The sequence below is a fragment of the Giraffa tippelskirchi genome, chromosome 5 (genome assembly GCF_054371585.1).
Source record: "Giraffa tippelskirchi isolate mGirTip1 chromosome 5, T2T-mGirTip1v1.2.pri, whole genome shotgun sequence".
Lineage (NCBI taxonomy): Eukaryota > Metazoa > Chordata > Mammalia > Artiodactyla > Giraffidae > Giraffa > Giraffa tippelskirchi.
In genome coordinates this window covers 50,011,208-50,276,704 of record NC_137279.1, presented here as the reverse complement: position 1 = coordinate 50,276,704, position 265,497 = coordinate 50,011,208, and the positions used below count along the sequence as shown (strand labels likewise).

At 40.1% G+C, this 265,497-nt stretch overlaps 1 protein-coding gene, 2 long non-coding RNA genes and 2 other non-coding genes across 28 annotated transcripts in view; 3 read left to right on the top strand and 2 right to left on the bottom strand.

Annotated features, from left to right (window-relative positions):
* Positions 1 to 23,588: 23,588 nt before the first annotated feature.
* On the bottom strand, positions 23,589 to 183,139 carry ENAH (ENAH actin regulator). 24 transcript variants are annotated; one of them, XM_081491534.1, is made up of 17 exons: positions 183,024 to 183,139; positions 181,776 to 181,996; positions 101,218 to 101,383; positions 91,998 to 92,175; positions 71,777 to 71,833; positions 66,890 to 66,974; positions 47,566 to 47,870; positions 45,607 to 46,410; positions 43,349 to 43,653; positions 42,273 to 42,418; positions 42,057 to 42,114; positions 41,228 to 41,276; positions 38,598 to 38,664; positions 35,997 to 36,059; positions 32,801 to 32,879; positions 27,157 to 27,214; positions 23,589 to 26,591 (listed from the first exon to the last, which is right to left on the bottom strand). In XM_081491534.1, exons 1-17 carry the CDS (start codon positions 183,102 to 183,104, stop codon positions 26,554 to 26,556), a joined length of 2,760 nt encoding a protein of 919 aa, XP_081347660.1. In that variant the 5' UTR covers positions 183,105 to 183,139; the 3' UTR covers positions 23,589 to 26,553. The 24 variants fall into 24 exon arrangements, with proteins under 24 accessions (XP_081347660.1, XP_081347678.1, XP_081347661.1 ...); XM_081491552.1 differs by lacking the exons at positions 35,997 to 36,059; positions 71,777 to 71,833 and adding an exon at positions 182,839 to 182,911 and having other exon boundaries at positions 45,607 to 45,717; XM_081491535.1 differs by lacking the exons at positions 35,997 to 36,059; positions 71,777 to 71,833 and having other exon boundaries at positions 45,607 to 45,870; positions 46,195 to 46,410.
* On the top strand, positions 93,977 to 94,081 carry LOC145508046 (U6 spliceosomal RNA). Its single transcript, XR_014055315.1, has one exon. It is a non-coding gene; the product is annotated as a U6 spliceosomal RNA (small nuclear RNA).
* On the top strand, positions 181,442 to 183,479 carry LOC145506577 (uncharacterized). The gene is made up of 2 exons (XR_014054049.1): positions 181,442 to 181,579; positions 182,983 to 183,479. It is a non-coding gene; the product is annotated as an uncharacterized LOC145506577 (long non-coding RNA).
* Positions 183,480 to 191,805: 8,326 nt separating this feature from the next.
* LOC145508134 (small nucleolar RNA SNORA51) lies at positions 191,806 to 191,941 on the top strand. Its single transcript, XR_014055393.1, has one exon. It is a non-coding gene; the product is annotated as a small nucleolar RNA SNORA51 (small nucleolar RNA).
* Positions 191,942 to 264,341: 72,400 nt separating this feature from the next.
* LOC145506575 (uncharacterized) overlaps positions 264,342 to 265,497 on the bottom strand; it is a 4,283-nt gene continuing 3,127 nt past the window's right edge. Inside the window, exon 3 of the long non-coding RNA XR_014054046.1 lies at positions 264,342 to 265,497. This exon is cut by the window's right edge and continues 349 nt beyond it. This is a non-coding gene — a long non-coding RNA (uncharacterized LOC145506575).

The window sequence follows — 265,497 nt, the reverse complement described above, 5'->3', positions numbered from 1 at the left end:
AAGGAATCTGCCTTGCAATTCAGGGGAGTTGAGTTCGATCCCTGATCAGGGAACCCACGTGCCTTGGAGCAACTACTGAGCCCGTGGCCACAGCTAAGAGAGGAGGGAACTTTGGACCCAGGTGTGTACGGAAGGAAGACTATGAGAACACAGAGGGAGCAGCCAGCAGTCTAGATGCCAAGGAGACAGATTCTCCTTCCCAGCCTGCTGACAACTTGATCTTGGACTTCGAAGCCTCTCAAACTGTGAAATGACACTTTCAGCTAGCTGGTTAAGCTCCCCTAGTCTGTGGCCCTTTGTTACAGCAGCCCTGTCAAATAGTGCAGGGTGCGGGTCTCAGAGCCCACAGGCTGGCTCTGCCCTCTCTGGCTGGCGCCACCCACCCCTCAATCCACCCAGTCTGGAGGGGTGGGGGTCTCCACAAGGACAAGTTTGTGGTGAAGCCTCAGGTCACCCTGGGCTTCTTGGCTCCCTTAACTCTTGTCCGAGCAACAGGAAATTCAGACCAGCCAGAGCTGGAAAAGCCTTGCGGGCACATAAATAGAGCGGCACGGAGATGGACTTTCCGGGGTCCAGAGCTGGTCTGTGCCCGCGTGACGAACCTCAGTGAAGCAACACTCACTCACACACAGTGGCTAAGACTGTGTTTTATTTCTCTTCGTGTTCCCAGCACCTGATACACAGCAGGTGCTCAATAAGTGTCAGTACTTCCTCCAGTAAAACACAAACATCCTACTTCAGGCGGCAGAGAAGGATAATTCAACAAGCTGGGAAGGATCCACTTGGAGGTGGGTAGTTTGATCTGGGGTTTTAAGTACCCGGACTGGGTGTCAGGAACTCCCCACTCTGGAGCCGGTATCTGCTGCTGGGTGACCTCAGACAACTCCCACCTCCACACTCTGGGATTCCGTGTTTTTATAAAATGGGGAGTCTCAGTACCAGATGAGGGGCCCATGGTCTGGAGCTCTGCGCCTGTTGGAGGGGCTGGGCATCAGCGCAGAGGTCCCAGGGCCCCGAGCCCAAGACTTGCCATCAATGCTGGGACCTATAATAGGAAAGCGCAGACGGACACTACTTGGGGGCGGAGAGACCCTGGAGGCAGCAGGTGACCGGTGCACTGGGCCCAGGCTCAGGGGACCTTGGGCTGGAGGTGAGTGAGAAGCTGTGGTCAAACGATGTTTCACTGTCACTTTTACTCCCAGCTTGGCCTGCTGGTCACACTGAACACACGCTGTGCTTTGGCCCCTATTCAAGCCACCTTTGTCACAGGTGAGTCATGAGGAACAGGACTGCCTTAAGAAGTCAATTCCAGTCTTCTTGGGAGCCTGGGGGACCACCCCTCTCCACGGATGACTGGGAGGGCCATGCAGCAAACCGCCCCTTCTCTGGATGAGGCTGACCCACGGAGGACCACCCAGTGCTCGTGTGGCCTCTTGGGGGAGCTGTGGGTTGTGGGGCACAGGCCTGGCTTCAGTCCCCACCCCTCCACTCACCCTCTGGCACGGGCTGGAGTTAGGTGACTCCCAGGAGGACCCCTCAGAAGAAGCTGCAAGGAGGGTGGTCAGCTGGTGGCTAACCTGACTGATGGGATCAGCTTCAGCTTTTGAGTCACAGTCAAGGTCACCTTCCTCTCGGCCCCTGCAGCCAGTGACTAAGCCAGGTGAGGGCACCGTGGCCAGTTCCACCCCACAGCCTCCTCTAATGGGCCCCGGGAATCTGAGCATCCACTGGGCTGCTGAGACCAGAGGCAGTTTGCCAACTCCTCCTTCCAGCCCTGCTCGCTCCCTTTTTCTCTGCTGGTGTTGCTCCCCCATAAATCTTTTGCACCCCCAACTCTGGCTCAGCGCTGGCCTCCTGGAGACCCTCACCCGATGCACCTCTTCCACACCCTCTGTCTGCTTCCACCTCACGGGGTAGCGTCTGAGCCTCGGGTTCACCACTGGAGAGGGGCTGGATGACCCAACCCTTGATCCCCTTCGCAGCCCCCAGCACCCAGCTGGCAGGCACCAGGAGTAGCGAGGGACTCCCCACTCCAGAGGCCTCAGTGTCCGCTCAACCAAAAGGCTGCCACTAGGAAACAAAATACAAACTCTAAAGAGACCCAGAGAGACTGGGCAGCCCATAAATGACAAGCAACAAAGTCTGTCTGTTCTTCCCGTCTCCCCTGCTGTGGGGCAAAAGAGGCTGCATGGGGTTCAGGGCACCCCCTTCTGATGTTTAGAACACCCTTCCTCAGTCACTGTCTGTGGTTTGGGGAGCACACCTCTACCCTCCAGGTGTAGAGAGCTCAGCCCCTCAGAGGCTGGCAGGTGTATCCTGTGCCCCAAAGGAGCCAGGCCTGAGCATCATCCACCACCACCCCCTGAAACCCCTGAGAGCTTGCGTGCCACAACTAGAGAAGCCCGTGTGCCCACAATTACAGAAGCTGGCAGGCCACAGTGAAGACCCTGTGCAGCCAAAATTAACCTCCTACCTTGCCCCACAGAGGAGACCAGACAGCCTGGGGCCCTCCCCAGGACTAGCCTGGCTTCCTGCCCTAATACCCACTGCCCTGCATCCAAGAGGATGCAAGTGCCTTGAGGGTCTCTCACATTTGTCCACATCTCTCCATCCCCGCTGGCAAGGGCCAGTGAGTAGTGGTGTCCACCTTGTGGGGTGCTTCCTTGAAAGGCTCTGGACCACAGAGATCAGCCTGCCCACCGTCCCCGCCATGGGACCCCAGGACACTCCAGTCCCTCTTCCTTTCGGGTGTGTGGAATCCTCCCGTTTCCTAAGTCCCTTCTCCAGGGAAAAAACCCCCATGCTTTCCATTTTTCCTCACATGACTGGACTTTGAATCCTCTCATCATTTTGGCCATTCATCCTGAATGTGTTGTGATTTGCTGCTGATGGATTTCCAAAAGTGGGGTACACAGGGCTCAACACAGCCCCCCAGGAGTGGTCAGATCTGCTGGGTCCCCAAGGAAGACTCTGCACACATTTTTGTGGACATACCTTGAGGTCATATTAGCTACCTTGGTCTTAACGCAGAGTCTGAAGTCAGAATGTGTGGATTCACATCCCCTCTCAGTCAGTTTCACTTTGGATAAATTACTAACTTCTCCGTATCTGTTTTCTTAACTGTGAACGAAGGACAGTTAACAGTACTTCCCAATCCCAAGGCGAAATTCAAGGGAAAGAAATAACAGCTGTCTACCGGCAGAGGGCGCTGCACACCCGCTCTCGACTGGCTGCATTGTTGAACGCGACCGCCAGGGGTAGCCCGAGAGCCGCCGCCCAGTTTCGTGGGACTGGGAGACCCGCTGGCCCTCACCTGCAGCAGCGAACTGGAAGGCGAAGGGAAGCTGGCTAAACCTACCCAAGAAACTGGCTGCTCCGTCCCTGTGCCTCACCTCGCCTTCCTGCAAGACGCTCAGTAGTTTGCTGCAACCCCCTCTCACCCTGATGCGGACCCAAACCCCAGATGCTGTGGCCAATGAGCCCGTGGGAAGGGGAGTGCTGGGCTGATGGGAACTGTGGGGATGGTGTAACCTGGAGTGATGCAAAGTCTTTGAAAGAATGGAAATGCCATTGCCTCAGACACACACACACACACACACACACACACACACACACACACACACACACACACTGGTGAACCTGGCCACACACACACACACACACACACACACACACAGACTGGTGAACCTGGCCTCATCCAGGAATAGGATAATGCTGAGTCTAGCCCAGCTTTTCAACCTACGTCTAAGGCCTGAGTGGCTTCGGGTGGTCACCCCCTGCTCCCAACCCCCTGCCTTTTATCCCTCCACACTGCATGGGGTGCACTCACAATGTTTTGGTGTTGTCTCACTTTTCCCAAAAGCGCCAGTCCCTCCCACCCACTCAGGAGCCTACAAACTCCCAGGACAGGGTCTCCTTGGTAGAGAACCCCCAGGGGTCGCCAGGACAAGCGACTGAGTACTAGACGGAGTACATCATGAGAAACGCTGGGCTAGGTGAAGCACAAGCTGGAATCAGGATTGCCAGGAGAAACATCAATAACCTCAGATATGCAGATGACACCACCCTTATGGCAGAAAGTGAAGAAGAACTAAAGAACCTCTTGATGAAAGTGAAAGAGGATAGTGAAAAAGTTGGCTTAAAGCTCAACATTGAGAAAACTAAGATCATGGCATCTCGTCTCATCACCTTATGGCAGATAAATGGGGAAACAGTGGAAACAGTGGCTGACTTTATTTTTCTGGGCTCCAAAATCATTGCAGATGGTGACTGCAGCCATGAAATTAAAAGATGCTTACTCCTTGGAAGGAAAGTTATGACCAACCTAGACAGCATATTAAAAAGCAGAGCCATTACTTTGCCAACAAAGGTCCATCTAGTCAAGGCTATGGTTTTTCCAGTAGTCATATATGGATGTGAGAGTTGGACTATGAAGAAAGCTGAGCGCTGAAGAATTGATGCTTTTGAACTGTGGTGCTGAAGAAGACTCTTGAGAGTCCCTTGGACTGCAAGGAGATCCAACCAGTCCATCCTAAAGGAGATCAGTCCTGAGTGTTCATTGGAAGGGCTGATGTTGAAGCTGAAGCTCCAATACCTTGGCCACCTCATGCGAAGAGCTGACTCATTTGAAAAGACCCTGATGCTGGGAAAGATTGAGGGCAGGAGGAGAAAGGGACGACAGAGGATGAGATGGCTGGATGGCATCACCGACTCGATGGACATGCACTTGGGTGGACTCAGGGAGTTGGTGATGGACAGGGAGGCCTGGTGTGTTGTGGTTCATGGGGTTGCAAAGAGTCGGACACAACTGAGCGACTGAACTGAACTGAACTGACTAGACGGACCTTTGTTGCCTAAGTAATGTCTCTGCTTTTTAATATGTTATCTGGGTTGGTCATCACTTTCCTTCCAAGGAGTAAGCGTCTTTTAATTTCATAGCTTCAGTCACCATCTGCAGTGATTTTGGAGCCCAGAAAAATAAAGTCTGACACTGTTTCCACTGTTTCCCCATCTATTTCCCATGAAGTGATGGGATCAGATGCCATGATCTTAGTTTTCTGAACGTTGAGCTTTAAGCCAACTTTTTCACTCTCCTCTCTCATTTTCATCAAGAGGCTTTTTAATTCCTCTTCACTTTCTGCCGTAAGGGTGGTGTCATCTGCATATCTGAGGTTATTGATATTTCTCCTCCTGGCAATCTTGATTCCAGCTTGTGCTTCTTCCAGCCCAGCGTTTCTCATGATGTACTCTGCATATAAGTTAAATAAGCAGGGTGACACTATACAGCCTTGATGTACTCCTTTTCCTATTTGGAACCAGTCTGTTGTTCCATGTCCAGTTCTAACTGCTGCGTCCTGACCTGCATACAGGTTTCTCAAGGGGCAGGTCAGGTGGTCTGGTATTCCTATCTCTTGAAGAATTTTCCACAGTTTATTGTGATCCACACAGTCAAAGGCTTTGGCATAGTCAATAAAGCAGAAATAGATGTTTTTCTGGAACTCTCTTGCTTTTTTGATGATCCAGCGGATATTGGCAATTTGATCTCTGGTTCCTCTGCCTTTTCTAAAACCAGCTTGAACATCTGGAAGTTCACAGTTCACGTATTGCTGAAGCCTGGCTTGGAGAATTTTGAGCATTACTTTGCTAGCGTGTGAGATGACTGCAATCGTGCAGTAGTTCGAGCATTCTTTGGCATTGCCTCTCTTTGGGATTGGAATGAAAACTGACCTTTTCCAGTCCTGTGGCCACTGCTGAGTTTTCCAAATTTGCTGGCATATTGAGTGCAGCACTTTCACAGCATCATCTTTCAGGATTTGAAATAGCTCAACTGGAATTCCATCACCTCCACTAGCTTTGTTCGTAGTGATGCTTTCTAAGGCCCACTTGACTTCACATTCCAGGATGTCTGGCTCTAGGTGAATGATCACACCATCGTGATTATCTGGGTCATGAAGATCTTTTTTGTGCAGTTCTTCTGTGTATTCTTGCCACCTCTTCTTAATATCTTCTGCTTCTGTTAGGTCCATACCATTTCTGTCCTTTATCGAGCCCATCTTTGCATGAAATGTTCCCTTGGTATCTCTAATTTTCTTGAAGAGATCTCTAGTCTTTCCCATTCTATTGTTTTCTTCTAGTTCTTTGCATTGATCGCTGAGGAAGTCTTTCTTATCTCCCCTTGCTATTCTTTAGAACTCTGCATTCAAATGGGAATATCTTTCCTTTCCTCCTTTGCCTTTCGCTTCTCTTCTTTTCACAGCTATTTGTAAGGCCTCCTCAGATAGCCATTTTGCTTTTTTGTATTTCTTTTCTTTGGGGATGGTCTTGATCCCTGTCTCCTGTACAATGTCACCAACCTCTGTCTATAGTTCATCAAGCACTCTGTCTATCAGATGTAGTCCCTTAAATCTATTTGTCACTTGCACTGTATAATCATAAGGGATTTGATTTAGGTCATACCTGAATGGTCTAGTAGTTTTCCCTACTTTCTTCAGTTTAAGCCTGAATTTGGCAATAAGGAGTTCATGATCTGAGCCACAGTCCGCTCCTGGTGTTGTTTTTACTGACTATATAGAGCTTCTCCATCTTTGGCTGCAAAGAATATAATCAATCTGATTTCGGTGTTGACCATCTGGTGATGTCCATGTGTAGAGTCTTCTCTTGTGTTGTTGGAAGAGGGTGTTTGCTATGACCAGTGCGTTCTCTTGGCAAAACTCTATTAGCCTTTGCCTGCTTCATTCTGTACTCCAAGGCCAAAGTTTAGTAATAAATTAGGCACAGTAAGAGATTAACAACTATAATAATAAAATAGAACAATCATAGGAACTTCTCTGGCGGTCCAGTGGTTAGAACTCTGTGCTTTCATCTCTGCAGTTACAGGTTCAACCTCTGGCCAGAAAACTAAGATCTTTGCAAGCCACACAGCACAGCCCCCCAAAATGTACAATTATAAAATTATAATTTTATATGAAATTTTATATACAATTTATATAATTTTATATAAATTTTATAATTTTATAATCTGGATTTCCCTGGCAGCACAGTGGATAAGAATCCAGCTGCCAATGCAGAGGACAGGAGTTCAATCCCTGGTCTGGAAAGATCCCACATGCTGGGGAGCAGCTGAGCCTGTGTGTCACAATTACTGAAGCCTCCAGACTCCAGAGCCAGCAAGTTGCAACTACTGAGCCCACGAGAAGCCACCACAATGAGAAGCCCATGCACCATGACTAGAGAGCAGCCACCGCTCTCCACAACTAGACAAAGTCTGTGTGCGGCAGCGAAGATCCAGTGCAACCAAAACCAAATAAATACAATAAAGTAGTGTGTAGTAGTAGTGTTAGTCACTCAGTCATGTCTGACCTTTTACAATCCCATGGACTGTAGTCCACCAGGCTCCTCTGTCCCTGGGATTCTCCAGGCAAGAATACTGGAGTGGATTGCCGTTCCCTTCACCAGAGGATCTTCCCAAGCCAGGGATTGAACCCAGGTGTCCTGCATTGCAGCCAGGTTCTTTACTCTTTGAGCTTCAGGGAAGAGCTTAAGCAGCATGTACATGTCAAAAAATATGCATTATAATAAAAGTTAAGTAATATTGTAGTGTACTCACCCTTCTTATGATGTGAGGTGATAAAAAGCCTAGGTAATGAGCTAGAGTGAGGTGAATGGTGTGGCATTAGGCTACCTGATACATCAGAAGAGAACCATCTGCTTTGGGTGAGCTTGGATCACTGAGCCATGATGATGTCAGTGGCTGAGTAATGGGCAGACGAAGTTGATGGTTGGGGATCCCAGGAGGGACAAAGCAAGAGTCCAGAGATTTCATCATACCACTCAGAGTGCTGCACAGCTTATGAATTGTTTATTTCTGGAAACTTTGATTTAATATTTTTGGACCCCACTTGACCTCGTGGAAATTGAGACTGCGATAAGGGGGGACTACATACCACAGGCCTGGGTCTCCAGCCTGTTAACTATGGACTTGGAGACTTGCCAACTTCTGTGATCACATACGCAATTCCACATGCATATACGGATATGATATCTGATATTACTTGTGATATATATGGGCATATACACAGACCCCACTGGCACTGTTTCTCTGAGGAACTCCAATGCAGTATCCTAATCAGAAGAGCAACACAATATTCTCCTCCCTCCCACACTGGCAAAGACAAGTCCTTTGAGCATATGGAGGAATATTGTACACAAGCAAATCTGTTGAGTCAACGTTTCCTCTTTGGATTCCGTCCTTGTGAACTGAACCAGCTGTGTGGTGAGGGTGTCTTGTGCACATAAGAGTGTTTGAGAGGACATCTCGGTTCCCCCTGCCCAGCATCCTGCTGGGCCCTGAGTGGCAAGCATCGCTTCCCTGCCGGTCACATCCTGCTATGGGAAGTGGGGCTCCTCACGTTCTTGGTTTCACCAGCCCCTGCTCTCCACCTCTGCTGTTCTCTCTGCTCCTGACTGCAACCCCGTGGTGTGCAGCCCTGAGCAGTGAGTACGGGTGACCCATACCTGCTCCCAGCCTCCTCTGTCCAGTGTCACATGTTGTGTATTTTGTCTGTTCCCACAACCCTGGATGTGCATCGCTCTGTGCCCAGCAGGGCGAATAGGTGGTGGATAGTTTAGCCACTAAGTCACATCCAACTCTTGTGAACCCATGGACTGTAGCCCACCAAGTTCCTCTTTCCATGGGATTTTCCAGGCAAGAATACTGGAGTGCATTGCCATTTCCTTCTCCAGCGAATCTTCCCAACCCAGGGATTGAACCCCAGTCTCCTGCATTGCAGGCAGATTCTTTACCAACTGAGCCAGAATAGGAGGCAAGTACAAAAGTCCTGTTAAGCTGCTTTTAAGTTAGGTGTTCTGTTACTTAAGGCTGGAAGCAGATTAGCCTCGGTATCCCCAAGACACCCAGTGAGCCCCGGCTCGAATGTCTTCCCCTTCATCTAACACAGACTCTGGAAAGCACTGGGCCAGTGGACTCACTCTTTCCTGCATCCCAGGTCACCTCACCCGATGTCCTGGCAGCATACGCAGGAATCCAGGCAACAACACCCACATAACTGCTCCCATGCATGGTCTTCAGCAGCGGTCCCCAACCTTTTTGGAACCAGGGACCAGTTTCGTGAAAGGCGGTTTTTCTGCAGACCAGGGGTTGGTGCATGGTTTCGGGATGATTCAAGTGCATGACATTTATTGTGCACTTGATTCCTATTATTATTACATCAGCTCCACCTTAGATGGAAATGAGAAGCAATCTTGTCTCCTAAAGGGGGCCTTTTCCTCTGAACACTTAAAGCAATTTAGATAGAAAGCATCTCATTTTATCTTAGTTTTCGTTATTTTTAAAAATTAAAGTGTAGTTGATTTACAATGTTGTGTTAATTTCTGCTGTAAAACGATTCAGTTATACATTTGCATATGTTCTTTTTTTTCAGTCTTTTCCATTATGGTTTATTACAGGATATTGAATATAGTTCTCTGTGCGATACAGTAAGACTTTGTTGTTTATCCATTCTATATACAAAAACTTTTTTCTGCTAACCCCCACCGCCTACTCCATCCCTCCCCTAGCCCCTTCCCTGTGGGCAGCCACCAGTCTGTTCAGATAGAAGCCCTTTTAAATGGTTGTATTTTCCACAGAGGGTCTAAATGTGTAGAAGAATGTTAACCCAGGTTCCACTGCGGGCTCCATGGACAAGGACTGTGTCCCCCAGTTTTATATCTTCTGCAAACACAGTCCTAGAACCTGAATGCCTTTTTCTTCTCTTTTTTTTATAATCAGCATCAATCCCTCTTCTCTTGTGAGGACCTCTGAACCTCTCTAGAAACCCTGGAATCTGGTGTGGCACGGGCTGGGATCTCAGGTAGAAAGTACATGGTGTCTCCAATTTCTCCCACCCCCTTAGACTCCACCTCTCACTGCGTGGATCTCGCATCCCCACCCTCGGGGCTGTTAGCGAGCGGCGCTGCACACCCCCAAGCCGCGCTGGTTGCTCTGCTAGAAACCCCTTCCCCACTGTCACATAACAACTGCTCCTTCTTGAAGACCAGCTCCTCTGGAGGCCAAGCGAATGGACTTCCCCACCAACCTCAGCCAACATGCATTATTTCTTCATCTGTTTCTGTCATTACATACAACTTGTTACACACGCATTGTGCTTTTGGTTTTGTACACTAACTTAAACCCAAATAGTTCACATATCTCCTCCCCACTTAGCCCCTACACAGGGCAGGGGCCTTATTTTGCTACATGCTGTGGGCTTAGTTGCTCAGTCGTGTCCAACTCTTTGGGACCCCATGGACTGTAGCCCTCCAGGCTCCTCTATCCATGGAATCTTCCAGGCAAGAATACTGGAGTGGGTTTCCATTTCCTATTCTAGGGGATCTTCCCAACCCACAGATTGAACCTGTATCTCTTACATCTCCGACATTGCAGGCCGGGGTTCTTTACCACTAGCGCCACCTGGGAAGCCCAGGGCCATACTTCAGAGGCAAAATATTATTTCCTCTCCCTCTTCCCCACCTTACAGTTCTAGAGAAGAAAGGGTCAAAAACATCCAGCCAGCCACCTCCTGAAATTGTCCCTGTGACTGGAATCACTCCCTTCTTTCTGGGTGTTGAGGTGCCTGTGTATTTGTGATGGAGTTTATTGTGAAAAGAGAACTTTAAACTGAGCCACTATCTTGGGAAAAATGATCTTTTCAAGCTTATTCACATTATTTATAAGCTAATTGTATCTGAGTCTTGGCTAAATTCCGATTATTAATACATACCATCTCTCCGCACTTCCAGCTGCCCTTGTCTAGACCTGAGATGCAGCTTGCAGGGGGTGGGAGTGAGGGAGACCCTGGCCCCACCGATAACAAGCTGCCTCGTGGAGGCAGGGCTTCAGTAGATGACACCTATGGTTACCCCTAGCTCTAAACTCTACCAGACAATTTTCTTGAATCTTAAGTTCTTTGGCACCCTCCTCTTGATAGTCATGCTTTTTGAGTTTATAGACCTAATCCCCACCCCTGTTGTTCAACATCCATTCTTGTCACTTAATCCACAAGGATTTCAGAAAAGAAATACCCTAAAATCCAGAAGGTCCATCCTTCTTGGTCTTTCGTTAACTTGGAGGCAGTCTGAACATCTCTCTGAATCCTGGCGCATCACCAGGTTACAAGCAGCATCTGGGATCTCCTGCCATGAAGTGGTTGGTAAAACAAGGGACCTGCAAGGAAAAATATCCCACTTCCGGTTCCATCTGTTGCCCAAACCTTCTGGACCTTGTTGACTGACATATCTCAATACTAACGAGAGAATCTGATAGTCTCTCAGATGATAAAAAGTGGAAAGTCTTTCCCTTATTTCTGAAAATGTAGGAAAGGAAAGGAGTTTGGAATTAAAAAAATATTAACTCCTCATACAGGCAAAAATATTCGCATTTACCCCTAGAGACTTGTATCTTAACATCCGCTTCCTGCTCTAAATCTTTGGGCAGAGAGAGTGGGATTACTTCCTCAAATCAAGCAAATTCCCCTGCCATGTGAGGAATACAAAAACAAAAACAGAAGAAGGGGCTTCCCCAGTGGCTCAGTGGTGAAGAATCCGCCTGCCAAGGCAGGAGACAACAGGTTTGATCTCTGGTCTGGGAGGATCCCGCACACTGTGGAAAAACTAAGCCTGTGCAGCACAACTACCGAGCCTGTGTTCTAGAGCCTGCGGGCCGAAACTTCTGAGCCCACACACTGCAACCACTGAAGTCCGCGTGCTCTAGAGCCCGTGTTCCACAAGAGGAGCCACTGCAGTGAGAAGCCCCCACACTGCAACTAGAAAGTAGCCCCCTCTGGCTGCAACTAGAGAAAAGCCCTTGCAGCAACCAAGACCCAGCACAGCCAAAAATAAATAAATTTAAATAAATCAATCAATAATAAAATTACATATATATAAAAACACAACAAAAGGCAGCGACTTTCTAGGCTGCTGGGCGTGGACCTCTCACTTCTTTGCCTTGAGAGACCTTTTTGTAATCTGCCAGTCAAGAAGAAACAATTACTGCATCCTTGGTCGCTGGCTGGACATTCACAGCACCGCTAGCCCTGGGGGTCCCAAGCTGGGGGCTGCTCAAGCACGGTGAGAACCATCACCACCACACACATTATAAGGGAAACTCACATACAATATTAAGACACGAAAAAGCACAAATCCCTTTAAATAAAGCACAAAAACAGCCAAAATTCATCCATGGGGTTAGAAGTCAGAAATATTTCTCCTGGGTGCGGATGGAAGGGAATACAAGGGGGCGCTGGGGTCATGGCCATGTCTTTTCTGGATCTGGGTGCTGGCCCAATGGGTGTATTTACTGAGTCAAGTCAGTGCATTGTATATGTAAGTGGACTTTCCGTGTACTTTGCCAGTGCTGAGTCACTTCGGTTGTGTCCAACTCTGTGCGCCCCCATGGACTGTAGTCCACCAGGCTCCTCTGTCCGTGGGATTCTCCAGGCAAGAATACTGGAGTGGGTTGCCGTTTTCTCCTCCAGGGGATCTTCCCAACCCAGGGATTGAATTGCAATCTCTTATGTCTCTTGCATTGGCAGGCAGATTCTTTACCACTAGCGCCACCTAGGAAGCCCCTATGTGTTTTACTTCAAGTTAAAAAAAAAAAAGAGCTAAAATGTGGTGAGGAATGCTGGCTGTGAGAACTCCTGACAGCAGCCTTGGTGTGGGCTTAGGCAGCCCCCGGGGCAGGAGTCCGTCTGGCCTGGGAGGAGTCATCTGCTCTCACTTCAGGCATCAGGCCCCACTGCAGGGAGGCAGTGCTCTTTCTGGGTTGACAGGACCAGTCTGCAGGGTCCCAGAACTCTGCTCAGTTTCATTAGCAGAAATAGGAAAGACACAACCCCATACTATACATCGTTTCCAGCGCCCAGGCTGTCCATATGAATTTTTGTTCTGGGCGCCTGGGACGGATGATAAACATAATCGTAAAAGAATAGAAATCACTGCCACACCCCAGGTGACTCCCATCAAAGAGCTTTGAAGACTACATCTGCAATGTCTCTTCCCCACAGATGGCGTCACAGATGTTAGCAACATCAGTTCAGTGTTACAATAACCCCCTCAGCCTTTGCTAGGACAGGCCCTGTGGCCCAAGAAAAATGGCAGGACAGTGGCTCTTTACACCCGGTCCACAGAGGGGCTGTGAACTTGACCTACATGACCTCCACTGGTATGGCAAGGTCAGAGGGGTTGTGTTCACTTCTTGCTACTGAATGTCACTATCAGCCTGGCCCATCTGTGGTAGGGACCTTCATCCGTCTGCAGCCAGGCCACAAAGCTTGTGCTGGAATGGCGTGGTCAAGACCCAGACACTGAACTTTCTGGCTAAGAGAGCAGAAGCACCAAGCCCCCAAGGTTGAGGCCACTGTGGGGATGACTGCCTTCCCCTTGGCACATCTCGCTGTCACGTAACTGCTGATGCAGCATCTCAGGGTATCATATCTCATGATAATAAACTCCGAGAGCATATTATTTGCAACTAAGGAGTCTGGCAAATCTTTTTATCATATAGTCTCTTAGGATAACCTCTTTGCTCTATATCATGGGATTGAACCTGGAATGAACACTATCATGGTCTCCAGTAGCAAGGGAAACCAGAGATCACGGTGCACCCAACCTCCACCCCACCCCACCCCCGCTCCCCGCTCCCTTGTGAGCCTCGGTGAAAAGGGGAGGAGAGGTGAAGAAATTCAGCCAGAAATGAGCCTGGTGAAAAAGGAAACCACTCAAGCTGTTCTACTTCAGGCTATGAAAAGCCTTCTTTCACTTCCCTGACTCCATAGTTTGGAAAAAAAATGCAGAGGTTAAAATGAGGCCTTTTAAATGGTCACATCATTTGCTCGAATGTACCATCAAGCTCCTTACAAACCACAGGCTTGTGGATATTCTTGGCTGAAAGGTAACTGGCCTCTAGGAAATCCAGGAAGAGTGGGAGGAACTCACGGCCTCAGTTGTCCTCTGTTTCCTAAACTCCGAAAGTGCTCCCGGGTGTCTGCATGCAGTGACTCTATGGTAGGTTACAGATGAAATACAGTTGGGCTTCCCAGGTGGCGCTAGTGGTAAAGAACCCGCCTGCTAATGCAGGAGACGTTGAGAGGGGGGTTCAATCCCTGGGTTGGGAAGATCCCCTGGAGGACAGCATGGCAACCCGCTCCAGTATTCTTGCCTGGAGAATCCCATGGACAGAGGAACCTGGTGAGCTACAGTCCATGGGGTTGCAAAGCGTCGGGCACGACTAAAGTGACTTAACACGCATGCACTGAAAAGTACAGGGTATTCAGTACCCCAGAGAAAATCAGGGGGCGTGTATCTGCAGCCCTACATTTATCTGACAGGCTGCTTGATGAGTCTAGGTGGTGCTTGCGTGCCTGATCAGTCGCTTCAGTCGTGTCTCTTTGGGACCCTATGGACTGTAGCCCACCAGGCTTCTCTGTCTGTGGGATTTTCCAGGCAAGAATACTGGAGTGGGTTGCCATGCCCTCCTCCAGGGGATCTTGCTGACCCAGGAATAGAACCCACGTCTCTTCGGTCTCCTGCATAAGCAGGTGGGTACTTTACCACTAGCGTCACCTGGCAAACCCAGGTGGTGCTCAGGTGGCTCCATCAAGAACAGCACTCTCTTCCGTGCACATGGTTAGACAGAAGTGCAGAGCAGCATTCAAGAAGATGAAAGCAGTGCCTGACACCTTCCTTAGTGATGGGGAGACATGCAGGAGGCCCAGAGAAAGCTTTTACAACTGAGGATATTTTAAGGTCAGAATCACAGTCAAGAAAGCCGAACAAACTCTTTTTCACGATAAGAGCAACTGGTAAAATAAAAACAACTCTCCTCTGTCTTAAGTATTTCATCTTTTTATTTCAAAACAATAGAGGATACCAAGAAGCAGAAGAGTGTAGCAGTTAAAACTAGCAAAGCTGCAAAGTAGGAAAGGAAGTAGAAAGGGAGGAGTGGATCTGATTTCAATGACATGGTTGCTAAAAGCAAACGCAGGGCTCTGATGTGGCAGACCTAAGTCACATTAAGTCCAAGGACTTCAGCAGGCTTGCTGATCCACCACTGACAGGGCTAGCTATACTCCTTTTCTGCTGAACTTTACACATTCTAGACACATGTCATGCACATACAGGTTACACTTTATGGTTACATGAAATTGCATGCTATTCACACAGAGAATCATTTTGAAGGCACTAGTGTGCAGCACGAGCTGCAACTTTCTGGCAAGTCCTTCCTAAGTTGTCTTGCAAGTGGTCCTCCTCTTTATTTATTCATATTTAAAACTTTGGCGCAAAACCCAGGTGCCATCTAATCCTATCAACCTTGCCCACTCTTTTGGTTTCATGTCTCACCCTCTCTTCCACTTCCCCTTCTTACAGGCAGACGCCAAGCTTGGAAGGTAATGTTTTCCTGACAATAAGATCTCCTTTTATTTGTATTTACAAAGATTTGAGTCAAGCAGCAATTGACAATCCATTGCTTGAAAACAAAGCTGCTACCAGTTTCTTTTGTTCCTGACATTCAGTGAGGCCAATAACTCAGAAATTAGATAAGATACATGAGGTTCTGTACGACATTAATTTCTAATACTAGCTAAAATATGGCGTTGAATATGTTTAAAAGAGTTGTTTCAGTCCATACTGCCCTAAGAGGTTCAATCCCAGATTATAAAGCCCCAGATCCATGGGCTGCAAATATTCACATCCTTAGCAAATAAAACAGCTCTGTATACTCATTAAGAACATAAATGTAAATTTCTAGTTTTAAAATTGTGTAGCGAAGCAAGGTAACATGGCAGACTAAGTCATTTGGACCATAATTAATTCACCTTCAACTTCTACCAACTGAGGCTCTTCTACAAGATGCTGATGGCCTAACGACTCAGAAGGTAAGAAAATGAAAACATATTTAACATACTAAATTTTTTAATGGAAATGGTGTATGTTTCTGTCCAACTGGAAAGGTTTCTTCCTGACTCCCCCACTTCTCAAAAGATAAAAAGCACCAGAAAAGCATTCCTGTCATTCACACCTGTGCTCATTTCAACTCCCCAGAGGTCAGCAGAGGGCACAATGGAACTGATTTTTGTTCAGGTCAAGTAAAAGGTTTTGAAAACGCCTCCCATAGGCAGGGCGACAGAACGCTCTGTGCTGGAACTTACCTGGGTTGACCTCTGCTTGCAGTCCCACTCCGCTGCTGCACAGATGCGGCTAGCCCCAACTCACCCACTCTCTCTACCCCAGCTACACAGTGGAGACTTGCAATGTTGCTATAATTACAGACTGCTTCCTCATTCAGTCTTATCAAGCAAACCAAAAAAAGATGAAAATGTGTAAATACTGTAATTGAGTTTTGAATATTTGCATCAACTACAGATGTCTCAAGACAGAATCTTCTTTCTAGCTCAATCACTTTTCTTAGAAACACTTCATTCCGCCCCCCCCCACCCCCTGCCAAAACACATACATTATGTAAAAGCGTATCTCACTGGTAACAAAAGGTGAATTTCAGAACACACAGATGCCCAACAAGAGCAGAAGTAAAAGAAAGTCTGCACAACAGGACTCATCTTTTCTAATCCCAAACCTTCCCATTCATTCACCCTCTGACTTTTAGCCAACTGTCTTCTCAAGATCAAGCAAGGACTAAGAACCACCTCCACCCAAATGGCACAGGAGTTGCCTGGTTGGCCAAGAATTGCTGTCAGTCTTGTGGATTAAAAACAAGGATCTGGGTAAGAATGACAGCTTCTCCACTTGTATATAATGAAAAGGGCAGAGAGGGGAGGGAATCATTCCTCCCAAGATGACAGTGACAGAAGGAACCATAGCACAGCAGGCTCAGGGCACAGGAGAGCTGCTAGAGTGCATTCCTCCCCTGGAAACAAAGAAGTGCTGCTTCACTCCATCCAGCTTTGCAGTTTCCTTAACAATAGCTACTAGGTCAGAAAAAGTGAAAAGGAACCTGTCACTAATGTATGTAACTGGAGCGCGGTCTCACATCTCACATGATCCCACACTGTCACTCCCGGTCTGTGGGAATGGCTGGATGTGTGTGCTTCCAGGCAGAGGCCAAGGCCGGGAGAATAAAGACACCTGTAAACCAGTCTGTGAAAGCCGACGAGTGAGCAGTGGACCCTGGAGTAGCAGCTACCCCAGCAGTAACACGGCACTACTGACCTTGAAATGGTCATTTCACTGATTTTCCCTTACTGTCCACACCATGGGTTCCAGTAAATAGGATCAAGATTTTGAAACAATGAAAAGTGGATCTTAAGACCAGACAGTAAAACTCAGGCCCCTTTTCTTCTCTTGGATCAAAAAGGAAGCAAGCAAGCAAACCAGTGGCTGTAGTACATGCTGGATGATCACACGCAGAGCTAAGTGTTAGAGGCAGGCAGAGACCTGGCCCCGAGGAGAACATGGACCACCCTATAGTCTGACAGCTGGTCAAGCCGACTGGAGCACAGGCCGATGGCCGGTCCACTTCCCACACCCAAAGGGAGGAGTGAGACAGCAGAGCTGGCGGAAAACACACTGTCAAGTCTAAGAGGCGAAGGAGTGGATTAAAACAAGAATCTTTCCACGATGTTTACTTTCAGAAACAAGGCTGTTTCATGTGAGGACCCTCTACAGCTAAATTTCAGCAACTGAAACCTACAAAGACAAGCTGTCTATGGTAAGGAAACCAAATTGTGAATTACCCCTTGGCTCAGGCCTGAAACTCCCATCTCCTTGGAAATAAATAGAACAGAAAATGAAGCCAGATTGTAATACTAACAACACTCTTTTCTGAATATCTAAACCTTCCCAATACTTTTCTCGTGGATTATGATGCTCCCTGGACATTTTAATGACAAAGTCAGTGCTTACCATCGATGCTTCAAGCCACAGAACTCACTCAGGTCTACTGAGTTCATTACATCCAGCTTCCACTTGTCTGACCACTAGAACCGGACACAGCCTGCCAGCACCCGTGGTCACACGGGGCTTGGATGACAGTACTAAGCTGGTCCAGTTCTTTGTCAGAACTGACAAAGCTCAGACTTGAGGGTATGAGTGAACATCTGAGAGAACTCTGAAACATTTAAAACACCTGGTGCCACGGCAGGCAGGACAAATCAAGTTTACATCCGAGTTTAACTTGGTTAATGACAATAAAAATTCCAAATTGGGACTTACCTACAATGGAGCAAACTGAAAAATGTCTCTCAGACTAAGGTTCCATGGATGTGACTAAGGGCATGAAACATTAGTAGAAACTGTTAAGAATCACATCTTTAAAAGCCCCTGTGGCACATTTCTTTTGTATGGTTAAAAGAGCTTGCATTTTAAGTGTAAGCCAAGAATCAATCTTCTCAATTTCTATAGACTTGACTGGAAACTCTGGGACCTGATAATTAAAGACCCTTCAATGTAAACACCTACCAATGTATATCTCCTCAATATCAATTTTTTAAGTGCCATTTCCTGTGCAATCCAAAGGACCAACTAACTACATGCTTTTTAATATGTACTATGTCTTTTTGGAAGAACCACCATTAACTAATAACCAAATATACCCATATAACATTATTCATTGCCTATTAGTGATTTCTTTATATTAAAAATCATTTTATTTATTGCTAAAGAAATCATTCTTGGAACCAAAGGGGAAAAAGTTAAATCTAAACGTGATGAACTATGAGGCTGTGATTTGTATACAGATTTTTAAGTTTATGGAATAAATGCAAACTTAGTCCTCTGAGGAAATATGTAAGAATTTTTAATAATTTCTATCAAAATGAAAGCTGTCTTCTCTTGGAACACAGCTGAGAAAAGATCATCTCTGAGTTTTCTGCTAGATATATGCTTTTAAAAATAGATGTAGAAGACCTCTTGAGATGTTGCATCTCCTCCCTCTTACTAGGAATCTGGTGACCCAATACCAGAAGCTTCCAGGGGCCCTGCTCTCTCTGCTCAGCATCTCTGAGGTACAGCTCACTGTGATTTTTTGGCTCCAACACTTAATTGAGGTTTCAGCTTTATTTATTCTATGTGTTACATTCATCAGCAAGTATTTGAAGCTTATTCCATGCCTTAATTGATCCTAACATTTTAGCTTAGAGAGTATGTGCAACAGACAAATCTATAATAACCAAAAGGAAAAGTCCTTTTTTAATGTCTTGACCTTCACATATATTGATTTCATCAGATTTAATAGAAAACCAATAAATGTGGCAGAAATTCTTCTAACATCCTAAGTCATTATGACTGTCATTCAGTTACCCTCTCACAGGGACTCTTAAAAAAAAAAAAAAAACTTAGAAAGACATAAATTTACATAGTTTACACATTAGGGACCTTCAATTATATCTCCTTACTGATTCGATTTGCCTCTTTTGTGAGTTCATCATTGGTATCAACAAGGGCGATATCGTAGACCTCCATTTATGCTGATGCTGCATATCCCTAACCACCTTAAATTTACTGTAGTAGTATTTTCTTTTCTAATCAATTTTAGACTTTTTGAAAATTTGAAGGTTTCACTTTTCCAGTATTATGAACTGATATGAAAACCTCCTGAGCCTCAAAAAGGAACTAGAGACAACATAAAGGGAACAAACCTAACCCACAGCCTACCTGGATGTTTGGAATAGAGTCTGCCTTCTAGGCCCTCAACAGTCCTTGGCTCATATAAATGTCCTTTCTTGAGAGGTTACCAACTTTAGCTTCTTAAGCAAATGTGTTTAAGAGAAAGCTACCCTTAAGAATAAATGTTCTCCACTGTGCCCTTCTGTAGCCAAAGGTACCTGGGACAATTTTAATTACTCAGATTGATGAAGATTCCTTATACCTATTTCAGAAGTGTCTAAATATGAAATGGCTTCTTAGCAAAAAGTCAGAGGTATTAAGCATCAGTAATTTCAATATACTCTTGGGATCCCTTTCTCATCCTCTTGAGCTTTGAGGAAATGAACAGATATGAATTTATCTTTCTGTTAAAAACAAAAACAGTACTACCAGGAACAAGTTTGGAACTTTAATGTAAATGCTACAGTAAACGTCTTTCGGAAAGTAGATTATGTGATAGCTTCATAAAGGAATTAAGAGCTCCTACAGAGTTCCTTGGAGTACAGAATGCAGCAGGGCAAAGGCTAATAGAGTTTTGCCAAGAGAACGCACTGGTCATAGCAAACACCCTCTTCCAACAACACAAGAGAAGACTCTACACATGGACATCACCAGATGTTTGTCAACACCGAAATCAGATTGATTATCTTCTTTGCAGCCAAAGATGGAGAAGCTCTATACAGTCAGCAAAAACAAGACTGGGAGTGGACTGTGGCTCAGATCATGAACTCCTTATTGCCAAATTCAGACTTAAACTGAAGAAAGTAGGGAAAACTACTAGACCATTCAGGTATGACCTAAATCAAATCCCTTATGATTATACAGTGCAAGTGACAAATAGATTTAAGGGACTACATCTGATAGAGTGCTTGATGAACTATGGACAGAGGTTGGTGACATTGTACAGGAGACAGGGATCAAGACCATCCCCATGGAAAAGTAATACAAAAAAGCAAAATGGCTATCTAAGGAGGCCTTACAAATAGCTGTGAAAAGGAGAGAAGTGAAAAGCAAAGGAGAAAAGGAAAGATATTCCCATCTGAATGCAGAGTTCTAAAGAATAACAAGGAGAGATAAGAAAGCCTTCCTCAGTGATCAATGCAAAGAAGTAGAGAAAAACCACAGAATGGGAAAGACTACAGATCTCTTAAAGAAAATTAGAGATACCAAAGGAATATTTCATGCAAAGATGGTCTTGATAAAGGACAGAAATGGTATGGACCTAACAGAAGCAGAAGATATTAAGAAGAGGTGGCAAGAATACACAGAACTGTACAAAAAAGATCTTCACGACCCAGATAATCACAATGGTGTGATCACTCACCTAGAGCCAGACATCCTGGAATGTGAAGTCAAGTGCGCCTTAGAAAGCATCACTACAAACAAAGCTAGAGGAGGTGATGGAATTCCAGTGGAGCTATTTCAAATCCTCAAAGGTGATGCTGTGAAAGTGCTGCACTCAATATGCCAGCAAATCTGGAAAGCTCAGCAGTGGCCACAGGACTGGAAAAGGTCAGTTTTCATTCCAATCCCAAAGAAAGGCAATGCCAAAGAATGCTCAAACTACCACACAGTTGCACTCATCTCACACGCTAGTAAAGTAATGCTCAAAATTCTCCAAGCCAGGCTTCAACAATACGTGAACCGTGGAACTTTCAGATGTTCAAGCTGGCTTTAGAAAAGGCAGAGGAACCAGAGATCAAATTGCCAACATCTGCTGGATCATCGAAAAAGCAAGAGTTCCAGAAAAACATCTATTTCTGCTTTATTGACTATGCCAAAGCCTTTGACTGTGTGGATCACAGTAAATTGTGCAAAATTCTTAGAGATAGGAATACCAGACCACCTGACCTGTCTCTTGAGAAATCTTTATGCAGGTCAGGAAGCAACAGTTAGAACTGGACATGGAACAACAGACTGGTTCCAAATAGGAAAAGGAGTACGTCAAGGCTGTATAGTGTCACCCTGCTTATTTAACTTATATGCAGACTACATCATGAGAAACGCTGGGCTGGAAGAAACACAAGCTGGAATCAAGATTGCCGGGAGAAATATCAATAACCTCAGATATGCAGATGACACCACCTTTATGGCAGAAAGTGAAGAACTAAAGAGCCTTTTGATGAAAGTGAAAGAGAGTGAAAAAGTTGGCTTAAAGCTCAACATTCAGAAAACTAAGATCATGGCATCTGGTCCCATCACTTCATGGGAAATAGATGGGGAAATAGTGGAAATAGTGGCTGACTTTATTTTTGGAGCTCCAAAATCACTGCAGATGATGACTGCAGCCATGAAATTAAAAGATGCTTACTGCTTGGAAGGAAAGTTATGACCAACCTAGATAGCATATTAAAAAGCAGAGACATTACTTTGCCAACAAAGGTCCGTCTAGTCAAGGCTATGGTTTTTCCAGTAGTCATGTATGGATGTGAGAGTTGGACGGTGAAGAAAGCTGAGCGCCGAAGAATTGATGCTTTTTACTGTGGTGTTGGAGAAGACTCTTGAGAGTCCTTTGGACTGCAAGGAGATCCAACCAGTCCATCCTAAAGGAGATCAGTCCTGGGTGTTCATTGGAAGAACTGATGTAGAAGCTGAAGCTCCAATACTTTGGCCACCTCATGCGAAGAGCTGACTCATTGGAAAAGACTGTAATGCTGGGAAGGATTGGGGGCAGGAGGAGAAGGGGACGACAGAGGATAAGATGGCTGGATGGCATCACTGACTCGATGGACATGGGTTTGGGTAGACTCCGGGAGTTGGTGATGGACAAAGAAGCCTGGCGTGCTGTGATTCATGGGGTTGCAAAGAGTCAGACACGACTGAGCGACTGAACTGAACTGACAGAATTCCTTCACATATTATGTTTTATGTGATGTCACTTTAATGCTTACAATCAATAGAATTTAAAGGGTAATGGTGTTACATATAAAATTATGATTACTACAAAAAGGAATCACAGAGAAGCGGCAGCATACCTCTGTAAACTGTGCTTCGCAGGATAACGCTACTCTGTAGAACTTAAAGGGCAATTCTTTACAAGGGCACTAGAAGTATATACAAATTTAGGAGACAAAGTTGTACCTAGGCAAATTTTAAAGGTTACCACCTGGTACACCATTCATTTTTAAATGGGAAGTGATTCTTAAGTTTGTAGACAAACATTCTAATTTCTACACAAAAGGAAGCAAGAACCTGAGACGGGATACAGAGAAAAACGCTGGTTAATATGTGTACACCTGTAGTCTGGGTAATAACTGCACATGTCAGTGACTGGCAGGAACACGGGGGCCATGAGAAGTGGAGAGGATGAGGGGAGGTAAAGTTGTGGTCTGGTGGCAGAAAAAAGACAAAGGCTGTTGTGTTTCTAATGAAGACAGAATTTTAAAGCGAAACTCAAAGTTAATACTGCATAAGAGTCAGATAAAACATACTGCTGTGTATATGCAGGTATCAAGAACTCAGCATTCTGTATAAACAAACACTACAGATACAGATTTCACTACATTTAAAATTCAGTACTCAATAAGGCCCTTGACTATACAATGTCCTTTATGCTGCAAATTATATTAAGAAAAATTTTAACTGCATCAATGAGCTTAACGTATCTCTGCTGTAGAACAAAATGGAGTAAACTTAAACACTTATCATTCTCTTGACTGTAAGACACCGTACCAAGCTGGGCCGAGAGAAAATAAGAACAAACAGGGAACACCAAACAATTATTTCAAGCAAAAAGTAGATACATGATCACGTATTCCCTTTGTATACATTACTTACTATTTATGACTTATGAAATCTTTAAAGAATAGTGTCGTGATATGTAAACTTTAAGTAGTTAAGTCATGGATTTTAAAGAGTGTTTTTTACATTCAAAACAACTTATTTAGAACCAACAGACTGTCAGATTATCTAAGTGTCACAAACAAGCAACATGTATATACTGCAATTTTATTTCAATCGCACAAACGAAGTTAGCGTGTAGGAAATTTAAATGGAACAGTATGGTAAAAATAGCAGAGAAACAAAAACTCTATAAAGGAAGTACACCTAAAGCATGAGAAGTCAACATTCATTAGTGTTTCATCTTCAGTTTTGATTGACACTTGCTGCTTGCAAATTCTGAAACAAACTTTGAGATCATGATGACTATTCTGAAGAGATTTCAGCACCAGCACTAAGGTTTGTACATTCAGTTGGTTTGCAATTGACTTGTTAGCCATTTACATAGTGTGTAGTACAGATTTGTCACAGGTCAGATCACAGTGTTAAAGGAAAGAAGTACCTTCCTGTAATTAGAAAGGATCCCCTAAACTGGACTCAGCTTAAGACATCCAATGTACAAGAGCACGAAAACCATCATAATAACGTGGCTCCAAGGAACATAGTTTTGATAAGGAAAATAACCTAAGCTTCTGTTTCCCATTTTAATTACTGAAATCTCTAACAATGACAAAACTGTCACACAGGACAATAAATGTATACAGTAATTCAATCAAACTTCTTGGAAAGAACACATTTAGCAGTCTGGGATAAAGCAGAATGACAGGAAATAAAACGTGATTCAACACTGGTTCTTTTTGTCATTTTACACAAACATGTTAATATTTAGACCAAGGCACAAAACGTTTAGTGCATAAACCAGTTTCTTCTTCGAGATCTAGCATTTTTAGCGTAGTCTTTTATCTTACTTTGGACCACTTGTACCCAGTACTCTATCCTACTGTTTAACTTAATCAACAAAATCAAAAATGATTTCTGACCAGATTTATGGGGGACATAAACATTTATATCACCAAAGTGTTTGCATAACCAAAAGTACAGTAATAAAGATGGAAATGCCTCCTATTTCTTTTAAGAAAGTAGTACTTTATAAGCTTGCTGCATCTTTAATGTCTTTAATGTTGGATGACAATGAATAGCTGATAGAAAAAGAACTGCATATTTGAATTATGATAGCTCATCCATCACAGATTAATCTAAAAATGAAGTTTCTACAGAAACAGGAACTGTTTTAATAAGGAAAAAAATAAATTTCCTCATTCAAACCTCTTTGAAGTGGTGATGGCTGCAAACCTGCATTTAGAAAACTATGCTATCAACAAGCTCTGTCTTATGAAGGTAGATTGAGAAATCTAGAAAGCAGACAACAGTGGATTATTTCTTCAAAATTTTAGTAAAACTACAGATAATCAAAGATTTCAAAGCAAGTATGGCACATAACAACTCAAGCATAAACCAAGATGGAGAGCCTGGAGAATTTTTGATTTCCTAGATTTTCAAAAAATGCTATCATTGTAACATACAGGATTTCTCCCCTATTTTAATCTTAGAAGTTTCAAAGAAAAAGGAGTGCATCACACACACACACACACGTGAGTGCCCACACAAACACGCACACACACACATGGTGGTAAGCAGAGCATCTAGTTCCTTCTTCCTACCACCTAAGTCTCACTTTATTTACTAAAAGAAAATTATCCAGGACCCCTCATCGTTTTTCCCTTTATCAGATGACTTCTGTGACCTTAACTGCTGCCATTGTTGTTACTTTTCTAGTATTTCAACACAAAAGTCCAAAAGCAGCTCTGAAGTCAGGAATGTGTACCTGAACACCTGGATAACTGCAGGGCACCTAGGTCATAATAACTGCCCGATTCAGGGATCGAACGTTTGAATTCCACAGTAAGACAGAATTCACGTGAAGCTCAGAATCATGTTTCAGACCATTGAAGTTACTGAATTAAAATACAAATAGCTGAAGACATGATGTAAAAGATTAAGTACTTGGTTCTGTTAACATATTTACCAATTAAAGTCACAAAATATTCCTCATCATTATTCATGCAGATAACTGAGAAAAAAGATAGTGCAGAAATTAACTTTAAATAAAAAATTATTCCTTCCCCTCCTCCCACTCCCTATACTCTACAAAATGTTTTCCCTGGGACTAGGCCTTGAAAAGGCCACTACATATTAGTTTAACATGCATTACTGCCTGCAATTAAAAAAGCTAATTTTTGTGGTGTTGTAATTACGTTATAAAAATGTCCACATGCATAAATCTAAAAAAGTTTGAAAACCTACAGTAAATCTACAATATATTGTTTTACATTTGACCACTGGTTTGTGTTATGTAGGAGTGATAGATTTGGTAAAGCATTGTAACAATTTAGGAAGGCATCTAAATCTTTAAATTCTGGATGAATTTTATGTTTGAATCTACAAAATTGCATGAAGGCTAAACTTGAGAGACCTCCTATCATTCTAAAATTCCTCACTCTGGACAAATTATTTTTAGGACACTTTCTTATAAACGTCACCTTTTGAAAGCACATACAATTCCATTTGTTCCACATTTTATGATCTTAACCTACACAGGGCTGACCTCAATTATCCATGGAATATCAAATATGATAGGAAGACAAACCTGAGAGAAACATTTACAATACAATAGCATCACTTGCTAAATTCTTCATCAGCATTCTCTGAAAAAAAAAAACTTCTCAAGCCTTTCTCCTCTTTATTTTAGCAATGGACTGTGGAAAATGTGCAATTTTCTCTTGACATGAAAATATTTTCAATGCACGGTGATCTTGCCTGACGGGTTTAGTTATTTTCTGCATAACTGATATAGGAACTCCTATACGACTCTCTTCCATCCTGTTGTAAAGGTCAGAAAAAAGCAGCAAACTGGGAGGGACATAGCTTATCCGCCGGAGTAGTAATGTTTGTGAAGGCTTTCAAAGTATGTTGGTTTTTCCCTCCTTCCGACTGTGTGTCTACATTTTTTTCTTACAGCTCACATAATGTAGGGGTTTTGTTGTTGCTAACAGTTGTTCTTTGCAGGTTTTTATTTTCTTCTTTTTCCAGATTAAAGTCTTGTCTCTCCTTGTTTCTCTATGCAGTATTTGACTTGCTCAGTTCCTGCCTGATTGCTGGTAGGAAAAGGAAAAATATTAAAAGTAAATATAATGGTAAGGTAATGTAAATGGGTGATTCATTCTTAAGAAATCTTAATGACTGCATTCAAACTCACAGTAATGCAAAGATACACTAATTGTGCATCTTTCATTGCAGAAATCTGTTTTCTTATTTTTACAATGACAACATCAATTTATATATATTTATATATTCTCTCCATTTTGTACACAAAATGAAAACACTGATTCTCTGGGCTCAAAACAAGAGTTCAATGGGATGGGATGGATGAAAAGAAGAACCTGGAGAAAGAGTGGTTTACTTAATTTTCCATCTAATACTACTCAATACCGGAAACTTAAGAGGAATTTTGTTTATCCTGTTTTCACAAATAATTTTCATTATATGAAGAAAAGAGACCCTCTCTTTGGCATCCAAAGCCAGGTAAAGGGCAGGATAATATGGAAAAGTAATTGTTTTATGCCCTCAAGTAATAAACTAGGTATTTTTTTTTACCTTCATTTTCTTTAAAATGGGTATTATTAAACATTATAGGAGTAGCAAATTTGTTTAGACACTCACCATCAATGAGCTCTTCTTTTAGCTTAGTTAATTCTTTTCTCATTTCATCTAAAATGTCCTAAAATATTAGAGAAAAACATCAGAAATACAGAAAATAAATAAAGATTCTTCCTCATATAAAATTTTACGAATGTATGAAATATTAGCTTTGTCTTTTGTTTCCAGAGTCATGATTTATGACTTAGAAATTAATTTTGGTAAATTTTGTTATAGTCTTCTCTTCCCAATCTTTGCTTATTCTAGCTTAGCAAAATATGAAGCAGAATGTTTTCTAAATCTAAAATAATTACCTGATCATGCCGTGAAAGGTATGATTCAGATAATCCCTATAAAACATAAGAGCTCTACTTTTAATCTAGTCTTTTGGGAGCTAAGAGGCAATCCATAAACAAGTTTCAAGGAAGAAGACATAAACTGGACAATCAGCTCTTGGGAAATTTGTCATCTGAAGTAAGGGAACTGCTGAGGAATCACCAGAGCTGTCAAACTAAGCTTCATGGAACCTAGGATTCCCCGGAAGGGCCCTCGGGAGCTGCCCTAATAGGTGGGGAAGTAGCAGCATGGGACCCTGCTGGACATACAGAGTCTTAAGACGGAGGACCAGCCACACATAGCTACTGAGCACTGGAAACGTTGCAAGTCTGAGGTGAGATGCACCGTAAATGTTAAGACACCAGATTTCAAAGATTTACTATGAAGAAAAAGTAAAGTATAATATAATCAGTAATTTAAAAATACTGATTATATACTGAAATATTACTTTAGCTACATCAGGTTAAATAAAAATATATTAAAGTGAATGTCACCTATTTCTCTATATTTAATGCACCTGCTAAAAACTTAAAGTATGTGACCCATATTACATAGAGTTGGCAAAAAAGTTCACTTGGAAAAACCCTAACAAACTAACCAATCTGATCATATGGACCACGGCCTTGTCTAACTCAGTGAAACTATGAGCCATGCCATGTAGGGCTACCCAAGACAGACAGGTCATGGTTGAGAGTTCTGACAAAACGAGGTCCACTGGAGAAGGGAATGGCAAACCACTTCACTTCAGTATTCTTGCCTTGAGAACCCCAAAAACAGTATGAAAAGGCAAAAAGATAGGACACTGAAAGATGAACTCCCCAGGTCGGTAGGTGCCCAATATGCTACTGGAGATCAGTGGAGAACTAACTCCAGAGAGAATGAAGAGACAGAGCCAAAGCAAAAACAACACCCAGTTGTGGATGTGACTGGTGAGAGAACCAAGGTCCGATGCTGTAAAGAGCAATATAGCACAGGAACCTGGAATGTTAGGTCCATGAATCAAGGCAAATTGGAAGTGGTCAAACAGGAGATGGCAAGAGTGAATATCGACATTTTAGGCATCAGCCAACTAAAATGAACTGGAATGGGTGAATTTAACTCAGATGACCATTATATCTGCTACCATGGGCAAGAATTTCTAAGAAGAAACGGAGTAGCCATCAGTCAACAAAAAGTCCGAAATGCAGTACTTGGATGCAATCTCAAAAACGAGAGAATAATCTCTGTTGGTTTCCAAGGCAAACCATTCAGTATCATGGTGATCCAAGTCTATGCCCCGACCAGTAATGCTGAAGAAGCTGAAAGTTGAACAGTTCTATGAAGACCTACAAGAACTTCTAGAACTAACACCCAAAAAAAGATGTCCTTTTCATTATAGGGGACTGGAATGCAAAACTAGGAAGTCAAGAAATACCTGGAGTAACAGGCAAATTTGGCCGCAGAGTAAAAAATGAAGCAGGTCAAAGGCTAACAGCATTTTGCTGAGAGAACACACTGGTCATAGCAAATGCCCTCTTCCAACAACACAAGAGAAGACTTTACACATGGGCATCACCAGATGCTCAATACCGAAATCAGATTGATTATATCCTTTGCAGCCAAAGATGGAGAAGCTCTATACAGTCAGCAAAAACAACACCAGGAGCAGACTGTGGCTCAGATCATGAACTCCTTATGGCCAAATTCAGACTTAAACTGAAGAAAGTAGGGAAAACCACTAGACCATTCAGGTATGACCTAAATCAAATCCCTTATGACTATACAGTGGAAATGACAAATAGATTCAAGGGATTAGATCTGATAGAGAGAGTGCTTGAAGAACTATGGACACTGTACAGGAGGCAGTGATCAAGACCATTCCAAAGAAAAAGAAATGCAAAAAAGCAAAATGGTTGTCTGAGGAGGCCTTACAAATGGCTGAGAAAAGAGAAGTGAAAAGCAAAGGAGAAAAGGAAAGATATGCCCATGTGAATGCAGAGTTCCAAAGAATAGCAAGGAGAGATAAGAAAGCCTTCCTCAGTGATCAATGCAAAGAAATAGAGGAAAACAACAGAATAGGAACGACTAGAGATCTCTTCAAGAAAATTAGAGATACCAAGGGAATATTTCATCCAAAGATGGACATAATAAAGGACAGAAATGGTATGGACCTAACAGAAGCAAAAGATTAAGAAGAGGTGGCAAGAATACACAGAAGAACTATACAAAAAGGATACTCATGACCCAGAGAACCACAATGGTATGATTACTCACCTAGAGTCAGACATCCTGGAATGTTAAGTCAAGTGAGCCTTAGGAAGCATCACTACGAACAAAACGAGAGGAGGTGATGGAATTCCAGTTGAGCTATTTCAAATCCTCAAAGATGATGCTGTGAAAGTGCTGCATTCAATATGCCAGCAAATTTGGAAAACTCAGCAGTGGCCACAGGACTGGAAAAGGTCAGTTTTCATTCCAATCCCAAAGAGAGGCAATGCCAAAGGATGCTGAAACTACCACACAATTGCACTCATCTCACACACTAGTAAAGTAATGCTCAAAATTCTCCAAGCCAGGCTTCAGCAATACGTGAACCGTGAACTTCCAGATGTTCAAGCTGGTTTTAGAAAAGGCAGAGAAACCAGAGATCAGATTGCCAACATCCGCTGGATTATCGAAAAAGCAAGAGAGTTCCAGAAAAACATCTATTTCTGCTTTACTGACTATGCCAAAGCCTTTGACTGTGTGGATCACCACAAACTGTGGAAAATTCTTCAAGAGATGGGAATACCAGACCACCTGACCTGCCTCTTGAGAAATCTGTATGCAGGTCAGGATGCAACAGTTAGAACTAGACATGGAACAACAGACTGGTTCCAAATAGGAAAAGGAGTACATCAAGGCTGTATAGTGTCACCCTGCTTATTTAACTTATATGCAGAGTACATCATGAGAAATGTTAGGCTGGATGAAGCACAAGCTGGAATCAAGATTGCTGGCAGAAATATAAATAACTTCAGATATGCGAATGACAGCACCCTTAGGGCAGAAAGTGAAGAGGGACTTAAGAGCCTCTGAATGAAGGTGAAAGAGGAGAGTGAAAAAGCTCGCTTAAAACTCAGCATTCAGAAAATTGATAAGATCATGGCATCTGGTCCCATCACTTCATGGCAAATATATGGGGAAACAGTGGAAACAGTGGCAGACTTTATTTTGGGGGGCTCCAAAATCACTGCAGATGGTGATTGCAGCCATGAAATTAAAAGACACTTGCTCCTTGGAAGAAAAGTTATCATCAACCTAGACAGCATATTAAAAAGCAGAGACATAACTTTGCCAACAAAGGTCCGTCTAGTCAAGGCTATGGTTTTTACAGTGGTCATGTATGGATGTGAGAGTTGGACTATAGAGAAAGCTGAGCACCAAAGAATTGATGCTTTTGAACTGTGGTGTTGAAGACGACTCTTGCGAGTCCCTTGGACTGCAAGGAGATCCAACCAGTCCATCCTAAAGGAAATCAGTCCTGAATATTCATGGGAAGGACTGATGCTGAAGCTGAAACTCCAATACTTTGGCCACCTGACAGAAGAACTAATTCACTGGAAAAGACTCTGATGCTTGGAAAGACTGAAGGCAGGAGGAGAAGGGGATGACAGAGGATGAGATGGTTGGATGGCATCACCGACTCGATGGACATGAGTTTGAGCAAGCTCTGGGAGTTGGTGGTGGACAGGGAAGCCTGGTGTACTGCAGTCCATAGGGTCGCAAAGAGTTGGAGATGACTGAGCGACTGAACTGAACAAACTTTTTGGCCAGCCCAATATTCCATTTAATAGTGATGCTCTGGACCCTCTTTCCTCTATGATAACCACTCTGTCTTTACTTATTTTGCAAAATTGCTATTTGTAAATTTCAACTTGAAATAATGGTACACCCTCTAGTTAAAAAATAAAGATTGTGTAACATGAATGCTAAAAGGGCTAATAAGGTGATAATTTTAATGGGTGAAAAACAGCTATCCTTTGGAAGGATTAACTTCAAATTCTATGACTTTATTTAGCACTGCACAAAGCTTAGGTAAAATTAAATAGCTCTATTTTTAAGGCTCATCTTTAAAAAAAACCTCTTCATGTTGAAAATAAGGTTGAAAATTATCGATTAGTTTATTTCCTCCATTTTCCAGTGAGGAAACTGAGGCACAGAACTAATAGATATTCTTTTTCAAAATAACTTAAAATCAGTCCTAAAATCAAATCTATTCCTGTCAAGTCCCCTACTTCAGAGAGTCAAGAACTGACCATATTTTAATTGTGTGCAAGATATTTTTCAAGGAAAGATAGCCATGTTTAACACACACAAAACAAGTGCTTGATTATCAATGACCACATGCTTTTCAAATTACATAACTCAACTGTTCAAACAGCTTTGTAGTATAAAAGTTAGGTTGATCTGAAACTGTTACTATTTGTTGCTTTAATTCCTATTTAACTTTTACTTTGAACTCATTATACTGCACATTATTGGTACTCTTTTAAGCCCCACTCAAACTGCTGATAGGATTAGGATACAGTGTCATGCTAATAACCTAGCAAATGTGTAACACTGAGGTCTGCCGGTCAGTAAATGCCTATTGTAGTGATCAGTACCACTGTTATTTTTACAGGCTATTCTGAAGTGCAGGATAAGAAGACAAAGATTAAATTGTTCATTACAGGCATAACTAGCAGCTCTACAAAACTGATAGTTGTTTCACTAAGACGTCTTTAGCCTTCCTCTTCCAATCTTTTGAAACACTATCGTTTTTAATTATTTTACCTCTTATAGAAGTAAAACAGTTCAAGGTTCCAAAATTACCTATTACTCCTTCCATTTTTTTCTGTGTATATAGGTATTAAACACAATGCATACTGTACCTAAAATATGAACAATATCTTTTTCTTATTGACTTTCCCCCCAAACTGCTTCCTTTCACAGAAATATGTAAGAGTACTCATTTGCCTTACATTCTTGCTAAAACCAGACTTGGTGGGTCTGTTTTGGCCAATGGTAAGGGCAAGCCCATTTTTTCGCTTGAACAGCTGTACACCATGCACTTACATTTAATGTTTATCCTATTACGTTAAACCACTGCCCCTACCCTCCAGCACTGCTTGCACTTTATGCAAACTGATGAACCAAAAACTGAGGATCTGAAAGAAGTAATATAGCATGAATGCTACTGTTTAATTTCTATAAAAATATCAAGTCTATATTCTTTTCAAATACATTCACATCCTGTCAAATATACGTACATGGGATTATTTTTTAAAAAAGAACAAGGACAAATAAAGGGAAGTTACTGCTGGGAGCCCACCTGCTTCAGCCTGTCATAGTCCAGTCCCTCCATCTGGACTCCGTTGGCACTCGGCTGTGACGAAGGTGCAGATTTTGGTCTGGACAAATGAAATTTTCAGGACAGGTAAATAACACTTAGCATATTTAAGGAGTTCATTAGTAACTGCAAACTTACCAACCCAACACCAGATTACAGTACATTTCTTAAAACACGTGTTAAAGAGTTATTTATCTTAATAGTTGCAGAACTAATTAGGATGTACACAAATATTTTTCGCTTTTTTCAGCATTATCAGTATTTATAAAGAAATTAGAAAAAGTTGATAAGATGGCAAGACTTTTCCAGTAAAGAGTAGAAGACAACGCTCTTTGGGAACTAAGAGGGTGACAAGGTAACAGGTGGCATCATGACCAGGGCAGACGGGAGCCTGCACAACCCAGCCCAAGTAACACACTCTTGTTCTCTCCTTTTGAAACTGTCTCTACTAAATATCTGGCAAACCAATGAGGGGGAAATGATAAAGACCAGACTGTTTCACTCTGTATAAATCAATTTTCAAATTCTATGCCTTGGTTTTCCAGTGGCAGGAGGGGGAATTGCTTAATGAGTATGATTTCTTCGTATGTGTTCCATTCTATATAAAGCATCAAAATGAATAAGCATGTTGGAAATATGATTATTAAGTTAAAAATATTAAGTTAAAAAAAAGTATGTTCATATCCAATTGGCTTTGTGGCTATTTCCCAATGAAGCTTTTATAAAGATGGTATCTGAATGGTCATCTTACTACTTCCACAAACTTACTTTGTTTAAAAAACAGGGGGAGGGTAAGGAGACAGAAGCAGACTGTCAATCATTATTACATTTTCAAAAGTTGAGCTTCTGTTAAAAAATTTTACATGAAGAAATAAGTCTTAAGGATTAGCCATATTTTAAGCAAAAAGTTTCAAAATCAAGTAAGTCGGTCATGACTCCCTCTCCAATTCTGGCAATAAGAGAAAATACTAAGTGGAAAAATTTAGAATTTTAACTGAATGATACTTCATTTTCAGCTTTAGTATATATTAAGTGGCCACTTTTTAAGGGTCACAAATCAATGCAAATGAAAACTATTAGGCCATATATTTCCAACTTTGCAGAATACCAATGTGAGAAATCTGAACCAAGACTTAACAGGTATAACTTTTTCAAACTTACAATTCTTATAAGGCATATTACATTTCAAACCCATAGGCACTGTGTGTAAAGATGAAATCTTGAGTCATTTAGGTTTATATGAAACATATGACAGCTTAAAAGATTGTTGTGAAGCAAATCAACCAATTTTACTACGTATCTGCTGCTATGTTTATAGGAACAAGAAAAATAATAACTCACAAAATTTCATTCAAGAGGTACTGAGCTAGGCCCTGTGCTGGATAAGAAGATTTACATGACATACTTCCTTTCCTCTTGAGACAATATACCTTCTCACCTTGTTGAGGAGGTAACTTAATTCCATAGTCATTTAAGATGTACTGAGATCCACAGTATGCAAGTCACATTGCACTGCAGAATCTGGTTTATACAGTATCATAAACGTTGACTTTTATGCATTTCATTTACCCATACTGCCTGTTCCTGCTCTGCAGAAGTAAATTATTATTTATTCTGCTTTTCTTTTACATTTCACATTTAATTGGTACAAACACTGTTTTGGTATTTTTTTTTTACTAAACTTACATAATGAATATCCTTGAAATTCATGTGAATAACAATAGTCTGTTACTTAACCAGGGAGTATGTTATAAATATATCCATATTTACTAAACAATCCAGAAAATTATTGTTATATAATAAAAAAATCGTGGAAACATGCAATTTTTAAAAAATTTAATTCATGCTAACATGCAATCCACCACCACCGCCACCACCACCATCACCGTGATAATTAACTAAAGGGGGGAACTTTTCATACTGAAGGAAAGACGTAATCACCACTTTTTAAAAAAGGTTTATCAACAACATTATCTCAGGGGGATACTATGTATGAAAGCAGCAAACTGGAAAGATTTACAACAGAAAATCTCATTGTTAAATGCTATTTTTCTATGTGTTAGCAAATTTTCTAAATAAGTCTTTGGTCAAAACAATTAAGTCACCTCAAAAAAAAGCAGGAAAAACTATTTCACTACTGTATTATATATACTTTAGGCAAATTTAACTGGCTAACAAAACGAACTTGCCAAATATTTTGATCATCGATGGCATGAAAATAACTGTAACAATTTGGTCAAATAGAGTCTGATTACAGAACTCCTTACTCACTACCAAAGACAACCTCCTGTATACTATTTATGCTCCCAGTAGACTTGATGTGTATTTTAAAAAACAGATGCACATAATAACATGAGTATAACATCTCAGTTATTTCTAACATTAAGGTTTTCGCCATAATTAATAACAAAAAAGGGGGACTTTTATTACTTTATAACCAGAGTGTTGCCTCTAGATACTGCCTATAAAATAACTGTACTGCAACTATTTAAGTCCCTGTTCTGCCAAATTAATTCTAAATATAGTTTAAGCACTTGAGGATTTTAAGAAATTGTCAAATTTTTTAATTATGAAAGAAACACATGGCTCATATCCTAAGCTTTCTTAATTAAAAAATGGTATAACAGTACTCATCCTAGAAAACAAATAATCTGCTCAAGGATATTAGATGTTAGGTTGTTAAAGATACTCAATTTACTGCAAAGTATGTAGGAAACAGAGATTTTCCTCAAATAATAAATTATTCACAATGGCTATTCACTGTGGCTGTAATAGTGTCCTGTCTTCCAGTGACAAAGAGTACAGGATCTTCTGTTCAACTTTTTAAAAGCCTTGTCTTATAAAAAGAATGGCTTTTAAAGTAAAATGCAAAAGCTAGACACTCTCGATACATGTGGACTTCGACTCTCATTCTCGTATTTCAGGTATGTTGACCATTTATATTTATCATAATCCAAATATAAACTGATGGCAGGGAAATGAATACTATTAATTTTTCTCACTAAAATCACTCAAAATTTTTTCTAAAAGAGTGTTTTAGATACACGTAAATATGAAAGATTTATGCTATCGCCATTTCTCCTTTGTGGTGATTACCAATCCATGTAGAAAAAGCTCAGCCCTATCCTGAAAATGTTATTTAAAAGTCTCAAATCACAAAGTCACATCAGGATGATACCTGTGTAATGAATCATAGGACCTGTTGTCAAAAACAATCTGATTTTTCCTTGGAGAATCCCGTCTATGAAGGGGAAAAACCATTTAAAGGGATACACAATAGAACTCTTAAAAGTAATTCTCATTTTGTTACTGTTTCACAGGTTTTTAGTTATAGCAAACAGAAGAAGAACTAAAGGAGTCCATTAACTTTAAAATAATTGTAAAAAAAAAAAAAAAGAAAAGATTATTTGGAGACTAAGTCTAGTTATGTGAGGACACTGTTTACTTGACAATTACAGAGAATTCTTTTAAAAAATCATTATGTAGTGGCTACTTTTACATACTGTAAAACCTACTTACATAAAAATTCAGCAAGTATCAAAACACAGGACATTTTTATTAGAGTGAATATAAATAAAACTACAGACTCAAATAAAAAGCATAATAAAAATCATTGTAGCTTGAAGTATACAGAATTAGCTCTTCTAAGGAGGCATGTAAAGAACTTTTTTCCATCTTGAATACAAGATCTGTAAGCTCCCAATAAATGCTATGGGAAGAACACACAAACTTCCCAATGTTACGTTCCAGTCATGATTTAGAGCTTTTTTTTTTAGTTTTTTATTGAAGGATAATTACTTTACAGAATTTTGTTGTTTTCTGTCAAACATCAACATGAATCAGCCATAGGTCAACATTATTGCTTTTATTCCACTGTCTGACATCTTCACTTAATACAGCATATATATTACAGGGTATTAATCCATCTTATCACTAAACATAATTTTGACACTGCTTATTTACTTTCAGTACTGTGCAAGGATAAAGTGTGCTTAAATAAAAGCAAAAAAAAAAAAAGGCCAATATACTTGTTTTCAGAGGGAATGAGGGGAATAATTTAGGAAGAAAAGCAATACAGTTCTTTAATTGGGCATTTTAGAAGGTTCACTCTGGGAAAAGAGAGGAAAACCATCTACCAGAGTTAGAACATGATTACAATACACTACTGGATAATAAGAACCCATATTTGATTAATCTATACAAAATATTTTTAAAATAGTGATGCTTAGAACATTTATTAAACTTTCTTTAGAAGTCTGAAAAGTCTCTGAAAGAATATTCTTTCCTTTATTAAATGAACCCAACCAGATCAAGGAACACATACATTCCACCTGGAGAAGTTTTTCCATGTCCCATCTACGATAGAACTTTTGCCATGAATTTAAGTTTAGCTTTAGGCAAGCTCATTATGGAATCCCTATCAATGAGGCAGGGATGAAAGTAGTGACAAAGAGAAGGCATTCCTCCCTGTTACAATTTGCAACTTCAAAGGACACAGCACATCACAGGTCTGTTCTGATATGCACAGTACTTGATAAACTGGGTTTTGTACAGTGCTACTGAAGAAAATCTGTAACAACTACTAGAGATACATTAGAAGGCCACATCAATTAGGTATCTGGGAACATAAATGCAGTTTTTCCACTCTGTTGAAAAAACATGTTCATCAAAAGCAATTCTAGTCAAATATATTCATCTTTCAGTCATGGAGAAACTGAAAGCTTCTACACATTCAAAAAGGCCCAGTTTCTTTGTGGAATTTAATTAACTATGTCATCACCAAATCTTTCCCACCAACAGAAAGAACCACACAAAAAACCAATCCAAATTTAGACTGAAGCTCATGTACAACAGACCTGTGACAATATAAGGTCTATTCTTGTATTTTTTTAAATTAGCTTTCTATAATTAGACGTTAAGTCTGCTTTTTTATGAGGCAAAAAAAGGTGAATAGCTCATAACAAAAGGCAAAAAAAACTTTTCAGTCTCAAGACACATACTTTTTTTCTAGAAAAAATATTAGTCCTTTAAACTGTCTCATAAACCAAGAAAATGTTTCATCTATGTTTAAGACCTACAATATAGTTATGACAGTAAAGTATACCTGGCTAAGGAATACTGAATTTGCTTGACCATGTGACACACAGCCACTTGTAGAAACATGAATTCACTCGTGTTGTTCCTGGGCATTATCTTTCTTAACTCAACTATAATTAAAAGTTTCAACTGAAAACTAAATCTTTCTACTCTATAAATTAAAAACTTTAGGTTTTATTTGGCTCTCTCTTAAACACTGTAGCCTTTTCTCTCCAGCTGCTTTTCAGTTTAAAGCATTATGTTTCTTTCAAAAGTTCAATGTTATTTACTGACAGTAATAATGATATTGAGGTTATACAGGAGAATGTCCTGTTTCTTAAGAAAAATGCTCAAGTATTAGGGCTGATGCAGCACATATTTGCAAACTGCTTTCCAACTATTCAGAGAGAAAAAAGTATGGATGTGTAGTTAAGAGCAAGCCGAAGTTGGCAAAATGTTAGTAACTGGTGAATCTAGGTGATGGATACATGGATGTTTGCTATACTATTCTTTCAATTTTTCTGTAGTTGTTTTGAATTTTTTCAAAATGTAAGTACTGGGAGGAATAAAAGCTATCTAGAAATTTCGAACAACCTGGGTGATAATAATAAGCATATGGTAGAATTCAGACCGATAAAAATGCATATGTTAGTTTCTTCTTAGATACAACTGTAACATAAAACTTAGAAAAAAAATTGATTACCTGGAAATAACAGGTGACTTGCTGCCATTCATTGTATTTGTTCTTTCCCAAGGTTTTCTTGTCGGTTCTTTAAAAATTAAAGAACATAAGTTAAATATCCTATATGCTCCCAGAGTTAGGATTCTAATTTGTATAATTTCAGACTCCAAATTGAAAAGAAATTACTAAGCAACTAAGTGTGACAACTTTCTCTACGAAGAACTTAAGATTGTTAAATTTACAATACTGTAATTCTATACACCAGATGGTAAAAAGTTTCTCTAATAAAGATAGGATAATAAGAATAAGGGTAGGATAATTTTGATTAATTACAATGAAATTGTAGGAATTATTTTAAATTAGTAAGGATAGCTTAAATTTATTAGAATGGGAGAGTACGAACTATATACTCTTTTAAACTATTTTTAGTGCCAATGGTAAAACAAATAAAAAGAATCTTTAATGTGTTCATGTACTTCAACATCTAATCTAAATTCAAACAGTCCCCTTGGCAAAAAATTCAAGCAACTCAAAATATATTTCAGAATGATCTCATTCTACTGTATTTTCCTTGATTTTCAAACAACCAATTGTTAGGACTTAGCAGACAAGTCCAGTTAAATAAAATTAGGTTTCTCTGAGCTTTCAGTTGATAGTGTTTTGAAAAATGAAGTTCTAAACTGTTTTTGCTAACCTGGGCTGCCTCACTGATGCTGTCACTGGCCTCACTGGATGACTGGGTGAAATCCAGACTGGTAGCCTCTCATGGAAGAACAAATTTGGGCCATAGGAGAATCAAGTCTAAGTTGCGTGGAATTTTAGCTTGAAAAACTGCTGATTTCTACTGTGGCCCCTCAACTGGCCTATGGACATGCTTAGGCAGCTTGTCCATAGGCCAGTTTTCAAACTGCACATATGCAAAACTAAACTCTCAACTCAAGCCTGAAGCACTGCTTATGTTTCGGATTTCTGTTGCCTTCAGTCATGTAGTGAAACAAAGTCATCATGCATCTTGCTTTACTCCTTGTCCATCAACCAGTCAATCATTACTCCTTCTGTATTCTCACAGCTAACACACTGACCACCACAGACTGAGCCAGTGGACGTAGATAATCAGATGAGGATGTCCATGACAGAAACAGAAACACAACCAAGAGATACCTCCAGAGTAGGGGAAAAGAGGGGAATCCTGAAGGACAACTGGACAGGCAGAGGATGGTCATAAGAACACTGTCATTAAAGAGACAGGCAAAGTGATGTCTCCTAGTCTCTTCCAGCTCCAACTCAACTCCTGATCTCTGCTCATGCCATACCCACTTCCTTTTGAAAAAGCACTCCTTTCTCTACTTCCAGCTAAGCTAAATACTCTTCAAGGCAAGGCAAAATACCATCTTTTCCTACAAAGATGATCCAGGTGACTCCAAACTATATAATTTCCTTCTCCTTACTACATTTTTTAATATTCAATATGTGGTTATAAAACTAACTTTTCACTTGTGTGTGTGTCTCAGCATACAAGCTGAAACATGAATTTCTTGTGCTTAGGGTGACTTCATCTTTCGCTTCTTTCTGGCCTGGCAGGTGTCTGATGTGGCAATTAGGGGAAAAAAACTGACTGCAACAAGTGAAACAAAAAAGCCTCTAGACCTTTTGAACGAATCCTTAATTTTATAAAAATGGTACACATGTGCAAACACACACACAAAAATACACGCTTCAGTTTTCCATGTTTTAAATAAGGGGATATACATTAGATAAGGAGTCTGTACACAACCTTCAGGGAATTAGTGAATATTTTGAAATAATAATCAATTTTGTATAAAAATATGATTTTTTCTTCCCTGGGAGAGGGTTCATAGTTCTTTTCAAATTCCAGAAAGTTCTGTGACTCTAAATTATAGCTGAGTCCTAAAATATCTATGGTTTAGTAATAGCATGTATACTGATTTTGGGAAGATAAGGTAAAAATAAGTAAATCACAAACAAGAGAATTTTTAATGAAGGTAACATAAACTGATTTGAGTCCTATTCAGAGGAAGAATTATTCACAGTTACAATATTAATTATAATACAGCAATCAAGCCACTACAGAGTCACTATTCAGTGAGAATGAGTGGTTGTTATAGGCATTTCCCTATAACCAATTCCTATGGCTAACTCCAAATATTAATTCATCAAAATGATCAAACTTCATTCCAAATTAGGTAGGGAGAGAAACAGGCAGTTCAGTGTTTAGTCATTTAGTCAAATATGAAGAAATGACATGTAAAATCCTCGCCTTTAGGAATCAATTACTAAAAGTATTTCTCTTTCATCTAGATAACATTTTCCCTTGCTTAAATGAGTAACTTCAAGTGATTAGCAACAATATACACAGAATATGTAAAAACTATGATTTTCAGAGAAAGTCATAGAAAACACACTTTGGATTTTAACAGATCTCCCAATGTCATAAAGAAATGAACAGCTGCTTCGGGGTCACAAAAGGTGCAGGAGAAAGTCAGTGCTTTCAAGTGTGAACCAAGAATTTCAATGTTTTAGTAACTAAGCAGTCACTTGATCCAAACATGGGGAAAGGGAAAATCTTTAATTGAGAAGCACTAATATTTAGATAAAGTTCGTCAAGATGAAAATGTATCCCTTGAACTTACCAGGTGTAGTTGTTGAAGAGGCCTTAGAAGTTACAGGCTCTGAGTCTTCCTAAATATACAGAAATACATATTGATAACATCGTATCTTCTACAAACCTGCTGTATACATTTGGTGCTTTACACCTTCTGCCATTTCCCACTTTTTCCTTCATCAGTCTTTTCTCTCTTCTACACTAAGTTTAGACTTTTTTCCCATCCTAGCAGCCCCACCTCCAAACCCCTCCCTCCCCCACTGCAGTTCCTCAGGGCCCCCTTCCTCATGGGTTCTCATTGAGAACTGCACACTCAGTGAGAACCGCACTTGCCAATGTGCTGTTGAATGGGAGAGAGGGCACAGATAATAACCACCGGTATTTGGTCAAATTCCTTCATTTTTAAATGCAAGGAAACTGCAACTCTAAGATATTTTAAAAACCTAGGAAAAAGTCCTTCACTCCTTTAACGGCAGGCTTAGGTACATAATTAAATATAAGAATTCCAGTACTTTTCCCCTAACTACACACATTCAGCCCATTTTACTAAGAATGTCATTAAAAATACATAAAAAGTGATGCCATTTTTAGTATCTGAAGAGTTAAAAAATAAATAGTTAGTTGAAATTAATTAAGTTCCAACTACTCTTTGACATGAGCTATACTTGAATTTCACCTTTTCAGGTGTAGCAGACTATTTTAATTTTTATTTCTTTTTTGCTCACACCACTGGGCATGTGGGATCTTTGTTCTCAGACCAGGGATCAACCCATATCCCCTGCAGTGGCAGCATGGACTCTTAGCCATGGGACTGCCAGGGAAGTCCTCATGAAGTAGACTCTTTCTTATTAACTTACATTTTTGTCCTCTTTTTGTTCTGTTTCTATCGTTGATCCCTTTTCAGCAATTCTTCTCCTGGGAAAAGGGTACATCATATAAAAAAATTAAAACAAATCATGTAACAGTTTACAACTATACCAAAAAGGAAGGCCTGCATCTAGTTAAATTATACTTAGAATAAAATTAACACAATTCTTTCAATTCTGGACACATCCACGTAATTTCTCGCTCACCTCCTGGCCAGCAGGGCACTCATTTCTTCCATTAAACCACTACCCCCTAAAGGAAGGGGTCCATTTCCACGACCTGTATCTGTTTTAGATGAGGCTGAATTCACACCAGTGGTGTTCCCTCCGCTTGGGAAAGAGGAATCCTCCATCTTAATGAGAATATAAACACACAATAAACTCCTATGTGGGGCAATCCTAATATATCAATCCTTTATTAATATATTATATTCAAAACAGAAGGATATATCCACATTAATTTCAATAAAAACATCTAGGTATTATTTTTTACACCTTAAGAACCAAAGGAGCAATTTTATGTATCAGTGAAGTTTTATCAAAGCTAACATCACCAATAATGGCATAAAATGCTATCACATGTCTCCTTGTATAAGGCATTGAAAAGGACGCATTACTTTGGTGGTAAAAATCGGAAAACCTGTCCCCCAAAATGCAACCTGAATAAAATCTTAGGGAAATATCAGATCTACAAAATATTTATATTATTGTCTTCAAAAATGTCAGTATCATGAAAGAGGAAAATGCAGAATTATTACATTTTAAAGTCAATTAAAGAGATATCACAACAAAATGTAATAGGAGTGACCCTGGAGTAGAAAAAAAAATTGCCATAAAAGACATCATTGGACAATAGGTGAAATTTTAAAAGATTTGTAGATTATGTAGTATTGTATCAATTAAATTTCCTGATTTTGATAATTATACTGTGGTCATGTGGGTGAATGTTCTTCTTACAAAATACACACTTCAGTATTTAGGGAAATAGGGGCATGGTATCTCTGATTTATCCTCAATTCAGACAGAAAGAGTGTGTGAGTTTATGCAGAAGGAAACATATAAAAAGAATAAATATGGTAAAACGTTTAGTGGTCAATCCGAGTAATGAATTTACAGAAACTCTACACTATTCTTGCAACTTTTCTTAAGTTATTTCAAATTTTTTTAGTCAAATGAAGTTAATAACACGGGGTTCATACAATGAGAATACAATAAATTCAATAGTTTGGATGCTGAGACAGAATGAGACACACATAATACAATGAATTAGGAAATCCATTTACCCGTGACACTTTCCTAAGTTTTGCTCCAGCAATTGCAGCTGCAAGTCCAGTTAAAGGGCGATTGTCTTCAGACATGGATCCCGAAAAAAATCCAGACGCAGGGAGGGGAGGAGCAGGAGGTGGAGGAGGAGGAGGGGGTACTTGATTGGGAAGAGGCGGGGGAGGAGGCGGGGGCGGAGGCCCTGAGGAAGGGAGTGGGGGGGGTGGCGGGGGTCCTGGGGGAGGAGGGAGTATGGCTGGTGCCTGGGCAGGACCTGGTGGGAGTGGAGGAGGGGGTGGAGGTGCAGGTGGTCCCAAGACAATGCCTGAGAGAAAGAAATGTTAAGACCGTCAATGATAGAGCCGCATTACACTATCTCAGGAAGAAAGGCATGTAGAGTCACATGCTAAATTAAACATTTATTACAAATTTGTGAGCTCAATTTACGTAACAGTTAAAATCCAAGTCAGTATTAAAAAGATACTACAAAAAAGTTTTTTTAAAAAAGATCTGAAATTTAAAGCCAAATCTTAAGCTAACTACTTAAACGTAGAGTTTTAGTAATAGAACTTCGAAACAGATCATCTAATTAGGTTTTTTTGTTGTTGTTGTTCATGGAGATTTGGTAGCATCACTGAAAAGAGAAATGTATGTATAGGGTAGCTGTTAGTGCTGTTTGAAATAACAGACCCAAAATAATCTGGATAAACCTTAAGAGTTGAGATAATAAATTCTACACTAATGAAACATATAGTTTACTTGCTTTCCAAAATGGCTGAATTGAGAACATGGAAGTGAGCGGGTCCCAGGCTTCAATATCTCAAAAATATTCCATACTTAAATACAGTGTATAAAGAGAGCTTGAGAACAATCGAAGTAAACGAATCTTTACTTTATTAGAATAAAAGTAAAACCTCAAAACAACTATCAGAAATAACCAGGAGACACAGAACTTGTACACAGTTTTAGCCTAGAAGACGGGGGTGGGAAAATGTCCAGGTCTTGTAAAATCACAAAGTAGTGGACAAGTACAAGAATCAGGAGACTGACCCTGTAGGTCCTCTCCCTTCCTTAAAGGCTTAAAGGGCTATTTTAGGACAAATAAAATGCTATTTGTGTATAGGGTGGTTAAATTTTTCAAAACTGCTAACTTTGAACAGTGACACAAGCTGACACGACAGACTGCTGGAAGGAAAACAGTGATGGGCTGTCAATCTTCCAACATAACTCTGAGGATACAGGAGGTGGGCTGTCTGACCTTGTCACACTGTGCCTCTTTTGTCCAGCACTACTTTCACAGTGATACTGAACTGCATCTACTAGAATTGTGATGCAATGTTTAAGCAAAATTCAGTAAGTCAACATGAAACATATATATACGGAGATAACAAGCACCCAAGAACCAAGATTTTTTTAAGGAAATGTGCTTAAATCCAGACTATAAAACTGCTTCTTTGTAAGTACAAATTTGTCATATTCCTTCCTCAATTTCTCACTAAATCCTATTTTAAAAAGGGAGATGGTTGCTAGGCATCTTTTTATTTACTTACAGAACAAGGTCCTTCTCTACTTAGGAATAATCCATACCTAGATGATTACAACCCTCTTCCCTGTCACCGAGACAGCAAAGTTCAAGCATGGGGAGTAGGAGGATGACTGTAGAGGATACTACCATCTCCCAACTATCCCTACAGGCTGCTACCTCTTACAATGCGGACCACGGAATCCTTTGGGGCACACATCATGACTGCCCTCTCCCCACTCTGTGCAAAGTTGGGATGCTCCCCCATGGTTTAGGTGGCAGCCACTCCTGGAAGTCTGATATGAGAAGCCCAATGCATACAGGAGGGGCCAAAAAGAAACAGGGTCCAAGATAAGAACTATCCCAGAGGAGACTCTTGGATGACACAGATTTAATGACTACAGTTGGGCACTAAACATAATCTCTGTATTTCCCAGAAATTAAAGGAAGACATGTTTGATTATATATTTATTGTGTGGATTAATGTGTCTAGTAATGTTTTCCCAGTGATTATTCAGAGAAATGTACAGAGACCCTGAAACACAGAAAAACACCTCCAATACTGCAGAAGAACCCAAATCTAGCTCAATAGGGAAATTCCTCCTACTGATTCTCCAAATGCAATCAATCCAACAGAAAGAAACCCACCTTCAACTTTTTCAAAACCATCCTCCCCATTCTTCTAGGGAAGTGAAGCTGTCTGAGGTGGAACATTTTCAAGGGGTTAGCGGTTAGTCACGATAAGGGAAGCCTTACCCTGCTGGGCTGGAGTCTCGGCCGGCTGAGAGGCTGCCTGCAAGCCTGGCTCAGGAGCAGAGGAGTCTCCCAGCACAGAGTTTAGAGGAGTCTCCACAGAGGCAGGGGCAGCTGCAGAGGGAGAAGGGAGAACACTAGGCTTGGATGAGGGAGTTGAGGCAAGAGGGGTGCTCGGAGGAGGAGGAGGAGAAGCTTGAGATCCACAGTGTGAGAGTGGTGCCAGGGAAGGCAGTGGAGGCGGCGGTGGCGGCGGTGCTGCTGGCCCTGAGGTAGGCGGTGGAGACACGGGGTGCGGGACAGAGTCAGGCAGCCCGTTGGGTGCTGTTGGTGAGGGGGGCATCGGGGGCACAGGAGAAGAAACAGAAACAGGGAGGACAGGCCTTGGGCCAGTGGCTTTGCCTGGGGGGCTGCTAATCATTACTGGAGGAGATGGAGGGAGGGGCGAAAAATTGGAAGTTGGCCAGGCACAGGGCTTCGCAGCTGGAGGCTGAGGAGAGGGTGTGTTCACAGGAGAAGAAGGGCGAGAGTTTTTGTTCAGAGGACGAGGAACCGTAGCATAGTGGGGAAGGACCGGGTGGAAGGCTGAACCTAGAGATGTCGCAAAACGCGTCGCGGAGTGTCGAAGTGGTGGTGTAGGGGGTGTGGAAGTAGGTGGCAAAGCGGTCACTACAGCGTATTCAGGAGTGGCCTCTGACACTGGAGCTGAGATGACTTTAGCGTATGATGGAGGAGGTGCTGAAGGAGGCTGGCAACTGGCATACTCAGGAAGTGGAGCACTATACAGGGAGCTGTCGGAGGATGGAGCTGGACAGAGGTAGAAAGCAGCGGCGAAAGACAGGATAAAAAAGGAGAGAGAAAAAGGGAGCTAGTAAAGCCACAAAACCAGCATTCAGACAAAATGTACAAATGTAGACTACAGTTAGTTCCAGAGAATTAAAGCACATGTGCAAATAACTGACTTCACTCAAGAATGTTTTAACTTATAAACAAATTTTGAGATCCAAAAGGTGGTATGTTTTCTTTAAATCAAGTAACAGATCAGTAAATTAAACTGATTAGCTTATTGTTACAGCAAAAAATACAGTCGTCTTAATCTTCATTATTTTATGCACTAAAAGGACATTAACATTACATGAATAAGATCACAAGGAAGAATAAGTTGCCTTTTAAAAATAATAAACAGAGAAACTAGCAAAAAGTTTATCAGTAAGGGCTAGAAACCCCCAAATTCAATGATCATTTGTGGAAAAGTTATGTTGGCTATAATCCCAGAAAATAACTAAGCAATCAAAACAAATGAATTAACTCAACAAACTAATCAATCAATATTTAATCAACCCACATTGAGACTTTAGCTATAGATCATATGGAATAGAAAAATTCTTAAATCCTATAATAAATGTTAATTTTAATGAATGTCAAAATACCTCAAATTTTTAGTCATATCTTTACCCTTATGTCCTTCAATACAATTCCATCATATTTAGCCATGTTCACTAATTTTTCACAATACATTTAAATTACTAGTCAGCTTTAGAGATGGTATTTTTTTTCCTTCAAAAACTTGAGAACACAATCAAGCAAATTTCTGGAAAGCTACAGTGTTCATGAAAATTGAAGCAACCTCAAAAGGGAAATATATTCCAAAGTCATCTAACACAAAATATTTCCCATGAAAATACATTTACACTTTATAGCCAATTTATAGGCCATTAGAAGAATTAGAATGCCAGAATAAAATTTTCCAAGACCTTTAAGTCTCCAAGCAATAAAAGCAACACAGAGAAAAACTAAAAAAAAAAGATAAAGTAGCAATCGCCACGTATTTTTTTCTAATTTCGAATCGTACTGCTTAATCCCAAGCATCTCAAATGCTAAATATTCTTCCTAATTTATGACTCCACCAAACACCACCAAGCTCAGACATCAGGAACACAGAACAGTTTGTAAACTTCTTACCAGCATTTGATATTCTCCGCTCTCGCTCCCACTCCAGCTGCTCCCTCTCTAGTTGCTCCTGCCGCTCCCGTTCCTGCCTTTCCCGGTCCAGTCTCTCCAGCCTCTCCCGCTCTTGTCTCTCCCGCTCCAGGCGATCCTGACGCTCCCGTTCTTGTCTCTCTCTCTCCAGCTGCTCCTGTTCCAGCCGCTCCCTCTCCATCCTCTCCCTTTCTAACCTCTCCCTCTCCATTCTCTCCCTCTCCATTCTTTCTCTCTCCAGCCTTTCCCGCTCCAGCTCCTTTTGTCGTTGCTGCTCTTGGAGTTGCCTGAAATAAGAAAGTAAACAGTAGGAAATTACGGCTACTCACAATGAAAAACCCATTCTTTCCACAATGAACCTACAAGAACCTTATTTCTTATTTAAATACAAAGCAGTGTAGACCGTGCAATCAGCATCTCTTCTTCCACGAGAAGAAGGCCTATCTTTGGTAGAGACAGCTTATGTTACATACAAATGAAAAAAATTTCTCTTATTAGGATCATTTTCGCTGCTTCAGCACACTAAACTAGTATCACATTTTATCCTGCACTTTTCCTGGAAAAAGTGGTCCAAAGAAACGAATAACTGAACATACCACTTTAATAACCAAGACATTATTTCATTTAATGAAAATATTTCCAAATTGTAATTACCTTCCTAAAATGACATCAGATTTTCATTGTACAAATTATACTTTATCATATCAGAAAATACAATGGCTAGTCACAGCAATAGCTCAATAAAAGTTTGGTGAATGGGGAAAAAATAGTTAAGAGAAGAAATAAACTTTAAATCATATTAAGTCTCATATCCAGAGATCAGTATAATTAACATTTTGGCAGTCATGCTTCCAGACTTTCCCTCATGTAAAAATACACATATAAACCAAAACCAAATAAAACGATATTTTGCTACCACTCTGAAATCTGTTTTCCTCTCTCCTACTTGATATATTATAAAAGGTATTTAACGCACTAAGTGAAGTTTTTGAACCTTTACTTTTCATGCCTGTGTAGCATTCCACTGTTCAGTTCATAGTTTGAGAAGTCTCCTATGGTACAATAGGGTAGCCTAATACTATTACTAATATGGCAATAAACATTTATCCTCACGTATCTTTGAACCATTTTCTAACTGCTTCTTAAGCATCACCATCCACACAGATTTGCCAGATGAAAATATATAAATATCAAAATTTTTGATACACAGTTCCAAATTGTCTTCAGCAACAGTGGTGCCAATTAATACTCACCAGCAGTCCAATAGTATATGAGAATATCCATTTTTCTTTCCTTTCACTAACACTGAATACTATCATTGTTTTTAATCTTTGCTAATATGATTGATATCATGTAACAATTTTCATTTATTTAATTACTTCTGATGTTAAATAGTCAAGTCAAGTCAAGGCTATGGTTTCTCCAGTAGTCATGTATGGATGTGAGAGCTGGGACTATAAAGAAAGCTGAGTGCCGAAGAATTGATGCTTCTGAACTCTTGAGAGTCCCTTGGACTGCAAGGAGATCCAACCAAGCAGTCCATCTTAAAGGAAATCAGTCCTGGGTGGTCACTGGAAGGACTGATGTTGAAGCTGAAACTCCAATATTTTGGCCACCTGATACGAAGAGCTGACTCATTTGAAAAGACCCTGATGTTGGGAAAGATTGAAGGTGGGAGGAGAAGGGGACGACAGAGAATGAGATGGTTGGATGGCATCACCGACTCAATGGACATGCTGCTGCTGCTGCTGTTGCTAAGTCGCTTCAGTCGTGTCCGACTCTGTGCGACCCCAGAGACGGCCGCCCACCAGGCTCCCCCGTCCCTGGGATTCTCCAGGCAAGAGTACTGGAGTGGGTTGCCATTTCCTTCTCCAAGGCATGAATGTGAAAAGTGAAAGTGAAGTCGCTCAGTCGTGTCGGACTCCTAGCGACCCCATGGACTGCAGCCTACTAGGCTCCTCCATCCATGGGATTTTCCAGGCAAGAGGACTGGAGTGGGGTGCCATTGCCTTCTCTGCAATGGACATGAGTTTGGGTAAACTCCAGGAGTTGGTGATGGACAGGGAGGCCTAACATGCTGCGCTTCATGGGGTCGCAAAGAGTCGGACACAACTGAATGACTGAACTGAACTGATGTTAAATATTTTACAATTTGTTTACTGATTTTTATATCAGCATGGACTGCATATGTTCTTTGGTCAGCTTTCTCTTGGGAGAGTTAATACTCCATATTTCTTTGAAAGGTTCTTTTCTATATTAAAGGTAACAATGCTTTGTCACGTTGGTCATAGGTATTAACTTTTATTATGGCTTTATGTCTTTGATTTTAAAAGTGTTGTTTTGTAATATGGCTTTTAATTTTCTATAGAAAATCAAGTAATATTATTCCTTTATGTTATTTGCTTTCTATATTCTTCTTAGGAAGCCCTGTCCCACAAAAAGATTATATAGTTGCTAACATTTTTTTTCAAACTTTTATTTTTTACAATAAAAGCCTTAGTTCATATGAAATTCGTCTTGGGCTTAACATGTGAAGAAGTGACCTATATCACAGCACCTATTATTGAATAGTTTATAGCCCTGATTTAAGATGTCACCTTTATATGTGCTGACTATTACTGAACTTTACAGAATGTTTTGGAGCATGGATTTGCTTGTCTGGCAAGGCACTAATATCTTGATGCTTTGATACCCAAAGTATACTTTAATATTTATGCAGCCATTCTTATTACTCTTCTTTTTCAGTTTTTCTAGATGATTCTCAGATATTTAACTCTTTCTAGGTAAATTTTAGAACCACTTTGTTAAATTTACTCTTTCTGCCAACACCTATACTTTCAATCCTATCAATGTTTCATTAAATTAGAAAAACAGTCATATTTTTATCTCCTTATCTAAGAAGTGTAGAATGTCTCAGTATTTATTCAATTCGACTAAAAATCTTAACTCTAGGACTTCAAATGATGACTATAAAAATATCTGCAATTATACTAAAACCTGCAGAAGCCTCCTGCATGTGGCTCTAAAATAGTTTGCTTTTTTACCTTCCATACATAATATAACAGAGCAAGAAAATGTCTCCAAGTATCCAGCTAAACTTAAATAATTAAACTGCTATAAAAATTAACCTGCCCTAAGATTTAAAATAGAAGGTTATATTCATCTTATACATAAAATATTTCAAAGCATTGGAGGGAAGATGAAATGAGATAGTGTCATGAAAGCTCTTTAATTAAGTACCTGGAGCATAAGAACACTCAATAAATGTGAGCTATAGTAATAATTATGCAAGAGAAAAACAGAAGACACCTATGGTAGTCCTGCTTAGAGAAACAGCTGCTTAAAAATACTGACAAATAATAAAATCTGATTTTTAGGGTACATTACTGACTTCTTGATGAAAGTCAAAGAGGAGAGTGAAAAAGTTGGCTTAAAGCTCAACGTTCAGAAAACTAAGATGATGGCATCTTGTCCCATCGCTTCATGGCAAGTAGACGGGGAAACAGTGGAAACAGTGTCAGACTTTATTTTTTGGGACTCCAAAATCACTGCTGATGGTGATTGCAGCCATGAAATTAAAAGATGCTTACTCCTTGGAAGGAAGGTTATGACCAACCTAGATAGCATATTTAAAAGCAGAGACATTATTTTGCCAACAAAGGTCCGTCTAGTCAAGGCTATGGTTTTTCCAGTGGTCATGTATGGATGTGAGAGTTGGACTGTGAAGAAAGCTGAGCGCCGAAGAATTGATGCTTTTGAACTGTGGTGTTGGAGAAGACTCTTGAGAGTCCCTTGGACTGCAAGGAGATCCAACCAGTCCATCCTAAAGGAGATCAGTCCTGGGTGTTCATTGGAAGGACTGATGTTGAAGCTCAAACTCCAATACTTTGGCCACCTCATGCAAAGAGTTGACTCATTAGAAAAGATCCTAATGCTGGGAAGGATTAGGGGCAGGAGGAGAAGGGGACGACAGAGGATGAGATGGTTGGATGGCATCACTGACTCGATGGACATGGATTTGGGTAGACTTCGGGAGGTGGTGATGGACAGGGAGGCCTGGCGTGCTGCGATTCATGGGGTTGAAAAGAGTCGGACACGACTGAGTAACTGGACTGAACTGAACTGACTTCATTCTACTATTTGATAAAATACTAGCTGCCAAAGTTTCTGAGGGATAACGATAACACTGTAGGGATGAGGACAAGAAATAAGTGTATTCAGAAGATGTTTTTAATAATAAGAGAAAATTATTATTTTTGAATAACCAGCATCTAATGAATAAACTCAGCTAGGGCTTATATTGCATTTGAAATACACAACATGCATCAAAAAATAAGAGCATATTAAATGTAATACTCTAAACAACCTACTGGGTCCAGAAGACAAAAGATATACCCATATTATTCTAGTTAGAATATACTTGAAAACAGAAGCTAGGGGAAAGTATTTAACTTTTAATGTAGCTGTACTAAGATCTATGATTAAAATATTCAACTTATTAGGCTCTGTTACAATCCTGTGCTACCCCTTTCATTTTATTCTATCAAAATAATACAAACACGTGGTTTTTAAAGTTTGTAAGAAAAAAACGCAGCAGCAGCACTGTTCCAACCCTCCCATCTCAGTTTCCAAAATATCAGAGATAATTACTGTCAACTCTTTTGGCTGTTTCTTTAGATATGTCAGTTCTTTTCATTATTTTAATTTTATAAAATATGTCTACTGACATAAGATGTCTCTTGGCAACTCCCTTACCACACAAAGGCTTTTCTCAACATAGTCATGGGAAAATAGTGATTTTTGGTTATATCAATAGTCATTCAGAGTTTACATTATTAATATGATAAGACTACATTTCATTTCTCATCCAAATACTTGGTTTTTTTTTTTTTTTAACCCCCCAGTTAATGGCTGCTTCTCTAGGCCACTTTTAACACAAAAAAATAAGCTTAAAGCACAGGTAGAAGACCAGGTACGAGTAAAGTGAATCTGAAAGAATTATTAAATAATGGCATTAAGAACCAGTATATCCTGACTTAAAAGAACAGTTCCACATGTTATAATACCTGGGTTTTCAGGCTATGAAAGAAAAAGAATATACTGATGTAAGAAAAGAGCACAATTCCAGAAAGATCATCCAAGTTCACTGACAGAAGACTTATGTAGGTGGTTCTTACAGTGGCAGGAGATTCTGTTATTTATATTTTTTGATTTGAAAGTAAGAAAGATGCAAGAAAGAAAAAGTGTTTGAAGTCTCTAATTTTTAGCCTGCTCACTGAAAAGAAACACATCTAAACATAGTTTCCCAAGTTGTGTGTCAAAATCGCAGGCTTACAAATCCATAGTGGAATGAATAATTCCCACCTAAATTGGATGGTATATATAAATCTACTGACTTTCATGTTTTGACTTCTAAAGCAAGACATTTGTATATCTTTTTAGGGGGACAGTTCCCAGATTTATAAACTGCTTTTTTTAGAAATATCACTGCCAACTCACACACTGGAAATGCACATGATTCTTCTTCCCAGAGTTCTAACTACAAATGACTGTTTCCAACTGAAAATTTTTTCAAAGTACACAGGCCCTATTTCTGAATGATGGAAACATTCTGGAGACTAATTTTTCTTTTGGATATGCATTTTACAACAATCTAAAAGTTTCTGAGAAAATATATTTTTTCATTAAAAAAAAATAGTGCAAATGACTATTATAGCCATAAAGAGCACTTAAAACTATCGGGAAAAATTCTTCCCACCATCAAAATATCTATTTCTTTCTGAGAAGAGTTATCCCCAAATGTTAAGAGAATGCACAAAGCACCAGAAAACAATAAGATCAATAGCTTTTTTATATACTTAGACACATATTTAGTTTATGTTAACACAAAGGCTTACTTTTCTTACAGCAAGCAAAATCTATATAAAAAACTGAAAATATATTTCATTCAGCCTTATGTTCAACAAAAAAACAGCATTAGGTAAATGAAAAGTAACTTAAATTTCAACATAATGAAGTAGGAGGGCGGATTAGGAAAAATGCTCTAGGTTGATAACATTCAGTAACACTAATGCTACCAACATTTGACAGAAAATAAAACTGCATAAATAAAATGTACGCATTTCAATTCTCTATTAGTAAACAAACAAACAATGGATAAAACTAAACAAGATAATAAAGTTTTTAATATTTCAAAACTCCTGAGGCAGGAGACAATACTCACAAGACAAGGCGGTCAACTCTTGGTCCATCTTGCCTCTGAAGGCTAACCGGAGGGCTGTACACTCTCATCGTTGCAACTCCTACTTCTGTGCTGGGGTTATTACTCCCCTCTTATAACTTTCAGGTAGTAGTGCTGATTTGCAAACTATTTATAGATACTAACTAAATTAAGTTCTATGCTGAGACTGACAAAGGACTGACTCATGTTTCTTAGAATATGTTTTTTCATCAGTCAGCCAAGGAAGCCAAATTAATAGTATGAGTAGGAATCAGCAATTGGTATTAACAAATGACACACAATATATGAATAGAAAACTATACTATCATCATCTTACTATAGCAAAAGTATTGGACTAATAAGGTTTAACATCTAAAGTAAACATTCATTTTATCAACTCAATTTTACCCTCATGAAAAATTTTAAAATTAAACTTATAAAATAGTTTAAAAGGTCGAAGTGTTACAAAGTTTATAATGAAACACTGATCCAACACTCATGGAAAACTAACCAAATTGATGACACGGATCACAGCCTTGTCTAACTCAATCAAACTATGAGCCATGCTCTGTAGGGCCACCCAAGACGGACAGGTCATAGTGGAGAGTTCTGACAAAACGTGGTCCACTGGAGAAGGGAATGGCAAACCACTTCAGTATTCTTGCCTTGAGAACCCCATGAACAGTATGAAAAGGCAAAAAGATAGGACGCTGAAAGACGAACTCCCCAGGTTGTTAGGTGTCCAATATGCTACTGGAGAAGAGGGGAGAAATAACTCCAGAAAGAACGAAGAGACGGAGCCAAAGCGAAAACATCTCCTAGTTATGGATGTGACTGGCAATGGAAGTAAAGTCTGACACTGTAAAGAACAATATTGCGTATCACAGTAATCCAAGTCTATGTCCCGACAAGTAACGCCGAAGAAGCTGAAGTTGAACGGTTCTATGATGACCTACAAGACCTCCTAGAACTAACACCCAAAAAAAGATGTCATTTTCATCATAGGGACTGGAATGCAAAAGTAGGAAGTCATGAGATACCTGGAATAACAGGCAAGTTTGGCCTTGGGCGTACAAACTGAAACAGGGCAAAGGCTAACAGAGTTTTGCCAAGAGAACGCACTGGTCATAGCAAACACCCTCTTCCAACAACACGAAAGATGACTCTACACATGGACATCACCAGAAGATCAATACTGAAATCAGACTGATTATACTCTGCAGCTGAAGATGGAGAAGCTCCATACAGTCAGCAAAAACAAGACCGGGAGCTGACTGTAGCTCAGATAATAAGCTCCTTACTGCCAAATTCAGACTTAAATTGAAGAAAGTAGGGAAAACCACTAGACCATTCAGGTATGGCCTAAATCAAATCCCTTATGATTATACAGTGGAAGAGACACATATTCAGGGGATTAGATTTAACAGAGTGCCTGAAGAACTAAGGGCGGAGGTACGAGACATTGTACAGGAGGTGGTGATCAAGACCATCCCCAACATCCCCAAGAAAAAGAAATGCAAAAAAGGCAAAACGGTTGTCTGAGGAGGCCTTACAAATGGCTGGGGAAAGAAGAGAAGCAAAAGGCAGAGGAGAAAAGGAAAGATATATCCATCTAAATGCAGAGTTCCAAAGAATAGCAAGGAGAGATACGAAAGCCTTCCTCAGTGATCAATGCAAAGAAATAGAGGAAAACAACAGAATGGGAACGACTAGAGAGCTCTTCAAGAAAATTAGAGGTACCAAGGGAATATTTTATGCAAAGATGGGCACAATAAAGGACAGAAATGGTATGGACCTAAAAGAAGCAGAAGATATGAAGAAGAGGTGGCAAGAATACACAGAAGAATTGTACAAAAAAGATATTCATGACCCAGATAACTGTGATGGTGTGATCACTCACCTAGAGCTAGATATCCTGGAATGAGAAGTCAAGTGGGCCTTAGGAAGCATCACTATGAACAAAGCTAGTGGAGGTGATGGAATTCGTGTTGAGCTATTTCAAATCCTAAAAGATGATGCTGTGAAAGTGCTGCACTCAATATGCCAGCAAATTTGGAAAACTCAACAGTGGCCACAGGACTGGAAAAGGTCAGTTTTCATTCCAATGCCAAAGAATGACAATTCCAAAGAATGTTCAAACTACCACACAACTGCCCTCATCTCACACGCTAGTAAAGTAATGCTCAAAATTCTCCAAGCCAGGCTTCAACAGTACATGAACCATGAACTTCCAGATGTTCAAGTTGGATTTAGAAAAGGCAGAGGAACCAGGGATCAAATTGCCAACATCTGTTGGATCATAGAAAAAGGAAGCAAGTTCCAGAAAAACATCAACTTCTGCTTTCTTGACTACGCCAAACCCTTTGACTTTACGGATCACAACAAACTGTGGAAAATTCTTCAAGAGATAGGAATACCAGACCACATGACCTGCCTCCTTAGAAATCTGTATGCAGGTCAAGAAGCAACGGTTAGAACTGGACATGGAACAACAGACTGGTTCCAAACTGGGAAAGGAGTACGTCAAGGCTGTATTTTGTCACCCTGCTTATTCAACTTCTATGCAGAGTACATCATGTTAAATGCTAGATTGGATGAAGCACAAGCTAGAATCAAGATTTCTAGGAGAAATATCAATAAACTCAGATATGCAGATGACACCACCCTATGGCAGAAAGCAAAGAGGAATTAAAGAACTTCTTGATGAAAGTGAGAGAGGAGAATGAAAAAGCTGGCTTAAACCTCAACATTCAAAAAAGGAAGATCATGGCATCCAGTCCTATCACTTCACGGCAAATAGATGGGGAAACAGTGGCAGACTTTATGTTTTTGAGCTCCAAAATCACTGCAGATGGTGACTGCAGCCATGAAATTAAAAGATGCTTGCTACTTGGAAGAAAAGCTATGACCAAACTAGACAGCATATTAAAAAGGAGAAACATTACTTTGTCAACAAAGGTCAGTCTAGCCTAAGCTATGATTTTTCCAGTAGTCATGTATGGATGTGAGAGTTGGACCATAAAGAAAGCTGAGCACCAAAGAATTGATTGCTTTTGAACTGTGGTGTTGGAGAAGACTCTTAAGGGCCCCTTGGACAGCAAAGATATCAAACCAGTCAATCATAAAGGAAATCAGCCCTGAATACTCACTAGAAGGACTGATGCTGCAGCTGAAGCTCTAATACGTTGGCCACCTGATACAAAGAGTTGATTTCTTGGATAAGACCCTGATGCTGGGAAAGACTGAAGGCAGGAGGAGAAGGGGACGATAGAGGGTGAGATGGTTGGACAGCATTACCGACTTTTTGGACCTGAGTTTGAGCAAGCTCTGGGAGTTGGTGATGGACAGGGAAGCCTGGCTTGCTGCAGTCCATGGGGTTGCAAAGAGTCAGACATGACTGAGTGACCGAACTGAATCCATCACACTAATCCTCTTCTTAACTGTTCATCACTCTGATTTCTCTCCCCAGAAACAACTACATTCAACACTTTTGATATTTACGTTTCTAACTAATTTATTTGTTTAGAACTAATACTTCTTAGTCTTTCAGATTTACAAGTTATCTACTGACTTAGTACTACATAAATGACTTAATTCCCAGCCCCTCTAACCCTCCTAAAAATCTTACCTTCCTTATTCTCCCAATAAAGTCATGACAGCACTTTGGATACATCAGCAGCCCCTTAACTTACTCATGCTGACTATATTTACTTTCCAGAACAATTCCTTTAACACCGGTGTTAAAAAAATGGCTATTTTCAGAATTTGATTCTTTTTTTCTATACCTACCCCAAACTCTCCATCAGAACTCTAGACCCTCTCAACAAAGTCAAATATATCACGTGATCTATTTTTGTTTGTTTGCTTACTCTTTCTCTTCCCCCAGAAAATTTTGGCCCATCCTACAAAGCTACAGGGGTAGAGATGAACTAATGCCACAGAGACCTTGTGGCCCACAAAGTCTAAGACCTTTACTGTCTGGCCCTTTTCAGAAAAAGTCAGCACCCCTGACCATGATCAGGTCACTGAATTCCAGGAAATTTCCTTATATTATTTGTTTGCAGGTTCCATTTCCTCACATTTTTGATCTTTGTCCTCCTAAAATTCCTATTATTTGGATGGTGTGCCACCTAATCTGATCTTTTTTAATTTTTTTTCCTTCATATACTATCTCATATACTATATACTCATATACTACCTCTTTTACTGCTATTTTCAGGACAATTTCCTCAGTCTTATTTCTCAAACCTCCTATTATTAAAATTAATGCTGTTTCAAAAAATTTTTCTAAGTACATTTCCTTACACTCTGATTCTTTTTAATATATAGATACTTGTATCTATATACAATATACATACACACATATATATTTGTATATAGATACACACATATAGATATATACACATATAGATATATTGTATATAGATACACACACACACATATTTTTTTCCTGTATCAGGTCTTGGTTTCAGTATATGGGATCTTTAAGCTCTGACATGCAGGATCCAGTTCCCTGACCAGGGATCGAACCCGATTCCCACCTCCTGCCACATTAGGAGAGCAATATCTCTGGAATATCAGCGAAGTCTAAAATAGCTAAAAATGTTTGCTTTATGAATGAAATATATTCTTAGTTCTCTGAAGCTATTATAGTATATTTTTAGGTTTTCTTCTTTTCCCTGTTATTACATCTATTTCCTCCAATATCAATTTTTTGTTTGTTTTGATCTGTCTTCATGTTGTAGAAGCTGTCCTTAAAGACATGATGATCCCTGGCTGTCCACTCACATTTATAAGCAGTACTAAAGCTGATTCAGAAGGCCTTAAAAAAAAGAGCTTCACTGGGAAGGACCTTGGATGGCAACATCTTTGATTTTTCTCTTGGCTGAGCAAGTTTCTCGAGGAGGGCTCTTCAAGTTCCTCACCTGAGTCCTACAGGTCTGGCTGCCAATGACGCCAACTGAGCAAGGGAAAGACCAAGTTGGCGGCTTTCACTCATCCCCCCTCCAGTATGGCCTCTCACCCACATCTTCTCTTCATTGTCCTGGGTCAGTTTAGCTTCTGCTGGTCTACTAATTTAGTGACCACCTACCTATATTGGTTTTTATGGTTGCCATAATAAAGAACCACAATCTAGGTGGCTTAAAACAACAGAAACTCACTCCCTCAGTATGAGGTTAAAGTCTGAGATCAAGGTGTTGGCAGGGCTGGTTCCTTCTAAGGGCCCCAGGGGAAGAGTCTGGTCCATGCCTTCCTCTTCCTTCTCAGGAAGGCCGGTAATTCTTGGCATTCCTTGCCTTTCAGAAGGATCACTTAGTCTCTGCCTCCATCTTTACATGGTGTTTGTGTCTTCACATGGTTATCTTGCTTCTGTTCTATCTAACTTTCTCATCTTCTTATAAGGACACGAGTCATGTTGGACAAAGGGGGTCCATCTCACTCTAGTATGACCTCATCATAAGTAACAACTCTATTTCCAAAAAGTTACATTTTGAGGTAGTGGATTTCTTGGGAGACAGTATTCAATTTGTAACACCACTCATCAACAAAACTGCAGAAACCAGAAAGCAGATGGCCATTCCTTGTCTTCACATTATATACCTGATGTCCCTAAAGTGCAAATGAAGTTCCTCAATGTCCAATGGACTGTCCCAAACAAAAGCCAATTCTTCAGAAATCAGATTCAGATTCCTACTTCACTCCCTCTTCAAGGCACAGCTTAGAGAGCATCTCATCAGGAATGCTTCCCACCGGCTCTCAGAGCACAGACAGAAGAGCCCAGGCAACATGAAAAGGGTGCATATTATCTTATTTAATGGTCCCAACAACCTTATGAACTCCTATTTTCTGCCTGTTATGTCCCAATACCTACATATAAATGAACTCAGTACCACTAGCTTTTTGGCTTTTTATTAAAAACTTTATTCAGATCCCTACTCTCAAGTAGCCAACAATGTTTACTGTAGAGGTTAAGACTCATCTGTAAAATAAATAACAAACAATAAAATATAAAAAGCGTGTGGTTAAATTGTAGGAGTTCAGCAAAGAAAACCATTAAAATACCTGGAGAAGAGTCTAAAGAAAAATGACAAGACAGAAAGAACAAGAAGGGCAGGACAGAAGAGGTAAAATGATACTCAGGCAAGCGCAGAGGGAAAAGCAGAGTATGGTGTATAGACATCATACAGAGGAAAGAGACTCACGGAGGGGCTCTCCAGGCCAAAGAACTGAGCTGGATGTAAGGACAGCTGGCCACCAGAATGCAGGCAGCGAGTGACAGGAGTGCCTGGACTCTTATTCAAGTTGGCAGATTTGCCCAGTCAGACTATCTTTCCCCACTCCAAAATTCTAATGGAATTAAAAGTGTGCATAAACAAACCCATTACAAAGTAGAAAATTACATTGCGTGGTCTTTCATAGACCAAATTTATCATCAAGTTTTCAGAAGACAGAAAGGGTAAGGGGGGAGTTACATGTCTAGAATTCTTTCCCAGTTTCTACAGACTAGTACACCCAACTACCTAGTCAACATCGCTACTTGAAGTGTAGCATTTTCAAAATTCATCTGATCTCTCCCAACAAAATCTACTCAGTCTTGCCCATTTCAGTTCATAGTAATTTCATCCTTCCCACGAGATTACGTTAAAAGCCACAACTCCTCTTCTCTCACACCCACGTACAGTCAGTCCACCAGAAGATGTGAGGACCTTCTTCACTGCTCCCACTACCTGAGGAAGCCACCATTATCTCCCACCTAGTTAAGGTCTCAACAGAGCAGCCAGACTAAAAGGTGAAATCGCTCAGTCGTGTCCAACTCTTTGAGACCCCATGGACTATAGCCCACCAGGCTCCTTGGTCCGCGGGATTTTCCAGGCAAGAATACTGGAGTGGGTTGCCATTTCCTTCTCCAAGGGATCTTCCTGACCCAGGGATCGAACTCTGGTCCCCCGCATTGCAAGCAGACTCTTTACCAACTGAGCCACCAGGGAATCTCATGATTAACAGAATTAGAGCTGCCAGACTAATTCTGCTAAAATTTTAAGCCAGATCATTCCCATCAAAATCATCCAATGGGTCCTTCATTTCTCTCAGAATAAAAGATAAATTATTTATAATCGCCTGCAAGGTCCTGCATGATACGACTCTCCTTTTTTGCTCCTGTTCTCTCGGCTAAAGCCTCAACATCTCCTTGTTTCTCCCTACACACGTGAGCACAGTCCTGCCTTAAGGCTTTGCAGAACCATTTCCTCTGCTGCAACGCGCTTACCCAGACATCTACTCCGCTAACTCTTTCCGTTCATTGCTAGAAGATGTACTCCAACCAACCTCTTTAAAGTTATAACCACTTCCCCTGCCTTCCCTAAACATATATTCCCTTTATTCAGCTCTATTTCTCCCCACAGCACTGACCACATTCTACTACTCCATGCCACATTCCCTCTATTCTCTGATTAGGGTGAGGCTTTTTGTCCACCGCTCCTCACCTGCATGTACTGTAAGCACTTGGAACAAAACACTTAGCCTGGAACACGACTGGACTGAAGAGTGGAGGCATCCAGAGTCCAGAACACGCACGGAGGATGGCTGAAGCAGACATGAGAAGAAGCTGGGGAGGACCTAACTTGAGATGAGCAGATAAGAGAGAATGGGAGTGTGCAACACAACCATAATCAAGCTGATGAAGAAACACACACATTATCTGAAGAAAATGCACCAGTCACCCCTCTGCTCCCTACCCACAGCTCAACGGATGGAATGGCACTGATCAAATGGCATTTACCACAGAATACCGTCCACCAGACAAACTGAACTAACTGCCTCAGAGAAGTTAGGAGGTCTGGTGGAACTACAGGTATCTCAGCTTTGTTGGGCTGAGGCCTGTCTGCTCCCTGCTCTTGTACCCCAAAGGAGAGCCTGTCAGTCTGTCTGCCTGGCCACCTGCACAGACCCCTGGCAGCTCTCAACCTAGGAAGAATGCTATCCATATACACCCAAACCCCATGAGGAAACCAAAGCCAAGTACTAATGTCATTGAGACCACTAAAGATTACCAGATATTTGAGTAAAATCAGTAAGGCAAACACCACCACTCTATAGGAAGGAGATAATTCAAGCAAAGGAAGAGAAACCAGAAAGTTTGAAGATACAATCAAGAATTTAGAACACACTGTTTTGAAAAAGGAATAACTGTTGCCCTCCCGCCCCAACAAACCTAGGAGGGCACGGCAGCCCACTCCAGTATTCTTGCCTAGAGAATCCCCATGGACAGAGGAGCCTGGGGAGCTGCAGTCCGTGGGGTCACAAAAGAGTGGGACACGACTAAGCAACTAAGCACAGCACCCCAACAAAAGGCTCTTGGAGAATAAAACTGAATTACAGAAGATCAACCACTGTGTTGTTCAATCAGGTGGCCAAGAGCCATATGCCTCTAGAGCACTCATACTGTGGCCAGCCTGAACAGAAACATGCTACAAGTGCAAAAAAATACACACCGAGTTTGGAAGATTCAGTATGAAAAACCAGAATGTAAAATATCTTATAATTTCTATACTTATTTCACTTTCAAATGATGATATTTTGGACATAATGGATTAAAATAAAGTTATTAAAAATAATTTTATGTTTCTTTTTACTTTTGCTAGTACGGCTATTAGAAAAATTTTAGTATGTAGCTTATATTTCTACTGGACAGTTCTGGTCTAGAACGTACAGTTAAAAATATCACCAAGAAGGGACTTCCCTGGTGGTCCAGTGATTAAGAATCTGCCTGCCAATGCTAGGGACAAAGGTTCGATCCCTGGTCAGGGAACTAAGATCTCATATGCCTAAGAGCAACTAAGCCTGTGCACCACAAATTACAGAGCCCATGCACTCCTAAGCCTGTGCACCACAGCTAAGACTGGATGTAGCCATAAATAAATAAATAAGTATCTTAAAAAATATCATCAGGAATACAGAACAAAGAAACAGAGGCAGGAAATGAGAAAACACAAACATCATAAGGAAATAACCCAGCATTTGATCAGCAGGAACATCCCAAAAAGAGAACAGAGGGAAAATGGTTAAAGAAATTAAAATTTCTTAAAAATTTAGGAGTTGTGGATAAGTCTTAAACAGAAACAGTCCACTAAGTATTGAGCTTAATAAATAGGGGAGGACCCCAAAATCTAATCTAATCAAATCTTGGTGAAAACTCAGACTACTATGGCTAGCAAGAAGGTTAAATGGATTCTAGGAAGGGGGAAAAAAGATCACCTACAACATAAAGGCGAAGATTTAATAACAGTAATAGAAAGACTGCAAATGTATAAACCTTGAAAATAATAAAAAAGATGACTTGTCTGTCAAAACTAGGTGGCAGAATGGAAGAAAGGGGGCAGCAGGATGTGCAGAACTACTGCACTCCTCTTTCAGAGTTAGGAGTTAAGACATATTGTCTAAGGCTGTTGTTGTTTAGTCACTCAGTTGTACACGACTCTCTGCGACCCCATGGACTGTAACCCGCCAGGCTCCTCTGTCCATGGAATTCTCCAGGCAAGAATACTGGAGTGGGTTGACATTTCCTTCTCCAGGGTATCTTCCTGATCCAGGGATCGAACCTGTGTCTCCTGCATTGGCAGGCAGATTCTTTACTGCTGAGCTACCAGCAAAGCCCTAAAGGAACTAAAAATAGTAACTACTCATAATTGGCAGGGGAAGTAAAGAAATCTTCATTTTTCATAGCAAAGATTCAATAGTTACTCTCTGTAATGTGACTAATCAAGAAATAGAAATATAAAAAAATTATTATGGAAGAACTCATCAAAAGTACTTAAATTAGAAATGGTTAAAAATGTTTAAATCTGGTGATTAATATGAGGGGAAGGCACAATTGTGCAGCAAATTACCCTCCCCAACTTGAGACCCTCCTGTACTGTTTGAGCAAAAAAAGTTTAATAAAAAAAAATTAATCTGGTAGTAATAAAGTAGGAATAACTGAAAGGGATCTAGGTTAAAGATAGAAAAACTAGAAAGTCAAATCTATAGCAGTATATAAGAGAATAACTACTGGAGAAAGCTACTACCGATGAGAATATCAGAACAGTAAACCCAACAGGCTTTTAGAGAAAGAAAGAATAAACTGTAATTGAATAGATATAGGGAATGAAGATAATTATAGACTTTCTAAGCAGCAATTCTGGGAGAAATATTAGAGAGAAGAAGGAATGTACATTACGAATGACATCATAAGGGTTTAAACTGAGGCATCAGTGGGATACCCAGGTGGATGAGCTCTACAACAGGAATTCTCACTGAGGATCCATTGTTGGAATTAAGAGGGTCTGTGATCCTCTGGACCATGTAAGGGCAGACGTGTGCACAACCACACACACATATCTGAAAGGTGTGTCTGTAGGGGGGGGCAGGATAGAAGGAGGCAGTAGTTCACCACTTCCTCCCAATTCTCAGAAAGGACCCATGACACTACTCCATTTCACTGGAAATATGGGTCTAGATCTCTACTGGATAATTAAGAGCTGTAGATTTTGAAGCCATCAGCATAAAACTCCAAGACCCAACCAAACCATCAATTTTTCAAAGGTTATACTGTGTGCAAAAAGAAAAAACAAAGATAGTTTAGTGTAAACCCTTACATAAGAAAACAAAGAGGATACATTTGAATCAGTTCTATTGAGATGGATGAAACTGGAGCCCATTATACAGAGTGAAGTAAGCCAGAAAGAAAAACACCAATACAGTATATTAATGCATATATATGGAATTTAATAGATGGCAACGATAACCCTATATGCGAGACAGAATAAGAGACACAGATGCACAGAACAGTCTTATGGACTCTGAGGGAGAAGGTGAGGGTGGGACGTTCTGAGAGAATAGCATTGAAACATGTATATTATCGTATGTGAAACAGAACACCATTCCAGGTTCGATGCACGAGACAAATGCTCAGGGCCGGGGCAATGGGATGACCCAGAGGGATGGGGTGGGGAGGGAGGTGGGAGGTGGGTCCAAGAAGGGGAACACATGTAAACCCAGGGCTGATTCATGTCGATGTATGACAAAAACCACTACAATACTGTAAAGTAATTAGCCCCCAACTAAAATGAATAAATTTATTAAAAAAAAAAAAAGAGAGAAAACAAAGAGGTACAAAAAGGAGAAGGGTTAGCAAAAAGAAGAGATTCTAAAGTATCAAAAGGAAGAAAGAGAAGTGGTATATGTGGACTAAGAGAAGACATTTAAACTAGTCTAAGTAAATGATATCCAGTAGACCTGTGGAGACACAGGCAGATTTCCTAAGAATAAAAAAGAAGTGGGTGGACAGTAAAGAAAAGGAATGAAGATGAAATTAATACTGGAGAGAGAAGGAAACTGGTTGGTGTCATGTGGAAGGAGAAAGCAGTCTATGCGTGACTGTGGACAGAAAATATAAAATTTGTATGAACTTTTCAGAAGTTTGGATTTCATGCTTCAAAATGACTGAGTTCAAGTCTTCAACTAAACAAGTAAGTAATGTAAACATCTTCAATTTTCAAACTCTAAAGCATCTACTTATATACAAAGAGAAAAACTTCAAGTTCAGATGAACACTTTGAAAAGAGAAAAAATACACATGAGGCATGACGCTCTAGTAACAATTACTAAAAATTCACTTAAAATACTCATTTCCAACTAAAATTGCACGCTGCAAGTTCTTGACAGCCTTGTGCAAAGCGGATGTCCCACCTGCGACCCTGAATGAGTCAGCAGTACTAGCAGATGGTTTCTGTCTCTATTCTCTACTGTCCTGGCCTCCAGCAACTGTGTCTTGGATTGCTTGCTTGCCAACTTTGTATCACCCAAAGATTATGTACTATGTTCAGGGTTTTCTTCTGGATCTTCCTCGTCTTCTACAAATGTACTACTCTTAATATTTGGGATGTTAGTTCCCTGGCCAGGGATCAAACATGTGCCCCTTGCAGTGCAAAGATAGAGTCTTAACCACTGGACCACTAGGGAAGTCCCCTATGATCATTTTTTATTAACTGCTTTTATTTTTGTGTGTATGAGAGACAGATCATTACAATTTCTGTTAGAATTATCCTAGTATGTTTAAAACTTTCAACACAGAACTGAAATGATTATGTCCTTTCAATTTTCTTTATTTCTACAGAAACGCATTTTTATTCATATCTGTCACAGCATCACCCTAAAGGGCAGACAGAGTTTCACCAAATGTGGAGGCTATTTCTGGAATGATCTGAAGATACAGACTGTCAAAAACAAAACTCATTTTGGGAGATCCTGGAGGGCATTCTTCAAGGACTAAGTTGTTACAAAGCAAAGCAACCAACACAGAACCACAGCCAGAGATCCCTTGACCATCCCTCAGGGAAACATGGCACATATATTAAGATAACATAAAGAATATAAACAATGTTTCAAATGTGAGGTCCAAATCAAAGACAACAATAAAAAATACTGGCTTGTCATGGAACAAATGCCTTTCAATTGGAAAATTCCATCTACATGATGGCTATCAAGTCTCCAGAAGAAAACAGGAGTAATCTACTAGTAACAAAAAGCAACATCAACATCTCTAAAAAGTTTTTGTTTAAGTAGGACACCTGGTTTGACTAGCTCAATTTTAGTTACTGATTGTACCTGAATTTTATAAAGCTATTTTGTTATAAAGTAGCTTATAATTTAGAGACTATTTTGCTAATTCAGAAAAAAACAATCCCTAGATGAAGCTGTATTATAATGTCAAATTATTTCTACACTGCACTGAAAATAATGAAGATAATATTATTGATTTCATTAGACCAGCAGTTTAATCAAAATCAGAATGACTGTATAATTCATTACTAAGTCCTATCTAATGTCCAATGCCTTACATAGTCAACACTATTTCAATCTTCTAAATTAATCACTTGACAGAACTAATGATAGCAGATTAATTTATAACAACTATAAAAATAAGATGTCTTGAAGACTTCTTAACAGCACACATTTCATAATAAGACACAATCTACTTTCAATATCAGATGTTCACAGACTGGTCTTCTGTAGTAGACAGGGGCAAATAATAACTTGGGAATTTACCTTCTTTGAATTTCCAATTCTTCTTGCGAAGGGCCATTCTGAACTTGGGCAGGTAGTTGTGAATTTTGTCTAGGTAATGTTGGCCCTAAAAAGGGAGGGAAACATTATAGATGAACATTATCTTTATATTGTGCTGGATAGAGGAGATAAATCATGAGAATAACATAAAACCATCACATATTTACAAATGTATCTTCTTTTTGTTTAGCAAAATAAAATATAAGCTTCATATAACACACAGCAAATGAAAGACTGCAACAAAATACTGTCATTATTTCCAGAAGGCTTACTTGAAACAAATGGAAAACATCAACAATAAAGGAAAAATAAACATTTATATATGAAGAGCTTGAGTAAAACAAGTGTTCAATGAGCATCTGAATAGGCACCTAAGCTTGACATTTTCTAAGACAATGAGACATTCTCTTTGGGGTACTTATTTATGAAGTGGAGAGGGAGAACTTAAATGAAAAATCAGAATTCAAAAACTCACCTAAATAGAACACTGGAAATGAAAAACAGGAGAGAGAAAGCATGAGAACCTTATTACTAGACTGATGCACGCTAATGCATTTATCAAACTTGCCCACTTTAAGTTGCCATTCTTATTTAATGGCCTGGCATTTCCAGCACTGGTGAAAACAAACATTTGCTAAACTTTCATATATAATTAATCTACTTATCTGAATTTTTAATGTAACAGAGATAACTGTAATAATTTTTCATTTGGGGTAAAACAAAACAAAAAACCTGCATTCAAATCAATATGATTCTGTCATTAGAAACTAATGACCATTCATTCCCACGTCATATAAAATGCAGACCCATTTTTAGCATCTCATAAAGAAGGCCACTAAACAATGGGACATTTTAATGTACTGAATATAAAAATTGTGTCACAAAATGAGATAAATAAAATACTGGACCTAATATATAATGCTTATAGTTATAATAGAACAATCTTGAATTTCATCCAGTAAAGAAGAGAACAAAGAAATAGTAGTTATCTTCCACTCTTGAAGAGAAATATATGCATAATGATAATGCTGTACATATTTGTGAATTCTAGTGTGCTAGCAAAGGCCCCTGGCAGATATTTTGAAAGTGTTTTTATAGAACACTAGTATAAAAGACACTTAATAAATAAATGCTTCTAAGTGCTAAAGCAAATTCTTGTAAATCTGAGTTAACAGCACAAATTATCTATTTTATACTAGTGGAGATTTCACAAAGAGAAGGATAAGGTTCATTAGAATATAATACAGTACTTGTTATATTCCAAGTGTAGAAAAACAATTTGATCTGAACTTACCTACTAATTTTTCCCTCATCTCTTTACATGCTTTTAATCATTTAATTTGCCCTCTGGAGACAAATTAGATGACAACTGCAATGATATTTCACTAGATTTCCTAAAAGTCTCTGCTATTTTAAGAGCCACATAAAGGAAATATAAAAATATATTAATTCCATGTAATCAGTAACAACAACAACAAAAAATCAAAAGGCTTCTAAAATTAAAAATGCATTCAAATGTTTGTATAAATGAAAATATACAGTGTCTAGTAAACAGATCGGAATTCTCTCCTTTCTGATATCAAGATAATGATACAAAAATAGACTGCTATATTAAGCCATACACTAATGTTTACTGTACATTACTTGTCTCTTCTGGCAGAAGGAGAGGGACAAACAAGGTGGGAGGGTACTTTTGAAAATATATAAACTAGTCGGGGGCAGTATTTCCAAAGTTATATTTATCAAAAAAATATTAAATGTGAGTATTTAGCATGGGCAACTCATAAGACCATCATGGTTTAACTATTTTCAAAAATAATGTTTGGATATTTAAGTTAAAACCTCATGCGGCTCAAATAATTAAGTAGGTGAATGTCAGATTTGTTTGGCATCAATCTCAAATTTGATCCTAACACATCTATACCAGGCACTGTAATTATTATTGTAACAATAATATTAATAGATTAAATTCACCAACTAAAATCTCTCAATGTTAAGTTTCAACACAAATACATAAATCCAAGAGAAAGATGTCAATATCTCAACTCAATCCTACTGATTTCATTTAAAGGTTTTTTTAAATTAAACTAATGAAAGTTTGATATAACTCACAAAAAAATCTGAATGTGAGAAAGGTCTCTCTTAGCAATTCATAAAAACTAATTTGGATTTTTTTTAAGTTTTGAGTTTTAAGTTTACTCAGCAAACTTGTTTTAAAAGGAGCTTTAAAAAATGTGGGTAGTATTTTCTGGCTAATATTGCTTACTACAAAAATAGTTTACAACAAGGAAGATCCTTTTTAAATGGGAGGAATCCAAGAACAACTAAAAAACACTCTTTAAAATTCTTTTCTACATGGTTCTTGGTGATAATGGGTTATCTTCCCAAAAACTTTCTTTAAAGGGGGTGGGGGGGTTGGGAACAGACAAGCAGAAGCCTCCTCCCCCAGCATTTTCTCACATCCATATTTAATCTGGTTATTTTGTTTCTTCTTTATCAATATTGTCAACTCACAATTAACAAGCACATTGAAATTTATGTGCATTTAAAAATAATATAAATATACTGTGAGATTAAATAAGAGTTGTAAGTAAATTATGAACTTCAGGTACACAATAACATTCTTTCTTCTTGTCCGACACTCTACTGGGTTACACAGTTGGTGCCACACAACATGAAGCAGCAGTGAAGAGTACAAGGCTGTCAGCTGCCCCTGTACTTCCTGTAGTTCAACGACTGGTTACTCCACACAGGTCATATGTCTCTACATGAATATCTGTGTTCTCATAGAATGCAAAAGAAAAAAAGGGACTTTTCTAACAAGTGGGTTAAGTAACAACATTTTATGAGCATCATAGGATGGTCAACAGTTCTTTTGGAGGGAAAAGGGAGAAGAGACAAGTGAACCTGCTTTGCCCCTACTCTAATATCATAAAGAACAGTGGCTATATGAGAGTTAAGTTTGCTCTGTTTTGTTACCAGAGCCAGAGACAATAGCTGGTCTTAATGTGTCCTGGCTAGGATTCATGTAGCAAAGTATGTAAATCACTGATTCTAATAAAGAAAATGTGTCCATGTCGCTGATAGGGTAACTTATAAATGATGGAAATCAGAATGTCTCTCTAAACCAGGAATGAATGGCATTTCAGCCTTGACTTCAGCACTGAGTTTTGGCTAAAGCATATTTCACTTATTGTCACGTTTTAATTTTCACATATCTTGTTTCACACTTAGCCACAGACCATTTAAAAACACAGGACTAAAAGACAAATAGGTGTTATTATACACAATAAATCAAGTTTAAACTTAGCAATGTGGTAATTATATTGGTTGCACACAGTTAAATCAAAGGTAATAATGGGGGAAAAGTGCTTTCTAACACATTATTTTACAGCTTAAAAAATTCACCTCTATGAAGGCCAAATCTTTTCTCTGCAACTGGGTAAACTCTATCTATTATTCTGCATGTGGAACCCCACATATTAAGTAGCAAAGTATAGAACATCAAACAGGTTTTCAAAAAGAGCTAAAAAGAGTCCTAATAACACAAACAGGAACAATCACACTCGCAGCTAGTTCAAAAGATGGCCTGGAAGAACCCCCAGGAGGAGGCAGAAAAATCAAAAGTTACTAATTAAACACTTAATCTGCAATGATTAACTGAGGAATCTGAGATGGAGTGAAACGTTTATACAGGGCCGCACAACAGGCCCACTCCTGTAACTGTCACCTGGAGCAATCATAAAATAAAACCCCAAGTGATTAAGGAATGCATTAGAATTTTCATTTTGGAGGACAATTTGTAACACATATTTCCTTGCCTAAACCAGCAAGTATATCAATCTTAAAACAAGTCTCTTTATAGATAAAGAAACAATATTAGTAGTACTGAAGGAGCATATCAAAAACTCTGAGTCATGTAGATAAAATAAAGATACACAGCTGAACTGTTCATATAAAATTTTAGTAGTATTTACCATTTTATCTCTCATAAAATAATCTGGCCAGTTAAGGTATACAGTAGTCAAAAAGGCATATCTGAGTCAAAGAAAGGGGGGCCACGCCTGTAAGATTTAAAAGTCACTTTTTGAACTGGGATTTTCAAAACCAAAGTTTTAAAATCAAATGAGACTAAAAGGAATTCAGATGTCTGTGTGTGTGTGTGTAAATGTGTATGTATGCAGATATATCCTAGTGTAAGGAGAAGGATATGCGTATACGCGATTAACTGTAGTGTGGAAAAAAGGCTAAGTGACATAACTGGTTTGTCCAAGCAAACAACACATATATGTGCACACATGTGTATATGAGCGTGAGAGTGAAAGAAAACACACTATAAGCCTAAATTCACTCCTAAGCCACAGATATCTAACCTACTGAATAAAGGAGGCTGTCGATCAGAAATCAACCTATCAAAGCATGAAAGAGCTCACAGCTGCCTCACAACATGTACATCTGAAACTAATTCAAGCTAAGCAAAACCTCCCTTCCAGAAAATCCCAATTACATTTCTGATATCATAGTAAGATGGATAGAACTTTCCCCCTAAAATTCTAATTTAAAACTCTGCTCTCAAACAAAAGAAAACAAAAACGAACAAACAAAAACCCCTCTCATTCATGTTGGAAGAAGTGAACAAGAATTAGTTCTGAGATCCTAATTTTAACTAAATCCTCACTAGGAAGCCAACTCAAATCTGACTAAATCACCTACATGAACCACAACAAATATCACAACATAAAACAGTAGCTTGCTGTATATCCCAAATACCACAAACCAGACCATGGCCTAAGGAAACAAAAGTTATGGAAATGTGCAAGTAGTATGTACCACAGCTTGAAAAAGTAATGTAAACATAATGTTGCTTACCACAGAAAATACATCGCAAATTAGTGCTGTCCTGGGTAGCAGTAACCTTGCTCTGGGCTGCAACAGACACCTTGGTGTTAGAAGCTTCAAAAGACAACGGGGCCATCTGAAGAACTTCACATAAACTAAAAGGTGCTTTGAAAGGTTCAAACTGTATTATACATACGTCCTAGCTAGATCCTCATTCTGGAAACTCTGTAATTTAATACAAGCGTATCCTCTGTAACATAAATTTTTCGAAAATTTTATGTGTATTTTTTTGGTGGAAAAACCCTATAATAAGCCACAGATCAAATGATGCACTTACAGCTTAATTATTTCCCGAATGCATCAATTTGCACTTTACAATTTATCTTAAAACGTAAATGGATCTGAGATACAGGGAGTCAAATCTCTGGCCATTAGTTAATTTCATGATAGTTACCCTCTTTCAATATTGCTCATTTAAAAGAATTTGCAGCTGAAAAAAATTTAAGGGAAATGCTTATAATTAGCTTAACATGAGCTGAACTCATTTCTACTAGTTGAAGAAGACCAAAGCCATTTTAAACAGCCTCCAGCAATTCAAGTGTTACATATTCATTGATGTAAAGTAAGAATATCTTAATTTGAAGATACTTGAAATGAAGATACTTCATTTGAAGATGTTTGAAAAACATCAAAATTATTGTTTTATCAAGCCACATTTTATTTTTCCTTTTTTTCTTCAACATGTTATATGCATACACATTTGAAAAAAATCTTACTAAAAATGTGTGGCCACATCAAAAGGCCATTTAGTATTTAGGCTATCTACACTAAAATTTACTTTGAGTATTAACGAGATAAATTCTCTTTAAAGTGAAAAAATTCAATGAGGAGGAGGTGATAATCTATGAAAAGGGGAAAGGCTTTTATAAAAGCAAGGTGACACTCAAAATTGAGGTGGGAAAAACAAAACTAAATTTCTTCTAGTTTTACATTAATAACATTCAAAACTTTACATCAATACTTTTCTATAAAATACTAAAAAATTCTTTTCAGCTTGGGAAAGATTTTCTCTTCCAATCAGTATTAATCAAGAAACAGTGAACAAGTTAAAAATATACTGACTTAAGAAAGACTACAGAAAGGCAAACAAGACAGTATTTTAGATTTCCCTTAAAACTGTACTCTTTAATAATACAATATATGCTAACTAAAAAATGTCTGCATAGAATCAGAACCAAACCAATTTATATTTTAAAAATATACATCTGAAAACGATAATAAATCTTAAATAATCAAGAAAATCTTTATCATTTATAGAAATTAGATTTAATACAATCCAATTAAGTTTAAACCCTGCTTTAAAGATACTAAATACAGCAGATTTTTTTAAACACAAATAAGACTGATGAATGTCACCTTTGCTAAGTACTTCCACCCACCCAAATATTATTAAAGTCGCATGCACAATATTTACAGTAATGACATAAAAAAAGACCACAGGCACACATATAAAATGTCTACTAGCCTAATCAGATCATGCCAAAGATGATAAACCATTTAGAAAATTTTCAATAGTTATATTTTAAGTTTAAACTTAAAAAAAAATCTCTTACCGATGTCTGTAAATGACTACTTCTATAAAGCCTTTATTAAATAAACATGCCTAGTCTTCAGGTTTTACCTTTCAGTTCCTTTCATTTATATTTAAAGGATTAAAAAATAAGAAAAATATTAAAAACTTACAGGAAAAACCTGAGAAATTATCTCGTCTCTGACAGCAAAGAAACTGCCACACTGCATTACCAATCATTCTGGCAAAAAGTCATCTGACAATTGTCAGAATGCAGGTAAAACATTATTACCACATAAGACAAAAAACTCCCAATCTCGTGACAATTTAAACAATTATGCAATATTCTATGCAACCTGGTATCTTTAAACATCTCTTTCCTACGGACTTTTACTTCATACCATCCTGTAAAGTACTGATCTAAATTCTGATAAGCTAGATTGAGTTCTACTGCAGTTTGCATTTCCCGAAGATACTAAATTATTCATTTCATCATATGCATAAGGCTAACAGCACTTCCTGCTTAATACTGATGCTGTTGACTCTTTCTTTGCTCAACTGAGGGAGGAGCATAGAATATGAGCAAAGAAGGTTCAGTGTTTGGATTGAAGAAATTCAGTTAGAAAAAGAAAAAAAAGGGACATTTCTCTTTAAATCAGTGTATTAAAATAGGCTTAGGGCTGAGAGAAATAAGGATGAACCCTGAAGGAAAACAGGAACTGAGGAGGTTAACATGTATCAAAAAAGCAAAACTTAACATCTATGTTAGACTTCAAGAAAAGAAAAATGACCCATCTCTATGAGCTACACCGACCTTGAAATAGTCTTGTCACGGTTGTTAATATATTTCTAATAGTTTGTAAAACAGCTATCCCTCAGGCTTTCTCCACCCTTTAACATACTTTATTGGTAGGTGCTTTGTACAAGCAAGGAAGTACAGAAGCCTTGGGTGAGATACTAGTAGGAGAAAATGATAAGATGTCACTTGATCAGTATTACTGTTACTGCTATATAGAATTACTATAGTAGATCCTTAGTATTCACATTTTTAACCTTAGATGTTTCCACTGTCAGCAATTAATCTCAAAGCAATTTATAATGAGGATACTACCCATCTCAGCATTTTTTCCGAGGATTAAATGAGAAAATGTTTGCTTAGAGGTGGTTTTAATTTGGTTTGTGCTCTCTGGAAAGCTGGTCTGTTGAGTGAGCACAGCACAAGCATCCAAATTAGCAGTGACTACCACGAGGGCCCCAGGTTATTATCCTCACGATTGCAAAGTGCTACTGTCACCAGTTGTGAGAGGTCATGAGGCATATTAAAAAGCAGAGACATCACTTTGCCAACAAAGGTCTGTCTAGTCAAAGCTATGGTTTTTCCAGTAGTCATGTATGGATGTGAGAGTTGGACTATAAAGCAAGCTGAACACCAAAGAATTGACGCTTTTGAACTGTGATGTTGGAGAAAGTCTTCTTCTCTTGAGAGTCCCTTGGACTACAAGGAGATCCAACCAGTCCATCCTAAAGGAAATCAGTCCTAAATATTCATGGGAAGGACTGATGCTGAAGCTGAAACTCCAATACTTTGGCCACCTGATGCAAAGAACTGACTCATCTGAAAAGACCCTGATGCTGGGAAAGATTGAAGGCAAGAGGAGAAGAGGACGACAGAGGATGAGATGGTTGGATGGCATCACTGACTCAATGGACATGAGTTTGAGTAGGCTCCAGGAGTTTGTGATGGACAGGGAAGCCTGGCATGCTGCAGTCCATGGAGTCACAAAGAGTTGGACACAACTGAGTGACTGAACTGAACTGACTGAAAGCAACTGTGTTTGCTCTAATACATCTAGAATAGAATGGAGAAAGACACTGCAGTGTGGTATGGTTGCCTCTCTTCAAAAAGTAGGTACTGTGAAATATAAACTGGGGCAGCCACTACGGAAAACAGTTTGAAATTTCCCCCAAAATTAACAACAGAACTACCATATAACCCAGGAATTCCACTTCTTGGCATATTCCCAAAGGAACTGAAAACACGAAACTGAAAAAATAATCTGCATTCACACATTCAGTGCAGTAACAGTCACAAAACTCGAGATACAAAACAACCTAAGTGTTCATTAACAGATGAATGGATAAAGAAGATGCATTATATATATTAATACACACACACTGCAATATTATTCAGCCAAAGGAAAAAGGAAACCCTACTATTAGCAGCAATATGGATGGATCTTGAAGGTATTATGCTAACTGCAATAAGCTGGACAAAGAAAAGACTGCATGGAATCACCTGTATGTGGAACCTAAAAAAGCTAAATTCACAGAGAGTAGAAGAGTGATTGCCAGGGGCTAGGGAGTAGGGTAGATAGATAATAGGCTGGTAAAAGGGCACACATTCTTAGCTATAAAATGAATAAAGACTGAAGATCTAACGTAAAACACAGTTGATAACACTTAACTGTATAACTGAAATTTTCTCAGAAAAGAACATAAATGTTCTTACTGAAACAAAACCACTGATCAACCAAACAGAAAAGATAAATATGCAATAGCTGCATTAACCAGATGGAAGAAATCCTTTCACAACTTACACATATATCCAATCATCATGATGTACACTGTAAACACCTTACAATTTTGTCAATTATACCTCAATAAAAATGGGAGGAAAAAAGTACTGTATCTGCAGGGCACTGTGCTAAAAGACATGAGAATTACAAATAGTAAAATTTACTCAAAGTAGTGGTATTTTTAAAGTGGTATTTTAAAACATTTTCAAAAGAAGTTCAAATTGTTTTAAAATACATGCAGTTTTCAACAAAGGAAAATCTTACATATCTCAGGAAATGAAACATCACATGTCCATAGTCACAAGTGAAAAAAATACCACTGCTCTCTCTTTTTCTAAACTACTGAGTCTTAGGCAAAACTGTTTGTATGACTGGGTTCCTCCACCCCTCTTCATTTCTTTAGTTCTCCCCTAAATTAGGGCCTCAAACGCATTTTATTTCTTTCTAAGCAAGTATGAAGATGACTGCTCACAGTTGATAAATCGCTGAAAACTGATTAGGCTTTGGCAACAGCATCATTCCACACCTGTTTTGTAAGCCCTTTTAGATGTGAAATGAGTGACTGCCTCCAGGTAAAGAAACCGAAGAGTCAAGCAGAAGTTGTAGGGTCTGTAACCTACCAACCTTGTCATATTAGGGTACTAATATGACACTTCCAAAGGCAAGAGTAACTCATGTCCAACATTCATTTCTCTGCTTCTTCCTCCTGAGCACAGAACAAGGCCTGTCCATCAACCACCTTACCACCTCCGTCCCCCCACCCCCAACCCTGTCCTTCCTTACTAAGAAACTAGTAAGAACATGCTCAGAGAAAGCAGCACATTCAGGTAGAATGCTTTAACAAAGATGATTAGCTCATTACTACCGCATCTGGTTAACTCTCTAATCTATTCAGGTACGCAAACCAGAAATCTAGGGCTCTCTTCACCTCTTTTTTCTATTGCGTGCTCAGTGGTGTCCTCCTCTTTGTGACCCCATGGAAGGAGCCCTCCAGGCTCCTCTGTCCGTGGAATTATTCCAGCAAGAATACTGGAGTGGGTTGCCATTTCCTCCTCCAGGGGATCTCTCCAACCCAGGGATCGATCCTGTATCTCCTATGTCTCCTGCATTGCAGGCGGATTCCTTACTGCTGAGCCCCCTGGGAATTCCTTTCCCTCTATCACTACTATTTAACCTATTTCCAAGTCCTATGAATACAATCTCTGCATTTCTCTCTCCAAACCATCTCCACTGTCACTGTTCATGTTCCATAATCTCTTGTTTTGATTCAGGATATCTTGGTTTGCAAAATGGGGTTCATATCCCAGAATGCTAATCATACCCTGGGATGGGAAAGAAAATAGTAGTACCTCTACTTCTGTTCATTTTTTCTCATTCTTTTTACATTTCTATAATTTCACATTTTCTAATGTATTCAATATGTCAATACTAAACATAAACTATAAATACACATGCATTTAGGGACAAAATACACCAGCCTAGACTATTTTACATGGGGCTTCCCTTGTGGCTTAAATGGTAAAGATTGCCCCCAATGTGGGAGACTCGGGTTTGATCCTTGGGTGGGGAAGACCCCCTGGAGAAGGGAATGGCAACCCACTTCAGTATTCTTGCCTTGAGAATTCTATGGACAGAGGAGCCTGGTGGGCTACAGTTCATGGGGTTGCAAAGAGTTGGACATGACAGAAGCGACTAACACCATCACTATCACTAGACTATACATGGCATCACCTAATTAATCTGTTCATCCTGATCGTCATACCTCTCCCCTCCCCCACAAAAACAAGTACTACTTAATAACTAAACCAGATCAAATCATCTCCCTTAGTAAAATCTCTTCAACAGCTTTGCACTTATCCAGTGCTTTCTCCCTATGATGTAATTGTACCCTAACTGATCCAACTCATACTTTGTTTCTCTCTACACTCCGGGGACACTGGTCTTTTAAATTCTCAAATGAGCTGTATGCTCCTCCTATGTGCACATGTCTTCTGTCTGTGATTTTCTTGGTCAACTAGTATGCTCCCTTTTTGAAAATTAGAACTTTCTGGTAGTCAACACTAGGAGTTACTGTTAGTTCCCAGACAACTAAGATAATTATTTCTCCCTCCTTTACTAGGCATTCTTATTTCCTGTTTCGTTTTATTAATTACCTATGTTTTGAAAGATTATCCACTTCAAAAATTTGAAAGGAGATAACAAGTATAAATATAAAATTGGGTAATACTAAATTTTCTAAGAAATGTGAAGAATCTGCCTAGACTTAAAAGTTTTAGGCAACATTAATATTAGGCAAAGTGGGAGGGAGGAGAAGAGGGAGGGGATATATGTACAGAGGGACCCAATACCATGGGCCAGGCTCATTTGGGGATGAGAGGCAGCATCTAATAATATGAGAACACCTCAAATCATTCTTAAGGAAATTCATACAATTTCGTTCCCTCATCCTTAAGTAAAGAGGTGCAATTCTTTTAACTAAGAAAACTGCTTTCATTCTAAAAGTGTAATACAGAAGTTTTCAAAGACCATGTCTGTTCTTCCCTACTTTTGTTAAGAGAAAGAATCAAAGAAATATGAAGTACAAAAAAAAAAAAGTATGAAGTTTCTAAGCTAATGCTCTTGGATATGGGGGGGAAGTGAAGGCAGGACAATGCTGGGCAAGAAAAATGTGCCTGGGAGCCAAAAAAATAAACCTACGAGATTTCACAAATGGTCCAGCATTCTTCTCTATATACAATCAATTTGACATAGAAAACCACTACACAATTCTACTTTACACAATTTACCAAGTTTTTAAATGTTGGGTTTTATAAAAAATATGAGGAAGCCTTTCTGCTTTGGTTATAACCTATTTATTTTTTAAATGTTCAGAATTAATCATTACTTTCACGGTATACAACTTTAACACATGAAAATAAATTGTTAAAATGAGAAATGCAGCTGTTAAAACTTAGAAAGTATGCCTAGATACATGAATATGTGCTAATGATTTACTTTTTAAACTGCCATGCATGACATATGCTATAAAATAGATGAACTGTGAAAAAACTGTGCTAAGAAGCCAGTCACAAAAGACCACATGTTGTATGAGTCCATTTATATGAAATGTACAGAACAGGCAAATATATATAGAGAGAAAACAGATTAGTGGTTGCCAGGAGCTGGGAGGGATGAAGGAATGGGGTGAGGTAAGGGTGTGTGCACTCTCAGTTGTTCAGTCATGTCTGACTCTTTGTGACCCCATGGGCTATACCTGCCAGGCTGTTCTGCCCATAGGATTTTCCAGGCAAGAATACGGCAATGGGTTGGCAGGTGGATTCTTCACCCCTGAGCTACCTGGGGAGCAGGGGGTAAGGATGGTGATAATGCTTAATGGTGTGATGAAAGTGCTCTAAAACTGACTATGGCGATAGTTGTACACTTCTATGAGTATACTAAAAATCACTGAATTGTACACTTTAAATGAGTAAACTGTATGGTATATGAAGTAAAGCTCAATAAAGCTGTTAAGGGGGGAGGAAGGAAAGTGCCATGTCATGCTCGTGTTCTTGGAATTGAAAGATAAAGTTGAAAAGTATCTCAATGCCTATTACTTTTCTATTATGGATAATAGTAAAGGTGATTACCTCTGGGTGGTAAGATTTTAGACATTTTTACTTTCTTCTTTATGACCTTCCATACTGTTTAAACTTTTATAATAAGCACGTAACTTCTTAATTAGAAAAAAAATCAGAGCAAAATGCTGTGCTGGAAATTTGAGCTCTTTGCCAAGAGCAATTCCCATCGGTGGAGCTCTAACTGGCTCTCGGTTCTGACGCAAGAACTGAATACACACAATGAGGGAAGTGACTTGATTAACAATACCAGCGTGACCCCAGGTGTCTGGAAGGACTGCAGAGCCAGCACTTGGGTGTCCTTCCCAAACACTTGAGCTGGCCTGGGAAGGTTCCTCTGCCATCAGCTTGTCCTTCAGGAGGAATAAAAAGTCAAAAGCATTTGTCAGGCCATGACTCTGAATATATACCCATTCAGGATGGTTCATACAAAACCAGGCCTGTCCTAGTTAAGCCAGAACAGTTATCTCCTTCTCCCTGGGAACCCTACTGCCCTTCCCTTCTCATTTTCTCTGCACAATAATTCATGATACTTCATCAGTGAAACACCAAGAAGCAATTTCTATCTAAAACAACTCAGGAAAGCTGACGCTTAAATGATAAAGATGTCCACATTTACTTTTTGAAACTCAAAATTAAGTAAAATGTTATTGAAAGAGTAATTTTGTTGAATATATAATAAAATAAACTGGGTTTGTTAACCTGACATGGGGTTTAGGAAATAGAATACAAAAAAAGTTACTGGTGTGGGCTGTCAGTAAGGACATAAAAACTTATTCTACAAACGAACATCATTAACTTCAGTCTCTGAAATGTAATTATATTCATAACAATATGTATCTTTATTTCACTACTCTTTAAAAAAGATAATATCTCATAATTAGTAGGCCTAAATTAGATACGACAATTCAAGCATGCTGCTGCTGCTGCCAAGTCTCTTCAGTTGTGTCCGATTCTGTGCAACCCCATAGATGGCAGCCCACCAGGCTCCCCCATCCCTGGGATTCTCCAGGCAAGAACACCAGAGTGGGTTGCCATTGCCTTCTCCAATGCACAAAAGTGAAAAGTGAAAATGAAGTCGCTCAGCCGTGTCCGACTCTTAGCGACCCCATGGACTGCAGCCTACCAGGCTCCTCTGTCCATGGGATTTTCCAGGCAAGAGTACTGGAGTGGGTTGCCATTGCCTTCTCCGATTCAAGCATGAGGGTATATTATTTAGACAAAACATCAGTATACTGAGACAAACAAAGAAGATGAAAAGAGCCAACACCTATGCTGTCAAACTTATGAAAAAATTTAGGAAACTTTAAATTAGGAGTGCCATATTCCCAGTCTTAAGAATCCATAAATGTTACTCAATAATGAACTTCTTTTTCTAGAAAACTGTACACAAAATACTTATTATCATACTTTAAATGATATTCTTAGTTATCTTAGTTCAACCTGTGGGTCTACAGTTTTTATTTTCTTCATCAGACATTTTTCACATTAAATCTTAGTCTTTTACTACTATTCATTCTCTAAAAATGAACTATTATACAAAGGCACAGGAGCAACACATTGTTATTTAAAAATAAAACAGGGGGAAGGGAGAAACAAAACTTCCATACCAGCCACAGCCCAGAAGGAAACACACTGAAACATCAAAACTGGTCCAGCTTAACGTCTTTACAATTTATTGTGTGACTGATGAATTATCACTTTATATTATGTACTAGAATCAGCTGTGTGCCTCACTAGACCTCAAGATGCTCAAAGGTAATTTCATCTTCCCAATTACCAGCAACCAGCATGGTGTTCAGCACATCGTAGGTGATCAATAGGGGATTTCCCGGTGGTGCAATGGTAAAGAATCCACCTGACAATGTAGGAGACTCGGGAGACCAGAGGTTCAATCCTTGGGTAGGGAAGACCCCCTCACGGAGGAAATGGCAACCCACTCCAGTATTCTTGCCTGAAAAATTCCATGGACAGAGGGCCTGGAGGGCTACAGATCATGGGGTCACAAAGAGTCGGACACGACTGAGCGATTGAGCACATACACACAGGAAACAAGGAGGTAGCTTTAGATAGGCAATCTGGCTGAATCTCCTCTGGCAACAACTTCATGTTGAATTTGTTTTTAAGCAAGTCAAGACTCCACAAGCTGGCTGCAGGGACCACACCATCACTATTCACAGGAAGATGAAATGCACAAGAAACAGGTGTGGGGAGTTTTTAAAAATGATACATGTTCTAATTCATACTTTAATGAATAAAAGGGTAAATATTGCCAGAGAAATAACTGCTGGACTAACTGACAATGTGGAAATACCAGAGGGTCCTGAAAACCTAGCTCTTGCCTGGATTTTGATAACTTGAAAATAAAGCTGTATTATCCAAACTGAGGCAAAAGTACCAAGAAAGAAAAGATATAAATTCAAGCTGATTTCCTCAAAAGAATAGCATCCCTTTGGAGCAGAAAAACAGTTCTAGCTTCCTAAGAGCAAACAAAACTCTAGAGACGCAAACATCTACTCATGAAAAAATACTGTAAATTACTACTACTGTATTAAATATACTTGAGAGATGTTTATATATCACATCTTAGTCCAGATTAATAAGATTGTAGGCTACATTTAAAAATGTATGTATACATGTTTCTTTTGGCCTTCAGCAGAAGACACTGAATAATTTGATCTTTATATTCGAACAAAATCTGTCAGTGTCACTGTATTACGACTGTGACCAAATTTATTTGTACAGTCCAGAAATTATCATTTTAAAGTGTTTTTGACAACAAAATCCTTTCCCCTGCGGAATTTTCAGCCCACCGGGAACGACTGGTTTAAGTAATAAACATATAAATCACCACAAAAAAAAAAAATGTTTTTGAAAACACTCACCGTGGTGAAAGAAGGAATAGAAGGCGCAAGGATCTGAACCAGGGAGCAATATTTAGTTAACGCAGAGTCAAGAGGGGCCAGTTCATGAAGGAATCCGGATTCCTGGTAAGAAGCCTGTACTCTGTTTTAAGAGCAACGAAAAGCTACTGCAAGGCCATTTGGTATACACAACAGAGGTACACAAAAATCCAATCTACCTCCTATGAACATACGGTTCTTCTCTAGTATTATCTGCAGAAGACACTAGAGACCTGTTTCCAGGAACTGACATCAGTCATCCAGTCAGTACCTTCAAATTGGGGATGTATGGTTCTGTGACTTAAGAAAAATGTTATATCCACGGAGACCAGTGTGAGTTTAAGTCTGAACAAGGTAAAGCAATTCTTTGTGTTTAGTACGGTATTATCACCGTAAAGATCAGGACAGTATTTGCATAGGAAATTCCTTAATAAAGATGCATTTCTTCTTACATGAATGGTATTTTCACAGCCAAATTATCACTGAAAAATTTCCAGAAAACAGAAGCCACTCGTTTCCTCAGGTGAATCATCTCAGAAACTGGAAAAGCTTACAGAAATAGCAGGTCTACTTCACAGGAGTTATTTCTGGTATCCTTACATGAGTAGCATGCTGTATTTGCCTATTCTACTTCCTAATTACCACTCTGTACCATTCATGGTACTCACAGCGTCTTGCAGGTATTTCTGACCATGGCTTATCTTCTCTACACAATAGCCCCTTAAGGTCAACAATTTTGAATCATTCATTTTTGTTTCTCTAGTATTATGTTAACGTAGTACCTTATCTGGAGTACAAGTAATTCGGTTTATTGTGGTTTTTCCTTTTTTATATTATGAGACCATCTACCTCTTGGGAATTTTTAATGGGTTAATGAAATAACATCACAATATTGTATATACAATAATATGTTGTGTATATATATGTAATATTGTGACATTGTTTATATATGTACAGCAGATGTTAAAGAGATCACCATTTAATACCATCTTCAGAAGATTAATTAGAATTAATTAGAATTTTGCTATCTTGTCTAGACCATACAAACAGGAATGCCCAACTTTAACCCAGAGGCACGGCACCAACGTGTACATGCTCTTTGCTGAATACAAACACGGGCAACCCAATAGTATACACTATCACTCACACACTGATGAAAGTATGTCCAAAATTAAGCTGTGATCCTAAAACTAGTACAATATAGTAAATCAATTATACTTCAATTGGAAAAACACTAAACTGTGAAAGCTGTGAACAGGTTTAGCTGCGGCTGTGTGTTGTAACTGGTCTCACAAGAGTAGAAGTGGTTCCTGCAATTTGAGTCTTAGCATCAGTGGACAATGAGACAGATTCTATTCTATCAGAGTTTCTCCCTACCTCCTACATCCATAGTTAAAGATGAAAAAGTCCAACAGAAAGGTATCAGAACTTTCAACTGTCTAACATCCAGCAAATGCTTCTCCAACTTATGGGCAACAAATAATGATTACAATCCAAGAAGACAAAGTAATTTATACAAATAACTATTCTCATGCAGGAAAATAATCACAAAAATACCTGTAAACAATTATGGATGACATCCGCAGTTCGCTGCAGCCCCATTAATTAAACTTCAAGCTTATTGTAAAGTAAGCCTAAAGAACTGAAGTCACCAGTTAGACCTGTATCAGACGCATTAATAAGAGGTCCAACTGCCAAAGAGGCAGAGAAATAAGAATGAGAGAGAATACAGTGTCTGTCTGACAACAAACTTCAGGCTAAAATAACTTTCTATAATTATGAAAAACAGATTCATCAGAAAAATTTTGTCTGTTTTAGTTATTTAATCAATTACACAACATAAGACTGAAGCTGTGCTTAAGAAAAAGCCAGTATTAGACTTGAGTTATAGTCAAGCCAAAGCAGCTTTCCCAAAAAGCTAATGATCAGGAACTTAAAAGTCACAGATGTAAATATTTTAAAATTCTTTTATTATAAATAAAAGATAATAATTCATATGTTATAATGTAATAGTCACCTAGTCATTTTGCATAAGCGCTTAACCTCTCAGGTAACCCTGGCTGAGAAAGGTTGGGCATATGAACCAGACACCTAACTCAGTAGCTCTCAACATTTTCAACAGCTAGAAACTTTTATTATTTTAGCTAACCCCCTTGGAGTCAATATTTACAGTGAGCTTGTCAAAGGAACTGTATTTATCATTAATCTTTGTTCTTTCTTAAGTAAGCAAAGATACATAATTGGTTGAGCTCAATTCAGGTACTGGGACTATTTAATGTTGCTTATCAGCATCGCGGCACAATCACAAGATCCAGAAATTCTTCCAAGGGTCAACAGCAGCTAATTAGAACTTCTGATTGGTTTCAGATAAGCATCCCTACAAACAGCTGACAAATTTTAGTCCCCAACAAAGAAGTTTAATATCTGACTTAGGAGGTATAACCCTATCACTGGAATGTATGATGTACATTGTTTATTTAGCTTTCCAAACTACCAAAAATTATCTCAAAAGTGTATCCATTGTTTTGTATTAGTTCTGTAACAAGTTGAAAACCATTGTTCTAACTCAAACAGAATTATCTCCCAAAGGAAAGGACATTAATATATAACATTGCGAACTCTGTTAATAAATTACTAAACTGTGGGCTTAACATATTTGCTCTCTAAAAGCTATTTAAAGACAAATCTGTGTCCATGTACCATTCTTTCTAAAACTTGGACTCCGGTTAACAGTAAAAATTCAAACTCATGCTGAACAGCATTTTCATTTTTTACCTCTTTCTCCCAAACTGCTGATTTTTTTCATAAGTAGATATTATTTTAGGTACCACACTATTGGCAAACAGATATGATACTCTCCCAGAGATTTCTATTGCTTTCATGTGAAAATCTGCAGCCAGAATTCCTTTTTAAAAGGAAAAATTGCCTAAGGGGAGGAAGTACTCATATAATATTGATTTCCTATTTAAACTCACCTGATTCTATCACCGTGATCCCTCTCCTACTCCAATTTTCTCCTCTACTCCTACTATTTCTGCCTTTACTCAGCAACTTAAGGCTTGTCTCAGTTTCCAGCAGCTCCCTTTTCAAACCATTGCTGGCCTTCTGAAGTACAGCTTTGTTCACATCATTCCATTTGCTCAAAAACGTACACTCAATCTCTATCACCCACAGCTCTCAAAAGCCCTTCTGGGTCAGACCTATCTTTCTGACTTTATTCCCTATGAGGCCAATCAAATAACTCCTGTTCTACAAACAAGCTCATTTTTGCACTTCTGTACTCCTACACTACTTCCTGGGCCAGAGAGATGTGCCTTTCCCCCTTATGTCCCTCTTTTATCTATCTTTCAAAATCAGTTCAAAAATCCATCTCATTGTTAACACTTTCCTCAATTGTTCCAGTGGAACAATTTCCCTCCTCACACTCTTATTTCATCTGTACCTCACAGACAACTCTCTCTTTTGGATTAAGATTGTGTCTTATCTCTCCTGCAAGAGTAGAAGAATCCTTGAGGGCAAGATTTGAGTCTAATTTCCCCCTACCATGTATGTATCAAACGATGGATAAATTAATTGATTTTCTATGGAGAAACATAACATGGTATATCTTTACCAGGCAGTAAAAACAAAGAGGTTGGAGAAAACTTCAAAGTCTACCACTTTTATTCCTCTAAGTAAATTAATCCACACGGTAGAATTTTCTGCGTATTTTTTAATATTAGCATTAAAAAATAACATCCCATAGTTTAAAAATACTAATGTCTTTACCTCAATTAATCCCTGGGATACACTAACACAGGTATTCTCACGATCCTTTTATAAGGATCCTTCTATATGTTTCCTCATAGAAGGGAACAGCTTTAGAGAAAGCAACCAGGGGAGGAGTCAAAATTGGGAGTCTTTCACCTCCAACTCTAAGTTCTTTTCACTAAATCAAAAATGAAAGACCATAAGATTTTACCCCCCCCAAAAAAACATAAAACAAAAAGTAAATGAAAGTTTTTCTCTTTCCGATTTTCTCACCTTAAATGGACATCCCTCAAAAGCCTTTTAAAATATGCTTTGAAGATCTTGAGCTGAAAAGCAGAGAAACATAATAAAAAGAAATCTCCTGAAGTTCAGTAAAATCCAATCCCAGTTGAGCCTCCCTTTCTAGGTATCTATGACCTCAGGAAAGTCCCACCTCTTCGTATCAGTCTTCTTAATTAGAAACTGGGGGTGACAGTACTGATAGACGAACCTCATGTTTTTAAAGAGACTGTGAATTTATAAATGTGGAAAGGTGTAAAGAGGTAAGTTAGAGAAGGAAGCACCCAGAAAAAGGCTGTCCCACCCACGCAACCTCCAAACCTGTTACTCACTGAATCCTGACAGGCAGCTATAGTTCTATGTTTCACAATGTTACTTCTCTGACAAGACCGTTGATTAAGGAAAGTTAGAAGTGGAAAGTACTATATCCAAGATCACCTTTAGAATCCATTTTCCCTGACTGCCCAAAATGACACAATCTGGTAACTGTCTTAGAACAGCACCTTCTTCTTCCTGACCCACACATTACATCTCATGGACACAGCGGAAAAAGGGTGAATGCTAAAACTAAATCAGGGTACAAATGGCCATTTATGCCACTGTCTTGCTGTGGGCTCTTGGGCCAGTCCAGAGACCTTTTGTAAACCCCAACCTTATGTCTAAAACAAGCTTAATACCAGCAATCTGTAGTGTTGTTATACAGATTATCGGTAATAAACGTGCCTAATTAGGACCAGCCATAAAGCTGGTGCCTAAAAACAGATTATTATTCCTGCCTCAGAACTGCTTTAAGGACTAAATAAGGACATAAGTAGAAGGCCTAAAACAATGCCTTCACAGGCAAGGTCGGCACTAAAAGTTTGTCACCTCCTCTTCACTCTGCTCCTTTCCCTTTTTATACTGTGTCATTTCAGGCCTCATCATTCTCACTGGTATTATCACAACGGCATCTGAAACTCATCTCCATGCCTACAAACACATGCTTACCAATCCCTCACTTTTGTCCTCAATTATTTATTCAGCACCCTTCAGAGACCGCATCACCAACCAGTATCCTGAACGGCACACTGCCCAGCAGGAACACAAGGCCCTTCTCAGTCTCATCTCTTGTGACTTCCCTCCCAGATAGATAGAAACCCTCCGGCCCAAACCCACCACATCGCCCGTTTGTTTCCCAACTGTGCCAGGCTCTCATGCCTCCAAGCCTATCCAGAATGCTCTTCCATCATCTACTTATTCTTCAAAAGACAGCGCAAACATCATCTTCTCTTCAAAACTTTCCTTTAGCCTAGAATTTTCTTCTGCATGCTTCATTCACATGTCACAAACCGTGCTCTAATTTTGCTGTGAAATCCTGGAAGGCAGGGGATAGGCCTTGTCATGTTAGCGTCTCTCCCAGTACCCAGCACAGGACCTATGCTCAAAACGTGTTTGATGGTTTTTGTGACATAACCTTAATATTGGTCCCATGAATACTGGCATTCTGGATGTCTGAAAGATAAAAGTGCCACTATAAACATAAAAAGTATTTCTAGAAGCTTTTTGAGATATTTTAAATCCAGTTAATTCTGAAACATATCTCAAAAAGATTTTTAAAATGTTGAGATAAAACTCATACAAATGCACATATGAAAGGTTTATCAGACCAAATTACCAATTAAAAAAATGAATGGAACATCAGTCTTCATAAATATTTAACTATAAACTCTAAGGAAAATCTCCAACAGGAGGTTATCTTTGACTATATTCTTGCTTTCAATAGATACAAAATAAAATCCAGCAAAAGCAGTCTTAGTCAATGGTAAAATATTTTAAGGTTTTCCTCTTATAAAAGGATGCTTAATCTTGGTTCAGTAGAACAAAAGTAGAATAATCTTACTTAAAACCAATATGATTTTCCTTTTTTAAAAATGGATTTTAAGAATTACCTCTTTTCAAGAAATGACTTAAACCTTTTTCAAAATGAAATAGATTGTGAAAGTTTACATATACTGATCACGAAAAGGACTGACTATATTTTATATAATCCATGACTATTATCTGCAAAACTGCTACAAATGTACTTGATAAATAATAAAAGAAATAAAAAATACCAGGCTGGATAACACATTTTGAATGTACTTAATTGAGTCCATTTCTATCAGGCAAAGGCAAATGATAAACTAGCTTTTGGTATAAAAGAAAGCACTAAATTCAACTCTTTTTCAAAAACATTAGAACATGTGACTTGCTTCTTAAATTCCAAATATAACTCACTGTATTTAGCACCTTCTGTACTTTCCAGTATATTAGATAATTGCACACTAAGTTAAAAACAAAATAAAGGAAAACATTCCTGCCACCCACCCCTTTCATAAAAGAAATGGAAATATTAAACATGCACACAGAGCACCTTGTAAAGGTCAGCATGACTAGCTATATAAAAGGCTGTTTTTTCCCCTTAATTTGAACATTTTGTTTGAGGATTTAGAGATGTGGAAGGGCAAAGAAAAGAGGAAGGGAGAATTGCGTGATTTTGTATTTTGGCAGAAAAGATGAGTTAGTAATTTCCAAATCCTGCTCGAGGGAACCACATGAGTGTCCCCATGGTCACAGGCTCCCAACTCCCACATTAATCAGAGAATCTCTGCAGGTTTCTTTTTTTGGGGGGGAGGGGGAGATGGGGAGCATTGGTCTGTTTATGCACTAAGCATTTGAAAAAGATTTTTTTTGTACAAAAGTGACCATAACTTTAAAAAGCCTGAACAACACTAAAAAGGACTAGCGAATATTCAATGAATAATACATTAAACCTAATAAACAGAAAATCCAGAAGCATTCAATACGGAAAACTGGTTTTAAAAAGTGGAAAGATACTACGTAAAAACAGACTAATAGCTACAGGTACTTTACCTTTATGAATAAGTTTGTTTCTTTTGCTTCTGATCAGAGATTTACAGGGTATATTGTTTACTTAGGGAGGGGACATGCAAGTTACCTGTTCCCAACTTGGTTTTGGCAGGAAGAGAATAGATGGTTTTAGCAAGGAACTGGCTATGAATCCAAAGCAAACAGCTGTGGAAGGGGACGACGTGTTCAAGATGAGAGGTGACATTATTGGGTATGTTTGTTTATGTGGATAGCGGGGACTCACAAAATTAACACTGGGGGTGGAGTTCTTACCGATCCTACTGAGATCTACAGAAAAGTTTATATCCTTTCCTGAGGACACTTCAGATTCACAGCATCTAAACCCTCTTATGCCTCCAGTGAAACTCGCTCAGTCGTGTCCGACTCTCTGCAACCCCATGGACTATACATACAGTCCATGGAATTTTCCAGGCCAGAATACTGCAGTGGGTAGCCTTTCCCTTCTCCAGGGGATCTTCCCAACTCAGGGATCGAACCCAGGTCTCCCACATTGCAGGCAGATTCTTTACCAGCTGAGCCACCAGGGAAGCACCTTATGCCTCCAATGCCAAGCCAATTATTGCTATCAAAAATTGGAGACAGTGTTTAACTATACTAATGTACAAAAACAGTCATTTTCGAAGTCAGTCAGACTATAAAGAACATTTCTTGTGCTTTGCCTTCTCTGATGAAAAAGCCGCAGAACCAAAAGCTTCTTTGCCAATGACTGGGGCCATGATGCAAAGAGATGGCTAGGATGGACCAACTTCTTCCACCACTCTCTCTCCTGCCTCAGCCCATGATATTCTAAGTTGAGACTGTGACAGAGAAGAGAATAAGCTTCAAACTTATCTAAGAGGAGTCTATTCAATTTTTATGCCTTACCAAAATGCTTGCATAGCTAATGAGATGATGGGCAATCTTCCCATTTACTAAACTTCCTATAATGTGGAAATTACTTTACAATAGACAATATAATTGAGTCTCTCCACACTAAGCCTCATTAATTTCAAAAGATCAGGATCAAAAGAAAAAAATCATTAATTAGCATCTGCATTTTGAAGACAAACTATATGACTACACACTAATAACAACAATCTTTTCCAATTGGTTAAAAAAATTGATGATAAGATGAATAATAATATTAACCACTTTAAATTAGTAACATTCAATTCTTAGTATCAGTGGACATGCTTTTGAAAGTTCAGAAATAAAAATAATGCTAGACTGTTCCAAACATGGAGAAGCTAAATGTTATTGTCACACATATGCTCTCTATAAAGTTTGGCTCTTTAATTATTTATTATGTAGTTGATCTATTCAACAAAATATTAAGAGTTTAATTAAAATTAAATTAGAGTTGCTTCCTTATGGTAAAACTAAGTAACAGAAAAGCAATTCTATACCTACAAGAGAATGCTGATAAAATACTGATGCCTGAAAGCAAAGTACAGTGACTTAGACAATGTACATACAAGTCTGTACATACGGGCACACTTTTCTGTGCTATTTTCTAGACTCAGTGACAGATTATAAGTTCTAGTGATTTATTTTCTCAAAATAGATAAGAGAGTTATGTACAAATTATTTATAGAGACATTAATTTCCTCAAAAGAAAATCTAATATAAACCACCTATAGGTATAATAAGGTAGTTTTAGCAAGATTCCAAAGTGTCTTCTTGCCCTGAAATTCACATCTGAAACATACTAACACATAGGCTAGATGCTTCAATCATTTTTAGAATAGGGCAAGGTATAAATAAAATTTAAATTATCTATAACAGGCTTTGAAATTCTGTACTTGCAACAAAATATTGAATTTTAATGTAACTATGTAAGTCCTTCCCATAAAGTATATAAATAAACTTTATTTATGGCATGCTTATATCAATAAGATTGCTACTAAATACACAAAGGCAAGCAAGAGTAATCATATGTGTTTGCTTTATTATAAACTTAATTTTCTGATTATTAAATCTATCTCCCCAAAGAGATAATCACAAATTGGCATATTTTTTCCTAGTTTTTAAGTCAAAGTAAAAACAGAGCTCATCTCTGACATATATACACTTTCAAATCCTGTATGTGTTTTTTTTTAAAGTGAATTATTTCTACACACCTTTCTGACCACCATGCAGTGTCAGAGAACATGCAATTCATGGCTTGTACCACCAGAGGGCACTCTGAAAATCTTTAAACAAGTTTTAGAATGGAATTTTTATCTATTATGAAGGAGACCTAGTCCTAGACCTTGCAATTCATGGACTCAGTAGTGGCTTAAAAAACATGTTTCACAAAACATGTGTTTCATCATAAAAAATAAGATGATGACAAATATGCATATTCAGTCCACAGCTTATCTCTGAGTCTCAAGTCCTTGCAATGAAAGTTGAGGTTCTAGAACAGAATAAACAAACTAAATAACTTCAAATGAGAACACTAAAAAATTACTAACTACTAACCAGTCTCATAAGATTATTCTTCTAGAGTAAATGTTCATCATCAACAAACAAAAGTTCACATTTTTGTAGAAAACAAAAGAAATTCAAGAATCACTTCAAATATTAATACATATATATATATGATTTAAAAGTTGGTCAGAAAAGACTTGGTCTAACATATACACAGCACTTCAGTTCAAGAAAACAGGTAACCTGTAGACACCCTACCTGTTTCCTGTGAATTCAACACTTCTAAGGCATGCATCATGGCACTTGCGAAGACATTGGCATCTTCTTTGCTGCCAAAGTTGAGACCATACACCTGTCTAGCATCCCGCCATTGGTGGAAGGTCTGTGTAGCTTGATTGTACTTCAATCCTTTAGGAATGGCACAATTTATCACAACCTAAAAGACAGTAATTCTTTATAAAGTTAAGCTAATAATTGGCAAAATCAGCAAAATCAACAAATCCTGACTGGACATGCTCATTCAAACCTGCTCCTGACCAACATCAGCAAAATAAGAAAAAATGGTTAAAACTAGTATCTGGAGTAAAATCAGTCTGCAGAAGTTAACAGCCTGATAGATGTTAGGCTGTCTGATAGTTACAAGTCTCTGGCCTTAAAAGAGTAAATCAGCAAAACAAAAGAAAATCTATATCCCTCATTAAATATATTTGAACATGTTTACTGAAGTTTTATAAATTCAGAAAGCATATAAAACATAAGCATGTATCTTAGTGATTGTTCCTATGTAGCCAAACCCTGATCAAAAAATAGGACATTAACATCAGAAACCCCCTCCCAAAGGTATTAGCCACACTTCTAACATCAATAGTTTTGTAGGTTTTGAGGTTTTATGTAAAAGGAGTTACACAATATACACTGTAATTTGCCCTCCTCTCAAAATTATTTATGAGAAGCATCTATTCATTGTATGTAATTGTGGTTTACTGCACACATTTCTGTTGGGCATATACCTAGAAGTGGAATTGTCACAAGCCATGCATATGCTCAACTTCAGCAGAAAACTCCAGGTAGCTTTTCAAATTGGTCCCATCAATTTTCACTTCCACAGCAGTATACAATGGCTTGCACAACCACACATACAGTGCATCGTTATAATTGGTATCGTCAGTCTCAAGTTCAGCGATTCTGCTGGGTATAAATACTACATCATTGAGGTTCTAGGTAGCATTTCCCTTATTACCATTGAGATGTAGCACTTTTTTGTATTTTAATGGCTATCTACAGATCTTCTATGAATACATGCTTAAATTAAATCCCTTGCTCGTTTTTTAACTGAGATGCCCATCTTTTTTTTAATTGATCTGCTAAGAGTCCTTTATATATTCTGGATGATCCCACTGTTGGTTGTATGTTACAAATATCTACTCTCATTCTGTGACTTGCCTTTTCACTCTCTTAATGGTGTCTTTTGATGAACAGAAGTTCTTAACTTTTATTCAGTCCAAATACACAATCTTTTCCTTTATATACTCAATGCTTTTTGAAATCTGTTTAACAAATGCATCTCATGTGTGATAAAAGTGATAAAAATATTATTCCATGTTAATTTATAGAAGCTTTACTGTATTAACTTTCATATTTATATCTCTAATTCAACTGGAATTGATTTATGCCTACGATATGAAATAAGGTTCAGCTTTCTTTTTTGTTCCAATATGGCTGTCCAACTGAACCAGCAGTACCTATTAGCCTGCTGCAGGTTTACCTTTTAATAAACTGTCTAAATGGCTCTATTTTGTTCTACTGGTCAGTATGCCTATCTTTGAGCCAACATCACAGTGACTTAATCATTATAACTTTATAGGAAGTCTCGATAGCCACTAGTGTGTCCTCCTATTATGCAGCTGCTCAATATTGCTTTGGCTAGTCTCAGTCCTTTGTGTCCAGCTATAATTTTATACTTATTATCAATTTCATATTATTTATCCAACTCACCAGTCTGTTTTTAATTGTAGTGTTTAATCCATTTACACTTAATGTAAGTTATATATAAATTTGGGTCTAAATCTATCATACCTTCTTTTAGAGTTCTTTACTACTGTCCTATTAACTTGCTAGTTACATAGTGTTTTCACTGTTGTCTCAGTGCTTGCCCCAGAGATTGAAACAGACATCTTAAACTTAACAAAGACACATAGGAACCAATACTTTTGTCTTCACCTCAACAATACAGACTTGTGCTCGCTTCGGCAGCACATATACTAAAATTGGAACGATACAGAGATTTAGCATGGCCCCTGCGCATGGATGACACGCAAATTCATGAAGCGTTCCATATTTAAAAAAAAAAAAAAATACACAGACTTACAATACTTTATTTCCAATAAAACTCCCTTTTTCCCAATGCCCATCCTAAGAATTCTACACTTTTTATCAGGTATTTTTAATTCCATTTATATTTTAAATCCCATAAAACATTATTAGTAGTCTTATACAGTTGATGGTCATTTAAGATTTACGCAATATTTACACTTTTTTTGTTGTTGCTTTTTATTTCTGTCTTCTCCAAGCTTCTGTTGGGACCATTTCTGATCTTGAAGAGCACTCTTTAGAATTTCATTCAAAGCAGATCTCCTGATAATGAATTCTCCATTTTGGTTTCTCAAGATAATATCTTTATTTCACCTTCATTATTGAAGACTATTAGGTATGGGACTTAAGTGGTCGTTTATTTTCTATTATCCTTTGCCTTCTAATTTTTATTATTTCTACTGAGAAGTCAGCTGACAGTTTATTACTGCTTTTTAAAGCTGTATTTTTCTCATGGATCAAACTAAAGAACTTCATCTTTAATTTAGTATACAGTGATTTTAATATGGTATGTTTATATGTGGTTTTCTTTGTACTTATCCACTTATGGTTTACAGCATTTCTAAGGTGATATCCTTTCACCATTTCTGAAAATTTGTGTTCACTATTTTGTCTTCAATTACTGCTCCTGCCGCATTCCCTCCTCTCTTCTGAGACGCCAATAAGGTAGGGGTATACCTTACACTTTTTTACTGTTATTTCCTATGTCTCTTAAACACTTTTTCATATGTCTATAATTTTCTCTCTCTAAACATCACAGCTTCAGAATGAATATTTCCTTCTGATCTATATTCCAGTTTACTAATTTTTTTCAGTAGCTTCTGATTTTTCACTTTCAATGCATCGGAGAAGGAAATGGCAACTCACCCCAGTGTTCTTGCCTGGAGAATCCCAGGACGGGGGAGCCTGGTGGGCTGCTGTCTATGGGATCGCACAGAGTCGGGCACGACTGAAGCAACTTAGCAGCAGCAGCAGCAGCATCACTGAGTTGCTAATACCACCTATTTTATTTTTCAGTTCCAGTATTTCCATTTAGCTCTTTTTCTACTGAAATTCTCAATTTAGTCTTTTATTTCCTTGAATACATCAAGCATAGTTATTTTAAAGTCAGTTTCTGATAATCCCATTAACATGATTCCCAGTAGGTCTGTCCGGTTACTGTTCCTCTTGTCTCCTCATATGCTGTTTATTTTGACTAAATGCCAGACACTGACTATGGATAACTCTATGGAAATTTTGAGGCCTAAAATGATGCTATATTTTTCCAGGGAAGATTTACATTTGTTTCTGGCAAGCAGCTAGGGAAACTAACAATTTCAAATTACCTCAATCCAAAAGTGATTAAAACGATTAGAGGCTGGGTATCAGTTCTTCTAAAGGCCAGTCTACTTAGAGTCAAACTTCTTCCCCAGGGTATGGGGCTTCTGGGTCCCAAATCACAACCTGGGTGATTACCAAGACAACCTCCCCTCATTAGCAGATCTGACTTATAATTTTTGTTTTACTAGTCCCAGGAGTCTGCCAAAAGTTCTATTCAGCTACTCAGGCTCCTCTTTCAAAACTAATACGTGCTTCTGGGTAAACACCAGTTCCAAGCTAGGCTCACTTCTGATTCCTTCTTCTTTTAAGTCATGGACTCATAATTCTTCACTGTCATGTAAGCTCTCCAAATAGACTTTTTTCTTTTAAATATTCTGTCCAATTATTTTGGTTCACAGAGAGAGGCTTATCTAAATTACCTCATCCACCAATATCCAAACATGACATTATTTTTAAAATATGATGACCACTTGAAGATAAGTGAAAGAAGCTAGATATAAAGGAAAAAATATTGTACGATTCCAATTATTTCAAATACCTAGAATAACAAAATTCGCAAAAACAACATAGAATGGAGGTTGCCAGGGGTTATGGTGGAAAGAAATGGAAAATTATTGTTTAAAGGGTTCAGAATTTCAGTCTGGATCAAAGTCCAGAAATGAATAGTAGTGATGGTTGCAGCACGGCAGTGTGAATGTATTTCATGTCCCTGAACCGTACACTTAAAAATTATTAAAATGGTACATTTTATGTTATTTTTACTACAACTTAAAAAATATGGTCACATCTTACCATTTAATTTCTATACATATTGAGAGTGGGAGAGGGTTACAAATCCTTAGCTACTAGAAACCCAAAACTACTAGAATTTAATACCATAAGAAAACTATAAACCAAATTTTAAGGCAATCTATATCCTGTTTGACAAATAGGTTATAAGGGCAGACAAAAAAGATAGTTACGTTTACTTTTTCAACTCTTCAGTGACAGACTATTAGAAAAAGTTGAGGAAAATATTACTAGAATCAAAATTATACTACCTACATCATTAGCTCAGTTTTTTCAATATAGAAATTTTAAACGGTGAACAAATTATTTCATTCAATTCTATCTTTCAAGGGTAGACAATGCTATATAATCTTAAAAAGCTTTAAAAGTAAAGAGGGACACATACACCTTCATTTAACAATAACTGTTCACTAAGGATGCTATTGGGTATGAACGTCTTCAAAATCCCAATACAGTAGACCCAAGGAGCTTGAATCCAGATTAGTGATGTTCCACCCTGCATACACCCATCCATTTTTAGCCTGATCATAACAAATTAAACTGTGAAATAAACATCTATGCTTCTTTCTGACATGGCTCATCAGCTTATCTTGTCTATGAAGTCATCACAACCTTTTCCCCCATCTTCTCAACAAACTGATCCTTCTTTTATGCCCTAGCTTCACAATGATTTATTTATCATAACTGAAACAACTAACTGTGCTTTCTTTACATGTGTAACATTCCCATTCTTTACTGTATTGTTCTTCAACGTCAGGAATTTATTACCTATATAAAACCTAAGCACAGCCCCTAGAACACAGTAAGTACTGAAGTATTAAGTAGAAAAATGGCAGCTTTTCATATATATGTGTATGATTTGTACATATTCAATTTTACAAATAAACTATGGTTAATTTTTTAATGGCTCTTAGACATTATTTAATAAATTGTAATAATATGTTCCCACTTAAAATAGACTGATAACCATTAAGCAATGAAAAAAGGTACTCTGGAATGAAACCAATTATTTATGAGATTTATTCTTACGTATTTTATCATTGCTGTTACTTTAAGTAGTATCTGTATAAAATTATATTTTCAAATTGTTTATTGCTAGTTATACAAAAATGCTACTGATTTTTATATATTCATCTTATATTCAACAACCTTGCTGAACTATTTTATTAGTTCTAATATTTTATCTGCAGATATTGGGATTTTTTTACACAGACAATTATATTATCGGGGAATAAGGTCAAGCTGTTTCTTCCTTTTCAACACTTATAGTTTCTATTTCTTCATCTTTTTATTACTAGATTACCACCTCTGCAATAGAAAATGAAAATGACTAAAGCCGAAATCCTCCAACTTATTCCTGAGTTTAATGGAAATCCTTCCAACACTGAACTGTCTTGTAGATATCTGCTGTATGTTTACATGATTCATCCTTATCAGCTTTATTCTGTATGGATTTTATCAGTGTTTTTCCTGAAAACACTGTTTTTCTTCTAGGTTTTCTCCTACCAAATTAATAGGCTACTAATGTTAAACTACCTTTACATTACTGAGATAAAGAGAAAGAAATCCTCTTTGGTTAAGAGGTGATCTTCCCCCTACCCCCTCCTCCGATATACATTGTTACATTTGGCCTGCTAATATCTTACTGAGGACTTTCATCTCTTTATCAATGTTAATAATTGAAATGTGTTTATTATCTTCCTCTCTGAAATGGTTCTGTGTCTTAGATATCAAAATTACACTAGCCTCATAAAATATTCTTCTTTTAAGACTTCTATTTTGACATGGATCATTTTACAGTCTTTATTAAGTTTGTTACAATATTGCTTCTGTTTTATGTTTTGGTTTTTCGACCACAAGGCATATGGTATCTTGGCTCCTGGACCAAGGATTGGACCTGCACACGCTGCACTGGAAGGTGGGGTCTTACCCACTGACGGCCAAGGAAGTCCCAAAATACTCTTTCCTAGAACAGCTGGCATAAAACAGGTAATAGTTTAAAGATTTTTAATTTCGTTTATAAATGCTCTGGACGCTGTCCTTTTTAAAAAATATTTGGGGTAGACTATTAACTACTGATATATTTTACAACTGATAAAAATATATGACTGATTTTATGACTGATAGAACAAAATATATTCTGTTTCTACACTTTTTGCCAGTTATGATAAGTTATATTTTTCTACAAAATGGCCCACTTATTGGTGTAAAGTTGTTCATAATATTATCTTGTGATTTATTTCCTTACTGTTACTACAGTGATATCTCTTTCCAACCCTAATGCTGTTTTATTTGTAACTGTTTGGGGGTTTGATTCTGTCAATTTATTCAGGGAAGCAGTTTCTGTGTTATTAATTTCTATTTATTATTTATTTTCTTTTTAGTATTTCCTTCTGCTTTCTTTGAGTTTGCTTATTATATGCCATTAAGATTTGTCCATCTACCTAGAGGGTATTATGCTACATGAAATAAGTCAGACAAAGAAAGACAAATACTCTATGGTTTCACCTATATGTGGTATGTGAAACAAAACAAATGAACAAACATAACAAAACAAACACATTCACACATATAGAGAACAAACAGGCAGTGGGGAGGGACTGTCTATCTAAGGACAGCTTAGACATCCCACAGGTTTCTATGTGTAACATCTTGTCATTTAGATCCAGGGTTTTGTTGTTTCTTTTTTTTTGACTTTTGAACATTTTCTAATCTTCATAATGACTTCATCTTAGTGTCACAAATTATTTAGAAGTGTGTTTTTAAATTTCTAACATTTTAAGAAACACTCCGTTTGTCAAAAACTGGAAGTCATAGGATAGTTAACTTCTCTTATGAATAAAAATGTCAATATTTCATGTTTACATAGATTTCTTTCTAATCATTTGTTTTCAACTGAGGTGTAACTGATATGTAACATATTCATTTCAAGTGTACAAAATAATGATTTGATCCCATTATTTTTAAATACTCATCATCTTTTTCACTAACATTTAGGTATCTTTAGGTTTGTTCATCAGGATATCAAATGACCAATTCACTGAATTTACCAAAAATTTATTTTACAGCTACTAGTTTGTAATGTGTTTAAAATGTTCAATAACTTCCATAAAGTTCTAGTTGTCCAGTTCCCATTTTTACTTTGTAGCAGCATCTTAGGGAGTATTCAGTTAGTCTCTGGTCCAACTCACTCCTGAGACACTGTGCTGGAGGAAAGACAAAGAGGACAATCTGGATACCCACCAGGCAGAGAGGGTTCTTGGTACAGAGACTGGGGAAACTACAGAAAGGCTGAGAAACAGGTGCACAGAGCAAAAGAAGAGAGGGGAGGGAGAAGAAGGAAGAGGGTGGGGGTGGAGGCACAGGGGAGAGAAAGGAGCCTGAGAGGGCAGAGAGCAGCAGGCTACGCCAGTCAGCACTAACAGGGAAACCTGCTGAATTCACAGTGAAACTGAATTCACAGTGAACTGCTCTTTCTGCCAACTGATTCAGGTCTTGGAAAGTTCCTCTCCTGGGGAGCAATATATTTGTTTCTGCCAGGTGCCGTAGGAGTTTCACTGGCCCGCAACCAGGACTGGTTAATTTCTCGGCTGGAGATGTGTAAATGAAGCTGGAGGCTTCCATTTTTCAGAAGAGCTCCTAAACTAGCTCAGACAAACTCTTTTGCCTACCTGTGCTGGTTAGGAAGATTTTCTTAGTCTTCTTTTTATGGTGTGCAGCCCCTCGAAAAGGCTCAGCTTTAGGCAGTTTTAAAACTTTGACACCAGTTTCGAGGCCCAGCATCTCAAAGGCCACAATCTGTACCATACAAATACCAAATCTAAGTCCCCGGAGGCCCAGCATCTCAAAGGCCACAATCTGTACCATACAAATACCAAATCTAAGTCTCTGGATATTACCAGTTCATAACTTCCATCCCCAAATACAGGGCTGTCACAGCACCTCACCATACACTACACCAGCCTGTCTCCCAGTTGAAATTCAGCGAACTATCTTTCTCTAATAAGAACTCAGCTGGAAATCTGTTTCATTTTTTTTCCCCCACGTATGTTTAACACTGGCTGATTTTACTATCTTACCAGAGTCAAAAGTATTTCATAAATCTGTTCTTTATAAAAGTCCTCACTGCTATTAGTATATACTTAATGCTAGTAAAACCCTATCTCCATTTTGCACTGTCTACTGGCTCCTGATCTGGAAAAGCCCCAGAAATCAAGTAATCAGATAATCCAGTCACCTTTCTAAGAAATCCAGAGCAGGGAATTAGCAAAAGCTTAGTTGTCGAACCAGACATGAATTACAAAAGCCTAACTATTCCAGCAACCTTAATACAGTTTTTCTATCATATATGAACTTAACAATACTTTATGAAACTACTTAAATTTTGAACTCCTTCCTATAGTCCCATACCCCATACCTTTGGTGGGAAATGAATTCCTTAAGCACAATCTGCTACTTAAGTGATATTTCACATTTTAGTTTGTCTTAAATTTACTTTAGATTCCCAAACCTAGCTAGTTTAAAGGCCAGAGGATTTAGTGAATATCATAATTGAAAAACTCAGATTTATATTCCTGAACAATTAGTTCTAAACTGTCATCCAAATTCAAGCTTTATAAAGATGGAGAGGGTGGAATGGCAAAGCTATACCCAGTTTTTCCCACAGAGACTCTTTTGGCTACAAAATATGGCTTTATTTTACTGAATATATCAAGTCCTTTTGTAATACTAGGTAACTTTAAGAATTAACAAATCCAGCATTGAAACATTTATATTATCATATGTGAAACAGAACACCATTCCAGGTTCAATGCACCAGACAAATGCTCAGGGCTGGGGCAATGGGATGACCCAGAGGGATGGGATGGGGAGGGAGTACAGGATGGGGAACACATGTAAACCCATGGCTGATTCATGTCAATGTATGGCAAAAACCACTACAATATTGTAAAGTAATTAGCCCCCAACTAAAAAAAAAAAAGAATTAACAAATCCTTACCTGATGATCCTGAATCTTCCTGCCCACCACTCTGAATGTGTTGTTGCCTGTATGGTGATATATATGAACTCTGCTGAACCCAGTTGAACCACCGGCTGGCACCCACTTTTTATTGGCATCATCATAAACCATCACAGCAGCTCTTGCCTGACAGATACTCTGTTCACTGGGAAAGAGGAAAAAAAAAAAGAAAACTTTAAGATACTTAAATATGCTAAGTTTCCCGTAAGGCCATATAAAATAGTTATCTAACGAAGCAGTCAGTCAACAATCAGTGCTTTACCGGGTGCTAGAAATGACAACAGTGGAAAAAAAAAAAAAGAAAACTTTAAGATACTTAAATATGCTAAATTTCCCATACGGCCATATAAAATAGTTATCTAACGAAGCAGTCAGTCAACAATCAGTGCTTTACCGGGTGCAAGAAATGACAACAGTGAATACGGCAGAGGCTTTTCTGCTCTTATGAGTAGACGCTAATGGGGAAGACAGACCAAAAAATGAAGTGGCATGAGGAAGCAGAAGAAGGAGATCAGGATAGGAGACTGTATATTATATAAAAAAATATAAAAAATGTTTTCTTCTATCAATACATCTAATATATTCATTAAACTGAATATAACTACAAGTATAAATTAATCATTTAACTGTGTGTATGTATATACGTTTATACTATTGGTGAACTGTTTGTGATTACCCATCTTTACTGGGAAAATTACTTTTATCATCAGGTTTGCTTCAAGGTCTATATAACGAATTCTGCTAGGCTCCATCTGTCCTGTGAGATATGGAGGGGCACTACCGATCCATGGATGGCACTGTGACTGAGTCCCTGACTCCACTCAGATAAGATAACATCCTATGTCTCAAATTTCTTCACTTAAAAATGAAACAGTAAAATGAGATGATTTCTAAGCATTCTTCTAGATTTTCAATTTTAACCTTCACAAATGAATATTAAGGAAAAAAAGACCAACTCCATGATAGAATTTTTAAACTTCAGCTTCATCTCAATTATTTTGTTACCAAGTGAGAATGAGATTTTGTTGCAGAGATGATCTTAGTTACATATTAAGCAATAATTTCATATTTCAAATATTCCAAAATACTACTGGGCAAAAAAAGACTAATTGGAATTTTACTTTATACCATATTTTACTTCTTAAAAATCAAATACAAAAACTGAACAGAAGAAAACAGGTATGTTAACTCCATGATGACTATTAACCTAATTAAAATGACTCAAGTCTTCACAATTTTCATAGAAGATTTATCTGACACTTAAGCAGTTGTTAATGGAGATGCTAACTAGCTCACCCAACCCTATCTTTAAAGAAAGCATTGCTCATTCCACAAATTTCAGCCTCAAAGTAAATCATGTGGGTTCTTCCCCAATATTCTGGGAAACAAGAAGTCACTTTCATCCCTCCCTTCTAGCCCATCTCTCAACAGTATATGCTTGTGCTTTGCTAGACTTCTGTGATTTGATGACAGAAGGCTCACAGGAGACCTAAAGAGGTCACAGCACTGTGCAATAAGACCACTCACAATGGTAGTGTTGAAACTGTTCATAATTTTCCATTAACGAAATCTCACCTAAACTAACTGGCAATAATATCTGTGCAGTACAAACACTGAAATAAACCCAGTGGTACTGTCTAAATTTTTATGCTGTACTGAATTTTTTTTTTTTGGTAAAATAGTTCTGGGAGTAAAATTGAGGCAATGACTAAAGCCTGAATTATTTTTAAAAGCTTGATTAAAGAGTCTTTGTCAGCACAGCAGTTGAAATCTCTTCATCACTGACAATAAAAATACTTGTTAAGTGACAAAATTTACATAACCCTTTAGAAAGAAACAAGCTAAGGCAAAGTGCCTTTTATGGCATACAATCCAAGAAATAAATTTACTAACAGTGAACAACAATTCAATAAACCCATCTGTAAATTAATATAGAACAGTATTTTCCAGTTTTCACAAGACAGTATTTTTGGACACACAATTGCCATGACTCAAAAAAAAAAAAGTAAGAAAGATATCAGAAATGTAAAACCAGGAAAGTTAAATATAATGTCGTAACTTTCTCCTCCACTTTTTTCTTCCCCATTGCTCTACAGTGGGATGCTGGAGACATTTCAAATATTGAAGTTCATCGTCAGTCAGTCAGTTCAGTCGCTCAGTCGTGTCTGACTCTTTGCAACCCCATGGACTGCAGCACACCAGGCTTCTCTGTCCATCACAACTCCTGGAGCTTGCTCAAACTCACATCCATCACATCGGTGATGCCATCCAACCATCTCATCCTCTGTCGACCCCTTCTCCTCCCACCTTCAATCTTTCCCAGCATCAGGGTCTTTTCTAATGAGTCAGTTCTTTGCATCAGGTGGCCCAAGTATTGGAGTTTTGGCTTCAGCATCTGTGCTTCCAATGAATATTCAGGACTGATCTCCTTTAGGATGGACTGGTTGGATCTCCTTGCAGTCCAAGGGACTCTCAAGAGTCTTCTCCAACACCACAGTTCAAAAGCATCAATTCTTTAGTGCTCAGCTTTCTTTATAGTCCAACTCTCACATCCATACATGACTACTGGAAAAACCATAGCTTTAACTAGATGAACCTTTGTTGGCAAAAGTAATGTCTCTGCTTTTTAATATGCTGTCTAGGTTGCTCGTAGCTTTTCGTCCAAGGAACAAGCGTCTTTTGATTTCATGGCTGAAGGCACCATCTGCAGTGATTCTGGTGCCCAAGAAAATGAAGTCTCTCAGTTTCCACTGTTTCCCCATCTATTTGCCGTGAAGTGATGGGACTGGATACCATGATCTTAAGTTTTCTGAATGCTGAGTTTTAAGCCAACTTCTTCATTCTCCTCTTTCACTTTCATCAAGAGCCTCTTTAGTTCTTCTTCACTTTCTGCCGTAAGGGTGGTGGTGTAATCATACCCTCATAGTTCACTGAATGCTATTCATCTCTAAACGAACATATCAAAGTAGCCAAAATGCAAACACTAGCTGATGTTTTACAATGAAGATGAAAAGACATCTTCAAAATGAGATTAAGGATACGAATCTGACACTCAACAAAACAAGAAGCACAAAGAGAAACCAAGATTAAAGGGAACAAGATAAGATGTGGCTAAGAGCTGAGATGTTATTGGAGATGTAGTCAGAGCCACTCAGGTTATGTATCAAGCTGTAATGACACGAGTTAGCACCAGAAAACCCTGGAGTTGTAGCAGGCATCCAGTCCTCAGAGAAGCCACATCAAGGCCCAGCCAGGAATTGAGAATGGCACTGTCCAGTAGGGCCTTACTGACCAAGTCAAATCTTTTCATTCCTCCCACACACCTGAGGACCTCTCCTCACTAGAGACACACATCCTATGGTACAATAAAAAATACTTGGTCTTTTTCTGGTTCCTGGAACAGAACTCTTAAACCCCTTGGCATCTCCTGAGCAGTATCTTTGGTATGCTAATAAGATGACTGACTCTGGGCTTCCGGATGGCGGCTGGGTACCCGAAATAGCAAGCCATGACCACAGGGTAGAAATTTTCAGTCCTGGTCCTTCCCCACCTCTGGGGAGGGGAGAAGTGCCAAAGACTGGTCTCACTCACCGATGGCCAATGAATAGTCATCACGCCTCCATGATGAAATTTCCAAAGAAGCTCACGTGGAGGTGCTGGTTGGAAGGCATGCCTGGAGAAAGCATGGAAGAAGCCCTCTATACCTTGCCCTATGCGTCTCTTTCATCATGCCAAGTTGTGTCCTTTATGATAAATCAGGAATGGTAAGTAAAACACTTTTCTGAGCTCTGCGAGTCATTCTAACAAATTACTGAGCCTGAAGGGGAGTTGTGGGAACCCGTGAATTTGTAGGCAGCTGGGCATAAGTAGGGGGGTAACCCAAGTATCTGACTAGCACTGCCAACTAAAACTGTTACCTGCCATCTGGTTCTACAAGAATGAAGCCACTAGCCACTGAAGTCGCTGACCTTCAATACACCCTGAAAGGAGTTCAGAGCGGAGATCAGGAATGAGGCACTCTGTGCTCTGGGAAAAACTGGCAGAACAGGTCTTCAGATGAGCCTGATTTCTTGCATCTTCTCATATCTAGAAAAGCACTAAAATCATTAACGGAGACATCTGCTCCTCGTGACTAGCAGCAACCTTCTCGTGACTAGCAGCAAGCCTCGGAGAAAACCTGTGCTTGATCGATCCTCCTTCCCCAAAATCTCATATATACTGACTTCCCCTTATCTCTTCAGAACAGTTCCTCAGAGCTTTCTGAGAGGCTGTTTTCTGGGCTACAGTTCTCATTTGGCCCCAGTAAAACTTAACTCACTATTGTCACACCGCATTTTTTTTCGCCAAGTCAACAGCGATTAGGTCTAAAATGTGGCAGTCTTGTGGGAATGAGCTCTTAATCTACTAATTTCAGAAAGTCAGTGTTTGTATTCAACTGAATTGCTGGACACCCAGCTCGTATCAAAAAATAAGAGGACTGATTGCTGACCTGAGAAGAAAACCACCCAATATATCAACTCCAATTACAGGTGTGCACAAAATAAGCTAGTGATACCCAATTTTGGATTTCATAGACTCATAAACTTCAAAAACCAACTAGATGAATCAGTACAGAATAGGTCGACAATATTTTGGCCTACGTGACAGGCAGGAGATTTCAGAATAGGGGAGGGAACCACCATAACTTACTAAAATGAAGGTATTTTGGAACTTAAAAATCTCAAAATAAATACCATGTAATATACTGTAAGTATTCAGTTCAGTTCAGTCGCTCAGTCGTGTCCAACTCTTTGCGACCCCATGAATTGCAGCACGCCAGGCCTCTCTGTTCATCTGTAAGTATAATACTGTATACTGTATATCTCTGTATACTATAATAACTAGCTTTCTATACAATTTTCTATACTGTCCACTTTTTTTTTTCATTTCTCCCCAGCCCAGTGAAATACTTTTATTATAAGCCTGCTTTACAAGTATGACTATATGACTGGCCTAAGTCACAACAGAACCGTCTACATATACATTGGTGTGTGTGTATCAGTTCAGTTCAGTCGCTCAGTCGTGTCCGACTCTTTGCGACCCCTTGAATTGTAGCACGCCAGGCCTCTCTGTCCATCACCAGCTCCCAGAGTCTACCCAAAACCATGTCCATCGAGTCGGTGATGCCATCCAACCATCTCATCCTCTGTCGTCCCCTTCTCCTCCCGCCCCCAATCCTACCGAGCGTTAGGGTCTTTTCCAATGAGTCAACCCTTCGCATGAGGTGGCCAAAGTACTGGAGTTTCAGCTTCAACATCAGTCCTTCCAATGAACACCCAGGATTGATCTCCTTTAGGATGGATTGATTGGATCTCCTTGCAGTCCAAGGGACTCTCAAGAGTCTTCTCCAACACCACAATTCAAAAGCATCAATTCTTCGGCGCTCAGCTTTCTTCACCATCCAACTCTCACATCCATACATGACCACTGGAAAAACCAAAGCCTTGACTAGACGGACTTTTGTTGGCAAAGTCATGTCTCTGCTTTTAAATATGCTATCTAGGTTGGCCATAACTTTCCTTCCAAGGAGTAAGCATCTTTTAATTTCATGGCTGCAGTCACCATCAGCAGTGATTCTGGAGCCCAAAAAAATAAAGTCTGACACTGTTTCCACTGTTTTCCCATCTATTTCCCATGAAGTGATGGGACCAGATGCCATGATCTTAGTTTTCTGAACGTTGAGCTTTAAGCCAACTTTTTCACTCTCCTCTTTCACCTTCATCAAGAGGCTCTTTAGTTCTTCTTCACTTTCTGCCATAAGGGTGGTGTCATCCGCATATCTGAGGTTATTGATATTTCTCCCGGCAATCTTGATTCCAGCTTGTGTTTCTTCCAGCCCAGCGTTTCTCATGATGTACTCTGCATATAAGTTAAATAAGCAGGGTGACAATATACAGCCTTGACGTACTCCTTTTCCTATTTGGAACCAGTCTGTTGTTCCATGTCCAGTTCTAACTGTTGCTTCCTGACCTGCATACAGGTTTCTCAAGAGACAGGTCAGGTGGTCTGGTATTCCCATCTCTTTAAGAATTTTCCACAGTTTATTGTGATCCACACAGTCAAAGGCTTTGGCATAGTCAATAAAGCAGAAATAGATGTTTTTCTGGAACTCTCTTGCTTTTTCGATGATCCAGCGGGTATTGGCAATTTGATCTCTGGTTCCTCTGCCTTTTCTAATACCAGCTTGAACATCTGGAAGTTCACAGTTCACATATTGCTGAAGTCTGGCTTGGAGAATTTTGAGCATTACTTTACTAGCATGTGAGATGACTGCAATTGTGCGGTAGTTTGAGCATTCTTTGGCATTGCCTTTCTTTGGGATTGGAACGAAAACTGACCTTTTCCAGTCCTGTGGCCACTGCTGAGTTTTCCAGATTTGCTGGCATATCGAGTGCAGCACTTTCACAGCATCACCTTTGAGGATATGAAATAGCTCAACTGGAATTCCATCACCTCCACTAGCTTTGTTCGTAGTGATGCTTTCTAAGGCCCACTTGACTTCACATTCCAGGATGTCTGGCTCTAGGTGAATGATCACACCATTGTGATTATCTGGGTCGTGAAGATCTTTTTTGTACAGTTCTTCTGTGTATTCTTGCCACCTCTTCTTAATATCTTCTGCTTCTGTTAGGTCCATGCCATTTCTGTCCTTTATCAAGCCTATCTTTGTATGAAATGTTCCTTTGGTATCTCTAATTTTCTTGAAGAGATCTCTAGTCTTTCCCAATCTGTTGTTTTCCTCTATTTCTTTGCACTGATCGCTGAGGAAGGCTTTCTTATCTCTCCTTGCTGTTCTTTGGAATTCTGCATTCGTGTGTGTGTGTATATATATATATATATGTATATATATATATATATATATATATATACATATAAGCACTAGAGCAAGAACTGGTCTGCTTAGAGGTTCTTCTGGTAGGAATTTCCAACTTTACCTAGGAGGATTTTTAGATGAGAAAGTCAATGAGTGAATTTCTGAAATGATAAAACTTTGCAAATTCAGAAATGTGCAGTTTTTCAGAGAAAAGTAATTTGGAAAGAAAAGATTTAAGAATCACAGCTACTGAAGAGTCAAAAAGGCAGGAAAAAAAATTAAAGAAAATGAAGACCTAAACAAGCACAGCAAAAAAGAAATTTTATAATCTTTATACTTATCATTCTACAAGCCTCAAAATGAACACCTAGTCAAAGTCGTCAACATTCTGAATCAGTAAAGAAGTACACAAAAGATTAAATTAGTTAATTACTAAGCTGTACTTCTGTGACGATCAGGCACTAAAATTAGTTATCAATAAAAATTTGATTTTATGACCAAATGCAATTGGTATATGTAACTGGTTATACTTCATCTGCCTGATATTAATTTTGGCTTTAAAAAAAGTTGATATATGGCCTTAGAAGGCTAGAAACAGCTCGCTTTTTTAAAAAAGTATAAAAACCATGACACTACAATCAAATTTTGTGGCTTTGTCAAAATTTGTTTCTGAATGTATTCAAATTTCCTGGACAGGTATATATGATGATAGAAAAAGGTTGGCCTGATTCTATTTTTATAGGTACCCATGAATGAAATGGTTCCTGGTATTTAAGCAGACTAAGGATCCCTTGGCTTTTGTATATGTTATTTATTGAAGTTACAATAAATACAGCCAACTCTTTGAAAACAGTGACTTACTTTCAAAGTAATCATTACCTGTCAAAGCATGAATCTGCAGTGCCTAGGCACACAGAGCCACTATTTATTTAAATTCTTATTCAGTACATAATTTCATTTAACAAAAGTCTACTCAAGACCTGGACCAAACACCATTCCTTCTGTTAAGTCTTTCTGGAGCCCTCAAAGTCAGAATCAACTCCTCCCTCCTCTGAGTTCCCATAGTATTCATTCATTTTTCCATAAGGACTCTGAAGAGGTAATATTTGAGATGGGATTTTACTCCAAGTGCACTGGAAAGCCAGTAGAGGGCTTTAAGCAGAACATGACTTATAGTTTTAAAAGATGATTCCAGTTTCTATAAAGAGAAGGGATTCAGGAAGGTGGCATGGAAGTCAAGAACACAGGCATGAAGACTAGTGTGAGAAATGTTATTTATGATGAGATTTGGTGTAGATTAAAGGAGAGGGAAGGGTGTGGGACATATATGTCAAAAGCACAGGAGATAAGATTTGCTAATAGAAACGATGAAAGAGAGCTGATTCATTGGAAAAGACCCTCATGCTGGGAAAGACTGAAGGCAGGAGGAGAAGGGGACAACAGAGGATGAGATGGTTGGATGGCATCATGGACTCAACGGACATGAGTTTGAGCAAGTTCTAGGAGTTGGTGATGGACAGGGAAGCCTGGGGTGCTGCAGTCCATGGGGTCGCAAACAGTCGGACACAACTGAGCGACTGAACTGAAGATGAAGGAGAAGGAAGAAGACAAAGAGAACGATTATGTCACCTAGCATTTTACTGATATTTCCAAAGTAATGACATGCTACAAAGGATGTAGCATAGAAGTCATGACCCCAATTTATTTTACATACATATAAAAATGTCTTCATCATATTTGAAAAAGGAGAATGTCATTCAAATGACAGAGCCTAATTTGCAGTAAGTTATCAAGGTCTATACCATAACCTCTATTATACTACCAACCACTTAGAGAATCTATCCTAAGAGAATTGACATCTTGTCTGTTATGATACTGAGTCATTCTGTGAATCAAGATGTCAGTTATTCAGAAGATAAAACATTAAGAAAGAAAATACACAAAAAAGTTGGAAATTTTTAAAGACAGTATTTCCATCTTATTCTCTGATGTCAATTTTTTTACTCAAGCTTGCAATTTTATAACATTTCAACCCTCTTTAGAGGGTTAAACACAATGTTAAGGTTTCAATTCCACAATTATTTTTCATATCTACATTCCATGGCCTCCTAGAGTTTCAAAAGATTATGTACTGAAATCAGGAATAAAAAACATGTATTTTCCTCAAATAGGAAAGTAAACAATAAATAGCATGCCCTGTATTGTGTTAAGCACTAGAGGAGTCACACACAGAAAGACTTTTCCTCAGTTCACCACTCTGGACTCTTAGCTATCTTGCAAACCCAGAGGTCACGCCAGAATTGTCCCTGCCCTTGACCTCACCAGGTGTTCTGTCACTGAGGCCTGTCAGTTCTACTTCCTGAATTCAGTCGTTCCCTTTGCTCACAGTGCTCACAAGCTTTAATCCGTGCCCTCCTTAGCTTCTCATCTGGATTATTTCAGATACCTCCTAACTGGTATCCTTGACTGCAATTTTACTCCTTGCTCCCAATGCTTCCAGCAGGAAATTTTTCTAAATCAGATCTCAAGCCATCACTCTTTTGCTTAAGACACTCCAAAGACTCATTTCAGGATAAACTGTGGCTTCAGGGGTCTAGCGTGATTTGGCTTCTTTCTTAACATTTATACTTTCTTTCAAACACTGACAGCATGAAACGTATATAATGTAAACATTCTAGCATCCTGCTGCTGGGGGCACTCAGTGTTCGCTATAGCAATAACAGTTACACCATACCTGTCCGCATATCCACGCCTTTGCACACGCCCTGAACCTAAACTACCTGCAACATTTTCTCCTCCCAAACACCTCCTGACTAATACTGACTGTTCTCCAAGATTTAGACACAAGTGTTATATGCTCCTAAAAGTTTTTCCTCTCCTGCTCAATATAGGGCCTCCCTTTCTGTGCTCTCACAATACACTATGCATATCATCTCTACAACATCATATTAAACCCCTGAAGGGTTGGCATTATATCATTTTATCTCTCCAAATTAAGATTTATTGAAGTAATGACTTGGAAAGTAGTGAGCAGTATTAACTGTATAAGGTAAACATCTATAAGCTTTGAGTAAAAGCCCCAAAACATGACAGTGAAAGCTCTTTTCTGACTTTGAGTGCCCAAATGGACCATCTCAGACCCTCTCCTTTCCATCTGTAATACATACCATAAGCACTTAAGACACTCAGCTCTGAGCCAGTAGACTACTCTAATCCCCCTGCACTCTTCTGCTCCCAGCAGTTAGGCTGTGTACTTAGCAAGAGTCAGCTGTGTTTGTGACCAAATGTACTCATACCAATTATACTGTAATTATGCAATTTAAATACTCTATAAATGGATACAATGTGAATATATAGAAATTCTATGAAAATAAAGTTTCTATCAAGATGAGTCACTAAAAAATTGTGAGATATACAGAAAAGACAAGGCAGAACGCTATATTCAGAACACTCTGCATATATATCTTAAGTTCTCTCTCCACTTTAAAGAAACCGAAGCTAAAATTTTGAAGATAAAACAGAGGCATGCTTTAGCAAAGAAAAATAATGTAGACTTCTCATCACCAGGGCAACACTAAAAGTTTTACAAAAACAAATGTCACCGGTGGCCCTGGTCCCTAAAGGTCCTCAGGAACAGTCAGCCAGGGACTGCTACACCTCTAAGCTAGGCTAAGGTCTGCGGCCCCAGGAAGACATTTCAAAGGAAGAGACCTTCAGCCCCTTTCCCCTTAAGAATAAGGGTGTAGAGTCTCTCAGGGGGGAATGAGACAGGCTGGGACCTGGGATCCTTCTCTGCAGTGCTTGCACCTGGACAAACCTCTCCTCTAGCAACAAAATACAAGGGAACTATATGGGACTAAAAATAACTGCATGCATATGCAGTTGGCACAAATTCTGGACAAAAGATACAAAGAGACCAAAAATCCCAACTGCCTCTTTTGAAGAGCCTGGAGCAAAAGCAGGGTACTGAGCATGCCCCTGCACTCAACACTACCAGAGTGGTGGGCAGAACACTGGGCCCTCCCTCCAGCCCAAACCCTGCACACCCCTACCCTCAACCCATATAAGGAACAAGTTCACCCCCAACTCAACAGTGAGTGAGCAAGCAAGGGGACTTGTTATTTGTTCTCACTGCCCCACTATAACATGGGCCCCAATAAAGCCCTTCTTGGAAAATAAAACAAAGGTCACAGAATTAACACATACATTATGAAGGAGATTAAACATTCAAAGGCACATGTCATTTTTAAGGATACCAAACTTGAGGTCAATTAACCAATCAGTACACCACCAGTACAGATCACACTACATACAAGGGCTTCTTACTATAGGGTACATTTATGAAATACTAACTAGCTTTTCTCCTTTCATATTCCACTCATAAATAAAACACTTGCTAAGAATGGGGGGATGCTGCTTGCTAATAACAATTAGGTGCCACTGATTGAGGGGTAAGGGAAGAACACTGTGAATACCACTGACAAATAGCAGATACAAATAATGGCAGCAAACATTTTCTACAAGGCAAGAAAACCATCTGTAAGGCGGCAGTTCCAAAGACACAGAAAGGAAACATTTCCAGTAAAGGCCACACAGTTGTAAACCATTCATCTTTCTAAGAGATACTAAAAGGTTTTTGTAAAAAGTGAAAATATCAATGTCACTACTTAACTCATTCGTTTCATAACAACTATATTCATGAACCAAGTACAAATGCAATCTAACAAATAAGAGATCCACAGTCACCACAGAAAATGACCTATGTATCTAAAGCAAAATACCGTGTTTTAGAAAACACTTCAGCCAATCTGTTGGGTTATCCCATAGGATGACAAAAACCTCTTAAAGGAGAAATTAATCATTAAATTAAACAATATACAGGAGAAGTATCTGAAAGGAGGCACTTGCATGTTTAGAAGAGTGATCTTTTAAAAAAATCTTTATGGTACTATTTGACTTTAATTATGAATACCACTGACTCAGCATAGAATGTGCGAAATTCTGTAAATGTGACTTGGCCAACAAAAAGGACCTGCCTCTGCCCACAATACACCTGGAGAGAGGGGAATAACAGAACGAAAACACGACAATTTTGGTATTCTTAGAACCACGAGAGAGAGGAGAAAACTAGGATGGAATTTATAACAGTTTGCAGAGAGGAAAGAAAATGAAATCACACTGGGTAGGAAGTAAAAAGACAATTAAGAAACTAATAAGAAAATCTTGGCTGGAAAACTGCCTCTGCATGCAACTGATAGCAGGGTACTAGAGGAACCTTGGTCTACTCCTGAGAAGCCCAGGTAAATCAGGCCCCTCCTGCCTTTCCTGTGATACAGAAGACTAGGAAACAAAAATAAAGCAAACATTATTTTTAAAAAATCAGGTACAGCTGTTTCAGGAGACTGCACTCTACAAGAATCCACAGGTAAATATTTTTGGAATTTGTTTCAAAGTAATGCTTAACTGCAACACAAAAACCATAACAAAAATCAATGAGGGGAAATGTATTAATTTTTTTACTATCTATGGTCTTCAGTACGGATGGACATACCCCCAGTTATAGTCAAAAAGAATCCAAATCTCCTTATATTAATCAAGTCCTAAAACCCAGAGACAAGTGACATATGTAACTAATTACTGAGTCAATGTGATGATAATAATGTTACTACTAATAATAACAAATACTAATATGAACGTAATACTTAAGAAGAGCCACAAACTGTTCAATGTGCTTTGTCTGTATTAATTCACTTATTTATTCAACAACTTTATTTGGGAGATACTTGTTAATATTCCCAGTCTACAGACAGGGAATAGAGACAGAGAAGTGTGGCGCGCTTAGTGTCTCAGTCGTGTCCAACTCTGTACAACTCCATGGACTGTAGCCCGCCAGACTCCTCTGTCCATGGCGGTTCTCCAGGCAAGAATACTGGAGTGGGTTGCCATGCCAAGGACTGAACCCAAGTCTCTCGCATGCAGGAGGATTCTTTACGGGTTCTTTACCATCTGAGCCACTAGGGAAGCCCGAATTAATTTAAAGAACTTATTGTAGGAAGCAACAGAAATGGAACTCAAAGCAGCCAGTCTGCTTCAGAGTTTGGACTTATGACCATTCTAATAAGAGAGCTAAAGTCTACCTGACTACCAATTATATTAGCTCAACAAAATTAACTCCTCAGAAGTTATCTACTATTTCTGCATTATAATTCATGTTATATTTAATTTGAAGCTAAGGGAAGGGAATTTGTATATTTGCTGAAATTGATGTTCCCGTAGAAATAAACAAGGATTCTTTTGAAGATTTCAGTAGAGAAAATTATACTATTACAAAAACATATCAGGGGGGCTTCCCATGTGGCTCAGTGGTAAAGAATCTGCCTGCCAATGCAAGAGATGCAGGTTTGATCCCTGGGTCGGGAAGATCCTCTGGAGAATGGAATGGTAACCCACTCCAGTATTCCTGCCAGGAGAATCCCATGGACAGAGGAACCTAATGGGCTACAGTCCATGGGGTTACGAAAAGTCAGACACGACTAAGGAGACTGAGCACACACACATGACAATGCTTGGTTTGGAAAAGCCCCAAACAACCATCTCTGGGTTTTCTTTAAAAAAACAAAACATATCTAAGGCTATCACAGAGCTTCCCTTGTAGCTCAGTTGGTAAAGAATCTGCCTGCAATGCAGGAGACCCGAGTTTGATTCCTGAGTTGGGAAGATCCCCTGGAGAAGGAAATGGCAACCCACTCCAGTATTCTTGCCTGGAGAATCCCATGGAGAGAAGCCTGGCAGGCTACTATAGTCCATGGGGTCGCTAAACCACTACCACCACCAGGCTATCACAGAGTTTTTAAAAGACAGCAGTATAAAACACACGCATAAAATAAATATTTCAGGGAAACTTTCCTTCAAATTGAACGTCAACGTTCTTCAAAGAATTCACGAAGACAAAATCCGTGGGAAGCACTGTAGGCATCAAACTAGATACACACAACACACATGCACACAAATGGAGAATACAAATATAACATGATTTTTAAAAACAAGTCATATGGTAGAACAGCACCCACCATCCCATGATGTTTAACTACTCTGATTTTCTTACTACACGATGTAAGAATTTAACATTATAGGGAGTACATAAACTTTAAAATATACTAACTAGCCAATGAGGAATATAACTCTCATTTTTCAAAAAAAGAATAAGCAAAATGAAATAATACAAGAAATTTTAATGATTTTCATCCAAGTTAATAAAGTATTTAACTAGAAAGTTAAGATAAAATTTCAATATAAAACTACAGAAAAAAAAAGATTCTGTCAAGTAAATGAAAACAAAGAGAGGGTTGGATATGAACACAGATGGAACTAGGACTAGGGGTAACACTATAATTATTTACTAAAGTCTCCCCAACTAAATTGGGATGGTAAGGGCTGTATTTTACTAATATATTTACATTAGCTGGTATTTAGCCCCTACTTTTAGGAGCTCACTAAATTTCTGCTGAGTCAAAGACTTGGTCCAGAATGAAGTGATAATTAAAAAAAAAAGTACAGGATAAAAAAAGCTCCATTTTATGGCTGAGTTCTAGACAGTTAAAAGTGCCAGAAATCTCACCTTTCAATGAGTGGCTGATTTACTGTCTGACTTTCCTAAAATTGGACACACCTGAATTATAATCTAAATCCAAAATTACTGTAGAAATGTGAATGGTCAGCAGACCCAGTGACATCCGGTGTGTGGTTTATTTTCTAAAATACCATAAACATCAGCATCTTAAATTACACTAAGTGTATGCATGTTGTTAATTATTCTTTAAACCAGTCATTAAAACAAGATGAAACTTTTATGAAAAGGTTTTCTTCTGGTGAGACTTTTAATGAAAACTCTGAAAAATTCACTCTTTCACAAAAAGATGTGTTAACACCACTTGTAACTAGGCAAAGTTTAATGAAACAATTACTTAGGTACCTATAATTTGTATTTTTTAACTAGTAGACATCTCTCTTGTCTGCTACAGATGTCTTTTCAATAAAAAAACTTAAAGCTAATTGTTCTCTGTGCCCACCTGTACTAGGCAACTTCTGAGATAGCCCACCCCCAAAGCAGACACTTAAACAGGCATCTGTATACCAATACTCACAGCAGCACTATTCAGCCAAAAGGTGGAACCACCCCAATGTCCATCAATGTATGAATGGATAAATAAAATGTGGTATATACAAACCTAGTCTTCAGACATAGAAAAAAATCCTGACACATGGATTTTACATATATATCATCCATATATACATGCAACCCGCTCCAGTATTCTTGTCTGGAAAATCCCATGGACAGAGGAGCCCAATGGGCTATAGCCTATAGGGTCGCATGGAGTCACACAGAGTCGGACATGACTGAAGCGACTTAGCACAGCACAGCACATATATCCTATATATATAAAACATGATATACATGATATACATGTTATACATGATATATATCATCCATATATAGTATGGATGAACCCTGATGACATAAGGCTAAGTTAAATAAGCCAGACACAAAAGGATAAATACTGTATGATTCCACTTATATAGAGTACCTACAGTAGTCAAACTACTAGAGACAGAAAGTAAAATGGTGGTGTCCAGGAGCTGTGGAGAGGGAAGGAGGGGGAGTAACTATGTAATGGATAGTTTTAAAATGCTGGAAAGATTAAAAAGTTCTTGAGATGGCAGGTGGTGACAGTTACACAACAATGTGAATGTACCTAAGACCACTGAACTATGCACATTAAAAGTGGCTAAAATACATAAACTTTGTATTATGTATACTTTACCACAATTAAAAATATATAATAGCTTTAAATATATATAAAGAAAATGTGAAAACACTTTTTTAAAAAGTATTTTTGTCTTTCAAGGAATGAAACTTTATTTATTAATCCAAGTCACATTTGGTTAAAGGTTGTACCTTAACACAAATCTTAAAATTTTTATGTTAATAAACACAAATAATGACATTGTCTAGAATTAATCCAACATGTTACAATGAATATTAAAAGTTTTCTTATGTCCTGTTATTTGAGATGCTTTGCTACTCATTCTTCTTTCTGTAAGATATTTCTTTGGGCTGTACTGACAACCATTAGCTTCCTAGTTATAAACTTTGGTTTATAATTTCTCCCAGCTGTATGTTTCTGGCTCCCATTACAATTACAAGAAATAATTTGCATCTTTTTTCCTCTTCCCAACAACAAAAAAATAGATGGCTCCCAATGATCTCCACCACCTGGTACTCGTGCCTGCAAGCACTGAATTCAACCAATAACTATGTGAGTGAGTATAGAAGTCCCCCTCCCCTCATGATGACTTCTGTTAAGACTACAGCCCTGGCCAACATCTTGACAGCAATTTTTGAGAAACCCTGAGCCAGGGGACCTATGTGCTGTGCTTAGTTGCTCAGTCATGTGCAAAGCAACCCCATGGCCTGGGGCCCACCAGGCTCCTCTGTCCATGGGGACTCTCCAGGTAGGAATACTTGAGTGGATTGCCATGCCATCTTCCAGGGGATCTTCCCAGCCCGGGGATTGAATCCACGTCTCCTGAATTGCAGGTGGATTCTTTACCATCTGAGCCACCAGGGAAGCAGGGGACCTGTAATCAGTGTCTAATCCACAGAAACTGTGATAACGAATGAGTATTGTTTTAAGCTACTAAGTACTGCTGTAATTTTACTGTGTTGCCATAAATAACTAATACACTACCGCCCCACCCCCTCTCACCTATCCCCCAAGATCTTCAACTTTTTCCCCCATTATTTCAGTTCCAGGTATACAACATAATGATTCAGTATTTGTATATATTGCAAAATCATCACCACAGTAAGTCCATCACCACAGTTACAATTATTTTTCTTGTAATGAGAACTTTTGAGGTCTCTCTCACCAACGTGCAAATATACAATATAGTATTTTATGTAAACTTAAAAGTCAAGACAATCTCAGATTTCACATGCCCCAAAGAACTTAGCACACAATATACATACACATAGGGCTCATATACTGTATCTAACCATTCTTCTGTTTTTTAACTGACTTTAAGTTTTCAAACATCAATTCTCAGTGAATGAGCGAATCTATTAAACTTTCTTTAATAGCTTGATAGCTCACAAAAGTAAGTACATTTAGAAATGGTGAGCGACAGGAAGGAAAATACAGGAAAACACTTCACTTGGCAACACATTCCTTCCCTATCCTAGCAAATCTTTCCATTAATAAGAATTGAAGCAATTGATTAGAAATGTCCCTGTTTCCTGAACTTTTCTTCCTCACATTATTTTCATCAGGCTGTAAAAACTATCAAAGGGTTCCATTCACCAAAAAAATACAATCATAAATATTCAAAACACATGAAGCAAAAACTGAAAGAATCGTGCAATCAATTAGTGCATCAAATCAACACTTGACACTTCTACAATCTTGTATGTTAAGTTTATCTCAATAAAGCCAAGAAAAACACTGACAGAATTAAAGAGAGGACAACAATTTTCAAAACAAAGTTGCAAATTTTACCACCACCTCTCAGTTAACTATCAAAACTAGACATTAATTTATAAAGTACATAAAAAAAATACTCAACACACAGAAAATCTGAAACCTATTAACCACTATGACTTAACTGATATTTCAAAAGCATTACTGCAACAACTACAGAATATACATTCTTTTCAAGTACACAGTATGATCACCAAAACAGATGCTATACTAGCCCATTAAAAAATTCTCAATAAATTTAAAGTAACTGAAAGCATACAGAGTATAACCTCTGACCACAATGGAGTTAAATTTGAAGTTAATTATACTAGGCTTCCTAAAAAAACTGAGAGGGGGGTATTTTTAAAATATACACATAAGTGATTCAGGAGTCAGAGAAGAAAACACAAGGATATCAGAAAGTATTTCAAATTAAATCATTATGAAAATATGACAAATAAAAATCATGAGATGTAGCTAAAGCAATGTTTAGTGGTTAATGCTTATGAATGCTGTATTAGAAAAGAAAGGTCTCATACCAAATACCCAAGCTTCCCTAAGTTAGCAAAGAGCAAAGAAAATCCAAAGGAAGTAGGACAAAGAAAATAACAAAGAAATCAGTGAAACAGAAAACAGTAAGAAAAAGTAAAATTTCTAGTTAAACTTATCAAGGAGAGAAAATAAAATACCTAATAACAGGAATGAAAGAGGACTTATCACTACAGATTCTTTAAATACTTCAATAATACTAAGGGAATTTGATGAACATGTTATGCCACCTAATTTGACAAATTAGATGAAACTGGAAAATTTTCTAAAAAATAAATTGACATAAGATGAGACAAAATCTAAATAGCTTCATCTATTAGAGAAATTACTGAGCTTCCCCCAAATAAAACTCCAGACACAGAAGTGCTCTAGTGAACTGTATCAAATACTTAAGGAAAACACAGCATCCATTCTACACAAACTCTCAGGAAACAGAGGAGAAATCATTTCTAGTTGGTTTGATGAGGCCAGCATGACTCTAATTCCAAAACCTGACAAAGATGTTACAAACAAATAAAATGACGCTGCCTTTTGATAATACAGATTTGACAATGAATAAAATATTACCAAGTCAAAATTAGCAGTATGTCTAAAGAATAATTAAATATTCTTTATCCTAGGAATGTAAGGTTGACTTAGCATTTGAAATCCAAAGTAATTCACACATTAACAGAATACAGGAGAAAAACTGTGCACTGCAAAAGATACAGAAAAAGCACTGGATAAAATGCAGTATCTGTCATAACAAGAACACTCAGCAAACTAGGAACAGAAGGGAATTTCCTTGATATGAAGAGCATCTACAGAAATAGCTATAACTAACATTATACTTCACTGTGGCATACTGAACTCCTTCCTCCTAAGATGAAGTACAAGGCAAGGATGGCCCTTCTCCCCACTTCTATTCAACACTGTAGTGGCAATCCCAGCCTTTGCACCAAGACAAATAAGTAACAGAAAGACCAGAAAAAGTAATGCCTTCTAACTGCAAATGACAAATATTTATATAAATAAATCCTACCAAATCCTCAAAGGCAGCAACTATAACTAGTAAGTGAATTTAGCAAGGCTGCAGGATTCAAGTATTTGACTTAGTAATAAATTTAATATCAGATATGCAAGATCTCTATGCTGAACAATATGAAAAACTGGTAAGAGAAATGAAAGACAACCTAGATTAAAAAATATATACTACATTCATATATTAGAAGACTCAATAAAGATATACTATAAAGGCTCCCTCAAATTAATCTATGGATTAAATGCAATTCCAATGAAAATCCCAGGAAATATTTTTGCAGAAATTAACAGAGTCTAAAATCCACATGGAAATACAAAGAACACAGAATATCCAAAACAACTCTGAAGGAGAATGTTAGAAGGCTAACACTCTCCGATTTCAAGACATAAAGCTTTAGCAAACAAGAGTATGATATTGACTTTAAGGTAGACAAATATATCAATGAAACAAAAGAGAGTTAAAAATATGGACTGATTTTTTTTTTTTTTTTACAAAGACGCAAAGACGTATTAGTGGAGAAGAGTCTTTTCAATTAATAAGTACTGGAACAACCAAATATGCACACAGAAAAACATAAATCTCAACCTAGACCTCACACCAGACAAAAGAATTCAAGATTATCATAGACCTTAACATAAAACCTAGACTCAAAACTTTTAGAAGAAAACATAAGGAGACTAGTTTCCTGAGTGGAGGGTAAGCAAAGGTTTCAGCAATAATTATAGAAGAAAAAAAAAAGTAGGCAGGTTAAAATTTTCTCTCATTAGAAACCACCTTTAAGAAAATGCATGACATATAAATTACATCTCAATAAAGCTGCTACGGAAAGGAAAGAAAGTAAGGAATTTAGGCCACGAGGGAATTTCTTTATAACAGATGCATAAAAAAAATATTTACAAAACATAAATCTGAAAAGCATCCGGGCTGCATTTTTAAAACTCAATAATTAAAAGACAACTAATAAAATATTGGGCAAATAATTTGAACAAACATCACAAAATGTGATACACAAATGGTCAGTAAATCCATGTAAAAGTGTTGAACATCATTAACCATCAGGGAAATACAAATTAAATTCGCAATGTAATGTCACTACCCATCCACCAGAAGAGGTAGAATGTGGTGCAGCTGTAACTCCCATACAGTAGTAATGGAAATACAAAACCATCACACAACTTTCAAAGATACTTGGTACTTCAAGATATAGAACAAAACATACACTTAACCCTCTGACCCTTCAATTCTAATGCTAGATACTGTCAAAATCTAGGAAAAGCCAAGGTATCCGCCAATACAAAGCATAAACTGTATATTCATATAACAGTGTATGACTGAGCAAGAAAAACAAACAACAGAAACAGGCAACAACATGGTGCTGAAAGCATTAGTCGCTCAGTCATGTCCGACTCTTTGCAACCCCCTAGACTGTAGCCCACCAGGTTCTTCTGTCCATGGAATTCTCCAGACAAGAATACTGGAATGGGTAGCCATTCCCTTCCCAACCCAGGGATCGAACTCCGGTCTCCCGCACTGCAGGTAGATTCTTTACCCTCTGAGCCACCAAGGGAGCCCCAACAATATAGATGAATAGCAAAAACATCCTGGGAGGGAAACCTTACACAAGAATGTGTATTTTATGATTTCTAATAGATGAAGTTCTTGATTAGGAAATACTTACAATGGAAATTCAACAGTGGTTGTTGAGGGGGTGGGGGGCAGACAGTGAAAATGATGACGTGAGAAGAGGCTTCAGGGAACTCTGCCATCAATCAGTCCCAGAATGTTCTGTATCTTGAAAAAGATTTGGGTTACACAGGCGTGTGCATCTCTCAAAACTTACCAGGTGATCTGTACAATTCACTGTATATATTTTACAACAAAAGGGAAAAAACTGTATTATAGAGCCCTAGGTAATGATATACATACAGGAAATAGTGCACTGATGACTCCACATACATAGGACTAGATAGATATGTGATAAAACAAGTATACTCAAGTGTTAATGGTAGAATCTGGTAGATGGTGGGCAAATAAATTTTCACTGAACAATTCTTTCAATTATCCTGCGTGTTTACAATTTTTCATAATAAACTGTTAGGGGTTGGGAGGTAAATTAACTAAACGTTCATTCCTGTGCAGTCTCCTCTATAAAGAAACTAATTATGCATACTCAATACCTATAATAAAAATTATGATTTGTAATACAGTACATTTTTTAATTTTCAGAAATAAAGGGAAAGACAAAAGATTGGCATGATTTACTTCTCCATGTTCATTCAAGAAAGAACTCTAAAATATTTAATTGAATGGGTTGAGAAACAATGTGCAGATGAAAAGAATCAGCTTGGCAAGTAGTGTAGTGACTAATCCCTTCCCCACCTCACTCAAAATACACACATACAACCACCACCATCACCAAAGCTTAAATCAGAGTCCACACTCACAGTTTCAAATGATATCTGCTAGAAATTGCCAGCAAAAAGTGATTTCCAGCCCATACTTTTAAGTTCTAAACCCATATATACAGCTGCCTAGTATGTATTTCTACTTATATATCACAAACACATGTCAGCATACAACCTCTTTTCCTCCCTCACACATCTGCTCCTCCCTATTTCCAATTCCAAGTGACGGATACAAAAGTCCTACTGTCTGGCGCCAGTTAGAAACCCAAGTGCCACTCCAGATTGCTCCTCTGCTCTCATCCCCACGTCAGTCACCAAGCCTAGTCAACTCCACCACCTAAGTCTCTACCAATACCGCTGTCTCACTGCCCCTGCTTTAATGCATTATTTCCTGAATTACTACAGGGCCCTCAAAAATAGCATTCCTACCTATACCCTCTCTGGGTAGAAGCCCAATAAGCAGCACTTTCTGCACAAGAATAAACATCTTAATACTACCTAGAAAATATTATGTCCCACTATTTCTCCATAAGAGGCTGCAGTTAAGAATATTTTAATTAGGACCTTTTAAAAAACAGATTTACATTTCTGCTGGTTCACTAATCTTCATTTTCCAGTAAAACTAATAAAAATAGTTTATTCATATTACCACATCACTTTAATCATTAAGACCAGATGACAGTGATGACCTTAGATTTTACTACAGAACTGTTACTAAGCCTACATAAGTTACCAAATCATTGATACACAGACTATACTTCCCTCCCTGCTCCCAAAACAACTTGTACTTCAATAAGGTTTCAAATTTCTTTCTGAAACCTTAATGTCAGTACTAGATTCTACAGGGCACAGAGGGTATCTTTAAAAGTGCTAGAGCATGGGAGTTAAGAGTGGAGTTGAACCTGAATCAATTTCAGTTCCAGCTCTGTCATTCCCAATGTACACATACATGTGACCTTGAACAAGCTGCTGTTTAGACTAAGCCTCCTGATGGCTCCGACAGTAAAGAGTTCACCTGCAATACAGGAGACCCAGTTTCAATCTCTGGGTTGGGAAGATCCCCTAGAGAAGGAAATGGCAATCCACTCCAGTCTTCTTGCCTGGAGAATCCCGTGGACAGAGGAGCCTCGTGGGCTACAGTCCACGCGGTCTCAAACAGTCAGACACAAATGAGCAACTAATACTTTCACTTCACTTTCCTGATTTATAAACTGGAATGATAACAGTTCCTGTGTCACAGAACTGCTGTGAGAATAAAACCATGTACTTCCATTACTCGGCACATCATTGGCATTCAGTAATGTTTTACCATTATTATTATAGCAGTATTAGCAACAGCATTTTGGTAAATGAAGACAGCAAATAAGTGGGATTCCAGAATCACAAGTGATGGCAACACTACTAAAGAACTGCAGTGCACCCTTAACATTTGATGTGCTGACAAACAAACCTAAAGATCCATGGCATTCATGGAGGTATCCTTCAACCAATACAAGACTCAGAACATGCCATTCTTCCAGTCTGGTGCAATGAGAGTGAGCTTGATCAGCTTTCTATCACCTGCATGCCAACTGGGGCTGTCTTCATTTCTACACATCCTTGGGTACCTATTTACTTTGGTGACTATTACAGTTCAGTTCAGTTCAGTCCAGTCACTCAGTCGTGTCCAACTCTTTGCGACCCCATGGACTGCAGCACACCAGGCCTCCCTGTCCATCACCAACTCCCAGAGCTTACTCAAACTCACGTCCATCAAGTCAGTGATACCATCCATCCATCTCATCCTCTGTCATCCCCTTCTCCTTCTACCTTCAATCTATCCCAGCATCAGGGTGTATTTGTATGAGTTAGTTCTTCGCATCAGGTGGCCAAAGTATTGAAGTTTCAGCTTCAGCATCAGTCCTTCCAATGAATATTCAGGACTGGTTTCCTTTAGTAGTGACTGGTTTTATCTCCTTGCAGTCCAAGGGACTCTCAAGAGTCTTCTCCAACACCACAGTTCAAAGGCATCAATTCTTCGGTGCTCAGCTTTCTTTATAGTCCAACTCTCACATCCATATATCACTACTGGAAAAACCACAGCACAGGCTACAGTGGTTATTTATGGATCTGGGAATTCATAATAGCCTTGGAATATCACAAGCATACTGCTGCAAGTGGCTGTTGCTTAGCACATCTCTATGGGGCTAGAATATAATTCTAGCTTCATGTTTCAATTTAGCTGCTTCTGCATGTGACTTAACAAGGATTATGGACTATTCAGGGGATACTCAGGTGGCACTAGAGGTAAAGAACCCATCTGCTAATGCAGGAGACATAAGAGACGCAGGTTTGATCCCTGGGTCAGGAAGACTCCCTGGAGGAGGGCATGGCAACCCACTCCAGCATTCTTGCCTGGAAAATCCCATGGACAGAGGAGCCTGGCTGGCTACAGTCACAAAGAGTTGGACACAACTGAAGTGACTTAGCACACATAGCACATGGTCTATTCAAGTCCTAAAAAGTTGCTTTTTTTGTTAATTTTTAATAGTTGATTTAAAATTTAACTTAAAATAAGATATATATAAATGATATTCAGGTAAATAGGATATTTAGTCAATTAAACTAATTATAAATACACTAAATCAATTATAAACACTTCTCATGCTTAAAAACAACCACCCAAGGAAAGTCTGGTTTTCCTATTACTCTAAGGAAACTCTTAATTTCCCAAAAGTGTTTCTTGAACATTCATGGTTCCAGACCAGATATTTATATAGTTTGGCAAATACATTCAACATCCACCAGCTGCCAAGTCTTGTTCAAAACTACTTTTTTATAAGTGGTGAAATTCTGCCCTGAAAAACAGTCTGTCCACTACAGCTGGGAAAACATACTTCTCTCCTCTTTCTCCATATATAGTTCTTCCACACAGACCAGGAATTCAGCCCCTAAATATGACAGACCATATCATCCTTGGCACAAATTAGCTAAACCAAACGTCAGCATACTTTAGTTCTGAGGACTAGACTATGATGACTACCCAAAAACAAATATTTCAGAAAAAGTATCTGAAGATTACGAGATGCCACACAGTAGGCTTTCAACACACATAGCCTAAAGGAGTCTAGGAGCCCTACAGAGCCTACAGCAAACAAATTTCTTGGAAGTTTCACATTAAAATATAGTGAAAGTGAAAATGTTAAGTCACTCACTCATGTCTGACTCTTTGCGACCCCATGGACTGCAGCCCACCAGACTCCTCTGTCCATGGGATTTCTCAGGCAAGAATACTGGAGTGGGTAGCCACTCCGCTTTCCAACCCAGGGGTAAAATGTAATTGAGTGTTTTGCAATTCACTCCATTACCCAGCCTACTTTAATATGATGTTCTTCCCAAAAATCTTTCAGTGAAACTGATGTTCCAGGTAGAGAGGCCACATTTGTCTGATGGTCTGCTTCATACACAAGCACACTGCAGCGTGTCCCTGAGGTACGGACAAGGACTCCGGCAGTGTGAGAAGACCGAAGTACCAAGAGTTCGGTCAGCCCTACAAGAGGAAGCCTGAACTGCACAGGGAATACCAAAACTTCACGCGGGTGCTGGCAAGTGGAAGAAAATATGTATTAATAGATGGAGAGTCAGCAGTCGCGTGACTGACACAGACAACACAATAAACATTATAAAAGCTGAGAGTGATTCAGGAATCACTAGCATAGGATGTTCTGTCACACACCTTGGAGGTGTGTTCTGAAATTAATTATAGCACAGCATGATCAAAGAGAATGGCTGACCGTAATCTGAAAAACAGCAGCCCCACTTTTATCACTCATCTTCAGCCAAATATAAACAGAGTGATATTTAAGAAAATTTTGAATTTCTTGTTCTGTATTTCTACAAAATGTTCAAACAAGATGTAATGATAATTATTATTTTTTTTTTTAAGTTGCTTGACTAGAATGCCTTAATGCAGTGTTTTTCTAATCGTAACAACAAAATGGGAGTTAATAACAATCAACAGCCGAGTACAATGAAGACTGCCTGCTGGAATCTGCTGAAGAAGTAGCCAAGCTAATGTGCCTTGAGAATACACCAATTATTCTCACATGGTATCAGCTGAAAAATTCTCTTTTCAGTCTACCATAAGAAGCAGCTGAAATGAGTATGCATGCAATAAATGTTGAGGGGAGGCTAGAAATGCAGAGATTATTTACCTTGGGAACCAACTACACTGCTTCACTGTCATGTTGCTAGATTCAGGGTCCAGGGCATTTCTTCTTAAATGGCTGTGGAAAGTCATAAGCACATGCACTATCTTTTTTTTTTTCAATGAGTGAGGACATCTTCAAGCAGTGCACAAAGTTTGTTTCTGGAATTGCTTCAGTGAAATGACGTCATCACCATCTACTAGATTTTGTTTTCCACTTGGGGCAACAGTCTCTCTTTTCTCCATTCCTTTGATCAGGCTACTCCTGAGTGTTCAACAGCCTTCTTTGCCCTCATCACCTTGTTAATTGTGACTGCTCAATAGGCATCCCTCAGTTCACATCCAAGTACTCTGGGAATGGCCCCTTCCCACACCACACCTCAAGGAGGTCTGCATGCACCACAGAACTCCAGGAACACTCCTATCACAGCACAATTCTTTCTGTAGTATAACATATTCATTAGCAGTGCACATCCTGGTACAGAGAACAGCATCACCTCTACACTGTTAATACCTGAAGCGTATTCAAGTATTTGCTGAATGTCAAGTGAGCAAATGGATCACAGTGCCCAGCATGAAATATGGACAGTCACTATTTTAATCTTCTTAAAGTTTTTCAATTAGCAATACTCATCTCCCACAGAAATAATATGCAATTTTGCATTTGAAGTCAATGGGAAATTTTCTCTTTATAGGCATCTTTGCTAAAAGCATGTCAGTGAAGGTTAGAACCTAACCTTCTAGATTCTGTACATTTATATAGTTATGCACTAAATAAATACACAGAACTGATACAACTGAGGGGAAATGGGCATATAAAAAACAACACACTGGCAGATCTATTTAATTGAAGTTTGGCAGTAATTCTATCTTAAAACCATCAAATTAATCATTGCACAAAGATTCAAACTAAATATTTCTACTAATCAATTAATTTTAATCAAATGAAATCTGAAACGGAAGTTGCCTTAAATATATCTTGACATGAGTAGTTAGTTGGTCATATTTATTCTAATTCTTAACAAAATGAAGGGGAAATATTCCCAGCTTTCCAACAGAAATCCTAAAGCCAGGCTCTCAACCATGAAATAATGCTCCTTCTCGTGATTACTGGGTACCTAAAATAAGGTAGGCACTATTCAAAACATTCAAAAGCATGATTTGATACCCATATTCTCATGTGTTAGCTTCATCTTTTATTTTTGTGGCAGCTGACTATCAGCAGGCATAGGACCTAAACCACGATCCTATTTCTCACAGTAATTCACATACATCGCCAAGCAACAGCTGTGCAATTTTTATAGTACATCTAAAAATATAAAGTTCAAAACATCAAATAAATTTCATCTAACATTTAGGAATGACTGAACAAAATAGTCAAACTCAATTTATGTTAAAGGAGTAATTTAGCAGAAGGGAACATTCAAAATGATGAGTAATTCAATTCACAAAAATTAAAAATGTATATGGGCTACATTTTAATTTTAGAAGTGTCCTCTTTCTTTCCCTCATGATATGTAATGCCTGCAACTATACTTCAGGTACTACTAAAGAGGATATTCTCTTCGGCTAAAAATTTAGAAAGCTATAGTTTCCCCAGTCTCTTGACATAGGTCTATGCCGTCCCACAACTTTAACTGAAAAAGACTTTTCTGAAGCTGGCTTGTTTTGTCTTTCCTTGAATGACCTCATAAGCCACTTAGCTGCAAAAGGCTCATGCTATCTTTTAATACGCTTTCCCAGAAGTCCCACTGCTAATGAGATATACAGCTCTGTCTAACACAAAGTACTCCTCATCAAAAAACTCTATTTTTCAGATGCTTTTCTCACCTGAGCAACAATTGCAATAAGGACTTATATTTTACTTCAGCTAAGCCTGCCAGGCAAACCCACCTGACTGATCCCTCTGCAAATCAGCCCTGAAACCTGATCAGCAGAATCTCTGGACTCGAGTTCAGCCCTCTTGGAGTTTTCAACCTCCTGATCTCTAAAGTAAAATGGTCCCTGGAATTACCCAAGCCATATTACAAAACTAGCAAGGCCACATATAGCCTTGGTAAAGCTTGGGTTGGGGTGGAGGGGAAGCTGGCTTCAAAAAGGACTTTTTCAAAAAGTTTAACTATTCATCAAACAGCACTTATACATAAATGGTACATAAGTTGAATAAGTGGCCACAGCTGCTAGCTTCACTGTTTCTCTCATCCAGGTGAGAAATCTACGTCAGAAGACTTAAACTCCCTACTCTTCTCTCTCCCTTCCCTTCTAACACTCTCTTGAAAAATACAATAAAAGCTCTCCAGTCAAGCAGTGGACACCATTCTTACATGTGGCATGTATACCCAAAGTGACCAGTTATGTTTCTGTTATGCCAAGAAACCAATATTCTACCAGTGATGAAGTATAACAATTTAAACATTAAAACCATGTTAAATCACTACCCAGAGAGACTCCATGTTTTGTAATGGTAGTGCTTTGGAACAAGGTGGATACTAAAACAAAAAATTACTGAAAGTAGAGGACATTATACAAAATAAATAATCTTTAATTCATCAAAAAGGTCAGTTAAGAAAGACCGAAGAACATTCCACAATAAGAGACATGACAACAAAATCCAACATGCCATCTGAACTCAACCCTGAACCAGAAAAAATATATTTTTGTTTTTTGTTATACTAAAACTGAACAAAATATTAAAAAATAAAGTATAATGTCTACCAGGTATATACTAATATCACATTCTAATGAGATTGAAATCTGCAATCAACCTGTTTAGCTTTTTATTTAGGTCTCCGCTTCTTAATCACTTTAAGAATTTCCCTCTGCTTACTGTTTTATTTTTTTACAATTATTAATATTATTATTTAGTTGGAAACAGTGGCAGATTTTATTTTCTTGGGCTCCAAAATCACTGTAGACAAGACGCTTGCTCCTTAGAAGAAAAGCTATGACAAACCTAGAGAGCATATTAAAAAGCAGAGATGTCACTATGCCAACAAAGGACCGTATACTCAAAGCTATGGTTTCTCCAGTAGTCATGTGTGGATGTGAGAGTTGGACCATAAAGAAGGCTGAGAGCTGAAGAATTGATACGTTCGAACTGTGGTGCTGGAGAAGATTCTTGAGAGTCCCTTGGAAAGTAAGGAGATCAAACTAGTCAATCTTAAAGGAAATTAGTTCTGAATATTCACTGGAAGGACTTATGCTGACGCTGAAGCTCCAATACTTGGGCCACCTGATGTGAAGAGCCGACTCATTGGAAAAGATCCTGATGCTGGGAAAGATTGATGGCAGAAGGGGGCAAGACAGGATGAGATGGTTGAATAGCATCATCGACACAATGGACATGAGTTTGAGTAAACTCCAGAGGAGAGTGAAGGACAGGAAGCCTGGTATGCTGCAGTCCAAAAGGTCACAAAGAGTCAGATGCAACTGAGTGACTGAACAACACCACAACTTATAAAAGTAGGTGTAAAAAAATCCTAAATAAAATATTGATTGACCAAATCCAATAGTGTACTTTTTAAAAAATAAAATCATATTAAGAACATATTAAAGGCTAAAATACATACATTATATGATTATCTCAACAGAAGCAGAAAAGCTGAAAGAAATCAGCATCTATTCATTAATTTTTATCTTAGCAAACCAGGAACAGAAGGAAGTTTCCTTAACTGGAAAAGGTTACATGTACTGAATACTATATCAAGTATAAAATAAATAAATTTCACATGAGCAAGCTCCGGGAGTTGGTGATGGACAGGGAAGCACAGCGTGCTGCAGTCCATGGGGTCGCAGAGTCAGACACGACTGAGCGACTGAACTGAACTGTACTGAAGATATGTGCACAGAATAATGGCCATACAGAACTAAATAAGAAATTACTCCATGACGCAAAAAAATTAAATGATAATTTAATAAAGAGTAAAAGGGCAATGGCTCTTGGCCATCCAAAATGAGGACCTTACCTTAAGAGAGTCATTTTCTCTAAGTAAAAAGTAAAAATAGAAAATTTAACAAAATGAACATTTAAAATTAGATATGAAACTTCTAAAGAACTTTAACTACATATAAACCTCTTAAGAGTTCAAAGTACATGTTTAAAAGCTAGTGAAGAATAATTGCTTAAATGAGTTGTTTATGATATGGCTCCTACAAGGTTATTAGCTCCTACAAGGAGACTGGGAGAAAAATCTTTTCAAAATAAATACCTGATAAAGGATTGTTTCCAGAATACACAGAACCCTCAAAACTCAACAATAAGAAAACAAACAATCCAATTAAAAAGTGGAGGAAATACTTGAAAAGATAACTCAAAGGATGACCCAAAAAAGATGGGCAGATGGCAAATAGCCATATGGAAAGATGCTCCACATCATAAGTCACAAGAGAAATAAAAATTAAAATGACAATGAGACACCACTGTGTACTTATTAAAATGGCCAAAATCTGGAATACTGACAATACCAAATACCAGTGAGACTGAAGCAACAGTAACTCTCATTCATCATTGCCTGATGGGATGTGAAATAGTACTGCCACCTTGGAAGACAGTTTGGCAGTTTCTTATAAAACTAAACGTATTCATTTTAGCTCCTACAAGGTTATTTTTAATTATACATTAGTGATCACTGAAAAAGCAAGAGAGTTCCAGAAAAACATCTATTTCTGCTTTATTGACTATGCCAAAGCCTTTGACTGTGTGGATCACAATAAACTGTGGAAAATTCTGAAAGAGATGGGCATACCGGACCACCTGACCTGCCTCTTGAGAAACCTGTATGCAGGTCAGGAAGCAACAGTTAGAACTGGACATGGAACAACAGACTGGTTCCGAATAGGAAAAGGAGTACGTCAAGGCTGTACATTGTCACCCAGCTTATTTAACTTATATGCAGAGTACATCATGAGAAACGCTGGGCTGGAAGAAGCACAAGCTGGAATCAAGATTCCCAGGAGAGATATCAATAACCTCAGATATGCAGATGACACCACCACCCTTATGGCAGAAAGTGAAGAACTAAAGAGCCTCTTGATGAAAGTGAAAGGAGGAGAGTGAAAAAGTTGGCTTAAAGCTCAACATTCAGAAAACTAAGATCATGGCATCCGGTCCCATCACTTCATGGCTAATAGATGGGGAAACAGTGGAAACAGTGACAGACTTTATTTTTGGGGGGCTCCAAAATCACTGCAGATGGTGACTGCAGCCATGAAATTAAAAGACGCTTACTGCTTGGAAGGAAAGTTATGACCAACCTAGATAGCATATTAAAAAGCAGAGACGTTACTTTGTCAACAAAGGTCCGTCTAGTCAAGGCTATGGTTTTTCCAGTAGTCATGTATGTATGTGAGTTGGACTGTGAAGAAAGCTGAGCACCGAAGAATTGATGCTTTAGAACTGTGGTGTTGGAGAACACTCTTGAGAGTCCCTCAGACTGCAAGGAGATCCAACCAATCCATCCTAAAGGAGATCAATCCTGGGTGTTCATTGGAAGGACTGATGTTGCAGCTGAAACTCCAATATTTTGGCCACCTGATGGGAAGAGCTGACTCATTTGAAAAGACCCTGATGCTGGGAAAGATTGAAGGCGGGAGGAGAAGGGGACGACAGGATGAGATGGTTGGATGGCATCACCAACTCAATGAACATGAGTTTGGGTAAGCTCTGGGAGTTGGTGATGGACAGGGAAGCCTGGCGTGCTGCGGTTCATGGGGTCGCAAAAAGTCGGACACGACTGAGGGACTGAACTGAACGGAACTGATTCTAAATTAAATTAAACTGGAAAAAAGCATGCCTTCAAATATAAACCTTTGCTTTCTTCAAAACTTCAATTCTATTCATCTCTAAATTTAACACTAGTATCAAGTTCAGTTCCAAAAAAAAAGCAGTTGCCTCCACAGCCTCAAAATGTACATAGAGGCATTCATTACAGGCATGCCTGGCTACCTAAGTGCTATATGACTCATGCTTATTTTCAAAGACAACACTAAGGGAATATCAATCAAAAAAACTGTGAAAAAGCATATTAAGAAAACATTAGTATTTACCAAATGTAAAGTTTTAAAATTTAGATTATCAGCCGACATACAAATTGGTAAAACAAATCATTTAACATAAAATTTTGCAGATTTAAGTAGCATGTGGCTACGGGTTTAAATTAAAAATGCCCATTACTTAGGACTGTAAAGAAAAGACTGTAAAATCAGAAATGTATTATATAAAACATGGAAGTACTACCCAATAGGCTTTAAAAGATCAGGTTTTAAGGGGTCAATCTTATTCTAAATCTTATTTATTCAATTACAATGTAAAACTTTTTGTGGGTATGGTAAATCTCTGCTAGAAACTTCTAACAAACAAAACTTGTCTATAGGTCAAAAAATCTTCAGTAACAGGGCACATCATGAGTAAAAGTAATAACACTATCATTCCATGAAATACATAGAAACTTAAGCTACTTTCAGTGGTAGACATAAAAACTGGAATTCCTTGTCTCGTCCATTTTGAAAACACCCAACTCTTAAGGGGTAATCCAGGCATAATTAAAGTCCACGCTCTTTCACCATTTTTGGCCAGTGAAATTACTACTGCTTTGTTTCTCTTGGATAATGTCAATGACTTGTGAGAGGATGGGCAAATAAGAGAGTAGGGAAATGAGGCTTACTACACAAAAGTGGGTAAATAAGTAGGTGGGGAAACATGGACTGAGTGGCTGTTACAAAGGAGGACTGCTTACCAAGTGACTTCTCCACAAGCAATAAACACCAACATTTAAAAACTGCATGTGTCAGAAAACAAACATGGATACCAAAGGGGGAAGTGAAGGAATAAATTAGGAGTTTGGGATTAACAGATACACACTACTATATATAAACTAGATAAGTAACAAGATTTACTGTGCACAGTAAACTATATTCAGGGAACTATATTCAGGATCTTGTAATAACCTAACCTATAATGGCAAAGAATAGATATATATGTGTGTATAACTGAATCACTTTGCTATACACTTGAAACTATCACAACTCTGTAAATCAACTAAACTTCAATAAAAAAGAAAAACAGACAACCACCATCCAAAACCTAAAACATTGGAATATAGTAAAAACAGAATATAAAATACCAAACAGCGTAAACCCTGTTTTATTCTGCTAAACAGCACAAAAAAAGCAACAAGTACTTGGAAAAACAAAACAAGATCTGAAAATAAATATAATTCACATTATTCAGATAAACCCTAAGAGAAAAGATTACAAGCCACTGCAAGAATACTTCAGTCAACATTTAACTAGATACTACAGTATGGATTATGAAGGGTTAAACAGTTTATATACAGTAAGGATGTCAGTATATCATGTTGATTGCTCACAACGCATATGAAAGAAAATCTGTACAACAGAAGAACAATTCCAAAAACATGAACCTGGAGCAATCAAATTGCTTGTTAATCTCTGAAATGCAAGTAGGAAATAAATACTAAATTAAAAATCTAAAACACACTCAACTTGTAAACATCGTAACATCACTTTGAAAAGACAGTAAGAACATTACAAAATAAAGACTGAAATGCAAAACAAAGAACGACATCTGCCCTTTAAACAATCCTGCTATAGATAAAAAGTACCACTAATGATGGCAAAACAGTGAATATATTATAATCTAATTTTAAAAAAGACTAGACACAAAGATCTAGCTTTTAAACTCTACTGGGGTGGCGAGGGGGGTGAGGGGGGAGTCACCATTTTATCTTAGTATTTAACCAAGCAAGATCTACTAAGAGTTTTTGTAAAGTGCAAGCCTTAACTTTCCCAATAATCAAGATACATCCAGGGTGTGCATCTATGCACCCTGTGCTTTGTGGTGTAACAAAACCAGGTCCAAAGCAACACCAGGACTGTCATAATCATGGGTCAGTTAAGATTGCTACTGAAAATCAACAGCAAGTTACAATAGGAATCCCTCCTAAATATGGTGTACTATATTTTATTGTTTTTATTTTTATTGAACTATAGTGGAGTTGCAATGTTGTTAGTTTTATTCTATTTTTAAACTATTATCACAAAATTAGAAAAAGCAACTAAACAGACATATTCAAGAAATCTCGAGATTGTTTTAAGGCTAATTACAGTTAGCTGGAAACACATACTGTCTTGAATTAAAAAATGATAAATACTATTTAAAATAAGTACTACTCTCTATTTAATGCAGATGAGGTTTCTAGTGAAAAGGCGAGGAATGCCAAAAAACAAAGGGCACTGGAATCAAGGATTCTACTCCCATAACCATTAACTAATCTTATCACTCACAGCTTACCTTGCACACAGTCCTTCCCATGCAACGTGCACTGGATAAGAGCTTTTCAACCACTATCTCAGTTAATTCTTGCATTAGTAATATGAAATAGGTACCATCTGTTGTTATTCCCATTTTTCAGGTGAAGAAATTGAGGTCTGGAAGTTAAAGAGCTTGCCTAAGATTATTAAGGTACTAAACCATAAAATCAGGATTCAAACTTGAGCAATCTGAACCTAGAATTCTTCCTTTAACTACCAAATGTGTATGCATTTTGGTCTTTTTAGTTTCAGCGTCTTCAACCAGGAAATGAAAGGTTCTATTCTCTTTAGTTTAATTAACAAGAAAACAGAATTGTCAACTTTTACACAAGTAAATCTAGAAGCAATGGAAAAGATACTTTAAAAAAATAAGACACAAATACCCCAATATAAAAATGGACAATTCACAAAACATTTAGAGAAACCTTATGAAGATATGGAAAATACTGAGGCTCACTAGACAAAGAAATGCAAGTTAAAACAAGATCTCTTTTCTAGCTTTGATAATGTCAGAATGGGAAAAGGGCATTATCATATCTTGTTGATAAAGGTGAAATAAGCATTTTGAAAAGCTGTTTGTCCTTAAACATCAAAAGTCTTTGAAATGTGCACTGATCAAGCAGATTACATTTCTGAGGGTTTCACTTAAGTAAAGTATTTGCATCCTCAGTCCCTGGGTCCTGTCCAACTCTTTTGTGATCCCATGGACCACAGCCTGCCAGGCTCTCTGTCCATGGGATTTCCCAGGCAAGCATACTAGAATGGGTTGCCATTACCTCCTCCAAAGTATCTTCCTGACCCAGGGATAAAACCCACGTCTCCTGCATTGGCAGGTAGATTCTTTACCACTAGCCACCCAAGAAACCCCAAGTAAGTATATTATGTACGTTTAAGAATGTTAAACCAACAACTGATGACAGGAAATTTCACTGAGGGACTGACTTAAATACATCTTTCAGTTGAACCTTATGAAATTGCCAGTATTCAAAATCACTTGTGAATACAAAAGCATATGGTAATTTTTTAAATAATATAGATCTATATTTGAAATTGACATTTTTTGATATTAAATAAGGGGGGAAGAATAGACAAAACACAGTATTTTAGGGGGAGAAACATCCAATAATGAATATTTGAGAGGCAACTCTACGTCCAGGCACTTTAACATAGTCTTTAATTTCATACAACCACCCTGTAATATACTGTTACTTCTAGATCACAGATTTGGGAGCAAGTCTCACAGAGGTTAAATAATTTAGGGAACTATAAAGAGGCAAGGCTAAGATTCAAGCCAGGACTATATATCTGCCTACAAAGACCACGTGTTAGTCACTAAGTCATGTCCAATCCTTTGCGACCCCAGACCGTTGCCCACCAGGCTCCTCTGTCCATGGAATTCTCCAGGCAGGAATACTGGAGTTGGTAGCCATTCCCTTCTCCAGGGGTCTTCCCAACCCAGGGACTGAACCCAGGTCTCTTGCATGGCAAACAGATCCTTTACCATCTGAGCCACAAGAGAAGCCCCACGAAGACCATACTAGTAATATTTCTACTGGGCTACACAAGCACATTCCTTTCTCAACTGTATTTGAAACAATACTGCTTTCAAAGCATAAGAGATAATAAAAATATTTTTTAATGGCTGAATTTTATTACCCCCACTCACCCAAATTCATATGTTGAAGTCCTAACACCAAGTACTTCAGAATGTGACTGCAGTGGAGTCAGGATCTTTAAAGAGACAATTAAGGTAAAATTAGGTCATATACGGGGGCCCTAATCCAATGCGACTGGTATCCGTGTTAGAGAATGGGACACAGACTAAGGGAAGACTATGTGAGGATAGTGCGAGGTGCCACCTACAAGCCAAGGAGAGAGGCCCACAGAAGAAACCAAACCTGCCAACACCTCGATCTCCAATCCAGCCTCAGAATTATGAGAAAATTAATTTCTGTTGTTTAAGCCACCCAGTCAGTGGTATGTTGTCATGGCAGCCCTACCAAACTAATACTCTTACTCTAAAAATACTGAATTTCTTAAAAACCTAAACCCTACATCCCCCTTGTATTAAAGAATATACTCCTTTTAGAAAGATTATCCATAAAGCACCAAAAGAAATCTTTTAACAAATAGTTTTAATGTAATGTTAATCATTTTAAAAATACATTTTACTGAAATTTAACTTACTAGAATTATTATATCTTAATGAATAAGTTGAAAAGCACTGAGAGTCTGTTCAAAATAAGTAAACTTTAATAATCTTAACCAATCACAAAACTTTTGACATTTATCCAATAAAATAAGCACACATGAAGGTCCTGAGTAATGCAGCTGACAGTCCCAACACAAAGACCAGAGGAGGCCTCACCAGAACACCTATCCTCTCCTTAGCAGAATGGAGCAATGCTTTTCCTATAAGTCCAACATTAAATAATAATTATTTTAAGGCAGAGACCATACACAAGCAAAAAAATAAGACTTACATGTACATACACACACACACACACACAACTGTAGCAAACTATAATTTTGGAAGCTAGAAAGTAAATGGATGAAGACAACAGACACTGTCTAGTGAGGCTGTTGAGGGTAAGTGCCCAGAAAAGCCTAAAAAGATTCAGGAATCAGAAATCAGGGTAGGCTAAAAAGAACTGGTAAAAACACTATATAAGGAGCAACACCCAGACCGCATAACCCAGGAATCCCAACCAGATACCCAACCTTTCATTTTGGAAAATTTACACTTAGGGAGACTGCAAAGGCCAATTCTGAGTGAAGGTATAACGAGGATGAAGTGCTAGTGTACATACTGAATGGTAACTACCCACCACCTACCATCCTCCTCTTTCCCAACACAGCACAGAATCCTGGCAGTAAAGCTTACCTCTTAGGCAGGAAAATCTATGGAAAACAAATGCCTACAAGAAAAAAGACCTACCAACACTGCCAACTGAAGGTCTCTCAAAGAAAATCAGATCAAATAGTTACCCTTCAAAGAGGAATATCATACTAGAAGCTTTCCATGAAAATACACCCTCCTGTTCACTTTGAAAGAAAAAAAAAAAGCTTCACACATGAATCTGGACAGCCAAGGAACATCGAACATTTAAGACTTTAATTTGAAAACCAAGAAGCAAAACAGAGGGAAGGAGGAAAGAAATCTTAATATAAAAACAAATACAGTAAAGCAGAGGACAGGAAAAATTTCAAGTTATGTGAGATTAATATCCTCAGAAAAAAGTTATGCACTAGTGAAATAAAAATATTAAAAGGGACATTCATAAAACAAGCCAAAAAATTTCAAAATTTAAAACAGATGCTAGAAATTTCAAATTCAATAAAAGAATTAGAACACAAAGAACAGCAACAACAAAGATAGGAAACAGGAAGAAAAGAAGGGTAAAAAAAAAGACAATAGGTTCAGAAGACAAAACCCATTAACAGGCATTCTTCCTTTTCAGAGCCCATTATCAAAGAAATAATAAACTTCCTAGCATTGAAGAACATATGTTTCTAGATTAAAAGGGTCTAGTATTATGAGTTTTGGGGGTTTTCTCCCCCACAGAATAACATTAAGACTCATCACTAAAAAGTTTCACAGCATCAGGAATAAAGTTGCACTGTGTGCGTACTCAGTCATGTCTGACTCGTTGCAACCCCATGGACTGCAGCCTGCCAGGTTCCTCTGTCCATGGGATTCTCCAGGCAAGAAAACTGGAGTGGGTTGCCATTTCCTCGTCCAGGGGATCTTCCCAACTCAGGGATCGAACCCACACATCCTACATCTCCTGCACTGGCAGGTGAATTCTTTTAAAGGCTCCCAGAAAGGAAAAGGTTTCTTACAAAGGACCAGAAATCAGAATGACACCAGATTTTCCACAACACCAGAAACTAGAAGACACTTAAGAGTAATGCCTTCAAAATTCTGAGGAAAAATAATTTCCAACCTTGACTTCTAAACTAACAGCCATATTGTTGGTCAGAGGCTCTAATAAAGAGCCCCTGTAGTCTAGGTCTAAAGCCATTTGCTTCCCATGCTTCAATAATGAGGCAGCTACAAGCGGTAATAAGCACACAGAAAAAGCCAACGAGAATTCCCATGATCATGGTGAAAAAAAGCTCCACTACAAGAAGCCAGTCCAAAATGGAATAGAAGGCTAAAGATATCCAAGAAAAAAACTAAAAAACACTGAAAGATTACTTGATGTGTGTGACTATACTGAAAGGAGAGTTAAACATCAGAAGACGAGTTTGGAGCTGAATAAATGCTGAGTGTATGGAAAACTATTAAGTAAATGAACACAAAGATTCATTAAGTCTGGATAAAACAAAATGCTGTTTCAAAAGAAAATGTAATCACAGCATACACAACATGGCACAGATGTAAATATTATGTAATCATAATAATGCAAACTTGGTTAACCAAAATTTGTCATACATCCATACCTAGAATATAGAAAGTACATATTGGGGGGGGGCGCAATGTTTTAAAACTAAAATATCTTCCACAGTGGCAAGTTAGGAAATAAATTCTAAAATTGGAACAAGTTAAAAAATGTTGGTTTAAGCGTGTTATCTGGAAATACGAAAAAACTGTAGAACAAGTAAAAGACAGCAGTCATCCCTCCACAGAGTCAGATTCTAGAGGGAAAAAAAGAGCTACACCCCCCTCCCCCAATCCCAAGCCTTGCCAGAACTAATTGAACTCATGTGCTACTTTTATAGAGCCTAAATTTTATATCACGCTTCTACTTTTAAAAAAAAATGCTTCAGAATAATATTTAATTACAGAGCAAAATATTTGTAGTACATTATTATGGGAGAAATCACATTATAGAACATTATGTTCAACATAAAACCAATATTGCATTAAAAATACAGGAAGTATACACACAAAAGTGGTTTTTTTCTAGAGGTAGTGGTATTACTTTCACTTTAAGAAAACTTTTCTGTATTTTTCAAATTTTCTATATCACATGTATGCTATTTCATAACTTTAAAAGAAAGTACTTCAAGAAGGAATAAAAGATTAATAGAACTCAAAGATCAAAGAATTACAGTAATATTTAATTCCTGCCTCAATAAGTCACTTAAGGTCTCACTGTGGGGGTTAAAGATAAATGTGTGTTTTTTTATAATTCCTGTAAAAACACTGGCAAACACTCTTAAAATTTAATAAGCAAATAAAACAATGCCAGATCCCGAGATCAAGAAACACTCTTTTTTTTCAAGTATGCTTACATTTGATCACTCTTCAACTTCATACCAAGACTACCTGACTCAGAGAGCTGACTCTCCGTATCAAAAGCTCTAGATGGAGTGGTCACTTTCTAAACTTACAATTAACCAAAGGGGGGAAAAAAAAAGGTAACCACTAAAAACTTCCTTATGTCCAAAAAAGAACTAAAACAAATCAGGAAAGAAAAAGTCAACCAACAAAGTAAATACTTAAACCAACAGCAACACTACAAAAATAATATTAAACCTGAAGCTAGTACAACCACTTTGGAGACTGAATATGGGCAGCACACACATGCTCAAGAAAAAAACAAATACTAGAATTCTCAAAACATTATAATATTCCCAAACTAGAAACTACAAATGCAGACGTTCATCAACAGAATGGATAAACAGCTAGCATTCCACACAATGGAATAAAACGAACAATATGGATGAATGGGACAGACCAACTGAAAGTTAAGCCAAATAAGTCAGACACAGAATACACACTGAATAATTCTATTTACGGAAGAACTAAAACCGGCAAAACATGTTGTTACAAGTAAGAGTGGTTACCCTATGGGAAGACGTTTTAACTGTAGGAGGACATCAGGGGAGCTGGCTTCTGCTTCTTGATCTGGGTGCTGGTTACATGGGTCTATTGAGTTAGTGAAAACTGAGTTAACACTTAGAACAGCTATACTTCTGTACATGTTATACATGTTGTACGTCAATTAAAACTGAAAACTTTCAAAGGCCAACAAAGACATGAAAGGATTATACAACATCATTAGTCATAAGTGAAACAAATCAAAAATCACAATGAGATATCTCTTCACTTACGCTCAGTAGACTACGATGGCTATAATAAAAATCAAAAATATCAAGTGTTGGAAGACGATGTAGAGAAAGATGAACCTTCATACACTGCTAGTGGGAATGTAAAATGGCACAGCTGTGGAAACCAGTTTAACTGGTCATTAGAATAAAAACTGAATTACCTTTTGACCCAGTAATTTCACTCCTAGGTAAATGCTCAAACAAACTGAAAATGGGTACTCAAATATCTGTACATAAATGTACACAGCAACTCTACATACTCACAATAACTTCAAGGTAGAAATAACCCAAATGTCTATTAGCAGATGAATGGAGAGCCAAAATGTGGTATAACCAAACACATAACAAACAATGGAATAAAGAGGAATACAGCACTTACACTTGCTGTGGCTTAATGAACCTCAAAAACCTCAGCTGAATAAAAGAAGCCAGACACAAAAGGCCACATATTCTATGACTTCATTTACGTGAAATGCCCAGAATAAGGAAATCCATAGAAACAGAGAGCCTCTTAGTGGCTGTGAGGAACTGGGTAGGGGGAGTTGCGGGGGGTGTGGAAAGTGACTGTTCAGTCTCAGTGGGTACTGGGCCGCCATCTGAGATGATGAAAAAGTTCTGAAATGGCGGTAATAGATGTACAACATGATGAATGCACTTAATGCCAATGAACTGTAACTTTAAAATGGTTACCATGGTAATTTTATGTCATATATACTTAACCACAATTTTTAAAATTTTTTTTAAAAAAAGATAATAATACAGGCCAGGATATAGTAAGAACTCTCCATACATTGGTTACTGCAAAGTATTTCGGCAATAAGTAATTCATATCTTTGTGCCAATTCACATTTCTCCTTCTGAGAACAATCCTAAGCAACAAAAAAGCACTCATGTAACATTTATAATAGTGAAAGACAGAAAGAAAGAAAAGGAGGAGGAAGGGGAAGGAAAGGATGGAGGGAGGAAGAAAAGAAATCTAAATGTCAAATTATCAGAGAACGGGTAAGAAAATCATGAAGCACTTACAAAATTAATTATGCCAGAACCAAAAATTGCCAACATCCGATGGGTCATCGAAAAAGCAAGAGAGTTCCAGAAAAACATCTATTTCTGCTTTATTGACTATGCCAAAGCCTTTGACTGTGTGGATCACAATAAACTGGAAAATTCTGAAAGAGAAGGGCATACCAGACCACCTGACCTGCCTCTTGAGAAACCTGTATGCAGGTCAGGAAGCAACAGTTAGAACTGGACATGGAACAACAGACTGGTTCCACATAGGAAAAGGAGTACGTCAAGGCTGTACATCGTCACCCAGCTTATTTAACTTATATGCAGAGTACATCATGAGAAACGCTGGGCTGGATGAAGCACAAGCTGGAATCAAGATTGCCGGGAGAAATATCAATAACCTCAGATATGTGGATGACACCACCCTTATGGCAGAAAGTGAAGAAGAACTAAAGAGCCTCTTGATGAATGTGAAAGAGGAGAGTGAAAAAGTTGGCTTAAAGCTCAACATTCAGAGAAAAAAGATCATGGCATCTGGTCCCATCACTTCATGGCTAACAGATGGGGAAACAATGGAAACAGTGGCTGACTTTATTTTTCTGGGCTCCAAAATCACTGCAGATGGTGACTGCAGCAATGCAATTAAAAGACGCTTCCTCCTTGGAAGTTAAGTTATGACCAACCTAGACAGCATATTAAAAAGCAGAGACATTACTTTGCCAACAAAGGTCCGTCTCGTCAAGGCTATGGTTTTTCCAGTGGTCATGTATGGATGTGAGAGTTGGACTATAAAGAAAGCTGAGCGCCGAAGAATTGATGCTTTTGAACTGTGGTGTTGGAGAAGACTCTTTATAGAGTCCCTCGGACTGAAAGGAGATCCAACCAGTCCATCCTAAAGGAGTTCAGTCCTGGGTGTTCATTGGAAGGACTGATGTTGAAGATGAAACTCCCAATACTTTGGCCACCTGATGGGAAGAGCTGACTCACTGGAAAAGACCCTGATGCTGGGAAAGATTAAGGGCAGGAGGAGAAAGGGACGACAGAGAATGAGATGGCTGGATGGCATCACCAACTCAATGGACATGGGTTTGGGTGGACTCAGGGAGTCGATGATGGACAGGGAGGCCTGGCGTGCTGCAATTCATGGGGTTGCAAAGAGTCGAACACAACTGAGCGACTGAACTGAACTGAACTGAAAAATGTTTACTAAAAGCATTCATTGTGAAATGGGGAATGTTTATATTATGAAGCAAATGTGATAAAAGCAGAATACCAACTCTATAAACACAAGCCGAACTATACATCAAAAAAAAAAAAAAGACTCAAAAGGATATTTACTATGGGTTTGCTACGGACACTGTTTGCTTTCTGTTTTTCTGCCCCTGGGAACAGAGCAAGCTCCTTCTCTCTCAAGGCCTTCAAACCTATTGGATCTTCTGTTAGAATGCTCTTTTTGCTGATCTCCACAGGCCTGCCTCCCTCATCTTTCAAGCCAACTCAAGACTTCACTCTCCAAGAAAGGCCTTCCCTAACCATCCCAATCAAGTCAAGCCTTGGTGTACCACCCCAGAACCTTTTCCCACCACCCATTTTTATCTTTCTCTTTGTACTTACCACATGAGAATAACTCAACTTCTGATTCACGTACATTCTTCTTTTTTCTCCATCCCCTACTAGAACGTAGGCCCCCTGAATACAAGGACTCTTACCTTATTATTTTAAATGTATCATGCCACCCCAGTCTGGTCAGCAGACATTCCGTTGAAAAATCAGCTGATAACCTTATAGGCACTCCCCTGTATGTTTTCAATATTTCCTCTTTGTCATTTTGATTACAATGTATCATGGAATATTCCTCCGTAGGTTTATCCGGTATGGAGCCCCATGATTCCTGGACTTGGTTGACAGTTTCCTTTCTCAGGTTAGGGAATTTTTCAGCTATTATTTCTTCAAATATTTTCTCAGGCCCTTTCTCTCTCTCCCTTCTCCTCCTGGGACCCCTATAATGTGAATGTTAATGCGCTTAATGCTGTTCCAAAGGCCTCTTACACTGTCCTCATTTCTTATCATCCTTTTTTCTTTTTTCTGCTCCACATTAGTGATGTTTTCTACTCTCTTTCAGCTCACTGATCTGTTCTCCCTCATCTCCTCTACTATTGACTCCGTCCAGTGTGTTTTTCACTTATTTTATTGTTCAACTCTGTTTGGTTGTTCTTTATATTTTCTCTGTTAAAAACTCCTAACTTATCAATCTGTACATCCATTTTTCTCCCAAGTTTTTGGATCATCTTTACAATCATTACTCTGAACTCTTTCTCAGAGTAATTGCCTCAGGTAGATTGCCTATCTCCACATCACTTGGTTCTTCTGGAGTTTTATCTTGCTCCTTCATCTGAAACACATTCCTCTGCCACCTCATTAATTACTTGTCTCAAGTTTGGAGAAGGAGTCTTCTTAGGAAACCTCCTATGGGTCCCAAGAGTATGCTCCTCTCTTGTCACCCAAGGGCCAGGGACCAGAGTGTCTGTCAAGATACTGTCTGGCGTGCGTTTGCAGACTACAGGCTGCTGGATCATAGTTTTCTTCCTTTTGGATTCTGCCCCAGGTGGGTGAGGCTAATCTAGAAGCTTGTGTAGGCTTTCTGGCAGAAAAGGCTGATGCTCGCCCACTGGTGGGTGGAGCTTGGTCCTGGCCCTCTGGTGGGCAGGACCATGTCTAAGGGCCTGTGTCTAGAGGTGGCTGTGGGATTAGCAAGTCTTTACTGAAACCTGTTTGCTAATGGATGGGGCTGTGTTCCCCACCCAGTTAGATGTTTGCCCTGAGGCATCTGGCCCAGAAGCCTACAGGCTCTTGAGGGGGCGGTCAGGTCTTGGTACAAATGGTCCAAGCAAGATGTCTGCCTTAAGGAGAGTTCATGCAGATAAATAATCCCCAATAAATCTGCCACCAGCTTTCATGATCATATGAGGCACAGCTGCCCCCTTCCTCCCCAGGAGACCTTCTCCAACACCAGCAGGTAGGTCTGGCCCAGACTCCTATGAAGTTACTGCTTTTGCCCTCGGTCCCGGTGTACGTGCGATTTTGCGCAATCCCTTTACGAGTTAAGTCTTTGTTTCCCTCAGTTTTGTGGCGCTCTTGCAATAAGCCCTGCTGGCCTTCAAATCCAAGTGCTGTGAGCAGTGGGGTGGTCCTCTTTCTGATGCCAGTCCCCTCAACTGGGAAGCCAGATGGAGGCCTTAGAACTGACTCCGTGGGACAGCCTCTGCAAGGTCACCCACGGGGTGGGGCTGGGGAACTTGATCATATTACAAGTACACACTTCCTACCATCTTGCTGTGGTTTCTTCTTTATGCCTTTAGATGCAGAAGATCTTTTTCTGTAGGTTCCAGCCTTTTATTTAATCACTGGTTCTTCGTCGGTTAGTTGTGATTTTGGTGTGTTCATGAGAGGAGGTAAGCACCAGGTCCTTCTACTCCACCATCTTGAAAGACTCCTCAGGACTCTTACCTTATTTATCTACACATCTCCAGGCCCAGAGAACTGTACCTGGCAGTATTAATGAATATTTGTGAAGCTAATCAGTAATATTGGCTGACTTTAACCTGTTCTTTCCATACTTTTGTTAATTTTCTATAATAGCACACACTACTTTTATATGTTTTAATTTTTTGTTTTGTTTTTTTTTTATTTTCTTTTGGCCATGGAGCACAGCTTACAGGATTTCATTTCCCCAACCAGGGACTGAACACAGGCCCTCCACAGTGAAAGCGCAGAGTCCTTACCACTGGACCGACAGGGAATTCCCTCTAATCTTATTTTTAAATATAAAATACTTCAGTGGGCAAATATCACTTAGCAAGTCAATGAAAACATACAACTTTGGTGATATTCCCTAAGGACAAGGCAAGGGTCCAGTTTTCAGTCATAACAACAAAATCACTAATTATATACTCTTCCTAATAAAGAGTAATGTTCTAGTACATTTTATAACACATCTTATCAACTTTCAGAAATTTAGAGACCTCTCTCAAATTTCTGATTCCATAAGGTACTTATAATAACCCTTCCCCCAACCCCAATTCTCTGCCCACCATCCCAATGCCCTCCCCTCCATACACATACAAACCTATTGAGTAGTATTTTAATAGACTCACATCTAACACATGAGAATTATTTCAGAATTCACTGGAATCAATGTTAATATTAAACAACATTGAGAAAAATTAAACAAGTTTAATTTTACTCATGTAAGTGAATTTCAAATTAAAATATACTAGTGTCCTAACTACATTTACTCTTCTGTTGATCTGTAATTAAAATGCAGTTCCACAAGAACCTAACTATATATAGTATTTGCAGCTATATTTATATTGTATCCATATATAAAAATTGGAAGAGAAAAATACCCTTGTTTTGAAGAGAAGAGCTAGTTGAGATGCTGAAGAATCTAAAGTGAAACCACCATTCACGGGGAATTCCAGGCTCCAATAAAATGTAAGCATTCAAAATTTACTGTCACTAAGTTTCTACTGGTGATTGGAAAACTGAGTCCACTCACTAAATTAAAGTTTGAAGACACCAGGCTTAAGTGCTGAAAATCTGCTGAGCTCAGGCCAACAAATTGCAACTGTGGACATCAGAACGAAAAGGACACTTCCATGTCTTGTTTTAAAGTTTGATAAAATTTACCTGTCCACTGACAACTGCACCAACAATTCCTAAAAAAAAACGTGAATTAAGTTCTACTCACAAAGATACAACAAACTGAATATGCAAATATGCAAATACACCTCAAAATCCTTGTATCTTACCGTTCCAGGATGCCAGATACCACAAAAGACTTTCCAGCTTACTGACAACTTGTAGGCCAGACCTAAATAAATACTGGGGCTTTAAGACCCTGGCTCAGGATATTCAGATATCAGATTATTATCTGATATACAGAAGTCAGCACACCCCGCAAATGAAGCCCCAAAAGCACCTACAGCAGGTTCTTGTCTCTACAGTATTAAAAAAGTATTTACTCAGATAATCAAAAAGCTCTTAACAAAACAGTGCTAAATGGACAATGGGCAATAGGCTGGCAATATTTTAGTCTCTTCTGTAAATGTTTGACAAAATTAGTACCATGATTGGTCAGAAATATGACACATGTATACAACTCCAACCCACTATCAAGCTTAGGATTCAACCAGCTAAGTAAATTCTACTACAAATGCTTCCAAGGGGCTTCCCAGGTGGCACAGTGGTAAAGAATCTGCCTGCCGACACAAAAGACTGGGTTCGATCCCTGGGTCAGGAAGATCCTCTGGAGTAGGAATAGCAACCCACTCCAGTATTCTTGCCTGGAAAATTCCATGGACAGAGGAGATTGGCGAGCTACAGTCCATAGGGTCATAAACAGTTGGACACAACTCAGCAATTGATCACACACACAGTGCTTCTAAAGGTTATTAGAATTTAAATTCCAACCCAAACTATGGGTAAATCTTGCTTGATACTGACATCCAAAGGATCAAAAGGCATCTTCCATCTCTACCATTACCAAAATGGTTAAGTAATAAACAGCAATTTTTTTTAATTCAAACATCCTGCTACGACCAACTTGTGATTAAATTTTGAGCAAAAACTAAGGGAAGACAGAAGCAACATTTTTAATTGCCTCATAGTAAGTAGCTGCCAAAGGAACATTTCATGCAAAGATAGGCTCGATAAAGGACAGAAATGGTATGGACCTAACAGAAGCAGAAGATATTAACAAGAGGTGGCAAGAATACACAGAAGAACTGTACAAAAAAGATCTTCACGACCCAGATAATCACGATGGTGTGATCACTCACCTAGAGCCAGACATCCTGGAATGTGAAGTCAAGTGGGCCTTAGAAAGCATCACTATGAACAAAGCTAGTGGAGGTGATGGAATTCCAGTTGAGCTATTTCAAATCCTCAAAGGTGATGCTGTGAAAGTGCTGCACTCAATATGCCAGCAAATTTGGAAAACTCAGCAGTGGCCACAGGACTGGAAAAGGTCAGTTTTCGTTCCAATCCCAAAGAAAGGCAATGCCAAAGAATGCTCAAACTACCGCACAATTGCAGTCATCTCACATGCTAGTAAAGTAATGCTCAAAATTCTCCAAGCCAGGCTTCAGCAATACGTGAACCATGAACTTCCAGATGTTCAAGCTGGATTTAGAAAAGGCAGAGGAACCAGAGATCAAATTGCCAATATCCGCTGGATCATCGAAAAGCAAGAGAGTTCCAGAAAAACATCTATTTCTGCTTTATTGACTATGCCAAAGCCTTTGACTGTGTGGATCACAATAAACTGTGGAAAATTCTGAAAGAGATGGGAATACCAGACCATCTGACCTGTCTCTTGAGAAACCTGTATGCAGGTCAGGAAGCAACAGTTAGAACTGGACATGGAACAACAGACTGGTTCCACATAGGAAAAGGAGTACGTCAAGGCTGTATATTGTCACCCTGCTTATTTAACTTATATGCAGAGTACATCATGAGAAACGCTGGGCTGGAAGAAACACAAGCTGGAATCAAGATTGCCGGGAGAAATATCAATAACCTCAGATATGCGGATGACACCACCCTTATGGCAGAAAGTGAAGAAGAACTAAAGAGCCTCTTGATGAAGGTGAAGGAGGAGAGTGAAAAAGTTGGCTTAAAGCTCAACGTTCAGAAAACTAAGATCATGGCATCTGGTCCCATCACTCCATGGGAAATAGATGGGGAAACAGTGGAAACAGTGCCAGACTTTACTTTTTTGGGCTCCAGAATCACTGCTGATGGTGACTGCAGCCATGAAATTAAAAGACGCTTACTCCTTGGAAGGAAGGTTATGGCCAACCTAGATAGCATGTTTAAAAGCAGAGAGATTACTTTGCCAACAAAAGTCCGTCTAGTCAAGGCTTTGGTTTTTCCAGTGGTCATGTATGGATGTGAGAGTTGGACGGTGAAGAAAGCTGAGCGCCGAAGAATTGATGCTTTTGAACTATGGTGCTGGAGAAGACTCTTGAGAGTCCCTTGGACTGCAAGGAGATCCAATTAATCCATCCTAAAAGAGATCAATCCTGGGTGTTCATTGGAAGGTCTGATGTTGAAGCTGAAGCTCCAATACTTTGGCCACCTCATGCGAAGGGTTGACTCATTGGAAAAGACCCTAATGCTCGGTAGGATAGGGGGCGGGAGGAGAAGGGGACGACAGAGGATGAGATGGTTGGATGGCATCACCGACTCGATGAACATGGGTTTGGGTAGACTCCGGGAGTTGGTAATGGACAGAGAGGCCTGGCGTGCTGCAATTCATGGGGTCGCAGAGAGTCGGACACGACTGAGCGACTGAACTGAACTGAACTGAAGTAGCTGTCAAAAACTGTATCAAAGCACCCTTAAAGAGTGCTTCCCATGTGGCTCGGCTGGTATAAGAATCTGCCTGCAATGCAGGAGACCTGAGTTCGATCCCTGGGTTGGGAAGATCCCCTGGAGAAGGGAAAGGCTACCCACTCCAGTATTCTGGCCTGGAGAATTCCATGGACAGTATAGTCCATGGGGTCGCAAAGAGTCAGACACGACTGAGCAACTTGCACTTCACTAAAGAGGAAGGTTATCAGTTAGAAAAATTACCAGCCAGAATTAAATGAATGTAACCGGAATAAGCAAAAAACATTTACCCTTGAGGCAAAGAAACATAATTTCAGGAACCAGGAGGCAGATTTCAACTACACACCAACGTGCACCTAATCCCCAAACAGATTGTTTCGCAGCTGTTGTCCTTGCCAAAGCAGTCCCTCCATTCTCATCCAAACATCCCCCAGGAGGAAAATGACAACTCCCTGAAAGTAATCAGCCTTCCTCACAATCAACTTTTCCAATAACTGGGGAGGAAGAAAAAGTGAACCATGGGCCAGTATCCCTCAAAACTAAAACCACCACCCAGTAGCTCTTTGCATGAATGGTTTATCCATTTCTCTTCAAACAGAAAGGCCATCCAGATACAAAACTGGCCACAGGGGCTATTTTTAATCAACCAGTTGCCAATTGGGGATTCCTTTCCTCTTATCTCTCCCTTCCAAGAGCACAGTATTAAAATAAGGGAAAGATAATCACCTCTGTTCACTTGTGCTTCATATTCACTAATAAGTAGTTCAATGATCCTAGACAAATGCTCAGACTCTCTCTATTCACTTAGCCAGTCCACAAAGACTTACTGAGTGCCTGCTAAATGTCACTATTCTATCTTGTTTTCTTCTGAATTACAGATGAATCCTTGGTGACTTCTGTACAAAACTCAACTAGGCAGTTTTTTTTGTTTTTGGCCACTCCACAGGGGATCTTAGTTCCCTGACCAGGGATCCAACCCACAGCCTCTGCATTGAGAGCACTGGGTCTTCACCACTGGGCCACCATCAAAGTCCCTTGACCAGGAAGTTTTACATTCTGCTTACAACACTGAAATGAAAAACGGAGAAAGGCATCGACCTCTGTGTCTCAGGTTTTCTGTTTTTAACTGCCTTTAGACCAGCAACTACTAGGAACCCCCTTAAAAAAAAAAGACTCCCAAAGGATTCCACCCCCTATAAAATTATATTTGGTTATATGGCAGGTAAAGATAACCCAGTGAAAGGGAAGAAGGCCTGTCACTTGGCCCACAGTAGAAACGAAGTTAACAAAGTCCCAGGACCCTACAACAGTATACCTGAAACCCAACCTACAGCAATTCATCTACCTAAACAGCATCATATTTTTGAAGCCGGTGATAAATACACGGTACACACCATGACGTAGTACATACAAACAAAGAGAACTTAAACAGTTTCATGGAACAATACTTGCCATAACAACGTGCAATGTATTCTGATATTTTCTCTTCTATTCTTTCAATTGTGATAAACACTGTTTAAAAACCCAGTTTGAAAACCACCATCCTAAAACACTCCCTTCTTACCCCCTTTCCCCTCTCACTCTCTCCTCTTATTTTAGAAACAAAGAAAGAGAAGATGACTGCTAGAGAGAAGACCCATCAGAACCTCAAGACCAAGGAGGATCCCTTCTCCCAATTTGAGAAGGAGCAAGAGCAACATTGTGGGGAGTGAGGAATCTTTGATCTTAGGCATCTCAGTTTGAAACTCTGTATGGATGGTCCCAGAGAGATGTTTTAAGACATGTCTATCAGGTCAATTGTGCAGTACCAATGTTTGTCAAATAAATTACAGACATCAAACATACCTGGTGAGAATGAAATGTACTGGGCTGAACCATATTCAATTGCTAATAACTGATGCTTTTTGACCTAAGAGTGTAATACATACTTCAAAGACATGATGCATTATATGGCCTGTGGACTGAGGACCTAATCACCCCTCATTACAACTTAGTTTCCACAGAAAGACATGTGCTAAATTCTTACCAAACAACTGATTTCAAAAGCTGAGACTATCTGAAATTAAGCTGTGATGTGATCTGGTAGCTCTGAAAGCTTTCTCAATACGATCAGTACTGGTTTCTACTCTCAACCACCAAAGAAGCCCCAGGCCTCTAAAAGCCCAGCACTTTTCCATGGTTCATTCTTGTTTTCACACAATTATCAAATCTGGTGCCTCAACCTCTGCTCAATGCTTCTATCAGCCCTATCTGATTTTCTTAAAGTATGTTCAGTTCAAACCAACTGATCATAAAGCTCCTTAATGGTAGAGACAGTCCCTTTTGATCTTTAAAAATCCACTTCTTTGCAGTCTTATACTATTGAAACAATCAAATGTGTCCTGAATTAAAACAAATCTTCTCCAGAAAATCTCTGCCTGATTTCAACTTGCCTAAAATCTTTTGAGAAGTGACAATGCTATCATCCTACCTACTAGCAAATTCCATAACACTGGCTGTCCTTTCACACCACATGATCTTTAACTCACTGAGTCATTTCTATACCAAAACTACTTTGTCTACCAAAAAAACTTTCCAAACATTCCTTTATTTCCTACCAATAATCTAAAGCTGTACCAGCAACCATTCTCACTGTACTTATTTTAAATGAGCAGGACCCCATGGGACCTTCCCAGGACAGACCCCTCAACCACCTCATCTGCTTTTGCTCCTCTGTGAAGTACCTAGATAATAGTAGACGATGCACATTTCCCGAGTTGTTTTTACAGCTGCTGAAACCCCCACCAAATGAAAGATGTTAAGTCACTTGATGACCATGAGCACACAGGCCCCAGCCTAAGGCTTGATAATGTCAACCCCTCACCGCCCTGTTACCTCCCCATCAACCAGAGAACTGCGTGTGAGCTGATCACATACTCTGTGATTCCTCCATCCCTCACCTGGTCTTCTTTGTTGGCCATACCCTTTACGGGATCTTAATCCCCAACAAGGGATCAAAATCAGGCCTACAGCAGTGAGATCACATCGCTGAACAGTCAGGGATTTCACCACCTGGCGTTTAAAAATGCCTCCCTGAAACCCTTCGGGGAGCTCAGGCTATCATGAGCACTACATGTCCTGGACTATTTGTGTGGCGCCTTTTTTCACCACAACCTGAGGTGAGAAGGACTTCTGCAAACTGGGCATGTGTGTGGGTGGGGGGGTCCTCTTTAGAAGAGTACCTCCACCATAGTTCCTTCCTCTGGCAATTCACCCTTTGAGTGACTTTATGGAGTACAGAGGGTCCTCCACCCTCAACCTTTTCTATAAGCTATCTTCACATGTTTGAGGCTTGTAGTTCTGTCATTCTGCTATAGTTTTATATTTAATACAACTTAGACATTTTAACAGCTTTATTGACACATAACTGACATAAAATAAACGCCACTGCCAGGTGAGCAGACCCAAGTGTGAGTAAAGCCATGAGAATTCTCTCTTTAAACCTACCTCTTGGCATTATGCTAAGTGTGTAAGCCAGAAAAAGACAAATATTGTATATTCTTGCTTATATGTGGAATCTAAAAAAGCCAAACATATAAAACAAAGAACAGACTGATGGGTGCCAGGGGTTGGAGTTGGTAGAAATAGGAAGATGTTGGTCAGAGTACAAACTTCCAGTTACAAAATGAATAAATTCCAGGGATCTAATGTATAGCAATTATATTAACAGTATTGTACATATACAGTTGACCCCTGAACAAAGTAGAGGTTAATCCAAGTATAACCTAGAGGTGGCCCTTTGTACTCAAGGTTCCTCCACATCCACAGACTCACCCAACTAGGGACTGTGTGATACTGAAGTATTTACTCTTGGAAAGTATCTGTATATAAGTGGACCCTCAAAGTTCAAACCCACCATTTTTTTTTTAATCCACATTTTTCAAGGGTCAATGGTACTTGAAAGATGTTAAAGAGAATAGACCTTAAATGTTCTCACCACACACAAAAAAATTAATTATGTGAGGGAATGGAGGTGTTAATTAACCTTATTGGTATTCATTTCATCATACATACAGATATCACCTTGAATTAACATAGCTTATATGTCAACGATGTTACATGTCATCTCAATAAGGCTGGGGAAAAAAGAAATGAGCATGTGTAAATAAACAAACAAACCTACCTCTTCATCAACGGTTAAGATTATTTTAGATTCACACCGTAAGGATCCTGTCATTCCACCAATCAAATTTTCCCTAAATTAAATATTTCAAATGTGAACTCTTGCCATGTGCTACATGGGCCTTTAACAGCTGAATACATCCCAACTAGGCACTCTCATTCACCATCTGCCTCATCCCACAGTTTGTTTCATTTAGTTAGAGTGTACAAGCTCTCTGCAGCATACCTGTCCCTCTCACGCCCGTGGAGATGAGTCCTCACTTTGGAAGAGAGGGGACTATTTACAACCATTCTCGCTCTCTTTTACTCTCTCCTTGCCTCCTCCTTCTATATCTCTTACCCCCAAAACAGCTGAAAATGTCTCTATTCCCCAACACGAAACATTCAGTGTACTATCAAGTCAGATAAGTAAAGAGGGTGTTTTAACATGTCATTGGTCAAATCTTTTAAATAAAGTCCTGCGACTATTAAGGCCAGGTAACAAAGGGGGAACGGAGAAGGCAATGGCAACCCACTCCAGTACTCTTGCCTGGAGAATCCCAGGGACAGCGGAGCCTGGTGGGCTGCCGTCTATGGGGTCGCACAGAGTTGGGCACGACTGAAGCAACTTGGCGGCGGCAGCAGCAACAAAGGGAGAAAGTGTTATTGATACTGTGTCAAATGAAAAAAAAAACACAGGTCACGCAAATCAAGTGTTAGGATTCATGAGTGACTTCCCTTTTTCTCCCCATTCTCTAAATTTTTGTTGACATGCTTCTGTTTTCCTTTTAAATTGGGGGTGATAAACAGGTTCACTGATAGCTTCCCTGGTAGCTCAGTTGGTAAAGAATCTCCTGCCTGCAGTGCAGGAGACTCAGGTTCAATCCCTAGTTCGAGAAGATCCCCTGGAGATGGAAATGGCAACCCACTCCAGTATTCCTGCCTGGAGAATCCCATGGACAGAAGAGGCTGGCGGGCTACAGTCCATGGGATTGCAGGAGTCAGACACAACTTGGAGACTAAACCACCACTACCAAACAGGTTCACTAACTTGACTGTGGTGATGGTTTCATGGACACATACACGTGAAAACTTATCCAGCTATACATTTTAAATGTGACATTTATTTTATGTCAATTATACTTTAGTAAAGCTATTAAAATGTCTAAGTTGTATTAATTTATGAATCTATGGCAAAAATGAGAGAACGGCAAGCTTCAAACATGTAAAACTGGCTTATAAGAAAAGTCTGAGGGTGTGAAACCCTCTATGCTCCATAAAGTCACTCAAAGGGTAAAATGCAAAAGGGGGTGGGGAGATGGATATGTTTCTAAAGAGAACCCCTCACACACACATTCAGATTACAGAAGACTTCTCTACCTGAAGCAAAAAACAAAAAAAACTTGCAAGTTTAAGGTTTCAGAAGTAGGAAAACTTTTGCATTGCAGAAAAGATTCTGGGCAACACTAAGATCCAAAATAAAGGCAGCCAAGAACTTTCAAAACACTGGAGTTCTCACTGGTGACCTGAGATATCTCTGAAAAAACAGGCTTAGAGAAAAGAACAAGATGAAACAAAGGGGTTTTTTCCCTATTTGCTTTTAATGACACATGCTTCTTGTGCTTAGCTTTTATATTCTGTCATTCTGTTCTTTGCATTATATCTGCTAATTAGCAAATTAGTCCCTTTGTTTTCTATTTTCCTCCAGTTTTTCTGTTTTGCTTATTAACATTAATACTATTAATATTAGTCAAATACTTCATCAAGGGCTCTTAGAGGTTAACTCTTTTGTGTCGGTGCTTTTTTAAAAAAACAACCTGTGTTATCCTGGTGATGGGAGGGAGAATACCTAACAAGTCTCTTTATCAGAGATCAAAAATCCATAATGTCACTTGTAAATCCAAAGTACCATGATACTTCCATTACTTCCATTAACAAATCTCTTGGAAAATAGACAAGCTTCAAATGTTAAAAGTTTCCTGATTTAGTGGAAGGGAGACAAGCTGTCCTAGACAATGAAAGGATGCTCTGTTTTCCTCAACACCTGGACTCTAGCTACAGGGGATGAAGAAGCCAAGATCAAGACCCCCCGAGGGGGAAACAGCTCAGGATCCTGATCCCTGTGATACCTGTCACAGGGTAAGTTCTCTCCAGGCCACGATCTTACATGGTAGATACAAATAAATAGGAGAGCTAAGGAGTAAGGATACCTTGATCCGGTGGGATGCTAAGTAGCTCCTCCTTGAGTCTATTTTCTGATGGTGGAGTAGGAGGTCAACACAGTGGACGTGGAACACTCAAGATGTGGAACTCCAGGACCCCTACTCTCTCGGACATCACCCATTTCCGGAAGCAGGATGTCTATGAGCTGAGTAATAGTCTTTAAAATGAGTTTTCATTCTAAGAGTCAAAATCCAGGAAATTCCTGGGTAGGGGATGCATGTTTAGTTTTAAAAACTAACGTACAAACACTCACTTAAATAAAAAATACAGACAAAATTAATTGTCTAAATAATTCTCACCTCAAATTTCTAATTTCTTGGCTTACTTAAAGCAATATTTAGTAGACAGAAGTGATTTTTTTTTTTTTAGTTGCTCAGAGACCGTATAAGAAATGAGATGTTGTCTTACCAATTTTGTTTAAACTTTGTCTTAGGAAACCTCAACTTTTTTATTACTGTAAAGGAAAAGGAGTGTTGCAAGCTACATTCTTTGACAAGCTCTGTAACTCTGTATCTCAAGCATATAACGAACATATTAATCTCTAACTTCTCACATCATAAAACTTTATCTTTTAGACATGTCTCTCTCTTCTGTACATGTAACTGGCTTTTGCTACTGTCCTTTTCTAAGTATCATAATGCGTTTGTTTGCCAGCATTCCTTCTCCCACGTTAGAAAAGCTCACTCCCCACTACCACTGATGCTCATCAAGTATTCCACCCCCACTGGAGAAGAATGCACAGTGACCTAGGTAGGGCTTATTACCAATCCTCATCCAGGATTTTTTTCTACCTGAAGATCACAAGAAACATTCATTGACTTAAATTTACAAACTCTGGAAAAAGGGACTCTGGAGAAGCCGTGTGAAGAAAGAGTAAGGGGCAAAGAATAAAGTCTAGCAAAGAATGGGTAACTACTAGTTAACTGATTATTGCCAGCTCTGAAAGCAGTCCTGGCTTCAGCCGTTCTCAATGTGATGCTGTAAGATATACTAGGGTCCTTCTTCAGCTAAACTGAGTTTCCATCAGTGTCAAAATTATCACATATGATATACAAACATAGACAACCAGTTTAAGTACAAATAGGGGTCCAATCCCATTACCACTTTCAGAATACCTAGTGACTTTCAAATTTATTTCAATTGTATTATTAACATTTCGTTTCTTCTGTTTCCTCCTCGTTTTTATGAGAGCACAAATAACAGTACCAAAATAAATGTGAATAAAAATACAATAAATAAATGCATACAATAATCTACAAAGGCATTGATACTGACAAAACTGAACTGTTGAGTAAGTTGTATCACCATACAATAGTTCAAATTATTGTTTGTCAGCTCACATATGAAATACTAACCTGAGGAAAAAAAGAATGATATTTAATGGTACAGGTACATAGCATATGGAAGCTCACATTAAAAAAATCCTTTAATAAGAACCCTTCTTTGTCCAGACATTCAGAAGAAAATAGGTAAACTTCTTTCTTGCCTACCAGAAGAAATTATGGATCTAAAGCTTATGAAATGAGAGTGAAAGGCATTCCTTCAATATTACAAGTCTTATACTGATATTACTTACAATTTAGCCCCTTATGTTATTTTTTATGGTTGAAAGTCTGAGGGAAAACGTCATTGAAATATGTATTTATCAGTAAGTACAAATCTGTATGTTCATATCACACACTCTGATTTGGAGACGTGATGTTTAAGGTGCTCATTAGTTAAGCAAATAAAGTTGTGAGCTTATGTGGAGCTCACTAGACAGAACGAGCCAGAAACTTGAATCTGGAAATCAGAAGTACACAGGTGCTCAAATCCAGGGGCTGAGTAAGACTGGGCAGGCATGCAAGTTGAGGGGGAGAAAGGAAAGGGAGGAGAGGACTAAGAGATGCAGCGAGTGACATTAGGAGAGAACCAAGAGAACTTAAAGCCACCTCAGCCCAAGTGGCCCAAGGCCAGGACAGTCAACTGCACCGAATGCTGTTATGAACCCAGAGGCAGCTTCTACATTATCAGCTTTCAGGAATGCTTTTCTCTTGACCTTTCTTCTACTCAGGGAAAACATTCTATCAGTTCTTAATCCTTCTGAATTCTATAAAAATGTTTAGGGAAATGCCACTTTACCTCCAGAGTTGTTCTAAAGTTGTTATTTTCTAAGTAAAGAAGTAACAGTAACTCAGGCTACATCTGAGAAGCACTCACTGGACAAGGTGGCCACTGAACCTGATCTCGGATGCCTCTGCTGCCCATGGAGCCCCCGAAGGGCGAAGGAGAGCGCCAAACCTATTCCTGCCCAGGCTCTCAAGGGAAATGTCATCTGAAACACACACCACATTGTTCCATACCATCCAACTTATCAAAATAATTAAGGGACTGAAAAGCAGAAAAAGTCAGTCATTCGTACATGCAAAAGGGTACAGCGGTAAATGAAACCTCATCTGGGCACTGACTACATCAAAACAGAAATTAAAAAGCAGTTTAAGGATAGAAACTAGTAGCCAGGCCTCCCTTGTCTCAAATCTAATCTCAACCACAATTATAATTCTAGGTGTAATTTAGGATAAAGGTCCAGCAGAGCTGTAAGTCAATTCTTCTTAGATTTAAAGGTCAGCATCAAAACATTCTCTGCTGCTGCTGGTTGTGGTGAAATGGACACTCCATATATTTGCTGGCTGGCATGAAAACTGGTACAACACTTCAGGAAAGCATTTGGCAATATGATTCAAGAGCTTTTAAAACTGTTTCTATTTATTCAGAGACCTAATACTATTTCTGGAAATCTATCTTAAGGAATTAGTCTGCAATTAGGAGGAAAAAAACCCCTTAGGGTTCATGAAAGCATTATTCATTATACAAAATCACTTTAAACCATACAAATAGCTATTTAAAAGGAAACAGGTAAATTACAGTGAAACATGCTACTAAAAATTCTGAGCAGCTTTTTAAAAGCATAGAGAATGCAAAACATATCAAGTGAACAAATGAAAAAGGCATAATCAAACATATATAGTAATGCACAAAAATAAAAGGAGGAAAAATTTTTTTAAGATGGTGCAACCATGAAGAGAAATGAAAAGCAAACTGACTATAGAAGAAACCTGTCTGAACAGGATGAGACCATGTAAAACAGGGAAAATCAAGGTCAAGGGTTCTCAAGGCAAAAATCTACTGGAATGGGGGGAGGGGCAGTGCGGGATGGGGGGAAAGGTAAATACTTCAGTTAAAGAATGAAAACAGACATAGGAGTACCTAACAGAAAGACAGCAAAATTTTAAAAAAATATCCATCCCTTTGCATCAACTGATAGTTCAAATGACAACCTGCACTGTTTTCCCCCCTTTTCACTCTTGAGCACTGTTCTTTATTGTAGATTGCCAATACTACAATTAACTTCATATTATCCATGAAAAAGAAGAGCATGAATTTAGAAAATACTAAGAAGTAGATGATCTAATGCCAACTGGCTTTGGACTTCAAATGGCATCACATTAGAATTCTTTAATAACACTATACCTTCCTGTATGTTTGTATCAAATGATCAGAAAATAATCTGCATATTCCATACACTCTACTGGAAAGAACAGCACAGCAAATGACCAAGAAACAAGCTGAAAAGAGGAATTAAATCCTTTCTATATGATTAACCAAAAGGTATATAATTTTTATATACAATTAACCATAATATAATACAAACTACATCCTTTTTAAATATTCAGGGAAAAAAGTCTAAAATATGGCCAAATTAAATTTACTGAGTCCATAACACTGTCAAAGCATATTAATTTTACTTGAATAAACTACAAAAATTTTTTTAAAAAGCATTGCTCCTACCACTAAAAAGAAAGTAATTCCAAAAGAGGGCAACACAGCATAGCGGCTGAGAGTACAGCAGAGCAAACTGCTGGGGTGTGAATTCCAGCTCCGCTCATGATTAGCGCATGTTCTTCTCTGTGCCTTGGTATTCTCACTTGGAACATAACAGAAATACTTACCTTACAGGGTTGCTATGATGATTGAATGAGTTAATTTATCTAGAGCATTTACAAGAGGGCCTGGATTAAGCTACTACATGGACGCAAAAGGCTATCAGTTCCAGAGATGAAGAAAGGTGATAATTTGTACAACTATGTGAATGTACTTAATGCCATGAAACCGTACACTTAAAAACGGTTAAAATCGTAAAATTTTATTGTAATATTTTACCCCTTTTTAAGGAAAAGGCTATTACCAATCACCCACTTGCTATTAAAACATTTTAATTTTCCTGGGAGAAAATAAAGTAATAGATTCTACAGGAGATTCTATATAAGTTTAGGATTCCTATAAAAACATCTTTATCAACAAAGGGATGCTGCTATCAACATCTGGGTCCATACTTCTCAAAAATAAAATTTAAAATAGTATGTTGTGCTACTGAAAAGTTCTGATGTTCAAATTACTTAACTTGAATTTCCAAGCAAAAACTGACTCGGTGGAAGTGGCAGCACCATCCCTCTTACAGTTACAGAACAAAAATACTGCTCTAAACTGAAGCTACTTGGAAACTGATCTATAAACCCTTTCTTTGAACACAAGCATTTAGTGTATCTTCTACACAAGAACAAAGACTTCACAGACCTTAAATGCAACCAATTACAAAAAGCAACAAAAATCTTCAAATGCCTGTTTTAAAATAAAACCTTGCAAAATAGCCTGAAACCACTTCTCTCAGATTACAAAATGAGCATGTGGTGAAAATGGACAGAGAATACCAATTTACTATACCCTGTGCTGACTGACAACGTTTGTTGCATAGCAACAAGATTCTGCAGTCTGAAAACAGCACAGAACTCCTTTTCTTGACTTGCCAAGCCTCAATTAACCCCATCAAGGCTGAGAAACCAAATTTACAGAGATTACTACCAACATCGGCTTCCCATGTGGCACAGTGGTAAAGAATCTGCCTGCCAGTGCAGAAGACTCAGGAGACATGGGTTCGATCCCTGGGTCGAGAAGACTCCCCTGGAGGAGGAAATGGCAACCCATACCAGCCTTCTTGCCTGGGAAATTCCATTGACAGAGGAGTCTGGCAGGCTACAGTCCACGGAGTCGCAAAGAGTCAGACACAACTGACCACGCATGCACAAAACTACCATCAGAATTCCAATGATATTCTAAATTCTAAAACTATAGAATCATAAGCCTAAATTCCAGCCTGTTCACAGCTTGAATGTACTGGTATGCCTTCACTGTCAATGATTCTCTACGTACTAGCATAGAACTTCTACTTAAATTCTTTTAAAAGCATCATTTAGAACAGTCATTTTTAAAATCCTATGTAACAGCATATCACATGCCTTTTGTTCCATAATTTAAAAGGAGTAATTTGATCCTCTTAGTTTATTTTCAAAAAATCCTAATTTATAAAACAAGGGCTATAATTTCCTAGCAATTTAAATTTTCTCCTACTTGAAATTTACTTGAACTATTTTAATGGATTTGCCTATCTAGGTAACTAGTAACTTTTTTCCCCCAAAGTCTTCATCTAAAGAACAAAAATTTAAAGTCTGCAGTTTTTCTTGCGGTATCTATAAATACTTGCATTGTTTTGGGATATCTCTGTCTTTTGGGAAAATTAAATGGTTGCCAAGCCCCACCTATGAAACAGATCAAATACAGATAAAGACAATTTACAACAATGGTTCTCAGCCTTTTTGAAGATAAGAAGCCCCCATAAATTCATTAATTCTACTTTTAACATATTCTGACTCAGAAAAACTGGTGTAAAAGTAATTAGAATTTACTACCTTTTAGGTTAATCTGTATCGTATCATAAAAGCACCTACATACTTGAAATATAACATTTACAAAGGCAGGTATCTCTGGGTTACAGACAAAGCTTGGTGCACCAACTGGTTCAAACTAACTCCTCTAAATAATCCCACAGCTGCCCAAAGCTACCCAAATTAGAAGTCATTAATCTACCAGAAAAGTTCAAACCACTTTGAAGAAGTAGGGCTAAACACATACAGATTTGGAAGTGAAACAAAACTGGGTTTAGGGCCAGGTTCCTTCCACCCCTTATTAGCCATATACTCAAGCAAGGGTACTAATGAGGGTGATACCTACTCTAGAGAGTAGCTTTAAAGATTGGAAGAAACGGTATATAGAAGTATGAAGCACATGAGTTTCATTCCTTTCCTGTTATTCAAAGCCTTTATAAAATCCAATCCAATCTGCTGCATTTCCCATCATTTCCTATACAAACTCCAACTGTATTGGATTTGATCTTAAGGATGGAAAATGAAATCTGAGAAGCAGCATTGAAAGGTAGAACAATTAAGAGGCCAAAGTAATATATTAAGAGCAAGGTCTTTGGAATGATGCAGAATTTCAATTTGAACCTGTCATTTAGACCATGTGACTTCAGACAAATCACTTAAGCATTCTAAGCCTTGGTTTCCTCTAATGTAACACAGCAATGATGACACCAATCTCATTTATTCTAATCAGTTAAATGAAAAGATTCACATGAAGCGCTTAGCAACTGCCTGGCTCGTTTTTAAATGTGCAACAGATGATAGCTAATACTTAAAAATATCTACTTACTTTGGATAAGTGGAGGATACTAAAAGTTGTCATGTGTATTTGGCTAGCACGTGTGGCTTGTAGGAAGCATGAACAAAGGTTAGCCTCAGAGATACTACAATCTTCAGCCAAGGACTCATGTCCTGTGCCAGGTACATGATAGGTCTCCAGTTACTGGGCCTCTGGATCAGTGAGGAAAATGTATCAGGTTTTAGCGACACAATAGTTAATCATGAAATTTTCTTTAAAAACAATGAATTAAGTTTGCTTTAAACACTAATATTGAACTAATGAAGAGGTACAACAATTTCCTCCAAAGTGGTTTTTTTTTTTCCGTTTCACCTATGTTAAAATTCAAAGGCTGATTTTTTTCATCTTCATGTAGTTTCTAACTTACAAACAGACTTATATTGACTGATTTTCAGAACACATTTTTCTGCTTTGAAATACTTTATACTTTGTGGCTGAGTTACCAGACTAAAGTCTAAGTTCAGTTCAGTTCAGTTGCTCAGTTCTGTCCGACTCGTTGTGACCCCATGAATCGCAGCACACCAGGCCTCCCTGTCCATCACCAACTCCCGGAGTTTACCCAAACCCATGTCCATCGAGTCGGTTATGCCATCCAACCATCTCATCCTCTGTCGTCCCCTTCTCCTCCTGCCCTTAATCTTTCCCAGCATCAGGGTCTTTTCCAGTGAGTCAGCTCTTCCCATCAGGTGGCCAAAGTATTGGAGTTTCAGCTTCAACATCAGTCCTTCCAATGAACACCCAGGACTGATCTCCTTTAGGATGGACTGGTTGGATCTCCTTGCAGTCCAAGGGACTCGCAAGAGTCTTCTCCAACAACACAGTTCAAAAGCATCAATTCTTCGGCGCTCAGCTTTCTTCACCGTCCAACTCTCACATCCATACATGACCACTGGAAAAACCATAGCCTTGACTAGACGGACCTTTGTTGGCAAAGTCATGTCTCTGCTTTTAAATATGCTATCTAGGTTGTTCATAACCTTCTTTTCATTTACTTAGGTCTTAATTTCTTTCAGCAACATCTGGTTAAATTCCGTCTCACTGTTTAAATTTATACTGAGGTATTTTATTCTTTTAGATACTACTGTAAATGGAACTGCTTTCTTAATTTCCTGTTCATATTGCTCATTGCTGGTGTATAGAAACAACTGATTTGGGGGCATTAATCTTGTACCCTGCAATTTTACTGAATTCATTCATTACTTCTAACAGTTTCATTGTGGATATTTTGCATGTATTTATATTTATTATATGTGTATACATATCCTCCTCTGTTCAACTGACTACAATAAGAGATGAATGAGACCAAAGTCATGGTCATACCCAAATGGGAGACTAAGGCAAAAGCTAATGCTGAAGTGCTAACTCCCAGTACCTCAGAAGGTGACTTGGAACCACAGAATCATGACAGATATAATTAGTTAAGATGCGATCACACTGGAGTAATCTGGGCCCTTAATCCAGTATTACTGGTCTCCTTACAAGAGAAAAATGCCATGTTAAGAGAGACACATGCAGAAAATACAGACTTATGACAACAGAAGCAGAGATTAGAGTAAGGCACCTCTAAACTGAAAAACGCCAAGGATTGCCAGCAAACACTAGAAGCTACAAGAGGAAAGGAAGGACTTCTGCGTCAAGACTGTGACATAAAAACTGAGTTTCCATACTTGCTTGCCCTACAAATTCCAGACTCAAGATGCAAAATCAACTCTTGTCTGAATTTCCAGTATGCCAGTTTGCCTTACAAATTTCATTCTAATCAGCCCCCACAGTCATGTAAGTCAATTCCTTTAATAACTATTGGTTCAATTTCTCTAGAGAATCTTGATTGATACAGAAATTACGGAAGCATTTAGGAAAATGAAGGAAAGAGGAGATCTGGCAGTCACAAAAAATAAACTGTCTACTTCATCATTGTACTCATGATCTGTATTAAAACTGTTGAATTAGTTTCTAATTTAGTACTTTTTACAGACTCAGAAAGAAATGCAACAGTTAATCTGTTAAAGAGAAATAGGACTGCTGATTGGGTGATAGAATACTTATTTACATAAGGTTTCCAGCTAGGAAAACATACAGATACACATACAGATACACATACATAGAACTTGTGTTGGTCCTTATAGTTTCAAGTACATATTATATTGTTTTATCCAAATACCATTACCATCACTCACCCATATCTACTTAACTTTATAAAAACACAGTTTAATATTAAGTTGCTCAAAGCACCCTAATACCTTTGACAATCAGATGATTTATCTAGAGAATTAAAATGAGAAGGACTAAAACAATCAATAATCATGAGTTTAGTTTTTATATATATATTTTTTAAGTTACTGGAAGTCCCTGATTGTACCCAGCATGCTATAAAATGCTTATGGAAATGTACCAGGAGTAAAGGGAGCCCACACTTTTTGATTTTTGAAGGAAAATTTTAGGTCTGAAGTACCGAACAAGTTGAATGGTCAACAGATGATCTGAGTTCAATAAGACAGACTTAGCCAGGAGTGATCACTAAAAGATATAAACTAGCAGAGGAAATTGAAGCAAGAGTGAGACTGAGTGATCACAGAGAAGGCAGCTTTCCAGAAGACAGAACAAAAGTAATGAGACCAAAATTCCACCAGAACCTTTGGGGAACAAAAAGCAGACCACTGTGAAATGAATTCACATGATGAGTATGGACAGGCCCAGCTGGAATGTTTTGCAGAGGACCCTCAATGCCAGGATGAGACAGCTGTGTGCTGCAGAGTGCAAGTGAAAGATTCTTAGGAGGAAGGTTGGGAAGAATAGCTGGCCCAGAATGGACCAAGCATACGGAGGGAAGGTTAGAGTGGCCACTGGGGGAGAAACGAGGCTTGCTTCCAATGATGCAAATAACAGTTCCACAGTTCAGGGGGTCTGCTTTTTAAAAATTCACCTTAAGAAAGTTTAAAACACTTTAAAATATACGTTCTCTAAGACTTTAACTAGCTCCTTGCTTTTAGAGAGCCTAAAATCAGAAGTCTTTCATACTAAAAGTTAAAGGGACTTTCTCGGTGGCACAGTGGATAACAGTCTCCTTCCAATGTAGTGGATGTGAGTTCAACCCCTGGTCGAGGAACTAAGATCCTACATGCCATGCCACAACTACTGAGCCACTGCACTCTACAGCCCACACTCTAGACCCAATGGAGCCAAATAAATACTTTTTAAAAACAGACTTTTCTGGTGGTCCAGTAGTTAAGAATCTGCCTGCCGATGCAGGGGACACAGGTTCAATCCCTGAGTCAGAAGATCCCACATGCCACAGAGCAACTAAGCCCGTGTGCCACAACTACTGAGCCCATGAGCCCCAGAGCCCTTTTCTTCTGCAACAAGAAAAGCCACCACAACGAGAAACCCGAGCACAGCAACTAGAGTAGCCATTGCTCACCACAACTAGAGAAAGCCCTCAGGGAGCAACAAAGACCCAGCGCATGTTTACAATAGCTAGGACATGGAAGCAACCAAGATGTCCATCGGCAGACGAATGGATAAGAAAGTTGTGGTACATAAACACGGTGGAATATTACTCAGCTATTAAAAAGAACACATTTGAGTCAGTTCTAATGAGGTGGATAAAACTGGAGCCTATTATACAGAGTGAAGTAAGTTGGAAAGAAAAACACCAGTACAGTATATTAACGCATATATATGGAATTTAGAAAGATGGTAACAATGACCCTATATGTGAGACAGCAAAAGAGACAAAGATGTAAAGAACAGACTTTTGGACTCTGTGGGAGAAGGCGAGGGTGGGATGATTTGAGAGAATAGCATTGAAACATTTATATTATGTGAAACAGATGACCAGTCCAAGTTCAGTGCATGAAACAGGGCACTCAAAGCTGGTGCACTGGGAAACCCAGAGGGATGGAATAGGGAGGGAGGTGGGAGGGGGTTTGGGACGGGGGGACACATGTACACCCATGAGTGATTCAAGTCAATGTACGGCAAAAACCACCATGATACTGTAATTAGCCTCCAATTAAAATAAATAAATTAAGAAAAAAGACCCAGTGCAGCCAAAAATTAATTTTTTAAAAAAAATTAAAGAAAAAGGCAAAAGAACATTCAGCAGCTCAAATTTTATTTTTTAAAAAAGGTTATGGTACAACACAAAGAAAACAATAATACACTAAATCAAGTGTACAAGAATACACTAAATCCATAAATTTTCTAAACGCACTAAGGCAAACCACAAAACAAGGCAATGGATTATTAATTCCATATGGCAGAGACAGAAATTGAGATTGGGGACAGACAAGGTCTCAAAGTCAGTAAAAACCAAAACGTCTTTGAAGCCAATGATGATTCTATTAGACTTCCTATCTCCTTCTAAAATGAAAACACCTCGAAAAGCTTCCACATCCAGAGGAATGTAAAAAGATGACAGAGGAATTTCCCTTAAAGTAGATGCTTTGAACAAAATAATAGACGGATTTAACAAAATACTTCACTAAAGCAATACAAAATAACATTGGCAAGCTGCTATAAATAAAAGGCATACATACTACAGAAAAATCTTAAATATTATTTGCACATGACATTATTTAGAAAGGAATCAAACAAAAATAGATGAAAGTCTACCTTCACGATGTGCAAAGTCGCTTTAGTAGTGTCCAGCTCTTTGTTATTCCACGGACCATAGCCATCAGGCTCCTCTGTCCATGGGATTTTCCAGGCAAGAATACTGGAGTGGGTTATCATTTCCTCTTCCAGGGGATTTTCCCAACCCAGGGATTGAACCCACACCTCTTAGTTCTTCTGTATTGGCAGACGGGTTCTTTAGCACTACTGATTAATGCCTCCACCCCCACTAAACTGTAAGCCTAAGGGGATGGGTATGTCCATGTACATCTTTTCCTTTTTTATAACTGGCTTTTAAGGATTCATCTTATTGTGCCATTTTACTAACTTTGGAATCACAGAGCAAGAAGATTCACGCAGGAAGTAGGCAATGAAAAGGAAGACTTTGGTCTTAATTCTAAGAGCGACATGAAGCCACTGAAGTGTTTTAGCCATGACATTGAGCTGATAAATCTAAATTTCAGAAAGATCTGACTGTTGCATAGATCACAGAGTGGATGGGGTAATACACCAATGCAATATATTAGAATATCCAGCAACACATATGTAAAAATGTAATACAGGACAAAATAGGCTTGGGGTCTTAATATGATTCATTGCTGGACTCCCATAACTTGCCAGGTTGCCCAGGGAAGCAAAATCATCCTAATACATACACACCAGAAAAATGAATGAACTAACCACTTATAAATTCAACCCTGCCAAACATTCCTCCTAAGGTAACAGTAACCTCCGTCAGTTCACTTTACCTGTCAGTCTCTCAATGACAGCAGGTATTTCAATGACAAAGCAACAAAATGAGTACCACATACAAAGTTGAACTGCAAGCCTTCCAAGAGATGCAGGACTCTTGAAAGTTATTAAAAATGACAAGAACTGTTTCCAACTACTCGCAAAGCCACTGGCAGAAATGAACACTGGAGAGGGACACTGACTTGGAAGGAATGTTAAGGGCAGTTAATGGGGTGATGAGTATGTTCTGTATCCTGACCTGGGTGGTAGTTACACAGATGAGCATATGTAGTAAAAATTCATCAACCTGTAGATATACTTATGGTTAACGATTTAGCTGTATGTAAATTATACCTTAAGAGAGGTGGAAAAGGATCAAAAGACAACCCTTCTTCCCATGAAGACTCACTGGTTCTGAATGTGAAGCCTAGAAATCCCATGCCCTGCTTGCTACCCGTGTGAAGATTAAATGGATACTCAAGATGGCAAAATGTACCTGGGTTCTCAAAGACATCTGTGAGCCACTGAGTGGAGTGGGCCTGGAACCCACTCTTTCTCTAGACTTTCAATTATATGAGATGTTAATTTTCTTATTGTTGAAGTACTCTGAGTCTGCTACTTGCAGCTAAAAGCATTTGAACAGACACCATCAGCAAATAATTGGAGCAAGCTAATCAAGATGAGATAATAGGAGGTCAAAAAAAAAATATCTGAAAATATAAGTAAAGCCCTTGAGCTCTGCTACTAAAGCCCTTGAATATTTTCGCAAAAATGACTCTCTTTAGGATCATACTAGAAAAGTCCCTCATAACATGAACTATATAGTATAGTTTCATACCATCTTGCAATTTTTAAAGAAAAATTATGTGAAACAAGCAACCAACACTTGATTTATTCTTCTTCCATCTTAAGAATTTAACACACAGTAGCAACCATAAGGTGAATGTTTCCATAATTTTGTTTCATTTTTCAAGATTAAACTCAAATAAAGCCTTTTCTCCCCACCCCTGCTATCTCTGAAATGTTCCTCCTATTCAAGGTCAATTCATTCTACATGGCCTTGTTCTTCAGAAAATAAAGAACCCTTATATGATGAAATCACAAAGAAAAATATTCACTCATACATCAACATTTAGAAAAATTCAAACACAGACCTCAGTTCATAAAAGTGAATCATTACAGACAGACCCTAGAATACTGGTTAAAAGCATGGGCTCTGGAATCAGACTGCCTGGGGTGAAATCCCAGTTCACTGTTTACCAGCGGGTAACCCTGGGCGAGGTTCTCAACCCTCTGAGACTCATCTTTCTCATCTACAAAAGGAGGCTAACAACTGTTTCTACCTTCTAAGTTGTAAAGGGGAGTATTAAATGATTATATGGGAAGTATTTCAGGCAGTAAGTACTCAATAACTGTTATCTATTACATTTCAAAATCTAAGAAAACTGAGGAATATAAATGTCAACATTGGAAATTAGTTATTAGATAAGGAAAAACTCAAAATCAAAAGCTTTATGTTTAAATGTAAATATATATGTTAAATAAAACTAAGACAAAGAAAAATGAGAACAGATATATACTTACAGCAAAAATAAGCTGAAAATTTAATTTCTAAATATAGAAGTTTTTAAAGGTACAATATCAAACCTACTAAACTATAAACTAAAGTACTGTTGCACTTTACTAAAGATAAAATTTAAAAATCTGAATACATAGAGACAAAAAAGAACAGAAAATACCGTATTATAAAGGGGTCAGTTCCCCCAGCCATATTAATCCATTAATTTAACACAATTCTAATTAAAACTCCAACAGGTTTGGGAGTGCAATTTTTACTTCATTTTTGCTTTTATTGATGAAATGATTCTAAAACTAATCTAAGGGAATGTATGAAATAGAATAGAAAATAAAATTTTGAAAAAACAATAAATGAACAGTAACTTTCCTTTCTAGATAGTAAAATATACTATAGAATCAGTAATTAAGAGAGTGAGGTAATAGCCTAAAATTAGACAAATAACTAATGAGTCAAATAACAAGTGTTATTGTGACACTAATAATAATGTTAACAAATAACAAAACAGCTAATTATTTATGAGAATTCAGTATACAATGAGTATGACATTTCAAATAAATGGGAAAAGATGGATTACTCAACAAATGATGCTGACAACTAAATGTCTGATATTTAGTCAAGTACTAACCTCCTATCTTGCACCAAAATAAATTTCAAGCGGCTTAAATTTAAACATAAATGAAGCCCAAAAGTAACAGAAGAAAATGTAGGTGAATACGTGTATCATTTTAGTTTGAGAACGAATGGCTTGACACGAAAGGCAGAAATCATAAAGGTAAAGACTAACAGAACTGACATGAAACTTTAATGTTTCTACACCAAAGCAAAATTAAAAGGTAAGTGCTAAATTTCTTTATAAGATACATACAGTTGGACTTCCCTGGTGGTCCAGAGGTTAAGAATCTGCCTGCCAATGCAGGGGACACGGTTTGATCCCTGGTATAGGAAGATTCCACATGCCCGGGGCAACGAAGCCAGTGTACCATAACTACTGAGGCCAAGCTCGAGAGCCTGTCCTCTGCAGCAAGAGAAGCCTTGGCAATGAGAAGCCCACACTACAGTGTAGCCCCTGCTTGTCACAACTAGAAAAAGCCTGCACATAGCAATGAAGACCCAGTGCAGCCATAAATAAATAGATGAACTTAAAAAAAAAAAAAGATAAATATGGTTGATTTTGATTCATCTGTGTGTAGTCTCCTCCCACCCTGACTCTGGGCTTGATCATATGCCTTTGTCCAAGAAGGCATTAGGGAAAAGAATGCAGGCGGAAGTTTGATAAGATCTTGCAACCTGGGGCATAATCTCAAGGAAGGCTGCTATCACTAAGTGAGAGACACAAAGACATAGCACATGAACGTAGTTAAGAAATGAAAAGATACAAGTGAGTCCAGGTGAGTCCAGAGGAACTGACCAGCCAAGTCATACATGTTTTGCCAGGTTTTGAGGCAGTTTCTAATACCACATTAGATAACTGGCATAAAATATTGACACCACAAAGGGTTACCTTTTAAAGACGTTATAAATCATTACAAGAACAATTAAAATCCTATTGGGGAAACAGGCAAAGGACACAGAGATGACTCTGTCAAAAGAAATGTCGAATAAACACAACAAGAAATATTCAACTCTACTATCAAAGAAACACAAATTAAAACAATGAGATAACACCTTTTGCCTATCAGATAGGCAAAGATCAAAAATGCTGACAATGGCTTGAGTTGGTTAGAGTGAGGTAAAAATGGCACTCTCATCCGTTGTTGTTAATTTGGTAATGTGTACCAAAAACTAAGAAAATTCCCTTTGGTCTGGCAATTTCATTTATTCTTCACTCAAATACTGCATACTCACAGAAGCCTGTAAATTCCCATATTCTAGGAACTAGAATATAGTCAGATCATGCAGGACCTACTAATAATTTTGGTTTTATTACTAATTTGAGTTTTATCCCAAGAACACTAAGATGACATTGAAGGCTTTAGCAGGCAAAGAACAGTATTGGATTTCCACTTTAAGACCATTCTAACTGATGCATGGAGAATGGGGCGCAAGAAGGGAAATGAGAAGATACTAACTGCTCCAGTGAGAGTTAACAGTGGCCTGGGTTTGAGCAGTGTTGGTGAGATGGAGAGAAGCAAAGGGAGACGTGACAGGACCTGCTGATAGAAAAAAGTAAAAGAAAAGGGAAAAATACTCTTCAATTTAATCCTATGAATTTATCCTAAAATATAAGTATCTGTGCAGATATAAAATATGATATGCACAAAGATATATATACCCAAAGATGTTCATAACAGTATTTTTTATAAAACAAGGAAAACAATCTAAAAGTCTACCCCTTGTGGCTCAGTTGGTAAAGAATTCACCTGCAATGCAGGAGACCTGGGTTCAATCCCTGGGTTGGGAAGATCCCCTGGAGAAGGGAAAGGCTACCCACTCCAGTATTCTGGCCTGGAGAAGTCCATGGACTGTATAGTCCATGGGGTCACAGAAAGTTGGACAGGACTGAGCGACTTTCACTTTAAAGAGATTAAGGAGATTAAGGTCACCCAAAGCATAGTAAAAATACCATGCAGTCACTTAAAACTATTTTAGATCTCTATTTAGTGACAAGATGCGGAAAACAGCCAGTTAGTTACAAAATACCTAATTTTGCTTCTAAATAGTATGATCTCACTTTTACTTAAAACACACTCATACACACACAAGCACATTTATGTGCATTATGGGGGCTTCCAGGTGGCACTAGTGGTAACAAACCCACCTGCAAAGGCAGGAGGCGTAACAGAGGTGGGTCCGATCCCTGGGTTGGCATGATCCTCTGAAGAAGGGAAATGACAACCCACTCCAGTCCTCTGGCCTGGAAAATTCCATGGACAGAGGTGACTGGCAGGCTACAGTCCATGGGGTCGCAAAGAGTTGGACATGACTGAGGATGCACAACATATGCCATATGCATTATGAGAAGTCTAGAAAGCTATACATCAAAATATTAAAATTCTAGATGGTTTGGATTTAAGTTATTGAAATCTTTATACTTTCCATACCTTCTAAAATCTATGTAGCATCTGTACTGCTTTATAATGAAAAGAAAAAAAGTAATTAAAACAAACACTGACCAAACCTTTGTTTCGGTAATAGTAAACTGGGTTCATTTTCTTAAACCACGGCAAATAGCGACTAAAAAGATGAAACTAAATGGAATGAAAACTTTTGATCCATAAACCTTAAATTGCTAAAAAAAAAAAAATGAATGGACACAATTTGCTTGCAATACTAGTCTAATGTGAGATGAGAATTTGGAGGAGATGAGGTGGGGACTTCTCAAAGCAAAAGCAGACACTCAAATATAACCAATATTTTCTATCACAACACCTGCACAGAAAGATCAGTTCACTGCACTGTAAGACAAGCAATTTGGCTTCCCTTGAGATTTGACCTAAAGAGCTATTTATTTTATTTCACTTTACGGTCTGAGGTTCTTTATGAATCTTCTTCTCTACCACACTCACACATATAACAACAGATACCAAAAAGGATAGAATGAGGACCTGGGAAGCACAGTTAGTCATTTTGACTTCATTATTATTAGACATATAGGTTGTCAAGACCAGATGTCCTAGAAGGCAAAAATTTCACCAAGGTTGATGACACCAAAGACAAAACTTTCTCTGGTATTTGAGATTACTGTAAACAGACCCAAGAAAAATCACTATCCAGATTAAACAGGTTTCTGAAGATTCTGATGGACTTGTTTCGCTTATATTATCAGTGACTTTAGTCATCCTTGCTTGTCAGAGCTGCCAGAGAGATGGCTGCTACCTGTGCATAAAGAACTCCAAAATTTGATCAGGCCTCTCAGAGGCACCATTAATTAACGTTTCCACTTCAGCACTCCCACCTACCTGGTTCCCTAAAGAGAAAAGCTCAATGGTTCTCTATCTTCAATCTCTCTTCTTTAGAAAACAAGATGTCAATTTAAAATATTAGTCCAAGAAGAATTGCTGCTTTTGAACTGTGGTGATGGAGAAGACTCTTGAGAGTCCCTTGGACTGCAAGGAGATGAAATCAGTCAATCCTAAAGGATATTAATCCTGAATATTCATTGGAAGGACTGATGCTAAACCTCCAATACTTTGGCCACCTGATGCAAAGAGCCGACTCAGAAAAGATCCTGATGCTGGGAAAGACTGAGGGCAGGAGGAGAAGGAGACAACAGAGGATGAGATGATTGGATGGCATTACCAACTCAATGGATATGAGTCTGAGCAAACTCCAGGAGATGGTGATGAAAGGGAAGCCTGGTGTGCTGCAGTCCATGGAGTCGCAGAGTCGGGACACGACTGAGCAACTGAACAACAAAGTATATTCACAAGGTTGAGCAACGATCATCATTGTTTAACTCTAGAACATCTCCCATCATCCCAGAAAGAAACCCAATGCATACTGTGATTTTTAAGATATATATTTGGTCTTCCTCCACAGTTTCAGGCTCACATCTAAAAACCCTTGAATTTCCAAAGTAGAGAGAGTGATAAAGGTGTCTTTTGGTTATGTAAATGAAGTAACTTTCAGAAGCACTTAAAGATGGGGGCTGGTGCCAGAAGGACCAACCAAGTGACTAGAAGGTTGGAACTTTCAGTGCCACCCTCCTACTCACTCCATCCTATCTCCAAAGATGAGGAGAGGGGCTGGAAGTTGAATCAATCACCACTGGCCAATGGTTCAGTCAATCATGACAATGTGAAGAGGCCTCTACGAGAACCCAAAAGAATAGCTTTCAGGCTCTCTTTTTTGAGAGCTTCCACATCAGGGAACCAGAACACTTCCATATGCCACCAAGCCATGCCCCAAGTTCCACAAGGACAGAAGCTCCTTTGTTCAGGAACTGTGTGTCTCTTCATCTGGCTCATCCTCTTTAAAATCTTTTTAAATAATAAAGGACGAATCTAGTGAGTAAATGAGCTTTCCAGAGTTCTGCAAGCCATGCTAAAAAATTAATCACACCTGAGGAGGGGGCTATGGGGCCTTATGAGTCACAGCCAGTCAATCAGAAGTACAACTAACAACCTGGACTTGCGACTCATCTCTGAAATGGAAAGGGGCTTCCCTTGGTGGCTCAGTCAGTAAAGAACCTGCCTGTAATGCAGAAAACCCGGGTTCAATCCCTGGGTTGGGAAGATCTTCTGGAGAAGGGAATAGCTAAGCACTCCAGTATTCTTGCCTGGAGAATCCTATGGACAGAGGAGCCTGGTGGGTTACAGTACATGGGGACACAGTGTCGGACACGACTGATACACTTTCTGAAATAGAAGGTGGGTCTTGTGGGACTGAGTCCTTTACACGTAGAATCTGATTCCATCTTTAGGTAGGCAGTGTCAGAATTCAGTTGAATTCTCAGACACCCCGACGGCACACACATAGTGGAATGGGGTCGGGGAACCCTTTGCACATACTCACTTTCCAATCCTCCTTTACTCTCCCAAAACCATAACTATTAATCTTCCTGTCACAAAAGTGGCTTTTTGTGTCTGACATTCATTCACTTAGCATGTTTCCAACCATGTTGCTTTTGGCTATTATGAGTAACGCTGCCATGAACATTTGTGTACAGTTTGTATGGACATATATTTTTATTTATCTTGCACATATACCCTGGAGTGGAATTACTGGGTAATCTAGTAACTCTATGTTTAGCACTTGTCTTCTAAAGCAGCTGCACCATTTTACATCATTTTCCACATTCTTAACATAAACTTAGGAGATATCAGACTTCCACAGAAGTAGGGGATTTACTCTCACCAAGCCCATTTTATGTGCCAAATGTTATGCCAGGGTTTTAAATAATTTCTGATTTAATTTTCCTTAACAACTCTATAATGCAAAAAAGTATCTCCATTTTACAGAAAAAATTTGTATCTCAAAAACTGTGATCTACTCAAAGTAGGTTTATAACCTACTTGGAACTCAGGTTGACTTTAAAGCCTGTCCTTTTTGCCCTCTTATGTACAACACTTTGGCCACCTGATGTGAAGAACTGACTCACTGGAAAAGACCCTAATGCTGGGAAAGATTGAAGGCAGGAGAAGGGGACAACAGAGGATGAGATGGTTGGATGGCACCATCAAAGCGATGGACATGAGTCTGAGTAGGCTCCAGGAGTTGGTGATGGACAGGGAAGCCTGGCGTGCTGATGTCCATGGGGTCGCAAAGAGTCAGACACAACTGAGTGATTGAACTTGAACTGGTGCAACCTCTGCACTGAGCCATATGCATAGTTTCATACAAAAAGGCTTCTTTGAAAAAACAAATGGAAGTTTATTAGAGTCATTATAAAACAAAAACTTCCCAATGTACAGAAATTTCTAGAAAATGTAAGAGGTCTCTTTCATAAATCAGTTTCATCATTTATTTCGTCAGTAAACGCTTTCTTCATGTAGAGTTACTTAAAACCCATCAATCTAAAACTCACCTAAGCATTATACAGATTCGCTTCTTCCACCAAAGTTGTATCCACTGACCAAAAAAACTGGGCTATCTTCTACTATGGGCTGAATTATTTCCCAGAAAAATCCATATATTGAAGCCCTACCCCCTCTTTTAACTATATCCAGAGACAGGACTTGAAGAAGGAAATTAAGGTTAAATGAGGTCATCAGGGTGGGGTCCAAATTCAAAAGGAACAGTGATCTTATAAGAAAAGGGAGAGATCTCTGTCTCTCTGCCATATGAGGACATAACAAGCAGGTGTCCAAGAAGATGGCAGTCCTACCAGAACTGGCCATACTGGCACCCTGATATCAAGATTTCCAGCCTCCAGAACTTTAATAAATCTCTATGGGATTTTGTTGTAGCACCTTGAGCTAACTAATACACCTTTCTTCATGAATATCACAAACTATCTAATTACTGGTATTTTAAGCACTAACAAGGATCAAAACAAAGCAGTCATTAAGCAGAGTAGAAATCAGCTAAGCCAATAGACATGCATGCATTTTGAGCTTGTTGCTCAAAAATATTTGCAAGTCCCATGATCAAAGAAACTAAAAAACAGAATGATGGCCATTCTGTTAATTCAGAATTGAATGAGAAAGTCAAGGAAACCCAGCATTTTCCAAAAGGGCTTTGGAGTTAGACAAACCTGAGTCTAACTCTTTTTGGCCACTTCTGAGCTTTGTGTTTGAATAAGAAACAAGCTCTCTACCTATTCTTGTGTTCAGGATGATTGTTTTATTTGAATTAAGTAACTTTACTAACATTTATTATATGCTGAATACTATTTTACATCCTAGAATACCCAGTATAGCTACAAAACATTATAGGTGCTCCAGAAATGGTGGTTCTTATTGTTAGTGAATAGACTCTAGAAAAGGACACCCCTAAGTCAAGCATTTATATAAGCACCCACCTTATACCGAATATTTTGCTGGCACCCTGAATATAAAAGCGCTGTCCTACTCTCAAGGAGCTTACAGTGAAGAGGGACAGAAAAATCCACATCATTATAAAACAATGTAACAAACACAATGGCAAAAAAATATGCAAAGGACATAGTAACACAGAAGAGAGCTGGGATGTAGATAAATCAAGGACTACTTCTCAGGTCTGACAAGGAATTCTCTTCCTAATTTCTATTCCAGAAAACTTCATAAGCCTTTATTTGAGGAAGCATTCACTGAAGTACAGCCTCAGCTCAGATTCCCTCCTTGACTTGTACTTCCACTCAGTTCCATCCATTAATTCAGAGAAAGGGAAGAAGCGCCGGGAAGAACTGAAGTATCTTTTTCCTCCCCAACAACTCCATAAAAATTGAAATCACATTTTTCCAAACCCTCCTCACACTTACGAAAGACTGGGTGTTAGACAGAGAACAGATTTATGCACAAGGGTGGGGGGTGGGGGAGGAGAGGGTGGGATGTATGGAGAGAGTAACCGGGAAACATCTATTACCATATGTAAAGTAGATGGCCAATGGGAATTTGCTGTAAAACTCAGAAAACTCAATCGGAGGTGTGTAACAGCCTAGAGTGGGAGAGTGAGGGAGGTTCAAGAGGGAGGGGACTTTTAAAAAAAAGACTGGGAGTTTCACAAGTTATACAGTCACCCCAGATTTAAGCGGTGTGTAGGCTAAGTAACCCAAGCTGTCAGTTGAGTAAGTAATTTCTTCTATACCAGCCAAATGGGCCTGCCAGTTATTTCAACTGGACTAACAAGGTATCCAAAACCTTGACTGCTGTAAAAACCAGTAAATTTTCTTCATTAATCCACATTCTTATTCATGATGTATATGTATTCCTTAATATATACAAGACAAAACAATGCCTTGACATTCTAAAAAATGCAAATTTGGCTCCTGCCCCTAAAATTAACCTCTGTAAGAAAGCCACACATCCAAAATCTACAAGCATAAAGCAAGATCCATGGGAATAGAGAGACTACTATTATTATCCTTTCATGGGCTCTCACTTGACCTTTGACACAACAATCCTTGAAATAAGAGAATAATCTCCATATTTATCAGTTTTCTCCATTAACAAGTGAGCATATAAAACCTGCATCTTCTGAACTTTGACTATGCCACACTCTTAAAATGTGTATTAAATTTATCATTACTATAAATGAAGGTAACAAAATCACAAGAACTATTTCAAAGACTAAACATACACCAGGAAAGGAAACAAATATCAGTTTCCTCACCTATAAAATAAGAAGACTGGACTAGATCACAGATAGTTAAATAAGGAGCACACCAGGAAACCTTTTACTGCCACTCTGTACGACCCTCATCCCAATCAAACATTACTGATCATGGCCCTTTTTCACAAAACCCAGAAATGCAGCTATGCCCTTATCAACATGGCAGCCACTATCAACTGGAGTAGACAAGCAAAATATAACCCTGTTTGCCATCCTTGAACTAGATGAGGTGAAGCAAACTACCCAAAAGATTTACCTAACCAGTCTGACACAGAACTAAGCCCTAAAACAAGATGTAACTGTATAAGGTTTACAAGTACACAATATACACTCTCTTCTAGTCAATATTATCATTTGATCCTTGATACCCAGTAAAGAATTATCCCTATTTTTACGTATTTTTAAATATAGATCAGTGAAATAAAGTGATCAGCTCAAGGTCATCCAGCTAATAAATGACTCGGCTGAATTCTCACAACTCAACTACACCTTTTTTCCATGAGAAAAAGTGGAATCCTGGACTATTTAATACAGATCTAAGAATGTCAATCCAAAATCTTCTGAGCTCTTCTTAGCCACTAAGCTGCATGCAACTATGTTATATCAGACAAGCTTCTCTATCAAAAAAAAAAATTTTTTTTGAGTAATTAACCAACTAAGCAAAAATGTGATTTAAAAGGTATGTACTATATTAATATTACACATAATCGCCTACCTCTATCACAAATCATCTTATGCTTTTCAATCATTACATAAATGAAAAATAAGAATAGAACAAAAAGTCGGGTGCTCCAATAACAAAAGTACCAGTTTTTTAGGTCTCAACCCTCTCATTGTTTTGTATAAGAAACACATGTTCTCATTTTAATTCTCTTCTGTTTTAAAAAAAAGTACTAACAAATAATTCTATACACAGCTTTTTAAATGTGTAGAATGCCATTAAGATTGCTTCAGGAATAGGATCTCAGAAAGCTGGACATGACTGAGCAACTAAGCACAAGGTTATTATTATGCCATTCCCTTCTGCAAAGGAGTTATCACGTTATACCACAGTGAGAGTGCCATTCCTGAAACTAAAGTCATCTGAGAGATCTTATCACAAATGCCTAAACCATAACATATTTATCACATCCCCTCTTCAAAATTATGACCAACTTAAGTGGAAATTTCCTACCCATGCACTCCTATTTCTGGATGGCCTTTAAAGCATCAAACTACTCATAATTAGAGAGACTCAATTTAATAGTATAACATTTATGTCCTAGCATACCGGAAAGCATCAAGACCAAATCAATATGAATATAACCTAAAAAGCTCTTTCTTACGCACCAAAATATGCCAGAGCTTTTTGCAACAAGCACTTTTTACTTCCTTACCAGACTATCCTGCTTTTACAGGTATCTAAGGAAATGTGAATACATGAGTCGCACAAACCACCTACCAAATAATCCAATGGTTTCCAAAGTGAAAAGCTGATCCTCTTTTCTGCTTGTAAATTATTCACAATTAGCCTACAAAGAATTACTGTAGACTACTTTAACAAACTTTTCAGACCTGTGTACCATGTTCTATGTTTAAGCTACTAGAAAGCATCAGTGTGATTCCTCCCTTTCTACATTTAATAAAGAACATAGCAGGAAAACAGCTTAAAAGTTACAAATTACTTTTTATTAGAAAAGGAATTTTTAAGTGAAGATATAATTTACCTTTGACAGGTTGACAACTATACATGATAGTGATCAAACTTCACTGAATATTTTTTAAGTTTTTTTTTCTTTTTGGTTCAGTCTTTGAATCTGACAACTTGACAATCATTTTATTTTAAAATATCTCACTTTCATTGTTTTACATTTTTCAATGTTGGGAAAAGTTTACCCAGAGTTTGGAAAAACTTGATAAATTCTGGTCTGCAAAACCCCTATAAGCATTAAAAGATACAGCAGAAATCAACAATATATTTTATTACAAGACTTAACATTAGCAATGCTTTATTATAGTTCCAGAGTTTTCAAGGATATCAATAATTTGATTCAAAAAAAAAAACTATGTTCAAAGGCATGGCTCAAGTTTTTCAAGCCATATTTTACAAAGATTATATTTTTTGGTTTGTATGCCATAATTACATTTTGCACTGATCTATACTTGAAAATAACTTGCTTGTGAAATCACTAAGGAAAAGGGGTCACTTAGAGACACAGCATTAAAAAATTTTTAAAGCCTTTAAATAAAGCTCCATAACTTGGAATCAGAGATAAACAATTCAGATTCACAATAAGCTGAAAGCTATATTACATAAATATATATATATATTAAAATAAAAGCCAAAATGGGAAAGTAGTGTTCAATCTTGTTAGGAAAAAAAGTTTAAAGTGGAAACTACTTAAATTGAGAAAGAATTACAATGACATGACATTTTCTTGCCAAAACGCAGGAATGTGTAGATTATATCATTCAAATCTCACTGTATTACATTATAAGGGTCTTGGCAACGGTTAGCCATTAATCTTTTAACACAAAGGAGATTCAAATCCAAACGAACTGTAAGACTATCTCTTCCAGAAGACAGAAATGGAGTAATTTACTTTTATCCACAATTGTTTACCCTACAAGGAAGGCCTTAAGGATGATAACGCAGAATGGATCAGCCTTCAGTCTACCAAGTCCCATTTCTCACGAAGTCCTGCACCAATCCGAAAAGAGAAGGTTATGGACACAAAACATAGGAAAGGCTGAAAAAAAATCTCCAATGAATGATACACCACATCATGGTTTATTCTCTAACACAATTGGAGAAACAAACCCGAAATATATCACACCATATGTTTCATCGTATCAATTAAAGTAACATTTTACGACGGTACATTCAATTCTTTGGGGCTGAAAAAATAAATTTAGCTTCTGTTTTATTGATTAGAGAGAAAAAGGAAAAAGGCAGCTGCTGCAATGCAACACAGGCTGCTAGAGGAAGAAGAGAAAAGGGTTTTCCAAACAAATCCCTCCCCCGCCCCCGTTTACACAACCCGAACAACTTACTTATCGCAGTCTTTCACTGTGTTCCCCCCCAATATTAACGTAATAAATTCTTTCCCTTCCCCCACCACCGTAAAATTTCACCTTTCTGAGCTCTTTCACCTACCGCTACCACAGCACTTTATTCTCCACAGAAATTTCAGGTCTTTCAAACTTTTATCCCTTTTTTTAAACACGAGAGTTTTGTTATAAAAGTGAACGAAATTTTTACAGAGACGGAAAAATACCTGTTTCCCAGCAACAAGCACGCTTCGATTCTCGAACCCCTCCCCATCTCCCAGGTTTGTCTCTCAAGGGCTGGGGGGGAGGGAGCCAGGAGCACATTAAATTTAGGAAGGGAAATCCGGGGCGCAAGAGGAGCATTTGAGGAAAAACGGGAGAACGTCGAAAAGAGGAACCCCCCCTCCCCAGTAAGAGGGGTTGGGGAGGATTACAAGAAAGAAAGAGAAATGAGAAGGGACAAAGGTGGGGGAGGGAGATAGAGACCGGAGACCTGGGAGACGCGCCGGGCCGGGAGACAGAAGGCGGGGTCCGGGGAAAGAGAGAGGAGGGTCGCGGCTCCCGCGGCACAATGGTCCGCCGGCCCCCGCCCCGCGCGCCCCTCACCTCATGGTGCCGGCCGCGCCGAGGCTTCCCCAGCAGCCGGGAGACGCGGGAGGCGCCGAGCCGAGCGTGGGGGGGGGTCTCTCCTCCAGGGGCGGGGACGCAGCTCGGGGCCGGCAGACAAGTGTCCAGCTCCTCCTTCGGGCGGCCGCGGGGCTACACCATCTCCTCGCACAAAGCCGAGGCGCCGGTCCGGAGCGGGAGAGGAGAGGGCGAAAGAAAAGCTGGGGAGGGGGCGGAGAGGCCGAGGCGCCGAGTGTGGGTCCCGCGGCCGCCGCAGCCCCCCACCTCCTCCTCCTTCACCTCCTCCTCTTCCTCCCCCGGGAGCTTCTTCGGCCGCCTTCGGAGGGGTGCCCGCCGGGGCCGCGCGCCCGGCCGCCGCTCCACAGGCTCGCGCCCCGCCGCGCCCGCCGCCGAGGCCGTGTGCAACCGGCAGCTGCGGCAGCCGCGGGAGGAGAGTCAGAATCGCCGCGATGAGCCCGGGAGGAGGCGGGGCGCGCGGCGGAGGAGCACGCAGGCGCCGCCTTCCTCCCCTCCTTTCCCCGTGGGCGAGGGGGCGGTGCGGGGGGGAGGGGAGGCAGGGGGCCGGGCTCCCCGCGCCGCGCCGCGCCGCGCCGCCGGCCCGGGACCCCGCCGGCTGGCGGGGAGCCTCGAGGGGCGGGAACGGGCTCGGCGACGGCGGGTTAGCAAAGGCTCTTTGTTGCTTTCCCACCCCGCCCCCGCCCCCGCCTCCCGGCCCCCAGGGATCAGGGCTGCCCACACCCCCGCCCGGGGTTGTCCTTGGCCGTCGCCTCCCCTCGCCCCCAGTCTACTCCCGCTCCCCTGAGCCTGGGGGAGCTCCCGGGCCTCCCCCGCGCCGGAGCGCTGAGTGCCGAGACTGGGGCGCCAGGACTCCCGGTGCGGGACCTGCGGGCACAGGCGTGGGGAGCCGGGAGGCGGCGATCGGGATGCGTGAGACTGGGCACTGGGCCGAGCCGGGGGGACTCCGGATCTGCCCGTCCGGGTGCCCTCGCTCGGGGCTTGTCCTCAGCTCGCCCTCTTGCTATATCTCACGACCCGGACTTGCCAGTCGTCGGGCATCCCGGCCAGCCCCACGGCCCGCCCCCGCCGCGCGCGCTGCTCCCGGCGAGTCCTCCTGTCTGGGGGGAGGGGTGGCGTATACATGTAAAATATGGTCATCATTGTTCGCTTCGCTCCTTTTCTTTCCGAGGAATCCCAGTGTACCGATGTAACGAACTGATAGGCACACACCATGTATAGGGATGACTTCATCCCCGAAGGAACGCGGCCAACTCGCGGGGAAACGCAGTCGCCGGGAGACGCGCGAGGCATCGTGTGCAGCAGCAAGAGTGGAAGAAGAGAAACGCAGCTCGGGAAACCGCTTTCTGTCGTCATAGCAAAAAGGGAATTCCGGCCGCAACAGGGGGAATAAAGGATGGGAGACTCGGGGTAGGGGTGCAGGGGGGCCAGGCAGGAATATGAATGATGTAATGATAGTTTTAAATTTTCCATCATTGGTTTGGTCTTGAAATCACCTTTAAAAGGTAAAATGTAACATGCTGGCGAAGCAAACTCATTTAAAGTCAGTGGCGTTGGGGGAGGGGAGAGTCCATCCAGAAAGCCAGGATTTGTAGTGGTGGGAGTTTTTAGGTATCCAGAAACAAATCCAAAAATCAAATGAAAAATTAAACTGGACAAATTGCAGGCCTTTTGTAGTCCCAAGGAGAAGTGTGTGTCTTTTAAGATGACTGAGAAGGAAAAGGTCTGTTGCTATTGGGTCCCGATGACTGGAGAATCTAATCCAAAATGGAGGACCTGCCATGACTCCGGAAATCTAGTCAAAAGTTTTGGTGTTTTATAAGATGGAGGTACAATTCAGATTATAGTTTTGATAATTGATATCGTGTACACTTCCAAAAGAAAAGTAAACAGGTTATAGTCATACTTGGTGAATGCCTGACTTGTCTATAATAGAACCATGTGGCCCAGTTTTAACTATAAAAAGCTTCCCGGTTTCAGGTTCAATACCAAGTTATTTTCTTTTGGGGACCTGCAGCCTCTAACCAACAGCCCTGTATACTCAGTGACCTGGAGTTATGGCACAGGACCAGGGTGGCCTCAGGTAGTAAAAAGGCACAGTGACTCTGCTTAGACATGGTGTGCTTGAACACTAATTTCCACCCACATGTCTAATTACATCTTAACTATCACAGTGTATTTTATTCAGGGATCTCCAAGCACTGGAGAGAAAACAGTCTTGCCCATCAAATGTCCTTGCTGCCCTATTACAAGTAGAGACAGAGAAATACAGAACCCAAGAACTGGATGAGTTTGTGCAATCACCACAATTGAAAACCATAGCTACTAACTATGAAGCTCATTGTCCTATCCTAAGTACTCACTGTCATTTATGTAATTAAAACACATGCACCTCAGATATTCTCCAAATTAACGAGAGAACATTTGCTGTGGAGGTTTTTTTCTTGGAAAAGTAATAATAAGACATGCTGAACCATCTTGCAAAAATATTAAGAAGAGGTATTCGACCACAAAGAATTCACACCAATTTGCCTTAGTCCATTCATAGCAATACAGTAAATCCAGCAGAGCTTATGTTTCAGGGAAAACTCTTACAAAGGGCCAAAAGGGGTGGAGATGTTGCTGTAATGACTCAAGCTATCTCCTGCCAGAGACAAGAGGCAAGGATAAAAATGCCTTACAGATGACTCCATAACCTACTTCTCATTTGTGCAAGTTAATTCATCCTGCGCTAAATAAGTGATATATCACATCATCTTTATCCTTCCAGCAAGTGTTCCAATGGTATGGGTACCAAATTAAGCAATCCAACTGGAAAATGCTGTTCTTATTTTCTATGTTTATTAAAAATGTACCAGCCAAGAATTTTGGCTGGCTACAACCATTTCCATACTTTTGGATGGCAGCCCGCCAGCTCACAAGTTGATCATACTATCGCCTTTGGATTTAGATGTTGTGATGGGTGGCCTGACCTCCAAAGGTCATTCAGTGGAAGGGCAATTTGTTGGCTGTGACAAAATATTATTACTTCTTGTTCATATTTGGTTTAACAATAAAAGAGAGCAAAAGGGAAACTTGAGCTGGGAATTCACCAACTAATTCTGGTCACAAAGGAAACTTTGTGGAATGTGTTACCATATAGAATAAAAGAATTTTAGAGATGGAAGGAATCTTAAGTCCCACCCACTCATACTTTCAAAAAAGGAAAGTGAGGCCCAGAGAGGTTAAGTAAACTGCCCCACAGTCACACAGTCTCTTTCTAGTAGAACTGGAACTTAAACCCAAGATTTCTAATTATTGGTCTATTGCTCCTTCTACCACATCATACTGCCTTCCTAGGGCATAAGTAAGTGAGTTAGACAGTAAAATGTAAAGCTGCTTTAAAATTAGCTGATTTTATTGGCTTGGCTGAATGGTGAAAATCACTTGCATTTTTCTCTCACAGGGGTTGCTCAGCCTGAAGCCCAGTACCTGGCTCTCAGGTGGGCACCTGGATGTTTGGAAATAAACGAATAAATGAATAAATAAATGAATGACTGCTCTAATCAAAGATGAAGAGGAAACTCTTCATCAAAAGAAATACAATCTCTTCTTAGCACTGAGAATATGGACTTAAACTTTGGCTTACAGAGCAACACCCCAGCTTAACACCACAATGAAATGCCTGCTCCAAGCCCTAGGTATGCACAGCGATCCCCGGGATCCCAAGTTGTTCTGGGCCTCTGTTAGTAATGTGTGCCCAAGTGTAAGATGAAACAAAACACACTTCTAGTGAAGATGGGTTTGCTGCAGGAGTGTTGTCAGTCTGTCTCTGAGGGTTCTCTCAGAAAAGGCCTTGTTTAAATTCGTCTGATAGCATCAGTGTAGGCTTGTCCTCCATTTATGGGCATGAGGAGGATGCATGACTAATACTGCTCAGCAGTCAGGAAATCATTGCTAAGGATTGTAGGCACAGTCTCCTCCATCACCCAAAAAAGGGATCTCCCCTGAAAAACCAAGAGTTACATAGGGATGGGTGAGGACAAGAGGTAGTTTGGAGTGAATGTGATTGTATACTTTCACTTAAATGTAATGGGATTGGGTTTTCTTTTGTGGCAATTAATGTAATTTTTGTTTGTTTCCCCAAGAATGGGAAAAAAATAATATATAACATGACATTCCAGTAGGATTCAAGATATTTTTATTACTCATCTTTCAACTTCAGCTGTCCATATATAATCTTGGTTCAAAAATATTATCAGAAGACAAAGACGTTAGAGCAAACTATTTGCCTCTCTGCCATTTGCATTTTTCTGCCATTTGTCATTTTTCTCCCTTCCAAATTAGGATTTATTCAGCTAATTTCATTTCCTCTTTCCCAGAGTCTCTTTCTTTTCTTATTGCCACAGTGTTTAAACTTGGCAGAAGATTTCTAAAGCCTGAACAATATTAGAGTAATAATTGATAGAGGCCATATTCTATACAGTGCAAGGCATTATTTCCACAAAATTCAGCCATTGTTCTCATTTAAAGAGTGCAGATGGTGGGCTTCATTTCTAGATAGCCATCAAGTCATGATGCTTTAGTAATTGGATTGGAAAGAAGCATCGCCATAGCCCTATTCTGAATTATCTCTTATAAAATCTGGCTGATAGCTTGGCAAGAAAAATGAGTGGTTGCCCTGTCTCTTGCATTGAATTGATTTACTTGTCCCATTGACTTAATCAAATTTGAAAATACCAGTCAATTATCCTAGGGACATCATGATTGGGTAACAACTGACCTTGGAGTATTTCCTCAAAGGAGATCAGGGGGAAAGTTAATAAAAGATTATTTTTCTGGCTAATCACAGTAGAGAAGAAAGATATTACCACTAGGATGTATCCTGAATGAGCTGTTTAAAGTCACACTGCCTAATACCATGTCTTTTGTAGCTTTCAGCCCACCTTTCAGGTAAATTTCAAAGCTCATTAAAAATCCCAATTATCTTTTTTTTGAAACTGTTGCTCAGCATGGTAACCTGGCCAAATTCCAGGTTGAGAGAGTATCTTTATTTTCTTGGGTTTAACATCAAAATTCAATCTCTAATTAAGTTTTGCTAAAGCCAAAAAATAAGCAGCAATTATCAGAAAAATAATTATTAATGTCACTAATCGTAATACTTTCATTTGGCCTCGAAACATTCTAGTACTCAAGTCATTTATCATTGCTACCAACTTATGGTGAAACAGAATGGTGACACTGTATTTATTTTGTGTATGAAGAAGTTGAGTGCTTTGACCAAAGTTGCTGCTGCTAAGTCGCTTCAGTTGTGGCCGACTCTGTGCGACCCCATAGACGGAAGCCTACCAGGCTCCCTCGTCCCTGGGATTCTCCAGGCAAGAATACTGGAGTGGGTTGCCATTTCCTTCTCCAATGCATGAAAGTGAAAAGTAGCCAGTGGCTAACTATTCTAAGATTACTGTTTAGTCAGTCATGCCCGACTCTTTGTAACCCCATGGTCTGTAAGTCACCAGGCTCCTCTGTCCATGAGATTTCCCGGGCAAGAATATTATAGTGGGTTGCCATTTCCTTCTCCAGGGGATCTTCCGACCCAGGGATCAAGCCCGCACCTTCTGCATTGACAGGCAGATTCTTTACTGCTGAGCCACTGAGGAAGCCCATTCTAGTGGCAAATGAATTGAATTGCAAATCAAAAATTAAGGCAATTAAGGGCCAAATTTACTTTGATTCCCCTCTCCTCTCTGTACTAATTTGCCTGCTTTAGATGGAAGCCAGCAAAGATTGGCTTTACATTTGAGGGAAGAAGTGTCCTTTGAGTCACAGAAATGTAAGAAATGAATGTAAGTGATTGGCTAGCCAGTAATGATGTGTGCTAATCTACTGGGCACTCACACGCATTCATTCGGTCCATCCTTACAATATTCCTTGAAACTGCACACCATTACTGTCATCCTTGCCATACTTGTAGTTCATGAAGGTCAGGTACAGAAAGGTTGAGAGATTAACCCAAAGCCACCCAGGTAGGAAAGAAAAAGCCAGAAAGGCCATTTCCATGAGCCCACACTCCAGCTCTGCACCAGGTGGCTTCTATTTCACTTCACTTCTCTGATTAAAGAAAAGAAAAAAAAAGACTCAAGTTCCACGTAGGAGACAGAACGAACATAGTTAAAAACAAAGCAAACAAAACACAAGTCACTTAAGTCCCAATTGTGCTACAGCAATAGCCCATCTTGTAAATCATGACATGGACTACCCAACCTATGAATAAACCCCTCCCTTAGCCAGAGATCTGTTTATCAAGGGCCTATGTTTGTACTCTGTATGATGCAGGGACTCAATACATGAGTTAACTGTATCTACAAATTAGGGAACTTCATTAATATTTTTTTCAGCACAATAATGCTACTGAGAAGTGACCAGTGGTAATTCTCTCATTCACCACTCCTTCCCTTAGATATCCCAGCCATACAACTAGGAGAGGTTAACAGAGCTTAGAGAGGTTAGTTTCCTTAAATCAATTCAGTGAAGCAAAAACTGATATAGGAATCCTTGGAGTATATTAGCTAATATTTTTGGTTGAAAACAGGGCAATAAATGAAGCCAAGCCCAAGTGTGTTTTCAAAGGTGTTGAGAGAAGTGTCTACATACTCTTCATTAATATTCTAACTAGTATCAGAGACTAGATAGGAAATACCATACCCCTTTGGTGACCCGTGCTATCTTTAGCTATTGACCATAAATGTCTTAGTCTAGATGAGACATAACAAAAATCTTTGAAAAGGAATCATGCATTTTTTCATTTTTCTTCTTGTGAAAGACTCTTTTAGGACTTAAGTACTCACTGCAAATTTATCACCAATATGTATGGTTACAATATTTTAGGGAAAGGCCTTGAATAGAACCCCGCCACCTGAGCTTCCTGTTCAGGCTTTCTTGTCTAACTCAGATGGCATTTTATATCGTCAAACATCTGATAAATATTTTTTCTTTAGATAGCTCCTGTTCTATGTGTTTTTTGTAATGTTGCCTTCATTAAGCATCTCATTGTACTTGATTTTATTCAGTGTCTCTCACTTGCAAATATTTCCCTTCAAAAGTCCACAGTCTGGTCTTTTCCTACTTATTTTTCATTTTATTTTCTCTCCTGTTACTAATGAGATGGTGATCTTGATTTGCTTTATTTGAGTTATTTATATCTTCAGACCTCTGCTTAATATTAAGTTGGGTTAGGCATGCCTTTCCTACTGAACGATGCCCAAATTAAGTTAAGAAACAATTCCTAAGAAAGCTGATCTGTGATTCTTCATGTTCCTCTGGTATCCTAAACACTAGACACTCTGTTTAATTTTGAAAGTTGATGTAACGAGCTAAGTTCATAGTTTATGTCAGGTTTGACTCAATGAATGCTTTCCAGAATAACTCTGTTCTAAAACTGGTTGGGATGAGACAAATAGGGAAGGAAGAATTAAAGCAGTCTAAGTGATGAGCAAAAGTGCATAAAAGTTATTGACATGCAGCAATTTGATATCTTAGTTAACTCCTATTCATTTGACATCAGTTCATAGACTATAAGGCATATAACCCTCTCCTAAAGATGGGGTTTCTGGTGAGAGGACACTCTGGAATACAGTAACAACGAGCCCTGATGCTACATCTACCATATGTAATTATGTCCACTGTTACCATCAACCTATCAAAGAACTATACTTAAAAGATAGATGACCAACAAGGACCTACTGTGTAACACATGGAACTCTCCTCAGTACTCTGTAATAACCTAAATGGGAAAAGAATTTGAAAAAGAATAAATACATGTATATGTAAAACTGAATCACTTTGCTGTATACCTAAAACTAATACCAGTTTAGTTTTCAGTTCAGTCGCTCTACTAATATAACATTGTTAAATTACTATAAAATGTTAAATAATATAAAATAAAATTTTTTTATAAAAATCTGTCAAGGGAAAGGAGCTTTTCTCCTTTGACCTTCTATTTGAGTATTTTTGTTAGGTTTCTGGTGGCAGCTGATAGAAATCCAATTCAAAGTAGCTACCAGACCAAAATAACTGGCCAGTCAACCCACAAAATCATGAAAAAATATTGGTCGTTGTTTCAAGGCAGCTAAAGTTAAGAGACAGTTTGTTATACAACAAAGTTAGCTGATAGACCAATTTTCTTCTTCAAGAAGTTCCCACATTCTTTGAGTAGAGTAGTGGCTGCTACACTGTAAAGGAAATGGTTGCTCTAGTTGACGGATGTTCACTTTTGCCCAGGTTGTCTTGTCAAGAGATGCTCTGAAGACTTCTCAGAGTCTATGCACCTTTAGGCATCAAAAGTCCTCACTAGTTGGTTGATTATTATATTGATACTTTGACATTCTTCCTCCAAAAGAAGACAGAACCTGCAAAATGGGAAAGAATGTACAGGATAATAAAAAGGCAGGATACCAAATTATAAGCAGATAAGACAGGAGCAAGAACTGTAACTTACAAACCAGGTAATCTAGATTCTTGTTTCCCTCTGCTTATTTTTCTTTTGTTATCCACATATCTTTAGCAAAATCTTATTTGCATGCTCCAAATTGCTCTCTCTGGGTCCACAGGTCTTAAAAGAAAAGTATCCGTACATGTTCAAGATTCTATGGGGGAAAGCACCCCTCTCAGGCCATCGGGTTGGTGGCAAAGCTAAGTATGAGAAAGAAACTCCTCCCCCCCATCCACCAAACTCTTAGGAATCAGCTCCTGCTCAGTTACCCTTGGCAGAGTTCCCAGTGAGGGACCATTGTCTGTATATCATGATTAAGGAGCCAGGCAGAAGTTGGGATGAAACCCGTGTTTCTCTCCAACTTGAAAAAGACACTGAAGTCATTCTTCAGAAGAGTTCAAGAAGGCCATTTCTCTCCAAGGAGGGAAGAAGGAATGAAGCAGAGATTCCTGGAGGTCTCATAGCAATATTTTGGATCTTGGCCTCCAGACTTACTAGGCAGCAGTCCAGTTAAATGACTTCAGTGAAGCTAGAGTACATAAGAGATCTGAGAAGGCTCTAAGAAGGGAACTTACAGCTCAAGACACTTAGGTCTGATTAGAAGTGTTAATCTGGGTCAGGAAGGGAGTGAGAGGGGAGGCCCTTTAGAAATATCTGGCGTGCAGAGTTCTGGAAGCAGTCCTGAATATATCAATACACACATGCCCTTGTTGGAGGACCCCTGAATGTTTCTTTCATTAGAGCCCCCAGCCACTCTCTGCTGTCCTAGAAAGATTGACTGCATTGTGGTCCAAGTTGAGGGACAAGAGTTCCTACGGTAATCACTCCTTTTAAAAGATTATAATAGATAAAAACCAATCGGAACTGAGGGAATTATTTCTCATGTCATAAAATCTCAGGAAAGGCAGAGATGACCAACGTGCCAAACAGTCAAGACTCTTTCTCTGTTCTTGTGTCTAATTCTGAGTCATGGCTTCTTTCTCTCAGATTGGCTTCTTCACAAAGCTGTAATACAGCTGCCAGAGCTCTTGGCTCACTTCTTACTTGGCTATCAAGGAGGGACATGTTCTACCCCAACAAATTGTACGTGGGAGGAACAGAGATAAGCTCTGATTGACTTGCTTGGGTCATGTGTGCATACCTGACCGAAACACTGGCCAGGGATGAAGGACTTTGATTGGTCCAGCTTGGGTCCATGCCTAGCTTGAGAGCCTTTCTAGAACCACATCTCTGGAGGGAGGAAAAGAGAGATTCCTGAAAAGAAGGGAAGGAATTTCCCCTGAAGATAGAGATAAAGCAGGTCTTAATCCTTCTGCCTTCCTTTCCAAGTTCTTCTCCTTCCCAGGCAATCATTCCTTTAAGGAGTAACATGGGAAAGAATAGAGAAAAGTCTGAATGATGTCAGAGTTGTTATAGAACAAGTTCTGTGCAATGTCTCTCTCCTTTATCTTCCTTCATATTTTACTTTTCCACAATTTCTTTTCCCCTGGATGTATAATAAAAATTGTGAAAATAAGAATAAAAATGGGCCTCCCGATGCTTACCACAGGCTGTGTACTTACACTGACTGTATAGAAAGAGGAGGCAGAGTAAACCCACCCCATATACACCTCAGCCCAGGCAGGCCCTTTACCTGGTCTGTATTGTGAATGGGGAGACATGGAAGAAAGAAAGAAAAAAAAAAAAAAAGAATAAAAATGAAAATACAAAGGAATAAATAAATGTCTAGGATCAGCATTATTAAAGATAGCTCAATTATTTTATGGAGTTTAAGTGCATACAGAAGAGATGCATTCAAAATATAGAAAAATATAAAAATGACTTTTCAAATGTGTGAAAGGTGATGCTTGAATCCATAAAATAAATTATTTCCAATCTAGTGAAGTTTACTAATACCACATTAACATCTGCTTAAGTTGCTTTCTGCTAATACGTGGAGCTGGGACTCTGTATTATACTGGCTGCTGAATTTTACTATATAACTCTCTCCTTCTAGTTGACTGAATGAAATGGAATGGGAGATCCTTTCTGTATTTGTTTCTGTCTGTGTCTTTTTGACTATTTTAAGACATCAATTTATACTTAAATAGAACCAGTGGAAAAACCTAGGTGGTGCTGGTGGTAAAGAATCCACCTGCCAATGCAGGAAACACAAGAGACACAGGTTCAACCCCTGGATCAGGAACATCCCCTGGAGTAGGAAATGGCAACCTACTCCAGTATTCTTGCCTGGAAAATTCCATGGACAGAGTAGCCTGGCAGTCTATAGTCCATGGGGTCACAAGGAGTAGGACATGACTGACTACATGCATATATACACAATGGAAAAATTTCTAAAATCAGATCAACTGCCATGTTTTTACTTAATTTTATTCACCAAGTTCAAATTATTATTTTTAAATGAAATTTATTGTAGCATAATTTATATATAATAAAATGCATCCACATTTACTTGAGTTTTGCCAAATTTATATACCCCATGACCACCATCACAATTAAGGTATAGAACAACTGCATCACTCCAAAAATATTCCCCTGTGACTCTTTCTAGCCAATCCTTCCCTCTGCCCCAGGCAACCATTGGTCTGCTTTGTATCATTATAGATTAGTCTCTTCTAGAGTCTCTCATAAATGTAATTACGCAGTATGTACTCTTGTGTTGACTTCTTTTACCTAATGTAATGCATTCGTGATTCCTCCATGCTGTTACAGGTATCAATAGATCATTACTTTTTATTTCTCAGTATTCATTTTATGCTGTTTATTCACTGATACACATTAGAGTTTCCAGTGTTTAGGTTATTGTGCTGATATACATTTACAGCTGATATGAACATTCATCTACAAGTCTCTGTGGACTCTGTGGATTTTGAATACTGAAATGAATATGTCTTTATTTTTCTTTGGTAAAGAATTAGATTTGGAAGGGCTGGATCATGTAATTAGTGTATATTTAACTATAGAAATCTGCCAAGCTGTTTTCCAAAATTATACCATTTTACATTCCTACCAGCAGTATATGAGAATCGCATATACTGAGAATTCCATACACGAGAATCCTTGCCAGCACTTAGTATGGTCTGCCTTTTTAGTTAAACCATTCTAGTATATGTAGTGTTATCTCATTGTGTCTCTAACTTCTATTTCCCTAATGACTAGTAAGCTGAGTATCTTTTTATTTGCTTAATGGATATTCATATATCTTCTTTGTTCCACCATTGCCACTCTTCCATATTTAGACTCTCATCATCTCCTGGCTAGGATGTAAACATCTCCTGGCTAGGATGTAAATTTCTAACTCATCCCCAGGGCAAACCAAGTTCTGATCATATCCTAACCCTATTTATAAGCCTTTCACGAACCCATGTTTTCTTGGAATAAAATTCACACTTAGCATGACATTCAAAGTTTTTACCAATTTAACTACATGAGATTCTTTAAGACCAATTTTCTGCCATTTTTTCCCCTGCCTTTTCTCCCCACACCCTTGCACCTTAGGCTGATGGCCATTCCCTAGTCCTGCCATAGATGTTCATGAGTTTGAGGCTTTTCTCATGTTGTATTTTCTGCTTGGGTTGCCTTTTGCTCTTCTCTACATGAACACAAGAAATGTTCATTCCTAAAGGCCCAGTTCAAAAGTCTCCTCTTCTGGGAAACCTTCCTGACTGTCTTAGGTAGAATTAACCTTTATCTTTGTGCTTTGGGTGCACTTAGCCCATGCTGCCAACAAGGTCCTGAGCACAGTTCACTGTAGTGATTAATTGTGGGGTTGCCTGCCTCTTCTTTCTGGAGTTTAAAGCCTTAAACAGTCTTGGTGTCTTACACTCTTTTGCATTTGGAGGGCCTCACACTGACTCCTGCCTGCTAACCGTGGTTGCTTGAATATGTGGATGAAGGACTGGGTGAATAAATGAAAAAAAAAAAATCTGCCTTTAGGCAAGTTGTTTATCCTCTTTGTTCCCTTCTCTTTAAATAGAGAAAGAATAATATCTTTCCAGTTCTAAAGTTTTTAAAATTCTATATTTATTATTTCAAATCCAGCAAAACATTGTATTTCAACATATTTCAAACTGCATGATGGATGAAGTGATGCTAATTACAGAACAGTGGTTTATCATTGATTTTGATGCTTGAGGAGCTGCATCTTATTCACCATAAAGTGAAAGGAAGAAAATAGTGAGATTCTTCACAATTAACTTTGCTAGCAGATGTGATCATGAAAAATTGCACCATTTTAGTCTAAATCTACAATGCAGCAGCAACAGTACATTCTCACATTTTCTCATAAATGTGTGCCTTGATTTTTCAGTTCCAAAGAGGAGGAAGGAGAGATAAGAAAGCCTTCCTCAGTGATCAATGCAAACAAATAGAGGAAAACAAGAGGATGGGAAAGACTAGAGATCTCTTCAAGAAAATGAGAGATACCAAGGGAACATTTCATGCAAAGATGGGCTCAATAAAGGACAGAAATGGTATGAACCTAACAGAAGCAGAAGATATTATGAAGAGGTGGCAAGAATACACAGAAGAACTGTACAAAAAAGATCTTCACAACTCAGATAATCACGATGGTGTGATCACTCACCTAGAGCCAGACATCCTAGAACGTGAAGTCAAGTGGGCCTTAGGAAGCATCACTACGAACAAAGCTAGTGGAGGTGATGGAATTCCAGTTGAGCTATTTCAAATCCTGAAAGATGATGCTGTGAAAGTGCTGCACTCAATATGTCAGCAAATTTGGAAAACTCAGCAGTGGCCACAGGACTGGAAAAGGTCAGTTTTCATTTCAATCCCAACGAAAGACAATGCCAAAGAATGCTCAAACTACCACACAATTGCACTCATCTCACACGCTAGCAAAGTAATGCTCAAAAGTCTCCAAGCCAGGCTTCAGCAATACATGAACTGAGAACTTCCAGATGTTCAAGCTGGTTTCAGAAATGGCAGAGGAACCAGAGATCAAATTTCCAATATCCATTGGATCATCGAAAAAGCAAGAGAGTTCCAGAAAAACATCTATTTCTGCTTTATGAACTTTGCCAAAGCCTTTGACTGTGTGGATCACAATAAACTGTGGAAAATTCTTAAAAAGATGGGAATACCAGACCACCTGACCTGCCTCTTGAGAAACCTGTATGCAGGTCAGGAAGCAACAGTTAGAACTGGACATGGAACAACAGACTGGATCCAAATAGGAAAAGAAGTCCGTCAAGGCTGTATATTGTCACCCTGCTTATTTAACTTATATGCAGAGTACATCATGAGAAACGCTGGGCTGGAGGAAGCACAAGCTGGAATCAAGATTGCTAGGAGAAATATCAATAACCTCAGATATGCAGATGACACCACCCTTATGGCAGAAAGTGAAGAACTAAAGAGCCTCTTGATGAAAGTGAAAGAGGAGAGTGAAAAAGTTGACTTAAAACTCAACATTCAGAAAACTAAGATCATGGTATCCGGTCCCATCACTTCATGGGAAATAGATGGGGAAACAGTGGAAACAGTGGCTGACTTAATTTTTGGGGGCTCCAAAATCACTGCAGATGGTGACTGCAGCCATGAAATTAAAAGATGCTTACTAAAAAAAAAAAAAAAAAAAAAAAAAAAAAAAAGATGCTTACTCCTTGGAAGGAAAGTTATGACCAACCTAGACAGCATATTAAAAAGCAGAGACATTATTTTGTCAACTAAGGTCCATCTAGTCAAAGCTATGGTTTTTCCAGTCGGCATGTATGGATGTGAGAGTTGGACTATAAAGAAAGCTGAGTGTCGAAGAATTGATGCTTTTGAACTGTGGTGTTGGAGAAGACTCTTGAGAGTCCCTTGGACTGCAAGAAGATCCAACCAGTCCATCCTAAAGGGGATCAGTCCTGGGTGTTCATTGGAAGGACTGATGTTGAAGCCGAAACTCCAATACTTTGGCCACCTGATGTGAAGAACTGACTCATTTGAAAAGACCCTGATGCTGTGAAAGATTGAAGGAGGGAGGAGAAGGGGACGACAGAGAATGAGATGATTGGATGGCATCACCGACTCAATGGACATGAGTTTGGGTAGACTCTGGGAGTTGGTGATGGACAGGGAGGCCTGGCGTGCTGTGGTCCATGGGGTTGCAAAGATTCGGACACGACTGAGCGACTGAACTGAACTGAACTGATGTTTCTGTATGTTGTATTTTTTTTCTTCCTTTACAGCTTGAGGGACAGAATAGAAAGAGGAATGATAATACTTAGGAAAATATAGTCTACTATTTAGCTCTATAGTCAAAATTAAAGCAATCTAGTAATTATTACTTAAATTGTAACTATAGATTGAAAAAATTTTTAAAAAGTTGTTTACTGAAGTGTATCAAGTTAAAAATACATGATGAAGAATTTTTTTCCATATGGGAATATGACAATTATTGTTTTAAATAATACATTTATCATTGTTTGACCTATAAATCTAGACATTTCTCTTCCACATGATTACCCTGGAAAAAGTTAGAAATTTAAGCAGTCTGTGATAGCTTCTTAACTTTTTCCAAGTAGTATAGCATTTGTTAGCTGGCAGCAGCCAGAGCCAAGTCCAGAATTTGGATTTCGAATTTAGTAAGTGGTAAATCATTTGTAAGACCCAAAATACACAAAGCTACAGCAACAACAATATCCTTCCCAAGCATTTCAGAAGGATCACAAGCACACTGCCAACACTTAATAATTGCTCTATAAAAAGGCACACACACATGAAAGCATGAACCCCAAAGGTTTGACAACACCAAAGCATCATTAGATTTATTGTTAACTGTCAATTAACTCTAAAGGAGAAGCTGCTCTGAAATTACACAGTAATCTTCAGGACGACTTCATATTTTTTAGGAATCTTTGAGTGCCACACTGAATTGGCCCATTCTGCAAGTGTCTTTCCCGTACGTAACAGATCAATATTCTTACCATTTGAAAAAAATACCAGACCAGAAATACCTCTCTGGGTGTCTATCTTTCACCACCTACAACATGGGGTAACAGTCTTAGGAAAGAGTCTACCCTGTGGGGCTCCTGTGAAAACAGGTTTGATTATTTTTTTTAAAACCCTAAAGTATACCTGAGAAAGTCCAGAACATGAATGTTTCCCCAAAAGATAATAAGAAGTGATTATTTTTTAAGGATTCTTACTATACAGCTATTAACAAGCATGTATCTGAAGCTGATTTAAAAATATGATGATACGGAAAAATGCTACAGACTACCAAACTGCAAGAATAGAATTAGGCCGGTTTAAAAGAATAAGAGTGGATAAGCTACAAATCCACGAGCATGTATGGGAGGATTAAAGAATAATCAACAGTCTAAGGTGCAAGTATATGAGTGTTTGGGGAGCCAGAGGAGAAAAGATAGTGAAGAAAAATGACAGGGAATATATATATATATATATATATATATAATATTTATATATACAAAATACATATAAATAATGTGTATATATATATATATATATATACACACACACACGTATATATGTATAGAGGGCAAGTGTATAGAGAAGGGAATATGAACACAAATATTAACTGAAGTTATCTCTACACAGTGGCATTATTTTCTTTTATTCCCTTTTCTATAATTTCTAAATTTTCCACAATAAATATAATTTTGTAATAAAAAGTTATTTTGTAAAAATATCTTTTAAAATAATTGATTTTAAGCTTTTTTAAAAGAGCTAGCTCCTCTATACTACATTTAAAGTATGATTTTTATGATCACAACTGCTGTGAGACATACCTGCCTAACTTGTTATTGCTTCATACGGTAAACACCCCACCAATCCAGAGGTCTTGAAAGCTGATAGTTTTTCACTACATAAGGAAAACTAAGAACCAATAAGTAAGCAAAAAAAAGGAATTTGATAGAAGATAACAAGTGTTGGCAAGGATGTGGAGAAGTTGGAACTTTTGTGCACGGTTGGTGACAATATAAAGTGGTGCAGCTATTATGGAAAACAGTATGGCAGTTCCTCCAAAAATTAAGAATAGAATTCCTACATGATCCAGCAATTCCACTTCTGGGAATATACCCCAAAGAACCGAAAGCAAGAAGTCAAAGAGATATTTGTACACTCATGCTCATAGCAACATTATTCACAATAGCCAAACGAGGAAGCAATCCAAGTACCTATCAACAGATGAGTGGATGAACAAAATATAGCACATATACACAATGGAACATTATTCACCCTTAAAAAGGAAGGGAATTCTGACTCGTGCTTCAACATACACGAACCTTGAGGATATTATGGTAGGTAAAATAAGCCAGTCACAAAAAACAACATACTCTATGATTCCACTTATGTGAAGTATTGAGAGCAGTCAAATTCGTAGAGACAGAAAATAGAGTACTGGTTTCCAGGCCCGGAGAGGAGAGGGAATAGGGTAGTTACTGTTTAATGGGTGTAGAGCCTCAGTTTTGCAAGATGAAAGAGTTCTGGAGATGGATGGTGGTGATGGCTGCACAACAATGTGAATGTACTTAATGCCACTAAGTGATTAAGATACTAAATTTCATGTTATGTGCATTTTACTACAACTGAAAAGAATAGCTATGGACTTCCCTGGTGGTCCAGCGGTTAAGAATCGACTTTGCAATGCAAGGGACTCCATGATTGATTCCTGGTTGGAGAACTAAGATCCTGCATGCCTTGGGGGCAACTAAGCCCAAAGAAAGGCCATGCCAAAGAATGCTCAAACTACCGCACAATTGCACTCATCTCACATGCTAGTAAAGTAATGCTCAAAATTCTCCAAGCCAGGCTTCAGCAATACGTGAACCGTGAACTTCCAGATGTTCAAGCTGGATTTAGAAAAGGCAGAGGAACCAGAGATCAAATTGCCAATATCCGCTGGATCATCGAAAAAGCAAGAGAGTTCCAGAAAAACATCTATTTCTGCTTTATTGACTATGCCAAAGCCTTTGACTGTGTGGATCACAATAAACTGTGGAAAATTCTGAAAAAGATTGGAATACCAGACCATCTGACCTGCCTCTTGAGAAACCTGTATGCAGGTCAGGAAGCAACAGTTAGAACTGGACATGGAACAACAGACTGGTTCTAAATAGGAAAAGAAGTCCGTCAAGGCTGTATATTGTCACCCTGCTTATTTAACTTATATGCAGAGTACATCATGAGAAACGCTGGGCTGGAAGAAACACAAGCTGGAATCAAGATTGCCGGGAGAAATATCAATAACCTCAGATATGTGGATGACACCACCCTTATGGCAGAAAGTGAAGAAGAACTAAAGAGCCTCTTGATGAAGGTGAGAGGGCAGAGTGAAAAAGTTGGCTTAAAGCTCAACGTTCAGAAAACTAAGATCATGGTATCTGGTCCCATCACTTCATGGGAAATAGATGGGGAAACAGTGGAAACAGTGTCAGACTTTATTTTTTTGGGCTCCAGAATGACTGCTGATGGTGACTGCAGCCATGAAATTAAAAGACGCTTACTCCTTGGAAGGAAGGTTATGGCCAACCTAGATAGCATATTGAAAAGCAGAGACATTACTTTGCCAACAAAAGTCCGTCTAGTCAAGGCTTTGGTTTTTCCAGTGGTCATGTATGGATGTGAGAGTTGGACGGTGAAGAAAGCTGAGCGCCGAAGAATTGATGCTTTTTAACTGTGGTGTTGGAGAAGACTCTTGAGAGTCCCTTGGACTGCAAGGAGATCCAACAAATCCATCCTAAAAGAGATCAGTCCTGGGTGTTCATTGGAAGGACTGATGTTGAAGCTGAAACTCCAATACTTTGGCCACCTCATGCAAAGGGTTGACTCATTGGAAAAGACCCTAATGCTGGGTAGGATTGCAGGCAGGAGGAAAAAGGGACGACAGAGGATGAGATGGTTGGATGGCATAACCGACTCGATGGACATGGGTTTGGGTAGACTCTGGGAGTTGGTGATGGGCAGAGAGGCCTGGCATGCTGCAGTTCATGGGGTCGCAAAGAGTCGGACACGACTGAGTGACTGAACTGAACTGAAGCCTGCAAAAACTAGAGAGTCCATGCCATGCACTGAAGATGCCCAGTGTCACAACTAAGACCCCACACAGCCAAATAAATAATAAATAAATGTTCAAAAATAAACTGAAAAAAAGAATAACTTAAAAAAACACTTAACGTTGATTTAAAAATCAATGTACCAAAGCTCAGGCAAGTACTTAATTTGTAGGGTTCAGGCTACCATCGAAATTGTTTTTAGCCTTATTTATTAACCTGTACTGAGAAGTTTCAGCTTCTGGCTCCCTGGCCCTATACAAATTAAAGAAAAGGTCCTCAAGAGGCAGCTGCGGGTGTGGCAGCATGGCAAGCCAGCACCTGTATGGGGTGGGGGGCAGGCGCTTGTGAGGACAGAAGAGGAGCCCCACGGACCTTAGAGGTCCTAAACGTGGAACATTAAGGGAGTCTCACGAATGAAGACCCAGAGCTATATCCCGGTACATTAAAGGGAATACATCTAGAAAGTTTCAAAAACAACAAATGCTTTAAGATTTGCAGTTGGGGTTCTTAAAGGAATAAGTTCCGGTTACCTGGAAAATTCACCATTTTCGAGAAGTTCATTTGGCCTCCCCTGCGCTAGACAAAGAGGTGTTATGCGTTAGTTTGCTTGCCATCGTTTGAATCACCCCACACCCAGACAGGCCTCACGATCGCCTTGGTTACAGTCTCTGGAGCAAAGCTTCATTCATTACGGCTGGCTCTCGGGGCTTCCTCTCCGGGCACGTGCCCCTGCTCTGGGATCTCAGCCTCCGCCTGCGGCAGCCAGCCCTCTCAAGAGACCGGAAGGTGTGGAGTGAGCCAAATGGAATGGGGCGTCTCTCCAGCATCGCGGGTCAGGCAGGGATGTTCACGGACATATTGAGATCACGGACTGCACACGCTGCTATCACTTAGTCCTTTCAGTGATAGGGAATCCTGCCCTTTCTGCTTTTTCTCCATTTAGGCCAAGGATCATTAACCATGTTTAGTGTAGTGTAGTACTAGTCCCTCAGTCGTGTCCGACTCTTTTTGACCCCATTAGCTGTAGCCCACCAGGCTCCTCTGTCTGGGGAATTTTCCAGGCAAGAATACTGGAGTGGGTTGCCATTCCCTTCTGCAGGGGATCTTCCCAACCCAGGGATCGAACCCAGGTCTCCCGCGTTGCAGGCAGATTCTTTACCATCTGAGCTACAGGGAAGCCATATTTAGTACATAGTATCTTAAATAGTGTTCAAAAGACAACTTTTGGCTGGTCCACAGCAACTGGCCAATAGAGACAGAGAGCTAGAACCCCATTTAAGGTTGGGTGACTTTGTGAGAGAAATCAGTTTTGAAATATTGGAGAAATTACCAGTTTTACCTCTCAAAATGTAAATAGTACAGTTTTATCCGGCGAGGGAGAGGGAATGAGGGAGGGAGAAGGTCCAGGTTTGGCTCAATAATACTTGTAAAGATTTAGAAAGTCTGACCAATCTGATGGGCAGTTTCTGGATTCCTCAGGTGACCCGGTGGACAGCACTCTCTGGGGGAGCTTCTGGACTCCTCACCCCCTTCAGTCAGAGCAGATTTGCCTTCATTAGTTTTAAATTCTTAGTACACTTTTCTTTAGAAATCCATAAACAAAAATGAAAATGTGCTTCTGCTTCTAGAATAGAGGTGAAGGTTGAGGACTCTTCAATCGAGATCAGTTCAGTCACTGTTGTATCTGACTCTTTGCGACCCCATGGACTGCAGCACTCCAGGCTTCCCTGTTCATCACCAACTCCCAGAGCTTGCTCAAACTCATGTCCACTGAATTGGTGATGCCATCCAACCATCTCATCCTCTTCGTCCCCTTCTCCTCCTGCCTTCAATCTTTCCCAGCATCAGGGTCTTTTCCAATGAATCAGTTCTTTGCATCATGTGGTCAAAGAATTGGAGCTTCAGCTTCAGCATCGGTCCTTTCAATGAACATTCAGGACTGATTTCCTTTAGGATTGACTGGTTTGATCTCCTTGCAGTCCAAGGGGCTCTCAAGAGTCTTCTCCAACACAGTTCAAAAGCATCAATTCTTCAGTGCTCAGTTTTCTTTATGGTCCAACTCTCACATCCATACGTGACTACTGGAAAAACCATATCAAATGAGATCATTGGGATCAAATCCTACACTCATGAATCCCTGGACAAGTCACCTACTTGAATCCTAGTTTCTTAGGAGGAGAAATTGTGATAATGTTATTTCTCTCACATGAGATAACTTGTTAGTAACAAAGCCAGAACTGGCATGCTGTAAGTTATTAAAATTTTATCCAGTCCACAGTGCAACTCAGTCTACCTCTATCTCGTTTCCAGAGATTAAACACCTCTGACTTAAAGAAACAACTTAAAATTTAAATTCAGAAAACCTGGTTTCCAATTCCAATGGTGCTACTTCTTCGGTATGTCACATAGCTTTTCTGAAATTTCGTTTACTCACATGTACAATTGTTAATATATGCCTTAACCTCTCTTCAGCATTAGTATGAAAAACCAAATGATGACTCAGTTTTTGCGTTTAAATTTTTAAATATTAATGTTGAATGTGTCGAAGTACTGAAATTATCAATATTTCTACTTAGTCTTACAGCCTAATTTGCCCAAGACTGGATACTCCCTTTTATTGTTAATTCAGGAAGAACTTGTCATGTGATCCCATTTCAATCAAATTTAAAACTAGGGTTATTTTTTCTTAAACTTTAAACTTTTTATTTTGTATTGTGGCATAACAATGTTGTGATAGTTTCAGGTGAACCCTGAAGGGACTCAGCCATCCATACATACATGTATCCATTCTCCCCGCAGGACCCCCTCCCATCCAGGCTGGCACATAACTTTGAGCAGAGTTCCATGTGCTATACAGTAGGTCTTTGTTGGTTATCCATTTTGAATATAGCAGTGTGTACATGACCTTTCCAAACTTCCTAACTATCCCTCCCCTTCCCCCCTCTACCCTGGGCAACCATATTTTTGTAAAACCTGGGTTTAAACAGTGCTGTTTAGAGTTAGTAGGGGATTTGGAGCTCCCTTTTCCTGTGAGGTGGTGCTAGCAGTAAAGAATCCGCCTGCCAATGCAGGAGATGTAGGTTGGATCCCTGGGTCAGGAAGATCCCCTGAAGTAGGAAATGGCATCTCACTCCAATATTCTTGCCTGGAAAATTCCACGGACAGAGTAGCCTGGCAGGCTACAGTGCACGGGGTTACAAAGAGTTGGACATGACTGAGCACGTTCAAGCACACACAAAGACTTCCTAACTGCTCATCTGATTAAAATGATCTCCCTGGCTTGCTTAATTCTGGTAAGGGTCTTCCTGTTAAGCCTTAGTGAATGTTGATTTAGAAATGTTAGTGTCATTCTAGAAGCACCTACCTGATTACACCAGAGGGTGTACCTGACCAGGGGTTCTAAACACAGGGGTCAAAGGACACCTGAAACTAAGAACCACTGCTGGTAGAACTTTTCTGGCAGATCATGCTGCTGTCTACCTGGCCTCTGGGGAAGCCGCCTGGCCCTCTGCCTCCCTCTGCACAGGCCCTTGGCTGCCCACTCTGCCTCATCTTTCCCCTCACCTGCCTCACCTCCAGTCTATTATTCCATGTTCGGTTCTAACTGCATACAGATTTCTCAGGAGGCAGGTAAGCCTACACCTGCCCCCTCTCCAACCGTGTCTGACTTTCTCCAGTGCTCCAAAGATGGGAGTTGTCAGAAAATGACAAGATATGAAAAATAACAACTCAGGTGGAAGCAACCCAAGTGTCTATTGACAGATAGATGGATAAGCAAAATACAGCATCTGCTGCTGCTGCTGCTGCTAAGTCGCTTCAGTCGTGTCCGACTCTGTGCGACCCCATAGACGGCAGCCCACCAGGCTCCGCCGTCCCTGGGATTTTCCAGGCAAGAGTACTGGAGTGGGTTGCCATTGCCTTCTCCTATACAGCATCTAGATGCAGTGAAATATTATTCAGCCTTTAAAAGGAAGGGAATTCTAATACATGCACATATATTCTGACACATATAGCATGAGTGAAACTGGAAAGCATTGTGCCAAGTAAAATAAGCTAATCACAGAAGGACAAATATTGTGCGATTCCACTTGTAAGAGGTATCTAGAATAGTCAAATTCACAGGCATAGAAAGTAAAATAGAGATTACTGGAGCTAGAGGAAGGAGGAAATGAGGGGCTATTGTTAATGCGTAAGGAATTTCAATTTTGCAAGATGAAAAAGTTCAGTAGATGGCTGGGGGTGATAGTTGTACAACAATGTGATTGAGTGCATTATTTAATGCCACTTAAAAATGGTTTCGATGGTAAACTTTATGTATATTTTACCACAAACAAACCAACCAACCAACATCTCTCTTCAGAAAGTTTAGGAAACCCTAGTGACTTTTTTTTTTTTCAAAAGACCTAACTCACACAACCAGTTCAAATTTCCTAACCAGAGTGTTAGAAATCAAAGACAGTGCTTATTACTTCTCAAGCGTATCCTGTTTTGTTCCATTCATTATAGGACTGGCTTAGCCAGTAAATTATATCTTTATTTCTCACTCACAAATCAACAGAAATTCTAAGCGGGTAAGTAGAATTTGGGCATCTAGTGAAAGTATAATTGTCTTGTAACTTAACTCTATAAAATACTCTTTGCAATTCAGGAAATTGCTAGTTGCTTTTCCTACGCCCTGTAAAATGTTTAAGTTTTCAAAAATCTCAGATATCTTTGAACCTTTTAAAAATGAGATAGCTAGCTATTGTGCTTTACTACATGCCTGTCTATAAATTGATTTGTCTTAATAGCAAATAACATGATGGAACCCCAAATTCAGTTATTTGAAACGTCTGTATGCATTGGGCTACGTAGCAAGAAGTACAGACAAATACTTGGCTTAATTATAACGTTTGGTCCAACACCCCTAACCTTGTTTGAAGGAAAGATGGCCTTATTCAGGGGAATGACTTCTTTAACAATGAACTATTCATTCCCTTGTGATCGCACCAGAAGAGAATTACCAGTTCTTCCAAGTAGCTTTTGAAAGCAAGAAATTAGCCTTTTGGGGGTGAGGAAGGCTGGGAACAGGCAGAGGGTAGGAAAATGTATCTAGATTAATTCAACCTGGGCCACCCAGAACCAGGAAGCCAGTTCCAAATTGTGGCTCAGCAATAAAGAATCCGCCTGCCAATGCAGGAGACGTGGGTTTGATCCCTGGGTCAGGAAGATCCCCTGGCGAAGGAAATGGCAACCCACTCCAGTATTCTTTTTTTTTCACTCCAGTATTCTTGCCTGGAGAATCCCATGGACAAAGGAGCCTGGTGGTCTACAGTCCACAGGGTCACAAAAGAGTCAGACACCTCTTAGCAACCAAACAACAACAGCAACCACAACAATCTGAGTTCTAAACTGCTGGCTTCATGCCTATTTTGAATGCAAAGAAATTTTCGGCACACTGAAAGCAGCTGATGCTGATAGAACCTTTATCTGATCATCTCAGCAGAAACAGCAAAAGCTAGTGGGCCAAGTGACCATCTGCCCTCTGTTTGAGACCATGGTGGAAATAGGCATGGAGGTCATGGAAGGGGAGAGTATCTAATCACCTCTTCAGAAGACAATTTTTCCTCTGGAATTGTCTTCACTGCCTTGTTCCTGTAGGTTGAATTCTTCTTAAAATTAGGCAACTCTGTGCAGGGGGACTTAGAGCAATGAGAAATCCTCAATATTACACAGATTAACCAAAATGAAAATTAGCAATGAGTTTTAGGGTAGGAAGAAATTAGTTTTGGGATGACAGTGAGGTACAGTGCTGGCAAAGAGCCAGTGTGAATGAGGAACTGACCTTGGGAGAAAGAACACAGATGGAGAAGAGCAGGATGAGCCTGCCCAAAAGAGAGGGAATGAGAGGACACCAGCCGCTAAGTTCAGCACTTTACTCACATTTTATGCTTGAGAACTGAGACCATCTCTCCCCATTCCTATCCAGTCTGGACACAAGAACCAAAACCACCTACCCGTCTGCCTTAGTATGACTTTATTATTCAATTGTGTTTATCATAATTGAATAATTTACTATTTACATAATTTACTGTTCCAGGAGACACTTTCACAGGCAAATAGCCTTATTGTTCAATAGAGGAACTTCCAGCTCTTTCAGTAGAAAGCATCAACTGTTCATGCTCAAAGACTCTTTGACATCCAGTGTCAAAATCGTTGCCTTGCTTTGTCCACCATTATATACCAGTCTTTACTAATCATACTCAAGCCTCTCTACTGAAAGACCAGCCTTAGACCAAATTTCAAGTTCTCAGTAAATTTCAATCTTGCCTTTTCCCCTCTAATCCGTACCAAAATTCTTTCAAGGTGGTGTCCTCCCTTTCAACAGTGAGTAATCAGCTCAACTTTGTCTTATCAACAGTTTGTGCTGGTGTTATGTGGGGATCCAGCCCTGGACATACTGACATGCAATCTACATTACAAGGTCAGTCGATAATCACTATTGCCATTTTAATGGATGGGAAACACAATGTTTTGCATAGTTATCTAATGCTTTACAGTTTACCAAACACTTTCCCATGTATGGGCTTCCCCTGTGGCTCAGCTGGTAAAGAATTCACCTGCAACGCGGGAGACCTGGGTTCGATCCCTGGGTTGTGAAGATCCCCTGGACAAGGGAAAGGCTACCTACTCCAGTATTCTGGCCTGGAGAATTCCATGGACTGTATGACAGTCATACAGTCGGACACAACTGAGCAACTTTCACTTTCCCATGTATTATCTCATTGGGCCCATTTGCCACTGTGAGAGGTAAGTAGGGTAAATGTTGTTGTCATGACTATGTCACACACGAAAATGTAAGCCCAAAGAGAGTAAGTGATGTATTTGAGATTAAACAGCCAATTAATATGCAAAGTGGAATCTTAATTCCAAGTTTCCTGATATCACATGTTGACTATAAACCCTCAGTGGTTTAGTCACTCAGTCATGTCCCACTTGTGACCCCTTGGACTACAGCCCACCAGGCTCCTCTTCCATGGGATTTCTCAGGCAAGAATACTGGAGTGGGTTGCCATTTCCTCCTCCAGGGGATCTTCCCAACCCACAGATCAAAACTGGGTCTCCTGCATTGCAGGCAGTCTCTTTACCAACTGAGCCGCCAAGGAAGTATAAACCAGCTAGAGTCATAATTATAATATTAAGTATTTAAATAGGATATAAAGCATTTGCCTAAATCTTAAAGATCTAAAGTATATTAGCTTGCTAGGACTACTGTAACAGTACCACTACTTGGTGGTTTAGAATGACAGAAATCATTGTAGTTCTGGAGACATGAAATCCAAAATCCTTCAAAAGGTTGAGTCCTTTTGAAGTCTGTAAGGGGGGATCTATTCCATGCCTCTTACTTAGCTTCTGGTGGTTTTCTGGAATTTTTAGTATTTCTGCATCACTCCGATCCATGCCTTCATGTTCACATGGTATTCTGCCTGTGTACATGCCTGTGTCCAAAATTTCCCTTTATAAAAGGACACCAGTCATATTGAACAAAGGTCCTACCAACTCCAGTATGACTTGGTCTTAACAAATTATGTCTACAGTGACTCTGTTTCCAAATAAGATCACATTTGTGAGGAAGTATGGCTTAGCACATACATTCTGAGGGGAAACAATTCAATCTACAGCACAAAGATACGAAAATTTGTTCCACCTTTGCAAGCCCAACAGTTCATAATTGATGCTTTTGTTCCAGTAAGTCCTTGGGAGTAAGAATGGTTTTTAAGACAGTAAAGTTTGCCATTGTATAGAGACACTTAATGGCCTTTCTAGGTGGCACTAGTGGTAAAGCTACAGTCCATGGGGTCGCTAAGGGTCAGACACGACTGAGCAACTTCACTTTCACTTTTCACTTTCATGCATTGGAGAAGGAAATGGCAACCCACTCCAGTGTTCTTGCCTGGAGAATCCCAGAGACGGAGGAGTCTGGTGGGCTACTGTCCACAGGGTCGCAGAGAGTCGGACCCGACTGAGTACACACACACACAGACACTTAATACCTTAGGGCAGATACATTTCCCGGGCTGCTATGTGGCTAATTTTACTTTATTCTCAGTAAGTAATCTTGAGTACTTCATGAATTATTGAATCATATGAGTGTGGAGAAACCATTGTTTGTATTCAGTTTAAAGGATGCATCCATTTCAATTGCATTTTGAGAGTGAGGGCAGCTAATGAATTGTGTCCACTGAAGAGCCTGGTCCAGATGGCACAGGCTGTCCCCTGGTAAAAAGAGGTTTGTGCAAAAATACAGTTTGAAGAAAGTAATTTATTTTAGTCAAGAAAATCAGGGAATGCGGCCTGGTACTAACTTGGGTGAATTTATTTTGGAAACATTTTCTGCTTTAACATTCAAAGGCTGATCCCAGGAGTAAACATTCTGCTCCTCCACAGGGGTCTTGTCTGACTTATTTAGCAACCGTGAAAATTATACCACAACTCGCACACACTTGGGCATACACACATACATGAAACAATTTATGAAACAAAACTTCTCCTTGCTATAGTTTCCTCTAAGTTTTTCTACTCAATTGTTTTCTTTAAAAAATATTTATTTATTTGGCTGTGCTGGGTCTTAGCTGCTGTATTCGGGATCTTTGATTTTTGTTGCAGCATGTAAACTCTTAGTTACAGCATGTGGGCTCTAGTTCCCTGACTAGGGGTCGAACCCAGGTCGCCTGCATTGGGATTGCAGAGTCTTAGCCACTGCACCACTAGGGAAGTCCTGTATTCTATTTTGTTTATTAAAAATGTCAGTTGTATGCCACTAAAATAGGTTCATGACCCAGGAAAGGTGCAACTTTGGCAAAAACCTGATCTAGAATATGTGCTCAGGAGTGAAACTACTAAGTCCTAGTTACATGAATGTTTAACTTTACAAGGAAATGCCAAATGGTTTTCCAAAGTGATTATAAGTTTACACTCCCACTAGGAATGTGAAAGAATTCCTATAGCTTTACCTCTTCTCTCCCACGCTTGGTGTTGTTACAGTTCTTAATTCTTGCTAATCTGGTGTGTATAAAAAGGTATCTCACTGTGGTCTGCACTTGCAATTCCCTGAGGAATAATTAGCTTGGGCTCTTTTTTGATTACATTTCACAGTCTCAGTGAATTGCCTGTTCATGTCTTTTGCCCATATTTCCGTTGGGTTTTTTACAAGGTGCTTATTGAACAATTTGCAACACACTCTATAATATTTTGTTCATTTAATACAGGGCTTAGATGGGAAGATTATTTTTTTAAGAATGGACTGAGAGTCAAGAAACTTTATCTGGTATGAAGGAAGTGTAAGAAGAAAACTGGTACCTTATTTTTGATTTACTACTGAGACCTCCTGTTTACCCTTGTCAGGAATAAACCTGCATCAGGAATACTTTGCTCACTTAGCTAGGTTCAGGACCTTTTCCCTGCTTTCTTCAACGTGTAATAGTCTTGCAGACATTTGGGATGGGGGCGTCATTCCTCGCTGACGCTGCTGGAGGAATGCCAGTCCATCTCCCCTTTCCCTGCTGTGTTTCTCTTCTACCCCAACCGGATGGCTTGCATTTCTGCTGATCTGGCATTGGGATACAGGGCTCCTGCACATTCTGGAAGCTTCTTTTGAGGTCATCCATAGTGTAGTCCTGGTGGCTCAGATGGTAAAGAATCTGGTAGCAATGCAGGAGACCCAGGGTTCATTCCCTGGGTTGGGAAGACCCCCTGGAGAAGGAAATGGCAACCCTCCCCAGTAATGCCTGGAGAATTCCATGGACAGAGGAGCCTGGTGGGCTACAGTTCATGGGGTCACAAAGAGTCAGACACGACTGAGCGACTAACACTTTTACACTTTCATAATGTAATCCTGAGTCGAAATTCTGGATCTTCTCTTTCACACATCCCTCTCTTCCTTGATATTCACCATAAGAGGTAAGAGAATCGCTGGCCACTGGGTACTGGTAATTATGATGCTCTGACCAGGGAGCTGAACTGCTTATCCTTTGCCTGAATCTGCTCCTGCCTCTCAGTCAGGGTGGGCCTTATCTTCTGAGGGTTTTTGTAGCAGTGTAGTCCATGAAACCATTTCATCTAGCAGATGAAATTTCCCCACAGTAACCAGGTTATAGTTGGGATTTGCGTCGTTGACTAAATCAATCATGAATATAGCCACCTGAATATTATAAAAATTTTAAAATGTACAAGGCTCTTTAATAATAAATGAAATGAGTCATTTTATCACAGAATAGGGTTTATGGAATGACCTTACTTAGGAAATGAATGAAGTTCAGATTTCTCACTTTTAGGATCTGGAGCATGACTTCATTGTTACAAGGTTTAGAGTGGTCCTAGTTTGGCTTTGATGACATTATCCTTGATAGTAGCTTTGACCTGCTTCTCACAGATCAGGGATCCTTAGGTTTCTTGGAGCCTCACTGTTCTGGGGGAAAACCTTCAAGTGGACATCAAACCCCGTGGGTGTCAGCCTCTAATGTGCGAAGACAGCCAGAGCAGGTGGCCAGAATTCTGGGCCCTCTCCTCTGTTTCAGCCAGAGCAGTCTTTTTGTTTTCTGTTTATAATTAGAATCCCAGGTAAGAATGCATTTATAAATGCAACTTCTTTTCCAAAAATTTGGAAACCACTGCAGCAGTTAACCTTGAAGTAAAGGTCCTTAAATAGTGGGTTGTAGCCAAAGAGGAAAGGCAAGCTAGTATTTGCTGATGGTGTCTTTTCCTTCAAATGGATACGCAGTTCCTAAGTATAACATCTTTTTTTCTTTTCCCATCCCGTGACATTTCTGATGGCTGGTCAAGCATCTGTAACTCCCCCCCTCACCGGCTAGTGTGGTCTTCTGGTTCCTTATTGCATCAGACTGACCTTGTCTTCCCAGATCTGTGCTTCTCTTCTCCTCTGGTAATGGAATTTCAACCCACACACCCCCATCCAGCCAAGGGCTTCATTCCCAGCTCTCCATGGTGCAATGTGGCTCCGTGGCCATGCTCTCACAGTGGACTGTGAGCACCAGTGATGCATGTAATTCCCCCATCACTTGTTTAAAAAGAAACTGCTTATCCAGGAGTTTTCTTTCACTCTTCCCCTCTCCCACCAGCTGAGCACAAATGTGATGGTGACCCTGAATCCCACGTGCAGACAAGGACAACTCCGAGGGAAGACAGAGCAGCAGATAGAAAGGGCCCAGGACCTAGGCCTCGGTGAAGCTCCGTGTCCCAACAGGTGGGACAGCTTGCCTCCAGACTGTGATAAGGGTCTGTACTTAACTGCCGTGTGAGTGGTCTGCAAACTTATTCTGTAATAGAATCTCCAAATCTAAGAGCTTCGGAGTTGAGAGAAGAGTAAGAATCATTGAAAGCAGTTCTAGGATTTACATCCCTTCAGGGAGAGAAGTTACTTTTGGATTTCTGAGGTCCTGAGATCACAGGGAGTTGGGGTGTGGGGTGGGAACACGTTTTACATAGAGACTGAGAAGGCAGACTGCCTCAGAGAGAGAGAGCCCCCCTCCCCTCCAGGATCTGCAGTTGACAGCTCTGGGTGTTGGAAGGACAGAGGGAGGGCTTGGCTTGCTGGAAGCAACCATCTTAGGTCCTCGCACAAGTCTTAGCTCTGTCTTGACTCTTCTGGGGGTCTCTACTTTGGGGACCCCATCTTTTTCTTTTGCTGCACCTTGCAGCATGCAGGATCTTAGTTCCTTGACAAGAGACCGAATTCGTGCCCCTGGCAGTGGAAGAACTGAGTCCTTAACACTGGACTGCCAGAGAATTCCCTGGGGACCCCATTCTAATTCAACCTCTGTGGCTTATGGAGAACAAAACTGAGCTTAAGTGTCTTCTTCAAGGTCACACAGTGATTTAGTGGCAAAGCCGGGACTAGAATTCAGATATCCCCAAAGTATAAGACTGTCCAGGCACCATGACCAAATGTTTGACCACATTTTACAATAGAAATGAAGAGTTATGTGTCTTGATCTTGGCTTCTTGTCTGTTCTTGTGCTGCTGTTCAGATTCCTGCTTTCCTTCTCAAGTCTCTTAGCTAGAGCCCTGTCCTTATCTGAGAGTCCATCTTCTCCATCCTTCTGCATCTCTACGATTTCCCTCTCCTTACTGAGCAGACTCAGCTTTCTGTCCAATCCTACTCCTTGGCCTCTTTTCTCTTTTTGCTCCATTTCAGAAGAGCATAGAAACAGAGACTAGGCAGGAACCCTTTGGACGACAGCCCATAAAACATCAAGACAAACAGGAAAGATTGCTTGGAAGTACAGTCTTATGATATCCAGGGATTAAATGAGAGACAAGCTAAAGGCTCCATATCTGAAAAAGACCACCACCTCCACCGTAGGCACCTAGATCCAGGGTCTCAAATGAATGGCCACAGGGAAGGGACCAAACTCTCCTAAGAAGTTACATCCTCCACTCTTCATCCATTTTTCCTGTCAACGCCTTTCTGATTGAAAAGAAATGGGAAAACTGTACTTGAGTTTCACACTGATGCTTTTTAAGATCCAGCAGAAATTCCACATCCTTTCGTTGCCTCCTAGATTTCAGTCTCTTCTCTCTTTTTCCTCCTCATTTTTATATCAGATCGTTTAACAGACAAAGGTCAGAACTAAAAATTAATCCTCATTTTCCAGAGCTACCTATGATGTCATTTACTGTATTCCTAGGTCTCTGGAGTCGACACTGCGGACACACCGGCATGTAGATACACATTTGCAAAATGAAACCTCAGCTCACAAGCAGTTTCTGGAAGCTTGTGGTATTGCTTTGGGCCGAGGACTGGACTTTTCCAGGGGTTGTTCATCCAGATTGCTCCTGTGTTCCCTGCCACTTTTCATCCAGGGATCTTACCAGGGTTTCTAGCCCAGCATTGATGCTCATACTTCCCCATGGAGCTACCAGCAATTGCTTTTAACAGAAGGAAACTGAGGTCCAACAACAACAACAAAAAAGACAATAGACTGAGTGGATGGGGAAGTTTCCAGCCAGGTTAGAAATGAAATTCATTTTGTGTAAAAACCAGGAACACATGCTTTAATCTCTTTTTCTTTTGGTTAATACCAAAAGGGGATCAACATGCAGAGGGTTAAACGTGGGGGAAATAAATTTAGTGGTGTTGGTTCAGGACAGAACGTATTGGGAATGAATAATAGAAAAACAGTACTCTCACTAAGTTTCATAACCCCAACAAGTTTGTGGATTGGGGTTAACCAAGGTTGGAATTCCAGAACTCAAGTTACCCAACTGTGGCAGGCCAGGGGAATTTCTGTTGGTTGGATGGGAAATCTTCAATGTCAGCATTCATGTTCAACTGTACTCAACACTTTAACCCAGTAAGTAAGTAACTTTCTTTCCATTCTTATGTTGATCAGGAGCCTAGAGCCTGAATGGAACAGAGAAAAAGGTCTGTATTCAGTTGAACTAAATGTGGCCACCAGTGTTAAGAATGCTGACTGTGGCCATTCCCAGTTAGCTCCTTGTGCCTGGTGCTAAAAAACACTGGACACCTCTGGCTGCAAGGACTTCAAGCAACATCATGAACTTGTCACTTAATTCATGAGCTGCCACGAGTTCCCAGCTAGCTGGCTATGTGAAAATGTCCTACTTTCCCATTGAGCTGGAAGTCCCTTGAAGGCAGGAACTCCCTCATATTCCTCTGCAGCTCCCGTGGTGCTCCACGTTGATTTTCTATCAGCCAGAGTTCAGTGGGGAAAGCAGGACAACTATGAGTATCACAGGATGTATTAGGCAATTGTAGGAGAAGCTGGGAAAGTAGAGATGCCTAACTGGGAGCTGGAGGACTGGTGACTAACCAGTTCTCTTGAAGCCCTGGTGTGAATGGAACAGTCAAAGTCTACCAAGAATAGCCAGGCACATCCAGTTGCTGGAGTGGGACTGTGAAAGCAAAGTTGTTAGAGAAGTCCATGAAAAACTATTGCCTTTGAATCTGGTGGTGGGCCTGGGACCACTGGATCAACCATCAGAAGAATTACTAGAGCGAGCCCAATGGTGGTTGCCAGGAGCTGGTGGCAGACATTAGTCAAAAGGCACAAATATCACACAAAACAACAACACTACTACTAATAATAAAAAAGAGGGTGGGAGGAAACTTTTGGAGGAGATGGATGTGTTTATGACATCAATTATTGGGATGGTTTCACAGTTATATACTTACTCCTACACTCATCAAGTTGTATACATTAAATACGTACAGATTTTTGTATGTTAATCATACCTCAATAAAATGGTGAAAGAAAGAAGGAAAGAAAGGAAGAAAGAGAGACTTGCTGGATGTGTAATGGGAAAGACCAAGGACAACCTGGAACCCAACAGCGCTTTTGCATCTGTGTGTCGCCACATGAAACCACAATGACCTTCACAAAGTAGCGGCATCGCTCTACTTCCACCTTCCAAATCTTTCCCCTATTTCTTTTGGGGTCAACTCTAACCCAGAATCATACAGAGAAGGGGATTCTGGGAAACCCCTCCAGCTGAACCAAGTTACACAATAAAGTACAGAATTATCACAGATGTGCAATAGTCTCTTTGAACTCAACTGGTCAGTTTCTGGCATCACTGGGAAAGTTCTAATCTAGAGTCAAGAGATGAGTCTGGGATGGTTCTACCTCTATATATCTGTCCTTAGCTAGGTTGCTTAACCTCTCTGCCTGGCAGGTCCACAGATGGGAAAAGATGATTCATCACCTCCTAGGAAGTCAATGCAGAGGTAAGGGACTCAGAATGTTAGTGAGCTTTGATAACTTCCAGCCAAAGGTTCTAAAGGATACTAAATTCTGCAACATTATTTCTCTCAGATTTTGCTAGTGTGCATTTAAAGCATGTCTATTTAGAGCTGAGTCTCCTGGCTAAAGCAAGGGTTTGAAAATCAGAAATTCCAACTATTTTTTTTCTCTAACTATATTCTTGGCATGCTATGAAATTCGGAGCAAGTCGTTAAACCATTTGCTGTCAACATTTACTTATGTACAGAATGGGGATGATCACATTCCAAGAACACCAATTGCCCACTGGCTCAGTCCCTTAAAGAAATGAAGACCCAGCAGAGCCATTATAAGCTTTACCAGAGCAGTGTTCTACAAAATTTCCAGGGCTTGCCCTGTTATCTCCTTCTTGGGACAATAAATAAAACTGTGCCAGAATTTATGAAGCCAGCAAACCTGCTCCATTTCACCTTGGGCTAAAGCTGCAAGGTTTGCTCCCTTTGATGATACACCATCAAATACAGAAAAACTGGTTCCAGTCTGATCACCTGCAAAGCAGTAAAAAGCTTCCTGCCTTGCTCTGTCCACAGGATGTGGTGACAGGGAGCCCAAGAAAGATGGAGGAGATGGATTCAAGCCAGGGTGGAGGAAGCAGGCTCTAACCTGCAGATTACCCTCTCCAGAGACCAACTGCTTCCCACAGAAGAGGGGAGCCCTGCCAGAGACCCCCTCTCGAGACCACAACTCTGAAGAGCATAAAGTACAAGCTTCACTCCTTGGATGTAGAGGGTTAACTTCATGGCAAACAAAGGGTTAAGAAAAGAATTCACAATAATATCCACCCCCCCTGCCCCCACCACACACACATTTTTCATGAGCAATGGTGTCCCTTCCTAGGTCTGAGTACTTTAGTGCCTTCCCTGAATAATGACTGTCTGGGAAATTAAACGTTTCAGCTCTTTCTACCTGGTATCTGTTGTGTCAACCAGAAACCACTAACAAATGTAAACTGGTAACACTTGAACACAAAGTCTTGCCTCTTGCCTTCACAGGTGACAAAGCTCAGAGTAGCATTTTTCACCCTCAGCTTTCTATTGTTAGCAAGTTTGTTTAAAAAGGTGAGGGCTTGGAAATCCCCTGGTGATCCAGCAGGTAGGACTCTGAGTTTTCACTGCTGAGGGCATGGGTTCAATCTCTGGTCAGCGAACTAACATCCCACAAGCCTCACAGCACAAAATAAAATATTGGGATGGCCAAAAGTTTCTAACAAAACTTTCTTGTAAAGTTTGTTAGAAACTTTTGGATAATACAGTACAATAAAATAAAGGTGAAATCTTGTATTGCGCCATGCACTTTCTCCCACAGGTCTCTGTGATCCAGCGGCATGTTTCAGCAAGTTGGCTGACGGACAATAAGTGAGGTCTGAACATTTATCGAGTCGAAGGTGAATACATTTTGGTACTTTAAAAGCCCAGCATAAAAATAGCAGTAAGAATATTTCATGATAAAAATAATCCGTTCCGAAGTCCTTTATTCATTCTCCCATTTCTTAATTGGAAGATTTTGGTGTGACAGCGTTTGGGTCCAGTGTCATGTTTGTTATGTTTATATAGTAACCAAAAACTATGGATAAATATTTATGTAGTTACAAAACTTGTAACAGGCCCCAAACTTGGAATAACCCAAAAGAAAGCAAAGCACTCCATTTTGGGCAGCTGTAAATCCCCAGTTGTCAACGTGACTTGGACATCGGAAGGGAAAGAGTAAGCCCCAATGGCTCCCATATGTTTGCTGAGAGCAGACTTTGTGGGTGGGGGTAGAAGGGAGAACAGAGGAAGGGCTGCCGTGGACCGTCTGCATTGAGTGTCCCGACAGTCTGGGAACAGGCAGAGCATCGTTTTGCATTTGTCAGCTGTTGCCTGGTGGATGCCTGCATGATAAATGAATAATGGCACCACCGGCTTCTTCTTACACTAAAACATTCAGTGCATATGGATCTGGCTGGTTCTCTCTCCCATCCTATCTTTTGGTCATTATGGAAGTACATTTGTTCCCGGGGCCGTAAAAAAAGGGTATTACAACTTTTAGAAGAGAATTGAGGCCAACAACTTAGAGATTCAATCTTGAGGGACATGATATAAAGAACTCATATCTGAACCCTGGATGCAGGGTCATTGAGAAAAGTACCGGGCTCAGTGGGGCAGGGTTGTTGAGAAAAAGAAGAAGCTAACAAAGATTATTCTTTCAAATCCATAATGACCCAATTGTGCATATTTTATTTTAGAAAATATTTATTTATTTGACTGTGTTAGGTCTTTGTTGCATCCTGTGGCCCCTCTAGTGCAGCATACAGACTCTCTAGTTGTGGCATGGGCATAGTTGCTCTCCAGCATGTGGGCTCTTAGTTTCCCAACCAGGGATCAAACCTGCATCCCCTGCATTGTAAGGTGGATCCTTAACCACTGGACCACCAGGGAAGTCCCCACTGCACATTTTAAACTGGTAATCATTTGAGAAATTTTACAAGAGAAAGGAAACGGAGGATGCTTCCAAGCATATATGCATTATAAGGTGACTGCAGGCTGACAGTAATTTGGGCCAGTGATCAGAGTAACAATAACTGTACTGACCTCACAAGCTTGTCATGAGAAATAAATGCAGTGATATGGAAGCTGCTTAGCACAACATAAGGGGCAATCCATCAGTATTACCATTACTTAGCGTTGGAGATACTGTCTCACTACCTGCACTGCAAGGAAAGAGTACAAACCACACTTAGCTGAAACGATGGGAAAATTTGAGCAGAAAATCTTCACTGAAGGCTCAGAGTTAGTTGGAGGAGGGGATGTTTAAGGTTCTCTTCCCCGAAAGCTCTGGCCTAGGAGCATAGACAGCCTTTCCCCACCCGGGAGAGAAACCCTACCTCACTGAGGCTAGGTTAGCAGAAGGCTGGCCTCCTAGGAATGGAGGCCGTCATGGCTTTTTGGTCCTTGAATAGTTCAAAGCATTTCTGGAAGCTATGCTAGTGGGGCAAGGAACGCTTGTCAAAACCTGAAATAGCCCTGCCAGGGCTGATGGCCAGCAGCTGCAGCCATGGCAGTTGCTGTGTCCCACGTCACTGCACCTGACCCCAGGCACGGGGATCCCTGACAAATGGTCATGAGAGCCTCACGGTTCTCATCTGTCTGGAAGCCAGTGGGAGGTGAAAGGGAGCCAGATTCTGGTCCCCAAAACTGGCACCCTCCTGTCACATCTGCCTCCGGTGATCTCTCTCCTTGCCATGGAATTCCAGGCTTTGGAGCTACATGAGGAATACTGTATTCTTTCACCCTGTTTTCAGAACAATTTTCTTTCACTGTGAAGTTCAGGTAAATTTCTCATCAAAGTAGAATTTTATATGTGGTGCTATCTGAATATGGTTTTGAGCACTGAATATGGTTTGAGAAGGAATAATGATGCAAACTGCCACTTATAAAGGATCTACTATATGCCTCCAAGTACTGTAGTGCTGCATATATATCTCTGTCTTACACGTTTTACCTCCAATATCAAGGTGACATAGCTAATTAGTGGCTAAGTTAGAACAAACTCATCTTTCACTTCTGTAGAAGGTTTTACAAGGAGTCTTTTTTCTCCTTTAATGGTTTATAAACTTCTCTGGTTATACATAATATATGTTTATATTAGGAAATTCAGAAAATATGAGATGCATTAAAAAGTAGTAATTCTACTACCCCATATAACTACTGTTAACTTAAAATTTTTTTCTAGTGTGTTTTTCTGTATATATATTTAAAGTATTTCCCCTTTTCCAAAACTGGGATCTTCAAACTTTTTAGACTTTCCAAAGATTTTTAAGTTTCCTTGAAATACCAGGAAGGCTGTTTCACCCAGGGAAGCAACTGTGGACTTCTGAAGTTCAAATGTAGTTCAGAAAACTGACCACACAGTTTCCAAGAGGTGACTAAACTTGGCAAAAATGCCTTTTTCCACCCTGATAGAACCTTTAAGCGCCTGGTCATTTGTTTTTCTGGCAGCAGAACCATTCTTCACCGTAACCAATGGCTACTAGTGTCATTAGAAGTTCTTCAACCTTTTTAGGCCTTAATTATACTCCAAATGTTACAGAAATTTAGTGACTGAAAATTAACGTACATTCAAGTCTTCAGCTGCTTCTTCAAGGTCATCAGGATTTCAGCTTCAGTCTCTTAATTTGGAGTTTCACCCAGACCCCTTCAGGGGGATTTCATCCTCATTATAAGCCAAGGAGACTTCCTTTTAGATATATTTGAGTATTTTGTATTTTCAGTTGGCTGCCCCAGTAGTGTATGTGTTCCTTTAAAACATCTCTCCTTTGACAGACAGCCCATCATGGGGGGTCCTTTTGTGGCCATGAGAGGTTATACTGCGTTTTAATTCTATCTTTGCCCCTAAGAGGCCAACCAGTAGCACTCTTCCTGTGCTGTCTGATCAAACAGAGCTATTTTTAGTAGAGGCTGCTTTCTTGGAAGACAGCTTATAATCTTAAAAAAGCTCTTTACACTGTAGGCATATGGGTTTCTTGACAGTGTGTGTCTAGAGTGGCAACGTCCTCGCTGCCCAGAAGACTACCTTTGAATTCACCCTTTCTGCTCCTGTATGTCTGTAAAGATAAATGAATTGCTCGGTGCTAAATACTGTAACTGTCGTATCCATCATTTGTGACAACCACTTGCTGAACTTCATCCCTGAATGCTGTACACACCATTTTTATTGGTTCTCACCAGAGCTCAATGGTGCCACAGGAAGTGATCAGCAGACAGCAGTAGCAGCTGTACCTTCCCATGACTTTTACATGCTGCTTTACAAAACTTGTCCAGTATTTTTACATATTCACTTAACAAACGGAACACACAATCTATTTGACTGGGGCCTTGTTGGATAAATATGGAAAAAATGTGGGAACTATGTCATGAACCACAATGGGTTTGCGTTCTGTGTAATCTGAAGACAAGATTCCTTTGCTGTGTGTCACTTACCTCCTATATTACCACTGTCGCCCAATATTTCGTAACCGTCAACCCTTTGCCAGTGCCCACATGCAAAGACGGGTTTGTATTAAAAAATAAATGAGAACAGCACATTCTGATGTGGTGTAGTATATCAGCATTTTCCACCGAAGCCTTGCTGCCTGCCCTTCCCCTTTTAAGAAACAAAGGATCCAAAGCAGAGCGACTTATCCTGTTACAGCTCCCGGTGAGAAGGGTGATGAGATGTCAGAAAGAAAAAGAAAAGCCTTTCTCGTTTGAAATATCTAAATGTCCAAAGATGGGAACAGCCACAGCGGGGAGAATACTGTGCTATGCCGTTTGATCTGATTCTGTGGACCATCCGTGTCCAATTGGAAAGCTCTATTATTTTCAATTGCAAGAATCAAAAAACCAGACTCCTAGCGGCTTCAACATATAGAGCTCTATTTTTCTCACAGAACCAGGTGACCAAAAGTGGGCTGTGCAGGCCAAGTCATCCAAGACTCAGGTTTTCCCTTCTGCTTCATCAAACTTACCATGTTGGATTTCTTCCATGTACGTGTTGCCTCATGGTGGCAAAGTAGCTGCAGCACCTCTGGGACTCACTTTTAATGTAGGATGAAGTGAACAGGGCCATACTAGCCAGATGGTCTCCTTCTACCTGGAAAATTAGCAGATCTCTGCTATCTTCTCATTGGCCAGAACAGGCTCATGTGGTCACTCTCAGTAAGCTTGAAAAATGAGTTTTAGCTGGGAGCATGGCTGATTTGACCTACAGTGTGATTGTGTTAGTGCAGAAGAGGGAGGAACGGACGCAGTTTAGTCACATACCTCACACAGCTGCTTTCATTAAGATCTTCCTTAGAGGGTGGCATGGCTGAAGGAAGGGCACAGAGATAGAACATACTGACCTCTTTGGAGATGTGACTGTCCCCATGTCATGTTCTTCTAGGCAAAGGCATCACAATAGCGCTTGCTATATGAGAACAGCCGCAAACTTTTTGTTCATATGTGAAATTTGGTAATTTCAGTTGCCAAATTCAATGGTAATTCCCCATTGCAATTCTTATGAAAACTCACTGTATTTAAATTAATGGAAAAGTAAGAGTGTTCTTTTTAGGGACTTCCCTGGTGGTTCAGTGGTTGAGACTCCATGCTCCCAATGCAGGGGAGCACGGGTTTGATCCCTGGGCAGGGAACTAAGATCCCAAATGGCACAGCCATAAATAGAAAAAAGAGAGAAAACTGTTCTTTTTAAAAGGTTAATCTGACCATTTTACCACCCTGCTTAAAACTCTTCTAAAGCTTTCTTCTTAGAGCTCTTAAGATAAAACGTAAAACCCATGGCTTGACCTTTAGAGACCTACAGGACACAGTCTCTCTATTTCTGCAGCCTCCTATGTCTCTGCCTCAGGACACTTGCATGCCCTTTCTTCTGCCCAGAAGCCTTTATCCCCCACTATGAGCTTAGCACCCTCTGCTCATTGCTCTGCTCTAAGATTGAGGAGTCTCTGGAGAAACATTCCCTAACCTGTCAGGCTAGCTTGGGACACTCTGATACGAACTCCAAGCACTTTAATTTTCTTCTTAGCATTTATCTAAAAAAACCAATGAATTGGGACTTTCCTGGTGGTCCAGTGGCTAAGAATCTGCATGCCAATGCCAGGGGACACTGGCTCGGTCCCTGGTCCGGGGAGATCCTGCATGCTTCAGGGCAACTAAGTCCATGAGCCACAACAACTGCAGCCCACATGTCCTAGAGCCCATGCTCTGCAACAAGAAAAACCACTGTAGTGAGAAGCCCGCACATCGCAACTAGAGAGAAGCTCCTGTTCACAGCAACTAGACAAAGCTTGCACACAGTGATGAAGACCCAGTGCCCCCAAAAATAAATAAATAAAAATTAAAAACTAATTAATTTGGAGTGAGTTGTTCCAAGTTTGCTTCCCCTGCTAGAATGTTAGCTTTGAGAAGGCCCTAATGTTCTTATTTACTTCACTTGGTTTATTGCCTGCTGTGTAGTAAGCATTTAACAAATATAACTGAATGAATGAGATGAAATTCTAAAAGCATGAAACTGAATTTTCTGATAATATGTACTTATGCTACTCAAAATATAGTCCTCAAACTGGTGCTAATCTGCAAGTTGTTCCTTGTTAATCTACCACAACTGTAGAAATTGAAAGTCAGTGTTTAGAAACTTTTATAGCAATTTAAAAAATGTTGTCACTCAATGGTTTGAAATTTAAAAAAAAATAAAGCTTGTCCTTCAACACAGATGGTTTGAGAAGCTCTGTTATAGGTTATACTACAAACTGTCATTACACTAGTAAAAAGGCAAGCATTTCTAAAGCTGGAGGCAGACTGCATAAAATAGATAACCAACAAGGACCTACTGTCTAGCACAGGAAACTATATTCAATACCTTGTTATAACCTATAAGGGAAAAGAATCTGAAATAAAAAGATATGTATATAGATTTGAATTGCTTTGCCATATACCTGAAACTAACACAACATTGTAAATCAACTATACTTCACCTTAAAAAAAATAAAATACATGATAAGACAAAGCCACAGGAGCTCCACAGCCTATGCCAGCAGCCATCAAGCAGGCAGATCAGCGTGAATTGCCAGCAAGAGGAAGGCCATACAGCCCTGCCTCCACCTCCTAAGAGAAACCCTGTCTCCCTAACATCACAGCAAGTTATTTAATTTGAACACAGTCTTTCATCATTTGTGCCTCAGTTTCTTCATGTGGAAATGGGGATAATGACAGAATCTACTTCACAGGGTTGCTGTGAAAGACTAAACTGGGCAATTATATGCCAAGAATTTGGAGTCACTTTCATGAGTATCTGATATTATTATTAATTGCAATACATGAGAAAGCCATTTTACAAAAAAAAAAAAAAAATAAGAGGAGATTTCTTAAAAAAGAAAACCCGGTTTGGATTACAATTACACATGGGATATAAAAGCACACTGAACAGAGATTGATATCAAACACTGAGAACAAACAGCCCGCTGGGAGGATGTGAGGCTGTGTGTGCCTGAGGCAGACTGAGAACGGGCTCTGACCTCAGATCAAGGAAAGTATTTGCACAGCGGAGCTGGCATATTCGTGCATGGTTCCTATATAGGAAAATATGCAAATGGAACAGTCAGGGAGGAGGAATGAATTTATGTTTTTTACTCAAATTTTCTGCTCCAACTCAGGGTGGATGAATTGTATCATGAGGCTGCAGCCTCTTAATTGAAGGCTTTACAGTAAAGTGCAAGTACAGTTGATAGGTTACATTTTAAGCTCTCATCAGTCATTTACACTTTAGTGTGAAATAAAAATCTGAATGGAGCTTGCATGGGAGCCCTTTGCTCATGTCTTACCCTAATCTGGCCCTTGCTCCCATCAGCAAATCCTGCCCATTACACACTGTGTAGCCTTGCTCAATGCTTAAATTTGAACACTTTCTTGGCTGTCCAGCCTTGCTGTTCTCCCACTTTCCTGATAGGAGATAGAGGCTGTGCCACAAAATTGAGCACTTGTTTGTTTATATTCCGCCATGCACTGTTCCATGCTGTTTTAAGGCATTTATCTTAATCGAATCTCCAAGTTCAGGGACCACATCTTACACTTTGGGTTGCCCCTCCTCCCTCAGAGCAGGGCTGCACACAGAATGTGTGCTTGTTAAGTCACTTTGGTCATGTCCCACTCCTTGCTATCCCGTGGAGTGTAGCCCACCAGGCTCCTCTGCACATGGAAGTCTCCAGGCAAGCATACTGGAGTGTATTGTCATTTCCTCCTCCAGGAGATCTTCTTGACCCAAGGATCTAACTTGTGTCTCTTACGTCTCCTGCACTGGCAGGCAAATTCTTTACCACTAGCGTCACCTGGATGGTCCTCCATAAACTCTTGTTGGATCACAAGGAAGGTGAGGTAGAAAACCTGGGACGTCTGTGTCAGTAGAGTGTAGGGTAAGCCTTGGATCTGGAGCTGCACGAGGTAGTTGTGACCTTAAAGAACATTTTCAGTGGGAGCTGAAGTGGGGGGCTAGGAGAAAGGAGCACAAGGATGGTAAATACAATGGAGGCCAGATGTGTAACAGAAAGTCATTTTTTTCCTCTGTCTTTTTTGCTGCCTCCTTTCTCTTTATTTTTTATCTTTCAGTTTTATTGTGATGCAATTGACATATAGCACTACACAAGTTTAATGTATACAGTATAATGACTCGAATTATAATATTGTGAAATGATTGCCACAGATATCTGTCATCTCATATAGATACAAATTTCCCCTGGTAATTAGAACTTCTAGGATTTACTCTTAGCAACTTTCAAATATACCACATGGCAGCGTTAACTATAGTCATCATGTTGTACATTACATAGTACTTATGACTGGAAGTTCCCTTTAGATCACCTTCTTCCAATTCCCCCACCTCCTGCTTCTGGTAACCACAAGGTGATCTCTTTTTGTGAGCTTGGGTCTTTTGAAATTCCATATATAAGAGAGAGCATACACTATTTGTCATCCCTGGCTCGCTTCACCTAGCACAGTGCTTTTGAGGTCTATTCACTTTGTACCTAATGTCAAGTTTTCATTCTGTTTTATGGCTGAATAATATTCCATTGTATATATACATGACAGCTTCTTTATCCATTCCTGATGGACACTTCAGTTGTTACCATATCCTGGCTGTAAATAACGCTACAGTGAACATGAGGGTGCCAATATTTTTTCAAATTGTGTTTTCATTTTCTTCGTATAAGTGCCCAGAAGTGGAATTGCTGGATTATATGATCAAAATTTGATTTTCAGTTAAAATCAAAATTTTTAATTTTTTGAGAAACTTCCATACTGTTTTACATGATGGCTGCCCCAAATTACATTCCCATCAGCAGTGCACAAGAGTTCCTGTTTCTCCTCACCAACACCTGTTGTTTCTTTTTGATAATAGAAAGCCCCTTTTAAAAAGAGTTCATCAGTAAAGGCGATTGGAGGAGACCAAAAACAGGGATGTTTTCAAGAGAAAAGACAGCAGGAAGGAACAAGACCATAGAGAAGGAGCATTTGTAGATGAAGAGAAAGAGAGAGTTGGCGAATTACAGTCCCCAAAAGGTATGGGATCAAGGGTCTCAATAGAGGGGTTCATTTTGATTAAAAGGAGCGACCCCTGCTCTTCTGAGACAGAACAGAAGGAAAAGTGGTGAGTGAGGACGTAGAAACACTGAGAGGTGGAAAAGCAAATGGATGAGGGAAGGAGCTGGCAGACTTGACCTTCTTAAAAAATAGATTATCAATAGTTAGGACATGGAAGCAACCTAGATGTCCATCAACAGATGAATGGATAAAGAAGTTGTAGTATTTATACATGATGGAATATTACTCAGCTGTAAAAAGGAACACATTTGAGTCAGTTCTAATGAGGTGGATGAATGTAGACCCTATTATACAGAGTGAAGTAAGTCAGAAAGAGAATGAAAAGTACCATATATTAACACATATATATGGAATCTAGAAAGATGGTACCAACAATCCTACATGCAGGGCAGCAAAGGAGACACAGACGTAAAGAACAGACTTTTGGATTCAGTGAGAGAAGGAGAGGGTGGGATGATTTGAGAGAATAGCACTGAAACATATATATTATCATATGTAAAATAGATAACTAGTGCCACTTTGAAGTATGATGCAGGGCATCCAAAGCCAGTGTTCTGTGACAACCTGGAGGGAAGGGGTGGGGAGGGAGGTGGGAGAGGGGTTCAGGATGAAGGGGGCACATGTATGCCTATAGCCAATTCTTACTAATACTGATGGTTTTTTCATAATGCAAAATCCATCACAATATTGTAATTATCCTCCAATTAAAATAAATAAATTTTTAAAAAATAGAGGGTCTAGCTTCCCTTCAAGGGAGAGCATCCCACCTCTTCTCACCTCTATCCTACATTTTGGGACTTTATAATAGTAGAAAGAATATTGGAGCTGGTGCTGAAATATCAGCAAAGAGGTGTTTTAAATGTTTACTCAGTGACTCTGAGGACCCTGCTTTAACTGGCCGCATCAGATCCAGTGGGTCCCTAATCCATCCGGCAGTTACGTGTCTGATGTCTATCTTCTGCCGGTCTTACTTAAATCTTTAGGGATACAGCTGTGAGCAAGGAGATTCCACTCTCTTCTCAAGGAGTTTGTAGACTGGAGGGGAGACAGACAAGCAAATAAGTAGTTTGTGGACACAACGTGGGGAGTGTGACAATGGGGGTCAATATGGAGACTGTGTGGCGATAACTCCAGTCTTAATAGAGAACTGGCACTAGTGGTAAAGAATCTGCCTGCAAATGCAGGAGATGCAAGAAATTCGGGTTCGATTCCTGTGTCGGGAAGATCCCCTGGAGAAGAAAATGGCTACCCATTCCAGCATTCTTGCCTGGAGAATCCCATGGACAGAAGAGCCTGGCAGGCTACCGTCCATAGGGTTGCAAAGAATCGGACACAACTAAGCACACACATGCAAAGGCTGTAAAGATTTTTCCAGCTATGGTGAGTGGCAGGATCAAAGACCCAAAGGCAAGAAAGAGCCCCACATTTTTGGAAACTGAAAGTGGAGCCGAGTGTACTTGGAGGGAAGAGAAGATGAACAGAGTGAAAAAGTCAGGGAAGTGGGAGGAGTCAGATCACGAGGAGCCCAAACTATCCCACCAGGGTCCACCTAACACACTCCAGAGTCTGGTTTTACCCTGCAAGGAGGGAGAGAGTTTGGAAACAGAGGCCAGTTAAGAAAGTAGTGATGGTGGAAATGAAAAAAATGAATACCTTTGAGGGATTTATAGGAGGACTAATTGACAAGGCTTGTTGATTGATTGGATAAGGATAAATAAAGAAATATTCTCAAGTTTCTAGCTTGGGCAACTGGGTAGCGTGATGTCACTCACTCAAAGAGGAAGCAGTAGGCAAAGCTAGTTTATGGGGAATGATGATAAGCTTGTTTTTTAACATATGGACTTTGAGAGGCCTATAGTGGAGAAGGCAATGCATAGTATATGAATCTGGAGGTCTGGGCTAGAGGCACTAAATTATTGGTCCTCAGCATTGGATGATAAAGAAAGTCACAGAGTCACTGGGCTGAACCAAGGGAGAGAGGAGAATAAGAAGAGAAGCAGACTGAGACTAGAATAGGAGAGAATCTAACCACTTAGAGGAGGGCAGAGGCTGAAGGACCCTCAAAAGAGGAACTCACGCAGGAGACCGACGAGGGAAAATAGAAGGAAAAGTAGGAGGCAAAGTTGAAAGAGTGTGAAGTTATGGAAGGGAAGAAAAGGCATTTCAAGGAAGGGACAATCAACGGTGTTAGAAGCTAAGGAGAAGTCATGGAAGAAAAGACTCAAGATTGTCTGTTGGGTCTTGCAGCCACAGGAAGATTTTAGTGATCTTGGTAAGACTGACTTGGAGGAGTGGTGGGTGGATTCAGAATAAAAAGGGAGGAAGGAAAGACAGTGAGAGGGGACCACTGTTTAAAGAAGGTTAAGTAGAAGAGAAAATAGAATGACAGACGGAGGGGCATGTGGGGTCAAGGAAAGTTTTTAATTTCATTGTCATTTTTAAAAATTGGGAGAAATTGAGTTTTAAAAAATGCTGATGGATAGGAGCCTGTACAAGAAATGCTGAAGAAGTAGAGAGAGTGAATAACTGATAGAAAAGCAGTTCCTGAGGAGGCAGGATGGGATAGAACTCAGAACAATGAGGAGGGCCCTGGACTGATGCTCATAAAGTCAGGCCCTCTGCTGAGCCTTTTATGTCCATTATCTCATTTAATGCCCATAATCATCCAGTAAAATAGGTACTATCATTACCCCGATTTTTAAAGTGGGGACCAGTGTTTCACTGAGGCCCACACAATTTGCCTCAGTGTCACAGAGCTAGTTAGCGATGGAGCTGGGACGTCAGTCTCAACAGGAGTGGAAGAGAAGATGGACTCAGATGCAGGCACCTTTGGTGACAGGAATCTGTGTGCATTGTCTTCTATCTTTATGAATTGGAGGCGGGGGAAGGGCCGTGGAAGGGCCAGAGGGGAGGGAGAGGTTGCCTGCCCCTGTGAGCTCTGTGACAGATAAGCAGCTGAAAAGGCCATGTCTCCAGCAGCTCCTAGAACCCAGGGAGCAGAAGCAGAGGCGGCGGCCACACAGGACTGGTTCTCGCTTGTCTCTCCCTGTTTTCACCTTTCAGACCCGAGGGAGGACCTGCCTTGGAGGTGTACTAGCCAGACTGCCAATGTAGAGAGAAAGGGTCAGGAATCTCTGGTTACCTGCCAAGGCATGTCAGAACAATAGTCCTGCCAGGTCCTGGAAAATCGTGGTGCAACGCCCATGTCATTATCATCCCTATAATTTTTCATTGGCTTTTGGAGCAACTTTCATCTTCTTGCTCCAACTTTAATTTGGAGCAACTTTCATTTCAATTTCATTTTTGAGGTACCAAGTCTCAGTAGCATAACAGTTTTCAGTTCTCAGATGTTTCATTCATTTCATCATTCATTTATTCATTTCACAAATATGATTGAAAGTCAGGCTGTACTTAGTTGCTCAGTTGTGTCCTGCTCTTTGCTACCCCATGGACTGTAGCCTGCCGGGCACCTCTGTCCATGGGGATTCTCCAGGCAAGAATACTGGGGTGGGTAGCATATCCCTTCTCCAGGGGATCTTCCTGACCCAGGAATCAAACAGGGTCTTCTGCACTGCAGACAGATTCTTTACCAGTTGAGCAAACAGGGAAGCAGTGGTGGTCAACACATCCATTTTCCCTGTCCTCTAAAGCCAGGAAAACAAATCTATTTTAACCAGAGTGTAAGTGCCACAAGGTCAGGGATTGATTATTTTGCTCACCACTGTATTCCTAGTGCTGGCAACAGTGCCCAGCATGCAATAGATAATCAACAAACAGGTGTTGGATTCAGAAGCACTTTTAACTGTGAAGTAAAAGAAGTTGAAGCTTAAGCCCCTTGCTTACACTGGTCCCTTCCAAGGCTCTGGGAGGGACCCTACCATGTGCTTTTGTGGTTATATGTTTTTATTAAAGTTACCAAAGAAAGATATTTTAACTACTTAAGACCTATTTCTACTCCAACTTGCCCTCCATCATCTTTCCCTCCTGTCAAGGTATACTGGAGTGGCCATGGGCATTTGGGGATCTGGCTAAGAGGAAGTTGTGCTGGGAATACATTTAGTATGGAGTGTGGGGGACACAGTTATATGGTATGCTATCATGTAAGTGTGGAGTTATTGCTAGCTGTCCTAGTATAGGAACAGCTTCAAGGAACACTCCCACCACCCACTTTGAAGACCTGCCCAGCATGTCACAAAGGAGCATGGTCTGATGTGGTGTCACAAAAACGACCATACCCTAGGCTCCTGGCACGGGAATGTGGTAGAGAAAGAAGGTCTTCCTCAAAGAGGGCCTCTAAAATTTTTTCAGGCCCCTCAAAATGTGGATCTACCCTTGGCTAGATGAATCGGTGAATCCAAGTTCTCTTGGGTTGAGAAATAATCAGCTCCTACTTTACTTGTCTTTAGTTCTTATAGACAATAGAGTTAAGTTCACATCTTATTTTTGGTCCTAGGAAAGACATTAAATCCCGCTAGTAAATGGCTCATCTTCCTTAAATGATTCTCTTGTGAGACATCTCACCAAAGGGCAGCTAGCTTCCAATCACATCTTTAGAGCTGGTGTAGCCATCAAGTTCTAATTCCCTATACATAACAAACAAATTAATATTGTCACCGCCAAGTTCTTTGTACCAGCTGCTTTACAAGCACAATCATTACACCTTAGCTAATAGTTTGATTATTAGATTTCTGGTGGTGGTCATTCATTCATTTGTTCATTCATTCATTCAGTAAATGTATTGAATCTTTACTATGAGTCAGGCATTGGGGGGTAAAACATTAACCAAGACACAGTCCCCTTCTTCAAAGAGCTTTTAGGCTCATGGGGAAGTGAGACATTTAAATAGGCAATGACAACCCATGATTTGTACTAAGGTGGGGGCAGTGATGAGCACAGCATTTTCGAAGCACTTGGGTGGAGCACCTAACTCTGGAGGCGAGTCAGGGAAAGCTCCTTGGAAAAGCTGAGTCAACCGCTTGGCAGGGATGTGGAAGCTCTGGGTGGGGGTTGGGGGGAGGGTGAACTGGATCAAAAGTTCCCAAGTCAGGCTTATCATCACATCACCTGGGACAGCTTTGAGACGTCCAGGCCCTCTCCAGACCTAGTGACTCAGAATTTCAGTGGGGTGCACCTCAGGAATCTGTCTTTTTAACAACACCACAACCTGGCAGTGTTTTTGATCAGCCAGATCTGGTGAAGTGAATGACCTTTGTGATGGTAGGGCGGCATAAAGAGGCCTGCAGGGACAGGGAAGGTCCTATGGTGGAGATTGCTTGAGACAGAGGGGCTGTGGATAGAGGCAGGCAGAGGGGATGTTCCAGGCAAGGAAACAAAAGCCTCCTAGATGGACTGTTTGAACAGATCACAGGCCCTTTTAGAAGTCTCTCAGCGTAGCTGGCAGTTCATAAGGCTGCCAGCTAACTCAGACTCTGAAAGCTGTTTAACAACCTGACAGAGGGCACAGAGCCAGGTGTGTTTTGTGGGGAACAGGTGTGTGAGTACCTGTGTATGAGCAGGAAGGAGAAGGCTCAGGCTGCCTTATGACCCTGCAGGAACATGCCATCCCCCAAAGTTTGGCCCTAGTCTCGCCTCCAACTCTTCTAGTTTAAGAGATAGTTCCTTGTGTCATTTACCTTAAGACAAAGACAAAAACATTACTCAGATTTAATTCATATATTGGGTTGGCCAAAAATTTCCTTTGGTTTTAAAGTAAAAATAAAAGACACATTTTCACCAAGAACCTTTACAAACAACCTGTTTTGTTCCCCTACCTTCTGCCATTTTTCAGGCAACTTCATAATTTCATCTTCCCAAAACTTTTTATCTCTTTGAGCAAAAAATTGTTCCAGCTGCCTTTTACAGTCTTCCAGGGAATTGAAATTTTTTCCATTAAGATAATTTTGTAAAGACCGAAATAAATGGAAATCCGCAGGCGCAATGTTTGGTGAACATGGTGGATGAATCAGAATTTCCCAGCCAAGCTGTAACAGTTTTGCCTCGTCATCAAAGAAACGTGTGATCTTGCGTTATCCTCATGGGAAGTTATGCATTTTCTATTGACAAATTAGGGATGCTTTTTGTTGAGTACTGCTTTCAATTGGTCTAACTGGGGGGCAGTGTGAAAGGCAAAAGTAGTGGTGGTTCATTTCACTTGCCCCACAATCTCTTCCATTCCACATTATTGTACAGTATCCACTTTTCATCGCCCATCACAATTTGCTTTAAAAAAGGAACGTTGTCATTTCATTTCAGTAGAGAATTGCATGTGGGAAAAGGGTGAAGGTTTTTTGTGCTTAGCTTAATGTGGAACCCAAACATCGAAGCAACTAACATAACCATGCTGGCGCAAATGATTCTCAGGGCTTGATTTGCATATTTTGAATACATTGGCTCTCTCTCACATGGTATAAAGTTGACTGTTTTCAATTAATATCTTGATTTGATCTCAATCAACTTCAATTGCTCTACCTGACTGTGGAGCGTCATCCAGAGAAAAATCTCAATATATAACTTTGTAATCTACATACGAAGATATGTAAACCACTTTTAACACGCTCAATCAGTCACAGCACCTTCTCCATACATGCACAAATCTTTTTTTGCATTTCAGTTGCATTTTTACCTTTCCTCAAATAATAAAGCATGCTGCTAAGTCACTTCAGTCGTGTCCGACTCTGTGCGACCCCATAGACGGCAGCCCACCAGGCTCCGCCGTCCCTAGGATTCTCCAGGCAAGAATACTGGAGTGGGTTGCCATTTCCTTCTCCAGTGCATGAAAGGGAAAAGTGAAAGTGAAGTCGCTCAGTCATGTCTGACTCTTCGCGACCCCACGGACTGTAGCCTACCAGGCTCCTCCGTCCATGGGATTTTCCAGGCAAGAGTACTGGAGTGGGGTGCCATTGCCTTCTCCAGTAAAGCATAATATGCCAAAAATGTTGCTTTCTTTCTTCCATCTTCTATGTTAAAACGGCTACACAAAAATTCACCAATTCTGATATTTTTTTTAAAATGTACTCTGATATGAGAGCTGTCACAATACATTCTAACAAAATTGTTTCGAATGAAGTTAAAGACAACTAAGCGCTACTAGGAGGCTGCCCAGGTGGCATGAGTGGTAAAGAATCTTCCTGCCAATGCAGGAGACCCAAGAGCGTGGGTTCGATCTCTGGGTTAGGAAGATCCCCTGGAGTAGGAAATGGCACCCCACTCCAGTATTCTTGTCTGGAAAATTCCGCAGGCAGGAGATCCTGGCAGGCTACAGTCCATAGGGCTACACAGAGCCGGACACAGCAGAGCACCAATAAGTAAGCGCTACTAGAGCCATCTTACAGGAAAAAAACGAACAAACATTTTGGCCAACTCAATACCATAAAGTTCATTCTTTTAATATATAATTCAGTGGTTTTTAGTATATTCACAGAGCTGTGCAACCATCACCAGTATCTAATTTTAGAACATTTTCATCACTCCTGAATGAAACTGGAACCCATTAGGGGTCACATTTCATCCCCTTCTTCCCCCTACTCTTGCCTCTCTCCCCATCCCCTAGCCATTGCCAGTGTGGTTTCTCTCTATACATGTGTCTGTATATTTCATGTAAGTGTAGTCATACTATATGTGGCCTTTTCATAGCATGTTTTCAAGGTTCATCCATGTTGAAGTATGTATTGGTACTTCATTCCTTTTGATGGCTCAAGAATATTCCACTGAATAGGTTTTGTTTATCTATTAATCAGTTGACGGACATTTGGATTGTTTCTATCTTTTGAATGTTAGGAATAATGCAGCTATGAACATTGTGTATCAGTGTTTGTGTAAACACGGGTTTTTAATTCTCTTGGGTATATACGTAGGAGTAGAATTTATGGATCATGTGATAACTATATGTTTAACTTTTTGAGGAACTGCCACACTGTTTTCCAAAGCAATTGCCCCATTTCATATTCCCATCAGCAGTGTAGCAGTTGTGATTTCTTCACATCCTCCCCAACACTTGCTTTTTACCTTGTTTCCATTATAGCTTCATCCAAAGGTGGAGTGGTACCTCACTGTGTTGATTTGCATCTCCATTATGACTAATGATATTGAGCATCTTTTCATGTGCTTATCAGCCATATGTATATTTTCTTTGGAGAAATGTCTATTCAAATCCTATGCCCATTTTTCAGTTGTCTTTTATTGTCAAGTTGTCAGACTGTCTTATATATTCTAGATATAAATCCCTTATCAGATATATGGCCCATCCTGTGGCTGTCTTTTCACTTTCTTGATGGCATCCTTTTGAAACACAAAAGTTTTTACTTTTGATGAATTTATCTGTTTTTTTTCTTTTGTTACTTGTGCTTGTGCATATTTAAGAAATCATTGCCTAATCCAAGGAAATGAAAACTTATTTCTATATCTTCTAAGAGTTTTATAGTTTAGCTCTTACATTTAGATTATGATCCACTTTGGATTAATTTTTATATGGTGTGATATAGGGGGTCAACTTCATTCTTTTCATGAGGATATCCAGTTGTCCTATACCATTTGTTGGAAATACTCTTTATTTCCCCCTTGAGTTTTTGGCATTCATTTTGAAAATCAATTAACCATATGTGAAGGTGTATTTCTGTACCCTCAGTGCTATTTCATTGGTCTATATCTCTATTCTTATCCCAGTACTCCATTTTCTTGACCTTTGTAGTAAAGTTTGGAAATCAGGAAGTAGGAGTCCTCCAACTGTGTTCTTTTTCAAGATTGTTTTGGCTATTCTGGATCCCTTGAATTTCCATATGAATTTTAGGACCAGCTTGTTAATTTCTGCAAAAAAGGCAGTAGCAATTTTAATAGGGATGTCACAGGAGTCCTTTATCCTTGAAGTAGTTTCATGAGATCACTAAAAGGTCAGGGAGGGGCACAGGTATTTATTATCTACTTGACAGATAGGAAAATTGGAATCAAAACAGTGCATTTAAGAAACTCCTCACTTTGACAATGCTACCTTCAATAGTAGAACAGATACCTCCTAATCCCCATGATGCCTATCTTCTTCTCTGTTGTTCTCTGTTAATTTTCAGATATTTACTTAGTGCTTGCTCTGTGCCAGGCACAGTTCTAGGTACTCAAAAATTTAGAAGTCAAGCTTAAGAGAGAACCATGTGAAGTTTGCAGTCAAACCAATTGTTATTTTTGATACAGGGAGAGGTGATGTCCAAGCAATTTTCATGCTCTGTACCATACAGAAAATCCCAGCTAAATTTTCTTTTAATTTAAAAAGTTACCATTGTTTTCCTGATTGCAAAATTAAATGTGCTCACTTTAGATAAGAAAGGGAATGGGTCTTGGAATTTCTTAAGCTTCTAGGGACCTTGATAGTCCCCTGGGGGCTAAGTAATCTTATGACTCACAAGGTGAAACTTCGTAAAAGTTAAAGAAAAACCAGCTGCATTTTTGCAAGTAAATGGATGATGATACCAGTTCGTGCCCTGGGATTATATATGGGAGCCCCCCCAAATTACTATTTAAAGTCTTACGCATGGAGTGGACTCACTGCATGGGACCCTTTCCCAGCTGGAACTCCAGATTGCTGTCATCTGGGACTTTTCAGTGCTGTTCAAGTCTGGAGGTTAAGTGTTGACCCAGTTTGGTGATGTATATACTATTACTTCTCTCTATTGTTTCTATTTCTTTGGTGCTTCTAATGCAAAGAAATAGAGGAAAACAATAGGATGGGAAAGACTAGAGATCTCTTCAAGAAAATTAGAGATACCAAGGGAACATTGCATGCAAATATGGACACAATAAATGACAGAAATAGTATGGACCTAACATTTGAAAACACCCTGATGCTGGGAAAGATTGAGGGCAGGAGAAGCAGGGGACAATGGAGGATGAGATGGTTGGATGGCATCACTGACTCAATGGACATGGGTTTGGGTGGACTCCAGGAGTTGGTGATGGACGGGGAGGCCTGGCTGTGCTGCGGTTCATGGGGTCTCAACGAGTCGGACATGACTGAGCGACTGAACTGAACTGAACAGAAGCAGAAGATATTATGAAGAGGTGGCAAGAATACACAGAAGAACTATACAAAAAAGATCTTCACGACCCAGATAATCACGATGGTATGATCATTCACCTAGAGCCAGACATCCTAGAATACAAAGTCAAGTGGGCCTTAGGAAGCATCACTACAAACAAAGCTAGTGGAGGTGTTGGAATTTCAGTTGAGCTATTTCAAATTCTAAAAGATGATGCTGTGAAAGTGCTGCACTCAATATGTCAGCAAATTTGGAAAACTCAGCAGTGGCCACAGGACTGGAAAATGTCAGTTTTCATTCCAATCCCAAAGAAAGCTCACACTACCACACAACTGCACTCATCTCACACGCTAGCAAAGTAATGCTCAAAATTCTCCAAGCCCAGGCTTCAACAATACGTGAACCAATAACTTCCAGATGTTCAAGCTGGATTTAGAAAAGGCAGAGGAACCAGAGATCAAATTGTCAACATCTGTTGGATCATAGAAAAAGCAAGAGAGTTCCAGAAAAATATCTACTTCTGCTTTTTTGACTATGCCAAAACCTTTGACTGTGTGGATCACCACAAACTGTGGAAATTTCTTCAAGAGATAGGAATACCAGACCACCTGACCTGCCTCTTGAGAAATCTGTATGCAGGTCAGGAAGCAACCGTTAGAACTGGACATGGAACAACAGACTGGTTCCAAATTGGAAAGGAGTACATCAAGGCTGTATATTGTCACCTGCTTATTTAACTTATATGCAGAGTACATCGTGAGAAATGCTGGGCTGGATGAAGCACAAGCTGGAATCAAGATTGCTGGGAGAAATATCAATAACCTCAGATATGCAGATGACACCACCCTTATGGCAGAAAGTGAAGAAGAACTAAAGAGCCTCTTGGTGAAAGTGAAAGAGGAGAGTGAAAAAGTTGACTTAAGACCCAACATTCAGAAAACTAGGATCATGGCATCTGGTCCCATCTGCTAAGTTGCTGCTGCTAAGTCGCTTCAGTCGTGTCCGACTCTGTGCGACCCCATAGACGGCAGCCCACCAGGCTCTGCCGTCCCTGGGATTCTCCAGGCAAGAATACTGGAGTGGGTTGCCATTTCCTTCTCCAGTGCATGAAAGGGAAAAGTGAAAGTGAAGTCGCTCAGTCGTGTCCGACTCTTAGCGACCCCATGGACTGTAGTCCACCAGGCTCCTCCTCTGGTCCCATCACTTCATGGTAAGTAGGTGGGGAAACAGTGGAAATAGTGACAGACTATTTTAGGGGGCTCCAAAATCACTGCAGGTGGTGACTGTAGCCATGAAATTAAAAGACGCTTGCTCCTTGGAAGGAAAGTTATGACCAACCTAGATAGCATATTAAAAAGCAGAGACGTTACTTTGCCAACAAAGGTCCATCTAGTCAAAGCTATGGTTTTTCCAGCAGTCACGTGTGGATGTGAGAGTTGGACTATGAAGAAAGCTGAGCACCAAAGAGTTGATGCTTTTGAACTGTGTTGTTGGAGAAGACTCTTGAGAGTCCCTTGGACTGCAAGAAGACCCAACCAGTCCATCCTAAAGGAACTCAGTCCTGAGTGTTCATTGGAAGGACTGATGTAGAAGCTGAAACTCCACTACTTTGGCCACCTGATGGGAAGAACTGACTCATTTGAAAAGACCCTGATGCTGAGAAAGATTGAAGGCAGGAGGAGAAGGGGATGACAGAGGATGAGATGGTTTGATGGCATCACTGACTCGATGGACGTGAGTTTGAGTAAGCTCTGAGAGTTGGTGATGGACAGGGAAGCCTGGCATGCTGCAGTCCATGGGGTTGCAAAGAGTCGGACATGACTGAGCAACTGAACTGAATGACTCTATATTGAAATTAAGTTAAATAATCTTGTATTAAAAACTGAAATGGTTAAAATTAAATGTACTCATCATAGAAAGTATGGGAAATACAGAAATTCTGAAGAACAAATAAAAATTACCCATATTCCTGCTAGTAAGAGACAATCATGATTACCAAGCTGGTCTACGACCCTAAGCTCTATAATAGTAGGGCTTCCCTGATAGCTCATTTGGTAAAGAATCCACCTGTAATCCAGGAGACCCTGGTTCAATTCCTGGGTAGAGAAGATCTTCTGGAGAAGGGATAGGCTACCCACTCCAGTATACTTGGGCTTCCCTGGTGGCTCAGCTGGTAAAGAATCTGTCTGCAATGTGGGTTCGATCTCTGGGTTGGGAAGATCCCCTGGAGAAGGGAAAGTTTACTATTATAAACCATGTAATAGTAGGTAACATGGTGATTATTGCATGTCTGACCTGTTTAAATATCTCACATTTATTAACTCAATTTAATCCTCACAATAACCCAATGAGTTAGGTATTAATTGTTCATTTGTTCAATAAATATTTTTTCAGCCCCTATCATGTGGTCTTTGGTCCTACTCTAGGTGCTTGGGATGCAGGCACAGACTATGGAAAAGTGGCATGGGTTGCCTCACTAAGTAAATAGGATAATCAGGTCTATTTATCTATTTGTTGTGATTATAGCTGATGTTTTAATGCTGTCCAGGTACCCCTTCAGGACTGAAGATTTTCCCCCAGCTTCTCGGAGTGTGGACAACCTTCAGCTGTCAGTCTTTTTTCGAAATTGCCTTGGATGAAGAAAATCATCTTACCCAAGTCTTCTGGCACAGCCCATATCCAATGACTTGTTAATGCGGGTGTTCAAAGACCTCCCTCCTTGCCCCTACTTGACACTACTCCAAAGGTTCACCCCAGCTTTAACTCTTCACATGGGTCTGGCTGAGGCCTCATTCAGGCTGCACTGTGCTCCAAACAACTTCTGCCTGGACACAATCCTGCCTCTTCACTTCCCATCCACAGGTGTTGATATCAAGAGCACTTCTTTTCTTCTCTGTGGATGCTTGCCTCAGGATCTGCTTCCCTGGGACTATTGGTACCAGCAGTGGTTGAAAAAAGAAGGTGCTAAGATGGGATTTTGGGATTTGATCACCCATCATCCAGCTGACAGTAAGGACCCTATTGATGTCAGTAGGTAGAATACAGGTAGGCCCTGGTATGAGGTAACAGTGACCTTTTTAAAATTTTCACTGTTGTTAGACTGGGATAGTATTCTGGTGGAAGGGAATGCACTAGTGGGTGTGATAAATCAGGCATTTGAGAAATATGGGGGACATAATAACCACAAGGACAGTGGAATTAGAATAATTAACACTTTACGGATTTGAGAAGGAGTAATCAGCAATTTCTTTGGCGATGCTTTTGAATTGTGGTACTTACAAAGACTCTTGAGGGTCCCTTGGACAGCAAGGAGATCAAACCAGTCAATCCTAAAGGAAATCAACTCTGAATATTCATTGGAAAGACTGATGCTGAAGCTGAAGCTCCAGTACTTTGACGACCTGATGCAAAGAGCCTACTCATTGGAAAAGACCCTGATGCTGGGAAAGACTGAGGGCAGGAGAAGAAGGGGATGACAGAGGATAAGATGGCTGGATGGCATCACTGACTCAATGAACATGGGTTTGAGCAAACTCGGAAACAGTGAAGGACAGGGAAGCCTGGCGTGCTGCAGTCCAGGGGATCACAAAGAGTTGGACACAACTTAGCAACTGAACAGCAATAATCAGCAATTTAAAACCTAGTGAAAAGGCCAGAGCACCTCCTTGGGAACATATGAGGAGATGCTCGCCTATGCCTGGAGGACAGGGAAAGCAGAGGATCAGATCCAATATTTAATCACAAGAGTGGCAGAGCACTCAAGATGTTCAAGCTCCCAGCCTGGGCAGGACAGAGCCCCGACTGGGAAAGAATGGAAACTCTATACATGTAATGTGAATATCTGAGTTGATATATCCCTATAAATTTAAATTTTCAGGTTCCTGAACCCTCTGAGTTTGCAGAAATGGCCTGCCTCTCCCAGTGAAGGTCTGGCCCTGCCCCCCTTGCTTACAGAAGATGCAGGGGACTCTCCCCCGCAGGACACAAACCTGCTGTAGAAACTGCCACTACCTGCCCTCCTGACCACTAAGCCAATATCCAAGATACGGTCACAACATAACATGGACAGAGACAAGCTGGGCCTGTTGAGGAAGGAAAGGGCTCCTACTCCAGAGAAGCAGCCAAACCTCCCAACACATAGCAGGAGCTGCTGTGAGAGGACACAGGGGACTAACTACATCCTGAAGGCATGGGATCAGCAGGGGCAACACAGGAAGTTGCAAAAGAGACTGATTTTTAATTTGGGAGCAGTCTTTCAGGACATAGGATTTAATACCCTGGCAAGATTCCAGAGTTACAGTGTGAACATACTGCTAAAAGAAAAGAACAGTTTTTTCTTTTAACTTTCTATTTTATATTCTAGTGTAGCTGATTAACAATGTTGTGATAGTTTCACCATTCTCCCCTAAACTCTCCTCGCATCCCAGCTGTCACATACTATTGCCCTGAGTTCCCTGTGCTATACAGTAGGTCCTTGTTGGTTAGCTAGGATGGTTCTTTTTTTTTTTCTTTTTGGCCACATGACATAGGGGAATCTTAGTTCCCCAACCGGGGATCAAATCCATGCCCCCTGCAGTGGAAGCACAGAGTCTTAACTGCTGGACCACCAGGGACGTCCCTAGGATAGTTCTTAGAAGCATGGAAAAAATGATGGCCCATGCTAAGTGAGGCAGAAATGCCAGGATGGCCATGGCAGATGATGGAAGAAGGAAATAAAAAGGCTCAGAGAAGGTGGCACGCTAGAATTGCTATGCTATGTGCAACAGAAAAGCCTGCCAGGTGGCTATGTTCCACCGGAAGGCCTGGAGCACACCTCAAAGTGTAAGAAGTGCATGGCGAGTGAAAGGAGGGTACCAGTGTCAGTAAGAGTCTATAGGCCAGGGCTAATGGTAGGAGATGCCGTTACAGAACCAGGCTTACTCATGATAATGGGGATGATAGCCCTGAAACAACAGGGGCCAGATGTGGTATGTCACCCTCAGTAGCCAGGTGGATGCGATTATCGTAATGAGCAGCAAGGCTGGAGTAGCAGCCAGGGGACCCTGGCCCTCAGAGATGGTTGATAGAACACAGCAACAGTGACTGGGCTCAAATGCTCTGCCTGTTCTGATGATCAGTAATCCAAGGACAGAAGTTCCAATAAAAAGCCATGATCCTTTGCTCAGTTTCCAGAAAGGAACTAGTTTTTTGACCTAGAACTCGAGAGGTTGAAAGAGAGGTCAAGTCCCCAGTAGGAAGTACCCATGGTGATGTACATGGTAGGCATTTCCCAAGTCTTTCCCTAACAGGAACTGTGGCTGCTTATTTGGGTCATCAGATACTGAGAAAAGTGAATACTCTTTAAGGACAGTTGAGTATGGGATCCGAGTTGAGATCCTGAAGTATCATCATGAGACCCCTCTTACAGTGGGTACATATAGGGGCCCGTTAGTAAGTGGAGACTGGGCCAGGTCTGGCACTCAGTGTGTCCACTGCGTGTGTGGGCCCACCAGGTGTTCATTTCCCTAGTCCCTGAATATATAATTAGAATGCTCATATCTTGGTTTCTTGGCCTGTGGAACAAAAGTTATTTAGTGAAAAAGTCTTTGAAACTCCCTATCTTGCACCACTCCTGCCCCCAGGAGCCAAGATAGTAAATCAAAAGCAACGGCACATCCCAGGGAGGATGAGAGCAATTCATACACAGTCATTACGAAAGTACAATAATTCAGAATCTTAAGGATTATACAGTTGGCGGTCCCCATCACGTCTCCATTTAATCATTAGTCTACACCCTGCAAAAAGTCAGATAGATCCTGGAGGATCACAAGAGATTACTGTAGTAGAATAGATCCGTCTGCAGCTGCTGGGCCAGATGTGCTAGCTTCGCTAAGCAAACTGTTTTATCCTCGGGTCCATAATCTGTGGCCAGTGAACCATCGAGCACACTTATTTCTACCCCTACCAGAAAGAGGATCAGAGCAGTTGGTTCACTTGGAACAGACAACGTATACATTTACAATCTTGCCTCAGGGCTATGTTAATGCTCCCACTCTTGGCATAATGTCACCCCAAGAGACCTGGACTGGTTGGATATTGATGACATCATGCTAATTGGAGCCGCTGAGCCAGAAGTGACTAGCACTTTAGAGACCTCTGTAACACATGTATTCCAGAAAGTGGGAGAAAAACCTTGTGAAGATTCAGAAGTGTGAATCTTTTTTGGGGTCCAGTGGCTTGGGGCATGCTGAGACATTCCCTCTCCCCCAAAGTAAAAGATGTATTTTTGGCTCTTGCATTTCCCACCACAAAGAAGGAAATCCAATACCTGGTAAGCCTCTTTGAGTTTTACAAGCAGCATGTTCCAAACCTGGGAATATCACTTCAACCCATATACTGGGTGACACAAAAGCCCGTCAACTTTAAGTGCAGCCAAGGGCAGGAAAGGGCTCTGCAGAGAGTGTCAAGGCTGCTGCGCACGCAGTCCTGCTGCTTGGGCCATATGATTTGGTAGACCCTGGGTTCCTAGCAGTATCAGTGCTAGAAAAAGACGTCATGTGGAATTCATGACAAGTCCCGATGGGAGAATCACAATGCCAATCCACAGGGTTCTGGAGCAAGGCCATGCCATCTGCGGTAGAGAATTAAATACCTTTCTAGAAAGCTCCTGGCACACTACTAGGCCCTAATAGAGACAGAACACATGACCATGGGACAACAAGTGGCCAGGCAGCCAGAACTGCTCAGAATGAGCTGGGTTTTGCCAGAGCCATTGGAATCATAAGGTCAGGCAGTCCCAGAAGTAGTTCATCATTAGACAGAAATGCTCCATGCAGGATCAGCCATGGGCAGGATTGAAGGGTATCGGTGATTTACTCAAGCTGGTGACACACACACACAGGCTGCCCATCCCTGCTGCATCAGCCCCCCTCCCTCAGCTCATCCCCACGGCTCCATGCAGATCTCTGGAGAGCTAGTGGTGACTGGCTAACAAAAGAGGGAAAATCCCTTGTGAGTTTCATGGATGGGTGGTCTTGATACGTGGGTGCAAGCTGAAAATGGATAGTAGCTGTACTGCAGTATCCTTCAGGGTGAGCTCCAAAGACAATGGAAGCAAAAATCCTCTTCATGGCCAGACCTTCAGGCACTGAATCTGTCATCCAATTTGTGTGGAAAAAATGTGGCTTTGGGTTTTGGAATAAATAAAAACTCATGGGCTGTGGTGAATGGCTTGGTCTCTGGCCTTGAAAGAGAAAGAGTTTAAGATTAGGACAAGGAAGTCTGTGGTGGAGACGCTTGGATGGACATTTGGGAGCCGACATGCAGTGTAAAGGTTGCTGTGTGTGTGTACTCAGTCGCTCAGTCATGTCCAACTCTCTGCGGCCCCGTGGACTGTAGCCTGCCAGGCTCCTCTGTCCATGGAATTTTCCAGGCAAGAATACTGGAGCGGGTTGCCGTTTCTACTCAAGGATTGGATAGCACAGTAATGCCTTCTTCTTCAAAGAAGTACTAAACAACCAGGTAAGCAAATGACTCAGCCAGCTGAGTCAACCCACGTCTGTCATATGTACTGGGATGCTGGCTGCATGAGTAGAGGAAACATATGGAGGGATAGAGGCTATTACTGAGCCCAGAAGCTTGGGCTCCCCCTCACCAAAGCTGATCTAGCTACTGAGCCACACATCCAACAACAGAGTCAGCAACAGAGACTAACTCTGAGTCTTTTTTTTTTGCTCTCATTCCTTGAGGAAATCAACTAGCTACTTTGTGAGAAGTAGCAATTAAATTTTTTAAGTAGAAAAACTAGCAGAAAATATGATATTTATTAAGTCTGAGCAGGATTGACAATTCTCATGGCTTTAAAGCCAGAGACGTTATCAGTGAAGAAAAGATGAACAGATTCGAATTTTTAAAATTTAAAACTTCTATGCAAATGAGGAGACAACAGACTGGGGAAATTTGCATTAAATTATGACACAAAAATGATTAATATTTTATGACTTTAATATATAACTTACTGATTGTATAAGAAAAGTGCTGGAGCTCTAATAGGTAAATGTAGAATATGACAACTACCATTTATTGAATATTTTTCTAAGCTTACATAGATTTATAAAATAAAATGGTACGGGTTGTTTTGTGTATAAAATGTTTTGTAAACAGCTTTTTTCACATGACAGCACAGACTATGTTACTAACCAATCTCTAGAACATAGTTTTCAGTAGTTGCAAAGTATTTTATTGGTGAGGAAATACACTCTATTTTACTGAAAATTTTCTTTCTTCTTCTTCTTTTTTTTTCAATTAATGTTGCAAGAATTAGATATTCCAGTGATGGAATATCTTTATCTTTTCTCCATGCAGAGCCAGTACTGCTACCCAAGTCTTCTAGAGTGTTCCAATCCACCAGCATCAGATCCCACATAACATTGTATTAGACCAAGAGGTTCACTTGATAGCAACAGAGGTACAGGTGTAGACCCATGACCGTATACATACATCATACTATCTAATCAGAGAGAGTGAAGGAATAGACTGGGCCATCAATAGGTTGGGCCATCAATTTGGAGGCATGATGAGGATGGCAACAAACTTTCTTAGTCTAGGAACCAAAAGGTAGAAGCAAGAATGACTCCCTTTACCATCACTCTCAATGATCCACAAAGCACAAGAGAATTTGAAGCACAAAGAGAATTTGTGCTTCCTGTCTCTACAATGCTGGACTCTGCAGGGTTAGAGATCCTGAATATAAAAGAAGAAATCCTTCTACTAGGGGACATAAAAAATTCTCCCTGAACTATGAGCTATGGCTGCCACTCAGGGAGTTTGGTTTTTTGGTGCCGAATGACAAACACATAAGAAGAGGAGTCACTGTCTTGGCAGGGGTGACAGACACTGATCAGTGGAGAAGGTTGGATGACTATTGCACATTTGGGGCAAAAAACAAAGAACACATGTGGCATGCAGGAGATCCATTTGGGTGACCCTTGGTACTCCCCCACCCAATTTTGATATGGACAAATCCAGAAGTTCTGTATGAGAAGGGCATAGTTACAGGGAACATATCCCTCAGAGACGAGGGTCTGGGTCACCCACCAGGTCAACCACCTAGACCAACAGAAGTGCTATTTGTGCATGACTGGAGTCTAGAATGGATAACAGGAGGAAGAAGAGAAAATACATTTCAACTGTTGCCCCGAGGCGGTCTGCCATGTCCGGGGCTATAGTTTATCCCCTTAACCTTCCTATTGTAAGTTTCCTCTCAGAAAGAAGCCCCCTGGAATTCTGGAGGAGCTGCTCCCCAGACTTCTACAAAGCAGTAGATCTAGCACAGAAGGGTTGGATTATAACGGATGCTATAATGCACTGTCCATGATCCCCATCAGAGCTGATGACCTTATTCGCCCTATTGGGAGTGCGGCCAGCAGACAGGCCTCAGCTGTCAGCTAGGCCCTGGAACTGCCTCTGCTGAGGAGAATCACATGGTCCCTTCCCTACAGCTGCCCACCAAAGGGCAGTTCAATCCAACAACTGGTTGAATCAGGGAAAGACTATCCTAGCCCCTTATCCTAACCCAACCCAGCTCCGAAAGGCCTGAGGGCTTCAGAACTCCGTGTGGGGTTGGCTGACAGCATTGTTGAGACACATAAACCCTGCTTCTTCCTCTCCCTGATGTGGGAGTTGACTCCAAGGGCACTCCTTAATAAACTTGCTGCAGACCAGTTTGTCAAGAAGCAACAGTTAGAACCGCACATGGAACAGCAGACTGGTTCGAAATTGGGAAAGGAGTGCCTGAAGGCTGTATATTGTTACCCTGCTTACTTAACTTGTATACAGAGTACATTATGTGAAATGCTGAGCTGGATGAATCACAAGCTGGAATCAAGATTGCTGGGAGAAATATCAGATATGCAGATGACACCACCCTTATGACAGAAAACAAAGAGGAACTAAAGAACCTCTTGATGAAAGTGAAAAAGGAGAGTGAAAAATCTGGCTTAAAACTCAACATTCAAAAAACAAAGATCATGGCATCCGGTCCCATCACTTCATGACAAATAGATGGGGAAATGAGGGAAACAGTGACAGATTTTATTTTCTTGGACTCCAAAATCACTGCAGGTGGTGATTGCAGCCATGAAATTAAAAGATGTTTGCTCCTTGAAAGAAAAGCTATGACAAAATTTGACAGCGTATTCCAAAAGCAGAGACATTACTTTGCCAACAAAGGTCCGTCTAGTCAAAGCTATGATTTTTCCAGTAGTCATGTATGGATGTGAGAATTGAACCATAAAGAAGGCTGAGCACTGAAGAACTGATGCTTTTGAACTGTGGTGTTGGAAAAGACTCTTGAGAGTCCCTTAGACTGCAAGGAGATTAAATCAGTCAATCCTAAAGGAAATCCATCCTGAATATTCATTGGAAGGACTGATGCTGAAGCTGAAGCTCCAATACTTTGGCCACCTGATGCAAAGGGCCGATTCATTGGATAAGACCCTGATGTTGGGAAAGATTGAAGACAGGAGGAGAAGGAGATGAGAGAGGATGAGATGGTTTGATGATCACCGACTCAATAGACATGAATTTGAACAAGGTCCGGGAGATAGTGAAGGACAAGGAAGCCTGGAGTGCTGCAGTCCATAGGGTCCCAAAGAGTCAGACAGGACTTAGCAATTGAACAACAACAACAGTAAGACCAATCTCCACTTCCGAGGCTGCCTCCAGGGAACCCAACCTGTGACACTGATATCTGAGCAGACTTGAAAAGAAGAAAAATGAAGATCATTCCAGGCAGAAGTGTGACTAGTCCAAAAGCCCTGAAGGCAGGACTATCTGTGGTAATGAAACTGCAAAAAGACCAAAGTGGCCGTGGTGGAGGGCATGAATGGGAGGGTAGCGAAAGATGAGATCAGAGTGATCGTAAGAAACCAGATCATGGAGGACCTTGAGAGCCTTCATTGGGATTTGACTTTTTACTCCAAGTGGGCACCACTGCAAGGATTTGATAAGAAAAGTGCCATACTCTAACTTAAAACGTGAAAGAATCATTCAGACTGCTGTCTTGAGAAAAGAGTGGTGAGGGGACTTCACTGGTGGTCCAGTAGCTGGGACTCCGTGCTCCCAATGCAGGAGTCCCCAGTTTGATCCTTGGTTAAGATCCCACATGCCAATTAAAGATCCCACACACTGCAATGAAGATGAAAGATCCTGCAAGCAGCAGTGAAGACCCGGTGCAGCCATATAGATAAATAAATAAACAACAAAATTTTTAAAAAGTGGTGGAGAGTAAGGATGGTCACAGGGCAACTAGTTAGGAGTCTATTTCAATAACTCAGACCAGGCTAGTAACAGAGACGGTGGTAAAAATTGATCTGATTTCAGATATGTTCTGTAGGTAGAATCGACAGATTTTCTAAGATAGGATGTAAGAGGAGACAAGGAAAGAAAAAAAAAGTTAAGGATGACTCTAAAGTTTCTGTTCTGAACAACCTGAAGAGCAGAATGGAGATAGGAATGCCAGGGAGAGGAGCAAACTGGGGAGTGAAAATAAAGATGTTAATTTTATTTTATATATTCATTTTGAGATGACTATTAGACACCCAAAGATGTTGTGTCATCAGTTGGAAAAATCAGCCGGTACGTCAGGGGAGAGATCAGGAGGGAGAAATACTTTAGAATCATCAGCATACAGATAGTACTGAAATTGGATGAGACCATCAGGCAAGGTAAAGGGGTGTAGGTGTAGAAGACCAAGGACTGAGTCGCAGGTGCTCCATCCTTAACAGGACAGGCAAAAGGGAAGATCCAGCCAAGGAGATGGAGGGGTGACCAATGTGAAGCAGTAAGAAAATCAAGAGTGTACAGGGTCCTGGAAGCTAAGAGAAAAATGTATGTCCAAGAAGGAGGAGCCAACTGTGTCAAATTATGCCCAAAGGGTAAATATAATGACAGCTATGAATTATTCTTTGAATTTAGTCAATGTTGGTGACTTTGACAACATCAGTTTCACTGAAGTGGCGGGGGCAAGAAATGGGTGGGAGTGAATTTCAAAGACAGTGCAGATAGACTACTCTTTTAAAGAGTTTTGTTACCAAGAAAAGTAAAAAAATGGTGAGGAGTGGCACAGGAAATAGTTAGGAGAAGGTACTATTATTATTGTGCCCATTTTATAGATGAGGAAACTGAGATTTAAAGAAGTTGAGGAAATTACTTAGATTTATTCAGCTAGTAAGTTGTGATTTGAGCACAGACCTGTGTGATAGAAGCTTACTTATTCTTAAAATTTTCCATTATAGAGCTGATCAATATTCTTATAGATAAGCATATAATCACATCTCTAATTATTTCCTTAAAATAAATTTCTAGGGGTAGATATCCTGGGTCAAAAGGTAGGTACCTGTGCATAGCTTTGAATTTGCATTGCCAAAGCCCTGAAAAAAAATGTTATGGATGGTTACATTTTCATCAGCAGCCTATGAAGTCTGTTTCCCTGTATTACTGCCAACACTGGATCCTATCTTTTCTCTCTCCCTCAGTGGTAGAGGTAAGAATAATAATATCTCATTTTGCACATGTATGATTACCAGTTAGAATTGACCATGTTCTACAAGTCCGTTTCCCAGCATCTCCTTGGCTTCTGCTGAGGTTTATTATTCTCAGAACTGGTCACCCTCATCTGACCACCCTCATCATGAATACTCATCCTTTGTGGCAACATGTCCTGTTTATAATGTAAACTGCACAGGGAAAATAGAATTAAAAGTTAATAATAGCTTAGAAATTAACTCGGGTGGTTTTTTTTTTTTAAATATCTGAGAGACTCTGGAAGAGCTAAAATATTAGGAAAGGTTGGAGGGCAAGGTGGGACTGTGTGCTAACAGGACCCTATTGATGACCCTTTATATCATACGTGACTATAACATGAGAGTACCCAGTGCCAAAGAATCCCCCAGAGGGTGCATGGGTAGAAGAAGGGAGGTCCCCTTGTAAAATATACTTTGTAGCCCATAATTTCCAAGTCAGCCACTTTTTTTTTTTTAATAGAGTTTTTTTTCCAAAAGCTTTTCTGTTTTTCCTTGCTCTTCAGTCTGGAAAGACAGCTGAAAAACTGGCTGTTGCACGTTTGAGAAAAGTATAGATATTTAGTCATGCCAGCAATACCAGTTGTAGAAAGATTAGGAAATAAAGACAAGCAGAAAGAAAAATAATTAAACCAATAGAAATTCCTCTCACAGTTCTCTCAGATAATTATGATTTACATTTTCCTGACTTTTGTTTCCAGATAGTTTTATTAAAATTTTACATAATATATTTATGTAAGCTGTTATTTTCAATGAATGAAACTTGAACATCTTTCTAGCTTTCTAGTTGTCAATAAATGTTGATATATTGTCATTTTTAATGACTTAATTTTTATAAAATTCTGTTATGTGGATAACTGTGATCAATTTACTTAATCTCTTATTTGGGGGTTTTTAGGTTATTTCTTAGTTTTTTTAATATTATAATAAGCAAGATCCATAATCTTACACATACATATTTGTACACTCATCCACTATTACTTTAATGTAAAGTCAAAGAAGGGTTACCAGGTTAAAGAGCATGCACATTTTTAGGATTTTCAAGATGTATTTCTAATTGTTGAAACATTTCCCAAACCACTTTATCTCCACAACAGAGTTCTATCTCATAAGTGAACATTGGTTTTCACTAAACAATGTTCCTACTGAAATAATCAGAAGGAAGTCACAAGTTTTCTTTGGAAAGATAGTTCCTCAGGCAAGGATGTTACTTAAGAAAGATGAAGTGAAAACAAGAGATAAAGGAAGAGGGCATATATTAACATCTAGAAAGTGGAGAAACAGTTGTGTCCTCAAGGGGGACCTGAGCTTCCAGAAGCTTCCATTTGGCCTTGTCTCTGGTTAATAATGGCAGCAGCAGTCCCAGGGCTTGTTTGCACCTGTCTACATTTGCACCTGTCTCCTTCCAACACTCTTGTTAACACTTACCAAATGCTAACTCCTCGTGCAGGTGGTTCTCATTGGCTTGTTGTTGCTTTGGGGAGGAGATAATACCTTCTAAGTTCCCTCCCAGCACACAAAATTCCTGCTGACTGACAGAAGACGTGATGACATCGGAAGAAGATGCCACATATCACACATCAAAGATGGATGTGTGTGGACATGTGGCTGGCACAGACACCAAGAGAACTCGGTGTCCTCTTAGGAAGACCTGAATCATAAACAACAGAAGAATCCTCTGCAAGAATACCAATCACCACCTTCACTCCACACCCTGGTCTGTTATCCCAACAGGCACCAAACCAAGCTTGTTATTATTTCCCACTCTTGTCTTCACGTACTGGCATTGCCACCACGTAGAAGCCTGTGCAGGAAGCCTCATTTGTCACTCATGACTGCTCCCTCACCTTGACCTCCAGCATCTAAGCTGCCGATCGTTTGCAGTCATTCTATCCTCAGAGCATCTCTTTCCCTCCTCTCCATCCTCATAGCCCTGGGTAAAACTGCCATGCCTCTTGCCTATGAGAAGGTGGCAGTGTCCTGAATGGTCTCTCCATGAAAGCTCAAAAAGCTTGTCATGGCGCCACACAGTCTGCAGAGTAACATTTCCACTCCTGACAGCCCTTCCAAAATCTGACCCATTCCTTCCTTTTCAGCGTCACCTCTGCCCCTTCCCTTCCTGTGTCACACATGTCTGGACCCCCACCCCACCTCAGTAGCCACCTCCTTGTGCTTTTGTTTCAGTGTTTTTCCCTCGCTGTCCTCTCTCTCTTGCTCAGTCTGCTGAAGTCCTTCTCATCCTTAAAGATCCAATGCAAACATTAATTCTCTGTAGCTTTCTCCAGGCAGACTTAATTATCCTCTCTTGGTGTTCCCATAGCATTTTGTCTGTACTTCTGGGGAAACATTCGTCATGATATTAGCTGCCTCTTAATGAACTAGAAGTTCACTGAGGACATGTCTCATTCATCTTTGGATTCCCAGGACCTAGCCTAATGCCAGGCATATTGTAGGTGCTTAGTAAATATTGGTTGAGTTGGATGGAGTCAGAAATAGACTCAGGTCACCTGACTCTTATCCAGGGCCTTTTATACTATTCCAAAGCAAAGGCTTGCATGACTAGAATGGGCTAATCCCTCAACTCTCCACCAGCCATTTCTATCAATATTACCTGTTAAAATTCCACTGGAAATGAATTATTTTGTGTATGATATTATCTCTAGTTAAATTACAAATATCCCCGAGAGAGATGCATTTTCACCAAAATTAACTCTACTAAAGTTTTCACGCTGGGAGGGAACTTACAAATTATTAGCTTTTCTTTCCCAACAACTAGCCTATAAGAGAAGCCTGCAGGTGTTGGCAGTGGATAAGTGCTGACAGAAATAGTAGAAGACATATTGAAAGCAGGGGGTGAAGGGGTCGGTAAAGGCCAGTCCTGCATGAGGTACTATGAAAGGAGGCACAGGGCAGTAAGAGAACACCTATGTTTTGGAGCGGATGTCCACAGGGGAAACGAATTGTGTAGTGGGAGCGGGGAGGCAGCAAAGAAAAATTCCTCCAACTTCTCAGTTTGGTCAAAGGCTTCCCTGTATATAGTACTGATCCCTAGTTCTGATTTCCAAACACCTCTGGTAAACCTTTTTTTTTTGCTAGAGTGCCAGAAAATTCTTGGGTAATTTTCCAATTTTAATTCACCTTCATCTTAAAAATAAATACGTGCCTCATGGCATTTTTAAGAGGGGTGGGTGTTTGATGAGATGAAATGAGTGACAATAGGGTGTCACAACTCCAGAAAGGTTTCATATCGCTGGTTTAGTTTCCTGGTGAGTAGGAGTTTGATGAACTGAAAAAATGAAATGGCTTCCAAATCACTCTGCCCTACTATGCTGGTTTGCAAACACATAACCTTCCTACACTGCTTGAAAAGCTTCAGCCCGGGGGTGAATGAACCTTGCAAAGTTAGTGCTCGGCATTCACCTGGCACAGCAAAGTTAGCGCTCGGCATTCACCTGGCACTTTGAAAAAGGCCGTGAAAGGAAACATTACCAGTGAATTGATAGCTGCATGACCCTGAGGGAGGGGGAGCCCAGCCAAGGCACTCTGGACAGGCATCCAGGTCAGAGCACAAAGCCTTCCTGGGAATTCTCAGGACTGCAGTGGGCTGGAACCCTGGCCTCAAATTTCACTCCAAAGGAGGCCATCAAATTTCACTCCAAAGGAGGCCATCACCTAAATGGGTTGAGATGCTCCTTTCTGCTTCTCTGTATTCAGAGGTTTAAACACCCAGAAAAAGAGAGAAAAGGACAAATCAGCCTAATTAGCATCTGTTTACTCTTGGGCTTCACTCTAAAGCAGCATTGGTTGGTATCTGTCAGGACTGGAGGAGTCTAGAATCTGCTTCCTATGCTTGAAGGCATTCATGACTTAACTTCACATTTTTTTTTAAAGCTCTGGATTATGTAGGACTCCTCTGTGTGACTGTTACCTCGGATTAATATTTCAAATTGTGATCTTACTATGCCTTGGAGATGACTCAGATGCTAAAGAATCTGCCCACATGCAGGAGACCTGGGTTCGATCCCTGGGTTGGGAAGATCCCCTGGAGAAGGGAATGGCAACCCACTCCAGTATTCTTGCCTGGAGAATTCCATGGACAGAGGCTACAGTCCATGGGGTCACAAAGAGGCGGACACAACTGAGTGACTAAAATAATAAATATGTCTCAAAGAAGAGAGTTTGAGGAGCCTGTTAGGCCAGGATCTGTGTCTTTTAGAGGGTGGTGTAGAGACTCCTTCACAGGTGCCCTGCTGTGGCCCAGATGATTTTGTCACCTTTCCTCACACCCAGGGACTGAGTGCCTTTCCCTCTTCACTTTTTCCTTTTTCAAAACTCTTCATAACTACTCAGGAATAGGGTGAGGATAATGTACATCAGGGCTCTGCCAACATTAAAAAAGTTTTATTTGTTTATTTTCTGTTTTGGCCATGCCGCATGGCGTGCAGGATCTTAGTTCCCTGACCACGGATTCAACCTGTGTCTTCTACAGTGGAAGCACAGAGTCTTAGCCACTGGACCACCAGAGAAGTCCCACTGTCAACATTTTAAAATATTGATTTATTTGTGCTTGGTCTTAATTGCAACGCTTGAAAGCTTCAACCTTCGCTGTGGCACACAGGAACTTTAGTTGCAGCTTGAGAACTCTTAGTTGTGGCATGTGGGATCTAGTTCCCTGACCAGGGATCAAACCTGGGCCCTCTGCATTGGGAGTGCAGAGTCTTAGCCACTGGACAACCTGGGAAGTCCCCTGCTTTTTGAAGAAAAGGAACTCTTTCAGATGACATCTTTACCCAACCACAGTATAGAATACAAGAGGGTCAAGGTCCTCTGGCTAACTTAAGATGTGGGCCTGGTTGACCTCACCCTCTCTGCCCCTGGGAAGCAAACCTGTCCCAAGTTTCAGAGTCCTGCCATCACCCAAATCACAATTTCTCAATCTCCAAGGGAAATGTTGTCATCTGGCACTTCCACGGCTGCTTTAAAATGTTACAAAAGACCTGGTGGCGTCCCCCTGGGAGGGGCAGTCACCTGCGTCTGGACATGTAAGCCAGCAGGTGTGGCGGGAGGAAGGGACCGCTGCCCGCTCTGCTGGGGGGCTCTCGTCCTCCCATCCTGCTCGCTGTCCACACCACGCAGGGCACCTGGTGGGGAAGAGGTGTTAGAAAGAAGCAGAGGATGCCAGAGGGCAGAAAGGGCATGACACACGCTGACTTAGGTCAGCCCTCAGGTAGCTTTCCCCTCCCAGCTGACTCAGGACGCCTCCCACCATGCTGCCTGCTTGCTGAGGCCTGTCTTGACAACTGGCATTGGACAGTTGTGACTAGTCAGTTTTCCCCCCAGGAGTTAATGAACATGCAGCCAAGGCAGACCTGCCACTGCTCGGAGTCCTCCCAGAAGCTCCAGCTCAGGCAGTCTCCTTGTCTGAACACCCCTAGCGAGTAGGGCCACACCAGCAGCTTCCAGGCTGATTCAACTTAGTAATCCACAACAGCTGTTATTCCGGAGTTTTCTGGAGAAGCAAAAGGAAGGGGTTCTGCCTCAATGAGCAGAGGAGCCGCTTCAGCGTTGGAATCCAAACGAAATGAGATGTGCTCTCCGGAATCTGTAAGCTCTGTTCCCCAGGACCAGGAAGGCATGAAGTCAGGCCTGAGCTTTGGGGGGCTGGTTTCAAGTGCCCACAGTCTTCGGCAAAGGGGGAAAAGCCATCGGCCCCCTGCTCCTAATTCCCTCACCCATCAGGCCAAGTGGGTTCACCACATTTCGGCACAGTTCCAGACAAACTCACTAAGCCTCCTGTCCCCTGAAAACCGACCCGACCAGGAGGACGTGTGCCAAGAGTGATTCTGCTTGTGATGCCAGTGACAGATCGCGACACTGCCTGCCTTGATTGAAGGCATGAGACCCTTGGGTGAGGGGGCAGACTGGCCCCCTCTGGGAGCAGGCTAGGCCTCATCCCTGAGGGATACACATCCCCGGAGCCAGAGCCCAACACTCAACTCCACGGACTCACACTAATTCTGTCCTGAGAGGCAGCTTAAGGAAGAACAGTGGGGAGTCCAGAATCAGGAGCCTGATTGTCTGAGCTCAAGGCCCAGCCTCTGTAAAGATGATAATGATCATACCTGCTTCCTAGAATCATAGCCAAGAATGAGCTAATATATGTAATAAGACAGGGCTCAGCTCACAGTAGGTGCAGCTTAAGCGCGAACTGCCTTTATCTTGACACCTAGGTTTGTCTCAACCTCCTCCTCAGCCCACTGGGGCCACACTCCAGCCATGATTTCTTGCAGGTGCTGAAAACATGGGGCTGCATCTGGCTCTCTTAACCCTATCCCAGCCCCACCGCATCTCCAGGGCTCTATAGTGTGACATTTGTCCTGGAAGAGATCCCACCTTCCTGCTCCAGGACTTGCTGGCAGTCAGATCCACTTGTGACCTGGTTGGATGAGTCATTTTTCGCCTCTTGTCCTAGGTTGTGAGTGAAAACAGTCCCATATCCTAGAATTCCACGTGTGCATTTTTCCCGGGATTATGAGTGGCCATTGTAAGCGGTGAGTACACAGACCGCAAAGGCCCCGCCAGGCACTCACCCAGTGGATGGCTGGAGCTTGCTGAGTTAAGTAAGCAACATGCTGGAAATCTGGGAGTCATCAACTCAACTTTTGCTACTCGGTCTCATGCTCTTCAGCCTGTTACTTCTATGTTCTGCCTTTATCGATAGGGATAAGCTATCTCCGAGATTGTTTTAAGAGACACTAATGAAAATGATTACCAAGTGCCTCTCTAACCAGAAAGTACAGGGAGCATACATGCTTTATGCAAGGGCATTCAGTCTTTTTCTCCTCCTTTTTCAACCTGAACCACAGAATCAATCATGTTTTTCCAAGTGCAGTGTCACCAGGACAAGATGTGAATCCATTCTCTGGGCGCTGCCCTCGGCTGGGGAGGGGCCCCTGCCCTTTGGAGCCTGGTGTCTGGGGCTGGGGCTGGCTTTCCTAGGTTAACTGCCCATCCCTTCCTGGGATTCCAGCCCAGATACCAGGGTTGCATATTTCTCTAGCTTCAGAGGAAGCTTTGTTCAGGGGTTGAGTCTCTACAAAGGCTTTGGTCATCTATCTCCATTCTGCATCCTCAGATGTAAACTTAACTATCTTCTGTTGAGAACCTATTATACTCAGGCACTATTCTAAATGCACTCACCAGCATTACCTTGCTTACCCCTCAGAGCCCCTTGGTGAGGTAGGTGTGGTATTACCACTCCTATTTCACCTAAGGAAGTAGACATGTTGGGGGTAGTTCAACAAGTCAGCAAAGCAGCACAAAAGCAAGAGGCAGGGCCAGGACTCCATCCCAGTGCACGTTATGACTTCCCATGTTTCCTTTACCAGTTGTCCTGCATTCAGATTGTTCCAATGTAAGAGAAAATCAAGCTGCAGTTGGAGAGCATGCTAATTAGAGAGCGCAAGGCAGCGGGGCCTTCTGCCCAGGTCCTGGTGAGGATGCGCTAAGTGTGGCCTCTGGGAACCATCTGCCTTGGGGGATAACGGTGGAGGGAAATTTTCCCTCTTCCTCCTTCTTGTCCTGGAGGCCAGTGCACAGACCTGCAGGCGGTCAGAGCACTTTCTACAAGCTTCAGATCTGAAATACAAAGCATCCAGGCTCTCAGCCCCATAGCAGGGCCCCCAGTGGCCTGTGTTTCATTCACTGTTGTCGGCAATCCCCATTTCCGCTGAGTCATCCAGGCTTATGAGTGTTGCCCACTTGCTACAGAGCCTTTCTGCAGCTTGTTTATGGTGACCCCTTCATGGAGTCCCATCTCATAACGAAGGCAAGCGATAGGTGCCAACAAAAACCAGAGCAGAGGAGATGACCCTTTCCATGCTTCTCTTAGTTCTCTACAAAGAGATGAAAAGGTTGATTACTAGCCTCTCTAACAAAGGGAACCGAGAGAGAGAGCAAAGTGGAGCTGCCTATAGATCTATTGATATTTTAACTTATATTAAAGGTGGCGGGGGGTGTTATGACAGTTTTGCTTGGAGACTGGGGCAGAGGCTTCAGGTTCCTGCATACTATCTGTTCTCCTCTTCCCCCTTAATTATAAAACTCTAAGTTTATTTGCGGCAGCAATGTGCCCAGCTACAGTCCACATTTCCAAACTTTCCTGACCAATTAGATAAAAGAGGATGTCATGTGTACAGTTTCCAGAAAGTCTGCTTAGACTCAGATGGGCCAGAAGTCCTTTTGTTGCCCATCGGCCTTCTCTTTCTGTCCTGCCGCTTGATTGCAGATGTGATGGCTGACATGCCACAGTCCTCTCGGACCATGAGGAGACCTTGGACCATGAAGTGACCTTGGAAAGTGCTAAGGATGGTGCTGGAGAAAGTCAGAGTATCTTGGGGTTCCTGGTAACGTTGGGAGTGGTAACTGCCCAGGACTGAATTCCTCTGGACTTCTTTCTCAGGAGAAAATGAACGCTAGTTTTCTGTTGCATAAAGTCTAACTTAATTCTAACTGATGGACCCTATTTAATAGAGTTTCTAGCTAGTCAAGGGCCCTGAGCCCCATCTCCTCTATCTACCTCCTAAACACACATACCTAAGTCTACCTTATACCGTGAGTGTTCTTCAGTTACTTAGCACACTAAATTGCTTAGTTGCTTCAGTCGTGACGACTCTGAAACCTGAAGGGGAGTAGTCTACCAGGCTCCTCTGTCCATGAGATTATCCAGGCAAGAATACTGGAGTGGGTTGCCACTTCCTTCTCCGGGGGCATTTCCCAACTCAGGAATTGAACCCACATGGCCTGCATCGCAGGCTGATTCTTTACCACTGAGGCCCCTGAGAAGCCTGATAAATCACAGAGTATATGGCTATCTATAAAAGCTTAGGTAAGGAGACTTTGGGGCTTGAATTCAATCCTTTACTGTATAAATTTGTATTAAATATCTACCATGCACCAGTACTGAGCTAAAATGCATGGTTTTTAAATATACATTAAATAAAATACATTGCCTCTGTTGTTTAGTCACTAAGTTGTGTCCAACTCTTTGCAACCCCATGGACTGTAGCCTGCCAGGCTCCTCTGTCCATGGAATTTTCCACACAAGAATATTGGAGTGGGTTGTCATTTACCCACCTCAGGGATCTTCCTGACCCAGGGATCGAATCCAAATAGCCAGCACTGAGGCAGATTTTTTACTGCTGAGCCACCAGGGAAGTGACATGGCCTCTACTCTCAGGAATTTGAACAGGCAATTTAAATAGTGTACTTTGAGGAAGCCCTATAACAGAGAGGAGATCCCTCATCCAACCTTGGGGAAGGCTTCCCAGGGAAAATTGGGGCCTTGTAGGGCTAGTGGAAACCAGTTAGGAGTAAAGGTAGTCAAATAAGAAGCTTTCTGTAGTGGATATGCAATCCCTTTTAATGGACTGCATTTGTCTTTCCAAACAGGCCGTGACCCAGCAGCTGATTCTTGCTAAGCTTGCAACGATCTTGTGATGATCAATACTGACAGCCACTCCATTACTGGACCGACAGTTTAAAAGGTAGTTTATCATTTTCCTTCTTTTTCTTTTACCACAGTCTTTTCTCCCTTCTAGGGCCTAGGGAGAAAAAAATGCATGTGGATCAGAAATCTGATCCTTTACTGAGAGTAGATTTGGGTGAAGGTCAGATTCTGGTTGTATCCAGATCAACTTGCACGTTCACTGTGTGCTCTTAGCCCTTGACCTTAGAAGAGTGGTGGTGCCAGGCAGGAGAGCTTCCCGAGTGATCCACGGTCTCCAGTGATCAGTTTGATTGTCACTCCCAGACCTGGTCTTATCAGGCCAGTTCTAAGTCTGCTGCTTCTGCCTTTAACAGAAGTTCAAAGTTTTTGTTTACATTGAAGGTGAGACTGAATTGGTCTTAAGTAGGAGAAATAACTCAAGCCAGCTTAAGCACAGAAGGGTAACTCATTGAACGAATGAGGTTTTCTTTTTACGTTCCCTGCAGGAGATCCGGAGAAGGCGATGGCACCCGACTCCAGTACTCTTGCCTGGAAAATCCCATGGACGGAGGAGCCTGGCGGGCTGCAGTCCATGGGGTTGTGAAGAGTCGGACACGACTGAGAGACTTCACTTTCACTTTTCACTTTCATGTATTGGAGAGGGAACTGGCAACCCACTCCAGTGTTCTTGCCTGGAGAGTCCCAGGGACAGGGAAGCCTGGTGGGCTGCCATCTGTGGGATCGCACAGAATCGGACACGACTGAAGAGACTTAGCAGCAGCAGCAGCAGCAGGAGATCAGCTGGGTCTTAGGAAAACCCCTAACACTGGGGCCTAGAAGGTATTGGGATATGTCTGTCCGTGTCACCTCTCTGTGGAAGAAGTGGAAGTGTTAGTCACTCAGTTGTGTCCTACTCTTTGCTACCCCATGGTTCATAGCCCGCCTGGTTCCTCTGTCTATGGGATTTCCCAGGCAAGAATACTGGAGTGGGTTGCCATTCCCTTCTCCAGGGGATCTTCCCTACCTAGGGATAGAACCCAGGTCTCCCACATTGCAGGCAGATTCTTTACCATCTGAGCCACCCACTCTCTATGCCTATGTGCATTTCTGTCCTCTTACTCTATAATAGACTTTTTATGCTCTCCAGTTCACATGGTTAAAAAAAAAGTACACTCCAGTATTCTTGCCTGGAAAATTCCATGGACAGAGGAGCCTGGGGTGGTAAAGGGTCGGACATGACTGAGCAAATGAGCGCTCGCGCACACACACACACACGATTATCTGTCTTGCTTGACTGTTTTTCTTTGGTTCTGCATTTTCTCACTTCTCTGATTAAATCTATTCTTTGGGACTTGAGGAAGGCCTAGGAGACTACATTTTTTTTTTCTACAAACAAGAAGCAGACAGAGGACATGGCAGGTAGATCTCTCTCTGCTCTCTGCCATGTGAAGATATAAGGAGAAGACAGCCATTCACAAACCAAGAAGAGAGCCCTCACCACACACTGGATCTGCTGAAGACCTGATCTTGGACTTTTCAGCATCCAGAATTGTGAGAAATAAATACTGTTTAAAGAAAAAAAAAATTAAACTAATAAGAAATACCCAAAAGGCCTTGCCTTAGCTCCTGGTATTTCACATGTTCAAGAGATCAGCCCAGATTGACTCTTTTAGTCTCAATTCTAAATCCCTTGGCAGTGACACTAATTAGCCCAGCATGGCTTAGAAGCCCATCCTAGGATGACAACCAGGGAAGGGGGCCACAGACAGAGCTGCAGAGCCCCCGTCTGTTGATGAGGAAGGTCAGCACACACAGCCCAGCAGATATCAACTCCAGTCTCTGCAGGGCAGCCTAGGGGTCCCAGAACCTACTTTTCTTCTGTAAGTGCTCTCTGATCCATGCAGTCAGGACCTGATCTCTCAGACAAAAGTCTGTACCCTGGTTAGAATATGAGCTCTATAAGGGCAGAGGTTTTAATCTGTCCTGTTCACTTAACCCCAGAAACTAGAATAATGCTTGGAACCTTGGGAGGCACTCAAGCACGTGGAACATCAAATAATGAAATTAATATCTCCATTACTGGAAGGGGAAGGGGGAGGGGATGACAGGATGACAACTGGGGAGTGGCGCGCACAGGAGAGAGGATCAGAATAGAATCTCTGAAAGCGGCCCTGACGTATATTTGGAGGCACTGACCTACCTAGTTTTTGGGCTCTGGATGTGGTTATGAAGCAGCACACAAGCCCTGATCTCTGAGCAAGGTAAACACCGTTCGCTAGATGCCAAGCCTGGCTTCTCAGCATCAACAGGCCTAGGTTTACGATTTCTTTGGTCCTGTGATTCCTGGCTACCTTTAAGCCTCTCTGAGTCTTCATTTGTTTATTAGTAAGTAGACCACAAGGTTATTGAGATCAAACTCTTTAACATATTGAATACTGCCTTGTACGTACTACATGCAAGCAGTTCTATAAATATTTATTTACTCTTGCAAAACATGGTGTTGGGTTTTATGTTGTTTCATGGTGGGTAAATTGGGAATAAGGTAGAGCTGTAGCTATGTAATTTACTATAGGCCTTGGGTTCTTAGAGGAGACGGAATTGACTGGTATAATTAGCATTTCTCACACAAGAATAGCCCTGCCTTCACCTGATTCCTTTTGTGGAAATGCTGTTCTTTCTGAATGAAGGCAAAGCTTTGGTCCATCAGCAGGAGCCCTAAACACAGCATGGGCCATTTGAGGGGGATGATGGCATTTGACTTGCCCTGCAGATTCATTCCTACCCACGGTGGGGGCAGAGGGCAGATAGAAGCTAATGGCTCCTATGGAGAAAGTCCCTGGCCTTACTCACTCTGTCTCCTCCCCACCTGGCTTCTGGTCCCAGGTTTCTCAAGCACGGTTCAGCCTCTCTGAATCTCCCTCTGCTACCCCGATCCAGCCACCTCCATCCCTCAGATTCCCTTCAGACCTGCCTTCCCGCCTCCCCTCCTTCCACAGCCTCGCTGCCTCTTCTGCTTTGGTTTCAATGCCCTGCTCCCAACTCTCCCAGGGCTCACCAGCCCCACCCCCACCCCCTCATACTACACTGACCTGAGAAAGCATGTGTCCCAGGCCCTGCTCCCCCAGAGACTCCCCCACCGACCCTCCCTCCCTCCTTCCCTCAGTTTGGCCTCACAGGGCAGCCAGTTTGTGTTTGAGAATCGTCCCTCTCCTCCGGATGTTCCATTATCCACCTCCAGCCGTTAGGGACACAGTGACAATCTGAACCCAGTGGAGAATACCAGAGAAATTTTTAACAGAGAAAAAAAAGGACAGATAATTTCAAAAGGACATTAAGCTCTATTCAGGGACACAATCTCCAATCAACAAAATGAAAGGCAAGCGGTGGCCCCACGGGGACCGACTGAAAGGCAGCCAGTTGGTGAGAGTGTTCTGGATTCAGCTTCTCACACACGGGGCCTCCCTCACTCCCCCCAACGACAGCCCCCTCCCCGGCAACCAGCCCCGCCCGCCCTGGGCGATGATCAGATCTGGACTCCGTGCCAAGCGACAGGGCCTGGGGCCTCCCAGCCAGTGGGGCTTCCTCCCTGACAGGACTCACAAAGGCTCCCTCACTAGGGGTAACAGCAGGACCGCATTTGGCTGACAGAATCCTTTGGCAGAAAAATGCTGTCTGAGTCAGCCCTCAGAAATAATTAACCCTCAGGATGTTTCCTGGAGCACCGAAGTGAGTTGAATGTTGAAGATGCAGGGAGTGATGAAGCATGTGTCTTCTGAAGGTGAGGGAGGGAATGCTTGGGCAGTCAGAGCCCTCCCAGTTAGCTAGAACCTGTTCTCAGGGCCTCAAGACTGCTCTGAGAGGCAGGCAGAAGGCCCTTGTTTCCTTAAGAGACTCTTCCTGGAGGCCTGTTTCCATTTAGGGGCTTTTCATAACATGTGAGTCAGGCAGTAAACAAATAAGAAGAGCCGCTCTTTGTTGCTAAGTATGGTACCAAGTGCTCAGAGAAGATAAAAGTGAAATCTGTGTCTCGACCAAGCCTTGGGGAATTCACCACTGGAGTAGAGAAGTGAGACAGGAACAGAAGAATGAATTTGACATTCTGTTGGTCATGCATTCATACATTCAGTGTAAAAGGAGAAAAGGCATTTTCTTGAGCCTAAGCAGATTATTTTACACATGTAGACCAGGAGCCCAAAGACTTGCTAAGATAATAATGTTGCCCGTGATTTATATTGGTTCTTCCTTCTAAGAAGTCTTTAGAGCTCCCTGCCAATGTCTCAGTGAGACTTGGTCAGATTCTCCTCTTTCATTTCCCTCCTTAACAGGGTCAAAGTTTCTCATCCTCATTTAACGACCAGGAAAGTTAAGACACAGGCCACTGGCCGGCCTGCCTTGCAACCAGCCCCAGGTCTACACAGACTCAAAGGTGCAGACACTGGCACCTCCACCGTCATGCACACAATAAATTCATTAAAGTTTTCAATTGTTAAGTGCACTTTGAGAAGAGGCATAATCCAAGGAGAATCAGAGAATTAGAGAACGACAGACATCACACTGGGGCTTACCATCAACACAGATAACACTGGTGTACATATTATGATGCCAGGGGAGATAGCTCTGGTGTCAACTAACATTTTTATGAAAAGTCAAATAGCAAATAGTAAATATTTTAGGCTTTGTTGGCCAAACACTAACTCTATTGCATATTCTTTTTTCAACACACTAAAAATGTGTTAAAATACACATAACATAAAATTCACCATCTTTCTCAAGGGGGAAAGATACTCTCTTCAAAAAATAATGTTGGGAAAACTGGATATTCCTATGCAAAAGAATGAAGTTGTATCCTTACCTTACACATATACAAAAATGAACTCAAAATGGATTAAAAACCTAAACATAAGACCCGAAACTATAAAATCCTTAGAAGAAAACATAAGGGAAGGCTTCTTGACATTGGACTTGCAATGATTTCTTGGTTATAATACCAAAAGTAGAGGCAAGAGAAGCAACGGTATACAAATGGGATGACATCAAACCCTAAAAACTTTTATACATCAAAGGACACATCAACAGATTAAAAAGGCAATCTATGAAGTGGGAGAAAGTATTTGCAAGTCACATTCCTGATAAAGGGTTAGTATCCAGGATATATAAAGAACTGCTAGAATTCAACAACAAAAAAATCTAATAACCCAATTAAAAATAGGCAAAGGACTTGAATAGACATTTCTCTAAAAATGATGTATAAGTGGCCAACAAACATATAGAAAAATACTCAATTTCACCAATTATCAAAGAAATGGAAATAAAAACCACAATGAGATACCACCTCATACTCATTAGAATATTGTTGCTGTTTAGTAGCTAAGTCATGTCCAATTCTTTTGCAACCTCATGGACTGTAGCCTGCCAGGTTCTTCTGTCCATGGGATTTCCCAGGCAAGAATACTGGAGTGGGCTGCCATTTTGTTCTCCTGGGGATCTTCCTGACCCAAGGATTGAACCCACATCTCTTGCACTGCGGGTGGATTCTTTGCCGCTGAGCCACCAGGGAAGCCACTCATTAGAATAGTTACTATTCAAAAAACCTTCAGGGGCTTCCCTGGTGGCTCAGTGGTAAAGAATCCACCTGCAGGAGAAGACATGGGTTGGATTCCCAATCTGGGAAGATCCCACATGACACGGAGCAACTAAGTCCATTCACCACAACTATTGAGCCTGTGTGAAATTAAGTCATGAATTGCCTTCAAACATAGGAGGCAGCTTCTAGGCTCTTCTGGTCCAGAAACACACCACCCAATGCTTCTTGGGAGTCAAGCCCAAGAGTAAACAGATGCTAATAAGGCTGATTTGTCCTATTGCTGTTTTTAAAAAAGAAGTTTAAAAGCTTAAAATAGACCCAGAAATTGCATTTTTGCATATGAAAGTGTTAATTGCTCAGTTGTGTCCGACTCTTTGCAACCCCATGGACTGTAGCCCACCAGGCTCCTTTGTCCAAAAAAATTGAAGCAGTATCTCAAAGGGATATTTGCGCACCCATGTGGATAGCAGCACTATATAGCCAAGAGATGGAAGCTTAAAATGGTTAAGATAGTAAATTGTATGTTATCTTTTTACCACAATTAAAAAAAAATAGTTTAAAGGACCTGCCAGAAAACATTTTTTAACTAGTGTACAATTTATTATGCATATGCACATGTGTAACAACCCTTTAAGAATGTAAAAAGCTGTTCCCAGTGTGCAAACTTTATATATAAAACAGGCTGTAACTAAATTTGACCCATAGGACATAGTTTGCTGACTCTCCATGCAGGATCAATACACATAAGACCCAGATTTGGTAAAATGTAAAGGCTTTAAAGCAGGACAAATGAAAATCATCATATACGCAAGACAATAGTGTGGTTGTTAACACTGGTGCCTTAGTCAGACTTATAGCCACATCCTGGGTATATAATGTGTGTCAGATGGTAAAGAATCTGCCTCTGAGGCAGGAGACCAGGGTTCGATCCCTGGGTCAGAAAGATCTCCTAGAGAAGGAAATGGCAGCCTACTCCAGTATTCTTGCCTGGGAAATCCTGTGGAGAGAAGAGCCTGGCGGGCTACAGTCCATGGGGTCGCAAAGAGACACGACTGAGCGACTTTCACTGGGTATATAACCGTAGACAAGTTACTTAGCCTCCCTACCCCCAGTTAGCTCATCAGTAAATCGGTGTGATAACTGAACCTTCCTTGTAGAGTTGTTGTGAGGACTAAATGAGATAACACATTGTAAGCACTTGGCATAGTGCTGGCCACACAGGAAGATCACAGTAAACTTGGGCCTCTATACACGTTTTAAGTAAAGGAATTGTGAGAAAGACATCTGGTTAATCACACTATCAAGGTTGAAACCATTGGAATTCCAAGATGAGGCAGGGGTCAAATATTTTTGCTCAGCCTGGAAAGTCTCTGGATGCATGTGGGCTACAAAAATTGACTTCAGGTTGTATTGTCACTGACCAGGGCTTCTGGCCTCCTTAATCCACAGAAGTTGATAAGAAGCCAGACAAAAAATTCAGGAAAGGCTTTATTGGGGTCCCTGTTGCAGCAGGAGGGAGCAAAAACAAGTAACAGTTGCTTTTGCTTGCTCCCTAAGTGGGGGCAATCTGGTTCCTTGTATGAGGTATGTCCAGGGGTCAGTCCAGAGGGGTGGCTTAGGGGGTTTGCTCACTCCTTTGGTGGTGTTGAGTGTAGGGAACATGTACAGCACTCTTCCTCTGCTCCCAACATCCTGCTTTTTTGTTCCCAGCTCTTCAGAAATGGCAGTTGGGTTTTTGGTCTTTTTATATCTTGTGGTCCAAGATAGATTTGCCCTCACTGCTCATACACAGTTATTTTTAGTTCCGCATAATTTCTTTGTATTTTGTTGCTCAAGGAGCCATGTGTCCAGGTACAAGCATAGCAGAAAAGGGTCCCAGGTCTCAGGTCCCAGCCTGTCTGTCTGGGGCTCTTGGGTGGGAAGCCAGGTCACCTTGAGTTCACCGATGGTGCTGTTTGAACCCTGCTCATTTGGCCCTCTGCTTCCCCAGCCCCTTGGCCTCAAACTTTAACTCCAGAGAGAGACTGCCCCTACCAGAGAGCATTTCCCTTCCAGGCAGGAGAAGTGGAGGCAACCAGGCGGAACCAGTGATGAGGGGCGTCACAAGAAAGAGAGCTTGGGGCTCCATGGGCGAGGCCAAAACCTCAGAGGCCAAGCCGTCCACACACAACCCTGAGGGCTGCAGTTGGCCAGGGGCTAGGAACAGAGACTAATCTGTGCACACCGTGGCTTCTTAGCAGGCATCAGAGAGATTAAGGACAGGGTTGAGAATTCTGACACATCCCTCAAAACAGCCTCCCCTGCCCCGTCAGCAGCCTTCACTGGAGGCCCACCACGTAGACCCTGGGGAACCAGCTGGAGGTTAAATGGAAAACCAAGTCGGGGCTGGGCCCTGGCTGTAGAGGGTTCACACTGATCCACAGGCTCACCCTGCCCAACCATCAGTAGCCTCTCCTCAGGGGTCACTGCGGCCCTGCCTTAAAGAGCACCAGTGAGCCAGGTGGTGGGCGGGGATCCTTTGTTGTTAGCAGAAAAACAACCACAGATCAGTTTTCAAGGCTTTGGGCTTCAGAGCTGCTACTTCAGTCTTTTCTCAATAGCTGCAGGAACAGGAACCCCAGAGGGGAGGTG

What these genes read in the sequence shown, in the direction of transcription:
- ENAH (XM_081491534.1), bottom strand. Translation starts at nt 183,104, where the DNA reads ATGCCTCGCGCGTCTCCCGGCGACTGCGTTTCCCCGCGAGTTGGCCGC. An exon ending in TGAAGTCATCCCTATACATG is followed by an intron (nt 181,997 to 183,023) that starts GTGTGTGCCTAT and finishes CCCCCTCCCCAG; the next exon opens with CTTTTCTTTCGCCCTCTCCT. An exon ending in GCGGAGAATATCAAATGCTG is followed by an intron (nt 46,411 to 47,565) that starts GTAAGAAGTTTA and finishes ACCTCTGTCCAG; the next exon opens with CTCCATCCTCCGACAGCTCC.